The sequence below is a fragment of the Diplotaxodon limnothrissa genome, linkage group LG6 (genome assembly GCF_057381915.1).
Source record: "Diplotaxodon limnothrissa isolate DT_005_m linkage group LG6, D_limnothrissa_male_GT1.1, whole genome shotgun sequence".
NCBI classification, from domain to species: Eukaryota; Metazoa; Chordata; class Actinopteri; order Cichliformes; family Cichlidae; genus Diplotaxodon; species Diplotaxodon limnothrissa.
Window position 1 is genome coordinate 40,140,197 of NC_140601.1, and position 229,144 is coordinate 40,369,340.

The window sequence follows — 229,144 nt, forward strand, 5'->3', positions numbered from 1 at the left end:
ATGAGAGAAGTTTGTTGGGTGATATTAATTACTTGTGAGTGCTTTAGACCTCAATTAACCCCACCCACTGTCTGAGAAGAGACAGACAGCGCAGATCAGTGCGCGCAGAGCTGCATCATGTGTGATATATTCGAACCTTGTAAATATCTAATGTAGATATGACGCCATTAAATAGTATACTATTTAAATAGTTTTCGTTCAAAAAAGCAACATTTTTAGGAATTTAATAAAAAGAAAAGGAAAAGAATTTTTTTCTAACAAGGACATGCAAGTTGAAAGTTTGTGATTTCTATTTGTTAGAGCAGGGCCGGATCAACTCAAAACAAGGCCCTAGGCAAAAATTAGCTTATGGTCCCCCCCATTATGTTTACAGTTCAAAATTGACTTGTTTGTAAGTAGTTGGTTGTTCATCCCAAATGTATTTAACAATCTACAAAACAATATCACAGAAATCACCCTTCTATGCAGCACATGGAGATAACAATGGATTTATTAACCCTTTAAAGCCGGTCAGAGCGGGCACGCTCCGTTTTGCGTAACTATTTTTAAATCCCTGTAAAACCGGAACCGCGTAAGTTAGCGCAATAATTTTTTTTGCATATGAAACCGGAGGAGTTGTACTTATATCTTATGCCATCAGCTTGTCCTAGGTCACGGTTTCCTTCTACATATAGCTTTGCAAATATTGCATAAAAAGTGCTTGCAGGAGTATCTCAAAAATAAAACTATGAAGACACTCAAAATAAATTTCCTGTTGTTGTAAACTATTTTTTGCAAAAAACTAAACAAAAACGATTTTCAATTTTTTTGTAGTTTATTGCACTTTTTTGCAATTTATGTAGTTACTATGGACTTAATGCATACATATTATTAAAATATGGGCTGTAACAGTTGTATTGATGTATAGCAACTTGAAATGCTCCCAAAAATGAATGGCACTACAGCATGTAAAGATATAAAGTAAGCTCTGGCGGCCTTGGTTCTATGGTAGGTCTTAAAGGGTTAAACACGTGTTCATTTGTTAAAATTAGCCCACTTTTGAATGAAACGGACAAGTTTCGGGAAAGTTAAAAAAAATGGTAGTGAGACCTGCTGTGATGTATGATTTGGCATCAAAAAAATAATAGGTGGTCATGTAGTGCAGGAGTATGTCTGTGAAGGTTCTGAGTCACCCAGGTCATCGTAGTCTAAGAAGCTTGGAAAGAAAAGCGTCTGGACTTCTTTAGGTTTCCTTGAAGGCGTTTCAGACCAGCCACACACTCGGACAAAAACTGGTTTATCCCACAGACAAGACTCCTAAGCACAAACTTAACGACATAGTGTTTGCTGTACAGTGTAGCGAGAAATGCTCAGACCTCTACATTGGAGAGACCAAACAGCAATTTCATAAACGCATGGCACAACATGGAAGAGCCACCTCGACGGGACAAGGCTCGGCTGTCCACAAAGGTCACTCTTTCGATGATGCCAATGTTCACATTTTGGACCAAGACAGATGGTTTGAAAGAGGAGTGAAAGAAGCATCTATGTCTGCTGTGAATGACCATCTTTGAACACCAACGGTCTGGCATCAATAATCCAGTTTTGGGATCCTTCCCAGACGCTTTAACGCCCACTCACATCCTGGGCCGTTTGACCTCAGTAAATTACATGATAGGGTGGGGCCAGGTTTCACCATGGGTTCACCCTAAACCTTGGCTGATTGTGACCTAGACGAGTTTTCACACCTTGGATCGTGTGATTAGGCAAGAGGAACAATAGGGGCTCCATGACCCTCTTGGGGGCTCAAAATCTGAGACTCTCAACCAATTGCTCTTAGAACTGAAGAAGCTTCTCGGGTGAAACATCTTCAAAGAAACTTGACAAAGTCCAGTCGCTTTTCTTTCCAAGCTCATTAGACTAGTGCAGGAGTATTTACTATCTTTATTTTCACTAGATGCAGACATATTCAGCAAAATACTTCTTCAAATAATTTTTTTTAAAGAAATACTCATTAAAATTTACCAGCTGCTCTTTTTACCCTTGTTCTAACATCGGTGTCTGTGTGTTATAACAGTGTGGCACGCCTTTTCACTTGGAGGATGACAGCCGCTGCAGGAAGCGAAAAAGAGTCTGCTCTGTTCAGCCTGGATGCGCCCTTATCAAGGTAACGCTTGAGCTTACTGTCCGGGACACTGATCAGTAAAAGATCTGAGCATCTTTTCCAGCTGTGAAAATATCTAAATAAATAAAAAAGTGCAAAAAAAACCCCAATATAATAACTTCATTGCTTTATACTTTTAAAATATAGGATTCATTAATATTATTTACTTCCAACAGATGCAGATAATATGTGACCAGGCTTGCACGACAAAACACTCTTTATTTGATTATTATTCTTTTTAAAATTCCTTTTTATTCAACACTTGTTGTCACTTTAACCTTATTCACCCTTAATTCTAACATGGACCTGTTTGTGCTGTTGCAGTGCGGCAAGGCTTTTTACTTGGAGGACAATACCCGCTGCAGGAAGAGGAAAAGAGTATCCTCTTGTCAGGAAACCACTGGAGCTGGCTGTAACAAGGTAATAGCTGCTCTTACTGACTGAGACAGAGTGGGCATTCTAAATTCAGATAAATCTGGAAAAATAAACACCCATGTGGTCTTAGAATAGAAACAAATAAAACAAAGTCATTAAATTTGACACAATCTGCTCTTCGCTTCTTCCAGGTCCAGGATTTCATCCCAGAGGCCAAAGCTTCCAGTTGTCCTGACCTCCATCAGGTCATCACTGTAACACAACTGAGCACTGCTGCTCTGACACCTGCGCAGACCCAAGGATTCGCTGAGCCATCGACTACTTCTCCTGTCCAGGATCTATTTCCCACTCCTCAGGCCTCTCCCACTGAGCTGAGCCCCGGTGGTGTCCTGGAGCAGAGGGAGACACCTCTGTTGATCCATGGATACACCGTAGAAGAGTATCAGAAGATCTACCACTCTGTAGTGGATGATATGCTCAAGTAAGTTGATTTTTATTAAAATAATTAAAAATCTGTCTCATAGATACTTTACCCAATCTAAATAGAAAATAAGAATAATGGGAAATTCCTCTTTATTTTTTGTGAAAAATTAACTAAGACAAATTCTCTCATATTTTTTTCAAATCTGAAACAATAAATTTGTGTGTGTTCCTGTCTTACAGATATAAAAATGGGCGGCCCCGGCCATATACTGTTCAGCTTGGCCGTATCATAAAACAGCGCCTCTGGGAGAAACTTAACTGTCCACAAATTAGTTTACAAGAGGGTGATAGTGGACTACTGATGGTCAGTGAATTACATGAAGACGAAGTTTATCCTCCTCTTATAGAAGTGGACATCTCACATGAACCGGATCCCCGGGAGCCTTCTCGGGGGAAAAAAGCAAAACATTGCTAAATACAAACATGTAGCAAAAAATCAAACTGTAAATATTGATCAAAAGACTCAAAAAGACTGAACTCAGCTGTAAATATTAAACAGACACAGGCTTGACCTTGATGCAAGAAAAAACTCTGGCACAAAACTGAACTGCGACCTCTGACATCGAGTTACATCTCAGTCTCCACCTACAGCAGCAAACTCCACATTCTGCCTCATGCATCCTGAACTTTAAGTGAACCCAGCCTTCCATCAACATCTTTCAGGAGCCAACCACAGCCTCAGTTTTTGCCACTTCCATCCAGCAGCCTCCGAAGCCTGACCCAAAACCTGCGGCTTCTCCCAGTGCACAATTTCCACCTTTGTCTGCAGCCGCAGTTGATTACAGCAGCTTTATGCCACCAGCTCAGACTCAAGCCTTAAATGGCAGCATCCAGCGTGAACCCTGATTCTTGCAGTCTTTTCCAACAATCCTCAGTCTCCGCCAGCAGCTGCTGCCTGAAGGCTAAAACATCTGCCTGAAGATTCAGATAGTCTGTCGCAGCATCACAAACTATTTCAGATCCCTGTCCTCCACCTTCAACCTCCAGGTGTAACTACAAGCTTCTGTGCCATCTGAAGCTTGAGAAAGTGTCTGCAGCATCTATACATTGTGCAGTTTCACCTGTAGCCTTTAGAAGGATTTTTTTTTAATGATGTTCCCTCTCCCTCAATGTAAAGGCTCTGAAAGCAAACAACACTCTCCTCTGACCGTCAGCCTGCATCCCACATCCACTGAGTGTGAGATAACTTTTAAATGACGACAGCGTGTTTAAGGTTTTACCTCGACATGATGAATATGTAATGTGTTTTCACTTTTTTTCTGATATGATGATTGGATGTTTTTAACCAAACATCAAGCTGCTGCCTGGGCTCCCCACATCACTGAGCAGACTTGAAGTCTGGGGACCAGAATTGCAGCTCGAGGAAGTGGACAACCTGCTGTGTAGCTCAGCAGACATATGTACAGTCTCTGGGGGAAAATCACTGCTCTGGGAAGCACTCACTCTGCAACCTGTAGTGATAATCAGCATAATCATCTTCACTTTCTTGAGATGTTTTTTTTTTATGTGGAAAATGTATTTTGCAAATAAAACAATGCGTGTGAAAAAGAGTTGTAGTTGATTTTCTTTTCTTTCTAGTGCATCAGGTTCAAATATTGTTTGCATAAGACTACACACTATGTACACCTAAACTGACATGGACGGGCATATTTTTTTCCAACTAAAGTCAGAAAAGGATTTTTGATTTTCTTATATTATATTGAAAATATGTTATGTTCTTGTGTTGTATTATTAGTCGGGATTTAGTCGAGTTTTATTCTAGTTTTTGTTTCATCTCTGTCTCCTGATTTATGAGTCTTTTTCTTGTCCTCATTGTTTTACTTTTAGTTACACCCATGCTCTCATCTCCCTTATCGGTTCTCATGTGTTTTATGTCCGTGTCAAGCTTGTGTTGTTATGTCTATGTCTCAGTGTTTCCTGTTTTATTTTGAAGAGTCTGGTGTTTCCATGTTCATTGTGTTTTGTTTTGCTTCGCCTGTGGTGTTAATCCCAATCAGTTGTTTCCCCATGTGTTTCCACTTCCCCTGATCACCTCCTATGTGTATTTAGTCTGTGTATTTTCATTCAGTCTTTGTCAGGTCATCCGTTTTCCTCCCTCCATGTTACTTCAGGTTTAAATTCTTTCATGGTTCATGTTTCCTATTCATAGTTCCTCGCATGCACCTGTTCAGAATCATGTTTGTGTAACTTTTGTCAGGTTTTAGTTTTAGTTCTCGCCCCCTGTTCACCTTGCTTCGTTTTTGTATTCATGTTTTTTCAGCCTAATAAACGGCTCGCCTTTTGTATAAACTCAGTTCCGTCTCCTTCCGTGTCTGAACCTGGGTTCTCCTTCTCACTCTCACACAGTCAGCTTCATCCAGACTGTGACAGGATCTGGGTTTAAAACAAACTTAATGAATTAACAACCACATTATAATAACAAAGACTACAGTCAGAGATCACGTCTCACACTGAAAACTCTTGTGCTTCTACGTTCTCCTCCCTTTGCCTCCCTCTATCATCTGTGTGGGTGTGCTTGGCATTACTTCTTCTGGCACCGGTTAGCTCACTTGCAGCTCATTACCACTTACCAACAGTATTTAACTCCAACTCTTCTCTCATTGCTTGTTGCTCCTTTAGTATTGCAGTGAAACTCAGGCTGCCCTTTGATGTTACGCTTCTGCAACTCTGTGAAGCTGTGCTTACCTGCCGTGCCCTCCTTCGTGCTAGATGGCTCCCTGACATGCTAGTCTGACGGCTCTTGCACTTGATGAAACACACCTGCAAAAACCAAGAGAAAAACTGTCAACTGGAAACAATTCTGAAAAATTCTACTTGTTTTGGACCTTCAGAGAATTGGCCTGTGCAAACGTGCAAAAGAACAATTCTTCATTCCAAGCTTTGAATATTAAGGCTAACCTTAACTCGTGTATTTACCTGATTGTTCCTATTAAAGAATGGTGAATTATTTCAGTGTGCCCTGCCAGTGAGTTCTTGCTAAGCCATGATAAAGTCTGTGGGTCTTGCAGAGTTACTGGTAGCTTGATATTTTTTAATCTCTGCCTGCTCGCTCCTCATTTGGTAAAACATTCTCGGCCCGTGTCCACCTGCCTATGGCATTAATTTAGGAGGGCATTTTAATTATACCTCCTAACCAAAACTGCAGCAATTAGTCCAAAGAAATTTAATTAGAAACAATATTGATTATTGATGAGGGGGCCTTGTCTTGCATATAGTAACCACAGTATTTGCTGAGTCTTGGTCTATTTGGTAAATGAAAGAGATCAGATTTCAAAAACTTGCATTCTGGAGTTACTCACCTGGTTATTTCCTGCAATCAACAGCCAGGAGTGAAAACAGTCATTAGTAGCAGCTCTACTCTTGTCACCAATTTGCCACACCCTGCATGCACCCCAGAGTCTATGCAGCTCTCATTTTCAACATGCAGCGAGGATAAGCCACTATGTGCCTGCAGCCTCCAACAACCAAAATAATAACAATAAAAAAATAATCTGATATCTATGTAAATATCAACCTCCTGTGAGTATCATTTAAAGCCCACACTGAGGCAAACAGTGTGAGCCTGTCTTTCACATTTCAGTTGGGGACTTGATGGATTTACAATTCATATTCTCAGTCAACCTTGAATGTGAATTATGAAGCCTGAGACTCACTTCGGAGCTGCTCAGAGGGTAAATACTGATCATCATAATGCAACTTAGAACAAAGCATTAATCACTGTAGCTGTTTTTATTGATGTGCTGTAAACTTGGCTTAAACAGCAATAGATGCAGGATTAAAACACTTAAAAAAAAAAAAAAAACTTACTCATATTTTATGATTTTGATGTTTTAGTAATGCATTTTAATTCTTGTTGAACTTGATTTATTAAAGTGCTGGGCAAATAAAAAGGTTTCTGAGGGACAACATTTCTCTAAAATATGACTGCAGACGAGCCAACGATCGATGCTCCAGCACACCTCTCCTCCTTCACAGGAGTCACCCGTATATTGACATCATATTCGAGGATCACATGATAGCAAAGCTTCCTCCTATGAACACTCACTTACTCAAATCTATACATTCATTAGTCTCTTTTCTCTCTGGTCTTGTAGAAATCAATCTGTGGAAAAAGGATTATAAGCCTTTTCCTGCCCCAGCCTTATTTGGCACCAGCTCCCGAGATCTAGCCCAGTTGATCATGTCACCTTATTCTCTACATGGCAGAAAAGCACATGAGGAAAAAGTAGACTAATCTCCTCTTTTTTTTCTCACCACCATTAGATATCAGTCATTCCAGGGTCCCAACCTCTATCACACCTGGGAGATTGGATTGGTTCCCCCCTGCAGTGGACACTGTGGCTGAGAATCAGATATACCTATGAGTTTCTTGCACACCAGATTGCTAGTGCGGTAAGCCAAGAGGCCATAGCAATGATTGTCGCACTCGCGAATGCAAAGACAGGGATATTTTCATGCTCCATCCATCTGGTGTAGCATTTTCATGTTTTCTGATGAGCTGACAGCCCAAAGAAAGCTGTTAGTCATCACAGCGCGGCATTGTCTTTTGTGCCCAAGACAGACCATGTTGTGCTTGATTAAAGTCATCAAGGCCTCAGAGCAAATCTATTTGTTGACTTAGAACAAACTGATAAACATGTTGATTGTACTCCCTCAATTAAACAGCTCTCAGTAATGTCACGACCGACTGCCTGAGTGAGTACGCAGACTACTGATTTTTTTCTCTTCCACGAGGCTTCTTTCAAAAACAAACCTTTAGCTCCCGCTGTTTGAGAAATGAGTGTGAAGCTTTACAGCAAAAGGATGTTTGGAACAAATCATGTGTGAAGACGCACTGTTCACCTGACTCCTGCAGGTGATGAGAAAAGCAAGGCTGTGTGCACCAAACCTCATTATTTTGTTGAACAAGAACAAATAAAATGAGTGTTTCGTTTTAAAGACACGCCTGACTTTAGAACGACCCGCAGTTGTACGGCAAAAATGACCGTGTGAAAATAATGAGACAATGTGAAACTGCTTTTTAACTAATCATTTAATGTTCAATCCCAACTTTATTAATCCACTCGTAGCTTGATGTCAGCGTAATTAAATGTCCAAAGCAGGCAGCTGTGTTTAGCAGACAAGCTCTAAAAACTCATGGAGAATATATTAGACTTATTTCTAATAAATATTACTAAAAATGAATGCAAATGCTGCTTTGTAGCATTTTAGCAGCTCTCTGTTAAAAATATACATTAACTGTGTTGTGACTTGTATATTTATATACTGCACTTGGTCACTTTTCTGTGAACACGTGGGTTTACACTTGGAGGAAGAGGAGATACAATCATGGTCCGGGCAGGCCTTCCCTCTTCTCAACTCAACTGATTAACACTCCAAAATTACCACACTCCTCAGCGACAGGAGCACTTACAAGGTCTCGAGGCGAGACCCCACAGCAGCTACAAGAAGAAAGTAATTCATTGTCTATAACATCTTGAAAACCTGAGGCAGGGGAAGCCATATCAATACCCCAACAATGCTACACCCTGTATATATGGACCTCCCAAGAATCATTTCACTAGCTGAGCCTACGTCCTCATTTTGACAGCATTTTAATAGGTAAAGGTGAATGCTTGGACATGAATTGAGCTGCGGTTTGGGGAAGGCCTCAAAGGGGACTGGCGACGGCTCCCGGGCCTGGCAGATCCCCATGTACTAAATAGAAGTGAAGAAGTCAAAGAATTGAAAACAAGGAGGGAGGGTGGGGCACGTAGACGAGAATGAACAGCTTGCAGAACTAGGGGAACCTATATAGATGAGAACCTATATAGATGAGAACCGGAAGCAGCTTGTTTTTGGAGGCGTGGTCCTGCTCCTGAAATTCTGATACATAATCTCCAAAAAGAAGGAGTCCCTTTCTGACCCACTGTTACCAGTATAAACTCATCTGCTGACTCCAGGTTAAACCATGCAGTCATGTGATGTTTTTTTTTTTCACTTTTTAGGTATCAAGGCAATCAAGGCAGTGGATGCTGTCAGGAAACCACAACAGCAAGACAGCTCCTCAAACCACCTTCACCCCTGTTTAGGTTTGCACCCTGTCGGACCTCTGCCTTACCATCCCATATTTCAGATACAATGAGGGTGTCTACTGGTAAAAACATGCATGTGCCATGGGCTACTGATTGTCACCAACACAGCCAACCTTTAAGCGAAGGAAGTGGAAAGTAAAGCTCTGGGCTCTTTGATAGGGACAAGACTTGGGTTCAGATATGTCAGCGTCGCCTGGGTTAAAATCAGAACCCAAGAGGTCAAGTCCTTCACTTGATGTTTTTCCACTGAGTGGATAAAAACATCAAGTTCACCACAGAGGATACAAAGGAAAAGGTTACCATTTCTGGAATGTGCTGTGTTCATTTATATAGGGTGGAAGCCTCAACAATGAAGTTTACCTGAAATCCACACACAGAGACTGATGCCAGCTCTTTCACTCCCGGCACCCAGTGGAACACAAACAATTAAAGAAATGTCAGATAACAACCAGGGAGAAAAATACCAACAGACAAAACAACATTACAGATTTGTTAGAGAAACTCAGAAGAATTTTCTCCAAGCATGACATTTCAGTGCACTTCAAACCCAGCAACACCCTCAAACAAAAACTGTTTCATCCCAAGGACAAAGCATCCAAACAAAAGCTCAACAAGCTCGTATACGGTGCAGTGCAGTGAGGAGAGCTCTGACCTCTTAACAGGAGATACCAAACATCCACTCCACAAAATATGGCACAACACAGATGAGCAGGACAAGACTGAGCTGTACATCTACAGCAAAGGACAAAGGTCGCTCTTTTGATGATGCCAAAGTTCACATTTTGGGCTGAGAAGGAAGTCTGTTGGAGAGAAGAGTAAAAGAGGCCATCTATGCTCGCTGTGAACGACTATCGTTGAGCAGAAATGTGGGCTTACGACACCGGCTATCAGCTACCTACAACACAGTCAGAGAGCCCCAGACATTTCAACCCCCATTCACAGCTTGTGTCATGTAACCTCATTAGCTCATATAATGCTGGGGAGGAGCAATGTCTCACAGTGGTTTAACCTGTCAGGCCCAGTGGTGGCAATAACCGCCTTTTTTACACCTCAGCTCACATCACAACTCACATGATGAATAGGAGTGTAACGACCCTTAGAATCACCTCCAAAGTAGATAGCCCCCCACTAAGGGTTTATTATCTGGGACTTTCCACCAGTTGTTATAGAACAGAAGATGCGTCTTTGATGAAAACCTAAAAAGGTCCAGCTGCCTTATTTCCGAGTTCGCGAAATCACCTGGATAACCATGAACGTGCACACAGAACTAATCTCTAAGTTAAACTAATATTTCAAAGGCACACTGCAGGGAAGCTTATTGATAAAAGTAATTAAATATTAAGGAAAATGATTGAAAAACATGACTTTACAGCATTGATCAACAATTTCTTACAAATAACCAAACATTTACCTTTCATCCATCATATCTTGACTGTGACATCAATAATTCAGCAATTTGTGTAAAAACTGGAACTTTGAATTATTCTCCTGAGCCGAGTTATTATTTATGTGAATTTTCACAGTTGACTTAATTTTTTCAATTGTGATTCTGAGACCAACTTAATGAAAAATAACAGAACTTACAAAGGTAACAGATTTTAACAAGTGCTGATTTACATTACATGAGATGTGGCATTTGTATGCTTAAACAAGCACCTCTCCCCCCTCCATAGAGCCATCACCACCTTCAAACACTTCACCTACAACACCCCCCTCCTCACCCCACACAAAGGAGGATTTCACACCACCTCCTCCGACCACAACTCTTCATATTCATGAAGCAGGTGTGAGGAAGCAGTTTAAGAGTCTGAATGCTCAAAAGCTCCCGGCCCAGACGGCGTGTCTCCTGCCACCCTCAGACACTGTGCAAACGAGCTGGCCCCAGTGTTTTCTGGCATTTTCAACTCCTCACTGCAGGCACGTCATGTGCCTGCCTGCTTCAAGTCCTCTACCATAATCCCTGTCCCCAAGAAACCTAGGATCACTGGACTAAATGACTACAGACCCGTGGCTCTGACATCTGTGGTCATGAAGTCATTTGAGCGCCTGGTTCCCTCCTATCTCAAGACCCTCACGGCCCCCCTCCTGGACCCCCTGCAGTTTGCATACAGAGCCAACAGGTCTGTAGACGACGCCATCAACATGGCCCTACACTTCATCCTGCAGCATCTGGACTCCCCAGGAACCTACGCCAGGATCCTGTTTGTGGACTTCAGCTCTGCCTTCAACACCATCCTTCCAGACCATCTCCGAGGCAAGCTTTCCCAGATGAATGTGCCTGATCCCATCTGCCGGTGGATCACTGACTTCCTGACGGACAGGAAGCAGCATGTGAGGCTGGGAAAGAATGTCTCGGACTCCCGGACCATCAGCACCGGCTCCCCTCAGGGCTGTGTTCTTTCTCCTCTGCTCTTCTCCCTGTACACCAACTGCTGCACCTCCACCCACCAGTCTGTCAAGCTAATCAAGTTTGCAGATGACAAACAGAGACTGCAGCGTGTTGTGCGCTCTGCTGAGAAGGTGATTGGCTGCAGACTCCCATCTCTGCAGGACCTGTACACCTCCAGGACACTGGGGCGTGCAGCTCGGATCTCAGCTGACCCTTCTCACCCTGGACACAGTCTGTTTGACCTGCTCCCCTCAGGCAGGAGGCTCCGGTCCATTCGCACCAGAACCTCTCGCCATAAGAACAGTTTCTTCCCCTCTGCTGTTGGACACATGAACAATAACCATATGACTGTTCCCACCACTAACACATGACCCTACGCTGTGTTCACTGCATCATTCCATGTTTGGCACTGATCACCACCTGCACTCATGTATATATCTATCTACTTAGCACTTTTAATTCTTATTCTTATTTTTATTTTCATGTCTATTTAAGCGTAATTTATGACAGTATGTTTGCACTGAAGCACCGCAGCAATTTCCTAATGTTGTAAACCTGCTCAACATTTGGCAATAAAACCCTTTCTGATTCTGATTCTGATTCTGAAACTGCCTTCAGTTTAGAAGACTGTGTGATCAGAAGTTTGATGCAAACATCCAGAAAGCGTCAGTCATCATAAAATGCTGCAATAAATGGGCAACCTGCAGTATTCAATGGGAGAAACCTAATAATTATGAATTGCAATAGTCAAGCCTAGAAATAATAAATACATGAACTAATTTTTCAGCATCACTCTGAGACTGTTTCTAATTTTAGAGATATAAGCATTGAAGGACATATCCTGGTCGAAAATGTGTGGCCAGCATCTGGTTAGACACCATGTTATGGATGTGTAGCTTATGTATGACCACCAGTTTGCTATACTGGTTTAAAAAGCACAGCTAAAGCCAGTCTAAATGGCTGGGTTTGGGCACATTTATGACTTACATATAACACAACACTCCTTATGAACTAGCTTAAGATTCACTTAATCTCACTGAGGGGTGATGTGCACATTTTCAGGTTAAATAAATCTCTCATTTACAAACATCTTCTTGATTTTGCTCCAGATTTTCGGTCTGGTTTATTCTTTCTGCTTTAATTATTCTTGAAATGTGTCTCAAACGGCACCAGATTCCCTTTGTGGAACACTGAGTTGATTGGGGATAATATAGTGAGGCATACACATGTGCACATAAAAGTCCTGCCTGCAATCCACACTGCTTATCGGGGTAATATCAGTGCAATGAAATCCAAAGAACTCTCTGCAGATCTGTGTGGTTACACTGTGGTGAGGCAGAGATCAGACCAAGGGTAGAAAATCATTTCTAAAGGTTTGAGTGTTCTGGGGAGAATATGGTCTAAATATTTATGAAATGGAAGACATTTGAAACCATCTGGACCTTTCCGAGAGTTGGCTGTTGGGACAAGCTGAGTAAACAAGCAAGTAGAAAGTTGACCAAGAAATCAGCCTGCCAAAAGGATGAGCATCCCAACAGCTCGCTGTCAGTCACTTTTACAGCAGTCAGATAGAAGCAAGTTTTAGTCTCTCAGAAATTGTCAGACTGCTTTCAGTTAGTAGTTCATACTTTCCATCCAGTTTGGTAACACTTGAAAGGGAGATTGGGATAATAATAATAATAATAATGGATTGCATTTATATAGCGCTTTTCAAGGCACCCAAAGCGCTTTACAATTCCACTATTCATTCACTCTCACATTCATACACTGGTGGAGGCAGCTACGGTCGTAGCCACAGCTGCCCTGGGGCAGACTGACAGAAGCGAGACTACCATATCACGCCATCAGCCCCTCTGGCCAACACCAGTAGGCGGTAGGGTAAAGTGTCTTGCCCAAGGACACAACGACCGGGACAGAGAACCTTACAGTATGCTAATAAAATCTATGCATGTAAACTTCACACAGAAAGGCTCCAGCTTTTCAGCTGGCCAGCTGTTTAAAAGCAGGAACCTTCTTGGTGTGGGATGACAGTGGGATAACCATTGCGCCACTGTGTGTGGATTCTCTCAGACATACATGTAAGGTTAACAAGTGATTCTTTCACCACCCATGACTCAGAATTGGATGAGTGGTTTAAAAAATGGATAATATGGTTACTGGAACCCTGTAGATTTCAGTGGTTGGTGCTATTTCCCCACAGTAAGAGGGCTCTGAAACTGAGCCCTCCTGAGGATTTTATTTGTACAGACTTTCGATGTTTTCAAACTGTGACTAAATGGGTTTTCTCCAGGTGCTCTGGTTTCCTCTCACAGTCCAAAAACATGCCTGTTAGGTTGGTTGATTATTCTAACTTGTGTGCATGTCACTGGTAATTTAAAGCACACTGATGACTATTAAGCAAGATAACTTCTGTATAAATGTCAGTCCATTTCAATAGTATTGACGTCCTACTCATACAACAAGTCAATTGATTGTATTGTATTGTATGGCTTGTGGTGTAACAACTAAATTAATGTTAGCTGGCACTGATTAAAAAAATAATGACATTTAGCAAATGTCCCCTTAAGTGACAGCAAAATATCCTGAAATAGTTTCACAATTAAAACAAATACTTTGGTGTTTAGGATGAAAGGAAGGAAGGATCCATGTCAGTGCTTTTCCCCACTATCGCTGAATAAATAAGGCCACAAACCTGTGTAAGTGTATTCTTTTTTTGTTTGTTTGTTAAACCTTTTCCCTTTAATAAGGAAAAATAAGGACATTTGGTACAAAAATATGGACCAGATTCACCGGCGCTTGTTAAGTACACCCCTTCAACTGTTTATGAACAAAAATATCTAATCGACCAATCGCATGGCAGCAATTCAATACATTTAAGCCTACTGGAAATAATTGGTGTAGCTGTGGTGAGATGTATTTAACCACGCATGTGGTACATGTTATTTCTGTAAGCTAATAACCAAGCAGATAACATCACAACCTATTTGGGATTTTATGAAGTCATATTTTAATCTAAATTTGTTACTACAAACTACATTAAACGGGTAGTTGGAAAAAATATGTTGGGGGGGAAAAGTCCTTGTTTCCAGACCTCCGTTCTCATTTTAAAAATAACAAAGCACCTTTTCTTAAATAATGAGATTTGTTTTCTCAAATGACGTTGTAAAGCACTTTGTCAAGCTGAAGTTTTTCTTTATTTCTTTGACCTTTACTGTAAATTGAAGACGCAGAACATAAAGTTCAATACTTATAAAAAAATACTACAATTAAATTCAAGGGAAAAATGTCAGGAGAAGAAAGAAAACCAAAACCATAATAACCTCGTTTTCTTAATTCCAAAGCACCTTTTCCTAAACAGAGGAACTTCCTCCAAAGGAAGCAGCAAAGCAAACCACATTGTCAAGCTGAAGTAATCTGGTGACAGAGCAACATACGGGAGGAAAAAGTCATAAAAAATTCTATGTAAGAAATAAAATTTAAGATTTAAGAAAAAAAAAACCCACAAAAAATGGCCATTATCATTTTAAAAAAGTATTTACAAAATCGTAAATGCTTTTTGGAGGCTGCCGTGAGTACGTGTGTTTATATTTTGGTGAGTGACGCCAGGAACAACAGCTGTGACGTTTCACGACAGCTTCGCCGCCCCAACAGTGCATTCTGGGTTCAACTCAAGATGGCTGCGCCCTTGCAGAAGTGCTGAAGAAGTGCCTCTTCGGAGAAATTCCCGGAATTATTTGAGATTTCCTCGAAGACCGTCGCTCGGAGCCGACTACCAGGGCCGCTGGTACGTAGAAGGAGTCCACGCGAGCCCAGTCATTGATAAGTGCGGCCGCCGTTACGTGTGGCTGTGGCAGACTGTCCGTGTGAAGATGGGCCTCGCCTGCAGCCCCTTCCCATAGCGAAGAGCCGTGGGGAGAGGAGCCGCAGATTCCCCTGCAAACACGCGCCCGTGCAGCTCGGATTTGACGGCTTTGACTTACTCTACAGGCTCTGGACGCTGCCCTACAATTTGCTGACCAGGATTGTGTGTGCGACCGTGTCTGTCATTGTCCGGAGAAGGAGAGCTTCCACAGCCCGGGCTGATAATCCCACCGCACCAAGGTCTGCACCTGCACGCTTCGCTGACACTCTAGGTGCCTTTTCTGCACATTTGATCGGTCTCCTTATCTCTGTCACGCGTGTGTGGTTCAGAGACTCGCTTTAAAAAGGCTTTAAGTGAATATTACTGGCCTCGGTGCAGTCTGACACCTGACAGCAGAGCTGTTACATTAGCCGCGCTAGTTTAGCTTAGCTAGCTGGACTGGACTGAGCCTGCTGCTCGCCAGCATCCGTGCAGCCAAGTTTAACACAGCTGGGCCGTTTTAGCACGAATGCAGAGGCAGTAAAGATAAAAACCCATCGACCTCCTGTCCCGTGGCTCCAGCTGTAGAGCTGAAACATCTCTACAGCTGTTGCTTTGCTACAGAGTCAGGCAGCTAGCCTGTTCAAATAAAGTGGAGGAAGCCAGATGTGAGTGTGTTTGGTTTCAGTTGCTGTTGTGGGTTTCATTCAAACAGGATTCACAGCAGCAGATTCACACGGCATAAAAATGACTCATAACCACCATCCCATGACTTAAAGGGCATAAAGTGGAAAAGTCAGCTGCCAGTGTTGATAATCAGATTATTATCTGAGTGTAGAAACAGTCTGCTTGGTATAGCCCATAACAACAGTACAAGGAGGGATGGAGCTGTTCTTACTTTATCGGACAGTAGCAGGTACTCTGGCTTCTTCCCACAATGCTTGTTAAGTGTTTTAGTAATTATAAATTGACTGTGTTACCCCTGCTTTCTAATGCCAGCTTGGATAAACCCTCACCAATCCTGTATAGGAAGCATTTAAGAGGACGGAACTTTATCAGATGATTGGTGATCCATATTGACAAAGCAGACTTTGGCCCAAAAGAAATGGCTTGTATCTGTGATGATAGCATGGCCAAGAGGGACAAACATATGCAATAATGTACAAACAGGGGCGGCTGCCTCTCAGGTCACGTCTTCATCCTGTAGAACTTCAACAGCTGCACAAAGAGACGTGGATCGAAGTCATGATGCTTAATTTTTTTATACTTGTGCTAAGATAATATAATGAAACGTTTTATTACTGAAAAAGGAAGCAAAAGTTCTTTTACATGTTGTTTAAACACTGAAGACGTTTGAATGAATAAATTCATCTAAATCTGGATCTAAGTCTCGAGCTCTCTGAACAGGCCTCCTGCAGTTATCTGACAGTGCGCTTTTATTGCTGTTTAAATTTTCCTATGAATATCTCAGTTGGTAATCAAAAATGTATTTAGGATTGCTTACATCTATTTTGTATATATTCTGTTTTTACTTTCTTTCTTTATTATTTATCATCCATTACTTAATAAAATAGCTGCACAGTAGCACATTTGGCTGCATCTGGACTGGAAATGTCTCCAAATTATGTTTTAAGATTTTTATTTATTTATTTTTGAGACTAATGTCAATATCGACTATATGCAGCAATTAAATGGCTAAAGTGAGCCTGCCAATCTTTTTGTGGATACCCAGTAGCTACAGCCAAAGACACTTCAAAATCAAACCAGTGACATTAACATGAGCGCTCTCCCAGCAGGGCCCTGATGAAAATGGACTCAGACTTGCTTCATTCACCGGCTGTGGGCCTCGCTGAGGAAGAGGAGGCCGATATGAATGACTGGAAACTTCCCTTGGCCTTCATGAAGAAGAGGCACTCAGAGAAGATTGAGGGCTCCAAGGCCCTGGCGCAGAGCTGGCGGATGAAGGACAGGGTAATTTCTCTTCTCATCCATGTACAGGAGTAAATCAAGAGCCTGAGGATGTTTCCTGTGTGAGCTCTGCTTTGAGGTCACAGAGGCTGTTTTTCCTTTTATCTCAGCTCATAGCGACCTGTATAGCTGCATTTTCATGCTCATATATCTGATGGGACTGTTAGTTTTAAGCAGGAACCAATAAAACAGGAAATCTAAGATTGTTGATTTAATTTAATGAGTTTTGATGCTTTAGATGTAGCTTTAGAAAGACTGTTATTTTTAAAAGATAAATATTATAGTATGTTTTTTTTTTTTTCCCCCTCTAATCAGCAGTTCCCACAAAAAGATCAAACTCTGATATCATCTTTCATGTAACGTATTGATTGAGCATTAATTTTTATCCTAGAAGGATTTCTTGTGGTTTGTAACTACAGCAGAAAATTCCTGCTTTATAGGACAGGGTGGGTCAAATGGTTATCCACGGGGCCAGTTCTCAAAAATTCAACTCATTAAAAAGACAAATCAAATTCCTTGATGCTACATGCTGTGCTTCAAGAGCTTATCAGTCTTTAAACAGCAGCAAATCACTGGCTACCCTCGTCTCTATTACTCTGCCAATTCATTTCATTCTGCTTGATTACCAGCTACCAATGCTACGCTTTCAGGGGGAACCTAAAAGGGTTTCCTACATGAATGGTCACCGTGTGTTTCAGCTCCCATAAAGCTGCCGTTTGATCCACTGCAGTGCTACCAACCTGATTATTTTATCGCCTCACGGCTACAGAGCACTGCCATTATAATGATGGCAAATGTCACTTAGTTGTACATAACCCTCAGAAACTCTGCACCGATTGTAGAAATTCACCCAGATGAAAATTTAAAACTTCGCTGCTGTTAGGACATGAGTTGAATTACTCCGCAGTGCCCGCTGAGGTGTCAAGCTGCAGGGAAATGAAGGCATCATTAAATGTGGAGCTGCTATTGATTTAAAAGAGGTAATATGGGCTAGCTGAAATGGACATTCCTATCAGGAAGTCATGCTAAATCAACCGTGTTAAATCTTTCATTGCTCAGAGCATTTTCAGGCCCTCCGTCCTCATTTGTAAACTTGGAAGAAGAATGTGTCCTTTCACATGTCTGGGCTACGAGAGCTTTATTTGTGTGTCTTATGCAGAACAGAATTTAGCTTTGAATTTGACTGTAGCCTGGGGATTGGGGAATTCAGAATGCATTTGAATGTTTTTTTTTTTTATTTTCTGAAAAACATGATTAAGATATCAATGTCGATTGTACGCAGTATGTGAAAGGTGGTTGAAGCCATTTTGAAGTCATCTTCTGGTTCGTAGATTGGTTGTCCATTTTTGTTTCCTTTTGAGCAAGAAGTGACCGTATGTAGATGAGACAGCAAGTACTAAGTTGCTGGCTCAGCCTAGATACACAGATACCTGCTAATTAGTTTTTAAATCATCAGTTCTAGAAGAACCACTATTTAATCAACTGAAGTGGAACAGCAGATTGCTTGGAAGCTTTGTACCACATGGAATCCCATGTTATTTGTCAGATAATTTCATTAAACATACTCTGGGCACAACGGCACAGTTATGGTTGAGAGGTCAGTGACTCTGGTTAGGTGAGGTGAATCCTAGCAGATGCTCACTGGCGACCTGCTGAAAAAAACTGTTGTAATTGTCTCCATGTAGGTTGTAACAATTTTGTAACAATTTTTATAACTTGATACTGAACCATGTATTTAATGCTGTAAAGTTGTGTTAATATGGGAGTCTAGGCAGATTGGCTCACTTTTGGACCAGGCCTCAAGTGGCCATTAGTAGAATTGCAATTTCTGGCAGTTGGCGTCAGGTCAGTGAAGGTGAAGCATAGCAGGCAGCTATCAACTACACCCGCCTGTGTCGGCACTCGCAGAGCACACTCAAAGCACACGCAAAACTGAAATTCGTGTGTGTCAGAAATCGTAATCTTGTCAGAAGTGACATGAACATGAATGCTAACATTTTAAAAGGCAGCAGAAACAGCAAATCCTCTGCTGTGGACACATTGAGAAAACGTGGTGTTGAATACACCACCATTTCTATTATAATAAAAATAAATAAAAAGGTCCAGCGCAGCGAGACCGGACGGACACCTAACTTTAAGTCCTGCTGCTGATTGCTGCTAGTGTACATTAGCCAGTTTTGTTTAATTCTGTTTATTTTTCTGATCTTAGAGCAGAATCATAAAGGACACAGATGAGGCTGTAGTGCTTCTTAGGTTCATTTTACCAGTGAGTTTTGCATTCGTCAGAATTTTTATCTAGTTGATTGATGATGATGATGGTGATGGAGTTCTGATAATGTGGAGTGCTTTAGTAGAAACCCTTTAATGACATGAAGGTTTAGACCTGCAGCTTCACATACTTTCACCTCTGGTAGTTGAGACCACATGTAGTGCTTTGGCTGATTTAAGGTGACTGACAGTATCGATAGGAGTTTGCTTAGAGAACAAGTTGGTCAGCAAAAAGTTAAGGCTGGCAAAAGAGGCATGCCGTGAGAAGGCTTTTAAAAAAACTCTTTCTGCACTTTGGGGAAGAAAGTTCATGATTTAGTTCAATTTTAATAACATTGTGTTAAATGTCTGGGCATTTTACATCTTAAAATCAAGACCAAAGCGTATTATAGAGAAGAAAAAGGCAAATGACTCTAACAGAGGTCAGTCAGAGGTCTTGTTCTGTGAGACACATTGAGTTGACTCGGTATGGTGACAGGTAACCTGCACTATTACTAGGCTTATTGGTTCAAATTGTGTGTTTAGTCCGCTGTTGGTTCAGTCACAGCTTTTGAGTCATCTGTGTGTTTGCAGTCATCTGCAGCCACTCGGAGCAAAGCAGGATTGTGTGTACAGCTGCTGAACCTACCAAGTAGAATCACGATAACAGCTATCAGATATCCTGTAAGAACGCTTGTACAGTACAGGGCAAAGTCAGGTGACGAGCAGCTGACTTTAACTAATAAAGCGCCATGTCATTTTTGATCAGAAAGCATGTCGTGGTAGTAGTTAGGTTGGTGGAAGGATCACATTTCTTTTATCGAGCTGTCAGACCTGAAGTCGAGCATTTAGTCTGACTGAGCGTTAATGAGCGGGGTTAGGTTTGCAGTGATTTTTTTTTTTCTTTCTTTTTTTTCAGGGGTTTGATTGACTCCCATCGATAAACTGAAAAACCTAAACTAGTGCTGTCAGCACTTTCATATCTATTTTTGTCCCTCCCCTCCCCCACAGTGAACAGAGAGCATGAAACCTTTATCTTGATGGCACAAAAACCTGAACATCCACCTGTAGAGATAATGGATTGCAGTGCAGGGCGTTATTGATTCTCAGGATGTACACTTTATTTTTAGCCCAATAGTTTCCAAACATCAGCTGACACTGACCATTTTAACAGATGTCACACTTGGTATGACTGTATTAAGAATCAGCATTTTAAACAAAATAGTGCTTCATATTTGCCTTGATTAGCTTTCAAGTGACTGAATAGTTGTTACGCTAGCTTTAGCTTGCAGTGTCTGCACTCATTTATTTTTGAGAACCTTCTAAAGGCTCGAGCCATCTTTGGCTTTGCATGGAGTTTTTGTGTTCTTGGGCTTTTTTTTCTTGTTTCATACTACCAGTCTTCTAAAATCATTAGCAGCTGGCTCCATTTTGGATTCACATACAATTCTCTAATTTATTAAGTTGCACTATTAATCAATTAATTGACTTTTTTTTTTTTATTAGTAAAGACCACAAAATATTCCCAGTACCTCTGGGGTTTTCAAAGTGTGCAGAGCCACAGAAGATGGGATGATTACCATCAGGTGAAAAATATGAAGTGGGGATGATTTAAAAACAGAATGATGATGCTGCTGTGCTAACCTTTAACAGGTTCTCCTTGAATTTTCTCAAATTGGGTGGATTACAGAGTACACACTTTTTTTGTTTTTGAAGTGGAGAGCCACTGAGTTTGATTGCAAGCTAAATGACACAATGGCTAAATATTTATTCTGGAACATCTGAATCTTTGATAATATTACTGAGTTAGTCATTTGCTTTGGTAAATTTTGTTGTTGAAAGGCAATTCTTTCACTCCAGGATTTCTTCAAAAACTTCCTTTCCTTAAATTCTCTCTTCCTTAAACACCTCATGTCACGACGCTGCCACCACTACACTGCAGGGATTTGACAGTTTGTGAGCTTTGCCCCGCTGCCTACCGTCCTTCCCAAAGAGACTTCTATTTTCTTTTGCATTTATATTAAAACATGTAATGGCATCAGGGCTTTAAATATTGTTTTGAATGATAGATAAACTGTCTCAAAGCAGCATGAAACTTGAGCTGTCATGCATGCACAGGAACTTTTCGCTTCCTACCTGTCATGCTTCACAATCCCTTGTTGAGCTGCAAGCGGTTTGACGTTAGACTGGTTGATGCAAACTTGTCCTCTTATAGTGTAACAGTTTCTTCGTAAACGCTGACGAAACCCTGCCCCGACTCGATAGCCTGTCTGTCACAGGAATGGCCTCATTGTGCTTGTTTTTAGGACTGGTTCAGGTTGTTGGGCATGAAGGCAGATCAGCATTAATTTTACAGCTAAACAGGATATGTACAGCATCATCAGCGGGTGGGTGAGAAGTTCATATCGACCCCTTTACACATCATTCTGGATACAGTGTTTAACAAACTTATTAGACTGCCTGTCATAAAAACAAGACGACAAATATTTTAGAAATCTGTCAAAAACTTGTGTAGAATCTAAAAAATATGGAAAATACATTTATACACCCAATTTCAGCCATCAGACTGCACTTTACAGAAGTCGCATTAGACGCATTAGTAGAAACAACACTTAATTTGATCCTATCTTGCCTGTCAGTTTCTGCATAAAGATGAAAAGGCCAAACCTTCCAGTGTTAAAAATGAAAAATATTGAACTCTATTTTGTAGGGCTGCACAATTAATTGTTAGAAAATCGCGATCTCGATTCATACTTATGTGCGATCTCATTTCCAAATGACAACGATTTAAAAAAAAAAAAAAGAAAAAAAAGAAAACGACGACGATTGTACCGCATTTTGATCCGGGACGTAATCTGCATGAAAACAAGCGCTCACTCTTCCTGCTCAACAAATGACAAGGGCGGAGCCTTATACCACGTGATACAGAAGCTGGCTGCTAAAATTAGCAGGGAAAAAACAACGGAGAGCACGTCAGGGAGAAAATCCGTCCCGGTCAACCACCCAAACATCAATAACGGGAACCTTATACAGCGCTTCCCTATACACGTCGAACTCCCGCAGGCACAAAGAAATTACGGAGACTATTACTTATCACCTGACCAAAGATATGGCTCCCATCAACACTGTGCAAAACGAGGGATTTAGGAAAATGATCAACACCCTAGACAAACACTACACAGTGCCGTCCCGCAACTATTTTTCTATTGTTGCACTACCTGCTCTATACACGCAGCGTCGAGCAACGGTGGAGACGGAATTTCAAGCAGTACAACATTTTGCGGCAACAACAAAACGTGAGACATTTGTTGTTTTTATGTTTATTTATTGTTTTTATCTTCAGTCTCAACTGTTACGAAGTTGATGTGCAGTTAATAAGTGCAATAAATATTTATACTGGAAAAGAAAATCGTGAGAGAATCGTGATCTCAATTCTAAGCCAAAAAAGCGTGATTCTCATTTTATGCAAAATCGTGCAGCCCTACTATTTTGCTCATAATGCAATACACTGTTAACACAGTGTAGGGAGGTAGTTTGATTTTGTACTTGTGCATTTTTATTTTCCCTTGTGTTTTTTTTATTACTGCTGATCAAAAGACAAAAGCAAAGCTACACCAGCTGGAAAGAGCTGGTTTCCCTGTCTTTCATGTAGTTTTCACATCTTATATCAAACCCAGAATGTGACTCGTCCTTCGACATGTCTGTGGACATCAGATTTTGGAGATACAAGTAAAGTGTGGCTTCATTTTTCACTGATTTTCCTCCATGATGGTGTGACAGCGTTTTAAAATTGTCAGCAATGAGTTTTTTGTTACTTTGTTGTAGTGACAAAAAATTGTTGTTGTAACATTTAGTCAAAGCAGAATATTGAATTGTTGTAGCAACTTTTCAAAAAAAAAAAAAGGCCTGAGGTTTGTTTTTTTTTTTTCTTTTCCCCGTCTAAGATTTTAATGGACTTATCGGGCAGTTTAGCGACCTTTTTGTTTTGGATTTACACATGGCTCAAGGCAATCTTTTCTTTTTTTCAGGACTCTGATCACCAAATTAAATGTGTTTTCTAGGAATTCATTATTATATGGCAGGGAGTATGGGAGTAATGCTTGGTTTTTATAGCTTTGTGGTTTGTATTGGTTGGTAAATGACCTATAACACACGTTTCTCTGACTATTGATCACACACATACGATTCAATTAAATATGTCTCCTTTCTTTCCCTGCTGGTTTCCAGACATAGTGCGTTTTTCAGCTTAACGATAATGAAATCAATAAGTCATCAATATCCAAGCTCATAACAATAATAATAATAATGTGGAAACAAGACAGGTGGGCTGTGCTGGTTTTACTTCTGCTTCATTAGTTGAATTCAATCAATGCGTGCAGTTCATTAGGGAGCATATAGACTTTTAGCTACCGAGCCATGAAAACAGAATGTATTTGCAAGGTGCTAAAAAGAATTGCACGCTAACGATTTTACGTTGATTAAAACAGCGACTTTGCTTAAATATCTGCAAATTCCATTAAACTGCTAGCTCCAAATTAAATACCAGTTGGTTAACAACGTCCCGACTTGTCAGGAGCAGAATATTAACGCTGTCAGGAAAGAACAGAAGTTTTGTTTTTTTTGATGAGGTTACACTCTTTTTTTGACACTTCCAAGAAATTCAAAAACAGTATTGCATTGATATGAGTGCATCTCCATTCCACCATCTTGTGTTTCCTCTTTATGTTACTGTAATTAGTGCAGAGATAATGGTGATGTTTTCATTTGCCATGAAGACTGATGAACTGTATCAGTCATTCTCTTGTGGTTGAGATGGATGTAGAAGGTTTGGCAAGTAAACAGTGTGATGTGGGATATTGTCTTGGCTTTCTGTCTGGTAGGAAATAGCATCAGCCTTGTTCAATAGAACTAATGTCAAAATACCAAATAAGTTTATTAAACTATGCCAAAATCTTTTTTAGTGCTCTGAGTGCTGAAGTAGAGTAGAAAAGCGCTACATAAGCACCAGATCACTTTTTACACATAAATGCAGCTATCCAGTCTTTAAGTGATGATATGATGAATCCTGCTTCCGGGTCCAAACTACTCTGCGTTTAATAAGGTTGTTGTGATTTTAACTTGTTTCAATGCTTTGTGTCTTGTTCTATTTAATCTCAACTCAGTGATCCGCAGTGTTCGTTTGACTTTAGGACCTGAAGCGTAGTTTGGGCCCAGACACGGCTAGTGACGTCAGTAGGGATGGGTACCGGTATCCAGTGCCGTTATGGCAAACAGTAGTAACCAGAAAAGCAGCGCACATTTTGGTGCTTTATTTCGGTGCTTTTTTTCCTGAGATGTCATACACTTTGGATTCTAGCCAATCATTTTACCTTTGCAAGGATAGTAGGCGGGCCCAGGTATGTACGTTCTTTTAGAGCAGAGCTACAGATTAAAAATGCCCAAAGCGAAGCGGTCAAAAGTCTGGCTGTACTTCACAGCAAAAGATGCAAACTCAGCAGCCTGCAACAAGAAGAAGAAAGAAGAAGAAAGTGTACTTTATTGGTCCCCGTGGGGAAAATCCCTCTCTGCATTTAACCCATTCACTCAGTGAAGCAGTGGGCAGCCACTGGGCGCCCGGGGAGCAGTGTGTAGGGACGGTACCTTGCTCAGGGGTACCTCAGGGGAATCGAACCCCCGACCTTCCGATCATGGGGCCACCACTCTACCTACTGAGCTATCCCTGCCCTAGTGCTTTAAGGTGATACCGTGCAAAAGAGGTAACACCTCGAATCTGATGAAACACCTGGTGACGTATAGCATTTTGTTAAAAGCCGAGAAATTCGCCCTACTTGATAGCTTGCTGCGAGACCTCACATCGAGCACATCTACTGTGGGTGGGTTGCCTGTTATCGGACCCGGAGTTAGCAACATCCCCCAAAAACCCAAAGAGTAGAGTCCTGGCCCCTAGCCCTGCCAGTGTAGCAGAAATGATGAGGATGATGATGGCAGCAGCAGCCATTCTTCTCTGCGTGAGTAGCTTAATGTTGTTCGTGTGTAATTTACGTTGAGTAGGCTAACCACGTTATTACATTAATGCACGTAAGGTGAACTAGCAAACACCGTCGTAGTTACATGCGGCTGTCTTCTTGTTTGATGGCAGATACTCCCTTCACCCTGGCCAAAAAGGCTAAAATGACCAAAGAAAAAGTGGAAAACAGCTAAACATGAGAGGTTTTTGGACAAAGTTTGTATTTTTTCCATTGTTTAAGCACTGCTTCCAGCCAAGAGTGATGCCATAAATCCCCTATAGCTGCAAAAAAGGCTAACATTCTTATCTTTTTTTACAAAAAAACAGCTAAAAATGAGAGGTTTTTGGACAAAGTTTGTATTTTTTCCATTGTTTAAGCACTGCTTCCAGCCAAGAGTGATGCCATAAATCCCCTATAGCTGCAAAAAAGGCTAACATTCTTATCTTTTTTTACAAAAAAACAGCTAAACATGAGAGGTTTTTGGACAAAGTGTGTGTGACAGTTGTTTTTTTTCCTACATGTTTCCAGCTATTTCTTTAGCTTCTATTTTTCAACCTGGCTCAAAGTGCAAATAAAACATGACAAGAGAAACCCCACTAATGACTAGACACACACATGTAATTGGAGACGGCCATTTACAACATTAGCATAGGGTACTAGACAGGGTGGACCTTGGGCAGGTTGTCGGTATTTCAGAGGGCGACTTGGTGATTGTTTAAATGGTCCGACTTTGTCCTAACGGGCAACTTAACTTTTCCAATCTCATACTTTCACTATTTGACCGTAATCTCTGTAAATAGATGTCTCCATATGAATATGTAGTCCCAATTCTATTGGTCAATCATGTTTGCCACAGTACTGGTTGCATTGACATATGTCATGTAGGTGAAAAATGTCTAGCAACACACCACCAACCAAAAATGTTATAAAATGGCAAATTGTGTGAAGTAAATGTTATTGTCAAATGTGGATTGTGAAGGTCAATGCGAAATTTTTTGTGTGACTTTCTTTGTGACTGTTAGGAAAAGAACTCCATAATTTACATTATAACTAGCATCTACACATGTGGTGTTCTTCAAGCTGTGTAAACGGGATGACGGCTCGGTTATCGGGTCTCCAACTGTCTGTGTCCGCAACAGAGTAGAATCGAGGCCTTACTCTTTCTATTTGGTTCTATTCACTCGGTGTGAAACCTAGCCCTGTTTAGATGATCACAAAGCTGATATACTGGCAGGAATGGAAGAAATGTGCACATGAAGCCAACACTGTTGCCTCACAGCGGGAACGTCCTCTTTTTGAATCTATCAATTGGCCGTGTGGAGTTTGCATGTTCTCCCTATGTCTCTGCGAGTTCCCTGCAGGTACTCCGGCTTCTTCTCACAGTCCAGAGACACACAGTTAGTGGGATTAGGTTAATTGGTGATTCTAACTTGGCTGTAGGTGTGAATGGTTGTCTCTCTGTGTTAGCCCTGTGAAAAACTCGCAATCTGTCCAGCGTGTACCCTGCCTCTTGTCCTCTGGCAGCTGGAATAAGCTCCAACCCCCCCTGCGACACTGAATTGAATAAGTGGAAGAAAATGGATTGATGGCACATGAAGCTCTTCCTCAATAGCTCTCAGTAGCTCGCTCTCTTTTGAGTTTTTATGGCAGCTATGCTGGTTTCTCCTGGTCCTATACTGTCTTATCCTTTCCATAAACTGCTGCTTTCTCGGCCCCAGTCAAGTCATTCAGTGACAGTGAGGGGAAATAAAACGACAACTTCTAAAGAGTGTTTAGATGCTTTTCTATTATCTCTCACTGTGCAGCATTGTTGAAATTTGCTTGCCATTTTGGAGTGAGTGGGAACATGCCAAAGGATGGCACTTTCTAGATGTTATTGCCAGAGGTGCACCTTTTGAACAAAATCCATTTTGTCTGTGCTTGTGAGTAGGTTTTCATTTTGGCCTTGCATTTATGTGTTCAGTTCATTCATATGCTGAAATATATCTAGCATTTGTGCCGGCCTTTGCACACCACTCATAACTTGAAACAGCTTTGCATCATCGCACCCGTCATCAGTCAAAAACGCTGTTGGTCAAACACAAGTCGGTACTTTGCTGCGCCACAGCCAGTTCTTAAGGAGCAACAAGTGTGCAAATCATCAAACACAGACACTCGCCTCGTGGGGCAAGATCCAGCACTGGATCTCTTTCTCTCTGCTAACGAAGCCTTTGCTATGTCGTCCACGACTGCTCATACAGACGTTCTCCATGCTCAAGACATTCTGATATGAGCTGATATTTTTTTGTTTTTGAGATTTGGCTTCAAATTCGCTACTAAGCAGCTTGCTTTTAGAGCTCTGGGAGACCTTTTCTCATTTAAGTTACCTGTTTCTTAGTGTTTTCTTTGAAGTTGAAGAAAATAGTCCTCGTTTTTGTTTTGAAGTAGCAGATGTTTAGCTTACAGATTGCATTTAAGCTTTTCTCTGCACACTAAGCATAACAGAGTTGGTGCAGCTGGATCTCCAGTGAAAGGAAACCCAGACAAACAACGCTCGCTGGATTGCCTCGAGCTCACAGTTTTTGCTTTGATTGGATCACCACTCATGCCAGACACTTCACCTGTATTATCAATTTGTCCGGCCCCAGTTGGGAGTCTTCATTTTTTCTTTTTCAAATATTTATCCATTGTTGTTATGTCTCATCACTGTCTGTTGTCTTAATTCAACAAATTCATTATTGCGCTACATGCTGCTTCACACGAACATGAAAGAGTATTTTATTATTCTGCCAGTCACTGCATCAAAGACACAGATGCTCAACAATGGCCGATTATTTGCAGTAATTAAATAATCATTTTATAGACTAATTAAGTGACGTGAAATAATTTCCCATGGCACACCTGACGATCTGTCATGGTGCCACAGATAAAAAGCACAGGCTTAGATAACAAAGAATTAACCTTTTTTATAGGTTGTATAAGTTATTGTGCGTTTATAAAATAGGTAACTTTTTCACTAATGACGGTGACGATGATAATAGAGGTGCAGTTTACCACTAGCTTACTATTAGCTTGTAGAGTCAGGCAAGCATCCACTGGTGGTTCACCTGTTCACCTGAGCTCTCCTACATCTGCAAAAAGGCCTTGATGTCTTTAAAGACTGTTGTATAGAGATGAATGTAATGTTGTAGAGATGAAGCCACCCGTGAGTAACTTTAGAATCACGATGGAAATATCGGGCAGCTGAGCGGCGTGATTTCCCACTAGAGTTTCTTTTGTGTTGTGCTTTATTGTCGTCTACAATGAAAATGCAGCTGTGGAAAACTATAAAACTTCACTGAACAACACAGTCTTTGTCCGCCTCTACCAGCCATGTATGGGTCCATTTCCTTTTTGTCTCCTTGCTTCCCGTTTACAGTAATTCATAACATAGTAAACACTCTTTCCTCCATTTTAATGTACCTGCCACATTTGCAACTTTTTGATCTCCAAAACGTAGTCTTTATATTTAAAAAGCAGATCAATGTGTAGTGACGTTTGGCCTTTTTCTGGATTTTAAGATTAAGCGTCCAATATCTGACCTGTTGCTGCTATGGCACACGATCAATGCGCTCCACCATCTTAATAACCTTAATTTATGGCGGGCCTAACAAATGGATTAATCAGGGTCCATTGATCGACATAGCAGGTGGTGCTCGGGGCTGTATGGGAGTCTTAAAGGGCCTGGATAGAAATGGCAGGAAAATCCCCCGGAGTCACGTGTAGTTAATGAGAGCAGGACAGCAACCACTTATATCTACAGAGCTGAAACAGGAAGACATGAACACACACTGAGCTGCACGTACAGACTTTATCTCCCTCCCACTCCCTCTTCTGTTTCACCCCTTTTTATTTATCCCACTAAAAGAGCAGACTGTACAAAGGAAAGAATTAACTACTTAATTCTTCTCTCACTTCTCCATGATATTATTGGAAATCCACGAGGGCCAGTATGCCTTTATTATCTAATTTTGGTTGAGTTTTTCACTCAGATTAGTGCTAACAAGCAAATTAACAGCCCACTGCCACCTATCTGATGATAAACGAACCACTTGTTCAGGGTCAAAAGGTTATTTTCCTTTTTCACAGTCGGAGAGGCTCTGCCAATCCTTGCTCTCTTTGAACCTTAGTCAGCCTGAACTCTGAAGAATATATATACTCTCTCACATGCCCCGTGCCACATACCCATGTGTGTGTATGCGTATATGTATATACTGAAGCACCTAATAATACCTTAATATTACTTCCAGACAAATAAGACCTTTGAAATATAGTCCAGATCAAAGTGTAACAGACACTCAAGTTTGTGTTTGTACACAGTTTGCATTCAACATAACAGTTTAAAATCAATGATTATTGATGATTCATTCCTTCACAAGTAAACATGTTAGAAGAGCACGGCCTGGTTTAATCACCAACAAGGTTGTTTATTGAAGTTCATTTAAGAACATTATTACTACGTGGAGTGTAAACTCTTTGAAAATACTTGACCTCATTTTTTGATCAATATGAATTTGTGCGATGTTTACTGAATAAAGGTCATTCTTAAATGCAAATCTAGCTCCCAATATATGATCACCTGTCAGTCGATGACTGTTGATAATCCACTGATGGAGCTCAGGAGATGAGCACACATTAAAAACAATAAACAAACAAAATGAATGAATGCCTATTTATATAGTTTGTTGTGTTCTATATCTCTGTGTGTAATGTCTTTGACTGTAAATAAAAGACTATGTAGGGACAAATTACCAGCTAATGCTATGTATGTATATATTTTTGCACAGCAAGCCATATTATTTGTCAGATAACTAAAAATATTTCAGCTGAGTAACCAAACTCCCAACAGCTACATCTTTCACTCAAAGAGGCCATGACCTGCTATAATGGCCTTAATACAACTCGACTTACAACTTGTTTCAAAGGCGTTGATTGGCAGTATTTTTGCTTGTTATATTTTAATTTTTACTTTTTAGGTACCAGTCTGTTAATATATCTGCTGTAAAGTTGGCATTTTTCTGTGAGCTTTGACTTTTTTTTTCCTTTTGAGCCTTTGAAGGAACTGCAAATTCTGCACTTTCATGTTTGTCCCCGTGGTCTCCATTCAGCAAATAACCAACATTAAGGGAATGAGGACACCTCGATATTTCACAGTTTAAAATAAGTTACTTTCACTTTATTTATGCCAGTAGTAATTACACAATTAGGCCTGAAAGCCCCACCACCACCACCCCAAGGCTAGGAACTCATTTACACAAGCCACATGAAGATTGACACCATTATATCTGATGGCCAACCAAAAAAACCAAATTGATGCAGGAGTACTGGTCTTTGTTTTCACTGTGCATTGGATAATAAGTGGAATAAATCAGTAGAAATAATTTGGCGCACATCTGCGTACTGTCACACTCAAATGCCATGTTGTATCGCAGTGTTGAGCTGGAACAGAAAGAAACGCTGTCCCTCATTCATCTCCATTATTCTCATGCAAATTTGTATTGAATGGATTATAAATTATCTGCGTGGGAAGCTGAATGGAAACAAATAATTTCATCAGGGCTGTTTACACTATGATCTTAATTATATGCATTTTTGCAGTTTTCCTGAACTGACAAGGCTGATGCTTTTCTTTGGCGTTTGTTAGTTGGTGGTGTAAAAAAAAAGAAAAGAAAAAAAAAATTACCTTAAAGTTTTCTCAGCAGTTTTCTTTGACATTTTACCTGCTATAACAGAAACATCTTTTTACCTCTCTCCGGACTTTGGATTAATGTCTCTAAAGTGTGCTGCCATTTCAGCTGTTGTATTTTAAAAAGGGCAAATCTGATCTGGGTCTTCCCAGTTGAGCTGGCATCTTTGTGGCGTGTTTTATGTCCTTTCCCAGGCCGTTGTTGTAGGTGTTTTGCAGGACTGCCTACACTTGCTGCACATTAGCTGATAAATCACCTTGTTTTGGCAGTCGGACTCCAGCCGCTTTTAGTCGTCTATATTTATTCAAATGGCAGATGCACTTGTGTATCACATAAGGAGATCACAGTTTTTTGTTGTGCTAACAGAGTAAAATTACTCCCAGCAGAAGAAATAACTGCATGCTTCTTATCTTTAAGTGATTTAGATGAAAAGATATGAAGGTTTGGACAAGATAATCGGAAACCCGACATAATAAATGTATAGCTTTCCAAATGCCCGAGTTTTCATTGACTTTTCTGCAATTTGAGTCCTGAGCTGTGTGTCAGGGGACATTACGCTTGAAGGAAAGCCACCATCCTTCTTTGAAAGATGAAGGACGTAAAAAATCTTTATAGAGTGCATCCCAAGAAACCACACCATGGTCTAGATGTGGTGACAAGGGAGGTAATGGCATACTTTAAGCCCCTTTGATGCGATATCATTGGATTTAAAGATGCATTTATAAATGCACACGAAAGAACTTTTCAGCTTTGGACTCTCCAAGTACTTTAATTTGCCAAGTACTCACTAGCACCACTACAGTACAGTGACGTTGGAGTACCTTTAATCGTGCGTGTAGCTCATTTTTTTTGGAGAAGCAGCTGAACGATATCAGTGAGTGCCACAGTCGAAACCTGGCCAACAAGCCTGCTGGACGGGAAAGCCAAGTTGGAAATAAATGGTCTGTGAACAAGCTACAAGTGACTGTCAAAATAAGATCAGGGAGATTGTTTGTCTCTAATATCTGGCTCGCCTGCAAAAGTGAAGTCTAAAAGCTGAGCTGCATTCATGTAAAGAGACAAACTTGATTTGTTTTTTGTTTTTGTTGTTAATTTCATTGATTTGACCTCATTAGGTTTAAATCCTTCCAGTCTTATTTTCAGTGTCAGGGAATGTCACGCCACTGTGAGCAATGCAATGTCTGTAATGGAGCTGTCATCTTAGTTTAGTTCTGCACAGCAACTGGATGACTACTCTGTGAATACTGTTGTGTAGCCAAGCAGAAAACTTCTATATCACTTCGCATTTGTGGGACCTAGTGTGGGTTGAGGAGCTCGGGTAGAAATGAATGAAGTGAAGCGAAACTGAGCTCATCTGTGTGTAAGGAGGAGCGCACCTGTTGAGCTTGTCCTGCTGAGTCCCACTATCACAACAGTGTTTTGTTCTGCCAGTGGGAACGCACAGGCCACCTTAATTATTTTCACAACAGCTCTCTTAACCCTGCTCAGTTATGTACAGACAGAGATGGTATCTTATCGCTTGCTGTCAAAGGTGACTTAGAAATATCCCGCTGACCCTACATGGTGTTGTACGTGAGCACGCAGTCATTCAGCGATGCCATTCAGTGCACATAAACAAGTGTCCCACTGCCTAAGCTGTGGAAAATCAACAGGAATGACTTTGACCTCGAACAACAAGCATCCCGTCTGAATGTGGAGACACAGTACGTAAAATGCCACTGCATATCTGTCCAAACCAAGGAAATGATAGGATTTCGATTGCAGGCCATGCTTCATGTGAACCAGTAACAAACGAAAAAATCCCTTTCAGACTCACGCCAAAAAGGGTCGTAAACAAGAGAAAAGGGAAAAAAAACGTGCACAAAGCTGGGCGGAGGTTTTAACACTCTTATTGCACCACAAAGACTGTCATGGTTAAAGCAGCACAGTGATGCACATAGCGGCACGTCTTAAACCGTTACTATTGACGGTGATGAGGACTCTGATGGAAATGTGCCGATCGGTGGTTCGATCCCAGGCTGCCTCCTGGCTGCATGCCAAATATCCTTGGGCAAGATACTAACCTCATGTCTGCCTACTGGTGGTGGTCAGAGGGCCCGGTGGTGGCGCCAGTGTCCGGCAGCCTCGCCTCTGTCAGTGCGCCCCAGGGCAGCTGTGGCTACAATGTAGCTGCCATCACCAGTGTGTGAATGTGTGTGTGAATGGGTGAATGACTGAATGTAGTGTAAAGTGCTTTGGGGTCCTTAGGGACTAGAAAAGTGCTATACAAATGCAGGCCATTTACCATTTTACCAATATGCCTGTCTGGCAATTAACAATCGTACCTCTGTAATTGTGTACATAGTTATGCACTACACTAGAATTTTCTAACCCTGTAGAAATTCACAACGCATGAAATACTCACTACAAAAACACTGATGCACATACATGTGCTTTTTGAGCTTCCAATTGGACTTTCCACTGTTTATCTCAATTTCACTCCAACTCAAAGCTGTCAGAAAACTGTAGTTTATTTATAACAGTTTGTGATGCATAAAGTGTGTAAAAGATCCAGCAGACCTCTGGGCTATGAGGGGAAAACTCCCGCGCTGGGATCCTAGCTGGCCAGTCATCGAGCCCCCCTCAGTAATGCTCGTGAATTTTCTGGATTTAGCCTGCGGCGATAATGCTGTGTGGCTGCAATCCATCAATGGCTCCTTGTAAACCTAGTAGAGTTTTATCACTAGTTTAATCATTTATGAACATGATACAAGTGACTTTTTCACTGCAATAATTCACAGAACAGACAAAAGAACCACAGAAAATATATATTGAGAAATATAATCTGTTGTTTTTCATATTAATAAAGAAGATTTAGGAAACATAAAAAAGCGAAGACATTCGGCTTTAGCTGGGTTATTGGATGCTAAATCACAAATAAGCCTTAATAAATCTGTAGAGAAAGTAGTAGCAGTCAGCTGTCATCAATTGGAAAACAGTGGTAAAACATAAAGAATTAAAGTCTTATGAAAAGAATTGAAGAGTAAATTGGAGACAAACTTTCTGTTTCGCACAACTGATCACATAATTAATTAAAAAAGTGGTTGTGGACATCAAAGCTTTGCAACCACTAAATTTTACTTCACACAGTTTGACCTGATTTCAGGCACAGAGCTGCTGTGAGGGAACCCTGCAGGTAGCTAACCTGCAGGTAATTGGAGCCAAGATGACACACAGGGCCTTATGAAGTTCAAGCGCCGTCTGTTTCAGAGCAAACACCCCCCCGGCTTCGATTCACAGAGCGGCGTGATGATGAAACCGTGACTCGACGCAGGTCAAGCAAAACCATCAACAAACACTTGACCTGCTGGGCGGTTTCAGTGACAGAGGCAGGTCGGCTTGTGGAGCAGAAATCTCGAGACTGAACTAGAAAATAAAACTCAAAGAATAATTAGCCACTACAATGTGCTCCAGAGACACTGCTTGCATTTTAAATGCAAAACGTGAAAAGATAAGTTCTCACATAGCTGTGTTTGCACACCACAAGACTTAGAGGGTGGGAAATTATTGATTTGACAAGGTAAAATATAAATAATGTATACAGTATGATTTTTAAAGTTTAAATATGAATTCTGGGAACTAATGGGAGTCTGTTTTTTAAAAAAATGGTTCCTACTTTTACTTTAAGAAATGTAGGTCACACTGAGTGTTACAAAAATCGGTTTGTTTTGTCTGAAATTTACCAGAATAATGACTGAAAGGAGAATTTTATCTTACTTTCCCCAAAATAAACACAATTATACAGGAGCGAGTTGAATATTTTATTTTAAACCTCATGCTGTAATATTAAATGTAAGAATACAGTTTGAGCTGTGTGGCCAATAGCTCGTCACTTATGCCGCCGTGCAGTTTTTGTTATTCTTCAGCTCTGTGCAAATGTCACATTTAGTCATTTGAAATGATTTAGCACCATTTCAAATGACTGTTTTTACATTTGCAGTTGTGAAAAATATTTTGTTTCGCCCATTAAAGGTTTGGTAATAGTCAGTAAAATTACTATTCTTCCTGTGCAGCTGCATAAATTTTATCTGGTGTCAGATAGTGGTGTTATAGGTTTTTTTTGGCATTTATAAGAGTTTAGGCGGCTGATCATTCTGTCTTTATCTGTCAGAATCCTTTGAGGTCAACTCTTTGTGTCAGTGTCTTCATTCAAGCTCATTAGAGCTACAGGATCGAACCACAGGATGTCACAAAGCTTGATGTCTGCTGTGGCACACAAAAGACACTCTGAGGTACTGACAGGGAGGAACGAGTGACTGCCTACTGCTGGTGAAATGTTTAATTTGCCTTGTTGGAAGCATCTCCTGCCTGATCAAGCTGATGTGTCAGGTCCTGCCACATAACCCCTGGCTCATGGTTGTTCTGCTTTGATGGCCTGTTTGTTTTTGTTCCCCGTTTTCTTTTCTTTCTTTTCTTTTTTGGTGTTCCCTACCAGTGGTGGTGTCAGTTTCTTTGATGCAAGTCTTCTGGCTTAATTTAATATATTTGTTCTACTACAGGCCAATGCTCAGTGAGACTTTTATTGGGATTTATAAACATGTCCAATGCATATTTTGTTTTTCGCAAAACAAAATATGCATTTTCAAACACATGACTCACCCTCTTTCTACAGTAATACAAATAATTAAATAAATAATAAAACGAATAATTAAATGGAAAACTACAGAGAATAGAATCGATGGAGAAGATAATAGTTGGGGTACTATCAGTTATATACTGTATTTATAGGCAAAGCGGGGCAGTAGTTTCACCCTGTAACAGCGCTCAGTAGTGGGCTCTACTGTGTTCTCTCTTACATTAAATATATATATAGTGTTCAAAATTCATGCCTGCAGTGTGACCTGTGTGCTGACACACCTCTGAGGTCACAGGTTAGATTCCTTAAAGCAGCGGTCCCCAACCCCCGGGCCTCGGACCGGTACCGGTCCGTAAGTCATTTGGTACCGGGCCGCGAGAGTTGAGGCTCAGGTGTGAAATGTATAGTTTTCAGGGTTTTTATTGGTTTTCAGCGTTATTTTGTTATTGTTTTTATCGTTTACTCGGTTTTCCTGGGTCTTTTCACGTGTGTTATGAATAAATCTTCTTTTTTTCGGTACCGGTACTAGTTTTATTTTGTTGTATTTATCTGTGACACCTTAAAGGCCGGTCCATGAAAATATTGTCGGGCATAAACCGGTCTGTGGCGTAAAAAAGGTTGGGGACCGCTGCCTTAAAGGTGTGGCACCAACATTAGCTTCAGACTTGGGAATTTCTGGACCAGATGCAGAGAGTGCCAAAGGAAAGAGTATATCTCTTCTCTCAGTAACTGCTGTTAGGTTCCCCCTGGGTGAGACACTTGACCTTCACCGCTCCAGTGGAGCTTCATTGGCCTGCAGCAGCAGATTGTGGTGTACCGGGATAAAACTCCCAGGATGTACTGGAATACAAGTCTGGGTGCTCATGGCATTTTCTCTCATGAATAAAGATTTAATGGTGTTAAAAATAATCCACCAGCCTGTTTTGATTTGTGTATTGATGTGTGAGGATTGAATTGTGTTCTGCGTCTGCCCCCAGATGAAGACTGTGAGCGTGGCGCTGGTGCTGTGCCTCAACGTGGGAGTGGACCCACCTGATGTGGTCAAGACCTCCCCCTGCGCCAGACTGGAGTGCTGGATAGGTGAGTCCACGCAGACACCAAACAAATCAAAGAGACTCATAATGAGATTTATTGAGCTTAAATGACACGCGTGTATTTCACTAAAGGCTCTCACACTGTCCTGCTTCTCTTGTTGGTGTGAAAATAAACAGATATTTCTCAGGCATTTGTTTTCCTCAGTGTGAATGCTGTCAATGATTTTTGGACACACTTTAGATAATGTGGATCAAAAACTAAAATGTGAACAAGCGGATATCATACACACACTAATGCATTCATTATCTCTTTACAGGGATTGTTGCGTTATCCATATTTGCTACAGATAAGTTATTATAAGTGCTTTTAAATTTTAATTTTAATTTAGTGCAGCTGTGATTTTTCTGCTCATAAAGATGATATTTTACGACCACCTCTGTACCCTTAATGACGAGTGTTTACACCTCAGTTTATTATTACAGATGTGGTCTGACACCCATTAGAATATCTTCTGGCGTTTTCCAGGACTATCCATAGTACGCTGATCGGCCTCACTAACTTTTGATGTGCACCCAGTCATCTTATTCTGGAAGCAGGCCTGAAATATGACAGTAACAAGGGTTACCTTAGAAGACATCTGAAGGGAAATGTGTGGAGAGAAAAGAGTGGACAGTAGAGAAATGTCATAAAATTGAGAGGAGAGATATGGAGAAAAATATTAGTTTTCAGTACAAAATACCTGGAGCGTTTTCTCTCAGGAACACGTTTTAGAGAGCTGCCGAGCGCTGAGGTGAAAACCTGTCAAAGTTATTCAAATTGGTAAGCTGACAGGGTTACAGTTGGTTTTACACGTGCCATTTTATTAAAACTGTGGCTGCCTCAGCCTCTGTCCTCGCTTCATGTCAAAGCTGCAGGTTTTTGTGATTTGAAGCTGCAGACGGGCTGAAGCTTGCTCTTCGCTTACAAAATTTGAGCAATGCAACACTCTTGCAGAGTTGTGTGTGGAGGGGTTTGATAGTGCTTTTTTTGTTATTGTTTTTAGAAACACTGCCCTCCCTAAGGTTTTGTGTTCTCCTTATATCCAGTATAGCCTCTCTGCACTTCATCAGTGGCATTATGGTCAAGAAAACAAAAAAAAACAAGACATGCACGGACTCATCGATCAGTTTCTCGACAGTTGTGATTTCATTTTTAACTGTGTACTGTTTACATCTGGCTTCAGCCAGCTTTCTGGATTATTGAAAACGACAATATTACAATATTTACGACATATCAATATAATATATTGGCTAGTAGTTATTTTTCTGTGTTGGTCCTGTACTAGCTGGACAAGATACTATGCAAAGAACACACTTCGTGAATTGTTATTTCATACAGTTACATACAGTTATTTCTGTATTGTGTCATGTTGCCATTTAGTGGTGTTGTTGCTATCATTGCTGTACACGCAGTGATCAAAGGGATCGAAAAACTGCTTTATTGGGCTGAAACACAGACTTCTTCCTTTTTTGGGTGAAAAATAATTTTGGTTCAAAGAGCAAGGCGGTGTTATGGTGTTCAGCACTACTGAGCACCGTGACTTTTACATGACACTAAAACTTGAACTTTCACTTCAGGGATATTCTCAAGCTTTCCCGTGGGAGCTAAATTCATAAGGTCTCTGTCACACAGGGATGAAGCAGTCTGCCCTCACCGGAACCATATAATGTGACATAGAACAAAAACACAACCGTCTCCATTGAATGGGAACCTCAAAAAACATTGTTTTGCTCCCCTGGGATTGACTGACTGTTAGGAGTCAGGCAAGCACATTAAAGTGGAAACACAGCTCTTAAAGTTTCTGAAAGTTTTTCAGTGGCTTCTGAGGACACTGTCGCTCTATAGACCTGCCACTCGGCTTGTGAGAAGCCATTTGGGTGTATGAAGTGTTAAAGGCTGGGATGACGTCCTAAAATGCACCGTAGTGTTCATCTCTCATGGATGTTTGAGCCACACGCAGATTGGGAGGAGGGGAACAAAACAAAAACCTCACATCTGCTTTTTGTTTCACTGGTGTGTGTGTGCGGTTTTGTGGAAACTGCCTTTCACTTTGCACCATAGCAGGAAATTGTGATGCCAGTGTATGCAGTATAAACAGAAGCGTTATGTTGCAAGATGCATGTTCATCAAGTTCAGAGACAATATTACTGAGCATTCACCGAGTAGACACAGATGGGATTGAACCGGAGATGAGAGAGCAAGGCCTTGTGACCATAGAGCACGTAATAGCTGGTTAGTGAAGAGCTGAGCGTTTATGATGTCGCCCTGTTAGTGCTTTAAAACCAGATGTGACAAGCGAACAGTGGTTCTGGACGAGAATCTGGGGACGATGTGCGCTAATGCGGCACAAACTTGTCCATCTCTAAGTAGCCACATGCTAAAACACACCATGTTTTCTTTCCTTTCTTTCTTTTTTTTTTTTGCTCTAATGGGACCACAAGTTACAAAATGAAGTTTATGTTCTATTAAATAATGTTTAAAAGTAGTGACTGAGACCATAAAGTCTTAATGGAAGTATTCAAATAAGTGCAGGGGTCTTTTCCCCTTAGACTTTAATACAGTTTATCTTTGTTTTTAAACCAGAGGAGTTGCCCCTGTTAGCATGTTGCTAATATTTTAAGTCATTAAAGGCACATTCAAAGTGCAAACATTGAATGAAAAGGATTTTATGATCAATACATTTCAAATATTCAAATCTGAATAGTCAAATTCTTTCTTATTTTCGTGTCATTTCTAAACAAAATATTATATATGGTTTGTAAATGTATTATGTACATTAGACATAATGTAAAATAATGCGGCCGTTGTGGTGTGATCTAATGTGAATAGTCCTCATTGATCAGAACAGTAATGATTTCATTCTCTGCATATCACTATCCCCTGAAAACCTACTAATACATCTTTTTTTCCTCCCTGAGCAGAATTTGATCTGTCCTTTATCTATATTCTGCTTTTCTTCATGCCATATTGATTTACTCTCATCAATATTTCAACCTTAGCGGCTGCTGCTATTTTTCCATACCCCGCTTCAGATTTAATAAGAAATGTCCCTTTGATGCTGAAACGAACAACTTCAACAACTTCTTTGTACTCGTGGCGTGGCTGAATTCTTAATCACTAAACGTTAAAGCAGTAATTATATGGCTGGTTTGTTAGTTCTACATCGACTTGTGTGGTTTTCCTCAGTTATGGCTATTTTCTTTGCTGTGTGTGCGTCTGTATGTGTGTCTGTGTTAATTGCAGTGTGTTTACACTCTTGTGTTTGCTTCCCAGATCCTCTGTCGATGAGTCCACAGAAGGCCCTGGAGACCATCGGGGCCAACCTGCAGAAGCAGTATGAAAACTGGCAGCCCAGGGTGAGTCTTTAACCGATACTGTGACCAGAGACACAGACTCACACCACGTCTGTTCAGGACCGAGTTAGATAATGACTCAATCCTGTTAAAATAATATCATCAATGACTGATTTTTGGCATCCATTAAACCATTTGCACTTTTCTGTTCTTTGAACTGAACAATCACCTACCTTTCTATAAGCAGTAACCTCTCAGTAAACTCTTTGAATATTACACTGATGACTCCTCCACCACCTCCTGGTACTCTGGTATTGATTTGACTGATCTTTGCTTAAAGCTCTGGGAACTTAAACATCAGCTTGTTCATCATGAGTTTTCAGACAAAAACATTTCACTGTGCGCAACACTGATGAGAAGCTGTTCAGCTGTTGTGTTAACAGTAACTCCTAATTCAATGTTCCTGGGTCTAATTTAGAGCGTGCAAAGCTGTTTTCATACATTTCAGACACCAGTGGAAGAATCAGGTTTGAAGTTTCTCACACTTTGTACAAAACAGGCAACTCTGTGTCAGTACTGGGGTAGACCATACAGGAGGGAGCACACACCTATTGACCCCTTGCTATTGTGAAATCTCTGGACTGTCTACTGCTCTGTTGTCACATGGGTTCAGTCTGACTTTACATGTGAAAGCGACAGTTTAGAGGCTGTTTAAAGTTCTCTTTGACTCATTCAGTGTCTCAGAAAACTGAGTCTGGATTTTCTTCCTAAGAACTACAGTTGACATCATGCATATTTATTATTCCTACTTTTCTTAGATAGTTTTGTTTTTTTTAAATGTGTGTTAATTAAATTACACCAACCTTTAATAACTTGGACACTTTCTCACAACTACGTCAGCTTCCAGTTTTCTTCCAGTTTTACTCAAATAAGCTCAAAAGAAAGTGTTCAGACTTACTTTACTTTTTTTTAAATGCAAATAAAACCCAACTGAAAATGACTCGCAGTGTATCCCACTTGGTCTACAGCTTTCTCCATGCGTGTGTAGGGCTGTGATGTGTGTAGGCCTCCAAAATGTTAGTTCTTTTTCAAGTTGTTGCTAATAAATGTTTAACCATATTTACTTTTACTGAAATTTCTGTAAGCAAAAAAGGGAGAAATGGGAAATAACTCGGTCTATGTGTGCATCTCAGAGCTCTGAAAACAAATAAACAGCAGATGCCACACTGGGAGATTCCTGCCTGCAGAGTTAGCAGCATGATGAACTGCCACAGTTCTTGTAGTCTGCGGTAGGGCTGCTCGATTATGGCAAAAATGATAATCACGATTATTTTCACTGAAATTGAGATCACGATTATTTGACGATATTTATTTAACCCTTTAAGACCTACTATAGAACCAAGTCCACCAGAGCTTATATTATTTTTATTTATTTTTTTTACATGCTGTAGTGCCATTTGTGGGAGCATTTCAAGTTGCTATACATCAATACAACTGTTATAGCCCATATTTTAATAATATGTCTGCATTAAGTGCATAGTAAGTACATAAATTGCAAAAAAGTGCAATAAACTACAAAAAAAATAGAAAATCGCTTTTGTTTTGTTTACATATATTTCTACTTGGAGAGATTTAAGAGGTTTATCCCTCAAAACTTTAAATACAATAAAGTTGCAAAAAATAGTTTCCCACCACAGGAAATTTATTTTGAGTGTCTTCATAGTTTTATTTTGGAGATACAGCAATTTTTATATACTGCAGGAAAAACAAAAAACAATCCTATGATGCAAATTTGCAAAGAAAACAGCAGGTGCATCATTTCACTGTGGGAAGTGTTACGAACAGCTGATAGGAACGGCAAAGCGTGTTTCTGGAATATTATGTTTTTGTTCCTGCAAGCGCTTTTTATGCAATTTTTGCAAAGCTATATGTGGAACGAAACCGTGACCGAGGACAAGCTGATGGCATCAGATGTAAGTACAACTCCTCCGGTTTCATATGCAAAACAAATTATTGCGCTAGCTTACACGGTTCAGGTTCTACAGGGATTTAAAAATAGTTACGCAAAACGGAGCGTGCTGCTCTGACCGGCTTTAAAGGGTTAACAATGACTTTAAAAAATAATATAAAATAGTGTGCAACACCACTGAAGTTTTTTTTACCTCTCTTTTCAGCCAACGGCAGTCACTCTCCTCTCCAAATAACTTCTGCTTAGCTTTCCGAGCTTCCCTCAGGTCCTCTTAATCAGCGGTCTCCAACCTTTTTTGCGCCACGGACGGTTTATGCCCGACAATATTTTCACGGACCGGCCTTTAAGGTGTCGCGGATAAATGAGGGAGGGGCTAATAATCGGCTCAGTCATTTTTAATGATCGTTGAAAGCCCAGATCGTAATCGTGATTAAAATTCGATTAATTGAGCAGCCCTAGTCTGCGGTGATGCAATAGCTGCAGTAAAGAGTTATAGCAGATCAACTCGTAATTATGAGACCGATTGGCCCTTTAGTGGAAAACTGTCCATCTTTGGTCTCTGGCTAATGGATGGGATGGGCCGGTTTAATTTTTAGACTTGTATCTAAGAGGTCACCACTGTCTGCCCAGCTGTGGGGTTACTCTGTGTCCTGCAGACAGTACTGGCAGCCCAGTATTAAAAGTATTAAAACTGATGGTCTGAACTAGAGCAGGACGATATGGCCAAAAATATTTATCACGATATATATTTGAAAATTTGCGATAACGATATAACTGACGATATAATTGATGCGAGACAAAATACAACTCCACAACATTACTAGCGCAAAAAGACAACCTTCCATTTATTTTCACTTAAACAAGAAGCTGGTTTTTATGTACATTAAAGCTTTATAAAAATGCAACAGTGCAAATGCAAATTCCTTGCTGAAAGTTTAACCAAAAGGCATTTCCAGTAGAAATGGGCTGACATATCCTGAGCATAACCATGTATAATATTCACTGAAGTTAAAAAGAGGTGCTTTGCAACATTAAACTGCAGTGCGCAGTACGTATTTTTCGGACCATAAGGTGCACGGGATTATAAGGCACATTAAGCGAAACAAAGCAGTCAGGAAATCAAACTTTATTCAACTCATTCTTCTTGCTTCCTCCACTTCTGTAACATTGATTCATTAATGTTGAATTCTGCTCTATTCCCATGTTATTGCAGTATATTAATGACTAACCTCGTATTGTGGATGGATTGTCTCAGTTGTTCTCCTGACTGAAGTTTGGTCCGTTTACAGCATCCTGCCATGCGATTGCATTTGTCTCTAACCATGAGGAACCTTCACGTTAACTTTTATAAGTGGAAAAGTGTTAGTGTTCGTCCTCCAGCTTCACTGTTTATGTTATGCTAACATAGCTGTGTCGCTAGCGATCACGTAGCACATCATTATATACCAGCTAGCCCAACTTCAGTAACCCTACAAACGTCACTGCTGTTTAGTTTCCTGTCTTCATTTATGTTGGAAGTGATAGCAGAGCTGTACGTTTGATTTTTTTCAGAAATCTCAGTCAGAACATGCAATATCATGCTTAGGTAACTAGCGAAACTAGTGAGCTAACTTCCGCTAGCTTCCTGCTAACTTCTAACTCCGTTAAATGTAATACATTTTGTTTTCATGGATGCCTGGAAGTTAAACTTCATAGTTACACCTGGTAAAGCAGCAAAGCTGATCGTTTTATTAAAGATGAAAGAATTGAGACAGTTTTAACTCTCAGTGATGCTGCAGTGTTCGTTTGACCTGAAGAGGGGGGTTTAGGACCCAGATTACTCCCAGATTTAAGAGCATCTTAGTCCGACAAATACGACAATAACGACGGCCGTTTGCATGTTCTGCAAAAAAATGTGCTTTGTCGTGTAACTGATGGACAAACGCCAAACCAGTTCCACATCACGGAAGTTGCACCATTTTTACAACCCAATTCTGGTTCATCTGTTTCACTCAACAATCAGCCATGTGCGTATGAAAACAAAGGCACTGCGCATGCGCGTTTTACTCATATTCTATCGCGATATTTCATTTTCCTATCGTTGCCTAACATTATACCGGTATTACCGTGAACGGTATAATATGGCCCAGCCCTAGTCTGAACTTCCCCGCTAGCCAAACTCTGTTTTGTCATCATTTCTAAATTAGGCAACTTTCCCAGATTTTCATATTGGAGAAATATGGACAAGATACAGCTGTAATAATCCAGTATCAATCAACCAAGCAATCAGCCAGTAGAGAACGCATATTAAGATATTATATGAGTTTATTTTAGAAAACATACATTTTCCAGCTCCTTTATACTTCTTATATGCAGTATGCCAACAAAACGCCCACATGCTCTTGACAGTAATTCATACTTAAAAAAAAAAAAAAAAAAAAATAGATGCATTATGTGTTTTTGTACACTCAGCTGTTCTAAGTTTATATGTGTGTATACATTTATTCGTTCATGCCAGCAGCAGCTGTTGTCCTTTTCCCAGAGCCCCCTTGGTGCTTTTGTCTTCCTCCAAAAATTGGGAAGTCATTGGAGCACATGACACTCCTCCAAAGTAAAAGTCTCCCAAAGAAGAATTTTTATTTTCTAAGGAGTAAAAGAGATGGAGTATAAGTGTAAAGAAACTTTCTCTGTTTGGACATAAAAAGCAAAGAAGCAACAAAGCAGTGCTCACCATGACAGCAGGAAATCTCATCTTAGTGACTGACTGCGCTTCCAGTGTTTAGACAATGATCTGCCATTCACTGACATGGATCACCGTAATGGTGCAAGCCGCAGCATTTGTAGGAGTTTGATCTAACAGATTTTATTTCAGCTTTTTACAAACATAAAGATCCACGCTGACTAAATCACAAAAGGCTTCCCCCCCCCCCCTTCAGGATGAAATCTAATCCCCCGGCCAATATTTCTAATAAATGCTGCTGATATGTGCAGATATTGGATTATGGCTGACAAATTGGCACCATTGCTTTTGTTGGTGAATTAGCTGAAAGAAGTCTCTGACAGACACGCTCACTTTACCTGCTAAAGCCAGCGAAGCTAATACAGCAGTCTGTCATGAAAGAAGCAATAAATCCTGCTTTCAAGAAGGTTATAATGTTCAGCTCGTTGAGCAGGAAGATGCATCTGTTGTTGAACGCGTAAACCGCTCAGTGTTTCTCTGTCCAAAGTAACCTGTTATGAAAATATGAAATATGATTGCATATTTTTGAGTATAAATTAAATATTTCAGAAAACACAAACAATGCGATGTTCTTTTCTCAGTGTACACTTCATGGATCTTTACGTATCTAGCTATTAAATGCTCGATGCAAGTCTTCCTGTGGAAGACCATAGCAGCGGGGTTAGTGAGAGTTTTTGGTACCTTAAGCTGTCTTGTTTGCAGTCTGCTTGTGGTGCTTTTGGCCAGGCTGTGGTTGAATGCAGGTACATGGCTTGTGTGGAGAAGTCAGTTCAATTCAATTTTATTTATATAGCACTAAATTACAACAACAGTCGGCTCAAAACGCTTTAAATTGTAAGGTAGACCCTACAATAATACATACAGAGAAAAAAATCCAACAATCACATGACCACCTATGAGCAAGCACTTTGTCGACAGCGGGAAGGAAAAACTCCCTTTTAACAGGAAGAAATCTCCAGCAGAACCAGGCAGAACCAGGCTTAGGGAGGGGCGGGGCCATCTGCTGCGACCGGTTGGTGTGAGAACTAAAGAGGGACTGCATTTGCCAACATTCAACTGTAAACTACAAACAAGCTTTTGATTATCTGTTTAGAAACCACAGATATCCACTGTTGTTTGTTTAATTTAAGACTAAAAAAAAATTAAATGAATGAGAGGTAAAACTTGAGGGGGGAGGGACAAATAAGTAAATACTTCTGCCTACTCCTTTTCAAACAAATAATGGAATGATATTTTGTAATGATTGTGAAGGCACATGTTTGAAATGTTTGAAATAAAAATGAACTGAACTGACAAGCTCTGAAATACTGTCAATTATCTCTAGAGACAAAGTTATCTGATCAGAGTTTAAGTTCAGCTCACCCTGTCATCTGTTTAGATCTTTCCCCCCAAAGGTTTTTTGCAACATTGGTAATATCTGGTGTATAAACTGTAGGAAACTGGGCAATTCTGAAGAGGTTGGACACTTGTAGTGATTATATGCTGCTGATGTGTGGCATCATTTCGAGAAGCTGTCCAGGAACTAAAATCACAATGTTGTTGCAGCTGGTTTTATTTTCATTTTATTATTTAGGGGGGGATTAACTTCCCATGCATGGTAGTTTAGTGTTAGTTGTTTTTTACTCTCCAATATATATATATTTTTTTTTACCCTCTGTTCTTCTTCCTGAAAGACAGGCATCCTCTGGAGAATGACTCCAAAAAATAAGCAAACACTTGAAATTTGATCTGAGTGCTTGAGCTGAGTTTCTTTTGGTTTTATTGGGTTTGAATTTGATTTCAAACCACCTGCGAATATGTTTTAATCTGCTCATATAGTTTTGGATTTGATCATGGCCTTTTTTTTGTTTTCTGTTGAGACGTGGTAGCAGAATGTGAACATGGTCTCTGAGGTTTTGAACAAGATGGATTTTTTTTCTTCTCTTTTTAGTTTCTCTTTTTGCTCAGGTGGAGATGCCACGCTCACAAAAAACCAAGATAAAAAAATGAGCCAGTAAAACAATTTTGGTGCTATAGTATCTACAGAGGATCGAAATTCAATTCATCCTGTTGTCATGTTGCTAAAACCCTACATACCCGCCAAAAAGCATCACGAGGCTTTAGAAATAAAAATACAACAGTGTGTGGCTGTTTGGTAAGAGAGTTCAGAAGTAACACGTGTGGTAAGAGGAGGGTGGAGGAAGAAACGTCCCCAGAGACTGCAGCTGAAGGAATGTAGGCTCGGGCTTGGTTGACCTGAGAGGTCAGCAGCAAATGGTGGTAGGAGTGCAGGAGGAGGTGTGGGAGGGTGAGAAAGCGGTTCCTTTTTCCAGCCGGAGGATTCACAGCTCTGCAGCTCCACACTGGAGTGCAGCTTTCGCCAACACACCTTACATAAAGCGTTGACAAAGCAGTCAATTAAACTGCAGTTATTACCTGCTTTGTGACAGCACTGACAAATTGTGTAATAACTTCATTTCGGATGAAACGAGATGGGGAATATTAGACCAAATGAGAAGCCATTTTTTCCCTCACCCCCCTAGCCCTCCATCCCCGTCATGTTGATATGTAAGAGCAGCATTCGCAACAGTTGAGCTGCCCAGGGAGTTTAGCTGTGCCAACCTGCTGTCACGAATCTGTTTCTCTATTTGCTTCTGTACTCTTAAATTAACCCTCATGGACACAAAACGTACAGAGAAAGGCAAACTCTGTCCTGGCTGCTGCCCACTCACTTTCTCTACCAACTCAACCTCCTCTCTCTTCCCTTAACATCTCTCTCTCTCTCTGACCTTTTGTTTTCCACTCCACCTCAAATCAAGATTCTCCCGTGTCCATCCTTATTGTTGTCCTCTTGTTTTTACCATTCTTCTTCGCCTGTGGAGGTTTTTTTTTTTTTTTATTCATTTGAGTTTTTCTTTTTTTTTTTGTGCTGTCCGCTTTCCTTGCACTACAATGAAGAAAAGACATCCTTTCTGCTTGTTGATGGGTTTTGCATAGTAGGATGCAGATTATCTGGCAGCCTCTGCAGGAATTTTGAATAGTTCAGTTAAGTGAAAGGTGCTTTTTGGCGGCAGTTGTATAGTTTTTGTACCTATTAGAAATCCCCCCCCCCCCCCTCTCATCTTTTATAAATTAGGGCTGAACATCACAGTAACAAAGTGGCAATGCTTTGTTGCAGTGTATGAGGCAGAGCATGCACTGGTCAGCAATTGGGGAAATCGGCACAACTAACACCTGTTCTGATTTTGTTTTTTTTAACATAACATGGGACTACTTGCTGTATAATCTCTCTCTTCCACAGCATGTCTTTCATCCTGTCTTCCTTCTCTCACCCCAGCCGGTCTCAGCAGATGGCCCCGCCCCTCCCTGAGCCTGGTTCTGCTGCAGGTTTCTTCCTGTTAAAAGGGAGTTTTTCCTTCCCACTGTCGCCAAAGTGCTTGCTCATAGGTGGTCATGTGATTGTTGGATTTTTTTTCTCTGTATGTATTATTGTAGGGTCTACCTTACAATTTAAAGCGCCTTGAGGCGACTGTTGTTGTGATTTCGCGCCGTATAAATAAAATTGAATTGAATAATTTATTCATATTGAATATTTGTAGACAGACAAATTGCTCCCCTGACTAAGAACAGCTTTGCACCACCATCAACCAGAATCTGCACAACCTGATGGTTCCACTGTTGCCTCACAGCAAGAAGGTCCTGGTTTCGAATCCCCCATCTGGCCAGGGCGTTCCTGTGTTGCCTTTGTTCTCCCGGTGTCTGCATGGGTTCTCTCCACGTACTTCTGCTTCAACAGTCCAAAGACTGTTTGTGGGTTTAGTTTAATTGGTGATCCTTCATTGGCTGTAGGTATAAATGGTTATGTCTCTCGGTATTGGCCCTGCCAGGTTGGCAAACTGTCCAGAGTGTACCCCGCCTTCTTGCTCTATAGCACCTGGGATAGGCTTCAGATAAATGGAATATTTTTTAAAATTTTCCTTCACTTGCAAACTCTCAGCCCTCTTTTTTTTTTTTTTTTTTTGATAATTCTTCACTTTGCTTTTGCACAGTGCTGCCACCACCACAAGTTTGTCAGCCATCTTTGTTGAGCACCATCTTTTTCTTTTCTTTTTTTCTTTCTCTGCTGTCTGTGCTTCTATTGACTGTGGCTTTATTTTGTTATCTTACAGAGCTCAGACTGGATTCAACCAAGGACTCCTTTTGTTTCATAGACATGGCATCAAGAAAGTAGAAGTTATGTGATACATTAGTTTTCGGTTTCTCTTTGAGTTTTCTCTCTGTTTGCCTCGTCTGCTCTGCTATTCCCTTTCAAGCCTCACTTGTTCACTTTCATTTTCTCTGTGCACGTTACTGTTTTTTCTCTCCCTGTCCTCTCTGTTATTTGTCTGGGAATCTAGTTTGAAACTCCCCCCTCTTGACTTGCTGGTTGTTTGTTATCTTGATGAAAAGCGATGTGCTTGTCTTGTCCAATGGGCTTGTCTTGTCCAATGGGCTTCTCAAAGCCAGCACATTGTTTCTAAATTGCTGAACATGTTGCTGCTGCTAAACAGGTTCGGTATTTTTATCTAACTGCATGGTGTCCTCTCATGCTACCCACTCTTTAGTTTGCTCTCCTTCCGGGCTACAGCTTGTGAACCCCTGCCGTCCACTCGGCTACCCCTCTCTTGCATAATGTATCACTGAGCTGAACCTCAAAGACTTTACTTTGATTAGATTTGCAGTCTCTTCTTATCACCCTGGAAACGCCAAGCTACACAGCAGAGGACGAGCACAAGTGAAGGGTTTCTGTGTAGCTGCTAATGATGCAACACACTTTGCAGGCTTTGCTTATGCTACATTCTTATGTTGTATTTTCAAAAGGCCATTACGGTTTCCTTTAGTAATGACATAGTGATCATGAGCCAGTGGGTCACCTGTTGTGCCACCTGTTTTTATATTTTACATAAGTAATGCTAATGCTACGATTGGCTACGTGTTATTTCTGTCATAGCAGAGCAACAGCAAATGTTCTTTTGTGTTCAGGAAAATTATTTTTATCCAATCGTCACAGGAAATTTTGCCACATTGCCAGAAAATAAAAATTTAGTTCCACTTTTTCAGTGTGAGGATTTTAGTTTGTCACGGAGGATACTACTCAGTCAAAAAGTTGTGTAATATTTTAGGGAACTTTCAGAAATGTGATAGACGACCTTAAGGATGGCTTTGCGTTTAGAGTTAATGAAAGATTGAGTGGAGTTAAAGGATCGAGCATTTTTAGAATTTGGTTCCTTAAAGGTGTGTTGAAGCGGTCTTAAACACCCCCCCCCCCCCCCCCCCAATAAAACCCCCCAGACTTGAGCCTGATTTATAATCCTGTATTGATATGCAGAGAAGTTTTCACCCTGTGCCACTGTGCCAATAAAATCTGCCTTTCTTAGACTGCATTCCAGTTGAAGCCATAACGTGTACAGGGCTCGCAAAATTTCAAAATCACTGGTAGCCCTTCAGGCAGGCACTCTTCAGTTTTTGGTAGCCCAAAATAAATTTAAGTAGCCCGAATTAAAAAAAAAAAAAAAAGACAATTTTTTGATTGATGTTTTGTTTCCTTTTCAATATTATACATTAAAGTATAATATTGTAAAGGAAACACAACATCAATCTAAGAATATTTAAAACACAAATTACAACAACAAATTACAATCATCAACTCAAATATTTGGTTCTAATTGAACAGAAATTTCTATGAACTTGCAAGAACTGTGTAGAACATCAATCGGTGTTCAGTAAGAGGCAAGTGGAACCAAGATCTAGGACATTTGCGTTTTGAAGTTTGCAAAGACTGCTAAATCTTGCCAATGGTAGTTCACTCTTTGCAACATAGTACGCTGTTCTAAACAGCCTTTTCAGGACTTCTTGTTATGCTTGGTTTATTTTTAGTATGTTTTTTGCAATCGGTGTTTGTTCTGGGAAAGATAGTGCAGACTGGGCAATAATGCATTTCTTGCATTTCTCATGGGTTCTGATGAGGTCTTTCTTAAAATGACTGGTCCCAGTAACAAAGGCGCTTGTCGACTCAGAAATCGAGGGAAACTCACAACACACCCGGCAGAGCATTATGTTATTTAGCTCGTCATATTCCAGCCACATAAATTCTTTTGTCCATGAAGTGGATCGTGAAAGCACAAAACAAGCGCAAATTCAAACGCGATTTCCATGTCTCACATATTGACAGTGGCTCATCAATGCCGATGACATAATTGCTCAGCTACATTTGCGAAAGAATGCAAAAGCATTGACATATCTTTCCTTCCTATGATAGCCTGACGGGCAGGGCTGAGATGGATTTTGGTAGCCCGACTCGAAAAGTCGCTAGCCCCGGGACGTCGGGCTAGCGATTTTGCGAGCCCTGGTGTAACCAAACATGCCTTTTATGAGAAACGTGGCCTATTTTATGCTTAAACGGGAGCAGCAAGTTTCTAAAAAGACTATGAATATGAGTTTTATACTATAACAAACGTAAATGAGCTGCTATTAGAAGAAAGCACCGAAAATAAAACGGGGATATTTTGCGCACACATGAATAAAAGGTGTTTCGTGAAATCTTAGTTGCCTTTTGGCTTAAAGACAAAAAGGTTACAAAACCACTAGTGCATACACTCGCCCTCACTCAAGGCCACTCCTCCCTGAGCCTGGTTCTGCTGGAGGTTTCTTCCTGTCAAACAGGAGTATTTTCTTCCCACTGTCGCCAACGTGCTTGCTCATTAGGGGGTCATATGATTGTTGGGGTTTTCTTACACTGTGAATGTGCAGTCTGAACAGCATTTTATTTGTTAAATTAAGTTCAAGACAGTTAGGTAGTAACTGAATCTATCGAACAACAAAGGGGACAAAGATGACACATTAACAGCTGTGTTTTTGTCTCCCTTGGAAGGAAGCTGACTTTTCACATTCAATAACAGAAACTGAACCACAGACATGTTCAGCTGCTGAGGGAATTTCCAGAAGTGACATGCCCATGTGACTTTAGGCAATCACCGTTTGCTAGAGTTTGTGGAAGTGGCATCATCGGCTCAACACTGAGTACGAATCCATAATTATAGTTTTCCAGCCAAACAACCAGTGAAAAGTGATATATTCTCTGAGGCGTGTGTGCCGCACCCATCGTTGTGTTCAGTGTTTGCCTCTGCTTGGTGTTTGGGGAACTGTTCATTTTTATCATTCTTGCACGGCTTAGGTTGTATCATGTGGAGAAAAAATAAAGCAAGGGCAAAAAAAGAAAAACGACACAAATCACGTGAGGATGTCGCTGTATATGGACTTGCTTGGCCAGCAGTAGGGAGATGTGGTTTGTTCACTGTGTGCTGACAGTGTATTTAAGCACAGCATACGACTGGGTGTCTCAGTTAATTGGTAAAAATTCCCATTTTTAAAAACAAAGAAAAGCACCACTCTGGTTTTTGAATTAAAAAAAAAAAAAAATCACGGCTGTTTGAGGAAAAGTTAATTCAACCTTTTATTGGCTTTGCTGGTTATAGAGCTTCAGTACTTGCTCTTGAAGCTTTCTTTTTCTAATTCAGTAACCAACACCGTTCTTACGCTACATTATTCCCTTTGAAGTCTATATCTTCATACCGTATTTTCACGACCATAAGGCGCACTTAAAAGTCTTAGATTTTCTTCAAAAAGTACGGCGCGCCCTATAGCGCAGTGCGCCCTGTGTGTTGTAAGGAGGACGTAGTAGAGAACACCATGAGAACGCTAAAGGGTGAAGTGTGGGCGCAACCCTGAAAATGGCAACGAGACACGCTTATGAAGCACAGTTTAAACTGAAGGCCATCAGCTACACGGAGGAACATGGAAATCGAGCAGCGGCGAGAGAATTTAAGATTAACGAATCGATGGTTCGCAAATGGAGGAAGCTGGAAAACAAGCTCCGGCAGGTCAAGAAAACGCAGCTGAGTTTCCGCGGACATAAGGCGAGGTGGCCCGAGTTGGAGGAAAGACTCGAGCGGTGGATCATCGAGCAAAGAACGAGCGGGAGAAGCGTTTCGACGGTCACCATTCGGCTAAAAGCAGTTTCACTTTCACTTTTTATGAAACGGTGCCATTTTTCCATCCGGACCAGGACTACGGTAGCGCAGCAACTTCCAGCGGATTATAAGGAAAAGCTGGCCATCTTCCGCTCCTACTGCAGCAAACACATCGGCGACAAAAACATCCAGCCCAGCCACATCACAAACATGGACGAGGTCCCGCTCACTTTTGACATCCCGGTGAGTCACACTGTGGAGAAGAAGGGGACCAGCACGGTAGCGATACGCACAACGGGGCACGAAAAGTCTTCTTTTACTGTTGTGCTTGACTGCCATGCTAATGGACAGAAGCTGCCGCCTATGGTGATTTTTAAGAGAAAGACTTTGCCTAAAGAGAAGTTTCCAGCAGGAATCATCATTAAGGCAAATGAAAAGGGCTGGATGGATGAGGAAATGATGAAAGAGTGGCTGAGGGAGGTGTATGTAAGGAGACCAGGTGGTTTTTTCCACGCATCACCATCGCTCTTAATCTGTGACTCTATGCGTGCCCATCTCACAGCCGATGTGAAAAAACTAATGAAACAAATGAACTGTGAGCTTGCTGTCATTCCGGGAGGCCTGACAAAGGAACTCCAACCGCTGGACATCGGTGTGAACCGCCTGTTCAAAGTAAGGCTGCGAGCGGCCTGGGAGCGATGGATGACCGATGGAGACCACAGTTTCACTAAGAGTGGAAGGCAGCGCCGGGCGAGTTACGCCACAATTTGCGAATGGATTGTAGATGCTTGGGCTAACATGTCTGCTGGCACTGTTGTTCGAGCTTTCGCAAAAGCCGGCATCATTTCCGAGGAGCCGCACGGCACGGAAAGTGACTCTGACAGTGAAGAAAGTGAACCTGGCATGTTTGATGGAGATTTAGCGCAGCTGTTCAATTCAGACACAGAGGATGAGGACTTCGATGGGTTTGATTGATGATAAAAATGTGAGTACCAAACTTTGTTTTGCTCCTGCTTTATTGTTAAATATGCACACTTGTATGCTTGTGTGTTGTTGATGATGACGATTACTGGTAATAAAAATGTGAGTAAGGTACCGAACTCAGGTTTGCTCCCGCTTTATTTTTAAATACGCATACGGTACTTGTATGCGCCCTATGGTCCAGTGCGCCTTATGTGTGTGTTAAATACAGTAAGGGCACACATAACTGAGACTGCGCCTTTTAGCACAGTGCGCCTTATGGTCGTGAAAATACGGTATATAAAGCACCTCGAGGCCATTGTTGTGATTTGGTTATATAAATTGAATTGAACTGAATTGAATTTCACATCAGTTGAAACCCATCTGAGTTCTCCTGATGACTAGCATGTATGGGAAGCTGTACTCAGTCCTGCCGGTATGGAACGCCAGGACTGCCATAATGAATTAATTAAATACACCATTAAATAATTAATTAAATGTGGCAATAATTAATTAAAATTGGAATTAATTAATTAAATAAATAGTTATGACACATGTAATTAATTAATTATTGACACATTTAATTAATTATTTATGTATTTCACATTTTAATTAATTATTGACACATTTAATTAATTAATTATTGACACATTTAATTAATTATTTATGTATTTCACATTTTAATTAATTATTGACACATTTCATTAATTATTGACACATTTCATTAATTATTTAATGATATATTTATTTATTTCATTTTGGCAGTCCTGACGCCTGGCTCTCATCATGAAATAATTTTATCTGTCAGCCTCACCCATCAAACTCAGGGGGCGGGGTTAACGCTGATCGAGTCAAAACCATTGCTTAGGCCTGGTGGCCATTGTTTCTAGCACACAACAACCGGCATGTGGAAGCTAACAGAACTGAGCTTTGAAAAACCCTGTTTGTGTGTTACCAAATACCGTTTTAATATTTTTTAAGCCGAGAATGTAGTGGTTTAATCTTCATGTGTCTGGTCGGTTTGTCAAGATACAGCCTCTTTGCAAAAGTGTTTCGATGATTTCGGAGATGTCTGCCCAGTCTCACGGCAAAGCGTGGGATAGACCCGCTCGCCTCGCAAGCAATCCCACCGACAAAGCGCAGGCCCCGGTACACAGCTGTAGTAACCCCCGCTGACTTCTTTTACTGAGGTTATATTTATCGATGTTTTATTTCCTGATGTTCTTATGTGTCCTACGTGTTTCAGTCGCCAATTCTGAATTATAACTAACATTAAAAACATGTTTAAGGAGGAGAGAGAGCAAATAAATCTGTTTAACATCTGATCTTTGGGTTTTTGTTCAGTAATCAGCGTGACCTGTGTATAAACACATAAAAGAGATAACGTTGGTGTTTCCGTCATGTAGTAACTGCTGGCTTTAACTGTACAAAGGTTGTTCGACACTATGAAACACATACAGACTTCATGATGTTCGGCTAATATTTTTATTGTGAATATTAATCATGCTGACCTCGCTCTGTACACCACGCAGCGAGGTCAGCATATCCACGATATCCTCAGCTCCATGAGTTAACACAAAGTTTCCCAGCTGACTATCTAACTGCCAACTATTCCAGAGACGTGAAAATATACAGCATAAAGAAAAGTGTAAGAGACTCAGCAGCAGATTAGAATAACAGTTATACATTTAATAAATCACCAAATGAATCCAAGAAACGAGCAAACCTGTTCCGACAATTTGAATTTGTATTCCCTCAGCTGCAGACTCGCTGCTGTTTAAATGTTTGAAAAGGAAGATTAGATATAAAAAACGTCAAACATAGACTCAGTCTGCCTTCACATTTGATATGAGGCCAGCACGTATAGTGGCCTCAGCAGGCTATTACTGAAATACACGTGCTATATCATAAACTATGATATAAACAGGGAGGTCCTATTAACATGTTTAGTTTTAAAGGACACCTTCCTGCCTTTAGTCTCATTCATGAGCAGTATTAGTTTTCTTCTAACATCCAGAAGTCTGCACAATGTGTTTCATAGTTTGTAACAAGCCTTTGACAGGTAAACATAACATGACCGAAAAAGCAAAAAAAAAGAAAAAAAAAAGAGAGAGAGTGTTGACATAAGAAGAGAAAATTCTCTCAATTATGGAGACAGACAAATGGTTCATTTATGTTTGATGTGTGTTTATTCCTCCCTAAATATCGTCGGTGAAGTTCGCCATGCATGTCAGATTTTCCTGCGCATTTTTATACCTCTGCCAACAGAGAGAGAAAAAAAATCACATTCTAACAGACAGCTGGTGCTTAGAATACAGTTGAATAACTATTAAAAAACAGATGATATTTAGATGATAGTTCAGTCTAACACATGTGCCAGTGAACCATTAAACGTCTGTGAAACTATGCAGTTATGAAACGTAACTTTAACCTCAGCCAAACCGATTTGCTCAGTTGTAAATAAAACAGCGAAGTAAACGTGACCCGACAGACAGAACCTGAGTGAATGAAGTCCAGCGTTTAACCACTGAGAGCTAAAACTCAGCTGAGGTTTGAAAGCTGTGTGCCGGTGATTGGACATCAGCCGCTGATAAAGCTGTTCGCCTATAAAGTGCTCTGTAAGGAAACGAGCTCCAGCAGCTCTGCGCTCGGGGAAAACACTATATTTACTTATCTTGTGCAGAAAAATGCGCTGACATTGCGTTATATCGAGCACCGGCTGCCCAGTTAAACTGTGAATATCACCAGGTAACTAGGCGTGTTTCTTGAATTAGCAGCAGGTGTTAAACAGCTGACAGATGAGGAGGAGGATGCATGCAGGTAAACTGAGGGTCTGCTGAGCTGATCGCTGGTTTCGTGAGAAAAATGTCAGCTCGTTCTTTATGTTACAGAAGCACAGAGACACAAGACCAGGCGGAAAGAGACGATCGTTCGGTGAAAATGAGAATCTGCGAATGCAACATGTGGAACACGGAGAGTGGAATATGTAAACAAACCGGTTAACGTAACCCCCTCGGTGCACTCTGCATGCTAACTGTTAGCAGAGCTAGTGAAATCTCTGAAAACATCTGAGCACTTTTGCAAACATGTTCTATGTTGACAACCTGACCAGACATACGTCGCGACATTCGCGGCTAAAACACTGTTAAAAGTGTAGCTGGTGACAGAAAAACGGGGTATTTTAAAACTACACCACCACCATTGCTGCTTGTGATTTGATCTGCATTCTGGGATAACTGGCTGCCCCAAGTCTACACAAGCAATCGATTTTCTAGGATCGACCTGTTTTGACTTACTTTGCACGGCAACCAATCAAATGTTAGAGAAGCTGCATGGGCAGCGTTAACCCCGCCCCCTGAGTTTGATGGGTGAGGCTGACAGATAAAATTATTTCATGACGAGAGCCAGGCGTCAGGACTGCCAAAATGAAATAAATAAATATATCATTAAATAATTAATTAAATGTGTCAATAATTAATTAAATGTGTCAATAATTAATTAAAATGTGAAATACATAAATAATTAATTAAATGTGTCAATAATTAATTAATTAATTAAATGTGTCAATAATTAATTAAAATGTGAAATACATAAATAATTAATTAAATGTGTCAATAATTAATTAATTACATGTGTCATAACTATTTATTTAATTAATTAATTCCAATTTTAATTAATTATTGCCACATTTAATTAATTATTTAATGGTGTATTTAATTAATTCATTATGGCAGTCCTGGCGTTCCATATGCCGGAGCCGGCCAGAGAAAACCATTAGCCTCTTGGAAGAAATATGAACATCTACCATCTGGACAGCGTGCTTATGAGGAAGGCGACAGTTTGGATACAGCACTCCTCTTGTGTTAATGGTTAGGAGGAGGTTAACTCTAGATAATGCAGAAGGGTTGTTTTGGTTGTCAGCTAAGCTTATAGGTTGGACACGAAATGGGATGTGGGGTGTTTTGGGGTTGTTGTTTTTTGGGTGAGTGAAGCATTTCAGTTTCATTGATTGCTCCTTCCTGGAAAACAAGTAAATTTATCATTCCTTTTAAAGTAGTATGTGCTGCTCCTAAGTGTTTTTCAGAAGCGAAGGTGCTCTATCTTACTCTATCTTATCTACATTAAAAGGAAGGAGGCAAAGTGAGAGCAGAGATGTTTAATGCACAGATCTCCAAAGATGAGACATCTGAAGGCCGGGTATTTTGCTATATTTATGGTCAGATTTGACGCTAAAGTGTTAGTAACCATTGATGTATTGATGTGTGCATGTGTCCCAATTGCATCACCACATCCACATGTACCTACCGCCTGTTGTTGCGCGATTGGTCTTGAGAATCGAGACAGCGAACAGAGTGCAGTATATATTTGTAATTGTGTATCACATATAAACTGGAGAAATGAATATTCTGCAGATGGATGATGAATTAAGGGGGGAAAAGCTGCTTTAATAAGTTCTTGGAAGACTGAAATACCACTTGCGATCAAACAGTTCTGAGAAGCTGGATCCACAAGAATAGTTTCAGTGGGTTCTGTTCTGACTGCCTGCTCTGTATATTCTACAGTTTCAGTGTGAACCTCAAACTTTTGTTTCAAGTTGTCCTGAATTTCATGTGGAAGGAGCTCATTGCTGGTGTTAGGAGACGGGTCTCCTGCTATAACTGGGCAGGTTTAAGTTGAAGAGTCCACAGTATCCAAGCCCAACGACAGCACATCAGATGAGGCACAAAATCTAGAGCATCCTTGTCATATACCGGTGTATATATATTTTTTTAATTCATGGGGGTTGTGGACTGTGAATTCAACCCCCACGTTCATACTGTCAAAATGGACTTCTGCTTTAACCTGTGACTGTTGTGCGTGCCACGCCGTGCTGTCTCAGAGCCCATTGAAAACAGGTTTTTCTTTTTTGGCTACACCAACCTGGTGTGATTTCACTCGCTGCAATACTGTCAACTTCCCAAAAATGAAGAAAAAATCAAATAGAAGGGTTTGTGTTTTGACACATTGGAGGAGATCGCGTGCCCATCGTGGAGGCAAAATGGGAATTCCACTGAATTTTAAACCAAGACAGGTTTCAGATTTTTACGAGCCCCTTCTCATCACACCTCATGTTCATAGTGGAGTATCTTTTATAAATGGTATAATTCTTAAATTATAGTTCCATTTACAAAAGTATAATTCTCTGTTTGGGCATGTTACTATTATAAGAATTATTAGGATCATTATTAAATCCTTTACTCAGACATGGTTGATCTGTGTATAAAGGTGTAGATAGCATGAAATCAAGCAGTTGAATAATACAATAAAGAATGCATGTTCTCCTGTAATTAAAGATGTATATAAATATGGTTAAATTAAAATATTCTGGCCAAGTGAAAGTATGTAGCTGTAGATTTTTTTTTTTTTTCTTTAAAGTCATTTCATGTGATAGTCTGCATCCTACCTGCAAAAACCTGCTATCACAGACAGGACTGAATTCAGTGGGAAGCTGCACTGGTGTCCCAGTCAGCAGTCAAGAATGGATGCTGCTGTCTCCACAGTGAGTCACCTCTTCGTGTTTGCACTCATTGAGCTTGAGTGTGTGCAGATACTAATGATGAGTGTGTGACTGTTATTATTACATCCTGATTGCATAAGTGTGTGTGTGTGTGTTTGTGCTGACATTATCCATTTAGAGAGGATGCAGAGCAGGAGGGGACAACACAGGAGTCCAGGATGTGACTCAGTGGACAGAGATAAAGGATACAGCTCCCTTCATTCATATTTTTTTTAAGCAGTATGTAAAATGTGCTGCTGTGACGGCATGCCAGTCCTACAGCCTGCCAGCTGAACAGAGTGCAGGCACCGGTTCATGGGTGTGCTCAAGGACAATGGTACAAATTGTGGGCAGATCCAATCAGCGTAGTACTTCTTGAATTCCTACTTTAGTGAAGCACAGCAATGGCAAAACCCAGTCGTCCCTGAAGACATTTTTGTGGCTTTGCAAGTCATTTGAGTCACTTCGGTTCCTCACACTCTTCTTTTCCTTCTCACCGATGATCCAGAGCCCGTGTCTATGTTTCTGTTCTTTATTATTAACATAGCCCTACTCAGCCAGCCGTAGCTGCAATATTAAATTCAAAAGCCCTTTTGTTCTTCAAGTGGCTCTCAAAATTGTCCCTAGAGGAAAAGCGTTTCACATGAAGTGCTTTTGGTCAAACAGTTAACTTGCAGTATTCCTTCCTGGACTTAAAGATGGTCAGCATGGTTAAAAAGCATCAGTAAACAGATTTTACCCATTTGATCATGGTGATTAATAACTATGTTAAGATAATCATATTTCACTGTGAAATGTTAAAATCCATCCATTTGTTCTTTTTCTGATACTTGACTGGGTCCAGGTCATAGATGCCCAGACCTCTCCCTCCCCAGCCACCACCTCCTCCAGCTCTTCTAGTGTGTGTGTGTGTGTGTGTGTGTGTGGGGGGGTAGTGAGGCCTTCAAAAGCCAGCAGAGAGACATAATCTCTTCACCTCTCCCTGGGTCTGACCCTAGGCCTTGTCGTAGTTGAATGAAGTCCTAGTTCCCTAAACACCCCTCTGATGCTCCTCACCATATCTCCAAGGTTCAGCCCAGACAACCTTTGGATGAAGTTCACTTTTGCAGCCTGCAAAATTACTCTTTTGGTTAAGTGCAGTTCATGGGTGGGAATTTAGACTGACCAGTAAATCCACAGGTTTGCCTTTGCTCTCTCTTTACCACAATACTCTACTGGCTTTTGTGGTAAGGATCAGCTATAATGCTGCACCAGTGGGTCTATTTTAGCTATTATGATGGAGCTGGGTAGGGGATTTTTGGCCAGTATTCGAGAATGTTTGGCAGTCAGGTCTGTCTCTGTCAGTAACCATCATCTGTCAAGTATCTGTGGCATGATCTTTGCATTCACTGCCCTGGAAAAAAATTGTCTATTTACATGACAATTACCTTAGTCTGCATTTTCCACCAAGCCTGTTGTTCCACATAGGAATGAATGCACGTGCAATGTTGCTGAAGATTTTCAGTCATGTTGTGAAGAGAGAGCCTCATGTTTAGTTGGAACATAGACGCATTTTTCAGATATCAAATCAAATCGCAGTCAAGTCCTCAAATGTGGGCTCTTCACTAATCACATAAATGTTTTATAGGTGTCAGACTTTCTAATATTACTGTTTTTACAGTACAAGCCACATTTACTGTTCTGTAACACCAACTCAGGAGCAAATTAAAAACCTTTCTCTGTTGACCTGCTTTGGGGTCCATGAGTCTTTTTTTGTCTGATCTGTGAAATCCCTTTAAAATGAATAAATAAGTGAATATTTTTGTGTCTTGACATCCAAAATCCAAACTGGAATTCCCACCACCTCCAAGGGTTAGTCACACGTAGCTGTCACAAATGACTGAAAATACAACTTGATGCTTCCAGCTGCTTTCCCTCGTTTATTTATGAGGAGGCTTTAAGACCCGGACCCCATAAGATTTGAAAATGTGAAATTTACATCTGGTGCACATCTGCTTCAGAAGCATTCTCATTTCTTCCTCTGGCGTAGATGACGGGCTGCCTCTCGGCTCGCAGCCCTGGGCTTTGTACTGGGGACCTCTCCACATAAATCCCATTGAATGCATGGTCTAGCTGGTTTGGACATTTGTGCTTTTACATACAGCTCTGCTGGTTAATGCCTAGAAACGTTCACTGACTGTGTGAAAACAGCTGTAGATTCAGAGCTTAACTATTTTGGTTGGAAGATCAAATGTGTAGTGTGTAGTGCGATGAGTTTTTTAAGCTCCAAATTAAATACTTGAAGGTTTGCAGCTCGCCAGGCTTACTGCAAGATGCACGTCTCTTGGTGACGTAATAGTTTAATGGTTGAAGATTTCAGGCCGTCTTAACAGTTTCTGGCTCTGTCTCATGTATGCACCTCTGGAGATGAATGTCACCTTAAAGGTTTTCTTAGCCTTTCAATAAAGTTTTGCTTCCCTTTCAAGGATAGTAGCTCCTAAAGCCAGAATATTTTGTACAAAAAGCTGCCTTTTGCTGCAGCATTACAGTTTGCTACCATTGCCAGTAGAGCATATGTTGAGACTAATGTCCCTGATGAAGTTGCACCGGCATACAAAAGTTTGTGACACACGTGATTAATTATGAGAAGTTTCCATTGAGTGTGCTGCTTATATACAGCAATAAAAAGTCGCCAGTAATTTTCAGTTTTTTAACAACAGCTGAGTAAAAGTTGAGAAGCCGCTTCAGGCCAGACTAATGGATTGTAGGTAATGAGCTGTTTTTCAGTGAGCGTGATGTATATGTGGTGTTTTTATCATTGTAAACAACTGGGCAGTTAATGTGCGTGAAGCTTCTTTTCTCTTTTGATAGGTCTGAAAATTACCATATTGCTCAGTTTAATAATTATTTTTCCTAAAGTGGCTTCAATTAAAATGTGACTTCTGATTATGCACTCAGCAGATTGTGATATCCGTCTTCATGCCCCTTCGCTCATTAGTGCAGAATAGAAAGGCGTTATGTCACATTAAGACATAGCTGTACTGAGACTACTCCATCAGCTGCTACCCAGAATCCTTCACTTTAAATCCTGTGCCGCTATTAGTCAACCCCACTATCCTTCTCAGTGACCCTGATTGTTTCTGAATAGCTGGACCTGCACCTCTTATTCTGCTCTAATTAGTGGAACAGCTGTCTGTATAAATAATTGGAGTCCCCTTCTACCCCTCAAGTCTTAAGCTAATGGTTTTCCTGTCCCTTCTTTTACCCTCTAATGGTTCACTTTCCTCCTGTGGTTTCCCTCTGTCTCAAGGCAGTGTGGGATATCTATATCAACGACCTGAGTAGCGATGGCCCTTTTAATGGGCTCATTTTATATCATCCTTTCTGCTTCACTGTCCATGTTAAATGAGACTGAAGTTAACCCCTGTTATTTAAAAAAAAATAAAATAAAAATCCTGTTTCGTGGCAGATGACAACTGCTTGTTAGAGTGACCTGATGCAGAGGGGTAGTGTAGATTTTATTTCCTTTTCCATGTTGATATTCAAACACTCGTCAGGGAAATGTTGAAGTAAGTGACATGTCTGCTAGTGTAGTGCTGTTAGTCTTAAGTGTTTATGAGGGTGAAGATTGTTGATAACAGTGTTTTGTTTTTTTTTTAAAAAAAATTAATTTAAAATTAAAAAACAAAATGCAAATCTCCAAAAAAAAACAACCCAAAAACTTTTCTGGGGTTCTCTCTCGACTTTGTACTTTCTTAGTTTCGACTTTCTTAGTAAGGTAATAATGTATACTTTTATTATTATAATTTAGGGAAATTAGTCTGCATTTAACCCATTCGCTCAGTGAAGCAGTGGGCAGCCACCAATCCAGCACCCGGGGAGCAGTGTGTAGGGACGGTACCTTGCTCAGGGGTACCTCAGCATAGCTGTTCTGTGGATTCGAACCCCCGACCTCCCGATGATGGGGCGTAATAACCTTTAAGTTCATTGTGTTATTCATACCTGACTCGTCACTGGTGTTACTGAGTGAAGGTGACGTCATCATCATCACTGGTGTAGATGGGTTTTGAGGGCCAAGTTGTCGAGTGTAAACTTTGCTGCAGATTAATAAGACATATCCTAAAGTGATAAGCTGGTGCGTCTGTGTTGTGATGGACTGTCAGCTTTTATGTGTAACTGCCTAGATGTATCAGAAATGTCTGCTATGTATTAAAGTTTTACAGTGGACCCACCTCAGCAGCAGCAGCATCCAAGCTGGAACGTGAAGCCTCCTTTATCATGTAATTGTTAAAATGTTAGCGTATGATTTCAGTTTAACATAACTAGGTTAGAATATTTTAACATGCTGCAGATATTAACTTAAAATGTTTGTTCATTAATAATTTGGGCTGTGTAACAGACTGTGCACAGTTTAAGACCTAAACTGGGATTTTTTCCCCCACATGTCCTTTATCACCTGCAGGAAATGGGCTGCTTTGTTCACGTTTGCACTACTGAAAATACTCCCTGTGGTATGGATGGGAAGATTGCTTCCCTACACCGCACTCGGTACACAAGCACTGCATCCACACTCAAAACAAGCTTTTCTGGTTGAGTACACATGAAATAAGTAATAAATTCATTTTACATACTTGCAAAATGATCCCAGTAGGTATACTGACTTTGTAACTAGTTTTTTTTTTTTATCCAAGGAAATACATTTTTTTATTATTATTATTCATTTTTTTGTCTCTTTTATTCCCCCCCCCCCCAAAAAAAAAATAAAATAAAATAAAATAAAATTTGTGACCAACGGGTCAACCTCACATTATTGGTTTTCTTGTATTCTGGATTTGAACACATTTTAAAGTCAGAGACAGAACTTTGAATTGCAAAGACTAGAATATGTAGCACTCTGCACATTTCTTTGCTAAAGAGGATAAAAAAGAAAAACCTCTGGGGATAAATCTTGATATTTTGAATAGGCTCTGACTCGCAGATCTTTTTTTTTTCCCCTGAATAAAACACAACAGTGAAAAGCTTATAATAATGTCTTGCATGGCCTTGATTCTCCAGACAGCCTGCAGTAGTTAATCTAAGCCTCTGCCTCTGGAGTCTCTCAAGTTATGCTTTTTGTGCCCGTTATGTTGAATGTGTATAGAATTATCACGCTGTATTACAGCTTGTCCTAACATGAGAGTCAGGAAAATCCTCCATAAACCATAAAGCTCAGCCATGCGGAGTTGGACAGGGTTTCTTTATTCTTCCCTGTCCCCTGGCATCATTAAAAAGGAGGAAGAGCCTTTCCTGGATTAAAGGGGCTTGTAGTGTGCCACAGACTGTGGACAGTTGATCATTATACATCTCTTCTGCCCTCCACTACACCACTTTCTCTTTCCCTCCTTCCATTTTAGGCTATTTTAGGCTCTATCAACACAAAAGTTCTGCTCCTGTCATTTCTTTCCTTACCTATTCCCACTTCAGCCTTTGTCTCATTATATCACCTCCCCTTCGTTTTCTTCTACAGTGTGTCATATTTCTCCCTTTCTTTTTGAAATTTAATTAAAAGTACTTGTAAAGGAGAAAATTATAAACCTTAAGTGCCTCAGAGGTTCAAAGTATGTGTGTAAAAGAAGAAGAAGGTAAAAAGGGTGTCCCCTGTTTCTTTATTATGCACAAATTCTAATGAGATGGACCACGAAACCCAATTACAGGGCCGTAATGCGTTATCATTATCACAGAGATAGTGATGAGTGAGGTTGGCTTTAATTTTAAATGCATGCACACCTTCCCTGTAATAGCAGGGACCTCGATGTGTGTGATCTTGAAGGTGTTTACCTGCAGAGCCACGTGCAGAAACCTCAAAGAAATCTCTCCCAAAGAAAATAAGAGAAAGATCAAAAATCTGTCTGAACTTTCTGAAGCTCTAAATAATTCAACACTCAGACATTTATCAGATTAACATCACAGTGAAAGCACTGCATCAAAGCCATTCTGAAGATGCTCATCCCCATTTTTTTTATTATCATAAACTCCATATAAAAGAGAGTTGTTCCTAGTGCCTTTAAAACTGCGTTCTTTCCAGCTGTCAGCAGAGGGCGACTCCTCTGGTTGTAAAACGATGGATCGTATTGAAGTCTGAGAACATGACGCCAGTGCTCACTTGATAATATGTCCTCAGTAAACAATTGCTAAAACGTCTTTAGTGTCAGTTGTTATTGAATCATTTCATTTTTGTAAATTATCGCCCTAATTCCACCAAACATTTACTTGCAGGCAACCAAGTATATTTGCATAGTATGACTGGCAGCAGTGACACTCCGAGGCACTTCAAGATTTCATTATTGATACCACTTATCAATTCGATACACTAGGTGTCCTTAGCTCCGCTTTGTGAATCACCACCATCATTAAACAGCATGTCAAAGACATTACATTCATGCAAATTGCACTGTCTGTGGTCAAATGTGTTTGCATGTTGAAGGTATTTCCCCTCTTTGTTGTGATCAGGGTTATCGCTAAAACAAAATAACATAACATTTGTGTATCTATGCGGTATGCTACTTGATATTAGTTACACAACTCATTACATCACTTTTACGTTTCTCTGTAAAATGACGTGAAACTCGTTATCCTAATGAGGACACATGCGATCTTTCCTTTAGTATTTAGGTGTGAAAACTAAGCAAAGATGAAAAACGGCACAAAGACACTTAAAAGCAATCGCCACGGTGATTCTACTATAGAAGCATGAGCAGGTAGAAACGAGGCTGCAGCCTGACTGCTCATCACTTTGTTACCTGGTGAAGTTCAGGCTCTGGCTGCTGGGCTGGGCTCAGCATTCGCTCAGCTTTAACATCAATCTGGGTTCTCGGCGAGCTAAATGTTCGCATACTGTCTGTTGTAAGGACCCACCTTTTAGCACATCCCAGCAAACCCACTCACTTCACCAGATGCACCTTGTTTAGTTCTCTCACCTTTGATTGGGTGTGGTGCTTGTCCTTAATTGCACTCACCTGTCACACGTTCTATAAGGACTGCATTCACTTTTGGCTCACTTTTTTCTTCACTCCCACACGGGGCGGCAGCAGTGCATTGGCAGTCCATGTGTGTCTTTCCTTTATTGATTTTGAGAATAAAAGGAGAACCCTGTGAATGATTGATGACTGCTTATTCTCATTCTAATCGGATGAGCCCATGATGATGACTACTTAAACCCTGAGCCTTCCTTCTTTCATAACACTGTCTGTGCAGATGTTTGCAAATAACAACTCCAAAGAATCGCCATTGTATGAGGTTGTGGTGTTTTAATAGATGGATTAGAAACTGCAACAAAAAGAATAAGATGCTGACAGTCAACATGTAGAACTGAATAGAATAGAATTCAACTTTATTGTCACAAGTACAAGGCAACAAAATGCAGTTAGCATCATCCAGAAAGTGCTTTAGCAATAATATAGATATATTACAGAATATGGATCTATTATAGGTATGTTACAATGTACGTGGTATGAAGGTATGTTATGAATATGCTATAAGTATGTACAAGCTGTAGCTGTAGTGAGTGTACAAGCTATGTACAGGCTATGAACAGGTTATACATATGGTTAAAAATATGAAAACTATACAGATTGTAGATATACAATTGCGAGGGTTAATAAACAGTTTTAAAACTATAATTATTGTATTGTACAGTATGATTGTCTATACAGAATTTACAGTAGGCATCAAAACAGAACCTCACTGCACGCTTTGTATTTTTTCTTTTTTGTAAATCCAGTTTAAATAAATATAGTTCAGATCAGTTTTATTCATTTTAATAGGCCTTTTTCTGAGAAATGGGCTTGAGTAACATAATTGATGGGACATGTATGTATATACGTGATATCAAAAGCGCACATCCACACATACAATGACTGCAATCCATCATAACTGTGATGTGAATGATATTCATCCAGGAGCTATACTATAAATGCATGTCATGCACTTAGTATGAGTTGGTAAATCAAACGAGGAGGAGCTGAAATGTTTCCAGGGCATGAGTCGCTCCACTGTGTGATGAACAAATAAGTGTGGTGACAGACTGGTGTATGTGTTTGTGCACCACTTCGGATATTTCATAGTGTCTCCTGACCCTGACCGGACCTACGCAGATAGCTGGCCAGTGGCAGCAGCATCACTAAACAGAATTACGGCTGCAGGCAGGAAAAAAACAGAAAAGCAAATCTGACCAAAGTAAAACACAGCTCTGTTTAGAAGAGAGCAGCTTTTCCAATAGAAATAAGACCTTAATTTATATCAGACTTTCCTGTTATTGCTCTAATTATCAGAGACTTTTCCATTAACATTAAGCAATTTTTCACTTTCAGTTGTTAATTATGTAATCAAACTGCTTCCTACAGCAGTAATGACCAAAGCGATTCGAACTGACCATCTTTAGCTTGCTCCAGCGACTAAACGTGCAGATTAGAAACTGACTCAAATAAATTCAGTCAGTCCAGGCCTTGTTCGTCAAATGTGCTTGACGTCTGCAGGGCGCTTCGTTGACTCCTGTCTGTCAGCGGTATGTTGTGGTTTCATTTCTGCTTCAGTGTTGTCCTGCGCTGTCATGCTACCAGGTGGTGTAACTCTCTTCCAGTGTGCCTACGTTTTTGGTTTCAGGGTGTTAGTTGCACTCAGGAAATTGGACAAGGCTTCAGATGAAAAATCAGATGAAGGGAGATTGGCCTTTGAACCGTGTGGAATTTAAACATATAAAATGTGTCTGGCAGAATTTCTTTTAAGTAAAGAAAGGTAGAATATGCCCAGTATTTGTCCAGGTTAAATGAATTTATCAAAACCAAACACATTTGAAGTGGCACAGATTTATGGGAGTGGGTGCACAAAAGTGAGAGACAATAGGAAAAAAGTTGCAGGTACGCAAGGAGGGGAGGGGGTGCAGGAAAAGAGTCCAGAGGAACTCATTCATCACAGCCAATCTACCAGCCAAGCCAGCTTAATGGAGACAGATAGCGGCTGTAGCTGTCAACACAAGAAGCTTATCTCTATATTAAGCAGTCCCACCATTAGGACCACACCGGCCACATGTTGGGAGATTGATCTGGAGCATTTAGCGACAGGGCAAATATCCTAATTAGGCTCAAGTTTGACACCAGGTGTCGTTTTTCTCTCCCTATTTTCTGTCACTGGTGGTACGACCTTGTCACTTCATTTAAAATATCAAAAGTAATCCTCTATCTTCCGTGGAAAACTCAGACTTCAGGAAAATCTTCAACACCTCTCTCACCTACTCGGTAAGCCTCAAAGTAATCCCTTTTCCTTCTCTCCTTTTATCTCGTCTCATTCCTTCTCAGAGTGTTGTTCTCTTACGGGATGTTGCTAGGTCAGGATTATTGTCAGAGGACCAGCGCAGTCGCCTTCAGTCCTTACTGCTGATTAGCTTATTCATCTAATTTATACACCGTAAACTGCTCTGAGTAAACTCAGACATTTAAGTTTTCATTCAGATTCCTGAGTGATGAGAGCAAAGATCAAAGCCAGCAGTCTTGTTGCAGTGGAAAAATGTTAGAAAGGAATCAGACAGCCGTCTTCTGTCACCGCAAGGATCCTTGCTGTCATGTGAAACTGTATTGATCCACAGAGAAAAATTCTATTTCAACGTTTCCTTCCTTTCACAGGGAGGTGAGAGGTCAGGGTCAGGTACACATGTAGCTGTCTGTAGAGATAATAGTGATACTTCTCTCATTCTCTGCTCAGACCTTTCTGCAAAGGGGAAAGGGAGACAAGTCTCTTCCTTTGGTTAAACACAATAAAATATTTTTAGCAATGATTATTATTCTGTGTGGAGAAAAACCACATTACTTGTAATTTTGTATTCTGGACACCAATACTTCCGATTTAGAGTTGATGTAGCGGGGGTCACACTAGAGTTTTCCCTGGCATACTTATTGGGATGGATTACAGTAAACCAAGCAATATTTTCTCTGCCAGTGTTAGTTTACATTGATGTTAATATTAACTGTCTCTCTAGTTCAGACTTTTTGTGATGAGCAAGAATACAAAACAGGAGGCTGTCACGGCACATTAGGCTGATGCACACAGGCAAATGTGCATGAAGATAACTGATCCCTTTCTATATCTGATTGTTACGCTGTATAATACATGTCACCTCTGCATAGTTTAATGTGTTTCTGGGTTTCTTTAGGAAAACATATTTTTAGCTTAAGGTTGAAATGACAGGTTGCCACCTGAGGCTGGCTTCCAAGACTGAGACAATCCCTGCAGATGCTCATGCCAAAATAGGCTATAAAAAGCAATGAAATTAACATGTTTGGAGCCTAGTCGCAACATTATTATGACGTTATGGTGGCAGTTTCATTTAATTTTATTTCTGTTTCCATATATAGTCTATGGATATAAAAATTAGACCTGTTAAGTGGCAACATAAGATTTTATGTACCTGACAGCTAAGCTTAGTTAATTTGTCATTATCCTGTTTATATGAATAACATTATACAACTTTAGCCTTATTAACAGCCAGCGAATCTCCCATATATTGTTATTGTGGTATTATAACAATTTTTAAGTTGTGGTAATGATGTAACTTGAACACAGTGCTGAGGACAAGATTTTACGGGGCACTTGTTATTTTCCCAACAGCCTCTATTCTGTTATTTTCTTTGATGGAATTAATGAGTGACTTATTGATATTTCACTTGTAAAGCAATAACCGGACATTGCTTTGTGGTGAGCTTTTTGTTATCTAATAAGGTCCTGCCTCGTCTCTTCTCATCTCACTCCTACTTTCCTCTCCTACTGGTTAAATGCATCACCTCTTCCTCGCAGGCTATCAGCTTTCTCCTTTAGGATGTTGGAACTAGAAAACGATGATTATTCACTTCCAGTCACTCCCTCCACTGCTTCATTTCCCTCTTTACCCTGCAGGTTGTGCTTATTTTGCTCAATTTTCTTTTCCATGCCACCCTCATCCTATCATTTTTCTTTTTCTTTCTGCTTTTGTCTCATTCGTACTACTGGTGCATAAACGGGCACAGTTGTCTTTGTTGCAGAAAAACCAAAGTCAGCCTCAGATTGTAGACAAACGAGCACAACTGAGATCAGTTGAAATGAGACTTGCATAACATATTTTAATATTTTATTCTCTAAGAAGATTATTCGGCAGACGTCTTGCCAGGGTGTGTGTGTGTGTGTGTGTGTGTGTGTGTGTGTGTGTGTGTGTGTGTGTGTGTGTGTGTGTGTTCGTTCGTTCGTGTTCTCCTAAAGACATTTTGTCCACTAAAGTTGAACTTTAAGCAAAAGAGTCATGCATATTTCCTTTGCCCCCTCGAGCAGGTCGTCTTATTATAGCTATTCCTTTAAAGCAAATCGTTTTTTTTTTGTCCCGGGATTTTTTTTTCTTTTAATGCTTGTACAATAAAACCCATTATAGTAGCTTAAATGTAGCAGGATTAAAGCAGTTAATGGCAAATTTGTGAAGTAATTGCGTTATCAAAGCTCTTTAAAACCACCCACTGACATTTTTCACTTTGCATTAACATGTTAATTCTCAGCTTTTTCCTCATTTGCTGGCTGATACGTTCAGTTTACATTAAACGACTCAGGACCAGTCACAGACCAGAAGTTGGATTTGTCTTTGGGGTGAAGGAGATGGTTTTCCTGTTGTTGTGGTGAATCATGGGAGGAATTCAGAAATGCGGTGATGGTAAAGTATCAAAGAAATGTACTTTACTCGTGCATTAGTTCCAGTCTTTAATGCTTTGTCCACTGCCTTTAGTGTAAAGCGATTGATCCTCTTATCCACTGGTAATTCAGCCTTCCAGTAGCTGGAAGATGTAAAATACAATTTTTACAGCCACATTTCTTCGAAGTGAAACTTAACAGCCCTGTAAATATGGGAAACCAAGCAAGTTGTCCAGGAGCGATGTCAGGAATTTCCTCTTAATGCTTTTAGGCTGCCTTCTCTTTCCCTGGCATAACATTAATCCAATAAAGCTATCTGGACTTTCTTGCTCATTGTCATTACATTTGATAAAATATGAATGGAGCCTCTTGTGCAACCATTGCTCCTTTCAAAGAAGAGAGATTCACTCACTCATTGCCTGAATGTCAAAAAGGTTATTAGATTTGATTAAGTTGGAGTTATTTTTAGTGGCAAATGCTTTCCTAAATTTTCTGTGAATAAACCTGGAGGGCGGAAAGTACACTCTGCTGGCCTTTGCCTTCTTGAGGAAACAGAAATGTGTGGAGGTGTTCTTAGTCTTGATGCACACACAGGGGAACAAGGTCATTTTCCTGGATGCTCCATACCCCGAGAGCTGGAACATAAACACACACACCGTCATTAATCACATCAACGAGGGATCACCTGAAGTCCGCATGCTTACTCTCTTTCACATGTGCACACACGGGCTCACGCATTACTCATCAAGCATATGAAAGGGCACCACAATTAGAAGTGTTATTTACATTACTCAGTGGAGTAAGTTGTTACTGTGGCCTTGCTTTTGCTGAACCTGCCTGATGTCTGACTCACTGAGCACGTGCAGAAGGAGGAGGTGTTTAAAAGAAAGCAAGTATGTTCTGATTGGCAGTTTTGAGAAAGGAATGAAACTGAAGAGGAGGGGAGGGGCAATTTAGTGCCATCCATATCTAGGAAGTAGAAATGTGTTAAAGGTTCTTGAGTAAAGTGGAAAATATAATTATAAAATGATGCATGCCTACAGTGGAAGGTGATGTTGGGGGGAATTGGTATAGATCACCTGGTTGAGCCATATATCCAAAGGCTGCAGAGGCGGCTTGCTTAGTCTCTACTTTGACTGTCTACTCTGCATATTGTCCTGCTGAATAATATATTAATAAATAATAATTTAAACCTGTGCGATCTCCTCTGTGCAAAGATTTTGTGGCTGAAAAACAAACAGTGGTTACTCTGGATGTGAAGAGAAGGGGAGGTTCTGACTGTTAAACTGCAGGTTCACTGGCTAATGAGTTGTGATTGACAATTTGTTACCCAGCTTCACACCACAGATAATCCCCCGTTTTGAAACATGGTGTGACTAATATTTACAAAATGAGACTTATGAGCAAGACCAAGAAGCTGAAGTGCGGTGAAAATGTGATTACACAGGTCAAGACCCAAAGCTTCCACACAACCTGTATTCTTTTTGCAAAGTCAAATTTATTTATATAGCACATTTAAAACAACAACTGTTGACCAAGATGCTGTACATTTAAGATAATCAAAAGATATAAAAACACAGGAAGACATGATGAAAATTAAGAAAAAGAAGCATAAAATGATCTAAGTAAGAAAAAAGACATAAAATTAGTAGTAACTCATTCTGATTTAAAAGCCAGTGAGTAAAAGTGGGTTTTCAGACGGGTTTTGCAACCATAACCTTCAGATGGAAGGTAACCTGCTCGATTCTAGCTGTTTTTATATATGTTAGCATTAGTTTTGCATTTCTATACTGCAGCATCTTTTTATTTATACAATGGGATATAGGTTTGTATATCTGCAACAACCTAGTCTAAACATACGCGGCTCTCTGTAATGAGAGCCAGACAAGCTGCTTGCTTGTCTGTTGCTTAGATTAGTGGAACAGCAAATCAGAAATGCTTCACATCATTTAACCTAATACAAACTTATAACTGCAATAAATATTACAGAGCTCCATTAAAATTTGTAAGTTGATGACACCTGTGATGTGAATTATGTCAATAAATTCGGATTATACTGGCACTACTGTGCTATACTACATGTAGTCACCTTGAAACTGTGAATATCTTCAAACTCATTATTATGAAATGTAATTTGATCTTTCCATTTTTCACAATAAGAGAAGTTATTACGAGTCATTTTTTACAGTGCAGCTGTTATTTCATGAAAGCTCCTTTCTGTATAAATGTCAGTGACAGCGCAGTGTTTCAGCTCTGCTCTGCAGCTGCTCACCCGATGCAGCTAACTGCAGCCTTTTTAACACGCGTGTAGTAAAAACAAAGATAACATACATTTATTATTTATTTTAGTCCATTTAGTAAGTTCTCAGTAGAACTTAGTGTGGCTTATTTTCATTATTGTGGCAGAGAATACATGGAACTGCTTACTGTGTAATGCTGTAGAATAGTGCTGTAACTGAACTTGAATGCATGAAGATTATTACACCAGGAAAACAATTTATTGGCGTGGCGTTTTCCTCGGGTCATGCTGCATACTGAGCCATTGACATTTTGAGTGAGGACGCTAATGAGGAGACTGGGGGACCACACATGCAGGCACAAACACACAAGCATAATGACCATAAAAAAGGGCCTGTGAAATAATGCACACAAATGGGGACAATATGTTAGGCCCAGCTGTGGCCTGGGTATTGATCAAGATATAAATATGTCCTGTGAAACTCCTCAGTGCTCCTGCTGAGTTATTAATAGACACTAATTTGGTCGATACAGGAATGGGGAGGGGGAGGCTCTTGGTCTCATGGCTGCATGTTCACATGCGTGTATGTATCTATGCACGGCTCAGTATCAGAAACTCTACCCAACTCCAGCAGACTTGAAGCGTTCCAGCCGCCTCTGTGTGTTCCTATAACATACGTGTTTGTGTGTACATGTAGGACATGAATTTGTGGTGCTGTGTGCTGAACTACCATCTATGAAATTGGATCGTATTTCTGTGTTTTTGTGTCATCCACCTCATTGCCCCACTGTCCCACATTTTAAAATGAACCCCAAAACCCATATTTTCACTTGTTATATTTTGTGATACTGATATCAACACAGATAAGTTAGGAGAATAACTTATACTAATATGTATTTATTTATTTTTTTATCCCCCTAGTGATTTTTCTGTAAATACTAATTCAGTAAATTTATATTGCTGTATGTATTTAATGCATTATACAGTGTACGGAGAAAAGCTCAATTCAAAGCTGATGTTGGTCTGTGTATAATAATGTACATAATACTAACACTGGTATGAGATTCCTGAACCCAGGGTTTAAATACTGTATCAGAACTGGAAAAAGTTAGATTCTCATATTTGAAAAACTAGAACTACCAAATGTTTGTTGCACGATAAACAAATTAAGCAAACTGTCCAGTTTTATGTAGATTACATTACCCAGGCAACGTAGTTTCTTATCTTGTCTGCATTTCTATTATTTGTTAGGCCAACGAGAAAAAGAAGCAGGGAAAGAACTGAGTTGAAACATTTTGTTTTCCAGTAAATTGCATATGTAGTTGTGAACGGGACCAAATTAGGACAAAAATATAGTGACCTTAAAGTTAAAGACACAATAACAAAATACCAAAGCAAAAAAGTTACTACATTTCAGAAGGCACTATGACATTTCAGAAAATACATTGTTGGTCCACAGACGGATTAAAACAGAAAATCCACAACAAAACAGAAAACTGTGACATTTCAGAGCTAGAAAGTGTAGCGACGCTTGTCCATCTAAATCCTGTTTGCTTCTCAACCGAGTGGTTCTCATAACTCGAGAAAGTAGGAGGGATCACAGATGACTAATAAAAAAAAATGTTTATTTGACCTCTCGTGTCTCTCTTAAACTCAAAAAAAGAAGAAAAGGTTGGAGGTCACCTATTGTGAAATAACCTATAATGCAGCATCAACAAGGACTGCTTGGATGTTGTGTCAGATATGTGGCTGTGCCACGCTACTCAAGGAGAGTTAAGGAGGACTTTAGAGGTCTGGCCTTTCTAACTCGAGATTTTATTTTCAGTGTGGTAGTTTAGAGACTGAATGTATCACACTGGAGACGGGGCGAGTTTTTGTTTGTTTGTTTGTTTGTTTGTTTGTTTGTTTGTTTGCTTACAGCTTTGTTTCATTTTCAGTACTTTCCAGAACACTTAAACATTCTTTGACAAACGAATAAAGTTTTGTGATGATTTTCTTGGAATATATTTGAGCAGATATTTGATTTTCCTTTGTAAATCAAGAAGTCCTGGTTAGAGGATAGATATGTGTGTATTTATAGGACTTTAATTGGAAGTGGTCTGCTGTCGGCAGATTATTTGTTTTCTTTGTTTTTTTGTTTTTTTTACCTTGCTCACTAAAGAGGCATTAAGCCGAATTCTTCCTGTACCACAGCACAAATGACAGTAATATGTCTTTGAGGCTTTGTTTAGCTTCCTGATCAATACTAATAACTCTTGACTCAACGCGCTGTTGTAATTTCTGGTTAGTGGTGTCTGTGACCAAGCAGCCAGCATCATAAGACAAATTATTTCCCAGCATCGCAGTAGACTAACACTTATTATTATAGCATTTGGCTTTGTGACATTTTCTCTACTCAGTAGACTTTCTAATGACTTGGCACCCAATCTCTGTAGGTAATTCATTTCTGTGAGAAAGATGTAACAGACATCGGTTACAGGCTGCCTTTGAAATCAGGACTCCAGGTGAAGATGATGTAAAGGCTTGAATAAAACTGAAGTTTGACTTTTTGTGTGTCTGTCTCTGTGTGTGTAACATAGTTACGACACAACAGAGTCAAAGTCAGTGGTGTTCCCTAAGCTCTGTCTCCTGGCTAATGGTTTGTGGCACTGTTGCCCGCTTCAATCTCCAGTCCCTCCTCAATCACCAACCGGTTCCACTTTCCCTGCAGGTGGCTGGAAATGAGGGCAGCAGTTGATTAGAGCAGAGGAGAGCACTGTAATAGTCAGGCGGCTGCTCGGGGATAAGAATATCTGCTCAAATCCATCTGTCAGACCACAGGTTACTTTGACTACTGATGCTTTCGCTGTATCCCTCAATACTTCAAAGCAGATAGAGTATCTGCTGTGTGACGCGTTGCACCAACTGTATTAGTTATGTGTCATCTAAATCACAAGATTACCTTCTTTCCTGAAGGACAGAAAACATCGGTGTAACAAAATGAAACCTTGGATGAATGTGGACCTGTGTAAGAGTGACTTGACACACTAACACAGTTTACAAGTCATTTTGTTTTGATCATTACGCTTTCATCGTGTTTCTGACTGACTTTTGTTTAGAGAAACTGTAGTGTATGAAACCAAATTTAAGCATAGTTTAAACAGCCCCTTGCTGCTCCCAGCAAAAAGCTGCTGGTGTGTCTCATTTATGCACAAGATGACTTTTTGCCCTGAGCCACTGGGTTATGGCAGTTGTGAGAAGGATGCGTCACTCCCAAGTCATCTTACTGCAGCATAAGCCACCACTACCTCTCTGACCTTATAAAGCTGACTTAGGTCTCTGAAACTTGACTGGTGTCTCTCTCTTTTTTGGGGATTTTGCTGCAGAGGGTGGATCAGAATACCAGCACCAAAAGCATATGCTTTGGACTAGAGCTGGGCGATATGAGATTTTTTCATATCACGATATGTTTTTTTTCATTTCAGGCGATAACGATATGGCCTGTGGCCTGTATTTATATAGCGCTTTTCTAGTCCCTAAGGACCCCAAAGCGCTTTACATATCCAGTCATCCACCCATTCACGCACACATTCACACAGATATATATCACGATATGTTTTTTTCATTTCAGGCGATAACGATATCTATCACGATATAAGCCAAATAACTATATTTGTAAGATTTAAATGTGCCGTTGCTCACAAGTAAAATGTGAAATAATCAGCAGCTTGTTTTTATTTAAATATTTATTTCCCATAATAAGTTCAACAGGGTAGATGTACTTAAGGAACATGAGACTTTTTCAGATAAATAAAGGCAAATATTGCAAACTACACAAAAGGCAGCCGCTAAAGCGTTTAAGTTTCAAAATAGAACAAATGAAACAGACTAAATTGTCAATTCCACTTAGAAACAAAATATTAATTCTAAAAATAAATCTTAGTTTGTTTTACAGAAGAACAGACAAAACTGACTAACTTTTGTCAATATCAAATAAACTGAGAACTAAAAGGAAATTCTCAATCTCTCCTTGTTGTATAGCTGAGCTTTTCAAACAGTTTTAACAGTTACTTTAGTCTGACGAAAGCCGAATGACGAATTAGCGCTTCCAGTCAGAGACTGAGGCTACGTCCACACGTACACGGGTATTTTTGAAAACGGAGATTTTCCGTTTCCGTTTTAAAAAATAATCCCGTCCACACATAAAGGCAGAAATGAAGGAAAACGCTGCTATGAACATGCCAAAGCAGCAGGTGGCGCTAGATTCCTAACCGTGCAGAAATGTTGGCCAATCATAAGTCTAGAAGCCTCGGTGGGAAAAAGTAAACAAAGCTGGGGCATAGAAGCAGAACCGAGTCGTATGTGTGGACGGACAGTAACTGTGTGTATATGTAAGCATTTAAACACTGCAGAGAGTAGAATTAACAGTAACAGTATTGTAGAAATTCATTTCACCGAAACAATAACGTGGCGCACAGTGTGACGCATGCACCAGTTTATTGTATTTCCGGACTTGCTTTCGGCACAATTTACAGTGCACGCTACTCTGTTTTTTGTCAGACTTGAAATAGCCGAAATACCTTCACACTACGGAACTTCTATGGCTCTTCCGTTCGACAATCTCTCCGGCGTTGGAACCATCATCTGTTTTCTCTTCGGTCACGCTCGGTTGATTTTTCTAGTCGGCACACTCATTTCCTCCATTACGCGCTGGCTCCATTACCCGCTGGCTGCTTCCCAAACAAATACACATGTGCGGCTTGGCACTTGTGCTGTACGTAACAAGTCACGCGACGTGACGCTGCGGCTGTGATTGGTTCGGCTCTGCGCTACTTAATTTGGATTGGCTGACCTTTTTTTTTTTTTTTTTTTTTTTTTTTTTAAAAGAGGACAAGAGCGGCGAGGTCTATCGCGATAGCTTAATTTCTCTATCGAGTAAAAGTTATATCGCGATACATATCGTTATCGTTCTATCGCCCAGCTCTACTTTGGACTATTAAATCCTAGATAATTTAATTGACATTAAATAAGAACCAGAACCAATTCACAGAACTGCACAGAAACACTGCAAATCGGCTTTATAACAAACTTTAAAAAGCAGCCGACTAGGAAGTAAATAGACTTTTTCTTTTTTTTTTTTTTTTTTTTTTTTTTTTTTTTTTGGACCTTTGTAGCCTCCAGTTAGAAAGTGACATTAGAAGAAAGATGAAAAACTCCCAGAGCAAGGCAAACACAGGCGTTCCTTTGAGAAGAAAATCCATCAAACCAGCGGGGGTCATCACAAAAAAATGACACTACAGCAATATTGTTATAGATGTTTTTGGATGGGATTCACCTGCTTTTACCTGTCGCTATGCTGCGTTTCAACACAAACCTTTTGTACTCTTTCAAATGGAGATCTCATACACACTCAGAAGCTCTCATTTGACTTTTCAGGTAAGACCAGGTGACTGAACACATTCCTCCATTTCAAAAGGGAGATCAGTACAAATAATGTTTAGTTAGAAAACAACATTAAAAATTGAAAGTTATAAACGCGGCATTATGAAAGAAATCATGAGTGGAAACTAATATCAGAAAGATACAAAAACAAAATCTAAATAATAAATGACATATCAGTTTTTACCCGTCAGCTTTAAAAGGCTTATGGAGTATTGTCAGCCCGCGAATATGTTTGTGAATATAACTCGAAGGATTTTGAAATTCATCACATAGGTGCATCTACTAGCAGGCTGAGGGGGGGCGATGGCACCCCTCAGGTAATTTTGCATCCCTTTTTCTGCAACACGTTGGAAAATTAACACCACCTGATGATGTTTGTGTGATGTCAGTGGATGGAAACATGCATTTATTTATTTTTTCCCAACATTTCACTGCATTTGGATGGAAACCTGCATGCTGTTATGTTTTCCTTTTTCAACTTGTTTTTCTATATCCTGCAAAAAAAAAAAAGAAAAGAAAAGAAAAACACAGGACTTGCTTGCAGCTTTTTTGCGTTATAGCTCTGAGTGCCTTCTTCTGTCCTTAAGGTAAAATTACTTAATTACAAATGTTGCTCCAAAAACAGACTTCTGAGCTCTGCTCAGAACTGAACTTTTAATTGGACTGGTGCTTTGAGGTCTCTCTGCCTCTTCACTGTCACAGGTCTGCACAACACATGTACATGTGCACAAAGACACACAAACATGGATGGTTCTAATCTAATGGAGCCTATTAAAGCTCCCTGAGCCTAATAAGGATTCAGGCATGTTTGCTTAATTTAAGCACATCTGCTTATCCATTGTTTTTAGTTTTGCAATTATAGTATCTGTAATGACTCCAACATGAAAGCTGAATATTTTTTTGTTTGCTGTGTCTGACTAGCTTAATTAATCCTTCTGTCATGCATACAAATAAGGACATTATTAAGAAATCCCACAGAGAAATAGGAAGCAAAGCATGACAAAGAGTTCCTCAGTGGAATTTAATGTAGAATTCAGTTCATAACATTTTATTCATATAACACCAATTCACACCACCAGTGGCCTCAAAGACCTTACAATACTAGAGAGAGAACCTCAACAGTCACACAGTGCCTACTGAATATCACTTGGTGACTGTGGGAAGGAAGAGCTTCCTTTGAACAGGAAGAGACCTGCAGGTCAGGTTGGGGGGAGGGGAAGAAAAAAGGAGTGACATGAGGACAAACGAGCAAAAACCAAACTAGGTTTGATTGCATGTAACTTACATTTCAGCTGTTTTGTCTGTGAAATGTATTTTGTTATTATATCACCCTCTTCAACACCAGCACTTGGTGCAGTTGGACCTTCTGCCAGTTATATAACCCATGTCGCTTAGTCAGCTGCAGCAGCAGTGTTCTGACTCCGGCTGCTCTCTTCCATCATCCAACGATATCAAGTGATGGGTGTTGCTGTAATATCACTTATTTTCTATTAGGAACACGTCGTCTATAAAGTAGTTAGTTTGTTCCCTTCTACAGAACTTTCTGTGGATTATTTCACTTTTTAAAAGTATCCATATGATGATTTTTCATAGAAGTCTGTTTCATGTTTCGGCCATAGAAATGCATTTGAGGCGTGTAGGTAATTTAGTCTTGACAGGAGGTGTGTGCTGGCAGGATGAGAAGATGACGTGTCATCTCTCCCTCTGCTCCATCCGACCTGCTGTGAACTGACTCAGCCCGGACACATTGGCCCCAGCAGGACTGCTGTCACTGGGGAAATGACTATCGCCACAGCGGCATGCTCAGCTGTGTGCGATTTGTCAAACTATGCTGTACTTTTCTCAGCTAAACTCGAATTAGTGGACTTTATTAATCCCTGAAGAAGAATATTCATTTTGTCTTCCCCAATTCCAGCTCTATATTTTCACTATCATATCTTTGAATGGTTAATCTTGCAAAACATCAACATTTTCATGTTTTCGTGCCAACTATTTGTTACTGCTTCTGCAGCTTTTAGATTGAGAGCTTGTAATCATCCCAGGTTATTAAATAGTGTCTCTTTGTCCAAGATGCTCTCTAGGTCTCTCTAGGTGTTTATTATCAGGTTATACGATTAATCTCTCCCTCTCAAACATTTAAAGCCCCAACCTTTTTTACGCCTGTTATGTCCGACAATATTTTCACGGACCGGCCTTTAAGGTGTCGCAGATAAATACAACAAAATAAAAACAGTACCGGTACCAAAAAAAAAGAAGTATTATTAATAACACACGGGAAAAGACCCAGGGAAACTGAGTTAACGATAAAAACCCTGAAAACCAGAAAACGAGCCTTAATTCTCCCGGCCCCACACCAAACAACTCACAGACCCGTACCGGTCCGTGGCCCGGGGGTTGGGGACCGCTGATTTAAAGGACCCAGTAGTGTCAAAAGACTGTTATCACTCAGCATCCAGCTTGGATGTGGCCATCATGTCAAATCAAGAACACCACAGGACTCCGTGTGGATGTCTGTCACCAACAGTATATTACATAACAGCAGTATTTGACGCCTCACATCCACAGTGCCATTTGAGTTATGCAATAGCTCAGACGTATTTCTCGTGTTTGGTCTCTGTAATAAAACATTTAAGGAACATTTCTCAAGGTAATTATCCAATTTGAACACTCATAAAGCACCTGAGTTTATCTCTTTCATGCATCTCAAAAGAGCTCGTCATTCTTTCTAACGTTGAACCACCTTGGGGAACTCTCATGTTGAATGCCTCTATCAGTGACATGAGTATTTGAAAATGGAGCAACCAACCAACCAATCAACCAACCACTCCTTACCATGGCTGTCTGGTACATCTACAGTGATACTGATGCATTGTCAGTCTTACTTGAAGTTACTCAACTCAAAGGGAAAGACTCATTTTCTAAAAGAGTAACATGACCTTGATCCAACTACAACACATTATCTGCTGAAACCAGAGATGAAATCTTGAGGTCTCACACATGCCAACTCTAAGCTTTGCCTCAAGGTTACCTTCTTTTAAATCAGAAGTGAGGACAAGACAAAGCCCTGGTAGAGCCAAGTATGGGTTTTTGCCATGAAAGTAGTCACAGCTCTCACTTCAGTTTTACCAGAACTCCTGGTAAAGGCCTCCAAACCCCATTTAATGGTTAAAATTGTTATTTGTTTCAAGTCTTTCAAAAACACCTTGTCAGAATGGGCAAAGCTTTATGACTCCTCTAGGCTGCGTCACACGCCGTCATCATTGACGTCACATCGTTGACTGTTACACGGCACTGTGATCTACCACATCTGGTACAGTGCCAGCCTTTTCAAGTTTGTTAGGGGTGATATAAAGGTGATATAAAGGTGTAATAACATGCTGTTGGTAATAAAAGACAAGCCCAGACATGTCTGAGGACAAGAGAATTCATTCTCCTGAGTTGTGAAGATGCTTTAATAAAGTGAAGTAATTTTCCATGTGTTAGTTTTTTACTTGGATAACTTTATCGATCCCACAAGGGAAATATATTGCAGCTTTAGTGTGCATCATTTCTTTTGAAAAATAAGAAATGATGCAAAAACGAATAGAATATTTAAGTCTGTCCTGTAAAAGTGGTGTATCCTCTGTCTTTACAGAAAGGAGGCAAAAGACATAATTTATCACCACAATGTCTTTTTTCTTTAAAGAGTTTCCTTGAGCTTTAAATATAATATAAGGGAGAAAGACTCAGGTAAGCAGGTATTTTTGACCATAAAGCCCATCTTGCATCGGTCCATTCTGGCTCACAGCTTCCATTGTGTGATGTCTGCAGGTGCAGGCAGAACGAGGCCCAGGCGGCATTAAGTCCACTCTCCTAGGTAGTCTGACACAGTAGCCTCTGGATGAGGCAAACCTCCGAGGTCCAAAGACAATGATGCAGAAAATATAAAAGCTCATTTCACAAAATCATCTTGAGATAGTTTTTATGAGTTTTGTCTCTTCTAGGTCTTGCTGAGCGGAGGCTCTCTGTCATCTTGGTTGTATTTAACTACTTTATGCTTTTGTGGACACAGGATACCCGCTGCTGTAAAACAAAGACGGGTGCTGATTTATTGCACCAACTAAAATCTTTGTAAAAGAAAATGAATCTGAAAAAGTGATTATTTTATGCGGGTTGTCGTGTTTTTATAACAGCTGAAAGCCGTCATTATTTGTCCAGTACAGAGGAGTCACTGTAAGTCAAATAAAATACATTTACATTCAGCATTCCTCAAAGAATCGCAACGGCATTGCTCAAAATGATTTCAAACAATGTGAAAGGGTTAACACACTGGTGATGGCAGCTACATTGTAGCCACAGCCGCCCTGGGGCGCACTGACAGAGGCGAGGCTGCCGGACACCGGCGCCACCGGGCCCTCTGACCACCACCAGTAGGCAACGGGTGAAGTGTCTTGCCCAAGGACACAACGACCGAGACTGTCCAAGACGGGGCTCAAACCGGCAACCTTCCGATTACAAGGCGAACTCCCAACTCTTGAGCCACAATCGCCCCGGCGATGATATATACCATATTTATGAAACTAAACAAATGCGTCCCATTTCTTTGCTAATCATGGTTACCATTGCGCCCTTCATATCGTAGATTACATAATATTTTCTCTTTGACTCAGATTCTGAGACGTTCGTTATTTTTGACAGACGAGGTCTAGTTAGAGTCCCAACTATTCCTCATTTCTACCAGCTCTCCTCGTGACCACGAGACAAGATAATTGCTTTCAGTCACTCTGAAGCTGAGTGCGTTTTATTGTCAGTCACAAGAATAAACTCTCTGTCGTATTTTCACCTTGTGTGTAAAGTTGCTGTGATACTGACGGATCGGTAATTGAAATTTTGCAGGGATTGAGTTGCCTGCAGGTCCATTAGACATCAGGGTTTAAACTTGGTGTGCGAGTGAGTGAGAGGGGGAGAGAATGAATGAACTGGTGTGTCTGGAACAATACTCTTATGCTACGTATGAATTAACACAGCTGTAGTTTCAGTCTAACCCAGTGGGGTTAGATATGACTTTATTCTTTGGAATGATTTTGAATTCAATTTAAAATCTAATTAGGTTTAATGTTTAACGTTTGCAAGGAGCCAGGTTTATAAATAACTAAACGTGAAACATTCAAAGACCCATTGTTTTGGCTGAGGCAGAGATGCCGTTATATCAAGTTGGCCTAATTATTGTTTACAAGCTTTATGTGAAAACGAGTCACAGTTATGAAATGCTGATGAAATATGTATTTGACATATTTAAATAGATGGGTTAACCCCATCTATTTTTTTTTTTTTTTTTTAAATAATCTACATTCTTGAAATCTTGGAGACAGGACTATGAAATTGATTTATTCAAACGTTCATTCAGTTTTAATATAAAAAGATGGGGTCGCACACGTTGGCCGGTGGCTGATGCGTAGAAACGTATGAGCCAAGTCATCAGATGATCTGCTGGGATTGTGGATGAGCTTGACGAAACAGTGTACTTGATCTACAGAAACATTTCTCATTTCAGCTGGTAAAAGCGATAAATGCAGATAGCTCTTTGTTAATAAATGAGATTAGATGATTATATAGTAAATATCAGAGCTTTTTATTTAAAAAATAATAAGAATCAGTTTAGGCAGAAGACGTGAACATCAGAAAAAGGTTTGGCAGCTGTGACTTTTGTAGGTAAAGGCATTGAGAGGATGCCTTCAAACTGTTTTTTATCTTTCTACTCCTCACTTGTTTTAGTTTCCTCTTCAGTCTCCATATTTCTTTGACGTATTTCACTTCTAAAAAGGCTGCTGTTGATGTTCAGATGCTGATTAGTGGTTGAGAGGACAAAGGTTGCCTTTGCTCATTTCCTCCCTCTGACAACAAGTGGCTGCTGCTGTCACCTTCATCCGGCTTAATACATCCTTTACTTTAATTGTTTTATTTATTCAGATTTTCATTTGGAGCTTGAAAAGATGAGAAGTCTTTTCTTGAATGGGTAAAAGACATTTCTTATTTCTCTTATTTTATTTGTTTTATAAAAACCATTTTGTGTTGCTTCGGTGTTGATGATGATGGATCACACAGACTGAGTTTTACCTGTGCCCAGCAGTCATTGCCTGTTTTATTGTCTGCACAGTATGCTGAAATTTGTCACAGAATAGTTCACTGAGTCTTGCAGCTAAACTGTGTGTGTTTAGCTTCATCCTGAATGCGTGCGGTGCTTTGAAAAGGTTGCCTGTTCTAAAGAGGTGACATGATGATGAATGGCAGCAGGGCTGGCACAGCGCACGCCTTTACAAAGAGTTTGTTTCCTGTAGCCTTAATGGAAATGGTGGAAGTGTTTTGCAGCGGTGGTGAAAGGTGGAGAAGCAACAGGCGAACAGCTGCAGTTTGACTCAACCTCTGGAGACGCTCTGTCCTCACAGGAAGCTGGAGCTCCCCCTTCAGGTCAAGGCTGTTAGTGAGTCCATTTCTTTGCACAGGAACACTCGCGTCTCCCTCTCCAAGAAAACTGTAATTGGTATATTTAAATGGACTCTCCTAGGTGTCTTCCTCATACATATGAATTTGTCTTAATCTCTTTCTGCCACTTGAATTTTAAATGCTCAGCTGTCATGAATGTAAATCAGCAGCTTTGCTGAAGCATCTAAATACAATTGGGAATCATGTGAAATAACAGCTACAGAAAGTGTAAACACTTGTCCCACCTAACACTCTCGCCTTTCTGCACACCTCCCCCAGTTTCCACTATGAGTTCTGATTCCAGGCGCTGCACCTCCATCACTGCAGCTCCCTCACTAACGCCATTAAGCCATTCAGATACCACTTGATATCGTCGGGGCGAGCGCTGCGCCTCTCGACATTCAGACGCTTTTATCTGATTATGCCCAAATTGAGTCAGCCTGCAAGCTTTCCTCTCGCACTGCAAAGTCTTCCAGATACGGGAAGTTGAAATGTTGACATCTTTGATGAAGGTCTGTTCAGTCTGGCCGTTGTATGATGTGACAGAACAATGAGCAAGTGGTAATTTTATTCTGCAAATCACAGCTCCCAACTGGGATTACACCATCCAGCGCCGTTTAATTAAAAATCACACAGCTGTAACATTTAAACACAGAGGGTCATTAATAAGTTGTATAGTTCAATGAGTAATGAAGCCTACATGATACCTATAAATCAGTGATTCTACATCTGCTTGTTGTCCGGGAACATGAAGAGTGCAGGAGTTTTAGAAACAGGAGTTCTGGTGGAGCTTTTATACTGAAATTCGTATTTTCTGTTTATCTAATTTTGGGTCTTCTCACCCTTGTAGCAGAGAGGTGCACAAAATAACTTAAAGTTGCACTGTAATATTAATAAAGTTTGTATTGATGGAGGGGGAGTGTTTATGGTAACAAAATCAATTTTTTTTTCTGACACTTTTAAAAATATTCAAGTTGTGATAAAAGCTAGAAGCTGGAATAATAATGTGGTAGCTAGAAGGGATCCCTGGGTGTGTCCTAAAGTTGGAGAACCCATATCTTACATGGTTAGTGACGTTTGTGTTGGGAAGGAAAATAATCAGTCTGCTGCAGGGTTGGGTGCAAAGCTGTACTGTTATTTTTTTATTTTTTTTTTGCAGTTTCTTTGATCTCTGTTGATGACATTTGGTTGATTAAGATACATGTTGCATCTTGTGATTGGGGAAAATGATTTGGCTATATATTTTTAAGCGTCAGGCGCTGCAGATTAATGCTGAAGGCAAAATAAAATTTAATGGTTGCTCACTGAATTTTAAAGGTGGCGATCAGTGCATGAATGTAGTGTTTTTATTTTTACATTTATTAGATAGTGACTTTGCAGGATGGAAAGTGAGAAGTTGACATGTAGCCATGAATCCAGGTTGGGATCAAACCCTTAATGCTTTGGTAAGTTGTAGCCTTGGTATACGGGACAAATTGAGGGAGTGACATAAGTGTTGTGGGGCCAAATAGAAAACTGGCAGAATGAGTGGTGGGATATGAAAATAAATACTGTGAGAATATTTATAATGAAGACTTCTGTATAGGTCTGTTTTGAAAAATAGTATTATTTTTTAATATCAAGTAATTAAAAGTTGATATTTGTGTTCTGTGAAGAGGATCTTAAATCAGTGAGCTGGTAAAATGAACCCTGTGCAGATCTGATTTGGTGTCTTGGTTTTTGTTTTGTCAGCTGTAAATTTCGCAAGAAGTTAAAGTTGAAATGTGACTTCTTCTGTGATTCAAAGCCATTTGGCTGTTTGATAAACGGCTGGTTGGTTGTGTAACAGAAGGACCTTGGTGAGTGTGATAATGATTCAGACTGGTCTAAACGGGTGCTTTTCTGTTGCATAACTAGTTGACACCTCTGTGTCCTTTCATGCATGCACACAAACATTTCACTTAATGAGCTGAAGGAGCGCCAACAATGCACATGTCCTCTGTCTCCTACCGTTAGTCCTTTTAAAGTTTCTTGAGTACCTTTTCCGCACAGGCATGAGCTTCACGCTGGTTTGCTCCTGCAAAATGACACAGCCCAGTGAAGTGTGGTCTAAAGTAAGCAAGAGGTGGCAGAAAAAAAACACAAGTTGACAGCAGTGAAGCAGCAGCAGCACAATCTCAAACTCAGTGTTCTGCTTTTATTTTGTTTGTGAATTGTATCTACTGCTTTTGTTTTCTTATTGTGACTGCGCCTTATTCAAAAAACAAGAGATTTGGTACTATATATGTCATGTTTCATACACTTACTGCTATCAGCAGCTTGTTTGAAGTTCACACTCAGAAGTGTAAAAGCCTCCTTGTTTGCTCACAAATTGCACTTGCTTTTGTACCTTCTGTGATTCACTGTGTTAAGACCATTTTTCACAAGACTTCTATAAGCGTTGCACTTCGTGCATACTTTTTTTTGTTTAGCTGAAATTATTATTGTTCGATAATATGAAATGTGAAAACTTCTCTTAGGCGTTTGGCTTCTTGCAAAACAAAAACGCCTTTGTCTGAGTCAGGACGGTTTTTGGATGCTTGTCTTTGGTCTGCCAGCTGGTTAGTCACTTGTCAGCTGATTCAGATCCTTATTTTTGGTCTGGTATTTTCAAATGTGAACGTGGTCTTTCTTAAATGGAAGAAAACATTCAGGTTCAGCTTGTGTCCTCTTCAAAACAGCACGTGAAAATCTACTAACACGTGTAGTTATTAGAGTCTCTCCCCGCTGGGCTCACTGTTACCTAAAATAGTCTCATCAGTTTTCGTGGATTCATTTTACTTTTCTGGCAATTCACTTGTTGATGTTAGTTCTCCATCAACAGCTTTGGCACCTGATAGCCACCAGTCTGCCATTAATATTGGAAGGTTTCCCAGGACAAAGCATCTTCTCTCTAAAAAGAACATTCGTAACATGGCTTAGGTTTGCAAAGTTGCATCTGAACGAACCACGGGACCTCAGGAACAGTTATATCGACACAAACACCTCATACCAACAGTCATGTTTGGTGGTGAAGAGGTGGTGATTTGGACTGGCTCTGCAACCAGAGGACTTGAGCATTTTGCTAAAATTGAGTCAACCATGAATTCCTCTGTATACCAATATATTCTAGAGTGAAATGTAATCTCACTGACAGCTACAGCTTGGATGAAATTAGTTCATGCCACAGCATAGCACAGATCACAAGCAGTGCATTAAATCTTTAACAAAATGACTGAAAAAGAAAAGAATCCGAGTCAAAGTCCAGACTTCAACTTGATTAAATTGCTGTGGCAGGATGTTAAGAGAGCTTAGCATAAATGAATATCCAAAAACCAATGAACTGAAGCAGAGCTATGAAGTAGAGTGGGTAAAAGTTTCATCTGCAGGAATGCGAGGGACTGATAGTCATTACAGAAAACAGTTATTTCAAGTTATTGCTGTTAAAGGTGGCTCTAAAAGCTGCTGAACCATTGGAGTTCTTAGTTGCTTGCTTTTGCAATTTGGCTTAGTTTTCATTAAATAATGGCATCCCATAATAAGTCATCTGAGGTTGTATTTAAATAATCTTGCTGAGGACCAAATGATTTTCTGAAATCAGATGATTGCAGAATAATATCCATCCTTTTTTCTTCACTCGTCCACTGTTCACTGATTTGTTTTCAGTTAAAATGATAAATACTATCATGTGTGATTTTCCAGTTTTCTTTTTTCCTTTTTATAACACGTTTCTGTGTCTGAGAGGAGAGCGGAAAGACTGCACAATATACATAGAGAAACACTCAAACTGCAGATTTATGAAATAAAAGAAAGACTTCCTGCACTTTTAAATGAGTATGAAGTTGCTGTGGAGAATGTGGACTTTGAAGTGTGGACTCAAGGTCACCTACTTTGTTGAAAAAGGAAGTTGATCTTAATAGCTTGTGCCCTTGTGAGCTCTGCAGAGTTTCTTTTACATTTCTCCAGTGTTCCTCTCCCTTTCAGAGCGCTTGAACATGAAACATGGCGTCTTTACTTCTTAGTTACATGGAGTTCAGTTCATCTTCGATAATTATTACTAAAAGTCTAAACCTGACTGCAGTGTAAGACACATTGTCCTTGAACAGTTTGGTTCTCGTCCTGTTTACTAGTTGTTGATCATAAAAATATCTCTAATTAAAATGAACACAAGTAAGCTTCTGTTTAAGTATGTAAGCCTTGAGGGGACTGATTTTGAGAGTTGGTGCTATATAAATAAAAACTGAATTTCATTTAATTTTCTTGATTCAATGCACTTGTGCACTAAAGCCATACCATGCAGTAGGTGCATCTACTAAAAATCTCGGATCAGTCCCAAAATCGGTGATATGCTTGTGAAAACGATAACACGAAAGATGTCATATGTTATGTTCAATTTGATAACATTTACTCAGGGGTTGCACTGGTAGCTGCCTGTATTTTTGGATAAGTGGATTCGTCAGTCCTTCTGTAAACCTTCAGTCTACTGTATCCTTATTATTATTATTATTATTATTATTATTATTATTAGGAATCCAAATTAACTTCCAACAAGGAGGTTAAGGTTTTGGTGGTGCTTGCATGTGTGTGTCTGTCATTCTGTTTTTAAAAGCTTGAAAAGTTTTGAATGAATAAAACTTCGATAGAACTTTGTAGGGGTGTAAAGTGAGGTCATGTTAATAAACAATAGAAATTTGTCTCAATCCCTTCAAGGTCATCATAATGATTTATTGGCTAATATATTGCTCTCCTTTAAGGTAAGTAGAGCCAAAGGTCAAAGTGAAAATAATGCTACATGTAGCTATTCAAATGACAGTGGGTTACAGGAGTGTAGTTGATTCATTTTCTTATAGCTTTGTTATGTACATTACCGTAACAGGTTATAACTGTTTAAATAAATAACTGCCACACATGAGCTACATCCACTTTAAGGGAAAATAATAAAAATAAAAACTTAAAATGAAGTAATTGTATATTAAAATGGGGTTCGACAGGGCAAATAGGAAAAGCCTGCACTTTGCACTTGTTTTTACTGCACTACAAACATAAGTACTTAAAGTATGTTTAAAAAAACAAAGAAAATAAACTTCTGTTGCCTTAAAAGCAAATACTGCACAGAGATGACGCTGCCTTGGCGAAGGTTTGTGCTCTCTGAGTGCTTCTTGTTTGTTTTGTTTTCTTGGTTTATGTTTCACATAGAAAGTAATTTCCAATCTTAGCCACTCTCACTGATGGAATAAAGCAGAGTGGTGAACTTCATCCTTCCTGAAACATCAGTCAACAGATCTCAAAAGGTTATTTATAGACTACAGTCCCACAACGATGCAACTCGAAGTGCTTCACAGAAAGATGCATCAATACAACTTGTTTTGGACATTACAGGTGCACATTATCCCCCCACATTCCTGCACAGTTTAAAGCTAGACTGAAAATGTTCTGCAAGATTATTCTCAAGTCCACCCTGCACATCAGCTGCCATACCTTTTAGTCTGCTCCGTCGCCTAATATGGAGAGAATTTAAAGAAGTGTCCTGTGCTGGGACACACTGTAAAAATTGATGCAGTCATATATATATATTCATTCAGAACAGACCAATAAGTGCTTCATACACCAAAAGCTGATTTTTTTTACTTCCCAGCTAAGCAAAACAGCGAATAACCAAAATGTGGTTGTTTATTTGTTCAAAACCAAGGGCCTGTGAGTGCTGCTGAATCAAAGAAAAAGAAAACAAAGAAAGTTAGACTGACGCAGGACTACTGAACTGCAAAGGAAAGAAAAAATAAATGCAGCACATCTCCCTGCCCGAAACAAAACGCAGAGCAGCAGTGTCCTTGTTCCCAATGTGACTAAAGCATCAATCATTGTGACATCTTTTCTTCCCTCCTCTTTCAGGCCCGTTACAAGCAGAGTCTGGACCCCACGGTGGATGAAGTGAAGAAACTGTGCACGTCACTCAGACGCAATGCCAAGGAAGAACGAGTCCTCTTCCACTACAACGGCCACGGCGTGCCACGACCTACTGTCAATGGAGAGATCTGGGTTTTTAATAAGGTACCACACATGCACAGACGATATCGGGCCTTCACAGATCTTTCTAATCAGACCTACACTGTCACGTTCACAAGCCATGATGGTGTTAGCTGTTTACTGCTGTCATTTCCAAGGACGACTTGATTATTTGTCGCTGAAATGTCACAGGCTGTGCTTACACGTGCACTAAACCAAAGCAAAGTAAAATAAACATGTTTTCACATGCTTTCATTGGAGTAATGCTGTTTAGTCGCCAGCAGAGCTCATAATCCCTGCATTACTTTATTCACAAATAACCAGACAGGCCATTTGCATCTTAAACTATAGGCAGTTCATTTTTGGACCTAATAAGATGTATGAGGTGCGATTGGAAAGTTTCAGGAACGTGCCTGTGAAAATCAAAAGGCTATACATGATTTAATTTTGGGGGATCTCCCATTCAAGATCATCCTCTTATGTACCCGTGAAGTGTCCTCAGCATTTCTATATCAGTCTTTAAACATCCCGTTATGTCATTTCATGCTTGTGCTTTGGCAATAGGTGCTGGAGATCGTTCATTTAGAAACACCGATGTTTATTTTCAGGAATTAGACAAAGGCGCACAGAGCAACATCTGGCAGTTGGTCCAGATGATGAGTGGCGATTGTGTTTGTTTTTCCAGTGCAAAGTGGCTCTCTGTCACGCACCACAGGTACAGGAAAAATGTACTTTGATGTAGTCCAGTCATTTGTCGTAAATGAAGGAGTCCAAATATCTCACAGGTCATTGTAGTGCAATTAAAAGTTTCTGCACAAAGACAGAAACTGTGAATTTGTATCTAAAGGTATAAGTAGATACTGCATGCATCTTAGTAGCTAATATACTTGTTTTGGATCAGTCAGTATGGTACTGCTGGCAGTCAGCCTGTGTAACTGAAGCACTTTGGAGTAGTAACTCCTGAAGTGTTCACCTAGAAGCTTAAAGTGGACCGAGGCTCCTGTGGCTAAAATGCAGGTTAAAAAAAAAGATGTTTTCAGTTTCTTGGAACATTCTTGCAGTCAGAAAATAACTTGACAACCAGACATTAAATCAAATCTCACCTGGTAGCTGTGATCTCAGCATCGCACTGATGCGGACAGACTCGCTGACTTTGGGGAATCAGATATAAAATCTGGAGTTGTTCATCATCTTGTCCTGTAAGTAAGCACCCACTTACAATGATGCACCGCTGCTGTCGAGCGCTAGCGTTTGGCTCCACGTCCTCAGTGTACCCTCGGGCCTAATGTCCTCTCCTTCTTTTCTTTCGCATTTTATTCGGTATTCCTTATCCTATAAAATGAAGCTGCAGTGTCGCTGGCTGCTGTAACAGGACATCAGTGGGGGATTTGATGTGGACACGGGCATCACAGAAGGTGCGAAGAACCAAATTTTCCAATAAGTGTAGGGGAGAGCACCTTTATTGCACCATGGGTATTAGATTTATATTCCTCGGTCTGTGTTCCCATCGTCCCCATTTTTCCTCTGCCTCACTCCGGTTTTCTCTTTTTCTCGCTCGTCTGCTCGCACTCTTCATCAAACAGATGACTGCTTAATAATTAAACACAAATCTATAAAAGTGAGTTATCAGCAATAACATGATGCACCTATCTCTCCAATTCCTCACTCTGACGTTATCCCCTCCTGCCTTCTCTTTCTCAGAACTACACCCAGTACATCCCGCTGTCCATCTACGACCTGCAGACGTGGATGGGGAGCCCGTCCATTTTTGTGTACGACTGCTCCAACGCGGGAATCATCGTCAAGTCGTTCAAACAGTTTGCCCTGCAGAGAGAGCAGGAGCTGGAGGTGAGGCAAAAACGCACAGCGTGAACGAGTTGGTAGCAGGGTGGTAATTGGGGGGGAAAAAGACTTAAAGAATGAGCTGAGTCATACAAGCACACGCAGACACAGTATGCGAGCAAACAGGGCAAAATGATGTGTTGGTATTTAAGAGTTATTAGCAGCAAACTGGGTGATTCATCCGATTGCAGTCACACTGAGCACACACTCACATATGTATACAGCATTTATAAAGGACTAATTGGTGTCACCGAGAGTCGACTCGTGATTCGCAGCTGGAACCTTTTCTAATAAAAATCCAAGATGTCTTCAGTGCGGTGATGCAGCCAATCAAATAGGCAGCTGGATCTAAATGATTGAGTTTTGGTTTCATCATCAATCTCTCACACACACACACACACACACACACACACACACACACACACACACACACACACACACAGCACTACCAGCCCCAGTCCTCTCAGTGCTTCATCTTTTTATTACGTTTTTTTCTCTCTTTCTCTCTCCGGCTATGGCGTGTTATGTGAATTCGTAATGAGATGGTGCTGTCATTCATCTCAATTATTCATGGAGAAGTTTCAGCCAGACTGTAGATTAGCTGGAGAGGAGAAGGAGAGGGAGGGAGGTACAGGATGAACAGTACAGAGCAGGAGGCAGAGCGAGAGTAAAGAAGAGCTGCTGTGCGTGCTGAGTTACCCGTTAAAGTGAAGGCAAAGGCAGCAGCCAAACTGCTGAGTCGCCGCAACGCTCGTCACAAGTGTCTCTCCATCCTTTGCTTTTTCTTTGCTTCTCCTGCTCTTTTCTGTCAAAGTTTGCTCAGGTCGAGTCCAAGGCTAAAATCACAATTCTCATTTGGTGTAGCATCACACAGGTTCCTTCACAAACCGCTTAGTCTAAATCAAAAATCCTCCAAAAATCTTGTTTTTGAGTGATTCAGAATGAGCCGCTCTACTGGAAAGTGCCTAAAGGCAAAAGTGCCCCATTCAGTTATATGTTGGGGGACCAAAAAGCAACAAACTCATCACTTTAGAACAAAATTTCTTGAAGGCTCACGTGAACCTTAAAAGTGGTGCAAGGTTTCCTGTTGTTTTATGACCAATTATGATTTAGCTGTTATATGCAAGGGAATAAATATCTGGTGGATTGCTGGGACTAATCAACATAATAGACTTGCAAAAACCCTGAAGGTAACCTGGCTCATAGTTTGGATTTTATTTATTTTTATTAATTCAAATATTATTCCCTTTTCCAAAAGTCGCTGCAAGTTTAACACATTAACCATATTTTTAAGTGTTTTTCCCAACTACTTAAAATTATCAATAAATGAGCTTTAAATTAGTTTTTGATGAATCGAAGAGAAAGAGGAGCAGCTGAAATACTCACTTTCATTAAAGCATAGATGCAGTTTTTTGTCTTTCCTCAAAATAACAGAAGTGAAAAAGATTAGAAAAAATCAGCTTTTACTTTTTGCTTACCCCCCAAAATGCTTGGCCAATAATTCGAGTATGTGACGCCTTTCTAATGGTGTGGAAGTAGCATGTTAGCATCAATCAGGGAACAATGTGAGCACAAACCTCTCATTGTCTCATAGTTGTAGCTAATTTGAAAAGAGGGAAATACTTAAAGGGTCACCAGGGATTTTTGAAAGCGAACCGAGGTAAGACTTGCAGGGAGTGCTGTCTGTTGTTAGTTGAGCATATCACAGACTTGGGATTAAAGCTTTCAGCATGACTGCGGTCAACGATGCACTGATGTATTAGCTGAATATTTGCGTCTAGTGTCAGTAGCTGATATTCATCTCTTGTCATCGAGTTTGTGCTCACGAAATCATTGATTGAATGCCTTTTAAAAGGTAATTTAAAAAAGTGTTTCTCTAAAAAGAGTGTAAAATAAAATAAAACATGCCAGAAATATTGACATTAGCTATCACCCAAATGATTATTTTAAACATTTCTATCTACATTGGCCCAGATTTTCATCTGTAACCTCACTGTAGCCACTGAAAGCTGAGATGTGCTGTGCAGAAGGACTATATTTATATTTTTCATAGCAGGGCACAAAGCCTACTCCAAACGCATTAGCTGCATCGTTGCACAAAAACTTTGAGAGACTCAGAGTTCAACTGTAGCCTTTCAGTGAAGAAATAAGCCGAGGAGGCCTTTAGGTTAAATGTACATCCATAAGCGTTTTTCACTTTTCCACCTCAGTGCTCGCCCGTCTCACCCACTCACACAGGAAGTGTATAATTGGAAGATAACGAGAGGCGATACCGTCCAGTGAATTTAAAAAAGTAAAAATAAATCATACAGCAGATCATCCAAGCAGGGCGTCTCCCACCTCACCCACACGTTTGTGCACTCATACACAGACGAGTGGCCGCAAATGGAATCGTCCAACAACACCTGTTAATGAACACGGGGCGAACGTGATTCACGTAGAACCACAGGCCTGAACTCACCAGGGACGGCGTTATTTGGAAGCGCCATGATGCAGATGAAGGAGTATAAAGGAGCCGGATGGGGTGAAAATATGAAAGGAGGAGGAAGTGTTTTAGCACTCCTCCACAGTCCCATATCGAGCTCCTCCTGTGGTCCTTTCAGTCCGCCAGTGGGCCTGAGTGTGTGTCTGTGTGTTGGCTCTGAGTGTGCTATTATGGGGCCACCTGGTTCCTTTTAAATATGTCATCACTTCCTGCGTGCACTCAGTGAACATGCTCACTGCATTAGCTGTGGGACGGAAAGATGTGTGTGTGAATCACTGCAATGCACACAGCTATGGTACGCTGGACTATAAGAGCGTGTGTGTGTTGTCTGTGTGGTGTTTGTGTTACTGGCGCTTCCAGGATGCTCACATTAAGCCTCCACTTGCTCCTTCTATCATTTTAATGAATAATGAATGCAGGGCTGCAAAAATGTTTCTCGACTAAAGTAGCTCCCATGCGTGACTGTGCGCTTCCTCTGTTAGCATGATACGTATAACATCCCCCGCCCGTCCCGAGGATTAGTCTCGTGATTAGTGTCAATGTTTTCTTGTTTTGTTCTTCTTTTTTTTTTCCGTTAAAAAAATAATTCTCAGCAATTAAATCGTCCCCTGATCTCCCCGCTGGAGGAGAGAGAGAAAAGAAAGCTGTCATGGTGATTTTCATGGTAATTTGCGAGATTACAATATGCTAATGTGATAATTACAGTGGCTGTTTGGCGTTAATCAGCTTCTGCTGGCAGAGTTATTGTATTTACCGTTAGGATTAGCGCAGCCCACCGTCACATGCTTTCGCCAGATTTCTTTCAAGAGACAGTGTTGTTCTGAGGTTGACTCGACGAGAGGCTTTAGAAAGGCGCGCGCCGCTTTGTGATATCGGTCTCTGCGAGCGAGTTGACGTTTTCCTCATTAGAGAGATGAAGATTGGCACAGATGCATTCGCGGGGGCTCCCAGTCACGCCTGCGAGCATTTCAAAGAGGAGGAACGTATTCGTTTGATAGGAGAGCAATGCACAGCTGCACACGTCATCACCCCTCCATTAAGAACACCTACTCTTCTGTATTTTTAATGATGCTAATTTATTCATGTGTGTGCAGAGCAGTACAGTAAATCTGAGCTTTTACATTTTTTACTACTTACTATAGAGCCAGCTAATGAGTTATTGGACTGGCACAGGGCTGGAAGACTGAGCAATGAGGCATTATATAAAACTACACTTCCTCCATCACAGGCATTTCCTGTACCTTTTAATTACCTTATTTCCAAACTGCGTTAGAAGTATTCTGGACAATGAATTCAGCTTATTGCAGCTTTCTGAATAAAATGTGCCTGCGGATCATTTGTTTTTGTTTGCTTGTCTCGTCCTGTGATGCTGCTCAGGTGCAAAAAGAGAGGCGCGTCCCCTCCGTGCATGCCTCAGGTGTTCTGAGGTTTTACTCTGGCTTGCGTCAGACGCTGAGCTGCAGCACTCATAAGCTGTGGAGATCCAGGAAAGAGATTCCTGTCAGGCGCTGTGCTTTGTTACAGAATCACATTTGGACAAACCTGAATCAAGTAAAGGAATGCTTATGGAGTGCTCACTTGGTCTGTTTAATCGTGCTCTGGATACAACTGAAGTAAATTTGACATTTTGAATGAATTAATTAACATTTTCAATTCTCCAGATTGGTTTTAATATAATTGCTTGTCTAGAAATTGTGCAAAATCAAACACATCTTTCCTTTGTATTAAATGCTATCACATGGCATGTTTTTAAATCCATAAATGTCCAGACTCCTGCACCCTTTGTTTGTATGCTGGTGCTCATGGGATTTGTTGCTTGCCGGCTATGTGATTATGTGTTCTTTTGATAGTGTAGCTTGATTGCCAAAGCTTGTAGTGTATTCTCTCGCTCTGTGACAGGCAGTCTGAAGATTCTCGCAACTGCTCGTCCCCCTCCACCTTTATGTCTGTAATCCCAAAAGTGTTTGCACACACTAAAAGAGTTTTAGCACTTAAAGCAACATTTTCTGCTGCAGCAAACAGCTGTTCAGAGTGTCTACGGCTCTTCAAGCGGTCTTAGAGGAACAATTTGTAATTTATATCTACAGTTAGACCAGCTGTGCAGTGTATGATCACAGTGTGTTTATGCATCCCACACAAACACTGCAGACCCTAAAAGTAAGGTTGCACTCACGCTGCTTCCTGTAAATCAAACACACATGTTGACTTTTATCCAGCACTGGAACAAAGAACATGGAGATTAGTTCACTTAAAAAATTACTTTTATCACCTTTAGCTATATATAACTATATATAACTTTAGGTGTTTTGAATCTCATTACAGCTTATTCATTATATATTGTGTTTTCAGTCAGTTAAATCTATAATTCCAAGTGTGTACTCAAGAATCGACGAAACAAACATATATAGTATCTCATCACCTGTGAAATGATGATTTCAGAGGTCTACGTTTTGTTCAGTCTAAAGTTAGGATTTGCAGACCAAACACTGGATTGTACTGTGCATCTTTTTAGGTTTCCCCATCTGCTGCAATCGCATTTTAGTCTTCGACTTTATGTCCAAAATCTATCAAACGTGTGCCAGATGCTTTGCTGATGCAAGAGTTTTTACGGTGGCTCAACCAAAGTTACAAATCTGTAATACCTGACATCAATATGATAATTTCATGCTTTTTCTGCACGTTATTTTATGGAGTCAACTAAATCGAGGAGATTTTCCATTTATTTTAAATCTGATTTCACAGCACTGCCAAAGTAGTTAAATGAAGTACAGTGAAAGTCTAAAAGCCTGCTTATGATGTATTTAGACTTTTAAAACTGGACTTATAAGGACAAAAATGAAGAAATCCAGCAGGTTAAAAAATCAATGCCGTGGCAGTGTGCTGTTAGCAGAGCATACACAGCAGTGTAAACATCACTGCTACATAAACAGCCAAAGAAAGAAACAAAGCTCAATGCAAACTCGGCAGGTTAAAAAGGAAGCTGTTGATGCCTCTTTACAGCTGCATATTATTTTATTCTGGTCTCCTTTGCATATTTCACTATCAGAACAACCCTGATCGATCCTGGTGCAGCCCCTCAGTTCGTCCTCTGGCTGTCATGTTGTTTTTGTTTTGTTGCATATTAGAAACCGAAGCTGTTTCACACTCATGATCAGTATGAACAGAACTGTTTAACTATGTAACTATGTATGTGGCACATTTTTAAGTACATCCTTAACTTGTTCTACAGAGTTGATAATTCTGATGGTTCTTTACTAAAGAATATATGTCTGTGCAGTCAGAAACACCGTCTGGTAAACAGAGTTCTTTATTTATCCGAATCTGTCTGTAATTTCTCAGAGCTGTCAGATATTTCTTTACTTTTTCCTAAATTAGATGCTGCGATGATAAAATATTTGATTGTGCTTTGTCCTCGGACAGTTTATGGTGGAGTTCTGATGGAACAATAAAAGAGGCGAGATTCGATCTCCGCAGCTCGTGACTTCAGCAATGAGTTCACTGATCGTGGATGTCTTTTAGGAGCAGCACTGTTGTCTCTGTTACAAATACAAACTTATTTGGCATATAATAATAATAAAAAACTATTTACAAGCTGTGTGAAGCAGTCTTCAGTCTTTTAAAGTAATAGTTCCCTGTGCTTTGGAGAAAAGAGGCAACGATAATAATACTAATAATATAACAGTCTCCCTGGCTAATTTCCTGCTAAAATTAGGCAGGGCTGCAGAATGAAAGAAACAAGCAATAGCAGTCAGTGATGATAAAGGGAAGTCTTGGATTGCTGCCTCCATTAAGACCCACAGCTCATTAAAGTTTACTAAGCAAAAGACAGGAAACGTATTGAACTCCCAGGAAACAAATCAACAGCACAATGAGCACATAGATAGTCAAGAGCTCCAAATATAATTAAAGTTTTACATCATACACAGGCCTCTCTCATTTTTTACATTTGCAAATATTGACTGAGCCGCCCCAGAGTGTTAAAGTATCACACTAATGCAGCTCTCAGAATAGACGAGAGAGATTTTTATTTATTTTGTTACCATCAAAGACCACCTCCTGAGAGGCTGCGAACGGGGAAAACTTCCCACTGGGATCAATAACCTATCACGGTATCATTACAATGTGAAAAAGTCTGAGCCGGTGCGTCATTTCTAATTTTTTGCCTTGTAGATCAAGGTGGCAAACTTTAAAAAAACAAACAAAAAACCAAAAGCTTGTAGTCAGACTTGTGAGGGTTTTTTTTCCTTTCCTTACCCAACGCTGTCCATAAAAGCAGCCAAAAGTTGAACTTTTTTGGGCTTTGCTGAGTTTTTTTGTCTTCTCCCTCCCATGTGTTTTCATTTTTAATGCAGTAAGCACTGTACAGCAGCTTCTATACATCTCTGTGATGTTCAAGGTGCAACCTGTAATAAATACGACACTTTTCGGTGCCAAACAATGAACATTTTTTTGGCCTCAAAGATGAAAGAAGTGATCATTTGTTTGCCCATCAGTGGTGAGATGATAGCAGGTCTGATGAACACCAACCAGCAGCTTGCAACAGTGACACGAGTCAGGCTGGTGTAGGTGGTGCAGGGTGCTCAAGCCTCGATTTGATGTCGCTGGACATTTGCATAAAATCACACTTGGACTTTGGTAGTTTTCATTGTTGGTTGGCGATCGTGGCTCAAGAGTTGGCAGTTGAGTTCGTCTTGTAATCGGAAGGTTGCCGGTTCAAGCCCTGGCTCCGACAGTCTCGGTCGTTGTGTCCTTGGCAAGACACTTCACCCGTTGCCTACTGGTGGTGGTGGTCAGAGGGCCCGGTGGTGCCAGTGTCCGGCAGCCTCGCCTCTGTCAGTGCGCCCAAGGTTGGCTGTGGCTACAATGTAGCTTGCCATCACCAGTGTGTTGATGTGTGGATGACTGAATGTGTAAAGTGCTTTGGGGTCCTTAAGGACTAGTATTTGCTTGTTTTAATCAATTTTAAATCATGCTTTTTATTTGTTCTTGTTTCTAATGTCTCTGTAAAGCACTTTGAATCACCTTGTTGTTGAATTGTGCTATACAAATAAACTTGCCTAGTAAATGCAGGCCATTTACCATTTTACATCAAGATGACAAAGACTTCAAATGTTTTCATCTTACTTTTCTTACTGTAGTTATTTTCTTTCTTCAACTCAAACTGCTGCTCTCTAATTTACACCTAACCTTTAATTTCATGCCTTATCTGCTCTTCAGCTTGGCGTCTGCGTCTGCTGTGATCTCAACCTGCTTCTGTATCCAAACCCTGACTCTGCCACTAAAATACCAGCATTCTGCCTTTTGTTACAGTGCTTCAGGTGCTAAGAACACTTTTTGAATGTGTTTCCAGCGTTCAGTTTATTATTATTAATCCTTTATTTATCCAGGTAAAAAATCTCATTGAGATTAAAAATCTCATTTCCAAGAGAGACCTGGCATCATGGCAACAAAAATCACATACCACATAGGTATATAACTTATCCAGTGTGCCTGGATAAGTCTCTGCTTGTTTTGTACACCTGAAGTTTTGCTGTTTATCACCTTCTACTAAAGAAGCCTCTGCTACCATCGTGATGTCTTACCACAGATGTTCTGTGGAGTTTAAGTGTGCACGCTTTGGATCATTGTCATGCTGAAATGTAAACTCACTCAGAGCTGTTGCATTCTGGGGCAGGTTTTTCTCAAGGCCCTCTTGAATTTTGATCCACTGCCTTTGTCAATAAGGACCAAATCTTTAGCACCGGCATGCTTTACTTTACTGATGACATTATTAAAGTAGCAGACTTTTTACTTTAGTTTTGATCATTATATGCATCGTATTGGTGGGATTTTTTTACATTACACACATGTGTGGTTATGTACATTAAACTGAAGATGGACTTGAGTCAAGCTGTAGTCACATTTAAGTGATAATTAAATAAAAATGAATGCACATGAGAACAATTCAGGCCACAGACAAATGACTCGTAAAGGTTGAAAAAGTTGTTGTTGTTTTTTAAACTACACTGAGTGTAGATGGATACTTTTTAACAATTTCAAATTAAATCTGTATCATAAAGAAGCGTGCAGAAATGATAGAGATCAGATAATATTCATCAAAGTGAAATTATTATGGGGTGTTCAGGGCCAACACAAAGCGTTCTCTTACACCGGAGTGTTTTTGCACTTTCCCCAACCCACAAATATTTCTCCTGTAACGGCCAATAGGTGTAGTACTACCTTCTCAAAGTCATACCAATTACTGAGTGACAGTTTTATATTTCAGGAAATCTGTTTGGTTTAATTTCCTGTTCTGTCTCTATAAAAGTGAAGTTAACCACACGGTCTCCCTGCAGGCTCCATTTCTGATTGTCGGTGGCATCAGGAGACCCATCAGTCTGAGAGAGCTACAGCTCACAGGATTTCACAAAGCAGCATCTAACAGATGTTTTCACCAAAGTTTAATATTTTGACTGCGTGGGTTTCCCTGTAGTCACCCAGTGTGAATTTGAATCAGTTTGCATGTTTGTATGTAATTGCACCATGCAAAAAGTGTCTTTGGCATTTGGTCTGAACTCAATTCCACATTTCATTTGATGCTCACTATGTGTCTGTGTGCTTTGTAGTCTGACAGATGTGAGATAGTCATCCAGCTCCATTTCTCTATAAATCTTTGTTATTCATCTCCCCAGAAAACTGGTCAAGCTGTGGAGAATTAAATAAATCATTGTTTTAGGACTGAAACTTGGACTTCTGAGATTTGGTTGTTGCAGCTATGAAAAGTCTCCTAGATAAATGTTTGAACGTTTGACTGTGGTTGTCAGATAAATGTTAGAAATAAATCACATTTTTGTGTCCAATCAGGTGGCAGCCATCAACCCCAGCCACCCGCTTGCCCAAATGCCCCTGCCGCCCTCCATGAAGAACTGCATCCAGCTTGCCGCCTGTGAGGCCAGTGAGCTGCTGCCCATGAACCCTGACCTCCCCGCTGACCTCTTTACATCCTGTCTCACTACGCCCATCAAGATCGCCCTACGTTGGTAATGTCTCTCTCATTTTCAATCCTTTTTATCTCTGCTTCTTCCTCCCCCCCATTACAAGTCTGAAACATAGAGGCATCGATAAAGAGGAGACGGTACATCTGGAATATGTTCTGAAGTAGTGAGGTAGATTGGATGGGTTTTCTTTGGTCAGCTCGCATGTTAAAGGTGTAGAATAAAATATCATTTTCGTGGTATTACACATCGCTTCAGAATACAGACGTACCAGCTTTAAATATTGATACGTTTGTAACATGGAGTCCTAAACAACTCAACTTCTGTTGCTACTTACCGTATTTTCCACACTTTAAGGCACACTTAAAATCTATTAATTTTCTCAAAAATCGAGAGTCCGCATTATAATCCGGTGCGCCTGATGTATGAATGCTGGTTGTGCTTACTGACCTCGAACCGATTTTATGTGGTACATGGCACTCAAAAATCTGTCAAAAAATGTCTTAGAATGACTTTGGTAAGCTAGGAAGCCGCAACATTACAGCTGCCGTAGTCAGGAGCCTCACGGAGGAATCTGGGTCCAAAACTCCGTCTGCTTCAGGTCCCAAAGTCAAACGAACACTGCGGCATCACTGAGAGTTAAAAACCATCTAAATTCTTTCATCTGTAATAAAACGATCAGCGTTGCTGCTTTACCAGTTGTAACAATTAAGTTTAACATCCAGGCATCCATGAAAACAGAATTTGTGAAATTTAATGGAGTTAGAAGTTAGCAGGAAGTTAGCTCGCTAGTTTCCACCTGAACATCATATAGCATGTTTTGACTGAGAGATTTCTGAAAAAATTAAAAAGTACAGCTCTGCTATCACTTCCAACATAAATGAAGACAGAAAACTAAACAGCAGTTACGTTTGTAGGGTTTCTGAAGTTAGGCTAGCTGGTATATAATGATGTGCTATGTGGTCGCTAGCGACACAGCTATGTTAGCATAACAAACGGTGAAGCTGCAGGATGAACGCTAACTTTTTTCCACTCGATAAAAGTTAACGTGAGGGTTCCCGATGGTTAGGGACAAATGCAATCGCATGGCAGGATGCTGAAAAGGGACCAAACGTCAGTCAGGAGAACAACTGAGATAATCCATCCACAATACGAGGTTAGTCATTAATATACTGCAACAACAATGGAATAGAGCAGCTGTGAGAGAATTCAACATTAATCAATCAATGGTACGGACGTGGAGGAAGCAAGAAGAATGAGCTGAGTAAAATTGGACTTATCTGACTTTTTTGTTTCACTTAATGCGCCTTATAATCTGGTGCGCCTTATGGTCCGAAAAATAGGGTAATAGCTGCTCATCATGGAGCATGTTTTTCGGTTACAAATGCTCTTCACCAGTCCAGTCTCCCTGCATCTTTTTGTGTGTGGTGGTTTTCAAACTTTTTGTGTCCAAGGACACCAAAGGTCAAGCAACATTTTTAGGGCATATTTTCATTCATGTCTACATTAAACGGCTTCTGTGTGATCTGACGTGTCTGATATCTTGAGTTCTTCTTTTCATTACATCATCAGAAAAAGCACTATTGACAGCCCCTTTTTGCAGCATTTGGACCTGGCATGATATCTGCTGCATATATAGAAGCACCTCAATCGCCTTATTAGACACTTTATCACAATCCAACAAATGGTCTGATTGCCTGTGGTTGTGATCCAGGGCTATAAGCCAAATTTCCCTCAGAATGGATGTTTGGTTTCCAAGCGCCTCTTTAACTTGTTTGGCATCATGTAAGTCAATTAGTCAACCTCTTCTGACAGATGATGCACTGCAGGGAAGGCCTATTGACATCAAATTCCTTCTTTTGTGCAAATGCAGAAAGAAACTAATGTTTTTGAGGGGAATTGGGCACATACAAACAACTGACAGAGAAAATTAACAATTAATTTAAAGCCTTTAGTGTTTTTGTACTTAGCAAGAGTAATAATTTGGTTGCCTGAAAATCCCACAGCACATGAGGGGCTAATCCATGTTTATGGATATATTTTTAAACATGCAGGAAATTGTGCGTCAGTCTTTCAATTATTTCAGATGCTTGTTAGCAAGTCACAGCTTGCACACTCTGAGGATATGAAGTTGTCCTGTGCAGAGAGCAAACATTCCTCTGAGCTTCTGCTCAGTATTCAGCCATGATGAGAAAAATTCAGCTGTGATGAAAAATGTAGATCGGCATCATCCACAGTGATGCAGAAATGATGATCCCTGCAGAGAACTCTTCAGTAAAAGAGGTGAAAAATATTCAGGCGAAACGCGTTCATTTGGGAAACTTGGCTTATACAGTGGCCTGATGTAAATGCACTATGATGCATCATTCAGAGGACTGTACTGATGGAGCTTCAAGCTGAACCGTGGGGGCATGTAGGTTACATCAGTCCGTCACTGGTGTGTCGGGCAGTGTGGTGTGGGGGGGCTTGCACAAAGAGGCAGGGGTGATTGCATCAGCTCTGATATCCTGTCAGGACACACACTTACTGTGGATATGCATTTATACCCAGTAAGTCCACATTATCTCTGAGGGAGCTGTCATTTCTGACTGGTAAATGAGGCTCTGCAGGTGACGGGTCTGGGTGTCACACTTCCCCATATGTACAAATGTGTCAGTGGCTCAGTAACCAGGTTTTAATCCCTCATATCGGACCATTTAAATAAGGAAAATCGGACACCGTTGGTAACTCTACTAAATTATGAGTAAAGTCATTTTTGTACCCAAATTTAACCAAAATGAGTGTAAATCAAAAGCATGGATGCGTTGGTCTTGCATTCCACCTTTTGATCTTGCCTTTTGTGTGCAACCTTTCAGGTTTCAAAGACTGAAGTGCACAAGAGGGTGGAGTACTTTTTGCAGAATCATTACTTGATACCTTTCTTAAAAGTAATGCACTATGTCACCTACTTTATAAACTGACCTGAAATGCGCTGCCACATAATTACTAAGTTAATAGTGTAAACCTTAGATACAGTCCCACACACCACAGTTAGAAATGGAGGCTAAAAGGCTGCTCATCACTGCCTTTGTCACTAGTTGAAGTTTGGCATAGACTCAAATTTATGGGGTCATAACACTTAATGTTGTGTTAGCAGTATAATGCAGTTGCACTTTACCATTGTTCTCTTTTCTATTTTTGCACAAGAAAAATAAATGTCCATATCTCGGCTCCCGAAAATGTGCTTTGTTACGGTGATTCATGGTTAAATTGTTCGTGGTGTGGAGATGGTGATTGAGAAAGTAAAAGCAAAAAGGAGTTTTCTTGTTACATGATACCTGAAAAATTCAGGTGAGCGCCTCATCTTTGATGCATTACCAGCCCAGATACAGTCTCTATCTGCAGTGTTCCTGCTCCCTTTGGTGCCATAAATCAGTTCTTACTTGCACCGTTTCTTGCATTTTAATTGCTGAATCTACTTTGCACACACTAGAAGTCACAGGGATGATTTAACAAATTTTCAACTGGGAATGTGAAACTTTTTTTTTTAAGTGTATAAGTGAGAATGGCAGGCTGCCTGCAGGAGGTGTCCTACAGCTAGATAAATGTTTCTTCTCTGCCATAAATGTTGAAGAGTTTCGTTCATCTTTCTCTAAATCCACATCTAGCCGTGACCTTCAGCATAATGAGGTCTCAGTATTATGCCATTAATATTGATATCCCTTACCAACGTCTCCTTTTGGAGAACAAGTTGCTGAAAGGCTGCTGGATAATATTGACAGAGATGTTCTTTAATGCCCTCTGCCTTCAAAAATGGATGCTGTGGCCTGCAGGGGAAAGTTGGGACTGATCTTTTCTGTTAAAGACTCAGGTCAACCTTCACTGGCTTGTATTAATGAATCTAACTTGTTGGTTGGTAATGAACCAGGGGAAATTTGGTCATGTATTATGTATGTGCTATATATGAAATTTCCTTACTTAGCTCAGTGGAATTTGATAAGCTCATTTAACATAAATCTTACATGAACATCAGAAAGAGAAAATTTAAAGTTATTCATTCACTCAGTCTTTATTTGAACATGGAAAAAAAATTGCAAAATGCAGATTCACCCGATAATGACATCAATATATTTTAATTTCATTTGTACTGCTATAAAAGATGCATGAAACGATACAATCATCATCAATTTGTAGTGTTCGGTTTTTCTGTGTATTAAAATGGGTCCTATTGCAAACTCATAATGATGCATTTTTCCTAATAAGTTCATAAACAATATAGTGCAGCTTTACTTTATGGGTTTTCTAATAACTTTTTTTTATTAATCTCTATAAACACATTCTGTTCATGAGTATGTAGAGTCTGTTGGCAAAAGTCAAGAAAGAAAAGTCACTGTTTGAGCTCTTGGATTGTGTGTATTGATCGATCTCTGCGGTGTTCACCAGGTAGATACAGTCGCTTTCAGCTGACAGGGACTGTTGGCTGAAAGTGGCAGTTTTGAGTGGCTTTGAGTTTCTGTTTCCAGTTTTGTCATCCATGTGTTATATCAACCCACCGGACAGATGGGTGGGCGGTGTGACACCTAAATTTGTGAATGCAATAACTCGAGACCGAGGTGACGTAGGAGCTTCAAACTGAGATTCATTTCGACTGACATTATATTATGGGAGACTTTATACAAAAAGACGGGCATATCCACTGTTATGCCTAGAAACCAAAGAGCGATATATCGAATGGTCCACTTCAGCCTTCTGCCTGTTGCCATCTTAATTTTCTGGAGTCAGAAGTGAACATGTTGGCCAGAGAATGGAGTGCTGAGTTATGAGCCAAGGTTAGCAAGCTGTGTCCATAGACTGTACAAATGCATTACCATCCAAGAGCACAAACTTCTTGGATGGTCTGAACTACACTGTATCTAAAATCACGAGTGAGAGCTCCAACTCACCAAAGATGCTTTGCCGAAGAAAAGGATCTGCTGCTGGGAAAAGATGAGCTGTGAAGACCAACATTGTTTTTGTACTAGACTGCAAACATGTTTCTTTCTGCTGTAAAGTTGGAAATTGTAACCAGCTTTAAGTGGTCATTGCTACTGTTAAGCTTTATTTTTGAAATTACCATTATTCCTTAATGGCCACTTGGCTGATATTCAGCAGTAGTTAAAGCCACATAGTGTCTTGTTGTCTGGACACAACTTGCAGACACGTTAGTAATTCCACACATGGTATATGGTTGGTGTTCACCGCCCCCCCTGCCAACTTTGGTAGAGAATACCAATTTGACTGAAAACTTCCAGATTGAACATGGCTTACATCTCCATCAGCCTCCTCCTCAGACTTAACTGACTTGCTTCAAAGGGGCTTCAGCCTCCCTTCCTCAGTGCCGTCACTCTTCATGCTCCATCTTCAGTTAGGTGCTGTCTCGCCTGTTTGCTTATTATTTTCTAAATAAAGAGATGCCCGGCTGCCTTCTCTTTAATTTCACACAGCCCCAGAGTAAGAAACGGGGAGAAAATGAGGAAGGGGTGGGGTGGAGTTTCGCAGGGTTAGAGCAGGCGGATGGAAGAATTCACTGATGTGCCGGCTTACCTTCGCTTTAAAACTTTAATGAGATGCATTGAGGGATGGATGATGGGGTTTACACAGAGCGAGAGAGCCAGGCAGGGAGAGCCAGGCAGACTGAGTGCATGTGTACCTTTCATTGCTCAGCTGTGCAGAAAATCATTACTGATGGAGCACCATCTTCAAGGGACTTCCCTGCTGCTGCGGTGGGTGGAGAGGAATGGAAGAGATGTGCATCTGAAAATGAAGAGGGAGGCAACAGGGACACGGAGGGGGGGTGAGAAAAAGAACCACGGGATTAAATAAGAGCTCAGAATGCTTATCGGTTTTAAAAAACGGTGCTAGAAGACAGGCTCAGGGGTCAGCGGTGTCAGTCAGCCTAATGGGGTCTCTCAGTCGATCAACACGCTAAGGTCCAGATGGAAATATAACTGCAACTATTGTAAAGATTGTGGAGAAATTTCAGCATCTCCATTTTTAAAGAATACTAAACTAGACCCGTATACTAAAAATAAATACGACACTTACGTCGGTTATTAGCAGCTTCCCATCATCTTTGTCAAAATATGACCCACTCTTCCAGTCACCTGCACCATTTCTCTCTAAACAGATACACCTGTAAGTAGCACGTCTAAAAATAAATGTTTTAATTCTCTTTAGTTACGATGAGCCTTCTTAGGTTTGCACAGAATTAAAGGATCAGAACAACAAAGCACAAACTATCCATCCATCCATGACGGAAACCAAGAGACACTTTAAATCAGTCAGGGCTGGACTGCTTTTTGAAGCAGGTGAGATACTCGTTGGTGGAGAAGTCACTGGGACATCAGTCCAATCAGGGACAGGATAAAAGTGAAACAAAGGATTAGTGGAGATTGGAAAGAAGAATATTTGGGTGTTGGATTTGAGGGGCTGACAGTCTCCAGATGCAGAAAGCTGTCACAGACCAATGGATTGGTTTTAGTCCTCTGTTAGGCACAACGAGCTTAATTTACCCCACTTGGTGTTGACGAACGGGAGCAACAAGCCCCGGCCTTACTGATAGTTTATCAAGGTCTTTACCAGTGTAATATAATTGAATCCACATTTAGTAGTTCCAAACTAGATTTCACTGAACATGTGTCAGTGTTTGTATGTTTGTTTGCTTCAGAATAAATAAATCCCTTCTGAACTTTGTGGTCCAAATATTCTAAGATGCAAACCAAAGTAACATTATCCTCTGAACATCATGATGTTCAAGATCCTTATATTAACATTAGCATTACCACTGTGCACAATAAAGCCTTTAAGTAGCACAACTGTAATCTCTTTTATAGCCACATGTGGCCACTTATGAAGAAAAGGATGATTTAGGCAGAACAATCTCTCTGATGCAGATGTAATTCAGTCCACACTAACCTGGTCTGTGAGCTTCTGTTTTTCATGTATGTGAGCGATAATGGAACCCTTGCATATAATACAGATGGGCGTTAATGTTGGCGTTAATGGCTGCACGTTTCCTGCTTGCTTCTCAGCCCAAGTCTTCTCGTGTAGAGGTTCATTATTTTTCGTGCGCTTGCTGTAAACGGTGTGTGCAACGTCCCCAGCACAAACACAGATGAGATTTTAATGGAAATGCAGCAGCGAGGGTTCACGTGACCGCTTCTCGGATTCCTTTCACTCAGCAGGAGTTCCCCTGACACAGACACGCGGAGCACAGCCGCATTATGTTCATTCAGTACAAATGTGGCTGCGCCTTCCATTTCCAGCTTCTATAGGCGAAATGGGGAAAATTAAACTTGCACATGAACATGCACTGCTGTGCTCTTATTCTGGAGTCTTGGCTTTAATAAGGGAGATGTAAATTACTTGTAAAAATGTTGACACATTCATCTTCCCCTCTTCTCTGTTGATGTGGATTGAACTACAGAGGAAGCGGTTACATAACGCCGCATATGCCTTTGCATACTAGTTTCCAGGGACCTCTGTGGACTTGAAGGGAGCAGCAGGTTTACCTCAGAAACCCCTTCATAAATACTGCCATAGCAAAGGTTGATAGCTCAGCCTATTCCTAGTTGTTGACTGAAAGCATTTCATATTTTTGGTGAAAAAAAAGAAAGAATTACCTACATAACCTGCTACTGCGGCCCCGACCAGCATTTTCATCTTTCTTTATATGAGCACAGTTATCTTTTTTCTTTGACCAAGTCCACAGTACCAGCCTGGCAAAGAGGCCAACTGTCCAGGACCCACAGGGTCCCTGAAAGTCGCAGATTCATTGCACATGCCTTAATCCTGTCCATCCATTTTCTTTTACTTATTTGGAGTCATGTCTCACAGTACCAGGCTAAGCAGGGTATTCCACATACTTTTCTCCATAGGGAAGTTTTTCAGTTCCCCCTGAGGGAGACTAGATGAGATTTATAATCCTTTCACTGAGTTCTCTCAGCCGAATATGCCCAACAAACCTCCAAAGGAAGGTGCCCAGACCATTCCTAGGTGTAACAGCTAATTTTGTGTCAGTGTCTGAATACATGATACACTTGTAACTTACTGTGTGACATGTATTTAACCCTCTGAAGTCTAAGTCATCAGAGTATAACTCTATCCCTAACTCTCAGCCAACGGTGTTGAACTCCAGGCCTCGAGGGCCGGTGTCCTGCAGGTTTTAGATCTCACCCTGGGTCAACACACCTGAATCAAATGATTAGCTCATTACCAGGCCTCTGGAGAACCTCAAGGCATGTTGAGGAGGTCCTCGAGGCCTGGAGTTCGACACCCCTGCTCTAAGTAATCAGAATATGTAATTTTTGGTTTTATGAAATTGTTCTCCCTCGTTTTGGAAACCACAGAACACAGAAAATAATCAATCTAACTGATACGCACCAAATGCTCTGTTTGGCCCTTTTTAAAAAGGGTAGGGGTATGGTCAGGATTGGGTAGGGGCTAATTGGGAGGTGAACGGTAACTTTATACCTGTGAAGGCTGGACCAGGCTGTGTTTACTGTTGTAAATGAGCAACTCTCTTAATGATAACTGTCCAAGATCAGTATTTATGAAGTTTTCTAGATTTGCCTAGATCTGATGTTTTGTTTGGCGTCAGTAAACGCCAGGTTGGTAACAGTCCGTTTGTTCAGACATGTAGAAACGGAGATTCTGTCTTTTGTATATATTTACAGTAGTTTTTATGTTGTTATTCTGTTGATGTTTATGCTGATTTCTTGGTTTGGGAGATTCTGGAAAGTTTCTATTTTTTTTTTTTCAGCTGGGTTTTGCTTAAGTAGTGATGAGTAACGCTATTATTTCCATTTTATAACTATCAGACATTTTTTTTTCTATTTTAATTTAGTTTTATACAGTTTTTCTTATATCCCATTATTTTTGCATCAGTTTCTTCAAACATGCGCAAGTCTGTCCACATAGCATTTGGTGACATCTGCTGATTACTATATATCCAGATTAGTTCATCTGAATGTCAGACGTGAAGCTGTGAGTCAGAAAACGTGCTGCTGCCACATTAAAATCACCATCGCTGCTGTTCCATTATTCACTGTTGGAGTCGTTCCAGGGTCTGTCTCCATGTGACATCATCGCTACAGTCTGTCTGCGCTGCTCCACTAAAAGGGAAACTTGTTAAAATTCACAATAGTGTGACTTTATGATAAAGTGTTACCAAATGGAGATTTGTAATATTAGAGGGAAGAACGTGAAGTTTTTTCTGAAGCTGAGGTCAGTGTGGCTGTATGCAGGAAACCTCTGTATTATAACAAGCCAGTTAAAACAAACTAGTGGCCCTTTTAACACTGAACACACCGCCATTGAAACTCGAGGTAGATTTGCTGTTCTAGGACTGAAATTGCTGAACATTCACAAAACCTCTCAGCAGATCTAATCTTGTGGAGTCGGGATTACAGTGGACATGAAGCACTGCATGTAGTATGCAGATGTAAGCTGTGAGCCACAGTGGTGCAGTGATTAGCATTATTGCTACACAGGCAGAAGATTCCTGGTTTGAGCCCCGGCAGGGCCCGCTCAGTGTCGAGTTCACATGCTCTCCTTGTGCCCGCGCGGGTTTTCTCTGGTGAATACAATAAAGTGCTACATAAATGTATGGTTAACCTCGAGGTCTAAAGCACTTTGAGTGGTCAACACTAGAAAGAAGTTATTCAAATGTGAGTGCATTACATTAAGGCATGCATAATTCACACCCTGGTTTCCCACTTTTAGATGTCATAAGTTTCACACGTTCAGTGAAACTAAAACTATAAAATAAAATAATGGATCATCTAAGTTGTATTTGTCAGAGCAAGCAGCACTTGGAATCAATAACCCTGCAGAAAACAGGAACCCCAAACTGCAAAGCGTTGCTGAGGGAGGTTACTTTGCATTGCCCCAGGCCAGACATAGCATAGTTTTTTGTTTGTTTGTTTTATTTAATTTAAATTTTTGTCTGCAAGCCAATTTAGGGTCAGTTATTTCTTTCACAGAGGGTTTGCTCATCTCATTTCAGTGTTTATTAGTTTAATTATCAGTTGAACTATTAATCACCTAACCAGAATGAAGTTTCAACATTTTAAACGGCAATATTTTAATTTGTAGTTGAGCTTTTAGATGACTGTAATACCCTTTCCTCTGCTTGCCTCTGTATTTTAGGCAGTAGCATAAACATAAGCATTTCATTTGATATTTATACGTGCACGCTCAGCTCAGCTAACCTCAGGTGACCGACTCGTTTAAGTGCATTGCACGGAAGAGCGTTTCATTTCTGTGCCTTATCAGGCTCTTTGTGTGTTTAAAGTCGTTACCCATCTGTACTGTGAAGCGCCGTCTATCAGTTTTGCAGCATTTGACTGAATGAGAGGGAGTGTTGCACTTTACACTTCAGCCTCCATCCTGCCGCTTCTGTCAGCAGTCACATCATTTATAAAACCCCAGACACACATTTCCATTGGCAGCCAGGCTGTACATAGTCATGCTGTCACTCTGCCACCATTGTTTGACTGATGGTACAGGATGTTTTAAGGTCACAATCACATCAACTGATTTGCTCCAGAATTACAAAACTAATATTTTCTGTTCTTCAGTGTTTTGAATCTTGAGGTATTTTTCTGATTGTAGAGTTTGATGATGAAACCGTACACTTGATGTGTTATTGACTTAGCGTTTTGTGAAGCGGTTTATCTTCACCAATGAAAGAGATCTGCGATCATTTTCTGTGGTATTTGAGGCCTTTTGGTGTTTCTGAGCTCGTCAGTGCAGCCCTCCTTTTAACAAACGTGTCTCATTGCTGTGTTTGTCACTCCTAAACTTTACCGCATGGCTCTGAAAGGTCTGTTGGTTGTTTCAGGCTAACAATGGCCTCCTGCTTTGGCAGCTCTCAAACCTAAATATTTCAGCTACCACAGCGACCAAACACTAACTCACCCCTCAACTATAGATCTGAACGTTCACATTAACTAATGAGAAAAGGAAACTGTTTGTTTGTTTTGAATTAAATCTGAAAGTAATATTTTTGAAGATTATCTTCCCAAAGCATCTTTACCTGATTGTACTATAATATATGACAACATAACTCTGATATCAAAAATTAAAAACCAAACAAACAAGAAACAGGTGGAAGTAAACACAACAAAAATGGTCAATCAGGCGGTTCTAACAGAGAAACAGCAGCTGTGTTCAACTATTTCTTTCAGTTTTGACCCAGTCATAAAGCCCCAAACATCCCAGAGATTTCCCAAACTGCTCGTGCAAGATGCCAATTAATCAGTAAACATTGTGCCTCAGGACTCGGGCCAGAGATATTTGGATGAAGTATTAATGATCCAACTCACACAAAGCCTTGGTGACTGAAAAGGGGTTGAGTGGGAGATAAAAAGGAGCAAGAAACAAACTTTCAAGAGCCACAGTTCAAGCATATAATCGTTTTATGCTTCTGGTTACTCGCTACTAAATCTAGAAATCTCTACCTGCATGTGAGGCATTTAGGGAACATCTGTAAATTGTACCTCCACAATGAAATTGCTGACCTTTGGTAAACGCTGTAGGGCAATAATTCATGTATGTGAGGGTTGCTGTTGTTTGTGTTTGTGTCAAAGCAACCGACCACTGCAGCGAGAGCTTCTCGCTTCGTGTGTTGTGTTTATTAGAAGCAATAAACATGGTTTCATTGAATGTGTGAAAGGGCGTCCTCTTTTAGAACATTAGTTTGTCTCTGCTAGCATTGACAACTGTTTACTTTCATATGAAATGTTTAGTGTGTGTCTGCAGAAAATAACCCAGGTTACATTTTCCCAGGTCAGCACTGCTTTACTTATTTTTTCCTCATTAGGGTGTCAGCATACATTTTAATGATAATACTAATGCTGGCTGCCATAATATGGTGTGCTTTGCTTTACTTTTGAATGCTTCCTTATTTCGGATATCAGGAAGATCTTTCTGATGCAACTCTCTCACTTACTGAAGCTGGGGACCAGCTTGGGGACCAGCTTCCACTTCTATAGCTCCTGGTGGGGATCTTTGGTGTTAAGGCGAATGTGTTAACCACTACACTGTGAAGCCACTGGCTACCACAGTATGGCATGGAAATTCATGCATAATAATTTCATTCATGTCCTAGCAGGGTTACTGCGTGAGCTCAAACCTAATCTAAGTTTGAGATCATGCAGTAACCCTTCAAGCACATGAATGATAAAGTTGCTGACTTGAAACGTGCAAGACAGCAGGAGTCATTCTCCTCGTCCCACTCCTCCTCCACCACCCGCCTACCCTCGGAGCAGCGTTGTAGTTTCTTCACACAAGCAGCGCTTCATTTTCCTCCTCAGAATCTAATATGTACATGCCCACTCCTACCCTCTCTGCTCCGTGCCCACACGCTCACTTATTCACCAACCCAATTAAAGTTTGGCTGCCTTGCTCTCTGTAAGTAATAATCCCCCAATTTCCTCTTCATCTCTGCCCTGCTGGCCTTCTGTACTTCAGTAAACTTACCTGCTTGTCTTCTTCAGGAGCATGTATTTCACTGGCTGCAGTTTAGGTGCAGTCCAAAGTTCAGCAGCCGCTTTGAAGAGTGGTGACAACAAAAAGGTTTGATCTGTATCTCGGAGCTTTTTTCAACTATGAATTGGTTTTGAATAAAGGTACAGAATCTTCTTCTACACATTTTAGTAGATTTTTTTTTCCCTGAGACTTATTCACAAAGTTGGGTCTTCTGTATGTTAACTCATGTTGTTCTTTGTGATGAGCTGTTTAGCCAGTGAACACTGTGGCTTTGGGGATGGAAGAGATAAATATTTTGATGTGATGACTGAAAAACATTTTTAAATAACTATTATTGGATAGGTGGTCCTGAACCTCTGCACAGACATTCATTCTTTCGAAAGGACAAAATCATTTGTTCTTCTGACTTTGGTGATAAACGTTTGACATACAGTCCTGTGTGAAAGTCTTGAGTCACCCAAATTCTTTTGTATTTGACTTTTATTTTGTTTTAAGTTCTCCAGAATTTCTGAAGGGTCAATGTTATTCTTTGGACATTGGCTGCTATTTCACTCATTTTCCGTCCAGTCCTTGTGGTCGACTATTTTCAAAGGAAAGTTTTGGTGTGTTAAGCTACGTAACCCTGACCTATGAATCATTAAAGCTTCAAAAAGGCACTTAACTCTCGGGATGAACCAGTATTGTTTCTACAATCATGAATCAGTTTTAAATTGAATGTTTGTTACTTGTAGGGTGTTACAGAAACACATAAATTTGTCCTCATGTCTTTAATTGAAACTATGAAAAATGAACTGTGTCTGAAAGGAAAAAACCCCACTAGAAATCTGACACCAGACCTGAGAGAAGCATTTGGACCATCAGTTGATCCATCTATTGTTCACTGAAAACTGGCTGTCAAGTAGTCAGTGAGATATGCCAAATTACAGAAGGTGGGACTAGTGTCAATCCCAGCTGTCAAAGGGCAGCAGACAACCATTTACGCCTACTGCCAGTTTAGAATTTCCAGTTAACCAAACGTGCATACCTGCCTTTGGACTGTGGGAGAGAACCCACCCAGACACTGGGAGAAGATACAAACCCAACAGAGAGTGGCTCTGGTTTCTGTGCTTTACACATTACAATAACCCAGGGGTCGGCAACCCTGGGCACGTGTGCCGCAGCTGGCAGGCGAAGGGTTAACTGATGGCACGAAATGCAGTGAATTAATTTGTGAAGGTGCATTAAAAAATAAATGGCCAGGCCAGCGTTGCACATGACGGTATCTTAGCTATCAACCCCAACTACCAGATTCAACTTGTAATTGGCTAAAAAATACCTTAGCCTATCGGTGAGATGGATGTTGTTAGCTGTCAGTTTTTTCAAGCGATGTTGAAATTTCCACATCCCAACACTTCAAATGTTTCAGGAGCTGTCTGCTCCGCACAGCATCAGCACCGCAGGAGTACTCGGATACATCCGTACTCGAGACAGAATTCACAATGTGTTTTCAGGACTTTCAGGTGTATGGACCAATGTTTTCTTTTCTGATCAAACCAGAAAGCTTTATTGAGCAGCTGGATTTGTCTCGCATTAACTGGCTGAGTTAATGCGACATCGAAATGCAGTTGATTGAACTGAAAAGCTAGACTCTGTGGGGGTCAAAGTTGGCAGAACTACGAACGCAGCTGGAATCCACAGCTGTGCGTGTTCATGGAGCTGCTGGACATCACTACCTGACAAGTTTAACCGTCTTCAGAACATTGCAGAGGCCTTATTGACAGTATTTGGCTCTACATGTCGGTGTGAGCAGATTTTCTCTCACATGAGTCCTCAGGTAGCCTCTGAATGCTGGACACTCGGAGACCTGTGTCTAGCTGATAACTATTCGCTGATAACTATTCGCTGATAGCTGCCAACATCTGCGAACAAATATAATCCTATAAAGTGGTTCTATATAGTGTGTAACTGTTAATATAGAGCGTTATTAAATTTATTGCTAATGCAATCATATGGCACACTGACTTCTGAGGAAATTTTAGATGGCACTCATCATCAGAAAGGTTGCCGACCCCTGCAATAACCTGTGAATCGTAATGAGTTGCGAGCTGGTGGACCAGTTACATTGTTCATGTTCTGTTTTTCTGATGGCTGCCAAATGGCAAGTCTTTCTTCCAGAAGACTCCAGTCACTGCTAGTCACCTAATGGCCAGGATGTCAGTGTGTCATCTTGTGGTCACAATGATTCCAACACAGATAACAGCTATAGTCCTTATTCTGGTACAAACTGGTGGTTCCTGCAGCAGGTGGAGAACTTGTTCACTTGCTGCAACCGTTTGACTGACTGAGGCTGCAGAAGACAAAAAGGTTTACCATCGCTAGCTACAGTCCATGAAAGTGGAGTTGGGCTTGCGACCAATCTTTTATTTATTTGTCAAAAAAGAAGAAGATCTAAATTAATGGGAAACACTTCAGCTTTGATATTAATCCTTTGCCAACAGTATGTGAGGAATGTGCTCTGCGAGTACCCTTCTTGGTTAATGACATCGCACATTTTGAGTCCCCTGCTTGCTGATTGATATTCGTTTTTCCTGATGGTTTGTGTCTTTTAACAGTGTTATATTGAACTTCTATCCATTATTATTGTTGACTTTTAATTCCTTAATGTCTCGTTACTAAACAGTAAACATGTTCTGTGCCGCATTCATAGGTTTGGTTTGAGCAAATGTAAACACAGGAGAGGGAAACCGTTTGAAACTGAGCTTCATGTGCTGCAATGTTAAGCACTGGCAGAATTACTTTCTTTTGATCGCAGTGGGTGCCCAGAATGTCAGTCTGTTTTTGATCATTTGCAATCACAACCAAATAGAGCAAGAATGTGGATCAGACTTATTATAGATATTGACATGATCAAATGCCACCAAGTTCTCTCTTCCTCCCCTCCCATCTTCTTCTCTTTCCCGTACAATCTCCCCTCTACCCCGTCTCCCATCCATCACCCTGCAGAGTGGAAACGCACACTCCCTGATGCAACCTCCTGCTATATCTGTGCTCTGTTTACTTTGGTCTGTCTGTTTTTGCCTGAAATTCATTTTTACTTAATCATCTCTGTTTACGTCCGGGGATTCACAGATTCCCTTTTGCAACCAGTGCAGACAAAAACAAACAAAATATTTAATCTGCGGCTCAAATGAAATTCAATAGTAGGTGTGAGCAGGGCGATCTTAAAATGTATTATACGGAGGAAAACAAATATACCTGTGCTCACCATAAACAGCAAAGCTTTTATGTACATATCATGAGTCCAAAAGACTTTCTAGAACAAGCTTTCCTGGTTACATTCTTACACTTGTTTTTTCATGGATGTCAGTGACACTTAGGATCTTTGCTGTTCTTTAAAGAAGCAGGAAGTCACAGTACCGCCATGTGGGATCTCATTATTCTCCAGCAGCAGGAAAAAACCTTCGAATTCAAGTGCCAAAACTTCCATCATAGTCGGGATACAATTTCATAAAGTATGCACGACTTCTGTCAATTTTGGCAAGTTCACTTTCAAGCATGTGGCTTGGCTTCAAACATTGGTGGAGAAAAACAGAATCAATAACTAATCACAGGTGGATCGACATGCTGAATGGGAGCTGTGTAAAAAGCAACAAGTAGCATGTAATCTGTTTTTACCTGGTAACATTTTTCCTGTAAGTAGGAATAAATCAATTCTTCTTTTTCTTGAACAAGCTGAATTTATCAGCTTGTGTGGTTCTCACAGACGGAGCTATTTCACATTTTCACGTCATTTTTAACTCGATGAACTGATGCATCACTTTCTTTTTTTCCACATTATTGGCTTTCAGCATGGATTGCATCATTTTGTGTCACATTCTCCTAAAAGCCTTCTTTTATTTAAAAAGTTGGATTAACCATGAAGTGATTAATTAGGGTCGTTTATAGTCATACAGAAAATTATTTTTGTATGACTGACTTTTCTTCTTTGTTAATAATTCAGTTGGAGATTTGTTCCTGTGCTTAGAATCATTGTCCTGTTGCATGACTCAGTTTTGCCTAAGCTTTGGGTGTTGGATAAAGCCACACACAGGAACTACTTTGGTATGCTCTGGTATACAGAGGCGTTTATGATCTGTGCCTGCAAAAGAAGCTCAAATCATCACTCCTCCATTGCTGTACTGTAGCTGCCAGTTGAGGTGCTTTTGGTGATATTTCGCCAGCGTGGTGCCGTCCTGCATTATGGTTAATCATCTGTCAGAAGGACATTCACAGGGCCGTAAGGACCTTGACCTTACTGGTCAGAGCAGAGTAAGGACTGCCGCTACTGTCCACCAGTAGGACAAGAGACTCCGTGGAGAAGCAGCTGATTTTTTTGTTTGTTATTTATTTATCACAAAGTGCGCCAAATTTTTTTTCTTCCAAATATTTTATCCTACCACTGTTAGCTCTTTTTGCACGAGGTGCATGTCTACACAGACTCGCCACTTGTCCTTGTCTTTATTAGTATCTCTTTTTATTAAAAACGTGAGTTATGGATTAGAACAATTAATAAACTAGTCGTCACCTGGAAATCTTTGTGTGTGAGGGAACCCAATGATTTTCTGGCTGTGATGTGAATCTCCTTCCTGCTTTAACATTCCTGCAGCTGATGTTTGTGTGACTGACGTGTGCTTGTGTGCACACACACCTGCGCTCTTCCAGGTGTGTGATGACTCACAGTCATCGCCGAGCGTTGAGCCGAGCATCTGTGAAGACTCCGAGCATCTTCCTGCTGTGACTTACAGCTGGCTCGACCTCTCGGAGCTAACCGCGCATAGTAAACAACCCCCGCCCCCCTGACAGGCATTTCAGAAATACGATGTGTATCTCGCCGCCTTCCCCCCTCCCCTTTGACTGTAACTCAGCAAAAATACACTTATCAGTGCTCAGTGGTTGTAATCTTTGAAGGGCTCGTTTTTCATTTGAGTGTTTATCCGCTGATTGTTTCCCTCATTGGTCATAAAATTTGTGCTGTAGAGGCCAAACGCTTTTATTGCATTGTCTCGTCTGTGAGCCCCTCTTGTTTTCATTACAGCCCTGATCACTAACCTTTCACTGTGTTTTCCCCCCCAGGTTTTGTATGCAGAAGAGTGCCAAGTTGGTGCCAGGGGTGACGTTAGACCTCATTGAGAAGTAAGTGGCACTCCACAGCCATCCTTTGACTGTCTCCCTCTTTACAGGAGGGCTCAGTCTAAAGAGATCATTATCCTGTTTTCCTCGTGTCACTCTCTCCTGTCTGTCTTCCCGTCTGTCTCTTTGCTCTCGTCGCCGTCATTGTCAGCCCTCTCTGTTGTTTTCCATCCTGCAGGTATAATTCCCAGCCTTTGTTTCCTCCTCACAGTTGAAGCAGCAGCAGTTTGGCAGATTTAAAGCTGTGCATTTCTTGCATAAACCTGCGGGTGCCAAACGGCGGAGTGTGGAAGATCTCTTGCTCGTAGGCACATACACTGAGATTGATATTAACATTCAATATGGATGTCATATCCAGAGTTTTAGTAGTTTCACAGAACCATCAGCGTGGCTCCTTTTTCAAACCTTAGGTGCGGGGGTAGGGTAAAGTGACACCGATAAACTAAGTTGAGTGAGACTTGGTTTTTGAAGCCGTAAGTAACTTAAAAACGGGCTGTTAAATCTCAGCAGAAAACAGTACATCTCATTGGAAAGCACCTTGAGGTGCTGAAGTTGAAGACTGTGTCAGCAGTCTCTTAATGACATGTCACACTCTGTTTGCTTAAGGTGAGTAATCACTTGTCTTCACCTACTCAGATTTTGATTTCTGCCTGTCACTGACAGCCTGTGAGTGCACATCCACACATTACTTCCACATCTCTATTATCTACTGGACTTTAATTAGTTTTTGGATGAGGGTGTACACGGAGAAACTGTGAGCTCGTGTGCTCATTCTTGTCCTGTGTGTCTTTATATTCTTTTTCCTTTTTGTGTGTGTTTTGGTGCTTTGTACACAGCAGCAGTCCCACAGTGACGCAGTTTTCCTTTCCTGTCCAAAACATCATTTTGTTCTTTGGAGAGGATATTTCTAATCCCTCAACTCTGTCAGTGGCTTTCATAGTAGTTTGGTTTCTCAGATTGTAGGGTTTATCCACCTTAAAGGTGATCTAGTCTGCTTTTCCTTTATTATCTTACCTTTAATAGTAGCTGGATAGTAGGAACAGTAGGTCAGAGGTTCGAATCCCAGCAAGGGTATGTCCCAGGCTAGGCCCCCATGCTACCTCAGTTTTGGGAACAATGGAGATACTGCTCAGAACCCTCAAACTCTCAGGTCTCTGGTAGAGGACCCAAGCTTGACCCAGTAAATCCAATGAGCCTAAAGCTCAAGACTCGGACTGCTCTAAATGCTCCGATTTCAGGAAGTTTTTTCCACTCATGGTGTATGATGTCGATGAGAGTAGATTTACTGCCATGGTCCTCGCAGGCACACAGGTCTGACTGCACCATGTGATGGTTAAATCGTTTGTTTGCAAGCGGCAGCTAATCAGAAGAAAGTTTGCAGAATAGTGAGGGTGGCCTTAAGGGGAGGGGCTAATTGTTGATGCTTCGGCCTGCTCCAGAGAAGACCAAAGGTATGACATAGAAAGACTTTCTCAGGTTGCTTTTTTAATCTTTGATTATTAGTTTTTCTTCCCTTTGTGGTGAACTCTGATGTAGCTTCCTTTGCAGCTCAGGCTCACTCCAGCTTCGATCGCACACATAGCTATAACTACCTACATCAGGTTACCTGCTGTTGATTTTTGGATCACTGCATGCAAAAACATCTGCCTGGATTGTGAAATCCCTAAACAAATGGGCACAAATGTCCTGGGACGAATCTCTCTTTAAGTTGCGTTCATGGAAAGTCAACACTTTCCACTAATGTGGAAATATATGCTGGACGCATGATCTTGGTTTGCAGCTCCGCTTTGTTTTGCTGCCCATCACAAAGTTAAAGGTGTCATTTGCAGGTTTTTATCGTCCTCTGGAAATATCCTGTCGCTTCTGCAGCAGAGGTGTGAACACAACATATTTACATATTCACTTGTAAGCTTTTAATTTGAAAAATCTGAAGAACAAGTTTGTTGATAAAACTGAGCACATATGGAAAAATAAGAGAGATGATAAAAATGCATTTCTCCTGATGCAAAAACCACACAGGTTTTCTATGTAGAGCTAAATCTTTCATGTTTCTTGTCATTAACCTGCTGCCCAGGATTATAATTAGGATTGTTTGTTCCTTTTTTCAGTTGTACTCACTCTGCTTAAAGTTTCTTTCCTCCAGCTGTTACATTTCATAAATGATAAATTATGTGACTCATCACTCACTGTTTATTTCTGCTCTGTTCATACTTAATATCTGAGAAACTACGTGTAGAAGAAGTATTTCACCTGTTGTGGGCCCAGAGGAGGTGCAGCTGTGTTATTTGTTGGGGAATTTACAGGTTCACTATTGACTTGCTTCCCAAGTTTCTGTGAGATTAGTGGGGATTAGTCATAATTCTAACAAGTCTTCTCTCCACAATTTATTTGACATGGTTCTTATTATCTTGACTATAAATCTTTTTGCTTGTTTGTACTTTCTGTCTGATCTTTTCATTTGTACACGCCATTTTTTCCCCCCACTACTCTCTCATGGATGAGTGTTACAAGAGTAATGCCCGAGTACACAACAGCCACAGCTCCTGCGGCACGACTCCCATGGCACGATGGTAAAACCACTAGAGCGATGAAGAACACCTTTGATGAAATAACCTCTTCTTCCATTTCTGTTTCCTTTCTCCCCACTTTCCACCTTCTCAACCACACCAACATTAGTCGCTGGGTTTGACAGTATCCATTCATGCTCTAGCTCTCACGTCCTGTTTGTCTTTCATCACTTGTCTCACCAGAATTATTCTGCAGTAAAGTAGAAAAAGTAATATATGACCTGAATGCTGTAAGGAGAATTTTAGCACCCAGAAACGTCACACTAGTCTGCGTCAGAGATGGCGGTAGGGAAAGCATTTCCCCTCTCGTCTCATTCTGCCGTTAGGCCGCGAGTAAAACACTGAACAGCAACATCAAAGACGTGAAAGGTTAACAATGGTGTGAGAGTCTTTCTGCTAAATCAAAATGAAATTCAAAGTAGTTTCTGTCAAAGACAAAGGCACAATCTTAAAGAATGGACTATGTTGTAGCTTTGATTCCTGTAATGGTCTCTTAGTATGTATAGCCACGGCAAGCAGAGAGAACAAAAAACCTTCAAAGAGAAAAATCCAGGCTGTAGGGTGAACCCGTCACACACATGCCTTCTCTGCTTGACCCTTCATGCTACCTGTCTGCCTCAGAGATGAACACAGCAACAAACAAAGCAGTAAAAGTGGTAAGGGTGCACGGCAGCAAAATGCTGACCTTTTAGTATAGGCTCAACAGATTGCATTGGAGATGTTTTCAACTTGAAACTGTCCTAATTTAAAAAAAAAAAAAAAAAAGAGCTGTAAAATGTGTAATTCATGAGATACGTGACCTTGAGTTGATGCACAACCATGGAATTATTAACAGCAGGCTATTATATGAGGAATAAAACATGATACACAGAAAGACCAGTTTTTTGTTTGTTTTTTTTAAGATTTCTACATTAATATGACCAAAAGCAACATCTTATTTCCACACATTTACAGGCTCTTGTTTAAAGGGAATACAGTTAGACAGCTGAAGTGAAAATATTAGATTTAACCTCATATGCAATGTTTTTTCTGAAGAGCCGTGCTTTCTCCTCGGTCCTCTGCCATGCACCATCGCTGTCCGCTATGTAGCTGATTGTAAACCTATAGGTATGCACCTTAGCCAATGAGAGGTCTTCAGACACTTACAGGCTACTTTACTGGACTGATCTTTGTTGATTGAGGGTAACTTGGGTCATGAATTCTGTCATGTGTAATCTGGGGGTTTTCGAACCTTTTCCAGCCTGTTGAGCATCTTTATTCTTGAGGCTGTGTTCATGTTCACTCCCTTTTATTTATGCACAACAGAAGTCATCTCAAGGGACTTGCTGTCAGGTAAACACCCTGCAGTATTAGATAGAGAACCTCAATGATCCAGATGTCTTCTATGAGCAAACATTTAGCGACAGTGACGAGGAAGAACGCCCTTTTAACAGGAAAAGAATCTATCAGAACCAGGCTCATGGAGAGGGCTCACCCTCAGCTTGGAGCAGATGTCCCCTAGTTCAGGATAAAAGAATAGGAGAACACACAGAGACCACAAACAACACAGCAGACGACAGTCAAAGACGTGCAGCAGTGGCCTATAAACACTTGAAGCCTGAAACAAGAGTGGACTGCATCATGAGCCGGAGCCTGTAGCAGCATAACTCAGGGTCAGCCAATCCAGCCCTAGCATGAGTTGTCAAGATCACATTAAAGCAGGGTGCATACTCACAGAGTTGTGTTCATATTCATATTAATGCCGTACTTGTCTTCATTGAGGTTTCAGCAGACCTGAGTGTGACTGGCGAAGGTGTTTGTGTGAATTTAACACAGACGCTGGAAATCCTGATGCTTTAGTAGCTGTTTTGGCTGATTGCATCTCCTGCCTGTAGGACAGAGGGCTAAGTGTTGAGTCAGCTGGTGTCCGTCAAAGTGAAATAACGGATCATCTCTGAGCTCAGTATTTGACGTCATTAGTGACTTCTCTTCATTCAGATAATTCAAACATTCATTTCCACTGCTTTGCAAATTACGCTTGGCTGTATGTTCTGCTGACTTAGGGCGACTATAGGTAGTGACTTTTGTGTTTATCTCATCGCTTCGCTCTTGATACTAAATACTAGAAGTCTTAAAGCAGGGGTGTGGGAACTCCAGGCGTCAAGGGCCAGTGTCCTGCAGGTTTTAGATGTCTTTGATCCAACACAGCTGATTTAAAGGCTAAATTACCTCCTCAACTTATCCTGAAGTTCTCCAGATGCCTGGTAATGAACTAATTGTTTGATTTAGGTGTGTTGACCCAGGATGATATCTAAAACCTGCAGGACACCGGCCCTCAAGGCCTGGAGTTCCCCACCCCTGCCTTAAAGCTTCCGTTAGATTATGGAGTTCAAATGTGACCCTTGATTAAGAGTCGTACAGATAGTTTTTTTTTCATCTCAAACTTGCCTTAAATAAATTCTTTCACCTCGTAATATTGAAATGATCAAGCTCTCTGTACTCTGTGCTTGCCCAAAAGGCCATTTCCTTCTTTTATCTTGTTACAAGCCAGACTTTCAACAAGACCACGTTATAGACTGTATATAAAAGATGGCTTTATCCCCCTTACCGTCATTTGTTTGTTCTAATCCTCATTTTCTAACTTTAATGTTAGATTTAAAACCCTTTGTATTGGTTTTGGAGCCAGGACTTAACATATTTAAGACGAGTCTGTTTTACATGTTAAGTGTAACTAAAGCTAGCAAGTAGAGCAGGGCGATATGGCCAAAAATATTTATCACGATATACATTTAAAAATGTGCGATAACGATATAACTGATAAAATATAACTATAAAATTGAAACGAGACAAAATACTTTACAACTCCACAACTTTATTAGTGAAAAAAACCCCATCAATGTATTTTCACTTAAACAAGCAGCTGTTTTTATGCGGATTAAAGTTTAAAAATTTAACAGTGCAAATGCAAATTCCTCCCTGACAGTTTAACCAAGAGGCATTTCCAGTGGAAACTGGCTGACATATCCTCAGCATAACCATGTATAATATCCACAAAACTTAAAAAAAGGATGCGCACACACACACAATACGGTAATATTATGTTGAGGCACAGTACATATCACTCCGCGAGGCTTCTGACTACGATAGCCGTAATGCTCCGACAATCCATCAAGCGGTGCGGCTTCGTAGCTTAGCAAAGTTGTACTACAACATTTTTGACAAATTCTCGAGCGCCGTGTACATAAAATCGTTTCGAGGTCAGTAAACACAACCAGAATTCATACATAAGGCACACAGGATTATAAGGGGCACTGTCGTGGCTCAAGAGTTGGGAGTTCGCCTTGTAATCGGAAGGTTGCCGGTTCGAGCCCCGGCTTGGACAGTCTCGGTCGTTGTGTCCTTGGGCAAGACACTTCACCCGTTGCCTACTGGTGGTGGTCAGAGGGCCCAGTGGCGCCAGTGTCCAGCAGCCTCGCCTCTGTCAGTGCGCCCCAGGGTGACTGTGGCTACAATGTAGCTTGCCATCACGAACGGTATGATATGGCCCAGCCCTACTAGCAAGCCTCCTTAGCAAGCTGCATCTGTAAAATGTACGGATTCAACGCACACACGTTTACCTGATAACTCCTACTAAGTACTTGTTAATATGCCAGGATTTCACTCTCAAACCCTGGAGCACAAACTCTGTGGGTTGTCTCTAACAGGCCACCAAAAATGCTCCAAAAGGCATCAACAGCATGGTCGAGTGCACCCGTTCACTGACTTGAATTAGCAAAATTGACAGTGGTTGGCTGTTGGGCCGCCACAAACAGTGAATGAGCAAATTAGCTGAACTGTAATGTTTTAACATGGGCGTCTATGGTGAATGACTCACTTCTCTATCATTAGAGGAATTGGCTTCATCTTTCAGCCCTGGAGGTTGATGCTCACCTGTTGGGTATAGAATTAAATTAAAACTTTTTGGGATTACGTTACATGGCTTCCCTTCTTTGTAGGTTTACTAACACATCAGCTCTTAGTTGTCCCCACAGCCGCTTAAAAACTAAAGAATATCAGGTGTTTTCCATTTGTGCTCCACAGCGTCATTACCAGAGAAAAATAGTTTTAAATGACTCTTTAATACTTTCTTCTTGTCTAAGGTACTTGTGCTATCTTTTTTTTTTTTTTTTTTTTTTTTTACTTCTTACACTATATTTATTTTCCTTATTATTTACTCTGATTTTATGCTTTGTTTCTATTACAAATATTAATAAAAATGTTTTTCTATTATCAATCAATCAAAGCTTTATTCGTCACATGCAGGTTGCCCTGCAGTGAAATAGGACCCCCCCCCCCCGACCTTACACATATAGCACAAACATTACATGGGGATACAGGTCAGAGATTGGTAGAATCAGAAAAAAACATTGAAATGTACACTACACTGGGGAAAGTACAAGAGGAAAAAAGAGACCCCTACTCATGCTATGCTTCCATGGTAGGACAGCATGAGAACAGGAAACAAAAAAAACTCCTCTGCACAAGAAGCACATAAATGTCAACAGCACAACATTGTGAAGACATGACAAGCCACAGGGGTGGGTGGGGGTTGAGGAGTAATCCGAAGCGAACACAGCAGCCACCCTGCACAGCGCTACCATTCCAGCGCGGCACACAGACCCGCCGTGCTGCCCCTTCAGGAAACAAGCATCGAAGGCGTTTGGAAGGGAGGGGGGATGAGTGTGTGCTTATCAGCAGTGTTGGGAAGGTTACTTTTAAAATGTATTCCATTACAGAATACAGAATACATGCCCCAAAATGTATTCTGTAACCTATTCCGTTACGTTACTCAATGACAGTAACGTATTCTGAATACTTTGGATTACTTAATATATTGTGGCGAGTTCAGACAAGGAGGAGACGGAGGTATCGTTTGGTCTTGCTTCCCGTGAGCTAGCCAGGGAGCACAGCCGTTTATTACATTTGCAGAAGAACACACTGCCACTAGCTAACTGCTCAGCGCGGCAACCACAACACACATAGGGCGCCCTCTGACCCCGGAAGGACACACCGTCGCAGCGAGAGGGCGTCACCCGTCACCATGGCAACATACACAAAACATAACTGTACAAGCAGAACCCCGAACAGCCCTGACCCGCTACAATATTATCATGCTTTTTACAACAACGTGAATGTACTATTGCTGTGTGATTTATTACTATTACTGAAGGTGCTCAGGAACTTTTACTCGTGCACCATAGAGAGCATCCTGGCGGGAAACATCTTAACCTGGTTTGGGAACAGCACCATGCAGGACAGACGAGCTCTACAGAGGGTTGTGCGGTCAGCTGAGCGCACCATCCGCTCCGAGCTCCCTGACCTGCACTCAATCTACAGCAGGCGGTGCTGGACCAAGGCCAGGAAGATCGTGAAGGACCTCAGCCATCCCAACAACAGACTGTTCTCTCTGTTGAGGTCAGGAAAGCGATTCCGCTCCCTGAAGACCAACACAGAGAGACTGAGGAGGAGCTTCTTCCCGCAGGCGATACGGTCTCTCAATCACACCACCACACAGTACTGACCCACACATATGGTTCTTACACACACACACTGGACTTTCTGGACTTTGGTTTTGCACAACACTGGTCACTATATTCTTCATTTCCGGTTAATACTTGTACAGCTGCTGTTATTGTGTATATATTTATTTATATTTAGATTTCTTCATACATTCTTATATAGTTCTATATTGTGTATTGTGTATTTTGTTGTACAGTTATTTTATTTTCAACTTTAATTTATATATTTATCTTTATCTTATTCTTCCCAGTTAAATTTACCCTTCATTCTAATTTGTGTTGTACAGTTATTTCATTTTTAACCTTAATTTATATTTTATTCCTTCCTAGTTAAATTTACCCTTTTTAATTTTTCATATTTATTTCCTATCTTATTCATAGCCTTTTCCTTTTTTGTTCTCTTTAGGTCACGAGCAGTTGTCCAAGCATTTCACTACATATCGTACTGTGTATGACTGTGTACGTGACAAATAAAATTTGAATTTGATTTGAATTTGATTTGAATTTGATTTGAAGGTCCGCGACTCCGAACTGTAGTAAAGGGACCTCTGACTAATGCTGGGCTCACACTGTGCGATTTTTGGCCCATTTTGAGCCGATTTTTGAGTCGTGCGATCGTTTTGGCGATCGGCCCGATTTTGGCCTTCATCGTGCGTCGTGCATCGTGTAGTATACGTGAGGTAACGAGAAGCGATTGACACCTCACGACCAGCTCCCGATCATCAATCGCTTGGTCGTGAGGGTGTCACCGCAGTTTGCCACACTGCGCACGCGCAAACACAAATGTCAGCCAAAAAGACGGCGTAGCACGGCAGTGCAGCGTGTGATCTGGACACAAGCGATGGAGGCACAACCTGTAGAACCATCCGAGCCCTTTCGATGTGGCCTCACAAAATTATCACGACCACAACAACCGTGAAAATAGTTGGATCGACACTGCTGCTCAATCACAGCTGCCTGACCAATGTTTTTCATTAGCAATTTAGCAAAGTTGATGGTGGTGGTGTGTCTGTGTGAGTGAAAGACGGAGAGGGAGAGCGAGCGACAGAATTTCTGTTATAACCTTCATTTTTATGGACGCACAGTGTGAGCACTCAGGTCGCATCAGAGCATCGGGCCGTATAGTGTGAGACCCTGCATCGTGACCTATGAACTTCTAACCCCTGCGAGTCAATCGTACAGTTTGAGCAGGAGCTGAATCGCGCGACTGAAAAAATCGCACAGTGTAAGCCCAGCATAATACGGCGGGGTCCCTGTCGGCTGGTAGCCGAAAAATAGCTCTACTTTGTTGTGTGGGTCAACTTTTCTTGCGACAGACAGAGAGAGGCGTTGAAAGGCTGCTCCAACGGAACTTGTTGTTTTCGGAGGAAAACACGAACACAGTGTACAGTCGAGTCTTAATAGCTTACTTACAACTGGGCTCGTCAGGCACTCTTCTTGGCTGCAGTGGTTATTATTATATTTACATGCTTCCAGCTCCCGTTTTTGCTCGATGACTGCTCGTACCTTTCCACTCCCCTTTTTCTCCCTCCTAGCGCTCACAGACACATAACGTGTTGGCAGTCCATTCTCCCAGCAGCACGGACTACACTGCCCATGATGCTACATTCTTTAGAGCTATGCTTGTAGCATTCTGCCTGTTAGCTTAGCACAACAACAACGAAAAGGCGCTCTCTCACCCAGGAAACACACAGTCGCAGAGAGAGAGAGAGCGTCGCCCTGTAACCATGGCAACCGTAACGCTGCCGCCTGGAACAAAAGAACGTAGCTGTCAAACAAAACCCAAACAGTCCTGACCCGCGACAATATGAAACAGGAAAGTACCGCAGTGTATTCCATTTATTTCAACAAAGTAACTGTATTCTGAATACCACCTTTTTAAACGGTAACTGTAACGGAATACAGTTACTCATATTTTGTATTCTAAATACGTAACGGCGGTACATGTATTCCGTTACTCCCCAACACTGCTTATCAGTGTAAGTGTACGTGTGTGCGTGTCCAGAGTTCAGCGGAGACAGTGTCCTTCGCTCTATCAGGCTAAGTAAACAGTCTGCCAGCCAACCCAGGTGGCCTTCATGGGACGGGAAGAATAGTCATCACACAGTCGTTATCAGGGAGTTGTTTTGGTGGGCTCCAGCCTTGGGCCTGCAGCTGGCGCCGTGGTGTCCGAATGTTGAATATTGTTAATTTCTGTTTTGTGAGCAGCTCGAATTTTAGCACTCTGAGACAGGTCCCTCAACTTCGCGTTGAAGAGCTGCGAGCCTCCCCATGATGGTATCAAACTTCAGTTCCAAGGTGTTGTCAGTCTTTTGATTCTGAGACTTCACAACTGCAGTGATCCGTTCCGCGATGTTTTCCAACTGTCGCTCAAGGGTGTCATTTTGAGCAGGCCTTTCTCTGATGTTTCCCCTCATACGCTCAATGGTGTTGTTTTGAGCCTTCACAGCAGCAGTAAGCGTCTCCAAGGTGTTGACCATATTACGTTCGTTGTGAGAGGTCGCACCTCGTCCCCGCGCTTCGAATCCAGCGGGCAGCCATGTGGGGGTTTGAACAGCCGGTTCCGCTCTCTTATTTCTCCGATAAAGCAGGGCTAGGCCAACGCCGATCAGCATGAACCCTGTTATCATGGTTCCGAATAGGTAGATATCTTCAGCGTCCTCGATCGACAGTCCCGCCAGGCACACGGTCCTCCAGTTCTGCCACCCGTCCATCGTGTAACCGGCAGGGAAAGTCCCTCCAGGGCACTCAGGCTCTCCCGAGCCCCGACTTCTCGTTGAGAAAAGGGTGTCAATAGCACTCAGGGACCAGTTGATCAAATCCATAATTCTCTTTTAGGTTTAGAGAACGACAGTGAGAGGCTGTTCCAGGGAAAGTAATGCACGCAAGACAAGACAAGGACATAGAGGCTAAGCAGGGAAGATAAGGGTGAGGAGGAGAGGAGAAAGTGCGACCGCCTTCGCTGAGAGCTGAGAGCTGTCCTCTGTGTGTCGTGTACGGTCTGTTTGTTTGTTATTTATAACGATTTAATGTTGACTGTACGATGCCAGTGTGTCCTGTAAAGAACTAAATAACTAAGTTTTCAAAAATACTAGACAAACATTAGTGATGGCGACTAGTCAGCTGGCTCGGTGGTATCCTAGCAACAACAATACCTAAATCACACCTAGGGCTGAACGATATATCGCATTTGCGATAATATCGCGTCATGATCAAGTGCAATTTTCTAACCGCAAAGGCTACATCGTTCCCTCGCTCACCTGGAGACCGCTGGAAGCACTGTGAGAATCATGTTCTTTGATTTCTCCAGTGCCTTCAACACCATTCTTCCCTCGGTTCTAAAGGACAAGCTGGAGAACTCTGGAGTGGACCATCACCTCACTACCTGGATTTTGGACTACCTCACCGACCGACCACAGTATGTGAGGACTCAGGGCTGTGTGTCAGACAGGGTCGTCTGCAGTACGGGGGCCCCACAGGGAACGGTTCTGGCTCCGTTCCTCTTCACCATCTACACTGCAGACTTCTCCCACAATTCCACCCAGTGCTTCCTGCAGAAGTTCTCTGATGACTCTGCAATAGTCGGCCTCATCACTGATGGGGACGACAAGGAGTACAGAGGTCTGACCCAAGACTTTGTGGACTGGTGCCAGCTGAACTACCTCCAGATCAACGCCAGTAAAACCAAGGAACTGGTGGTAGACTTCCGCAGGCACAAGCATTCTCCACTGCAACCACTGAACATCCAAGGTATGGACATTGAGGCTGTGGACAGCTACAGGTACCTTGGTGTTCATCTGAACAACAGACTGGACTGGACTCATAACTCAGACGCCCTCTACAGGAAAGGGCAGAGCAGGCTGTACCTGCTGCGGAGACTCAGGTCGTTTGGAGTGGAGGGCCCACTCCTGAAGACCTTCTATGACTCTGTTGTGGCTTCTGCTATCTTTTATGGTGTGGTCTGCTGGGGCGGCAGCATCTCTGCTGGGGACAGGAAGAGACTGAACAGGGTGATCCGAAGGGCCAGCTCTGTTCTGGGATGCCCTCTGGACCCAGTGGAGGTGGTGAGTGACAGGAGAACGGCGGCTAAGCTGTCATCCCTGTTGGACAACATCTCCCACCCCATGCAGCAGACTGTGACAGCACTGAGCAGCTCCTTCAGTGGGAGACTGCGGCACCCACGGTGTGGGACGGAGAGATTTCGCAGGTCTTTCCTCCCCACTGCTGTCAGACTTCATAATAAAGACTTTAACTGATCAAGCACACACATCCATACATATGCAATAATGCTAAGTGCAATAATCCTTTCTGTCATCGTTGTATTTTTACTCAGTTGTATATAGTATTTGTATTTGTATTCTATTTTTATCTTATTGTATATTTATTTTATTGTATTCTACTGTATATAGTATTTTATTTTATTCTATTCTGTACAGTTGTGTACTGTATTTATTCTTATTGTATTCTAATTTTTGCCTCATAACTTTTGCACTGTCCACTTCCTGCTGTGACAAAACAAATTTCCCACGTGTGGGACTAATAAAGGTTATCTTATCTTATCTTATCTTATACTCTGGACATGTCCAAATTCATGGGCTGCATCCTCCTGAGGCCGCATTTGTAGACCGATTACGTCACAGCGACGCGCCGAAGGCTGTCCAAATTACTACCATATCCCAGAATTCATAGCGCGGCCCAGCCAAACTCCAGTTTCCAACAATGGCGGCCGCTACTAAGTTTTAAAATTACTCATACTAATCTTTCTGGGTCACAAAATAAACTTTTAAAATATTTTCAGGCGAGAAAGTAGCTGTGTAAACATCAAATATCTGCTCGGTTTATCAAGATATCCCATATTTGCAAAAGTGCTTCGACGTTTTCAGAGGCGTCTGCTACCCACCAGCTCGACAGCTAGCCGGGAGCTCGAGGGTTACTGATGCGGCCGAGAACGGCACAACTCCCGGCACATCATTTTCAGATCACCGCGGAGTTTCGCTGCTCGGGTTAAACGTAATATATAAGTCACTTAGACAACCTAAAAATGTTATTGTTGGGCTTTTTTCAGTGTTTTGTTTGTTCGTGAGTAAATCGGTTTGGCTGAGATTAAAGTTATTAGATTAGATAAAATAAAACTTTATTAATCCCCCGGGTGGGTTCCTCCTTGGTTTTCACACAGCTGACTAAACGTCAAACAGAAAACTGATTAAACAGAAGTATGAGACAGTCGAGAATTTACGCCAGTGTCTGGTTATATTTTAGATAGCAAGAAGCAGACGGCCGAGTTTATTAAACTCCACCGAGACAGCGGTGACGCTAATCAGAACTAGACCGTCCAATTTCACGCCTTTAAACTTTAAAGGCGTGTTTGTGTGTGTGTTTATACAATTGCTATTATGTTTGCACTTTATGTGTAATGTTACTGACTGCAGAGATCAGTAAGATGTGTGTATTTTTTATTTATTAGTTTTATTTATTTAATATTATTTTTTAATTGAATGACTGTCTAGTAGTTCACAGATGTCGAAAAACTGAGTGTGGTAAAGCCACTGATTTTGTTTATGTATATTTCTGCAATCTGCACATTGTACTGACTTTCATTTTAATGTTTACACCAGGGTTCCTTGTCAGCACTTTATGCTCAGATGTTTGTAAGCTAAAAATAAACTATTGTGTATGTTCAAATATACTGTTGTGATTGAAGAAGTTAAATAAAAATGTCAGTCATCAATTCATGCATCACCTCATGTCATCATAACAGAGGTCTGTCTTCCAGGAAAGAACAGTTTAAAATTAATGTAATATAGTATTGGCCATACTATATGATGTATTGCTTGTCTTTGTTTAATAATACAGAAGACAAAGACCTTAAAAAATAATCGCATATCTCATCGCAATCGCAATATTGGGGCAAAAAATCGCAATTAGATTATTTTCCATAATCGTTCAGCCCTAATCACACCTGGTGGTTTTTCTTTGTAGGCTCCAACAGAGAGAACCAGGACAGCTTGTTATTTTTCAGCCTTTTAAAACGTGTCTTGCGTAATTGGTTACAAATAGTATTCAAAGCAGCCTTTTTTTAATCCTCTTTGTCATCTTTTTGCCGAGTCCTGCTTGGACACGTGGGCATGAGCATGTGTTGCACTCGCTGACCACTCACTGGGCTCGTATTCTCACCTTTAAAGGTCATCCGCAGTTGGAAACAATGCACGTTACACTCATCGCTCCTGAGATGTTACAAACATTTGTGGTGAAATGAATTCCACATAATGGCGGCGTCGAGTAATTGCATGTTGTTGGTTTGTTTATTAATTTGATCATTCCTCTGTTTTTGCTCCATCTGTGCACCCTTCTGTCTCTGCTTCCCACATACATCCAACACACATTCTAGCTGCATCCAGTCACAATAGGCTCTTGCATAAGGAGTCACGAAGCACAGCGCATGTGGATTTTACGCGCTCGGTATGTCTCATGCTACGGCGTCTTTCATCGCTCATCAGTTCTCTTTTATCTCACGTGGGGGTCACATAACTGTCGTAGGTTGATCCATATTCACAGTGAGACTCCCCCCGGTGTGCAGAGCCAGCCCCCCCAACCCCTCCGAGCGTCTGACACCGTCTGTGTGGCACTCACTGGGGAGTCCCTGAAGTTAGACTCCAATATTGAAGAAATCATATCGCTGAAAATGGCACCTCAGCCTTTAAAATACATTAATTGATCCCGTAAGGGAATACTTGGTGCACTCGCTGCACAGAGATATCAGAGAGGAGCTACATGGCAGCTGCCCTCGGGGTGCGTGCCTTTTCTCTTTAGATAAGATCAACAGCTTATTCCTTTTACAGAGGATTTTATGACCCTGCTCACATCCAGAAGCTTGTTTTCAGACATGCTGAGGATGGATTGGTGTTGGGCGTTTGGTGCATCAGTGGTATAAAAACAAAATCTGTCATTGGGCCTTATTCTGCCCAATGATACCAGAGAACTATGGTTTAAAGAGAAAGACCAAGAGATGGTTTTCATCCCCCCTTTTACCCCTTTAAATATAAGTAAATACATTTTTTAAATCTTTTTTGGCTTATATTTCAGACGTTATACTGTTTGCTAGTCTTGGAATACCCACTGGAGCTTATAGGCAGCTTTGCAGGGAGGTTTGTTGTGATCTGCGCAGCCTTAGTCACAATTCAGCCTTTCATGATTTTCTCTTTTTTAACTTCGACATTTCAGTTTGTTTCATGTGTGTCTGACCTCTCGTCTTCAAGCCTCTGGTGGTTTGGAAAGCAGATGAGTTCATCAGTATGACTAGCGCAAACTTTGATGTTTCATCAAGTGCCTCAACAAACAAACTATATCACTGATTAATGATGCTCATTCACAGTACAGCCTGATAAGATCCATGTGCGTTCTCACATAAAACAAGCGCATCAGTATAAAAATGATATACAAAATACCGTAGTACAGCAAAACACCAGAAAATGTGAAGAAATGACAGGTTTTGATCGATGACACAAGCCTCAAAGCCTCAGAGGGCATTTTTCCAGGCCGTTCAGTGAGCTATCCATCTATCTGTTCATCCGTCCACCAGTGCAATGTCTTTTTCTGTCCCCAAATATATTATATTGGATACTAAGCAAGGATATGAACTGCTGAGTGTTCATCCTTACTGCTGACTTGCCAAACATCTTTGGCAAGCACTCAAAGTGCTCAGGAGCTGGCCGGCCCTCATGGTTATACAGTTGGCTTGTACCTGCCAGGAGCTTCACAGCTTCCATTATCTGTCACTTAGAGGAAGAGAGGGGAGGTTTAGGTCAGAAAAAGTTCACACGCTCTGTGTATTAAAAAGTACTTTGTTGGCGATTCTAAATAGCTTAAAATGCTGCTGCGGGACTTTATTGCTGATGCTTTATAGTGAATGGAATCAAGTGTTTACCACTGAGGTGGCTGTGTGTTATATATGTTGTCATTTTTTGACCGGTAATGGTTCTGTGTAGAGACATCTTGGTTCTTGACAGTGCTGTAGTGCACCAACTAACGATTATAAAATCAGGCTGGAAACAATAACGTTAGGGAGTGACTGTCGGTGATGACACAACGTGATCAAATTGGGCGAGCGCACTTCTGGATGTCAGTGTTGTGCAATTACTGTAACCGATTTCTGAGCCAATCATTACCGAGCCTCCATTATTTATTCACCAAAACTTGTTTCCCTCTCATTTTATACATTATTAAAGAAGCCAAAACCACTTCTGGTTTACAGTTATGTTTTGATCTTGCAAGTTTATTATCTCATTATCTCAGGATAACATAGTTTTTGTGTCCTCATAGCAAGTTCATCGTCAGAGTTGTCTCACACAGGAAAAGTTCATTTTCATGTTGGTTTGAAAACTTCACTCAGAAAGGATGGAGAGCAGCTGTTCTCGAACTTGTTGGCCTGCATTTGTTTTTGTTGTCTTTCTTTATATTTATTATTGCAGAAAACATCATAAACAATTAATCATCTTCTAACCATGGTAAATACAGTCCTGATTTTCTAGATATGAAGCAACATGTACCTTTTAACCATTTTGGTCTAACAAACCAAAATCACCGATAATAATTCAGAAATATTGCAATTTCTTCCCCCAAAAGGTTTGCACGTCTATTTTTTAACACATTTTTAGCATAACTGAAGAATTCATATGATAATTACGACCAAATTCTATATGAATGTTTACGATAATAATGATTACATTTCCAAAATGTCAAAGTTCAAGCAATCAGTCCCTTCAGTTCAGTTGAGTGTTGTTGAAAGAGTAATCTTTATAGGAACAAATCTGAACGTTTGATGTTTTAAATCATATCCATACTCAAACAGGTTTTCAGCTTTGTTTGCTGCAGTGATCGAGGTCGTGCAGGCTCTTAACAGTGTTTTCCTGCATTTATCTTTCCTGTACATTTGTCATTAATTTAAAATATATTTCTTTATTCGGGCTCAAATGGCTCACACTAACTGTAATGCCTCTGAGGCAGCTAATGTTTGCCCATTCTCCTAGTTTCCCCTCATTGCTTTTAATAGTGCTCATTAAAAGGCAGACGGGTAGGTGTTGTAAAGGTAATTTTCTTGGTTTTGCTACGGCGATTACTGTCGGGGCGTCTTGTTCTCTTTCAGCAGCACATTCTCAAGCTCTCATTTCCACGGTGCTGGTCATGGAATAACCGTCTTTAAGTATGATGTACAGTTCATGGGTTTACACATGTCAAGTCACTGTGGCGCAAACGCACAGCTGTGTGAATAATGCAATAATGTCAGACAGGAGCCAAATGCTGGATTTCTGTAGCGAGATGTGATTCATAGAAATTACATTATAGTCGGATTTCCTGGTGAGCAATTTTAAGCCCTGAGAAAACTCCACTCGGTCATTTTCATGAGGTTTGGTCTGAAGATAATCTGTGCTAGATTGATGAACCTGATTAAAATCTGGCACTTTTACTGTATGGCGCATAAGTCATGAGCCAACCCATTGTTGTTTTGCAAGGAAAATGTGAAATATGTACAGTAGTCAGCGAAACATGCAAAAATGAATGGAAGTTTGTGCAATTCTAAAAATCTTGAAAGTCAGTATTTGGTATGACCAAGAAATTCCCAGAAGTAGGAACATTCAGGAACATTCATCCAAGCTTTTTGAAGTGCAACCAAAGCTTTTCTTTGTGTGTTGGCTGCGTTTTGTTCCACTCTGTTAAGATGATGCCACACTGCTTCAATAATGTTGAGGTCCAGACTCTCGAGAGGAAAATCTATTATTGATGGTGTTCTGCTGTGTGATCTTATATCCAGGTATGCTTTTACTGCAGTGGCCACGTGTTAAAATACATTGCAAATCAGACACTTCCCAGATGGTATTACATGGTGTATCAAAGGCTGTGTTCGTATTTCCTACGTCTGATAAGATCTCCATCACCACTGACTGAAATCCTCTCCAATCCACTCTTGTACCAGACTTCCAGGAACTTTCAGCTGTTTGTTTTACACGTTGATTTTAGCGTGAGATGAGGATTTTAGTGAAGCACCACTGATAATGACACGAGCCTTTTAGTAAACGTATTCAGTACTAAGCAGTGAAGCAGCTGTCTATGATTGATTTTTAGAGATAAAGGTTAACAATGTCCTTCCGGCCTTTTTGATTTAAACCAACGATGAAAAACGAAAAGGTTAAAATGGTTTTAATAACAGAGGTATATAAAGTCGTCGATATTTTTTATCATCTTCTCCAGTGGTGATAACAAATAGTCACGGGTCAGATGAGTTGCCCGGGTATTGATTATGTCAGAGGTATGTGTTGCTGGTCATTTTGGCGGCTGATCCTTTGCAAGTCGTCAGCTTACAAATTGCAGTAATAATTGGTGGATTTACACAACATCACCAAGGTTGCAGAGGAGAAAAGAGTACCTTGTTATTGGAAAGTACTTCTGGGTGCTCTTCCAGTCCACTCTCCTACTCTTAGCCACCAACCATCGAAAATTTGATGAACTCCTGCTTTGTTTTCTGAACTGAGTGGTTTCCCAAAAGGTTGATTCTGTTCACCTGACATAACGTTTTTATTTGGGGGGAAACGTTTCGTCACTCATCCAGGTGACCAGAATCAAGCTTTTTGGGATTTACTTACCTGGATGATTGAGCATGCATCAAGACAGCCGAGTGGTTTCTGTCATATTTCGGGGTCAAATTGATTGGGTGTGCAGCATTGGTTAGTGAGGGCGATATCTGCCTTTACAGCATACCAGGGCCACCCTTGGAAAAACCAAAAACCTGTTCTGATGGTTGTCAAATTTCTTCTTTGTTCTTTCTTTTGTGCGGAAAAGAAAGAAGAATAACAAAGCACCCAGTTCTTAGAGGGATATGGTGACTTTATTCATGGGACATGGGGTTACACCAGTTGCCCACACGCTCGCTCCACTTTGAGAGAGTTGAGGTTGCTCTCATGCCAGAAAAGCTGAGGGATCTGATTAGGTGGTCATTCCTACAAACATATGTAGCCGCCCCGAGCTGCTGCAGTGGAACACAAATCTTAATTACTGTTGACAATGACAGATGCACGCACAAATTGATTTGTGATTAACTTGATTAAAAAGTCCACTTGGAGTTTATTACGCGACGACTGCAACCTGAAGCCTTTTGCACGTGGCTCTCACATATGATCTGAGCTAAACAGTGCATGTATCTTTGATGTCGCTCTGTGTCTCGGGTCTTGTGCTCACAGGGTTACAGTATGTGTTCTGCACACAAGTGTATGAGTGCACACATATCCTGCCTCCCATTTCTTTTCGGCCTCTGAGTAAGCACCTAAGTGCAAATGTAAATTTCTTCAGATGTGTTGTGATGATAGTACTGAGCAGTTGCCACTTTGTCCTCTGAGTAAACTATGTGACATACAGTGAGCGCGGCTGACACAGCCATCTGTGTTGTGTTGTGTGTGTTGCAGGATCCCTGGCAGGCTCAATGACAGACGCACTCCCCTCGGAGAGCTCAACTGGATCTTCACAGCCATCACCGACACGATCGCCTGGAATGTTCTGCCCAGAGGTGAGGCGCTCACACGCAGGCACACAGTTTTGTTTAACAGTCGTGAGCAAGCTGTTCTCACCAAAATAATGTACCTTAAAAGATCTTAAGAAAGACATTAGTTGGGTTAGAAATAGTTTTCTTATGATGGAAAGTGAGTGCATCCCAAATTAAACTCATCTCAACTTCCAAAACAAATGTTGGGAATGAAAGACACTGGGAAAATATCACAGCCTGGAAAGCACACTAAAAAATAAACCATCAGCTAAAAACCCCAGCGAGCTTTAGAGGTGCACATCTGTGATTTCTCTGTGGACATCAAACTTAGTGTTTCAGTCCAGGTCAGGTTTTATGAAAATCTTGTGAATGCGAGAGGCTGAGAAGTCAGTGTGGCTGAAGAGTGCCACTGATGGTTGCCAGTGTTTTGCTAGATACGGCAAAAATGAGCCGAGGTTTCTGAGCGACAGCATCTGCTGCAAACCAGCTAAACTGTGCACAGTAATGGATTTTTCTGGGGTTAACCCGCCTGTCTGCTGAGGTCTAATTAAATAGGGAAACCTAAACCAGGGTTAATCCCAGTGGAGACTTTGAGTCCAGTGACTGCTGTCTGATGGTGATTCTGGATGTTTTGGCTCTACATGGGAAGCCGAGCTGCTTGTAGCAGAGACGCAATGCGTTTCCTGACATTTAGAGCTGGTGTAGGAGCAGGTTTATGGTACTCTGTGTGAGTTTCGAAGCTATAAATCGGATGACCATGCCTGGTGCAACTCGTTCTCCTTCAGATCTGGTCAGCCTCATTTCACGAACAGCTCTTTCTTTAAGAGGGTATAAATACTCATAATTTCCATAACGTACTTGTGCCAGGGTGCCGTCACAGAGCACATGAAAAAGCCAGAATTTGCTTTTGGCCATGTCATCATAGTCCTTGCTCACTGCCCATCCCACTCACCAGATTGCGCCCCCTCTGACTTCATCCTCTTCTCCAAAAAGAAATTAAAGGTAAAGCGTTGACATTTTCCAGCAATTAGCAGAAGCAGTGAAGTGACTGTAGTGGTGTCCAAGGTGACTTCCTTGACCTTGGTTTAGTTTTTGTTTGTTTTTCTTTTTTTCAGTCACAGAACTTTATAGCAGGGATTACCAAAACCAAAATATATGAACTAATACAATAAACAGATTGAACAGATACTCTTGCTTAACAACCCACAATAACAGTTAGTTTAAGCTAAAATACAAGTCAGTTCTAATCCAGAAATGAAATGGATAAATCTGGATGAGTGGCTGGAAGTTCTGCTTATTTGCTTCTATTTAATGTTTGTTTTGCACATTATGTCATTGTTCCATCACTTATGCACTTACGGGCTGCTGTATGTGCCCTGGTGCTTTTTTCTTTTCATTTTAATGCATATGGTTTAAGTTGCCAGAAGATAAAAATCAGCCAATTAAATCAAATCTGGCATATTTCCGTCAATGTCAATATCAATTTTTGAAAATGAACATAAATCAAACCATTGTTGTATTTCTCTATTTAGGGGCAATGAAGCCTTATAACATATTTATATCACAATAAATTATGAAAAAGAAGGTAAGAGTTTAATTTCTTCTAAAATGATTAGAGAAGCAAACATGCAGGAACATTTCCTCTTGTTGGAGCCGGAGACACATCTGAGGCGCGCTGCAATCTTTAGTTGAACATGTTTGGGCAGTGATTAAAAATGAAATGACCCCATGTGTTTCAGTTCTCAGGGAGCTCAAATTAGGGCACCTAATAAAAACTGCGCAGTAGTGACGCATCAGCAGTGCTAAAACTTTGAGAACGTCCCCAGTGGTAGAAAATAGTGAAGCTGTTTTCTATAAAATGCCAAAAGTGCAGTACGTGCAGGTTGGCTGCTCAAATTGAGATTAATTGTGTTTGGAGCGTCTAGCAGAGTAATTGGGGACATCATTTAAACATAATTTGGCAGACATAAAAACCCGTATATACACACACACACACACACACACACACACACACACACACACACACACACACACACACACACACACACGTAGCAAAACTCCTGCTTACAACACACAGCGCTGCCATTAGCCGTTACCCTCAAGCTCAGCCTCCCCAGATAAAAACGCACACAATTTCCTTTTTTTCTACATGTTGTTACAGTTTGCATGCATCGCACGCAGATTCCCTCATTGGCCACCTGTCTGTTGAATGCAACACACATCCACACAGAGGAGGGCTCAGACTCTCATGAGACAAACTGTATCCCAGCTAGAATAGCAATGTGACAAGGCTGATGGCTGCAGAAGCCTTTTAAACCCTCGGGGCTCTGCTGTTAATGAAGCATCTCGCATCAGAAAGAATCCCTGTAATGAAGGCACTGCACACCTAATCCAAATCTCTCTCTCTCTCTCTCACACACACACACACACACACACACACACACAATGACACTTCAGTGTTTAAACATCCCAACACTAGCAGTGGGCACAGAAGCTGTCAGACAGTGTCTCGTAAAATATCCCCAACACACAAGCGAAGTAATCATAATCATAAACTAAGAGATTGCCATGGGATTGGCCTGGCCCCATTACAGTGAATTGGTGAATACACTGAGTTGACGAAAACGTGACTGCGACACGGCTTAAATCTGCATTTTCCTGCCCTTTATATTCTCTAAGCATACAAACAAAGTAGCCCATTTTTCTCTAAAGTAGTCGCCTCGCTCTAGTTAAGCTTCTTTTTGTTTATCGAGTCTTTCAGGCCCCCGTTTCCTCCCACATGCAAACTTATCTCTGTGTTCACTTAAATCATTTGATGTTCCCTTTCTCTTTCTGCAGATTTGTTCCAGAAGTTGTTTCGTCAGGACCTGCTGGTGGCCAGCTTGTTTCGCAATTTTCTGTTAGCAGAGAGGATAATGAGGTCATACAACTGCACACCAGTCAGCAGCCCCCGCCTGCCCCCTACATACATGCACGCCATGTGGTAAGACGCACACAGCTTTGCAAAGCAGAAGGCAAGAGTACGAGGGAGAGTCATCCTTGAGGCTTTGCTGTTTGTTCAGGCGCACTGCAGTTGGAGTTTGAACAGACTTTCTAACAAACACACGTTATGATTAGAGAGCAGACAGTGTTGCCTTTTTTATGTGTGCCTGTTTAATGATTGTTAGTGTGGGGATATTAAAAAAGGCCATGAGTCTGGCATCTTATGCACAAAAGGAAAAATCTGCCTCAGGGCTCAGTTGTTCTAAAGTTATGGGTTTGATTGTTAAATGTTAAATGTCTGAAACTGTTTTCCATCAGGAATTACTTTGCGTCTTTCTGACCATTTAGTTTGGTTTTGCAATTCCTCATTTTACCAAAGCAATTAGGATAAACACTTTGAATGCAGTGAGATATTTCTGGGAGTTTAACTGCACTTGTAGAGAGTTTATGGAGCTCTCATTCAACTTCATCTTTGTGCATTCAGTAGACGTTTTCACAGACGTGCCACCCGCCTGCTGTTCAAATCTTCTGTTTTCAAGAGTAATCCAGTCAGAAGAAGCGACCTGAGAGCGTGACACCAGAGCTGATCGTGCTCACGCATGACAGTGTTTGTTTTACTACCGGATGCACTGCAGCCTGTTTTACCCGTGTCGCAGAAACAGCTCTGTGCTCTGTCTGAAAACAGAAGCAGGAGAAGGTGCACAGTAGCTGAGCATCTGTATGTGCAGCAGTGTGACCAAGAGCGTTGCTGTCACTCTAGTCTATAAGCAAAAACAGGACAGGGTGCGTCAGGGTCTGCGTAAAAATGTAGACCCATCTGTGTAACTACAGTTACTACAACATATTAAAAGTGCCTTATTTACTCTCACAACCTCTAAATATAATGTTGAAGTGTAAGCCAAAACACGTAGGTGTCTTTATTTGCTGCTTCTCTGGAGCATATGCACGCTCTTCATTTATACTAAGTTTAGTTTCCACGAATCTTGTTTCTCATTTATCTTTGCATGTTGACAGTTTCCAGTTTGGCTCCATGTGCTGCTCTCTCCCACATGGCAGAGGCACACAGCTGCCTTCACCAGGGGCGGGGCAAAGTCTGTGTTTATGTTGATTGACTGGTAATTTTCACAGTATACCTGTAATACCAGTAACAAAGCAGGAAAGTGTGTTCTGATATGGAAAAGTACTTGTATACTCTATGTATATCTTTATGATTCACAAATCATGGGGCAGGGATAGCTCAGTAGGTAAAGTGGTCGCCCCATGATCGGAAGGTCGGCGGTTCGAATCCACTTAACGGCTACCCTGAGGTACCCCTGAGCAAGGTACCGTCCCTACACACTGCTCCCCGGGCGCCTGCTTAGTGGGCTGCCCACTGCTTCACTGAGTGAATGGGTCAAATGCAGAGAAAAACAAGTAATTTCCCCATGGGGATCAATAAAGTATCCATCATCATCCATCATCATTAAATACACCTTTGCATATGAAGTCTTTTTGCTGCTCACGCGAGGGGGTCGCACAGCGGCCTGCCTGCCTCCATCTCATCCTTATTCCCGACCATGTTCTTCTGTCACACCATCTGTCCTCCTTCACTACATCCATGAATGTTCTCTGTAGCCTTCCTCTTTTCTTCTCCTCGGCAAATGTGTGTGTTTTTAAATAGAAAATTCTTTATCTTTGCATCAGGACGGTCGAACACTAAAACTTATGTCTAAACGCTTAAAACTTAAGCCTCAGTTTTTAAACTGGGTCGATGGGTGAAGCTGAGGGAGTTATCAGCTATCACAAGATGCACGTTGCATCTGCAATCCAAACAAAACCTGTTTGGGTGTCTTTTAGTCCACCCAAGTGCTGAACATTCCCTTCTTTAACAGCAGGCCTGGCCTTTATTATGAATTAAAATTGTGAGGAATTAAATCAAAACGGGCAATTGGCCACCTGTGTGTTTGTCCTGACTGGGTTGTTTACACATGGAGGCCAGAACTGTTGTTTGTAGCATGCTGTAAGCATGTTAGCATGTATCTGCTGTAAAACTGAGTGTCGGCCTCAAGTGGTCATTTGAGGAACTGCAGTTATTTTCCTCTTTTGTTTCGTGGCATGAGAAGAGTGTTTGCTCTTCTCATGCTCACTTTGTCTGCGCACTACAGAACCTTGTTGCTGTAGCCTGATGTGGTGACTGTGCGGACGAGCGTCATTTAAAACAAAGAACAGATGACTCTGCATGGTCATTTCTCATCTCTGTCATTTTACTTGGTAGGAGCGTCACTGCTGAAACCCTTCTGTGCCTCAGATCTATTTTGTAGTCAACATAAATGCAGTGCAGAGACGAGACAGGTTGGATTTAGAGTAAAAGTGCTGCCGTTTCTTTTCCCACCCACTCACATTAACCTGCAGCCAAATGCGTCCACCTTTTGACTGAAAGCAACGAAAAAGCACTTGTCCTCTGGGGGATGTTAAAAGACTTTGTGGGACGTCTTTATCTGTGTCAGCCATGGCAGATTTAGTTTAAAAGCAGCCACACCACAAAAATAAACCAGGGGAAAAACAAAAAACCTTTTTGAATTATTTAATAACACAAAATAAGAGTTTAAAGGTTTTACTTATACTCACACAGTTTGGGACTGACAAGTTTCTGCATCATTTTACTGATTTATTAGTCATGTGTTCTCGTAACTACACTTGTAAACACAGAGACGAGCTTTTAAAGTCTTTTAGGCATTGCTAGGAACATTATCCCATCGTCTATCTTGCTTTACTTACACCAACACTTCTCCCACTATCTATTGTTTCTCCTCTTGGTCTTCTATAAATGCCTCCCTCCATCTCTCCCACTCATTATCTGGCTTGTGTTTGGGAAAAAAATCTCTCACTCTCATTGCCTCGAGGAGTGACTTGTTGTGTAACAGCCTGGCATCACTTATTGTAAAGAATACTGCTCTTTACTGAAGCAGTAGCCTTTCATTCTCATGCCTACCCACTTTTTTTTTTAGATTGTGGGTACATTACAGTTTACCGCCAAAGAAATGAAGAGTATCACTTTGTTTCACAGCAGCACATGCAGTATTAAGCACGACAGATTAACAGCAGAGAGGCGCTTTAAGAGTGCAGAAAACTAAACCGAATGGACAATGAAAAAGGGACGTGCTGGAGATATAAGGCTGGTGGAAAAATAAAAGTTTGGATGAACATAGATGGGAAAGGAAGGGAAACATAGAGGAGGAATTAAGCAGTTTGGGTGCTCGTTGATCGATGTTGGTGCCTGAACACCAACAGCAATTGTTATTCAGATGGAGGAGATGGGAGAGAGCAGATAAACCCCAGGTTGATTGCTCCCTCGTGGGCAGTTTTAGTGTGGGAGTGTGCGTGGGTGTGTGTCTGCTTTATATCTGCGCTCCTGTTTGCGCGTTGCTGCACCACTCTCTGCAGGCAACGCACTCGCACACACAAAAAGAGCTTAGTCAGCGCCAACTGGTCCCCTGCTCTGTCCCCTCATCGCACACAGACGGGCTTTGGTGTGATGAGTTACTCATTTGGATTCGCAGACATCATCCAAGTTAATGCTGTCATCCTAAACAGTGCAGCAGCCTCCTCCCCGTGAGTGTGTCCTCGCTGATAGCACTGCTCTATCTGCTGGTTTCCACACCATTGGGTTACATAAACACCAGCAGGGATGGAGATTTGTTGGCAATGTGTGCACACAGATTGTAATCCCAGTACTTGACGTTATGAAACCGAGAAAACACGTTTAATTCAGAGCGATTTTTTTATAATATTAACATCATATGTCCAAAAATAAGGCTCTCGCAGCTCTGTCAGCGCCAATGGATCTATTAATGATTACCATAACTCTGAAGGATGCTCCAGCAGCGTCTTCCCTCCTGTACTTGTAGAAGTTTTACTTTTTGTACCATATCAAGAAACAAACTGTATCTAAAAGCAACAATAATTGTTCTCCGAAACTAAGGAAAGCAGCTCGTATAACAACATCAGTAGCAGTCACACATGGCCACATTTTTTTAAACAATGTCTTTTTATTAAGAGTTTTTTTTTTATACATATGGACAAAAAGAGAAGAAAGGGATTACAGATGGTCTGTACATTCGGGGTAATCAGCCCGTACATTTAAGGCTGTGAAATAAAAGAAGAAGAAAAGAGAGAAACATAACTTAATCCCTGCAAAATAATCCCACCCAGGTCACTGCCCTGTACACTGTATTTCCACACCTGACATAAGAGAGTTTGCTGAAAAATTCTTATAGATTTTGAAATGCATGAAGGAAAGGACCCCACATGCTTTGATTTTTCCCAGTAGAGTTCTGGAGTAAATGTCTGATTTATTTATTTTTTTTCCAGTTTTAGACATGACATGAGGTCATATAACCACTGTTGGGAGGGGCAGCATCCCGCCACCTCCGTAGGATTGCCCTCCTAGCCAACAGGGAACAGAATGATAACGCCTGTCTTTTAGAGGCCTTTAGAAGCAAATATGATCACATTTAAAGAAGCATTTTAAAACGAGTTTTAAAGTTGCTGTATGGCAAACGGATCATTACATTAAGTAACAGCACTACAAGTAATATATAGTTTTAAGTTACAGTGGAGAAAGAAGCGGTTTCCACTAAGTGGGGAACTTCTTAGCAGCAGTGCAGTCACAGTATGATGTGACCCTGAAAAAATTGCAGTTTGCACTGAATCTAGATGGAGTCATAGGAGTGCCAGTGTTGATGATAAGCATGAAATTGAAAGTGTTAAGGATACACATACTATAATACTGCAAACAGTCCAACTCGGGTATAATGAAGGTCACTGACTCACTTTCTAGTTTGTTGAATCTTCTTTCTTCAGTAGCTGCACACCATCTACTCACTTTATGGCTAACTAAAGTAAGCTCATTCCCTCCTCTGTTGTTGCACTGGCCTGTGCCTGTGATATCACATCTCCAGTGTGGTTTTTGTCCCTCCCTTCACATGACTTCATATTACATGTTAGTCTGCACAACCTGCTTGGGTGGTCAGTAGAAGTAATTCAATTAAAAATGCTCCAAAAAGCATCAGCAGCACAAAACAGAGCAGAGGTCTAATTCAGTGATGAGCGACGATGAGGCCCAGCCGACACCGGTCGACTCCTTATGTCAGGACGACTGTCAGTCAAGGCTGGATATGAGTTATTAAAAAAGGGGATAAGCTGCCCACTGAGACCAAACCCTTTCTTTGTATCAGACTATAAAAAGGCTTTTTATCAAATCAAAATCAAATCACTTTTATTGTCACATCACATGTGCAGGCACACTGGCACAGCACATGCGAGTGAAATTCTTGTGTGCGAGCCCCACAAGCAACAGAGATGTGCAAACACAACAACACAAACGAGCAAAATACAAGAATGGCCAACCTGAAACTAATAAATATATGTACAATATATAATAGTGTATGCATTTCTGGATGTGTATACTAAATATTTTCCTGTGTGTGTGTGTGTGTGTGTGTGTGTGTGTGTGTGTGTGTGTGTGTGTGTGTGTATACACATTTTTACAAATTAAATAGTAAAAAAATAAAAAAATAAAAAAAAAATAATAATAATAAAATATATAAAATATACAGAGTTGAATATGTGCAAAACAAGTGGCATTTATATACAGTGTGGAGTGCATAATGTTTTATTGCTTTAAACTTCGACAACTTCATATGTGTGTCTATGGAGGCTGGCTCACTTTTTAAGCCAGCCTCATCACACTTCTAGAAATAAGTTGCCCAGCTAGTCTAAAGCTACTGTAGCAACTTCAGCGTAGCGTCTAAATAAGCACGAGGATTAAACCCGATTGGGTTGGTTAGCAAGGTGTTGTTCCACGTTTGTCTTTAAAAATGAGTTGGATAAAAACAAAATAACACAATACAGCACTCTGACTTGTGCATCTAGAGGAATCATTTGTTTGCTAACTGCAATGTAAGATATTCATGTAAACAGAAGTCTTAGTTGAAACAGTGCATGAATATAATCAGGGCTAGTACGTCAAAAATTAGGCCTCATATGGCACCAACACTGTAAAACGAGCAGCATCTGTTCTTAATAGAGCAGTAGTGTGTGTTTGCACGGGTAATATTTTCACTGGAAGGCGACTACACCGGCTCCTGAATAGATATACGCTTCTGTTTTTGCAGCAGCTGACAGAAGCTGGAATAGCCACAAATGCTTTCTACATGCTGTATTGCATGTTTGCATGTTACACATTCATCAGTGGGTCCATTATGTCTTTAACAATGTGCTGTTGACCAAGAGTGCAACTCTATTATATCACATTGAGATAATGGGAAAGGCCATTAAAGCAGGAGTCTCAGACAGAGTGAACTCAGCATCAGTGGTTCAGCATCACATTACGTTGCTGCGTATCGACTGGGAACATGACTCAACCCCCGCCTCCTGTTAACTGAGGGGAAAAAGCCCCATCGAGGCCCAGAGTTCAATTGTCTGCAATAAGGAGCTGGAAAGTGAAGGGAGAAGAGAGACGGGCAGAAAGAGAGAAAAGAGAAGCTGTGATAAGGTTTGATGTGAGTTGCATAACCCCATGAATTAGAAATGATGGCCATGAGAGGAGAGCTTGTGTTTCCAACGGGATTAAAGGCTCCTCACTGCCCTCCTCAGGACCTCAGGCTGCGAATTTAAAGAAGCCCGTGTGCATGATGAGGAGTGCGAGGGAGAAAACGTGAGCTGAGCAAAATGAGTGTTAGTGGCAGGATGGAAAAAATGGCCCAGGTCTGGTTTATGACCTGCTTTTGTTGATTCTGCTTGGGGCTACATGAGAATCAGTAGATCTGAGAGTTTACCTTTTGAGGATGGTGCTAAAACAAAACCCAACCCTAAGCTTACCTCCAACCCTTGACAAGACTCAGGTTAATCTGGAGAATACCAAGAGGTTAAAAAACAGTAAATAGTGAAATCCCTGCCAAGTCTTTAGCAATAAAATGTAATATTTACTAGGGGTGCAACGATATTCCTATCGATATTGAACCGTTCGATACAGTGCTTTCGGTTCGGTATGCATATGTATCGAACAATACAAAATTTGTAATTTATTTTATCAACTTTCCTTCTGACGATGCTGTCTGTGTTGAGCGCTCAGTGAATCTGCGTTCGACTACTCCGCCTAGGCTCGACAGTGCAGCCTAGGCGGAGTAGTCGAATGCAGATTCACTGAGCGCTCAACACAGACAGCATAGTCAGAAGGAAGAGCAGCAGGGCACCTCCCCCACTCTCATTCAGATCTGGCGTTTGGAATTATTTTGGTTTTCATTTGACGTATGACCCTGAAGGTAAGCGAGTCATGGACTAAAGTAAAACAGTATGTTGGATGTGCCATGCAATGCTCAATTACATGGGTGGGAACTAGTGTGTTAGCGCAGTTAGCTCGTTAACGTGTTGGCCGTCTAGCCCCATGCACGGGGCGATCGGCGGTAGCTCGTTAACGGAGATTTGCCGTGTTGTGGCGTTAAGGTCATTTCAACGAGATTAACCTGAAAGCACTAGTGGGAACACAACGAATATGACTGCACATTTACGCCGACATCATCCTAGTGCAAAGACAAGTGGAAGCAGACAAAAACAACAAGCACGCATGCTACAAACTTTAGCCGAGTCATTTAGACAGCCGTTAGCACATGATTCTCCTTATGCTGCTGAGAATATAGCCCAGAAGAAGTGGATAGTATAACTTTTATTTTGGAAAGAGACATTTCTCTGTAATAAACTCTCTTTTCCAAAGATGAGTGATTCCTCAATCAGATACAGGGCTCGCAATATCGCTAGCCCGACGTCCCGGGGCTAGCGATTTTTCCAGTCGGGCTACCAAAATCTTTCTCTGCCCTGCCCGTCGGGCTATTGTAGGAAGGAAAAAAATATGTCAATGCTTTTGCATTCTTTCGGAAATGTAGCTGGGTTATTATGTCATTGGCATCGGTGAGCCACTGTCAATATGTGACATATTGAAATCGCGTTTGAATTTGCGCTGTTTTTTGCTTTCACTTTGCAATCCCCTGAACTGTGTATAGAGAGCGACAGCACTGATCTGTGAGTGATGATAATTTGCGCACCAATTCCTCTGACATCGTCTTATTAATCGTTAGCTTACTATGCAAACATGACAAGTGAAATCTCCCACAGCAAGCTTAAACATGTGAGAGGTTGATTGCGCAGAGAATCGCTGAGCTTATGTGAGTGCGTGTGTAAAAGCAGCAGGATATATATTTTAGTTCTGCTGAGCCAAATAAGACGGGTCAGGGTGAAGAAGTGACAGCCAAAGAAAAGCTTACCACAAAACGGATAAGTTATGACAAATCAGACTAAGGCAAAAAGAAAGTGCAGCTTTATGGTTTCATGGACAAAATAATTTCTGTGGCTGCAATATGACGAGCTAAATAACCAGGGCTGCACATAAGTGGTCCGCAGGTGCGCATTCGCTGTCAAAATAAAAAACACGCACAAGGGTTAGCGTTAAATTTAAAAACTGTACTTTTGAGTTAAAATATATATTTATAATTTTAATAAATGGCAAATTAAAAAGGCATGAACATTTTTTTTTGTATCGAAAAAATATCGAACCGTGACACCAAAGTATCGAACCGAACCGAACCGTGAATTTTGTGTATCGTTGCACCCCTAATATTTACGTGTATTTTGGTTAAAAATGGAATAAATTAAAGGCCAGAGAATCGACATCAAGACTATTTCTGTTATGTAAAGAACTATTTTGGAAATTTTTGGAAATTGGCCGCCACTCTGAACATCCATGGTTTGTTTTTGGGGGCGTTTCCAGTTTACACAGTGTCCTGAAGCCCAATAATAATGAGCTGTGTGAAATGAGCCATGTTGCTTATGGTTTAAAACATGTGTAGCGTACAGTCACCAAGACTGGAGAACCACCACAAAAATACCACCGCACCAAATTTACTGTTGCTCCTGCATTAAGGTGAAGGATACATACAAATTATTTTCCAAGACTCTGGAAATTATATGGATAAAATTAGTCTGTTTGTTACCAGGGTCACTGTGGACAACATCGTATGAAGGTATTACGACAGTTGGCCTGGACTCATATGGAGTTCTGGTATATAGGATATAAGGTGAAGTGTCACAGAGTCCTTACCCTATAATACATCGCTAGCACACATTGTTCTTTAGAAAATATCACTGGATCTAAATTCTTGGATTCAGGGTCTCAGTTCATGCCTGGTATGGAAAGAATTTTGAGTCTTAGCTGTTTGATATATGCAGCTTCTAACTCGTAAAGGTAGCAAACGGTGCCACAGTTTAATGCGATCTTCCTTTGGCCATCCCACACTACCAAGTGTGATTGGCAGTTTTTTTTTTATTTATTCATTTATTTATTTTTTGTTATTCTTCCTGGAAAGTCCTGAAAATAAGTTTTATTTAAGGATCTTCCTCATGACATATGATGTCACTTACATGCGGTGTGTGTGTGTTTCCTCTCTACAGGCAAGCGTGGGACCTGGCCGTGGACATATGCCTCTCTCAGCTGCCCACCATCATCGAGGAGGGCACCGCCTTCAGAGTAAGTGTGTGTGTGTGTGTGTGTGAGAGACAAATAAGCACAGAGCCACTGATGCCTCTGATGCATCATGTTGTTGTGTTTTTTGGCATTAAATGCATGAAGCTTGGAGGCTAGGGGACCTCTAGCATTGATGGATGTCTTTCATCTTGAATGTGTCCAGCACTGACACCTGTAAACAACAAACTATTCTTGTTTGCACTGCAAGTTCGCCACCACCCGCATATACAGCATCTCTATTAATCTCTCAAACACACTCGCACACACTCATCCCCGGCGGATTACATTGTAAAATGTCAAGTCTAATAACTCAAGTATGAGCGTCAAATAAAAAAATAGTTTCAGAAAGCACTGGCCCTGCACTTTCAGCCGCTCGACTGTTTATCGTTATATTTACTGACGAGGCAGGGGGCCGTGATGGAGATGCTGAGTGTAATGGAAGCGCTCTTCAAAAAAGCTGATTGAGCTGATGATGACTTAACAAATATGGGTCATCGTAACACTTTTTTTGTTTTGTTTTTTGTATCTGTGTGAGTCAACAGCGTATCTGTAACACTGTCTTGGTGTATTTTCCCTACAACATCATAAGTGATGTTTTTCAGGGCCTTTGCAGGTGGCCAGTTTCATTGTTGTGATCTTGTAGCTTTGATTGGTTTAAGCAACTAAAGTCTTTTATTGGGTTTTGGCAGCAGAGCTACTTGGTTAGGTTAAAGGAACAAACGTGTTTTAGAAGGTTTAAACAACTGAATTTGTCAGGACTATGAAACAAAATTACTTCGGTTTAAACAACAAAGCGATTTGATTAGGTTCTGGCAACAAAATGTCTTTGTTAGGCTCATGTGACAAAACTACTTGGTTGGGTTTAGAAGATCCATTAGTCAGCTGGAACATCCATTGAGTTGAAGTTTAGTTTTCCAGAAAGAGACCCCAAATTTTATCAAATGTGCCCTTTTGGTTCTGGATGGAGCAGTGGATCTTTTCCAGACTGAGACACGACATGAGATCAGCAAGCCACTGACCATAGTAGGGCGGGGCAGCAGCTTTCCACCTCATCAAAATGGCACTTCTAGCCAAGAGGGAACCAAAGGACAGCACCCTGCGCTTTGCTCCGTGAATGTACTTATCATCCTCTCCCGCTGTACCAAAGAGAGCAAGTAGGGGTTGACAGCTAGTTTCAGGCCAGTAGCCTTGTTCAAAGTGCAGGAAACCACCTCCCAAAAATTTGCCAGGGCAGGGCGGGTCCAAAACATGTGGGTTAGATTGGCATCATCAGACCCGCACCTGTTACAGCGAGGGTCTAAAGTGGGATCAAGCTTAGCTAGTTTGGATTTAGATAAGTGGGCCCTGTGGACTACTTTGAATTGTAACAGGGAATGACGGGCGCAGAGTGATGTAGAGTTTACCAGAGAAAGGTCCCAGACGTCATCTGACATAGATATACCCAACTCCTTCTCTCATGTGGACTTGAGGCCCACAACGCGGGCTGGGGTTACACTGCACAGTTTGTTATAGATCCGAGACATTACAGCTTTGCCTGATAGTTGCAAATTAAGGAGCTCGTCCAGTAAGTTAGCAGCTGGAGCTTCTGGAAAGGACACTGTTTTTAGTATTGTTATAATTAATAACAGTCTTTTACATAAAAGTAAAAAATCCTGCAGCATCATTGCTTATAATGCTGTGGGAACAAGAATGAGCCGACCAACGGTTACTAGACTCTGCAACAACGATGGAGAACACACAGCAGCTTTTCCCATGTTAGGGCTCTTATATGGGAACTCCACCTTCTCTCCACCTGGCCCTGGGAGGTGAGCATCGCTCCCCCAGGAGCAGTTTTCCACACTCACTCCTCCTCCTACTTTCTCTTGCACTTGGGCTAAAAACACTTACCAACACTATAATTGAGCCTCTGAGGACTCCTAAAGCAGATCTGCCTGCTCCGTCTTTCAGGAGCCTTTAATTCCTCTCTGATGTGCTTTGACTCCTTTAGCTCTCTTTGTTGGGCTTTGTCACAGCTGAGTAAAGAAAAAAAAAGGAGAATGTTATTTATGGTAGATTGAGTCTCTGCTCATGTTAATTAACTCCTCTCTAGCACCTGTAAAACACCCCAACAGTCATATTTTATTTCATATGGAACCAAAAATGCCACTCGTGCCCCACATCTTTGTTACTTTATGTAATAACTTTATTTCTTTATGTATTTTTGATATTTCATGGCATTTTATAAATCTTTCTAAAATATCTTTTATGTAATTTGCAGCTAAAAAAGGAAAATTGTGTCATTCATCACAGTAACTACTTTATCAAGGCAACACATTTAAAATCAGTGTTCAGTTTTTAAAAATGTAATAAGTTTATGTCAGTGTAAAGATGTTGGTCCAAAGCAGGAAGCAGAGACCAAATTCAGGACAAAATGATGTTGTGTATGAATTTATTGGGATTTGATGAGCCAGCATTTTGTCGTATTTCTTGTCTTGCAACAACTCAGCTAGTTATTTAACTACATGCCTGTGACGTTAATTTTTAATTAATTTTGACAGCTTCACCCACATTCGCTCATTGGTATACAGTATCACACATTTGTTACACACAGTACTGTATGGCTGTGTCTGTCAAAAGTCTCAACAGTAACAAATGAAAAAAAGTAGTTACTTTAGTTACATCACAGGTGTCATCTTTAAGTAAGCAGCGCTACTTTTCACAATTGTGTCAGTGTCTGAGTGTGTAGGGTTATTAAGCTTTGATTATGCTCAAATTAATGTAACCATCCAACAGCGAAGCGCTGATATTTTCCCCTCCCGACATCCATCAGCGGTCTACACGAGGCTGTCGCAATTCAAACACTCTGCGTGATCGAAAACTCTGCGGCCAGCAGCCAATCAATCAGACAATGTGCCATGACAGCAGAGAGAGGAGAAGGGAAGGTGATCATGACAGATCAGGATTTATGTTGTTACTGCAGTGCGGTGTCACTCCTGAGCTCATTATGTTCATGTTTTTATGAAATGATGGGCTTGTAACTGCAGGACTACCTCATTATGAGCGTGTGTGTGTGTGTGTGTGTGTCCATTTGAAAGCGAGAGAAAGCTGAAGCAGAATAAATGATTTGAAATGGTGATAAATATTTCATTGCTTCTTGTGTCCACAGCACAGTCCTTTCTTCGCAGAGCAGCTGACAGCGTTTCAGGTGTGGTTGACGATGGGCGTAGAGAACAGAAACCCACCTGAGCAGCTCCCAATTGTACTGCAGGTACAGACGCACACACACACACCTCGACACACACCCACAGCTTTATGAGACTGGAACTGCTGAGGACAAACGGGGGGTGGGGTAAAATGTCTAACAAATGGCCGGGGACAGAACTGAACTCGGGCCACTGAAATAACTAAGCGAGCTAAGGAGGCGCTGCTTTCTGTGCCCACATTTCCATTTAAATGTAGATAATAATTCATAAAAGCAAGACGCTAATTTTCTCCACCTCGCCATTGCAGATAAACCAGTCAAATATAACGAGAAAACTATAGAAAAGGATATAAAAATCCAGCTTTCATATGCAAAACGTGGAACGGAGATCGCAAACCAAAAGAGAGACACTAAAGTAAAAGATGAAGATAAAAAATGCTTGAAAAAGACAAGAAAATGAAATGAAATGCAATTATACTTTCAACATGCAATAATAATTCTGTATCAGTATGAGTCTTTGTTTTGCAAATGTCACAGTGCTAACAGGTCTCTTTTAATTTACTACACAACATACTCCTACCTTCAGGTCGTCCCTCTTGCAAATTGAGCTCATTATTTTCAGACCAATTATTATTTTTTTACAAGCCTGCAAGAAAACCTGCGACATGAATGTTGTGTTTTCTGTAGCGCTGAACTTTGTAGAAGCGGCTTGCAGCTCCTCTCTTATTTCACGAGGGGTCGCTACAGCGGGTAGCGCCGAGTTTTTGATTGGCACAATCCAACGAGGCATCAGTGTCTCCTCCCAGGATCAAACCCGGGATCTCGTTAGGCGAACGTGTAAACCACCACACTCTGGAGAGAGTGAAAGGTCCAAGAGTGAAATCTGGGCACGTCCTCGTAGAGTGCATCAGCTGCTGAGTAACTGCGGTCATATGCTTCATTTTCCTCTTCCCACCTCCACCACCACCATCACCCCGCGGGGTTGTACAGTTGTATTATATCACAGTACATAGTAGTGCTATATCACAGCATAGTAGCTGTCCGTGTTGAATGGTAATTTTCTGCTGACTCAGCGCGCTCCCAGCAGCAGCACGTCCATACAGCAGTTCTGTCGGGAGCCGTTAAAAGCTGAGGAAAAGGCAGACTGATCGGCGAGCACCGGGTACAGCGTGTGTGTGTGTTGTTGATGTGGATATAAGAGGAAAGGAGCAGCAGCCTTTGAGATTACACAACATATTGCAGCTGTACACCATAAGGGCAATGTCATCTAGTGTGAGGGCTACTTCCTGCTCCGTGATGTAATTGATGGGCACATAAACAGGTTTTCTACCTATTTAAGTATGCAGTTGCATAAGAATGAAGCTAAAGAGTCGGGTGAATTCTTACAGGATTTACAGTCAAAGGCCAAAATATAATCTGACTCAATTTGAAAAGTGCAAAGAGTGACAAAAAAGATGAGCAACGGGCAGGAAACCATCAATAACGCTCTTTAATGAAATGAGCAAAGGGAGAACAACAGAGCCCAGGAAGCAGTCCTTCATCCTGGACGGATTATTGGAGTTACAATGTTTCCAAGTTGTGACGCTATAGTAACAACAACACACTCAAACACGTGTTGTTTTTTTTTAATCTTCTTCTCTATGTATCACCCAGGTGATTCATACCTGCAGGTGCATCATAACGTGACGCAACGTGCGTCGACGTTCATACATACAGCGTCATGAGAGGAAGCGCTTACTCACTGCACTGAAGGGGATGGGAAGCATGTTGTTGCACACATGAGCCGCTCCAGTAAACATGCACACGCACTTTAATGTGTGTGCATGTTTAGAGAATTGCTCAGATATTTATTTGCATAAAATGAGCTTATGATTAGGGCTGTGTGGAATCATAATAACAATTTTATTTGTGTAGCACTCTATAAATTCCTTTCCAACTTTTTTCACTTCCGATACAACGCCCGCGGTGTCTGACGACATTAATCTCCTGTTAAATCACAAAGCTGTATTCCTCACGGTGAGGAAGAGATTCGGACCACCTTGTTTTTCCGTAACGTAACATCAGCTATCAGATAAATGATCTGAACGTACTTGATTGTTTGCTGCTGCTGTTTCTAGTTACGCTTGTTTCTCCTTTCCCTACTGTTGGTCTCGCTGTGAGTGCAACCCCTCACACACTGAGTGGAGCTAAAACAACATAATGTTAATTTGACTGAGTTGACCTCAACATAATATGTTATTTTAAGTGTGACAAAGAGTCTCCACCAACTTTTACACTGAACATAACCAGAGTGAGAACAAAGGGGGAAAACCTCATGGCTGAAAGTATTTCAGGTGGAAAGTACCTCCTAACTATTGAACCCTTGCTGTTAGCTACCTGCATACTATGTTAGCTATCCTCTTAGCAACTGGAGTCCTGACGAAGCAAGCTAAACTGAATTGTTCCATTGTAACCTGATTAGAGATGGACCGATCCGATATTACGTATCGGTATCGGTCCGATACTGACCTAAATTACTGGATCGGATATCGGAGAAAAATAAAAAATGTAATCCAATCCATTAAATGAGTCATTCCTACTATTCGGTGCCATTTCAGTGTGATCACTCTTCATCAAAAAATACAAAATTTTGAATTATTTTAACATTTCATCTAAAAGAGGGATTTTCAACCTATAAGAAAAATGTATTGGTCCAGCTAAGGATATTATATTATAATATTTTTTAAAATCAAAGTCTTTACCCATGACGTGCCAAATGTCCACCCTGTTACAGGACATTCAATTTTCTATTAATAACTGTTTTGAATACACAGTTATAGTAATATTTACATTTTCTAAAAGCTACAATGTCCCTTTTTAAAATCTGCAAGGAAATTTCATGTTACAGTGCATAGCAATAACAGGGGTGACGGTAACAGGGGGGAGATTTTATGCTAAACTTAGCCATTACTACTAGTATGATGAACAACAAGCTAGTACATGGTGACCACTAAGAACCATTTTTAACATGTTTATTAGCCATATTATAAAAATTACCAAAAAAAAATTGTTTCCACTATTAATAAGCGTAACAGGTTGGACGTGTTATGCTTTGCCACATTACAAAATCTTGCTAAAACATTGAAAAAAGGGTTGATTAAAGAGTGGTACTTACTCGTCTTCTTCTTGAAAGTTTTCCCTCCAAAATATGTTACATCCGGGAGTGTCATGTGACTAAAAGAATAATCAGGTGATGTGTTCTATGGAATTCTTATCAGAGTAACAGGGGTGACAGTTGATTCAGGGACACAACATTTTTTAAAGATTTTAAGTATTAAACGTGCATTAATAATAAAAAAGAACATTTGATGAGGAACATTAGAAATAAGCCAATCCAGAAATGATGAAAAATTTAGATTTTTTTTTTTTTTTAAGTTATATTTGTAACTGAAGTCGAGCAAGCATGACTGGGGACATAGTACTTTAGTGACTTGTGCTAAAATAAAAGTAATTTACTTTTAATGTATTTATCCTGTGTATATATCAGTGTTCTATGGTAGAGGGGGGTTAAACATACAAGAAAATGGTTTAGAAATAAGCATTAGACAAGTTTTACACTAAATATACCATATTATGTCATTAGGACTCAAATGAATAGTAAGAATGACCCAAATATCACGAAAGCACCTCACAAAACTTGCAACACGCCGTAACTTGCCTCAGAACGTTAGCACGTCGGAGCAGTATGCATCACGTGATAGAGCGGCTGTGGCATGCGGGACCTGTCGGTGGTCTGGATAGCATGTGGAGCTTCGCTAGCAACCTGGCATTTCATCTCCGACAAAGTTATCCCCGAGAGAAGTAAAGCAAGTGTGTAAGTCCATCTCTGAATGTAAAGCATTCCTGCGTTAAGCTTAACGAGCGACTGCCTCTCGCTCTCCGGCTGCTACTTCAATCATGAAACTGCTTAATGATCAGCTGATCGGCTTTTCTGTCGCGAGTCCGTGTCTCTAGTTTGTTTTTGGCCCACTTTGCACCAGAAAGAGGAAACCAGCGGCTGAACAACAGCAGCACGTTTAAGCTTGATAAGCTGTTGTTAGAATTTATTTAATATTACTTTCTACACCAGGATCTTTTCTACGTAGCTGACGCTGGTAACTGTGCAGGGGCGGATCTAGCAAAGTTTAGCCAGGGGGGCCGATAGGGCATGAACAGGGAAAAGGGGGCACAAAGACATACTTTTCTTTCTTATTCTCATTTAAAATGTCTAGCTTTTAATAAATAATTATTTGACACCCAAAGTTTTAATTTGATGTAAAATGAATAGAAGTCAATTACTGTATATAGTGACTATTAAGTCTAATATATATACCCTAGTAAGCTATAGTACTTTTTCCTTTGGGAAGGTACCATCTGTGCAGTCTGCAATTTTGTTGAAGAAAGATGTTGAATCTATTTAATATTTCTTGAAAAATAATTGATTTCTGTGCATTTTTTTCACACTTCATCAAATTAAGGTTGATTACGTCGATTAAGCATCATGAGGTGGAGCGTGAGGGGTGGTTCCCTATTTTTTATTTTTTTATTTTTGTTGTTGCTGGGAGTTGGAACCCTATTAGTTAGGTTGCTTAATATTTACGCTAAGTACTCTTTAAAATACCAGAATAGTGAGGATGGTGTAGGTTTAAGTTTATTAGATTGATCAGTATTGCTGAACTATGAAATATTTTTTTTGTATACAGGTATAACAGAATAGCTTTAGTGTAGTTGTTGTTTTAAACTTGAGTATGAACTTGCAGACTTGCAAAATGCAGCAAGATATTTTAAAAAACAGCTTTGTTGATTAAAAAACACTATATCGGATTCATATCGGTATCGGCAGATATCCAAATTTATGATATCGGTATCGGTATCGGACATAAAAAAGTGGTATCGTGCCATCTCTAAACCTGATCCAGCTCTTCAAGTCCTAATTGGACAGATATCAAATCTAAATACTAGATCGGTAAATTAATTGCAATAATCAATAACAAACTTCCATCCATAGACCTATAAAAAGTACTAATGATTTGGCCAAACTGATGCATTAAGGAAGGCTGTTCCAAAGTTGAGCACCTCAAAAGCATGGCCTAATTGTAAACAATGTTAAAGATGGCTGTAGCTTCTGAGTGCCTTAAACCTGCTGGCAGGGGCGACTCCTGGGTGTGCAAAGACTTGCAGTTGTCTAGCACCGTACAGAAAACGACCCTTGGATTCTTTTCTCTCTGCCCTCTGTGGAAACTGCCCTGATGACTTTATTGGGCTCAATCAGTAGTTTTAGGTTACATTGAAGAAAAGATTAAGTTCGTTTTTGAATTATGGTTATTGTTACAGTCATTAAGGAAGGATAGTCAAGGGTGTGTTGTGTCCGTGACTTCACTGTTAGAGCTACTGCTCATTCGTCGCGTCCGGGTCCAAAGAGATGGCGGTGGGGAAATTGCTCAGTTCCTGGCTTCATTATGAGACTTCACTAATTAGTGGGTGATGTCACCATGCTATGACCATTTTTACACTGACTATGCATCTAAAAATATATAGAGAATTGGGAAAGGGGTGGGGACTGGATGAGGAATGAGATTTTTTTTTTCCTTTAAACCGAGATCAGGAGGATTTCTTTAGTATTTTTGCCAGGTGGCTTTTTTCCTTCCTGCAGAGCACGCGCCTGCGTCACACACTTCCTTGTTCCCACACACTTCCTCAGAGTTGAAGGCATCCCTGGTCCGGTCTTTCCCGGATCTGTTTCTGTGGTCACACCCTGCGGGTCGAAGGCACGGAGGAAGTCATTAATACATTATGATTCCCTGGAAATTTCTTAATGTATGTGTGTGTGTGGGTGTGTATTCCTGGGTTCCTCCATATGCTTGCTCCCACACACACTGCAGGGTGGTCACATGGGGATGGACCAGTGTCCAGCCTTCACACAGGCTTTGTGGCACACTGCACATAATGTTAGTCCAACCAAACATACACGCATACAATTTGAGCGCTTAACATTTGCGTCCTTAAAATACTTCTACTTGGCCAAAACCGTTACATCGTGATCCCGTTTGGCATCTCTGCTGCTTTGGGTTTTTCTTGGCTCAGAATCGGCCTGTGGGGCTGACTGCACGCGGCAGTAAGCATGATCGCAGCATACAACAGCGGCAATGAGTTCATTGGACAGAAATCTGTGCATGTTCCTGTTATTTTTGTCTCTTTGGTAAAAAACAAACAAAACAAAAAACAATTCAAATGAAACCCCAATTAACAACAAAAGAATGCCAATTACATCATTCAAAAGGGTAGGGGATTTTCCTTTGGGGCTTAAGTGGCTGCCAAAATTTCTCTGCAGGGAAAAAAAAGCCCAATCAGGTATTTACCCGTACCAGTATCGCAGTAAGATCTCAAATAACATGGCAGCCAAGAGGACGCACCCTGCCGCCCACTCATGAAATCTGGTGCCAGTGTGTTAGCAGTACTGGTGGGAGAGCCACCTGTTTTACTGCACCTCTACGACATTTCTGCTCTTGTTCTTCCTCCTCCTGCTACTTTAATCTTAGACTTCCTCTCAGTTCAGAGGCGGCAGCATCGACCTTTGACCTCTGCTCTCTTTCAGGTCCTCCTGAGTCAGGTGCACCGGCTGCGTGCTCTGGACCTGCTCGGACGGTTTCTGGATTTGGGACCCTGGGCCGTCAGTCTGGTGCGTTTTTGCTATGAATGTTTAAAAAAATAACAATCGCAACCCTCCATCCTGTGCTCAGCACCGGAGGCAGGGAGCGCCACGTGTCCTTTAAACACATGCCTCTCATAGCTTACATCATTATCTCTTTATTAAAAGGAAATATGAAACTGAGTTTGTTTTCACTGATTTAGAGGTTTGCAAAGCTCGACAATATTCACTTTTGTAAACGTATCCAAGACAGAAAAAAATGAAGAATCTAAGACTTGTGTCAGGATGTGCAAAATATCTGTTATGCAATTTTTTTAGGTTTTAAAAACACTATGACAGCTGAATATTAGGTTATTGTTTAGATTTCTTGCATTTTGAAATGGGCAGTGGACCTGGCTGTACTAGTTAGCATGCTGCTAGCAGTTTGTCTTCTTTTTTGTTAATTTATTTATATTTTAAATAGGATATTAGTGTTTTTAGTGGATTAAAGTCAGGTGCTGCTGCCCGTCACTGAGGAGAAAGCAGATACATCTGAAGACTGAATGTAAAACCATCAGCTGTATGCTTTTTTTAGTTACACGTATAACACCAGATTATTATCTTATTATGAACAGGACGCTGCTGCATCTGTAAAACCTCCAGTGAAAATCTTTTTAGAATTTAGCATTTGTAATTCAGATCAATATAAGTTTAAGATTAAAATCCCAAAGTATGGTGTTTTTGCTGTTGGATAGTTTATTTAATTGAATATTGTATAATAGCCAAATTGTTAGCACGCTCCTCGAAAAGAGGATCTCTCGTTCTTTTAGCTGGAAGGTGAAATAAGTCCAAAGCCAGGTTGTATTTTCAACAAGTCTTTCGGGCTCCCAGCTTGTGCTCGGCTACTTTTCATTCTGGTGTTCGCCTTGACTTTTGTAAACCACAGGTGCGTCTCGGCCTTCACACTTGGACGGTCAGGTTCAACAGCAAAGCTTGACCCATAACGGTAACATCAATACAGCTTTATAAACACCAGCGCTCCATGTTTGCCTGTTCTGTGTTTCAGGCCTTGTCCGTGGGGATCTTCCCCTACGTGTTAAAGCTGCTTCAGAGCTCAGCCAGAGAGCTGCGGCCGCTGCTGGTTTTCATCTGGGCTAAAATCCTCGCTGTGGACAGCGTACGTAAAATCACACTCTCACACTTCAAAGTCCAGTTTATTCTATATTATTATATTTATTTTCATAGACTGAAAAAGGTTCATTTACTTGAATTAACTTTTTCCTTGTTTCCTACAATAATTTATCTGATTTAACTCCTCCGACACTTTTTGAAGATGTTTGAATCAGACGCAGACTTTGATCTCGAGCTTCACTGCTCGTCACTTTGTTTCATGTTACAGACGAAAAACATGATAAACCCTGAAGTACAGAAGCAGCTTGTGGCATCGGAAGAGCTTTCTGGCGCTGATGAAATAATTAGGAGTAATCTAGGATTTACATCTCAATTCTGCCATGTTTCATATTTTAGTCCCTGCTCGGGGCCGTACGCTCCTGCAATAATAACATTTATAATCAGTATTCATGCAAAGTTTTGAGGCTCTGCTTGAAAGAAACAAACATACCCCATAATATATCTGCTGTGAAGTCTCCACCATCTTCTCCTTCTTTCTGTTTCCACAGTCATGTCAAGCTGACCTGGTGAAAGACAATGGGCACAAGTACTTCCTGTCAGTGTTGGCTGACAATTACATGCCTGTGAGTATCCGCCATCGTCATCAAGAAAGCAAAATCCTGTTTAAATATTCCAGCTGGGAGTCTTGAAGTGGACTTCTGTTATTTTTTATCTGGTGTTACTCCTTTCATGTAATTTCTCAACCAGCTGCTGTACTTCACTCCTTTAATGTTCTTGTTCTGAAAACAGTGTTTAAACTCTTCAGTCTCTCTAGTAAATTTTCTGCCTAAATGAAGGATCCACCTCTTAAGAAACAATAATAGTCTGTAGTAACACTAAAAATATGCCTGTTGTCTTTAGGAATAAGTTATTAATACAAGCGAAAATTCCATCAATATAATATTAGTTTCATCTTTTTATTGTGACTTCTCGCCATTTCCCTTTTTTCAGAGTTTTCATGACATTGCGTTATTATAGAAATTGACATTTATTTACTGAGTTCAATTATAAAATTAGGAAACGGTTCCGATGCGCTAACGATCAGACACGTTTTCATTGTGTTTTTTCTATAAGTTATCTAAAATGTTACTGTTTTGATATCGATATGCAAAAACACAGAGCAAAGTGACCCGGAAAGAGTCACGTGATCCATGTTTGATGGCAAAATAATTTGCTAACTGCTAATCAGTTAGCTCTTAATGACAAATGTTTGTTCCTCATCTCCAAACTTCATCTTTAGTCAACTCAGTCCTCTGTGTAGTGGCATGAGAGGAACACGTGATGACTCTTATCCTTCTTTAACTTGAAACCTGATATTGAACTTGACCCTGGTCAAGCCCTATAAATTGAAGCGGTCAAGCGGAGAATGTCAGTGAAGTTGCTTTGCTTGGAGCTGTATCTCTGGCCTCTAAAAGGAAACCATGAAAGTTAATGTCGACCAGGTGCACAAAAATCTGAGCAGTCTGAATCCTGAATTTTTTGCTCACCTTGCTGTCTAAAATTTTGTCCCTGTTTAATATGAAGATTTTCCACTCGCATATTAAAGTATAATAGGTCCACTTTATCTTACTGCTTCACAACAAATTAGTTTAAGATAAACGAGAAACGTAGAGTGGAAGTGACGTAAAAACTTAATTCTGTCCTTTTCCCTGTTTCAGGCTGAGCATCGGACCATGGCTGTCTTCATTTTAGCTGTTATAGTGAACAACTATACCACAGGGCAGGTAGGAGGATGTCTGAACACGTCGCTGTCTGTTTGCTTGCTAGAAATCCAAATAGGCGAACATATTCATTCACTTCCCTCAACAGAACGGCGCCTTCTTTCGGGGCCAGCCGTCACTTTGAAAGATCACTCTCTCGTCTATTGTGTATTTCTGGGAGATATTGGTTATGTGACAGTTTTGTCACCCACAGTCACCTCTGCAATCTCCGTTTCCGTCCCACAGCCACCTCTGCGGTGACACTTTATCACCGCAGGTGTCACTTCGGCCTGCTGCTGGCGTCCGGTGTTCAATCCCAGAAGCCTTTTGTGTCTGACGCTAATCAAACGTCCAGGGGTGCGATGTAGGGATGTAGCTCGTCATTTCATGGAGTCGACACGCACGCACGCACTTCTTGACACTCTATTCCACAAAGAAATATTCCACCATCATTCCGTTTCGCTCCTGCTCCTGGTCTCTGTGGTTATTTTTCTGTCTAGTTGTGAATGTTATTTGACTCATTCATTTCTCCTCTACTCCTCCCTGTCTCGACATTACAGTATATAAATGTGACAAATCATAAAAGCTGTATGTGCTCTCAAGCTCAGAAACAGCCATTCTTCTCCGGTATCCCTGTGTCCTTAGCACGCCTACCTCTCTCACAGGTCTGTGTAAATAATAGATGATCCTCAGCATTACACTGAGACTCTCTGCCTGCTCCACATCTCCATTATTTATTCCTCTTCCTTTCAACAACAGCGCTCATTACTGCAGTTTCGCTGTTGCGAACATGTCACCGAGCCATGGTGTCTTAATATTCCAGCTCTCTGGGTTCAGCTGGGAGGATCCATCAGAGCCGAGAGAACGATGAGAAACATTAGGAGTGGGGAGGGTTACGCTGTGTAGCTGCTGACAAATGATGCGCTGTTATGATGCCTCAATTTGTTGGAGACAAAAGAAGATTTTCTCCCCCTCTCGTTTATTGCGGTTCGTGTGTGTAAGAGAGGTTGAATTTTCAAGAAAACTTGAGAAGTGACACATTTACTAGATCTTTGCATATCACACGGGTCTTTTAAACTGCACAGAGAAGTCAGACTGTACTTTGAAGTTATATTTGGTATATTTGGCTTCTTTGTAATTTCTTTGTAATTTACAGAACTCCCATAAACGCATCATATGCAGGCAGCTGGTTGGTCAGCTATTTGCAGTTATGCAGCAAAAAAATATGCAGACCAAAAATTCAAGCAAAAAAAATGAACAACCAACTTTTTTCCTAGATCCAAAAGATTGCTGTCCTCCTTTTACTCTACTGTGACCACTCACCGTTTCAGGGTTGCAGTGAGGCTGGATCCTGCAGGTCTCAGCAGGGGTGGGGCTTCCTGGATGGGGAACCAGTCCATCACATGACTAACAGTGACAGATGGGCGACCACAATCACTAACACCTGGAGCTAATGGCAATTTAGAATCTTCAATTAATCTAAAAATCATGTAATGTAATACTACTACTACTACTACTAATAATAATAATAATAGTGGCAATATTAGTATTAAATCCTTTCTGAGTGCTGGATGTCTTTTTAAAGAAAGACCTGTCTAACAGTACCACATATACATTATACAACACTATATTATACATGTGAATAAATCTACTCATAAATATACTTTTTAAAACTTTCCAATGTAACTTCACAGGCTTTTGTAATTAATTCCATTTGTAGGCAGCAAAATATTTAATTCCTGTTCTTACTACTGCCGGACATTGTAACACTGTGATCAGATCCAGTGGGGTAGTTAATGAATTAGTACCACCGTATAATCCTGCTTGTTTGAGAGTGCTAAGGAGCATTGTCCCACTTTTACATATAAGAGTCATCGATGTGGTAGGAATGAATCATACGTGATAAAAAGGCCGTGCACTGTGATGCAAAGAGTCACGAGGCTTCAAGGTTGAGAAGAAAGTACGCTTAGAAACAGTGTCGCTAAAACTGAACTGTGAAAAACAGTGACGGACACGTTTCCATGTTCCACGTGTGCTTTAGAATAAAGTCTAGTACGCCGTCAGTCCTGGGTATTATAACAATGAATCATTTGTGGAGATGAAGGGTTTGAACGTGCACTGTAGGTTGGGTAGTTTTATCTTGTACTGTTGAACATTTGAACTACACACAGACAGGCTAGGTAACCAATTACCTTTTGTTCACAGATGATTTTTTTTAAAGCCCAAATGGGTTGAAAGGAAAAAGTCATGCTGCCACAGAGCTCATCATCTTTTTGTCCATCACACAGTGTGAGGTTACAGGTTAGTGGTTATTAACTGGCTAATGAGCTACAAGTCTGCTCCCAGCTTCACACCTGTGCGCTGCTCGAGATGACTGCAGATATTGTATTTTATTAGATTTAGCGGGATGGTTATTGTTAACCACCACAGTCCAGCGTCTCACGACGAATCCAAATGAGAGTAATTCAGTGATGTTGTTTCAGCTCCCACGGTTCTGTCAGTCTTTCTCAAATCTCATCTGCAGGTGCGCCCGCTTTTATAACCAAAAGCTTCACATCTGTGCATCTCATACACTCATCGCTCATTCTGCATCGCTCCTTCTCTCCCCTCCAGGAGGCCTGTCTGCAGGGCAACCTGATAGCAAACTGCCTGGAGCAGCTGTCAGACCCCCATCCCTTGCTCCGCCAGTGGGTGGCTATTTGCCTGGGACGCATCTGGCAGAACTTTGACCCGGCGCGTTGGTGTGGGGTTCGCGACAGCGCCCACGAGAAGCTCTACACTCTGCTTTCAGATCCCATTCCAGAGGTGAGACGTCAAGTGTTGCACGCGTTGTGTCTAATACAAGAAAGTCTTTAGAGATGATTAAGACGTTCGTTTGAGGAAAAAGGAAGAGCAGCACAGCTTAATTTCCAAAATATGCATAACCTTCAGATTTAGTTCTTCAACTTAAATTAAACCAGATTTTTAGACAGATTTTCATGTTCTAAGAAATGTTACCTTGAAACTTCTGCCCTGATTCTAGTTTCAGTAAAAGTCCTGTCGACCTGTTGTTGCAGGCTAGAGACCTACACAGGATTCAAGGGAAGTGCTGAAAGTTAGTAGTAATAGCAATTTCTTAACTTCTTTCCAACACATGAAGAGTTTTCCTTTCTTCAGAGGCTGTGCCGAGTGGATCAATTAACGCAATTAACTGACTTTATTGTGAAGCATATTGTTAGTTGCTCGGACCAGTGTAACCTGGACAGGGTTTAACTGATGGCCTGCAGCCAGTGAAACCTCGTGTCAGTTAGGATGATTGACCAGCTGCTGTTTGTTTAACTGTGTTTCCTCCAAACTGCCTCAAGGAGCTCTCACTCACATTTAGTTTTTTGTGTTGGGGGGATTTTTGCTGTCAGTAGAATATTTCACAGGTTGTTTCACTTGAATTAGTGACTAAAAAGGTCAGTGTGCAAATACGTATTACACGATTCAGCCCAAGAAGCCTCGTTTGTTGTTGTCGTTTTTTAATGTGCTGATGAAAAAAAACAAGACATTCCAGTAGATCAGTTTCTGGGTGACATTTAAACACAAAATCTGTATGACAAACATTAGCTGGTGACCACTGGCTAACATCTGGAGTCCAACAGACCCTCTGCTGTCACAGCAGCACCTGTAGATACTCAATCTGCCACTGCCAAAGCATCGGAACCACGAGGTGGCAGAATACGCAGATCGGTCTCTGCATGCATCAGAATATTTTGACTTCTGCTTGAGTTTTTCATTTGGACGAGTCTTAGAAGAGTTGTATAAGAAAAAGGCATCTCAACTAAAACTATAGTCTAGAGTGCAGCTAAATAAAGAGAATATTTTAAGAGTTTGGGGCTTTTTACTTTTGAAATGTAATATCAGTGGTCAGTCAGGGAAAAAAGAAAAGACTTTTCAGACTTCCCATTACAAAACTCAAAAACAAAGTTTTTTGTAAGAAATAATAAAGAAAGAAAACAATGTGGACAGGAAATGAAAAGATTTCCCTTCCTTTCATTTAAAGACATTTTTCTCTGAACTCTTACATCATGAAGCTTCCCAAAAATATTCCGATGTCCAAGATGACAAATGTCTTAAATTTATAATAAGACATTTTTATTGATATTCCACAGTCTGTAATTTTAACTGTTCAGTTGTTTTACTGTGCCGGTGTTTTTAAATCTGTCTCTTCTTAGAAGTCATAAAAATAAACATGAAATTATAGAAAAATCACAAACAGACCATGAATGTATTTATTTGGCTCTCCACAGTTTGGACTGATGCGTGGTAACAAATGTTACTAAACACTGGGCCAAATGTCTTTATTTTCAGTGCCTCCTGAGTCACAAATGAGCGATGGCGTCAGGAGTTTGTCCACATCAGATGTGGGTCCAGTCACATGCTGTGAATTCTCCGGACCATTATTATTTTTGACTTTGTTCTAGGAAGCTAGCAGCTTAAAAACTGAATCAGACATCTGCGTTTTTGCACACCTCCAGGTGGAGTTGAGAAAACTTCAGGGATGCAGTGTGTTTGTTAGAAAAGGTTTAAAGCATGTTTGTTTTCTGCGGGACTGCCCTGCTCAGTGCACTCGCTCAATCTTTAACACCAGCCCACGCTGGCTTCTGTCTGACTGGGTCATGAGTGGACCAGAGGGACAGTGAGTCTGAGTTTGCCCTGAAGTTCACCAAGACACTCGGTGCCCCCTGTTCACACAAGCCACACGGGGAACATCTGTTCCTGGCTCAGTAACGGCGTCCTTCCCAGCGCAGACAGCTGCTTTGGCTGTGGGCTTGAAACTGAGGTCTGCAGACAGCATCTGTGACCCACACATGTTCTGTTGGTTTGTTCAAGCCCACTGAAAGCTCCAACTGACTGATTCTGATCAAACTGTGGCGAAATTGTGCATTCACAGATAGGTTACTGCGTTTTAAAGCTCTCCTTGTGTTAAATTCAAACATTATTTGTGTTTTGATAGTTGCTTTGCTCACGTTGCACAGCCACATCGTAAGCAGGCAGTTCTCTTTTGAGGACAAGACCCTGTGAAATAAAATTATTCAACAAAATATTCTACTTTTATTTTTGGGTTGTAGCTGGGGAAATGAATTCAGGAATTAAAGTCAATTTTTTTTAAAACTCTGAAGAGATGGGAACACGTGCCCGTGTATGCACAGAGGCTTCTGGAAGTAGGTGAAGATGCACAGAGGTGAGTGACTGTGCAAAGAGTTTAATTACGTTTAAGCAAAAGTCTGAGGGGACAGAACTGAGATGGCATCTAAAATCGTACATGGCTCTGCAACCCACAAACACACAGATATGCAGACAAAATCCTCAATCAGAGCTCACTCGAGCTGAGGAAAAACATTCCTCCTACGCCTGCTCCTCCATTCAGAATAATGTTTATCAAGTTAATCTAAGACCATTTTAAAAGGAAAGCACCCCTTTAGTAGCACATGTTTTAATTTTATTTAATTAATTTATTTTTTTATGAATGGATGATGTCTCATATCTCCTTGTTCAACACAGTCTCGTGACAGTTGTGAAATAGCTATGAATTCAAATCTGTTGATTCATGTTCTTAAACACAAAATTTCCAGCTTGATTGTCAGGTCTCTCCCGTCCAACATAACCATTTATTCCTGCCTAGTCTATTCTATTCTATTCTATTCTATATGTACTGATTCGTGTCTATTTACACAAAACCAATGTTTTCCATTAAAGGTAGGGTCTGGAATTTCAAACAGCCGTGTTCGTTTGGAATAAGATTGTGGTTTGGGGGAAAATACAATTGTTTTTTTTCTTTCCTGCTTTGTCTAAACTAAAGTTGTGCTGCAGACAGAAAATATATTTCCAGTTGAAATGCACGACATTCAAATTTGTGACTATTTTCCTTTGTGTTGTGAGACGAGACTGCTTTTTATTGTTGTCGGGATCTTTTATGTTCCGTTTCTGACAACATCCAACAACTCTTATATAACCTATACTCACCTTTCACTTTGTTAAGTACACCATTTGAAATGCTTGCTAACCCAAATATTTAGTCAGCCAGTCACTTGGCGGAAACTAAATAGATTTAGGCATTAGGCACAGTGAAGACGACCTGCTGAAGTTTGAAGTGAGCGTCAGAATGTGAAAGAAATGGGATTTAAGTAACTTTGAATGTGGCATGATTGCTGGTATCGGACGGGCTGGTCTTAGTGTTTCAGACACTGCTGAGCTGCTGAGATTGACTCACCATAACAGTGAGTTCACTGCACTCATATGTCCTCTACATTCACTTGATCTCGATCCGGTAACACAACTTTGGCATGTGGTGGAGCGGGAGATTCTCACTGTGTATTTTTTAGCCATGTGATGCTATCAAGTCGTTGTGGACAAAATCCCTGAGAAATGTTTTCATAACCTCATTGAATCTGTGCTAAGACGGTCCTGAAGGCAAATTGTCTAGTGAGTGTATATGACATGTTGCATTTTCCTGTAACTATTGTCTTAAAGATTACCTTGGATTTTCTGATTTTAATCAGCTCTTGCTGAAGTGAATTATGAAATGTTCATCTGAACTGTTTGAGCTGAACCTCTTTAATTGGAGCAAACTGCAACAAAGTAACATCTGTTTATTTTAGCATCACTGCAGCTGTGTCCTGAAATCTAATCGCCTCCAAAAAAGTGTTTTTTGGGGTTTGGGTGTTTTTTGTCGCCAGAACAGGAAAATAAGCTAACCAAATATTCATTCTTGTGTGGTAATAAGGTTTGGTTTGTGAATCCGATCCCTGATGGGAAATTCCTTTTGGGCAAAGCAGGTTTAGATTAAAAATCCAATGAGGCAGCGTAGAAAAAGTAATGAGTTAGTGATACAGGTCAGCGAAGCATCCAGCATCTCTGAATTTCATACTGGTGCAGTGAGAGAATATTGAACTATAATTACCTCTAAAACTCTTCCCCACTGGTTCCACAAGACATTAAAATATTTTTGTATCAGTTTGCTGAGGAAATATTTGGTTTTCGGGGTAAACGGCCGAACCCCAAAATCACTGTCAGGTAAAAATAAATAGAAAGCTAGAGCTGCAGCGTTTACTGTGGAGACTAAACCACAGCGAAGCCAGCTTTTAACTTTTAACATCATTACTGAACGAGGAGGAGAGAAAGCTTAAGGTGTTGTGTGGGTTGTGCTGTTGCAGGTGAGGTGTGCAGCTGTCTTTGCTTTGGGGACGTTTGTGGGGAACTCTGCTGAGAGGACGGACCACTCCACCACCATCGACCACAACGTGGCCATGATGCTGGCCCAGCTCATCAACGATGGCAGCCCTGTGGTCCGAAAGGTTGCTACAGCACGCAGACAGACACTTGCATAAAATATAGTTGCAAACTGATAAATGTAGAAATTGGGAATTTAAAAAAATGTGCAAAAACAGCAGAAGGACATAAAACTAGGCCTAGAAAGACAAAAGAAAGTGTACTTTATTGGTCCCCATGGGGAAAATCCCTCTCTGCATTTAACCCATTCACTCAGTGAAGCAGTGGGCAGCCACTGGGCGCCCGGGGAGCAGTGTGTAGGGACGGTACCTTGCTCAGGGGTACCTCAGGGTAGCTGTTCAGGGGAATCGAACCCCCGACCTTCCGATCATGGGGCCACCACTCTACCTACTGAGCTATCCCTGCCCTAAACTACACTTCTACTAAGATCACTGGTGTACTGGTGCATTTGAGATGATTTAATTCCATGAAATAATCCACGGCCTGTGTGTGGCCTGCTGGGTATTGATAAGTTCCTGCACTTGGCTGCTCTTTGTTACTTGTGAAACTAGAAATTTTAATTTTTTTAAACAACATTTCATATTTCAAGATAACCAGACAAAAACCCAAAAAGTCTGTTTGTTTAAGAGTTGCTAACAAATGTGTCTTGAGAAAAGACAGCAAGAGAAGATTGTAGCGTTTGCTTTTTGTTTTGTGGCAGGTAAAAGATCCAAAAATAAACCAATAAAAACATCTGAATTAGAGGACTTAGCTCCTTTGTTACCTTACACCTAAAACAAACGGAACGATCATCATGGTTGATGCTGTCTTTTTTGCATATGCATTTGGCAGGAGCTGGTGGTAGCACTCAGTCACCTGGTCGTCCAATATGAGAGCAACTTCTGTACTGTTGCCCTCCAGTTTATTGAGGAAGAGAAGAACTACTCCGTGCCGTCACCGGCCAACACCGCGGGTATGTGATCAGCAGTTCCTTTAATCAGAGTCACTGTGTCAGATTTTAAGCATGTGGGATTTGTACACGCGTAGGCCAAAACCTAGTTTGAGATTTTCATTGTGTTATTATCTGAATGACCCTTGACCCAGAATATGACTTTTTTATAATCATTTGAATAAGGTTGATGTTTCCTGTGATACAGATCGGGCTTAATTTACAGGATATTTATGTATCAGTGGTAAGAGATCAAATTTAGCAGCGGTCAGAGGATTGAAAGCTGAAGTCATACCTCTCCTGTATGCAGGTGTGTGCAGGGAGAGTGGGTCGACTGGGATGAGTGAGTTTATGTAGAGTCAATTTGAATTTCTTGTTTCCATTTTTTATGGCTCGATTTAGGACGAAGAGAAGGTGAAATGGCAAATCACTATTTTTTTTTTTTTCTTATCTTAAGGCAGAACTGTTGTCGCGTACATGGCAAACATGTGTACAGCTGTTTACTGAGAAATTAGATTTGGACTTGAGTCAAAATTCTCAAAGGTTCTTAGTCAGAAACGCAAAACCACTTAAACAGTTTTTTAAGTTGTTATTTTAGGTTATGAAGTTCCCACAATGATTGAGTTGGGTCAGACTGGGAAACCTAATCATTTTGAGCTGTTTGGGATAATCTGTGATCTGATTAATGTGCTTTTCTGCATTTCATGCTCAGAGCCTGGTAACCTGACTCCAGTGAGGGACAGCCCGGCCATCCCTCGCTTACGATCAGTCAACTCCTACACCAACATCCGAACTGCTACCACTGCCCGCAACCTGAACAAAAGTCTGCAAAACCTCAACCTCAATGAAGAGGGTAAGACCGAGCGACAGGGAGTGCTGGCAAATTAATGTGTGTGAAGTAGACAAAGTCGAGTTTAAGAATGATTTTTAGGAGGGTTGCATTAAGACATAGACTTATAGAGCTTATTAAATTGAACTATTTCAAGGAAAGAGAAATATCACATTCTACATCAGCTGCGGATTCTGGATGTTATTCTTCAGGCTAACTTCTGCATTTTGTTATTCCTGAGTGTGACTCAGTGTGCATTAATAAGAGGTTTCACAACCACCAGAGAGGTCGTGACCAGGTTTCCAAACAGGCAGAGTTCTTCAGCTTGTTGATTCGAACCCGGCTCTCACGTGTAAAAAAAACATTTTCACATCATCTTTGTCACGATGCTTAACTCGACACTCGTGTGTCATGTTAGGCATAAGCGTAACACCCAGAGAATATTTAGTACGCCTGCAGTATTTTGTTGTGTAAGTGTATGTTTGCTATTCAGAGGTGGACCTTGGCCCTTTCCCAGAGAAATCCCTATCCAAAAACACTTCTTCATGCTAACACTCTGCTGTGGAGGGCACGCCAACCTAGTGAGTCAAACTGCATCAAAGTTACCAAGAGAGACTAAACTTGTCAAATCCAGCTAAATGAAATTTTTTAATTGTTGCTGCTTCACCTTTGCACTGGCCGATGATTATTGAGAGTTTTTCCACCTATAAATGTTATAATTTTCATCTTAGTCTTCAGCTTTGCCTCTCCATTTTCTTTTAATTTTTACTTTAAAGTAAAAGTATTTTTTCTATATCCTCTTACCTCCTTTAGGCTCTTATTCAAGTCCACATTTTATATGCTACTCTGCCTGAGCAGCTTTGCATGATTCAGAGTTCAGAGTAATCAGAATCAGAAAGAATCAGAAAGGGTTTTATTGCCAAATGTTGAGCAGGTTTACAACATTAGGAAATTGCTGCGGTGCTTCAGTGCAAACATGCTGTCATAAATTACGCTTAAATAGACATGAAAATAAAAATAAGAATAAGAATTAAAAGTGCTAAGTGGATAGATATATACATGATATATACATGAGTGCAGGTGGTGATCAGTGCCAAACATGGAATGATGCAGTGAACACAGCGTAGGGTCATGTGTTAGTGGTGGGAACAGTCATACGGTTATTGTTCATGTGTCCGACAGCAGAGGGGAAGAAACTGTTCTTATGGCGAGAGGTTCTGGTGCGAATGGACCGGAGCCTCCTGCCTGAGGGGAGCAGGTCAAACAGACTGTGTCCAGGGTGAGAAGGGTCAGCTGAGATCCGAGCTGCACGCCCCAGTGTCCTGGAGGTGTACAGGTCCTGCAGAGATGGGAGTCTGCAGCCAATCACCTTCTCAGCAGAGCGCACAACACGCTGCAGTCTCTGTTTGTCCCTGATAGTGGCTCCAGCGTACCACACGGTGATGGAGGAGGTGAGGATGGACTCGATGATTGCAGTGTAGAATTGCATCATCGTCCGTGTTGGCAGGTTGAATTTCTTCAGCTGCCTCAGGAAGTACATCCTCTGCTGGGCTTTCTTGATGACGGAGGTGATGGTGGGCTCCCACTTCAGGTCCTGGGTGATGGTGGTACCCAGGAAGCGGAACGAGTCCACAGAGGTGATGGGGGTGTCAGTCAGGATGATGGGGGGGAGTGGAGCTGTGTGCTTCCTGAAGTCCACAATAATCTCCACTGTCTTCTGGGCATTCAGCACCAGGTTGTTGTGGCTGCACCAGGACACCAGACGTTCAACCTCCCTCCTGTAGGCAGACTCATCCCCGTCCGAGATGAGTCCGATAACGGTGGTGTCATCTGCAAACTTGATTAGCTTGACAGACTGGTGGGTGGAGGTGCAGCAGTTGGTGTACAGGGAGAAGAGCAGAGGAGAAAGAACACAGCCCTGAGGGGAGCCGGTGCTGATGGTCCGGGAGTCCGAGACATTCTTTCCCAGCCTCACATGCTGCTTCCTGTCCGTCAGGAAGTCAGTGATCCACCGGCAGATGGGATCAGGCACATTCATCTGGGAAAGCTTGTCTCGGAGATGGTCTTGAAGGATGGTGTTGAAGGCAGAGCTGAAGTCCACAAACAGGATCCTGGTGTAGGTTCCTGGGGAGTCCAGATGCTGCAGGATGAAGTGTAGGGCCATGTTGATGGCGTCATCTACAGACCTGTTGGCTCTGTATGCAAACTGCAGGGGGTCCAGGAGGGGGGCCGTGAGGGTCTTGAGATGGGAGAGAACTAGGCGCTCAAATGACTTCATGACCACAGATGTCAGAGCCACGGGTCTGTAGTCATTTAGTCCAGTGATCCTAGGTTTCTTGGGGACAGGGATTATGGTAGAGGACTTGAAGCAGGCAGGCACATGACATGCCTGCAGTGAGGAGTTGAAAATGCCAGAAAACACTGGGGCCAGCTCGTTTGCACAGTGTCTGAGGGTGGCAGGAGACACACCGTCTGGGCCGGGAGCTTTTGAGCATTCAGACTCTTAAACTGCTTCCTCACACCTGCTTCATGAATATGAAGAGTTGTGGTGGGAGGAGGTGGTGTGAAATCCTCCTTTGTGTGGGGTGAGGAGGGGGGTGTTGCAGGTGAAGTGATTGAAGGTGGTGATGGCTCTATGGAGGGGGGAGAGGTGGGGGAATGAGTGTCCAAAGTGTCTCTATTGTTGGGGTCGTTGGAGGTGTGAAGGCTGCCTGATGGCTCGTCAAAACGGCAGTAAAAGTCGTTAAGGGTGTTGGCCAAGAGCAAGTCATCAGTGGAGTGGGGGGTTTTAGGCTTGTAGTTGGTGATATTCCTAAAACCTTTCTACACAGAGGCTGAGTCATTCTCTGAGATCTGCTGCTGCATCTTCTCAGAGTGCTGATGTTTGGCAATGTCCACTTCTTTAGTGAACCTGTACTTGGCCTCTCTGTAGCAGTCCCTGTCTCCGCTTCTGAACGCCTTTCTCTTTTCCAGCCACAGCTTTTTGAGTTTAGGAGTAAACCAGGGTTTGTCATTGTTATAACTCACCCTGGTGCGTGATGGCACAATGCTGTCCTCACAGAAGTGGATATAGGAGGTGACAGTGTCCGTAAACTCGTCCAAGCTGTTAGAAGCAGCCTTCATTGTGTCCCAGTCTGTAGACTCCAAACACGTGCGAAGCTCCTCCACAGCCTCGTTGCTCCACAGTTTTTTGGTCCTCACGACAGGTTTGGAGAGCTTCAGCCTCTGTCTGTACGCGGGGATTAGGTGGATCATGACGTGGTCAGAAAGTCCGAGTGAAGCGCGGGGCACCGCACGATAGGCCCCGCTGATCGTGCTGTAACAGTGGTCTAATGTCCTCTCCTCTCTGGTCGGGCATTTAATATACTGCTTGTATTTGGGAAGCTCATGGCTCAGATTGGCTTTGTTAAAGTCCCCAAGAGCAATGATGAGAGAGTTCGGGAATGTCCGCTCCATGTGCAGTATCTGCTCCGCGAGTGCGCACTGAGCTGCCTGCGCATCCGCATCTGGCGGGATGTAAACAGCGGCCAGGATGAATGAAGCAAACTCCCGCGGAGAATAAAACGGTTTGCAGTGAATGAAAAGGTATTCCAGAGAGGAAGAGCAGTGCTGAGCAATCACTGTTACATCTGTGCACCAGCCACTATTAATGTAGAAGCAGACACCTCCACCTTTGGTCTTACCAGAGAGAGAGGCCTGCCGGTCAGCGCGCAGCAGATGAAAGCCCTCCAGCTTGAGCGCGCTGTCCGGGATGTCCTCACAGAGCCACGTCTCCGTAAAACATAACACACAGGAGGAGGCAAAGTCTCTGTTCATGCTTCTCATCAGGGCCAGTTCGTCTGTCTTATTCCTGAGTGATCGTACATTGGAAAGGAAGATCCCAGGAAGAGCAGTTCGCAGTCCACGTCTCCTCAGACGCACGAGTGCGCCGGCTCGCTTACCTCTCTTTCGGCGTCTCACTTTCCTGATCAGAGTCTGCAGTAAATCTGCCGCGGATGCGACAAATATTGGAAGTAAATCCACAGGTGTTGTAGTCCTGTGGTTAAGAAGCTCTTCTCTGGTGTAAGAATATCCAGAGGAGTGCCCAGACACAGAAGTTATGCACAAAAACAAGACAGAAGTAACGCACTGAAGCACCAGGGCATCCATACGCGGCGCCATCTTGGATCGTAATCCTTATTTATCTTATATTGGGCGGGATTGGTGCTGCTCCTCAGGTCATCGTCTGTCTTTAAGGCCACCTTCCCTCAGAGCCAGCGACAATAAATAGATGACTGAGATAACCGTGTTAAGGAAATCGAGGGTTCAGAGCATCTGAATCCTGAGCGGCCTAATCACCAGTGGAAATGTGGAGCTGTCCATGGTGCTGAACTCTAAACCAAAGGCATACTGCACTGTATGACGCTGGGTGACCGGGGAGGGGATCTTTGCAGCCAATCATTGACAAAACAAACTAACAGAGCTTCAGTTATCAGTCAGCATGAGCTAGACCAGCTGCCTTTGTTTTTAACAGGGTGATTATTCACGTCTCTTTTGATGTTGAATGACAAGCTGCACAAGCAACCAGCTCACTCTGAATATTGTCATATGTTTTACTTGATATATTTTTTGGCAAATCTGGAGCATTTAAATGAATGCAGTTTGATTTGCTTGTGAGCAGATCACCTCAGCATCAAAGCACGACTCGAGTACGTGTGAATCCTCCCTGTTAACAAGAAGGGTTTGCTGACATTTGGCCAGCTCACAGAGTTTTCTTCATGTTACTTGTTTGGCAGGTATTCTATCTTTACTAATCCCCAGTACAAAAATCATTTTTAGGACTCAAATTTTTAACTTTTTTGTTTGTTTTTGGGTTTGCTTTGTGTTTGTTTTTGTTTTTTTGGTCTGCCGCTGGTGTGATTCAGGGTAATTTGGTCAGTTGGTCCTTGCGTTGTCCATTTCTGTCCTTCCTGGTGGTCAGCGTGACAACCACAAAACAGAGGAAAAGCTGTACGGACTGAAATTGAGTCTTTCAACCCGTCACGCTTATTTTCTGCTTCTCAAACAGCCGTAACTTCAAGGAAAAGCTTTGTCCGCTTCAGAAAACCTTTTGTGAACTTTTCTTCTTATTCATATTTAAAAAAGGGAAGTTAAAGTGTGAGTAAAAACAATAAAAAACCTAATGCTAATCAAAATATTCATGGAATAATTTAAGCCGTAGCCACGTAAATCTAACACGAGGGTCCAGGGCTTTTCAAGCACAACTCACTGTCCTTAGTGAGCTTGTGACCTCCTGTTTGTGTTCAGTGATTCAGACAGCCAAAGCTAACTGCCCTCCCTCTGTCTACCACTGCCAGGCTGAGCAATGACTAAGCCCTGAGTGGTGCTAAATCACTGGCACTTGGTGAAGTGCCTAACCTACTGCTCACACCATTTCTAATTCACATTCTCAGTGCTTATTCCAATGCACAGGGGTGTTTATCATCAATAAGCACCGAGCAGAACGTATTTCCATTCTCCACCAATCTCCATTTCCACATTTCAGCCTGCAGTTTGTTTGGCCGATGCATGGGAGTTGGAGTTGTGTGAGTCAGAGTAATGAGCGGTGTTTATGGTAGTTACAGCAGGAAACAAGTGGATCTGACGTCTGAAATGAAGTTATGACTTCTGTCGTTGGCCTCCAAGTTTACACATTTCACACTTGATTGGCTGTTCAGTTTTGTTTTCTTTTTTTCAATGTACATAATGGCATATTTACAGCAGCTAATCAGCTTCCTTTTCAACTGATTACGTTTGTAATGCTCATAACTTATTGCTGTCCTCTATCCAGGTGGACCAGCAGCCTTCTCTCCTGGTAACTTGAGCACCAGCAGCAGTGCCAGCAGCACCCTGGGGAGTCCTGACAACGACGAGTACATCCTCTCTTTTGAAACCATCGACAAAATGCGACGGGTGTCCTCGTATTCTTCTCTGAACTCCCTCATAGGTAACCAATGTCCAGTACTACCCGAGTTCTGTCTGTGGTTTCCTACAAGTAAATGTTGAAAAATACTTAAAGTGTGCAAGGGTAGAGAACGACCCTGAGGAGGCACTGAGGACGTGAGATGTGTGAGGCAGGTGTTACTCACTGATCCTCAGGCCAGAGAAGAATGGAGAGCGACACAGAAGCACCGGGCAGCTCTGACCCCGGGGGCTCTTTTGAAGTTGATGACTTTTCCCCTCCAGGATCCCTTGAAGCAGACATTAATGTGGTGGAGGACCATGGTGGTCCCAAGCCATATCAATTCAAGCCACTGACTCGGGCACCAGTAAGACCCAGAGCTCGCTCTTTCTCTATCAGGGGACTGTCCTGCTGCAGCCCAGTCATATGATGTAAAAGGAAACTGTTCAGCTCAGTAGCAGTGATTCTTCAACCAGGAAACACCGCTGCGAAAAGTCCTGTGTCTCGAAGAGAATTTTTTTTTTTTTTTTTTTTTGAAGAGAGCAAAAAGCGTTTTTCAAACTATGAAATGTAGGTTTGTTTTTTTTGTGTTTTTTTTTTTTAAAGATTTTGGTATAAAACATGCAGAAAATATAGGCTAGACACACACATGCATACTGTCATTTACTATCGAAGTCAAAACCTCATCTGCCACAATAACCGTCTTTAGCAACACTTGCATTTACAAAACCACAGATGATTTAAGAAGCAGCATGCACAAGGTAAACAAACATTATATAACAGCAGCTATGCACTATTCTAAACCCAGATTTATTTAATATCTTGATAAGAGCACCGACCACTAACAGCTATATTCACAGGCAAAGCAACTAATAGCTAATAACATGTAAGCTGACGGTGTGGTGTCAGCTCGCTTAATACGCAATCTGTTCTATTGCTAGCAAAGAAATAGTCAGTAGATACAGGTGGAGGAACAACATGCAACAGTAGCATGCTAACCTATATCAATTTCACAATCATTTAACATTCAGATGGGTTGTTTTAAGTTTATAGAGCTCTATTATGATGTCTCAAAGCAAATTAGTTTACCTTTAAGCCAGTAGTCTTCTTTGAGATGGGCTGTTGGTTTTGAAAATGAGCATCTTGTTTGGAAAATCATCCATCCATCTTCATCCGCTTTATCCGGGGCCAGGTCGCTGGGGCAGCAGCCTAAGCAAAGAGGCCCAGACCTCCCTCTCCCCAGCCACCTCCTCCAGCTTATCCGGGGGAACACCAAGGCGTTCCCAGGCCAGCCGAGAGATATAATCTCTCCAGCGTGTCCTGGGTCTGCCCCGGGGCCTCCTCCCGGTGGGACATGCCTGGAACACCTCACCCAGGAGGCGCCCAGGAGGCATCCTTGTCAGATGCCTGAACCACCTCAGCTGGCTCCTTTCGATGTGGAGCAGCAGCAGCTCTACTCTGAGCCCCTCCCGGATGGCCGAACTTCTCACCCTATCTCTAAGGGAGAGGCCAGCCACCCTTCGGAGGAAGCTCATTTCTGCCGCTTGTATCCGCGATCTCGTTCTTTCGGTCACTACCCACAGCTCGTGGCCATAGGTGAGGGTAGGGACGTAGATCGACCGGTAAATTGAGAGCTTCGCTTTTACACTCAGCTCCCTCTTCACCACGACGGACCGGTGCAGCGTCCGCATTACTGCAGCTGCAGCCCCAATCCGTCTGTCGATCTCCGGCTCCCTTCTCCCATCACTCGCGAACAAGACCCCGAGATACTTGAACTCCTCCACTTGGAGCAGGAACTCATCCCCGACCCGGAGTGGGCACTCCACCTTTTTGTGGCTGAGAACCATGGCCTCAGATTTGGAGGTGCTGATCCTCATTCCCGCTGCTTCACACTCGGCTGCGAACCGTTCCAGTGTGAGCTGGAGGCCCTCACCCGATGAAGCCAACAGAACCACATCATCCGCGAAAAGCAGAGATGAGATTCTGAGGCCACCAAAGCGAAAGCCCTCCGCCACTTGGCTGCGCCTAGAAATCCTGTCCATAAAAATTATGAACAGAACCGGAGACAAAGGGCATGTAGAAAATCATTGTTTTATTTATTATTTCATTGTATATAAGCTTTGCTAACTGTGTGTCGGCTGTATCTGGAAACATTCATTAGCATGACTAATGCAGCTGTAACCCTGCTGGATGATGCAGTCAGCAGCAGGGACAGTGTTGCAATATTTTCCATCACGTGAGCAGCAATCCTCAGGGGGCTGTGCGTGAGAGAAAAATAGAAGGAAATAAATGACCTGAAGAAGGTGAAGGGAAGAGGAAGAGTGCGAGGCCTCAGTAGAGTAACCCTGAAACAAGGCCACAGACGGAAAAGCTCCAAATCCAAGAATAGAGCAAGTGTAAAGGTTTGCAGATGTGTAAAGGACACCATAGAAGGGAGCGGGGGGCTGGGACATTAAAGTGCTTTTCCTGATACACACCGAAGTCGCCCCTGTTCACTTACTGCTGCTTGCAGGTGATTGGCGGGCTGCGCCATGCGCCCTGACAGGCAGTTTGTGTGTGAGCAGAACAACTATTAACTCACTTCCACCCCCACAAGAAAGAGGAAAGTGAAACTCAGGATTCCCTCTCCCTCTTTTTTCCTTTTTTAATGTTAAATTTTAACTTGGAAACCTTTCTTAATCTCCCAGCTGCCCCATCACATCTCAGTTAATGCTTTTAACACAGCAAAAATGTAAAATTGAGCTCTGAAGAATACATTCAAGTTGCCGTGAAAGTAGTTTGAGGTATTGTAATAAAAGTTGGCTTTGTTTTAGTTATTTTCATATCGGTCCTCTGAGGAGAAAGCAAACCAGTGTCTTCTCTATTTTAACTGTGTAAATGTGCACAGAGACCTGCTCAAACGCACATTTGAGTTATTCTGTAAGACACACATTGTTCTGGCTTTTTTCTGCTCTCTAAAAGAAACCTCAGGGATTTCTCGGCTAATCCAGAAACCTGAAGTCAAATTCATCAGGGCCTTCCAGCTGTTCTGGTGGGATTTTCAGAGTTTTTTCATGTTTTTTTGTTTTTAATAGCGCAGACACAATAGGAAACCAAAGCTTGGAAATTAATGTTTGATGAAGAAAATCATTAAAAACACGTTGGCAGTGTTCGCTCTCTTTACCCTTTAGTCTGACAAATCTAAAATTTGATGCCCATTGAAACGTTTTTCAACATGCACTGCTGGCGTGAGCTTCCCGTCCATGTAAATGGGTTATTAAATAAATAAACATATTGGGGTCTCACCCACTAAACGGTTCCCCCAGCACAGCTGAGCAGAGTCCAAACACTCCCCTCAGCGAGCCAGTATAAACACCTTCTCTCACAGTGGGCAGAGAAGATGAATGGATGTTTCTGGGACACGAAGAAAGGGCTAAAATGCTTACTGGAAACAAAAAGCATTAACTTGTTTCTCACTTTGTGGTAAACAGCAGCATGCATTCACCGATTTATCTCATCTATCTGCAAACAAAGAAATGTTGAGAGGGTACGTGTATTATAGGCCAGCATTTTGGAACAGATTTCAATGCTGAATGCAGCAGCTGCAGGAGTCTGCCTGCACAAAACCAACAGGGTAATAAAAGTGTGCTGTGGGCCAGGGTCAGAGCACTGATTGATGGACTTACTATTTGTTATTATAATTACCCCCAAGCTGGGAGGTTCATTTGTAAGGCATAAATATCTAATATGGCTTCAGCCGAGGTTCAGAGATTGTTTTTAATCTTTTGTTTTCAGTAACATAAAAAAGTCTTTGATGTTGTGCTTGGAGGACACTGTTTTGGGATGTAAGGTTTTTAGATGTCTGCCTGATTTATCGTTCCTCGATTTAGTGCTGAATGTTGTTGATGAGTAATCTGAAGAAAACGGCGACACACGGCTTATGTAAAATATCTTTATAAAACACGATACAGTACTGAAACTAGATGCATATTGCGCATTTGCAGCTTGTGGCATCTATACATGCAGTCATACATGCAGTACTGCTTCTCTGAGTGTGGGTCACAGTTGAAGCAGAGCTGTACGGTCCTTGCTACCGCCTCCCTCCCTTCTCCAGGAATACTGAGGCACTCCCAGGCAGGCCACACGGGTCTGTTCAGAGGTCTTCTCTCAGGTGGACGTTTCTAAGACACCTCACCTTGGAGCCATCCTGTCCATGCATAAAATCTGCAGCTCTGCTCTGAGCTCCCCTTGTCTGACTTAGCATTTAACCTCACCTCTAAACACAAACCCAGACGCACTGTTGAGGATTGTCGTGTCTGCCTCTTGTTTACAGGGTGAGCTTAGATTGATAAGCTGCAACACAACAGACTGGTACAGCAGTCCACTTGTCAACCACCTCCTCCACTCTGAACTGCGCCCTGAGGTGCTTTAACTCCACCATATGCAACATTTAATCCCCAATTCAAAGCAGGTTTCAAATTTAGAATTGCTCAGCTTTCATCCAAACCTCATGGTGAAAGGTCACCTAGAGGGCAGCAGCCCACATCATCTGCAAAAAACTGATCTTGTAACCACGAAGGTGGACAAAGCCCTTTCCGTGGTTAAGTTCTGTCCACAAAGGTTACTTCCTTTTGGATGCAGTATTTATTTCAGCCGTTACAGCCATTCGCCCTCTAACGACCCTTAATAGCTGCACCACGTCCATCCATCTAGCAGCTGACAAAGACAACATCAACCGTTTTATCTTTGTGATGGTGCTAAAAAAGCTAATATACAAAAGTCAGTAAGGTTCACAGTCTGTGAACCGCGCTATTTTCATTCCAGACTAAAGCTGTGAAGCTGTGCATCTAAGGTAGGCCATGACTAATGCAGACTTTTAGTCTGCCTGGGCCAACTTTCAAATTTGTTACATCAGAAGCTTAAATTCACTTTTGTCAGTGTGTTTGAGGCAGTCTCACATTTAAAGAGCACCGCAGGTATGATTTGGGGCTGCTTACACTGCTTACCTCTCGCTCGAAATATATTAAAAATATATTTTACACACACGAGGTCCTTCACTGCTTTCAGACATTCTGATGTACTTTTTATGTTTCAGCCGTTTAAATCTCCCAAAAAATGATATGCAGTGTTAAAAGTGATTTATGTCATCTGCAAGAATTGGTGGAGGCTATAAAAAAATGATGCAGTGGTTCATTTAGCCAGCGGTTAACATCTTTACTACTGTACATCCGTTTCTCTCTGCACAAGACTTGGGACGACACGAGTGTCACGTCAGGACACGGCTGTGCTGCAGCGCTCAGCCAGTGAATGATATTCACCGTCACGTTCTTTCATGTGGACTGTGTAGGGATGGTGCACTGGTAATTTGTGCGCAGCAGTTAAATGGGAGAGGAACCCTATTTCACATTTATCAAGTGGCTGTTTACTGCAGCAGCTAGCACGCTGGCTAGCTGTCGCTAATCATATCCTGGCCCTCAGGCTGCAGTCTAATCACCTCTTTAACTCCCTCGCTCTCTTCCTCCCGCAGTCACTCTTGCTCTCTCCGTCACTTCATCTCTCCGTCCTTGTTCAGGATGCTTTTTTTTCTTACTTATTCTTTGTCTTCTCTCTTTATATCTTGCCTTTTTGATCACTCTCTGTCATATGTCAGAGCACAGAGGCTTCTGAAATGTATGATCCATCTCTGTTCTCTTTTTCCCTCCTTCTGCACTCTGTTTGGGATTCGCTGCGCCGACACCACATCTTTCATATTGCATCCATCCCCTAGTTGCTGCCTTCTGTCTTCCTCCATTTTTGGGGGGAGCGGTTGCCCTTTTTGTCTCCCTTGTTTGAAGCACTTTCTGGCAGGGAGTCTCAGTTAGTGGGTCCAGACTTCAGTCGTTCTCGTTACCTCTCAGGGTTTATAAATCCTGGATTTTTAGAAAAGTGGAGATTTGGGCAGGGTAGAGCGTGACAGCGGTCATCCTTAGAGGTCAAATTTGCACGGCTGCCTTCATAGTCGGAGAGATCTGAGAAGAAGGAGGGAATAATCAATTCAAAATGAGAAACTGCAACAGCTGGGGACTGCCAAGTGTCCCGGTGCCTGACACTGAGAAAGACGGCAGATTGAAGCTGACGGACTGAAGGACTTTTAGATGGAGCTAGAGTAGAAAAGGGGCTGCAGCAGGAAGAGGGCTAAGTAAGGAAAACATGCAGGAGCAAGTAAAGGCTCACAATCTAGGGTGAGTTTGAATAAGAAAAAGAGTTCATTCTAACACAAAGAGACACAACAGGCTGGTGGTGCCTCCAAACAAACTGTTGTCAGCAAGAAACTCTTGTGAAAATGACAGAAGGAGGAGAAAGTTCAAAGAACAACAAACAAGCTTCAGAGAAAATCAGCAAATTGTCACATTCGCTGCAAAGTCGATGCAGAAGAAAAGAATAATGACGAGTGAACAAAAACACCTTGACAACAGGAAATGTTTGTTCATTTGTATTCATGATAACAGCAACAGTTCTCGGCAGTGGAGCTCCGGTGGATGCGGAGAGCCAGCTGTTTGTTGCGCGTGTGTGTTGTGCGTTGATTAATTGTGTACATTAGCTTACACCAGAGGTCCGTTTCCCTCTGCCAGCCAAAAAAACCTATAACTGCAGGAGAGGTAAATGACCGGAGAGGGTAGCATGAAGCTAATGAGATGAGCACTTAGCTCTTCTTGTAATGAACTTGAAGTGAATTATAAGATCTACATCAGAGTGAGGTGTACAGTATGAGTTTGTGGGTGTTTTGTACGTGTGTTAATTTTCTCAATGTGTGTGATTTGTGTCCGTTGTTTAAAACTTTGCTTCCAAGCTGAATTTTCTCGTTTTATTTGTCTCTTCTAGGCGTGTCCTTCAACAGTGTTTACACTCAGATCTGGAGAGTGCTGCTTCATCTGGCTGCAGACCCTTTTCCTGAAGTGTCAGATCTGGCCATGAAGGTCCTCAATAGCATAGCATACAAGGTGCGTTATGTTCGGGTCTTTAAAGCTTTTATCACAAACTGTGTATTAAAGACTGACTTTCATTTGGCTCAGTCACACCAGAGCAAGAACAGGATAACAACCTTCTCTTGAGTAGGAAGTAAAACCTGACCTGTGGTTTCCCGGCAACTGCAGTGAATTAGTTTTTGTTTGGAAACAGATTGCAAGTATTTGTGGGAACCGGGCTACTGCTTTTGATCACAAGATGATTACACAAGTTGTCTAATAGAACCCAGCGTTTCTCCAAACAAGTGCAGATGACTCAGACTGACTTCATTCACTGGTCGATAATGGTTTGCAAACAACAGCAGACAGGTTGCTGACACCTTACAGCCAGTTGGACTGGGATGCGACTCTGCAATAGGGTGGTTGCTAAGCAGGTTTATCCTGGTTCCAATATACAGTCCTTAAAAAAAATTATTAGGCCAAGCAGCAAGAAAATAGAAATATTTTATAATTTTGTGCTTTGACTGACTCCATCTTCATGCTGGTTTGTCGCCGTTTTGATGCACCAGACCTGCTTTGAAAATGGCAACAGACTGATTTCATGTTCACTTTACGTGGTCACACTTATTTTGGTCTTGCTGCATTCAGTTCCCAAGCACTGTTTTTTTTTTTTTTTTTTTTTTCCCCCAGTGTGACTGTAGCATAGTTGGTTGTGGAGTCCCTTTCTGAAGCCTCAGTGTTAGCATTTTGATGGTTGCTATGTTGTAATTAGCAGTAAGCTAATGCTTGCAAGCTTGGATAACGTATTCATCCATAGATTGAATACAAACATCGACAAAGACACCTGTGAATTGGCGCTGGGCATTATTAGAGGTGTGTGTGCTTTGCCTGCACAGGTAGCTGTAGCCACCAATCGAGTCGCTGAACTCCGTGTTTGTGGTTTCGGTGCTTTTTGGAGAATTTTTAATGAATTTGTCCAATAAATAATAATGTGCCTTAATTTAATGTAAAATACCCATAGAATAAGTATTGAGGCTGTTAAAAATCTAAAGCGGTAATGTTGGGCCTTTTTTATCATGATCTAAATGGATTGACTTCCTTTTAGAGCCGCCCTCATGTGGCCATTAGAGGAACTGCATCCGCTTCGTTTTTCAGCTCTTCAGGTTGCTGATTGTTTCTCAAAAAGGCGTATGTGTATCACTGACAAGCATTCAAGAAAGAGCGGGGAAATTAGTTTTACAGCTTTTGCTTACTGCATTTTGAATTTAAGGTTTGAGCCTTTTCTTCCTTTTCCCGCTGTCCACGTTATAAGTAATTCTTAAAACTGAGTATCATCTCATTTTCTGGAGTCTAATATAATGAGGATATTATAATTGATTTTTTGTCTCTGTATCCCCGTATATCAGTTCTTTTTCACCTCATGGTTATACAGTGAAAAAGATCAGCTTCCAGCACACATGCCCCTCCCTCCCACTGGCATTTGCTTCCTCCGAAAGGCCATTACTTTTGTGCAAATGCAATTAAGGGCCAATGACTCCCCGAGGCTTGGCAGAGCGCAGCAGAGCAAAGAGGCTGCCGTAACTTAAGGAGCTATAATAACCACTATACTCCACCACCCATCCTAAGCCTCGGGCAGGATTTCTTGTGTTTTCCACCACCAACACCAATTGTTCCCTCTGTTACCTTCACACAGGCAGCATCTCTGCATCGAGGCTTCCGTCTCAGCTGCAATAAAACAAAGAACAGGACGCGATTAACAATATAATGCAATAGACGTTTTCTTCTGCCAGCACCGTAACACATTTTTGGAGCATGAGTTATTGTGGACCTGCACACTCAAGTCAATTTAACAAACAGTGGTGTCATATTTATAAAGATTAGGTCCCTGACAAGCAACATAAGAGAACAAGGAAGACGCCTTGAATGGAAGGAGACAGGATTCAGTCGTGCCCTGCACCTGCTCAGGACACTTTTGCGACACGTTTAGAGGGTTAATCATCATCAGTCATGTTAATCTTTCAAGCTGTGAACTTGAGACTTGATTTACAGAGTTGCACAGGCTCAATTTTTAAACCCACAGAGTCTGACTAATATAGTTGTTTGTAGTTATTTATTTACTCATGTACCCAATCCTGACTCTGCACAGATCGGCTGCTTGTTTCGTTTGTGGCTTTCCAAACACATGTGGCCAACAGGGAAGCCGCGTCCTCACAAGTTGAACGTTGTTTCTCTTCTTTAAATTCCAATACTGAGATATCAGCAAATAGTTAATAATATATCATAATATCAGGTCCCCTGCAGTAGCCAGGGCATGTCCTTTCACTCACACATTAAACAAATGTGCAGGACGCCCCATCAGTTTGTGCGGCTTTGTCAGAAATAGAAGCAGTCTCAGAGTGATGCTCAGAAACGAGGTTGTGTGTTGTTACTCGTAATGTAATTCCTTGTTTTGCAGTCTTAAAAGCTCAGTGAAAAGCCCTCAGTTGCAGCAAGAACAGGAACTGGAAAGCGAGATCATATTTTCCTTGTTCGTGGTCTCTTGACGCTCCTTTTCATGAATTTTAAGTCTTCTCTTTTCCTTCAACCTTCAGCTGGTCTTGGCTGAAGGTTTTCTCTCCCCACACCTCGTTCTGTTGGGGGTTTCTTCCTGGTCAAAGGAAGTTCTTCTTCTCCACCATCACCGAGTGATTGTTAATTCGGGTCCTCTGATCACTGGGATTTTGTTTGTAATATGTTACTTTCTCAGACATATGTTGTATCTGTAGTATGTAAATAACATTGAATTGAATTGTCTAAGGATGGCTTCCTTTCAAGTTGTTATAGATTAATAAATGTATTATATCTCTATGTAACATCTGCTTGTAAATAGGACTCAAACAAATGTTCTTAGAACAAATGACAGAACTGTACAAAAATGTAACAAAATATCACAACAAAGACGAGAAAGACTACGAAAAAACAAGACCTTAAACAGAATAAGCACAAGTACTTTGATTTGGGATGAAAAACAAAGTATTTTGTAAATAAATAAAACGATGACGGCCAAATATTTAAACGTAATTTATTCCAATGAGGAGAAGGATAGAAAACAGACATTAAAGAGGATTTGATCTTAGCGTTTGATGCAGAATTTGAAGGAGCAAAATACTGTTCTGGACTATAACGATATCATGAGTGCACATTTTAAACAGTGGTGTTCAGAATCAGAATCAGAAACTTTATTGTCATTGTCATGAGAACAACGAAATTAAGAATGGTCCCCGATCATTGCATCATCCCTAGCAATATCAAAATATAAATAAAACAATAAAATTCAATAAATAAAATAGAATACTTAAAATACTAATAAGATATAACAGTAAAACATTCACATACATTCCCACACACATGCTTCAGACCGTGCATAGATTAACACAAGAGTGGCGTGATGGACATTTTTTTGTAGTATTCAGATGTGTTATTGCAGTTGGATAACAGCTGTGTTTGAGTCTATTAGTCCTTGCTCTGATTGCCCTGTACCGTCTGCCTGAGGGCAACAGTTCGAACAGGGAGTGGCCAGGATGTGAGGTGTCTTTTATGATGTTTTGGGCCTTTTTAAAACAGTGGGCATTGTGTAGAACTTCCAGTGTGGGGAGAGGGCAGCCAGTGATCTTTTGGGCGGTGTTAGTGATCCCTTGGAGTGCTTTCCTCTGAGCCCCTGTGCAGCTAGTGTACCAGATGCATATGCAGTAAGTTAGAACACTCTCAATGGTGGCTCTGTAGAAGGACACCAGCAGTCTCTGTGTGAGGTTATTCCTCCTGAGAATTCTCAGGAAGTACAGTCTCTGTTGGGCCTTTTTCAGCAGCTCGGAGGTGTTCACACTCCAGGAAAGGTTCTCCTCTATATTGACTCCCAGGAAGCGGAAGCTTGCCACCCTTTCTACACAGTCCCCATTTATGAATAGTGGTTGGATCTCTGCCTTTTTCCTTCTGAAGTCTATTATGAGTTCTTTGGTTTTTGAAGTGTTGAGGAGGAGGTTATTGGCCTTACACCATGACGTCAGCTGCTCCACCTCGTCTCTGTACGTAGACTCGTCTCCCTTGGAAATGAGCCCCACCACTGTGGTGTCATCTGCAAATTTCACAAAGATGTTGCTGTGGTGGCGAGGAGTGCAGTCGTGTGTGTAGAGAGAGTAGAGCAGTGGACTGAGCACACAGCCCTGGGGTGAGCCAGTGCTGAGACTCAGGGCTGAGGATGTGTGATGGCCAACTCTGACTCTCTGTCTACGGCCCGAGAGGAAGCTATTGATCCACATGCAGGTGCTGTATGGAAGCCCCAGGTCTTGTAGCTTGGCCACCAGTTTGTGTGGAAGGATGGTGTTAAAAGCTGAGCAGTAATCCACGAAGAGCATCCGCACATAGCTACCATGCTCTTCCAGGTGAGTTAATGCAGCATGGAGTGCTGTGGCTACAGCGTCTTCCGTGGATCGGTTTGCTCTGTAGGCAAACTGGTGTGGATCCAGGCTGCGGGGCAGGGCTGCTGTGATGTGTCTGCGGACCAGCTTCTCAAAGCATTTCATTACCACTGGGGTGAGTGCCACCGGTCTGTAGTCATTCAGGCCGGTGATGTGGGGCTTCTTAGGCAAGGGGACTATGGTGGAGGACTTCAGGCAGAGTGGGACAGTCGCCTGTGCGAGGGATTTGTTGAAAATCCTGGTGAAGATCCCAGCCAGCTGTCCTGCACAATCCCTCAATATTCGACCTGGCACACCATCAGGACCCGCCACCTTCCTCGGGTTAACAGCCTGCAGCATGCGCCTCACCTCGTGCTCTTCCAGGGTGAGGGTGGTGCTGCTATGGGTGGCGTGTTGCTGCTGTGGCTCCAATACCTCCGGTACCCTGGTCTCAAAGCGGGCAAAGAAGATATTCAGCTCCTCTGCCAGCTCCAGGTCACCGTCCGCAGCTCCGAGATTGATCTTATAGTTGGTTAGGTGCTGGATGCCTTGCCACACCTGCCGGCTGGTATTACTCTTCAAATGGTCCTCGATCCTCCTCCTATAGTCCCCCTTTGCCTCTCTGATGCCTCTCTTCAGGTTGGATCGGGCTGTGGTGTAGTAATCCCTGTTGCCAGACCTGAACGCAATGTTCCTCTCCTTCAGCAGCTGCCTGACCTCCCGGGTCATCCAGGGCTTTTGGTTGGGATAAGCCCGGATCCGTTTGACTGCTGTAACAGTGTCTATGCAGTGTTTTATATAGCAGAGGACACCGTCTGTGAACATTTCCAAGTCCTGATGTTCAAAGATATCCCAGTTAGTCCTGTCAAAACAGTCCTGCAGCTGCTGAGAGGCACCCTCTGGCCATATGGTAATATTTAACGGTCTTTTTTATTTTTCCCTCTCTCTCAAAGAGCTCGGCAACAGCTGCTTATTTTAAGAACCCTCATTCAAGTTCACAAGTGCTAACGGCTCTTTTAATTAAGATTTTAAATGTCAAATGTTATTGATTCGTAACAAAGCGAAACAAGGTCAGGAGCTAATTAAAATGTACTTTCTTCCAAGATGATTAAGGCTCTAAATGCTTTTTTTATAGTCCAGTGTTGCTGTCTGATGCTGGGACTCTTGGAGATTTTTAATAGTATATACATTTTGAACACATTGTGATTCTTTTATTCAGGTGCATCCAGTCGTTTTCACAGATGTGTCACTAATAAAGTTGGATCACATCCATCTGAAACAAATCCAGAGGTTTTTTTATGTTTGAATGGCAAAGATTTACTATCCAACACCGCCCTTATCTCCCAGTTGTTTGCCTGTATTGAAAGGAGATTATTGGTTAAGAGAGAGAGAGGATGAGAAGTTCGACCATTCGGGAGGGGCTCAGAGTAGAGCCGCTGCTCCTCCACATCGAAAGCAGCCAGTTGAGGTGGTTCGGGCATCTGAGAAGGACGCCTCATGGCTGAGGTGTTCTGGGCATGTCCCACCGGGAGGAGGCCCCGGGACAGACCCAGGACACGCTGGAGAGATTATAACTCTCGGCTGGCCGGGGAACGCCTTGGACAAGCTGGAGGAGGTTGCCGGGAAGACGGAGGTCTGGGCTTCTCTGCTTAGGCTCTGCCCCCACAACCCGGCCCCGGATAAGCAGAAGAAGATAGATTATGGTTAAGAACTTAAGGTTCTCAATGAAGCCCCCAAACATCATCTTTACTGTGAAAAACAGTTTAATTTAAAGTTTCTCCTCATCTACAAGGTCTTGAAAAATCAGGCCCCATCTTAGCTCAATGACCTCATTGCACCATGTAAGCCCAGCAGAGCGCTTCACTCTCAGACTGCTGGTTGGCTTACACTTGGAGTAGAATGAGAGGCGGAGCTTTCAGCTCCAGTTTGCAGTCAGGAGACAGACATACTAGTTTTTTAAGATTAGACTTGAAACCTTTTGATAAAGCGTAAATTCGGGCTGGATTAAAAAAGGACCCTGAACTTTCCCTTAGTTATGCTGCAGTCGGCTCAGGCTGGGGCATTAAATCCCTCAGGAGGAGGGATTTAATGCGAGTACTGCTTCTCTGCTCACCACATGTGTATAGACCACAGATGCCGCAGATAGCAGCACCTCTATCTGCCTCTGAGCCACCTCTGAGCTGGTTCTGTTAAATGGAGGTTTCTCCTTCCTGCCAGTGGTCGTGTGATTGTTGGAGTCTTTACCCTACGGTGTAGAGCACCTGGAGGTGACTGTAGTTTTGATTTGGCGCTATAGAAATAAACCTCAATTGAATGGAAGAATTCTCTCAATTACCCTCAATCACCTTCAGCTGTTCGATCTCATCATCACATGTCACAGCGATGTCGGGTGCTTTCTCCAGCAGTAAGAAAGCTCTACATAATTTACCAGGATTATTCAGACTTTTCTTTTTTTTCCCTGAGCTGTCATCCGCTTCCACAGCTGTATCCTTCGACAGCCTCTGACTAATGTGTTTGCGCAGTTGACTCGCTTTCCAGCCAATTAATGATAGAGGAAGTGTGGGGAAGTGGGTTGAAGTCGGAGAACGAGCCTGTTTCCCTGCGTGGAGTAGTGCAGCTGCTAGCACCAGTTCCAGCCCAGGTTCCCGCTAAAGCTGCAGTTTTGCATGTCTCTCCCGCGTTAGCGTCTGGTTTGTTTGCCACATGTTGACGATCAGCAAACACCGATGAATAATCCATGAGCATGTTACTTCACTGAGTGGAAACGCTCTTCCGCCCTGATGCTTTTTGTTTCAAAGACCTTTTGTTTGTGCAGTTCAGGTTTCCTGTTGTTTGTGTGCTTACCGCTGCCCTCCTCAACATGCGCTTCTCCTTTGTGTCACACATCCATCCCACAATTTCTGCAAAAGACATAAGCGCGTCCTTTAGTTCCTTATCTGCTTTTCCTTTTGTGCCCCGTCCCATCATATTGATCTTGTTGTGCATGAGTGGAAAAGCTGCTTTCATTAGTGATCTGGCTTTTTCCATAATAATTGTTCCAGCTGTTTTTACTGCTGTTTTCTTTCATTTGACTTGCCTCCTAATGAAGCGCCAACAGCTAACCCTCATAGCTGATGTCTCGTCCCCCTCACAGATGCAGCCGTTTTTATGGGCCCGGTCTTTGCATTAAAAACTTTCCTGCCTCGCTCTCAGCCTTTCAGACGCACACAGAAGCAAAAGATGCTCACTGCAATTAGCATAGAAATCAAATCAAAGGTAGTAAAATGTGTTTGCTTGTGTTAACTGGATTTACGCTGCACACAGTTCTCTCCCCACCTGGCTCGAGTAAACAACAGCTCTGCTATTCATCAGCGATGCTTTGCCTCTATTGTCTTTATTAAGTTTGCCCCTCCCTCGTGTGCAGCCATTAGACAACTCACAATGAAGAGGTTATATTACCTGCTCACTTAATGGGATAAACCTGTGGAAATTTAGCAAACTTTGTGAAGTCCTGCACTTTTTATGCAGTTACAGCAGGAAGATTATCCAGATTTTTGGGCTCGTTTCTGATCTAGACACTTCTGCATATTTGTCTCTGAAAGCTTTTGAAAAATCTGGGAAGAAATATCATAATTTCAAACTATAAATCCAAATGTGATCATCTTCAGAAACAAGAATAAACAGACCTTTTTTTTTTTCTCCCTCAGGCTACGATGAATGCCAGACCTCAGAGGATCCTGGACTCAGGATCGCTCACCCAGTCAGCCCCGGCCAGCCCCACCAGCAAGGGCACGCACATACACCAGGCTGGGTGAGGACGGAGCTCACACATGCATGAACGCAGTGACACACCGAAAACTCATTAAACGGAAACCCCAGAGCATTTGAATCATGTGTTAGGCAAAAAAAAGTTGCATTTAATCATCACGATGTGCGTCATTTGTAGCAGGCGAATGGGATTCTGGCCAAATGTTACTTTAAATTTTATAGTGAATTATATTCATGGTGCATGAACCAGGATAAAATATAAAAATCAAGCAAAATTAAGTGTAGATTCAGAAGAAAAATAATTATTAGCATTTTAAAATTGAAATATTATTCATGAGCTGTTTGATTTCACGATTGAATAATTTCCCAATTTGTTTGTTTGTGCGTCCAACACCCTTCTGTCATGGTAAATAGTTTTCTATGTGCATTAGAGGAAAGATTCCACCCTTTAATTCAGAACTTTCAGCTTTGCAAACCCTTTCATGGTCATCGCTCGTCACGCCTCTGCAGCAAATCCAGAGCTGCTGTTACATTACACAACCTGAAAGTTTCCTTCTCACTACTTTAATGTGCACATCTGCAGTTTCACCATTATCTCAAACCTGTGCAGAGAGCAAATCATCGGCTTCTAGATCAGACCAAAATTTCTCAGGAGCAGCAGCAGCTGGGTTGAACAGTCTGGGAAAACTCAGTACTGTCCAAGCCTGAAAGTGTCTCATCAGGTCAGAAGAGCGAGGCCGTGTCCCGTGAGAGGCCCTGAGGTTCGACCATAACGTCCCGAGGTGTCTGAGGGATTTTTGGCTACGTTAAGACAGCCTTCATTCATAGCCGGCTCTACTTCCAGGATTTGACTTTGTCCTCCAATACGATTCAAGTTTAAGAGGCGCATTTTTTGCATACTAGAGGAGATCCCCCATGCATTAAAGAAATAGATGTGCAAGTAGTGAGAGGAGGACTACAGATGAGTGAAAAAGCAAAGAAATAGCAGCTGTCCTTTAGACAACACAGAAGAAGCGATGTTAGATTTAGCAGCTGTGTTACATTTAGATGTAACACAGCTGCTAATTTAAAAATAAAAGCACGTAAAATGTGCATTCGTAAACTGACCCCTTAATCCTCTTGTCCTCTTTTCCTTTACTTCAGTGGTTCTCCACCAATGCCCAGCACCAGCAGCTCCAGTCTGACCAACGACGTTCCCAAACCCCCCACCAGGGAGCAGCCGGCCACACGACCGCCTTACACCCCAACGCTGGGAGGACAGGCGCCCCACTCACACCAGTTTACCCGCACTCGCAAAATGTTTGACAAGGGACCCGAGCAGGTAGAGAAAGATGAAACCTGCCGTGCTGCTGCTAGTCACTCTTGTCCTCTCTCGCTGTTTCGTTTAACTCTTTAAATCACAGTTTTTTTTCTTTTTGTGTTTTTCTTTAGGCAGCTGAAGACAGCGATGAACCAGGTGGTCACAGGAACTACATCAGTCCGGCCCTCCAGACAGGCTTGTGCGACTGGAGCGCCAAGTATTTTGCTCAGCCTGTCATGAAGGTCAGTGTCATCATTTGTGTTCCTCACATGTCAAACTGGTCAGCTTGCTTACTCTCCCACAAAAGGCTGGCTCATCGCACATCACTATGTCGCTGATGGTTGGTGAAGTGTGCACGGCGGGCTCTGGCCTCTAATGCATTTACCACCCTGTCATATCAATAATGGAGTGACTATCAGTGCTGTCTAATTAGTACTCACTCCAATCGCTCACCTCAATGGTGAGAGAAGTTTAACTCAGGCAGATTGCGAGCAGTTTTTTCACCCAGGAACGCCCCTTTAGAGGCGACGAGAGAGTCGGGGAAGACCTCAGCCCCTTTCAGACACTGACAATAAAAAATGGTTTTAATACAGAGAAAGTGCTGCTTAGTGCACCTTTAAAAGGAGAAAGGACATCGCCATTTTCAAATCAAGAACTTAGAAATGTTTTCTTGTCTTCCTCCGTATTCCACTGCTAAGCCATCTACCACTTTAAAATCAGCTTAAGTCAGTTGCTAAGCAACAAAGCAGCACAATATGGCAGATAATTTTCTGTTTACACACATTTATGTGAATTTGTGTCACTGGTGTGTGTTTATCGTGCTTTTTTGCAACAGTTTGAGGACAGATTGAGCTGTCTGAGGACATAAACTCTGTGTTATAGGATTTATTTTAAAAAGTAATGAAGTCTTATGGAAAACAGCAGGGTGGGGACCGATCACAGTGAGAGAGAAAGTACCTGCTGTTTGTACGAGATGGCTTTGCTGAATAATGAGCTCCATAATGTAACATCCTCCTGAGTGAAACTTAAGATTAAGACAAGTGCTTTCACCCGGCACAGTAGTAACACCGAAATGCTTTAATATTAAATCAAACTAACGCGTGTTTAAACGGCCTGAACGTGTCGTCTTTTCCAGGAAAAAAGGCAAACAGTGTCAGCACATTTTTGTAGGTTAAACAGGAAGAAAAGCGATATAAAAAGAGCCAGGGTCAAACAGAGGAGAAAATGGAAACTTTGCAAAGTGCGTGAAAAATAATAGGGGGTCGTTTTTGCTCATGGCTGATATAGAAAGAAGATATTAGTAAAATAAAAATATTTACAAAACATGTAAGATGTTGTAGGGGGAAAGTGGTGGACAGGAGAAAGAGAACACAGGAAGAAAAAAATAAAAGATGATGAAAGTAAAATATTTGAAAAGGAAAGCAGACACTGAGGGGCAAATAGAGGTGGGCGAGGAGGAAAACAGAGATGCTAAAAGTGAAAGAAAACTCAATATGAAGAGCATGGTGGTGGGATGAATAGGATGAAAGAAATACGGGGCCAGGAGTGGCAACAAAGGCTGATAAAAAGCAGAGAGATGACTGGATGTGAAGGCGAGTGAACGAGCTCAGAGTAGATGGAGGAGGAGGAGTAAAGGGGAGTTTTGCCGCAAATCATAACGCTGTGTTGGCAAAATTTTGAGTGCTGTCATCAAACTTAACTCCATTACAAAGCCATGTGTGTGTGTCTCAAAGTCTGCACACAGGTTATCATATCACTGTGTCAGCAGCACACTAGAAGAATGTGTATATTTGTGTTATTGTCTCCACACATCTCACATGAGAGACAGAAGACACGTCCTCTGCTTCAGGTTCATATTTGTTTGAGAAGCAAAGAGCCGTGGTTACATGCACAGCTTCGTGTGGACTTATTATACTCATATTTTTATTCTCGGACTCTAACTTTGTCTCAAATCCAGCTTTATTCTGATGCTTGTCCAGTTCAGGGTCTGACATTATTTTTTGTCTTGAAGTGTTTTACTCCTATTTTATTAGTCATCACTTTTAATGTCCGTGTTATTTTTCCTAATTATATTAATGTTTTTTTTTCCCAGGGGCATATTTTTCAGAGATCATGGATGATTGTAAAACACAAATACAGAACTTTTTGAGAGCTTACAGTCATAAGACAGCATTAATAACTGTAGGTCAGGTTGTGATGAAATCAGCAGAGACTGAAACCTAAAAACATTTCCAGCTCATTTTAATTTTATTTAAGTCATTTTGTGATCACGAGTTTCAGCTAGGCCTCAGTCGTGTAGTCCTAGAGCAGCTAACTTGTTAGCAAACACCAACAACGTTTCACTGAGCAGTTATGAAACTTTAAAAAGTGCAACGAAAGGGGGAAGGGGGGGTTTTAATGTGTTATTTTTTCCAGCATTTTTGAGCCTCCCAGACTTCTGCAGTTCAGGACATGGCAACATGAAAATGTCAGGACTGAACACCATATTTATACCAAGTGTTGCCTTCTATCTGTAACCAGCTTTGAGCCTCAGTAGCAAAATTTGTAAAGGCAAAAGTGCCCCACTTTAATCTCTGCCATAGAGAAACTGCAGCATTGGTAACGTGGCTGCTTCATTTGTTTTCTGATCATTTGCTGAATTTTGAGAAATCTTTCAAGGGCCATGTCACCACGTGCTCCAGGCGGTCAAAACTAGCTGCACCATATGAAAGTTTGCCTGATTAGTAGACATTAGGACAGCGTTCCTGAAATATGTCTGTCCATCTTGGATTGAAAGATTTTCATACCATCCAGCTTTGAACCGCTGAGAGAAATAGGACCATCATTTTGCAGACACAGCCAACAATGTCACCACAATTTGTTCACGCTGGTCATCTTTCATCTGGCATAGCCCAAAACATTTCAGATGTACAGATTTGAAGTTTAGAAAGTAGTGTTCATCGCATCCCACAGCTCAACACTCCCAAGATGCAATGCTAAATGTCAATGAGAAGTAAATGTGTGAAACCTCAAGGGCTGAAAAAAGAGGCTAAGGTGATAGTGCCGAAAACTACAGTACCTGTAACTGTCCTCTGAAGCTGGCTCCAAAAGTGAGCCAGTCACCATAAAACTTAAACTGTTAAAATGTCCACCGTTTGTAGCCAAAAGCAAAGTTTGGGTTTTTAATTGAGAGGGGCTGTTTCTGCCAGGCTTCAGCTCTACAGGCCTCCTCTGCCATGTTTGTGCTGTTGGTGCCCTTTGGAGCAGTTTAATGGAAACCTCTGACAAATAATCTGGTTTACTGTTTGGACCATCTGAGAGGTTTGTGATTTAATTTTGGTTGAGGTCAATTCTAGTAATTTGTTACCTGCAAAGTAATGGATGCAGTTTGGTAACCAAGCGCCATCCTTTCATCTCAATATGGTCACTATTAGACCAAAACACTAACGTGGACGTGGCCAAAATGCAGATGACCTCACAGCGGTTGCATCCATCTTTTTTGTACAGTTTACGGGTCTGAAATCACAGGTTAGCTGCTGACTGTTGACAGCCTGTTTGGCTGTCCACATACTTTGGCCTTACTCTACACTACACACTATCGATTTTACTGTATATGCACAGCGTGCAGAGCTGTGTGGAGATTGTGTGAGAGACTCTCACACACATTTTTACTCCTCAGGGTCTCATTATACGTGACATTAGCAGCTGACACGCTGCAGCATACCAACCCTTGCAACGACAGCATCAGCCAGCGATTTCCACACAGGTCGACATCAGACTTCTAAATCTGCCTCCTCTGAGAAACCATAAAACCCCAGAGACCCTGTATATGAATGATTTGACTGAACACACGCTACATACATCTTTCTCACAGACACAAATCTGTTTATTCGCTGTGAGGTGTTACAGTATGTGTGTTTTATTTCTCCAAAAGCCAACACACGCCAGGCGAGGACATTGCAGGAACAGTGGCAACATGGTACTATAACTTTGTGGGTGGGTGGGGTAGGGACTGTTTAGCATTCATGTGGCGTGGGAGGCCTTGCTGTAGAAATGTGCTTCATAAGCACACGCTGGCACCCGACATTTAAAACCACACACATACATTTACAGTTTTCCTCTGTTGTTTATTCACAGCCGCGCAGTTAACGTTTAATTTATGACTTTAATTCATGGCGCTGAAGAATGACACAGACTTGCTTTATATTAAACTCTGCATATTTAATGTCCAGTTTTAAAAAAAAAAAAAAAAATTTGATTCTCTTCCCTTAAAATAAAGTGGGCGCAAAGTCTGTGGGGCCCATTTTGTTACGTAAGACTTAATAAAGTTAATACTTTTAATATTGTCCCACTGCTCAATAGATGTGATGAGATGTGATTACATAAAGTGAACTTGATACCTGGACTCATTATCTTGGTAATCGCATGAGCGTCCCTTAACATTGCACCGAGGCGATTCAGGCTTTCCTGTGAAGTTGAAAAACTTTATGGGAATGAGCACAGATTCTGAAAGGAAAGTCTTAACATTTAAGAAACTACGAATCAATCAAAAGGTTTATAATAATCTTGTCCATGTTTTAGTGGCCTCACTGGAACATGTGTATCTCTAAAGCTCGCTATACTGACAGGGCACTGAGTCCTGCCAGCACAAGGAGGAAATACATACTGTGTAAATAAATGATGGATGGGGGTAGCCACTGTGACATAACCTACTGGTTTCTGCAGCGTGCTGAAACCAGTAGGTTATGTACGTCTTTTATCCTGTCTTCGTTCTCTCACCCCAACCGGTCGCAGCAGATGGCCCCGCCCCTCCCTGAGCCTGGTTCTGCTGGAGGTTTCTTCCTGTTAAAATTGAGTTTTTCCTTCCCACTGTCACCAAAGTGCTTGCTCATAGGGGTCATATGATTGTTGGGTTTTTCTCTGTATGTATTATTATAGGGTCTATTGTTGTGATTTGACGCTGTACAAATAAAACTGTATTGAACTGAACCGTCAATATTAGCATGTTTTTAATAGTCTGCAGAGACCATATTTGAACGAGAGGTTGAGTGCTAAACTAGCAGCTAATGCAAACTTAGTTAGCAAGCTACTGCATCCATGTATTAAATGATTTCATCTCAGAAACAAATCTGAGAAGTAGTAACCATAAGGGTAACATAAACATTTACAATGTGTGTCACTTTATTAGGTACACAGCAAGCTATTTACCTCCTACTTTTTATTGACACCAACAACCAGCCACAGGACAAATCCACCAGTATCAACAATCCAACTGCAATTTCTCCATGAGCTGCAAATTCTAGTTAAGATTAAATTTATTACTATAAGATTATCTTTATAAGAGCATAGACATGAGGACTAAATCATCTTTGGATACACTAAAATGTAGTATTTTGACCCTTGGCTAAATAGCTGTGCTAATATTAGATTTTTATTAGATAATTTGGCTGCTAAAATAATTAACTTTGTGAACTCCTGTGGCTTTTTGTGTGTCTCAGGTAACTACAGAAGCTTGCTGACATAGAGATAGCACCAGCATTGAGCTACATTAATCATCTGGCACACAGAAACCTAAAATGTTGAGCCTTTGCTAACTACAGAAGCTGTTAAGAGAACAAATCTAACTGAAAACAGGGTTGATATTAATATTTCAAGTGACGATATTGCTTCTGCAAACTCTATCTTGTAATTTTCATTAATTCGACTTGAGGGAAGTAAAAACGTCAGGTGTGGAAAATATACAAAATTGTTCTTTTTCTTTAAATTTTACTCAGAATAGAAACTAGAAGGTTTTTTTCCTTTCATTGATAGTAACCATTATCCAGAGAAGAGTCCAGGCTGTATCAGCGAAGGAGGGATTATAATGGTTTCATCTGTTATTTGGTGCAGTGGTCTCTGAATGTGGGGGAGAGCACAACAGGATTTAATTAAGTTTTCAACTTTGAAATTTTAAATGTACACTCAGCAAAAGTGTCAATGTTCAAGGCTCAATAAAAATGGATTTATTGCGGCAGTAATTCGATATTGTCCCTCTGAATTTTTTATTCGTTTGTTTGCTTATCGTTGTAGAAATGTTCCAGATGGGGAGAGCAGTTGTAAATCTCTTTTTCTCTCTCTTTGTCTTTTCTTTCATGCAATCTCGCAGATCCCCGAGGAGCACGACCTGGAGAGTCAGGTGAGGTTGGAGCGTCAGTGGAGGTTTCTGAGAAATGCTCGCGTAAGAAGGCAGAGTCGAAGCATCATACAAAGAGGTCAGTAATGCGCACAAAAGACCTTCTTCTTCTTCTTCTAACTTGTTCTAAACACATTTATATTTCACGTCGCTGCCTGGAAGAAAGAATCGTCTTAATGTCCTGAGGAGGATTTTCATAGGGGAGATGTTCAAATGAAATGAACAGATATTACTGGAAATTAAATTAATTATTAAAATCTCTTCCCTGGTTTTCATCCTATTCAGTATTGCATTAAATGATTCCTCTTTTGAAAGGTAGAGTGACTTTGGTTAGGGAGCATACGACATACACAAGCTCTGCAGTCACTTCACTCGAGCACTTAGCTTCTAACAGAGCCATGTGTAATTGAATGTTTACGGAGCCTTAATGAGAGCAGGATCTGGGTGAAATCCAGACTGTCCAGACAGAGCCTCCAACGGCACTTTTCCTTGTCGGCTGCTCTTTGTTTCATCCGTTTCTCTGCCAGGAGGTGATTATTATTCTGCCATTCTCACCAGATTCATGTTTTGTGTTTTTCACACACATTACTGATTGTTGGGAAGCTTGATTTTTAGCGGTATTGTAATGAGAGGACTTCACAAATTATGTAGGGATGGGCTCAGGTGCATATGATGAAAGAGCAGAGGAGAGAAAAGTGACTGCACCTTGACTGAGTAAATCATCAGTCAGAAGGTTGGCCTGTGCTCAAGTATATCCTGCTTTATCATCTGTTTCACCGTAAATAGGGTCAGAATTTGCTAAAATCAACTAGCAGCCGAGGTCGTAATCTCACAAAGGAACACGGCTTCGTTTTCACCTCCTCCTCGCTTGTAGAAACACTGCAGACGTTTAAAAAAAAAAAAAAAAAAAAAAAAAAGGTGTTTCACTTCTTCATTTAGTGAAGGATTACTTGATACTTTCTTAACTTGGCACCAACTTCTTTTATCTGCTGTGTTTTAGCATCAGGTCATTGCTGCACAGCTGTTTGATGCAGTTTCTTTCACTTTCACATCTGCATAAAGCGGCTGTTTATGGAAGTTATTTTTGTTTGTTTGTTTTTCTAACAAAGGTTCATTGGTAATATAATACCCAAGCACAAAATAGTCCCTGTGTTAGTTGATTAAACTGTTACAAGTGACTGACAGTCGTGTCTAATTGACTATTTCCGGAGCCCTAATGAGGCTAACTTGGGTGAAATCCAGACTGTCCCCGAAAAACATCAAGATGCATCAAAAATTTTAGGTGAGCAAGTTTGCAAATGATTCGCAGGGATGGAAGGCTTGATTGAAATCAGTTCACAGCAGGAGACGTCCTCTTTGTGAGTCACAGGTCTCCCCTCACATGCACTCGCACATTAAAGAGGCTCCAGTGCCAGCATACACACACACTCCCCGGGTGAAGTTTGAGCAGCTCTCAAACAGAATAACTAACACCCCCGACGTCACCGGCAGCCCCCTCCACACATGCACACACAAACACACACACACAGTCACGAGGCGATTGGCGTCAGAGCTGAGGCTTGCTCACGCACACGTCTATCCCGCTCTCGTTAAATCATTGAATTCCCCTCGCAGTTTTCTGAAAGAGAGAAGTAGTAGGGTTGCCCTCATTCAGTCGAATCCCTCCAGAGAGAGAACCAAGGCGAGAGGAAGGAGGGAGGAGGAGGGGGGAGGGTACGATGGAGGAAGATGGAGGAGTTGAGAACGAGGCAGCAAAGCTAGCAAAGAGAGAAGAGAACAAACGATGTTCTGTAGCCTGTGAACCTGATCTGACTTGTACTGTTGTTTTTGTTGGCGGTGCAAAGTCTGCCCACTTCACTGTGCACTTCTGAGGTGTACTCTGTTTTTACAGTCGCTCTGTATCTACTGTGATGTCACACTTCGTGCACATAAAGCGAGTCGTGATGATGATCTCGGCCGGCTTTTAACCGCCGGCCTCTGCAGCTTCTCCCTCCAACTACATTTTCCTCCGTCACAGCTGCATCCATCCCCCTTCATTGTTCTTCATCTCGTTACGGCGGTCTCGGGAGTGAGTTCGTGTAGCCAAGGACGGGGTCGGCAGCCGGCATGTGTTGTTGCCATGACAACATATAGTGAGGCAGTCAAGTCATCAGATTTATCAACGTGTTTTTACTCGCAGCGAAACCTGCCAGTGGGGTACACAACTCCACTGTTTTCTTTGCCTCGGCTCTTCCACCGCAGACCGTTTCATGTTTTGCTCTGTTCTCCTTCTTTGCCTCAAGTCTTCCTGTCGATGGCCAGGCTGTGCTTTGTCCTTTTTTTCCTTTATTCCACGTTCTACTTCTGAAAATGTCTTCCAGGAAACTTTATTTGCTTTTTGTTTTAACTTATACAAATACTTTAAAAACCAAATACTTGTCTTTAAATTTTTTTTCTCAGTACTACTGTTAAAAGTATAAAGTTCAGATCATACTTGACCTTTGTGTTGTGTTGGGAATCTCGGCCCCGATTCCGTATTTAATTTATGTTCACCAAGCAATACTACAGCCCAGTATTTAATGTGTGCACCCAAAGCATAGATGTATGTTTTTAAAATAAATAAAGTCAAATAAAATAGAGTTAAGTGCATAAAACCTGCAGTCTTTCCAGTGGCCAGCAGCTGGCGACTCGTCTGGTTGCTAAAAGAAGTCTGATTGTATAAAAGTCTGTGAGAAAATGGCCCTACTTCTCACTTGAGTTGATTTTATGATCTGTGCCTTTATTTTCATGTCACATACAGTATCATGGTGATTTGGTAAATGACGGAGCCATTCAGGGTAAAAAAGGTGATAAAGCAGGGTGTGCTGCCAGACTAACCTCTCACTTGTTGTTCACACTTTCAAAACTCAACTTGTACAAAGTGCTTTGGGTACTCAGGTAGAGTCTATGAGAGCCAGGCCATTTATACAGCCTATGATGCAAAACCTCATGAAGAATAAATTTCTCTTTTTCCAAAAGCTATTAGAAATGTGTCAGTGAGCCACATTATTGCGCTGAGTGTACCTTTTATTATCCTTTATTATCCTATACAATTAAAAACTAGTAATTAAACTGTATTCTTTGAACATTTCTTTTTAATCTGCTGACAGAGCATGGAAATATGAACTGCATTAGTGTGTTTAAGAAACTTAGAGGACAAAAGAATAATTTTCACGAACACAAAACTCAATAATGTGCCACTGAGAGAGTCCTGAGGCCCTCAGCTGGTGTCTTTGGTATTCTTGGACATGACAAAACCTGTCAGTCAGTTTAAGAAAGTGTGCACTGCTAATGGACTTTTAAATAAACCTTTTTGTTGTAGCTCTTATGTTATTTTGTTCCTCTGTTTTGTACTAAAATGCTTTTGATTTTGATCAGAGGCAGAATTTGAAAAATCTGCAAGAGAAATCTTTTAAGTTTATTTGTTAAAAACCACACGCTGATCTCTGGGATACAAAAACTGGAAAAAAGATGGAAGGAATCGAGCTGTTAACAGTTTTGCCATTTTAAAAGTTTAAAAGAAAGCTTCATGGAGAGCCAAGGCCAAAAAAGATGAGTCGCTACGTAGAAGTAAAAGCACTGTGAAAATTTAACACCTCAATAGGTACAAAAATTACTACCTAAAGCCCAACTCATAAACTCTCCTAAATGCTTCTCGGGTGGCAGGAAAGTTACCTGAGTATCGAGCAGTAGTAGGTACTGACCCCAGACCAACAGTGAACAGCTGTAGGCTCCCTGATTCAGCCAAAAGCAAGAGGAAGGCGGGACAGACTACATTTTATTTGTTCATTAAGTTACTCCCTGTAAGGTTGCAGCTGCAGGCGTGGGTTAGGTGTGCCAGCAGACAGGTTGTTCCCCCATTTGCGTGCCACTTACTTTAACCTGCATCGGGAAACAAACCTCCGGTTTGGATGAATCCATCATCCTTTCATACCAACTTTTGGATTTTCTCCTCTGTTTCAGGTATTTCTCGCTTGGATGATCAAATATTCATCAACCGCAACCCCGGAGTGCCATCAGTGGTCAAGTTCCACCCCTTCAACACCTGCATCGCTGTGGCTGACAAGGACAGCATCTGGTCAGAGACTACCACATTCAGTTAAAATGTTAAACAGATCATATTGTCGTCTAATGAGTGTGTTTGTTTTAGCTTTTGGGACTGGGAGAAGGGCGAGAGACTGGACTACTTCTACAACGGAAACCCTCGTTATACTCGCATCACATCCATGGAGTACCTGAACGGACACGACTGCTCACTGCTGCTCACCGCAACAGGTTTCTAACACACACACACACGCACAAAAGTGTGAGTTCAGATGCACAAGTGCATCCAAGTTATCAGCGCAAATGTCCACGCCCACTGGCAACAGCAGAAATCGCAGAGAGGCTCATTTGTAGCAGCAACAAGCCTTAAACACTTGGCTGTTACACACAGAGCACTCATGTGTAGTCATCATCATTCATCAAAAGAAGAAAGCAATTACCCTCCATGGCTTTATCTTCATCACCCACAGGAACCGGAGAAAACAACTCGACATTAAAATACAAACACATTTATTTTGTTTGGTCTTCCTTCTGTTAAATTAAGCTAAGAAGCTTTGATAAAAGGCTTCAGTATTGATAAATCTAAATTCCATCTCATCAAAAAGTAATGTTCACTTATTCAGCTTTTCCCCATCACTCATGCTCTGAAGGATAGCAGGGCAGGACATTAGTTATAAAAAAGAATCAGCATTAAAAGAAGTAAAACGCAGGCTGTAAATCAAGTGGAGACTTTTATGGCCTGTAATAGCTTCCTCATAAGAGTGCACGGACGTGTTTTATCTTGGTGTCTTTGCCGCAGAGGTTTTGGAGGTTAGATTCCTGCCTCGTTGTTTCTTTCTGGCGAGATGCTCACAGGCACAGAGCCTTTTAAGATGCCGCTCGGCGTTACACACTCTCCGTCTTCTTTTGAGGAGTGTGTGTTGACAGTCAAGACACAGTGTGTGTGTGAAAGAGTCTTGGTTCAGGGTTTTCATCAACGCAGTTCAACACTTTAAAGTGCATAAAGATTACAAACAGGATGCTGGTGTCTGTGCAGCTGCGTCCAGCCTCAGCGTTTACACCACGCTGCATTTTTTTTCCTGCCTCTCTCTCTCTTACTCTGTATCTTTCCCTCTCTCTCTCGTCTCTCCAGATGATGGAGCGCTACGGATCTGGAAGAACTTTGCTGACCAGAAGAATCCGGAGATGGTGACGGCGTGGCAGGGTCTCTCCGATATGCTGCCCACTACCCGAGGTCAGCCCTCCATCAGCACGCACAGTAAAGACCAACGCTCTTTATTACTGTGTCACCAACCCATCCGCAGTCCCACCCATACCCCAAAACCACAAACTGTCCCAAAGCATCCCAGTCATACGTCCTCATTGCTCCGCCTACAGAGAAGGTCTGAGAGGAGGGTTTTTTTCTCCTTAAACTAAGTAATGAAAAAAACTAAAAGAAAAAATTCAATTTTGCTGAAACGATACAGCCACAGCTGACAATTACAGTAAAGTACATCTAATAAAGTAGGTTAAGGTTACGTTCACACTTATATCTTTTTAAATTAAACACAGCTCAGGTTTTAGATGGATAAAAGAAAAAGTCCAACACATAACTGGACTAAAATCACACAGCACTGAAGCCTGAAGGTAGTTTTTCTTGTTTTTTTTACAGTGTGTTTGGTGTTTTAAACCTCAGAAATTCATCTCTGAATAAAAGGTGGCACCGATGAGAGCATTTCAGTCGCACAGTGACCCAGACCCCATCAAACCCAGCAGCAAACACTCACTCGCACAGCTTCGGTTTTAATTACCGCACGTGTGCTCATCCCACAGAGCTGTTCAAATCACTAAAAATGTCAGATTTGAGGGGCAGCAGCCAGGGCAGACCACTTCACCGTCACTGGAAGTCCGGGAGAGTTTGTCACAAGCTGCTTTAAAAATAACCAATTTCACACAAATGAAAAATGACACAGCCGAAACTTTATTTCCATACTTTTGCATTCGGGTTGTTTCTGCTGCCGGTGGCGGCCGGTTTAAGTCCACGAATGTAGGTCTAATTTAAAATCCGCTGTCAGCTTCACCTCCCTCACCTTCTCACACGTTCAACATCTGTCATATATACCTGTCACACCTGAAACAGCGGGGGCTGTTTAACCTACTGCGGGCCCTACATTCCAAGTCTGCACGTAATCAATCACGAAATGCAGAAGGTAGGTATTTCTCATTCTTCCCCTGTGAGACTGTTCACATTGCTTTAGTGATCGTTATAAAACTGGGACTGTGGACGTTGGTGGATCCGCTGCCATGTTTACCTTCGTGTTGACACACTTACACACAACTCCCGAGGCGGAGATATTCACAAATGCGATGCAGGCACCCACTGTACACACCTGTCAGACACTTCCACCCACCGGTGTGTTGCGTCAGGTTGCGCACGATCTCCTTAACTCTCTCCCCTGCTTTAAATTTCTGCCTCGAGCGTTTCTCAGCCGATACTACTGGGATGTTTTTGGGAGCAACTGTGACAGCTGTAAGAATGACTGTTTCTGAGCATAACCTGTGTGATAAACGCAGCGATTACCTACGTAGCGCTCATCCATCCGTATTAAAATGGTGCACTTTAGCACGAGCGCAGAAGTTTTTTTTTGTTTTTTTAATAACTGCGTGTCCCATACGAGATGCGGCACCGTGTTTGGCTAATTGGCAGCAGCCAGAGCAGAGCTGTCAGATTGAGTGACTGGCTGATTCAGTGCCTGACTGCATATCTGTGCAGAGGTGTGGACCTCATGCCGTGTGCACATACGTGTTTCCGTCATTACCGAGTCACCAGATCTCTGCGGGCCCCTGCAGGGAGGAGACACACTTAACTAACAGCGGTCTCTGTCTGACTCTCACGACACAAACCGCCCTGAGAAGCTCTCCCTCCGCGGAGGACTGTCCGACAGCGAGCCACAGCCATGTTTTCTCTGAAACTTTAACATTTAATGGTGTGCTTGTTATCCTGGATGTGTCGTCGGTGACAGTCCACTGTTTTGCAGTCTGTATGCAGAACCTAGTGAAGGCATCAGTTTTAATATAAGCAGCCACTCAGATGAGACCTCGCTTGAAAAAGTTTTACTGAAGAATCCAGCTTTGGCTTGTTGTGCTCCAAAATGTAAAAAAAATAAAAATGAACTTGGCAGTAGATCTCAGAAACCTCAGCAATCTCACGCAGACTCTGCTTTCCCTGGTGCATTCACACCCACCACCTCCTGGCCCAGTATTCAGTTCTGAGTTATTACCATTGCTTGGAACGTCTTTCAGATTGAGTACAATAACGCTGTGTTTAGAATTTTTAAGATTTTTAGCGTTGCCTCAGCTGCATTAATAATGTAAAACCTAATGAAATATTACACAAGTCTGTCTTCTCGCTGCCAAAATCCTGCTCTACCTCTGTAGGCAGTTGCAACAAGACTGAGCATTTCTCAAGGAGATGCTGCCAGACAAACACACTCACACAAGAGTACCAGCAGGACCTGTCCTCACTCAACCCGCCCCCCCTCCCATCGTCCAATAACACGCTCCTGTGCTGTTTTTCATCAATGATCCATCTCTGTGGACTGTCTGGCTTTTTGTTATTTTGCTGGGTCTTTGATATTGTTTTGTGGTCCCCCCCCCCCCCCCCGAGAGAGAGAGGCTGAACAAGGCAGCAAGACCGAAGCAACAAGTCTCCATAAGAATCCATACATATTTGTGCACCTTGATTATTTCCAGGTGTTGTTTTTGTTATTGACCAGCCACAAACTGATGCACACTCAGCTCCACCCTGCCTGCTTTTTAACGCTGTGGGTGAAGGGATCTTAGATTCTGCGTCCTGCAGGTTCGGATGCTGGGGACGCAGTTTGTAATGCAGAGGTGGCAGCTCGGCTCAAATCTCCTTCCGCTCTTTGGTGTTGACGTGCCGCTGTTTGTCATTTGGGAGTTACCACGCTGGGAAGCAGCAGCCTTGTTCATTCCTCTGCTCTTCAAGTGCATGTAGAGTAATACCCATGAAGTGGCGAGGAGTACCCACCGTCACTTCATGGGTATTACAGCTCTGTTAGGTGTGTGTGGATGTTGGGTTAGCATGCACAGGGGTTCTTGCTAATTTGTCGCTTGCTTTGTTACGTTCCTGCTCTCCTCCCCCCCCCCCCCCCTCTCCATCTTCCCTTCCTTCCTCCATACGCTCCTCTTCCCCCTGCTCGCAGGTCTGGCCAGAAGGGTCTCCATCTATCTTGACAGGAGTAAGCAAGGAGGTGAGTGTTGCATTTCCCTTCTATTCTCCCTCACTACTAAAGCACGTGCTGCACTAAACAGCCAAGGGTGTGTCTTTCATTTAGAAATTTCCTTTATTCCCCTGACCACTACCAGCACGCTTCATTCATTCACCTGTCTGGTGATGTTTCATTACTCCATCCCTGACAGTCAACCCAAGTTCAGAGCACGCTCCATGATGAAAAAACTTCCACTAGCACAGACATGTCCTCTTCAGAAGGCCAGCACAAACTTTTTAAAGTTGATATCAAAAGCTCTTAATTCCTACCTCCTTTAACCTTTAACTCTAATCAGGTTGTTATTTACAAACTTAGTTTTCCTTAATTTCAGACAAAAGTGAGAAAGCAGATTTCTGTTCCTCTAGCCAGCGACAGTTTAATGAATGTCAGATTGTAGCAGCTGTCTGCACTTGAGTCTTTTGCAATAAAAGATTCTGGTTTTCAGAGGCAGTGCATGTCAAGCAATATCAGTGTAAATAAGCCAGTGTTACCTAAACAGATAATTATGCAGATGTTAAATGAGCAGTTAAAAATCAGCCACTGCTCAAACAATCAGAACCCACTTTGTAAGTAAACACTGGGAGATTCTTGCAGCTATATTTAGCTGGCTAACTAACCGCCCTAATCTTTAAAACTAACCAGTCATGAAAGTTTAAAAAGCTGCAGGACATGTAAATGGCGTGTGACCATATGAACGTCATGTCTAAATGGTATTATGCTAAATTGAACTAAATCTCCATGACCAAGGCAAAAATCAGTGAAAAATGGCTGATTAGCTTTAGACATGTTGGTTCTTTGTTAGCAGTAAGCTTCATTTTTAGTAACATAACTCTCTAAATACACTGGAATGGTTTGCTGGGATATATGCAAACATCCTCAAAGTGTATACACACTGCAGGAGACACATTAGCTGTGATCTGATTATATTGAAACTGTAACCCCAAAAAGTAATCTCTGTGGAAATATTGTTTGGCTTCTTTAGATTGTGAGGAACTGCAAAAAAGATCATCCTTAAACCCATGCATCATAACTTCAGCCACACGCACACCGCTTTGACTTGGCTAGTTATTCAGCTTTTAAATTATGGGATCCTTGTACCGAACACTCAGTTGCAGGCACATTTGCAAATGGGTATTTGATTAACTCGGCATGTAAAATAATACTTTCACATAGCTGCATAGTCTCCAGTCACTCTTCATCGTCACCTCAAACAGCTTCTTTCATTTATTTAAAAAAAAACGTGCACACACACAAATTGAATCTGGTCCCATGGGTGTCGGTGTTTAATTGGGACTATGTCTGTCTCACTGGAGGGTTCAGCCTGTTAAACTTCAGAGGAAACAGTGGAATTACAGGACTGCGGCTGGCAACTGGCTCTGAGAAGTTATTCCTGCAGCTGCTGCAGCTGCATTAGTATGCAGAGGCTGTCGCTGGAGGTAGAGCTTTGTGCAGAAAACAAGAGGGATAAGGTTTCTAGGTAAAAATGGGAGAATTCTTAAGAGGGAAGGTCAGACAGCGGTTAAAAGGGGTGGATAAGTAGGCGGATGGCAGAGGAGAAGATTGGAAGACAGGATAGATGGAGAGAAAATAAGGAAAGAAAAGTTGGAGATGACTTGAAAATAAGGTCATGCTCGTGTTTATTTAAGGCTGAAAGGAAGCACAGAGAGAGCAAACCAGAAATTTCTAATCAGTGTTTGTTCTGGGGTTAGATGGACTGAAGCGAACAAACGTCACAGCTCTGCAGATTAGACTAAGAGCCGATCTAATTAAGTTCTGATACATATAATTGCAATATGTTACAACACAGCTTTGTCCTTTGTTTTATTTTTATTCCTTTTAATGCCATTAGGTTTGTTTCTTTTTTTCTCCTCTTTAATCATCTTTCTCTTTGTCCCTTTTCTTGTGCATGAGCAGAAGTAGGGCTGACTTCGCTTCTTTGGTTAAATGGAGACACGCTTTGTGTCCTGCTTTACATTCAGCCTTGCTGCCTGGGACCTTGTTAACATCAGGCCTCCAGAACCTTGTGTGAAGTTGCAGTGATACAAAAGGCTGCAGGGTTTTTGTCTGCAGCTTTTACATAAACGCACATCACAGATTTTCACTGTTTTGTAGGTGAACACATTTTTAAAAACTACATAATAAAAAGCTAAAGAGATTATTGTCACTACAGGATTCTAAAAATGTATAACGTTTGATATAAAATTCCTAAAATATATAAATTATTATTTTTTAGATGTAAAGCCAGTGTTTATATTCAGGATCTGACGCCTCGATCATCTTCTACAGCTGATTGGGTGCCGGAGTTTAGAAAAGCAGCCACTGGGAGGTGAATCAGAAAGATATTCCTGCCTGTGAGACCTCCAGCAGCAATCCTGGATCAGAACCCATTTCCTTAAGTTATTTAAAATGGCGTGAGAACTTTGTGCTAGTCTCCTCTCCCCAATAATCAGATCAACAGGTGATAATGTCGGCCGCTTAGAGCTCATTTCAGGAGGTCTGTGTCAGCCAAGCAGGTCCGAGCTCTTTCAAAGGTTAACCAAATGCCAAAGTGGGGAAGTCTCCCTGCCCGTCAGAACGCTCCCGTATCGTGACATCATTGTCTATCAGAGGCACGCGCGTGCTGGGTAAGTTCCCAGTAATCTTGGAGGTTTATTACCAGAATCCTGGAAGACCTTTTCAAAGCAAACAGGATAAAGTGAGGAGATTGAAAAACGCTGAGGGAGAGAAGAAGCAGGAAGGCCTCAGCGCCAGTTTTAATAAGCTGCAGTGTGTGGGATAGTTAGGCCGTCACTGGAGATAATGGTGCAGAATAAGAAGTCAGAGGAAGGCGTCTTCTCCGGAGAGGAAAGATGGGAGTGAATCAAAGATATTTATGCAAAGGAATAGATAAATATCACAAATTGGGGATTTTCTTGGCAAACTGGTGCCGGAGCAGTGATGATCCACCACAAGCCTGCTGGCTGTTACTGGTGTTAAACTAGCTTTTTTTGCCCAGTTAATGATTCAGCAAGGGGAAGGCCATCTGCTAACAATATCAGTGCCGTTTTTGACTGGGGAGGACTCAAGCAGAGAGGGCGAAATACCAGATTTAAAGAGAGATTGTACCTGGAAGCTATCTATGCCTCCACCTCTGTAACGTGGTCAGATTTCCAGCTGAGGAAACATTGCCCACACTCCTTTTGCCAGCTCCTTCCTTCTCACAACTCAATTCTGCATGTCCAAATTGATTTCTGTGTGGGTAACTAAGACCCGCTCAGGCCCACAAAGGTTCCCTCTAAGGCAGGATGATATCCCGTTTTGAGCAGCTGAGTGTTGTCTGCAAGAGACAGAACTGAAAGGTTTGGTTTAAGGTTTCAGATCTGTGACCCTCTGAACTCAAAGTGAAGTTTTTTGACAGCTGTCAGGGAGAATTTAGCCGCTTGAAGTGGGACAGAATGGAAGAGCTAACGCGGGAAAGATAGTGGAAGCGAGAAGTTAGCGAGAGGAGCACCTGGATAGAGAGGCAGAGAGATGGAGAGACAAACGAGACTGCAAGCCGGCGTACAGCTAAATGTTCTTCGAGCGTCTCAAGCTTAATATATCTTAATTAGGACTGAAGCATCAGCTCCAGCAGGGGTGAATGGGGGCTGCACACTGCTTCACTGCTATTTTGGGCATTGATTTTAATTCAAAAAGTGTTCCTTTATCTCTTCTGATCCTCTTTCTTTTCTAGAATATTTTCTAGAATGTAACAGAAGCAACAAGTCAGCCATATTTCTTTTAATCGGCTTCTTTTAGTCATCAAGTCAGTGGAACATCTGGGAAGTTTGCGCTTTGTCACTTTGCCCAGGAAGTTAACTAAAAAGAGTTAAGTCATTAGCGCATGATGCATAGAAATTGTGACTTTTGTTTCACATAGAAAGAGTTAAGAAAGGAAATCTTCAGAAGAAAGTCACAAAGGCTGTGTTCAAGGAGCATCGTGTTTCAAATCCCTGAGACAAGAAATACAATTTCAAACTCAGCCGTATTATCAGACTTCAGTCAGCATCTGTATGGAATATTTCTGATTTGGGGCTGTGACTCTGGTCAGGGACTCTGCCTTCCACGTGAATGCACCTAAAAGCGTAAAGCAGGGAGAGCAGGAGCAAGACCTTTGTACAAAACAGAACAGGCTTCGGTGCCAACAGGTAGGACACTGATCAAGTTAGACGCAGTGTAAAAAGGTGGCACTGGGGTGGAGGTGTGCTGTGACACAGCTGGCAGATTCACAGCAGCTATAGGCAGGCTGAAGGAAGTCGAATAGCTTATTCCCTGTGAGCAGTACCAGAGGTAATGTGGTAAACACTGCAATCAGCTGACTTGCCAGGAGTGCAGCCTGAGTTTGACATTCCCAAAAGCAACGTTTGCCAAACATTACCAACTTCATTTTGTGTCATTACCGAAACAAATGATGAAACTAATAAAGGGTGAAAGCAGCTAATATTTTGCTCGTCATCTGTTTAATTTGTAATGACGTTTGTTTTCGAATCACTATATGCTTTAGTTCTGCCCGGCAGTCCTTTAATGCTTTGCAGGAAAAGCAGGTCTGTGCATCATTTTATTTGACTCCAGTTTTCCCCTGACTTTGAGAACCACTGGCCCAAAGAATTTCTTATTGTGAGAGCACACAGAGAAAGGCGTTGATGAGCTGTATGTAAATCTTTGGGAAAGTTTGCTGATGTGCGTTTCCTCCTGCACACACTTCAGTGCACTGGGGAATCTTCCCTTCTCCCCTCCACTCATTGTAACCCAGATTTCCTCATTACCAGTCTGTCAGCCTCAAAGGGAATGCCGCCTCCTCCTTTTCACAGCGTGAGAAGCCCGCACAGTCTTGTGAAGCGGTTTCCCCTGCATGCTATTCCCCAACATGTGCCAAGGCACACCGGCGGCGTGACGCCCGAGCGGGCCGGGTGACGTCACGCTTTGATTTGAAGCCGCCGCACGGGGCTTGGGTTTTCCTGACAGTGTAAGAGAAGCCGAGCGGTATTGTGACACAGCAGCGGAAGCTCAGTCACGACTGATAAATGAGACGCGTGAATGATTCGAGATCAGCCGGGGGAGATGTCTAATAATTAACGTGTTCGCTCTTCAACAAGGTTTAGGAAGAGCAAAGAAAATAGCTTCTTCTCTTTTCATCTACACTTCGTTTTGCAAAGGAAGCAAATGAGAATAAAAATAAGCAGTGTTAAAAAAAATTAGATGAATGTATGAAGCAAGGTGCTGACACAGGTGGGTGAGCTGGAGATGGCTATTGATTGTGTAAAAACAGGAGGAGGAAGTGACTCAGAGAGAAAGGAGGAGGAACAGGAGGAAATGAAGCTTGGCGTGATGAGTTTCAAGAGGATAGAAAAGGAGGCTGTTTCTGTAACGTCTGTGGTGAAAGCACTCCTGCAAGAAAGGGGGAGAGATGGAGTGTGTTTTTAATGTGTGTTTTGCTACCTGCCCCATTATTTCTTCTCCTCCACCATTCAACCCTCCGTTAGAGCGTCTGCACTCTGGCTTGTTGGAAATGCATTTCTCCATCTGCGCCAAGGTTATCAAAGTGAGCTAAGAGGATTTATTCTGTTTACTAAAATGAAAAAAAGATGCATTATGTACTTTGAAAATTACGTCAATTAAAATGGAAAACACACAGGCTTTAGCTTTTAACACAACACAGACAAGGTGCAGTGACACGTACTGTATATGTACAGAGAATCAAGTAGTTTGTGTGCACCCTCATTGTGGTTTAATAGAATAACCTTCCTTGCTTTAATTTGCCCCGTGACCTTTGTAACCCCTCATTTCCGGTCTGTCTCGCCCATCATTTCCTGTCATTTTGGCTTTCACTGAAGGCAGAAAAGCCTCCGAAAAATGCAGACGAGCAGCACGTGTGGTTAAAGCTCCATTAAAATGCTGGTCACTGCAGGTTAGCTGACCAGACATAAATTTAGTAGTTCGCACAGAGTTTGAAGGTCTTGCACATGTAATATGCATAAAACCTGTTACGTGTGTTAATCCTGAGCCGTTTGATAGAAAAGATTTGCTTCCAGTCTGTCGTCCAGACGATTGATGTCAGAGGTCTGTTCAGGTTAATGCTCTCAGAATCATGTGACTTTCATCTGTCTACCATTTGCTATTAAAGCATGCCGCTAGCTTTGCCCTTTAAAACTGTGCCGCCACTATCAAGCATGTTAACTCATAGTTTAAAGCCAGAAGCTGCAACTTCTCTGTTTTCACTGTACGGTCAGCCGATCGAGCTCCTGCTCATTTTCTCCAACACAAAAAAAAAAGGTTATTACTGGTCCGGGTTTCCTGCGACAGAAAGAGAGAGAGGCAGAATTACTGTGTGCAGCGATAAAGCTGAAATTACACTCCTGCCTTCAGTGGATCATTTCAGTAAATTATGAATATTCTGCACTTGTCTCAGTAGGCATTTGCTTAATTATTTATCTGTTTTATTCTTGACAGTAAACAGTTTGTAGCATTTAAGTGGCTTTGCTGTTACATTTGAATTATGGCTAAACGAGCACCTTTGAAAGTATTGGCTTTTGTTTGTTTGTTGTTTTATGAACGCAGATATTTTAGTGGTTGTTCTGGATTCATTTTGCTTGCCAGCGGCAAATATTAGTGTTGCTGCTTTACTCAAAGGCAGGCCAGACTGCAGTGTGAAGAGCAGCGAATGGGAGCAGCCGAGGGATCGTTAGCCAAATAAAGATATCTGGTGCATAGGACCAGCAGGGGGGTCAGCTTAGACCTGGAGGGGTGCTGAACCCTGACTATACACACAAAGTTGGCTTGTAACTACACTCATCAGCCACTTTATTAGGTATGTCTCACTCTACCACGTTGGACCCTCTTTTGCCTTTTCTTTAGAGACTTTGGCTCGTGTTAACACGACAGCATCATGCACTTGCTCCAGAGTCGTCAGCCGCACATCCTGCTCTCCTGTTACACCACATCATGAAGTTGCTCTATTGGTGACTCCATCCATCCGCCCGGTGGTGCCAGTGTCCGGCAGCCTCGCCTCTGTCAGTGCGCCCCAGGGTGGCTGTGGCTACAATGTAGCTTGCCATCACCAGTGTGTGAATGTGTGTGTGAATGTGTGGATGACTGGATATGTAAAGCGCTTTGGGGTCCTTAGGGACTAGTAAAGCGCTATATAAATACAGGCCATCCACTCTCTGCTGCTAATCCTTTCCAGGGTCGCGGGGGGGCTGGAGCCTATCCCAGCTGTCTTAGGGCGAGAGGCAGGGTCCACCCTGGACAGGTCGCCAGTCTGTCGCAGGGCTAACACATAGACGCAGACGACCATTTGCTCTCACATTCACACCTCTGGGCAATTTAGAGTTTCCAGTTAACCTATCCCCACTAACTGCATGTCTTTGGACTGTGGGAGGAAGCTTGAGTACCTGGAGAGAACCCACGCAAAGATGGGGAGAACATGCAAACTCCACACAGGAAGAACCCGCCCTGATGGTGGACCTTAATGCTGTGAGGCAACAGTGCTAACCACTGTGCCACCATGCTGCCTCTATTTGTGACTGTGGAAGCTATTAACAGTCATAAAGCGATGGACGTGGTCAGCACATGGTTACTGTAGACTTCCTGTCAGCTTCAAGCTGTCTGGAATCAACAAGGTGTTTTCACCCAGAGAACGAGCACTCACTGGGTGTCTTCCCTCTTTCTGGCCATTCTGTGAACCCTGGAGATGGTTTTAATGGAAAATCCCAGCACATCAGCAGTTTCTGAAATACTCAGCCCAGCTGGCACCAGCAACCATTCAATGACATTCAAAATCATTTAAATCCCCTTTCTTTTCCGCTCTAATGGTTCATTTGAATTTTAGTAGATAATCTTCACCATGCCTACGTGTCTAAGTGCGCTGAGCTGCTACCTTGTGATTGGCTGGTTAGAGATTTATGTTAATGAGCAGTTTAACTGGTGTAAAATGGCTGGTGAACGTATTTTATGGGGGTTCATATTTACTAAGCCTGCTGGAAAGTTTCAGAAAATAATTTTCCTCCATGAGAGCCCTCCTGTTTTTCCTAAAAACAATTTTAGAGTGTTAGCACAAATTCGCGTTATGTCCCGTACATCTGTTTTCTTAATCGCTGATTCAGTTCAGTCGCTGGAGCTTATCCCAGCTGTCATAGAGCAAAACAGTGGGTACACTCTGGTCATGTCACCAGTCCGTCGCCCCATTCATCCTCACACTCCCATTCAAACTTGGGTCAAAGGATTTAAACTGACTAACAGCAGTAAAGAAAAGGAGGAGGCATTTATTTGCTGTTCAGCTTGTTGAACTGTTCAAATTAATAGTGTCAAAACTAGAGACCATAATTGACCAGTTGACCCGTGGCCGTGTGGAGGAAGCTCGCTGAAACGGTCACACCCTAGCCGCTCATCGTGGAGCGTGCTGTCGGCTGCAGTTAGCTTCCCTCCGCAGACGTTCCTGAGCCAGCACAGCTTGTGCTGCACTGTTCACTTGATTCCTGCTGTGACTGCCAGCACACGAAGAGTCCTGCTGTCTTCAGCTTCTTCCTTCCTCACTTTTTCGCTCGAGTGCCATTTGACTCATCAAAGCCGGAATCTGCTGACAGGCGCAGTTCCAGGGTCACTGTTTGCATCTCCCAGTGGTCGTCCTGACAGGGAGGATGCAAAATGCTAAACAATGCTTCAGTCTGCATGAAGTGCGCCTTTGTACACTCGGGAATGACTTGGTTTTAATGGTCCGAGTTTTACTGCAAAAACATTTCTTCTGCACCTTTACACTCTGCAGACAGCAGGGTTTTTGCTCATTCTTTGATTGTTCCTTTCTGTTGTATTTATTAGTGACGCACTGGTGCAGGAGCCTGCCGCACTAATCTTTCATTTGACTTGGTACATGTGTCAGCGTGAGCCTCCTGAAACCTCCGACAGATTGCGTGGGCTGTGTATTACTGGGATCAGCACATGTTCTGTGTGTTTAGCAGCTGTGTTTATAGGTGTTTGTAAAGGTCCCTTTTTAAATGAAATTTAAAAAAAACATCAAATTCAAACTGCAGCTCGCAGATTGTGTGCAAATTATTCTTATGCTGTTCGTGTAATTGTGATTAAAAGCCACCTTCTGTTGTTTTGAAAACAATAAATAATCCTGGTGTGTGCTTCGTATCGAGCGCACAGTCCCATTTGTGCTTGTTGTAAGTGTCGCTGTGTCGTCCTGTGTTTGTAGGAGCAGGTATGGTCGTGGACTGGGAGCAGGAGACGGGGTTCCTCATGACGTCTGGAGACGTCCGAGTCGTCAGGATCTGGGACACTGACAGAGAAATGAAGGTCCAGGTACTCGGCACACCTCACTGCTTTGTGTTTCTCTTCATTAGTTTTATAAAATCGGGTAAAAGAGCTGAGGGCAAATGGAGCATCTGTTGGTCTGTGTCAGTCAAGTGTGACTCTCTGCCCTCCTTCTAGTTCCTAAATCATTGTCGTGACCTTCATCTGATTTAGTTTATTCCTTCATGTCTCTGGAAAGTAGTTTCAGAAAATATGAGACTTGAAGGTTTCATGTTTCTAAGTAGAATTTCAATCTTAACGAGACTTTTATTGCCATTTGTCATAAATCTAAACATCAAAGGAAAAGAGGGAGACAGCAGAGGAGGTTCAGGGATGTAGTGAAGGAGGACATGCAGAGGGACAGGGTGAGATGGAAGCAGATGATTCGCTGTGGCGACCTCTACAGAGCGCAGTTGTTGTGATCTAAACGTCAACACTTTACATCAGATCTTCTGTGTATCCAAAAATCACACTTTGGTCCTTTCACGATTCGTTGACAATACAAAATGATCCTTTAGCAGGATTTTGAGTCTAGCTTTCAACTTTTCCCAAACGAGGCCGCTGTGTGGAAGCATTTTGGTGGAATTTTAGATTTAAGCTGTAATATTCATCAGGAACAACTCGGATTACTTTCTTGGTGCTAAAACATGAAAACAACCCTGTTTTTGAGGCGTTTCACATTAAAACTTAATGTGTTCACGGAGCTCTCTGCTGCTGCTGCTGCTGTTTGTTTGGGCAAAGTAATGGAAGTGTGAGGCAGAGCCGGTACCATTAGTGTGGTTTCTTTCTTTTCTCCTTGTTTTTACACATCTAATGGACCTCGGTGTGCTAATCATTGTCATGATGGATGGACTTAATACAAGTACAAATGGCCCCAGTCTCGCCTATGGCTGCATATTGATGCTGCGCCCAGCTTCAAATGAGCCAACAGAGCACATGATTGATGATTTTAAAGGAGGTTTAATGTGAAATGAGCGTTACCTTTACAGACCTTAACAAGAGGATTTGTGTGTGTTCTTGTGTGCGTGTGTTCGTGCGCCAGGACATCCCAACAGGAGCGGACAGCTGTGTGACCAGCCTCTCCTGCGACTCCCAGCGTTCGCTGATCGTTGCCGGTCTGGGTGACGGGTCTGTGCGGGTCTTTGATCGGAGGATGGGCCCCAATGAATGGTAGCCTCCCATCATCACTTTCTAATCCCATTAAATCACTTTCAAATTTATGATTTCTCAGTACGGTTTTATTTTACTGTCTCAACGTTATTTAATTTCACTGAAGAACATACATGGCAGTTTCTCCTACTCCAGACTCATGCATTATTCACTTCTCTAATCTATATTTATTGTATGTAGTGTGCCATAAATCTCCCTTTGGGGTTGCCTCATCCTTTAATGGACCCCGTGCCCCCAGCTTGGTTAAACATTATTTTAATTTCAGCCCCTGAGGGGGAAAACAAGGCAGTTAAAACATGAAGTGGCCCATAAATCTTTAAATGAAGCTAATTTAATAGTTCCCCTTCAGGCTGGGAGTTACATCTTTCAGCAACTGTTGCCTCCCCATGTTGATCAGCCCAGAGCTGATGGTTGGACTCGGTCTTAGGAAAATTTTGTATAGAGAAGCTTCTTTTTTCAGTGCTTGGAGAAAAGAGTCCTTAAAATTCGGCCTTAGACAGATCAGGCGCTCGTTCTGGCACATCTGTGCTCCGACTGTAAAGTGTTTCTTTACTTATCCGGTAATTCGAGCGCCGCTCAGCCCCAAGAAGATGGTCATACAAAATAAAATCAGAAAGACTGCTTTTTCTCCCCACCTTGATGCCACTCTGCCACCCAGTGGTGTGTCATCCTCGTTACATGTAGAGCAGCAGGATTTATCTTCAGTTTTGTTTTGTTTTTTTTAATACCACACTGGTTACCCAAGAAGAAAGTCACCACCCAGTTAAATCAGCGGTCAGATCAGAGCCTTTCTACTGAATGTGCATCCAGCTTTACTGTACAGCCAGATCGTTTAGTCACATTACTTGATTTGCTTTTAATTAAGGAAAGAAAGAAATTTAACGACTGTAACGGCGTTTAAAGTGTTGCTGGATGAGGCTTCAAGAAAAGCTCCTTCGTGTGATAGACACGTGTTTTTATTCTCGCTTCTGCTGCAATCATTTAATTCTTCAGGGCTTTTTCACACCCAGTTAGCCCAAAGCAGTGAGTCAGTCAATCAAAACACAGTGAGTAGCAGATATTTTCGGCCTCACTGCACCCATGGATGATCAGACACTAGAGGCTCTCCTGTTGGTGGTGAAAATACCACTTAATGTACCAAAAGACATATTTTTTAAATGGTTTGTTTTGACTTGATGTCACTTGTAGCGTAGTTAACTGACGCTTGTTGTGTCTCCGCAGTCGTGTGATGACCTACAGGGAGCACGGAGCCTGGGTGGTAAAAGCTCATCTACAGAAGGAGACAGACGGGCACATCATCAGCGTCAGGTATCCTCTTTCACCTGCTCAGACTCACAGACACTAACTTGAATGTTTTCTTGCCTGTGCTGACTCTGGTTATCCCGTCAGTGTTAACGGAGATGTGCGGTTCTTTGAGCCACGGATGCCGGAGTCCATCAATGTGCTACAGACGGTGAAAGGCTTAACGGCTCTAGACATCCACCCACAGGCCAACCTGTTCGCCTGGTGAGTTGGTTTGCTTGACGTTGGGTCAAACCCAGAGAATCAGATGCTTTTTCCTCAAGTAAATACCTAAATGCACGCGTGTGACTCTTCTGTGTTTCACTGTCGACCTTCCAGTGGATCGATGAACCAGTTCATAGCGGTCTACAATGCAAACGGCGACGTGATCAGCAACATTAAGTACTATGACGGTTTCATGGGACAAAGGATTGGTGCCATCAGCTGTTTAGCCTTCCATCCTCACTGGGTAAAACTAGAGCTCAACTGTGTATCTGTATCGTCTTTGTTGTTGTGTTAAGCTAACACCTATACCTGACACATAAATGTTATTAAAAAACTGAATATCTCTAATTTAGTGAAATTTAAAAAACAATGCATCCCAAAGTGGAAATGTTCGAGTGAGCTTTCCTTTAGAGGTACTTAGCCACAGCATTTAATCTGCAATTCAGTCTTCACTTTAAAACTGCACTCATCAATTTTATATCAAACAATTATGCAAATTGTGAAAGATGTTCCTTGTCACATTGAACCCAAAGAGAAATTTCATTTGTTTAGCTCATTTCTTTGGTTTTCTTACTCGGAGCTCATTAAATTTGCCTCCAGTCACAGTTGTTACCTCCTTTAGTGACAAACCTCCACATCAAAGAGCACTCGGGCAAAGTTAGCTGGTGTACACAGAGTCAGGTATTCTTCTCTGGAGCGGTGGGAGGTGAATATTGGGCTCGCAGTTAGTCAGAAACATGACGGCGAATGAATGCTAATGTCCGAAACTGGACAACACTGACTCTCTAGGTTGGTTACCAACTTCTGGTTAAAAGAAGTTACCAAGTAACCTCCCCTGTCTTTTCTCTCCGTCTCCCTGCAGCCTCACTTGGCGGTAGGCAGCAACGACTACTACATGTCCATCTACTCGGCAGAGAAGAGGCTCAGATAACACACCAGCATCCATCACCTCTCCTCCCCATCATCACACATGAATTGTGACCCTGAGCCTCAAGCACCGGGATGTAAATGACGTTCTTTTTTGTTTTTCGTGTACATATGCAATTACCACCCTGAATGTTCTAGTGATGGCTGCTGACGAAAACTCATGCTACAGACGACTCTCTATATATATTATATTATCATTGTTTATTCATATTCTTATTATGAAGCTAATGATTGTAGACTTGGCTGTGCTGAGTGTGTATATTTAAATAGCATCTACAGAAGAAGAGAGGTTCTATTTTAAAAAAGAAAAGAAAATGGTACCTGTCGATCACCGGGGGCCTCTCCTCGCCACACAGCGAGCATCACTACCTGAACAAACTCTGACCCAATCCAGATGTGGCGAGAGAGGACAGCACGCACACACTGTTCAAACACATTAACCGGTGCAGGAAACATGAACTCGCCACGCCACCGAACCCCGGTGCGTGTGCGTAAACTGGCCGAGGATGCGGAGTTTCGTGACTTCGCAGCACCTGCCGCCAAGACGCTTGGAAGGGCTTGGAAGGACGGACCCCGGAAAGGTGGATTGTGATTACTGTTCCCTGAAAACGTCAAGCCGGCAGACGTGACGAGTTTGTTTTTGTGAGTGTTAGAAGGAATTATAGCACAGATGTGCCCTGCCCACAGCGGGCTCTCATAGCCTTGGACTTGCCCAAAAAGACACCTGCTCCCATTCTGCAGTTCTCCTCCTCGCTTCCTTCGCCCCAGCGTGCCAAACAAAATCATCATTTCCATGCAGTCCCCTTCGCTGTGGCTCGGAGGGGTGTGCTTTTTGTTTTGTTTGTTTTAGCTAAACCTGCTTTGTTACTAGGATGACGCATGCCCTTGTATCTAGCACAGTGAGAGGAGAGCTAGCCAAGTACCTGGTCCTACCTGGAGACCGCGGCAGCTACCTACCTGCCTCTGCAAAGCAATAAGACTGCTCGTGATCGATCCAGCCTCAAGCTCTTCCTGTTTCCCACAGAAAAACACACTTCCATTTGGAGGGGGTGTTCGGCTGCCACAGTACAGCAATACAAACGCACACATTTCCATTCACGACAGCGAGTTTCCTTTAGACTTCATCGTATGGCTGTGCCATCTTTACCTGCTGTCACAGTAAAGATGGCGGTTTTTATGATTTACCTGAGGGTCAAACAAGCCCTCAAAAAGCTGCTTTCATTTTTATGGCTTCTGGAAAATACAAATAGAAGTAAAGCTTCTTGTTAATTTAAACCAATCAGGCGCAGCTTTGTCTTCATTCAGATCCTTTTTTTTTTTTTTTTGATGAACCCCCGCTGCAGGGTTTCATTTCAGCTCTTATTTTGCTTTTATTGCAGACTTCTTTGGATTGATTATGTGTAACGGAGCGAAAGTGCGCCGCATGCTTAGAGAGCGCCGACTCACCTGTTGTTGCTCGCTGCATCAGGTTTTAGTCAGCCCCCTAGATTTCGCTCAGGTATTTCACGAGCCCCCGTTAGCCCCCTCCTCCCCCTGCAGCATGATAGGCAGGTGAGGTCAGTCACAAGCAAGAGATCATGAAAACTGACGTCAATGTGGTGCTCTTTCCTAAAGCTTTTTTTTTTTTTTTTTTTTTGTGCATTATCACCATCTTCGTGCCTCTCCTCTGAGGCAGCTTTGCCTTTTTAATCTTTTTTTTTTCATTCTTTTCTTGTATTTTTCTATGTTTTTAATTCTTCTTTGTTCGCCTTGGCCTTGGGGGGTGGGTGGGGGAGCTTTAGCATTCAAAGGCTGCTCCCCCCTCTCTTTTCCTGCCACACCTCCCATCTGCATCGCGCCTCCCGAGCTCTACTTTTCCCCCACAGACGGAGTGGATTTGTAGACTGAAAGTGAACTGGAAACACCAAACATACCACACAACATGCAGTCCGGTCACCACGTCAGTCTCCACCCTCACGCTCACTGAGCTGGTCCAAGCCCTCAGCTCACACTCACATTCATCTCTGAGTATCCTGCTTTGAGTTTTAAGATTTTAGAGCTGGACAAAAAGTCTTTAGTAGGAAAGGAAAAGTGAAACAATCAGGTTTGTGTCTGTGACTTCAGACTGCTTTGCTGACTGTGGTTCATAAAGCAGGAGATGAAATCAGTGAAATAAACCAAATACAACACCGGGTTTTGTCTGTTTCCTCAATGTGTATTCAAAGAAGCCTCCAGATGTTGCTGAGCTGTTTCTACTGAAACACACTACAAACAGGAGAATATCCTTTATGGATGAATTTCTAAATTATAAATAATTGTTCACAAACAAGCGTCTGTTGTCTTATTTTAATTTCTAGTTTCGTGTGAATTTATATTAATTTTGTAAAGTCAAAGAAAACTTTATGAAAAAAAAGAACATCTGCTTTGCTTTTCTAAATTAAAGAGAGATCTTAAAACTCCACTGCTTAGTTTATTAGAGTTATATTTTGTTTTAGGTTTGTTGGGAAGTCCCGGCACCACGTGGAAGTCTCAATGCACCACACACGCATTGTCTCATATCCTGAAGCTGCATCGGTTCAGCTGTTTCAAACAAATATGTAAGAAAACGATATATGTACTACTCAAAGCTGACGAGATCTCCTAGTGGTTCAAACTGAAACCAAAATAAAACCGGATTAGGGGAGGGCAAGGTTTCATGTTAATGTGGGCTTTGTTAGTTTTCTTGGAGTTTCTGAGATTTCATTAATTTAAACAACTTTTGTCTCAACTTAGTGCATCACCATATGTTTAACACCTGAGCTTGTTTCAAAGTTTGTGTCAATTTGACTTCTAAAAAAACCATAAACAGGTTGAATGGGATGATTTAAAATTGCATTTCTATAAAGTTGCACCACAAACTAACAGCTTGCATACATTCTACTGGCCAGCAGGAGGCGACACCTCTGGTTTCAAAAAGAGGACTAATTATATAGTAAATTGTATAGACCTATATAATATATACAAATTCTATATAATTATATAAGTGAGAAAATGGGACACTTGGCACATGTTATTTTTGATCTCATTAAACATTTAACTGAAGTTCAGTCTCATTTTAAGTCTTATTGAACACAACATGGTGTTCATTTTATTTTGTCACTATGGGCCAAACGTCTTGCTCATCACATCCGTCACACCGAGATGGATGTTTAGTCTCTTTTCTATACAATTGTATTTAAATAGCGCCAAATCACAACAACAGTTGGCTCAATATGCTTTTTATTGTTAAAAAAAATTGTAACAAAAATGCAGAGAAAACACCAACAATCAGGTGACCCCCCCTATGAGCAAGACCTGTGGCGACAGTGGCAACGAAAAACTCCCTTTTAACAGGAAGAAACCTCTGGATCAGGGAGGAGCCATCTGCTGTGACTGGTTGGGGGTGATGGGAGGAACCTTTGAAATTTCAAAAAGCTCCATGGGCACTCAAGATCCTTTAAGAAAAGTCCCCGATGGACTTTTGGCTCCCAGCTAACCTCTCGTTGCCCACAACATCCTGTTAGCTGCTTTTAGCAAATTCAGCAGCTGAATCAGAGAGTTCAAAATCACCCAAATGCTACAGCTGCTGGAATAACACTGGATGGAATTAATCGTCCTGTCCTACTTTACTGGGTTTGGTCGTTCGTGTGTGATTGAGTGTGATGGCATGATCTGTTAGGACCACAAAGTGTACGTTTTTATAAAGATGAATTCTACAATTAAAGCAAAAATTAATTAATTTGATGTATTTAAAAATAAATGCAGTAAATCCCAAATAATTTTATTATACAGAGCAGTTAAGAGCATTATAAGCCCATGAATAAAACTTTCAAATTAAAAAGGGAACTATGAAAAGATCAGTCAACTTGGGCATAAATTACATAATGTTTTAATTAATAAAAATCCAATTTCATACTCTATTTAGAAAAAATGAATTTTCAAATAAATAATTCAGGATAACATTAAATAAGGATGAATTTTTAATAATCATTTACACCCCGCCCTTCTTTCTCTTGTTTCGTAGTCTGTTTATTCAAAGTTTCATTAATTATTTGTAAATGAATTTAGACCCATTACTGCATAATTTAATTGTGCAGATAGATATAAGTCTAAAAATACCATGTTTTGTGGTGATGGTAACAATAACAGCTGTGTCTTTAATAAAATGATTAAAGCGTGCCTGTAAAGTTTCATTCTGTTTTAATGTCATTTCTAGTGACGTGCTTGTTTATAGTTTAAAAAGACTGAATATTTCCAGCTGCAGGTTCAGCTCCAAACTGAAAAATGTTCCAACAATATAAAACAGGTTTTCTTAAAGGCACATACTCATAGAAGTTGGCATTTCTTTAGTTAGATGATAGAAAAGCACCATGAAATCTGACCGTTCCCATTTCAACTAACCAGAGAACTGCTGCAGTAAAAGCATGTGGTAGGTTACTGCAGATAAGTAGGTTTGAGGCCTGTGGTTGTTTCACAGCTGCATTTTCTTTTTGTTCTTTATAGTATGTTTTATCATCACTGTGTTGTCTATAACTTTAATTCATTATAGTAATAATTTTTTAACCCTGAAAATGAAGACAAAGCCTTCACTTTGCAAGTCTGGACCGACCTCACTACAGTGGGTGACCTCATCAAATCAAGATTCACTGAGGAAATCCTCCTGATGTTGGCTCAGAAGAGACACGTGAGTGAGCTGGACCTGTTCAGAAGTTTTTGTGTCAAGTCCCTCCAGACGTCACTCGAATGCCTCTGGAATCATTTAGTCTTTGTTTACGGGTGGGGTCTGTCCAGGGACGAGGCTGATGTGGTTCCTTAACAGAAGAAGAAACAATGTTTTTCGGAAGTTTTTAATTCTTGAAAACGTATTTTAATTTTGGATAATTTCTTCAATATTAATTTGCCAGTTTTTTTTTCTCTAAATATTAAACGCTCCCATGGTTCAGTTTGACCTTACTATTGTTTTTATAGCGTTTTATTTACCTGAGAACTTAATTCACCTTTATAGCTAATTGTCCATATGATTTCCAACTTTGGAAAGCACTTTACAGTTTTATGTAATTTTAAATAAGCTAATAGTAAACTAAAATTAAACACAGGTATATTTTTAGGTCTTTTACTTCAATTATAATCTGTTCATTTAGAATTGAATACTTTGTGGTTGATTTTGCTCTGGAATTATTTTACCACATCACAGACCAAACAAAGTAGTGGGAATATTTCCATCTCCATGTGTCCTGTAAGCTGTGCTCAGATTTATGTCAGGGAAAACTGTTTTCAGCAGCTGAGCCAAGCATCTTCCCATCAGGAAACTGCTTCTCTATGCAAAGAATGTTGTACTCGTCTTCTTCTCCCTACCTGCATGGCCAGGTCAGAGGTCAAAGGCCTCACTTCTGCACCCCATGCTATTCAGCATTATTGT

General features: G+C 41.6%; 1 protein-coding gene across 1 annotated transcript; it reads left to right on the top strand.

Moving 5' to 3' along the window:
- The first annotated feature begins 15,137 nt into the window (after positions 1-15,137).
- Positions 15,138-224,865, top strand: rptor (regulatory associated protein of MTOR, complex 1). The gene is made up of 36 exons (XM_085355198.1): positions 15,138-15,565; positions 17,102-17,276; positions 36,826-36,928; positions 40,196-40,278; positions 91,054-91,212; positions 92,869-93,015; positions 102,338-102,513; positions 120,070-120,129; positions 139,684-139,784; positions 142,599-142,743; positions 152,226-152,301; positions 155,444-155,545; positions 162,093-162,176; positions 163,192-163,302; positions 163,805-163,879; positions 164,954-165,019; positions 167,609-167,800; positions 172,177-172,317; positions 173,084-173,204; positions 173,893-174,033; positions 179,819-179,974; positions 186,770-186,888; positions 194,972-195,075; positions 196,176-196,353; positions 196,464-196,574; positions 202,457-202,562; positions 206,465-206,579; positions 206,652-206,776; positions 207,678-207,779; positions 210,751-210,798; positions 220,028-220,134; positions 221,168-221,295; positions 222,517-222,603; positions 222,685-222,801; positions 222,916-223,045; positions 223,664-224,865. The coding sequence occupies exons 2-36, from the start codon at positions 17,109-17,111 to the stop codon at positions 223,730-223,732; spliced, it is 4,053 nt and encodes a 1,350-aa protein (XP_085211324.1). The 5' UTR covers positions 15,138-15,565; positions 17,102-17,108; the 3' UTR covers positions 223,733-224,865.
- The last annotated feature ends 4,279 nt before the right edge of the window (positions 224,866-229,144 follow it).

Excerpts from the sequence above, each read along its gene's own strand:
- rptor (XM_085355198.1), top strand. The coding sequence starts at position 17,109 with ATGAAAATGGACTCAGACTTGCTTCATTCACCGGCTGTGGGCCTCGCT. Across the intron at positions 163,880-164,953 it reads TGGCTGACAATTACATGCCT|GCTGAGCATCGGACCATGGC; the intron begins GTGAGTATCCGC and ends TCCCTGTTTCAG. Across the intron at positions 195,076-196,175 it reads ACGCACATACACCAGGCTGG|TGGTTCTCCACCAATGCCCA; the intron begins GTGAGGACGGAG and ends CCTTTACTTCAG.